The sequence below is a fragment of the Tympanuchus pallidicinctus genome, unplaced genomic scaffold, assembly GCF_026119805.1.
Source record: "Tympanuchus pallidicinctus isolate F22 unplaced genomic scaffold, pur_lepc_1.0 scaffold9, whole genome shotgun sequence".
Lineage (NCBI taxonomy): Eukaryota > Metazoa > Chordata > Aves > Galliformes > Phasianidae > Tympanuchus > Tympanuchus pallidicinctus.
Window position 1 is genome coordinate 23,077,114 of NW_026294813.1, and position 239,892 is coordinate 23,317,005.

General features: G+C 44.0%; 3 protein-coding genes and 2 long non-coding RNA genes across 18 annotated transcripts; 2 read left to right on the forward strand and 3 right to left on the reverse strand.

Moving 5' to 3' along the window:
• Positions 1-3,467: 3,467 nt before the first annotated feature.
• Positions 3,468-35,119, reverse strand: MALT1 (MALT1 paracaspase). Of its 5 annotated transcripts, none has more exons than XM_052670056.1 (17): positions 34,927-35,119; positions 33,586-33,752; positions 29,253-29,374; positions 28,303-28,453; positions 25,972-26,150; positions 25,303-25,399; positions 24,538-24,570; positions 22,927-22,953; positions 21,886-21,918; positions 20,080-20,283; positions 14,316-14,493; positions 12,793-12,867; positions 11,873-12,000; positions 9,794-9,943; positions 8,980-9,137; positions 8,078-8,203; positions 3,468-6,527 (listed from the first exon to the last, which is right to left on the reverse strand). In XM_052670056.1, exons 1-17 carry the CDS (start codon positions 35,085-35,087, stop codon positions 6,066-6,068), a joined length of 2,451 nt encoding a protein of 816 aa, XP_052526016.1. In that variant the 5' UTR covers positions 35,088-35,119; the 3' UTR covers positions 3,468-6,065. The 5 variants fall into 5 exon arrangements, with proteins under 5 accessions (XP_052526016.1, XP_052526015.1, XP_052526018.1 ...); XM_052670055.1 differs by having other exon boundaries at positions 21,886-21,921; XM_052670058.1 differs by lacking the exon at positions 24,538-24,570.
• Positions 35,120-36,793: 1,674 nt separating this feature from the next.
• Positions 36,794-77,344, forward strand: ALPK2 (alpha kinase 2). Of its 3 annotated transcripts, XM_052670021.1 has the most exons (12): positions 36,794-37,091; positions 41,767-41,840; positions 47,247-48,934; positions 52,731-55,602; positions 58,955-59,102; positions 61,659-61,786; positions 61,878-61,913; positions 63,680-63,954; positions 64,079-64,167; positions 68,585-68,802; positions 71,403-71,451; positions 76,723-77,344. In XM_052670021.1, the coding sequence occupies exons 3-12, from the start codon at positions 47,570-47,572 to the stop codon at positions 76,955-76,957; spliced, it is 5,415 nt and encodes a 1,804-aa protein (XP_052525981.1). In that variant the 5' UTR covers positions 36,794-37,091; positions 41,767-41,840; positions 47,247-47,569; the 3' UTR covers positions 76,958-77,344. The 3 variants fall into 3 exon arrangements, with proteins under 3 accessions (XP_052525981.1, XP_052525980.1, XP_052525982.1); XM_052670020.1 differs by lacking the exon at positions 41,767-41,840; XM_052670022.1 differs by lacking the exons at positions 41,767-41,840; positions 71,403-71,451 and having other exon boundaries at positions 36,800-37,091; positions 76,723-76,929.
• A 4,073-nt stretch (positions 77,345-81,417) lies between these two features.
• Positions 81,418-95,431, reverse strand: LOC128074342 (uncharacterized). 2 transcript variants are annotated; one of them, XR_008203161.1, is made up of 4 exons: positions 94,554-95,431; positions 85,249-92,721; positions 82,792-82,895; positions 81,418-82,016 (listed from the first exon to the last, which is right to left on the reverse strand). It is a non-coding gene; the product is annotated as an uncharacterized LOC128074342 (long non-coding RNA). The 2 variants fall into 2 exon arrangements; XR_008203162.1 differs by lacking the exon at positions 82,792-82,895.
• A 5,676-nt stretch (positions 95,432-101,107) lies between these two features.
• NEDD4L (NEDD4 like E3 ubiquitin protein ligase) lies at positions 101,108-234,916 on the reverse strand. 7 transcript variants are annotated; one of them, XM_052670045.1, is made up of 32 exons: positions 234,689-234,916; positions 205,628-205,701; positions 173,663-173,744; positions 168,489-168,527; positions 166,314-166,367; positions 142,381-142,431; positions 139,424-139,485; positions 139,219-139,321; positions 136,813-136,979; positions 134,271-134,403; positions 133,336-133,512; positions 131,213-131,287; positions 129,828-129,887; positions 125,649-125,780; positions 125,053-125,172; positions 123,824-124,021; positions 122,454-122,531; positions 120,226-120,280; positions 120,080-120,136; positions 115,571-115,629; positions 113,841-113,906; positions 112,283-112,512; positions 110,944-111,065; positions 110,094-110,164; positions 109,217-109,312; positions 107,423-107,496; positions 105,894-105,954; positions 105,511-105,570; positions 104,879-104,986; positions 104,247-104,343; positions 103,093-103,165; positions 101,108-102,539 (listed from the first exon to the last, which is right to left on the reverse strand). In XM_052670045.1, exons 1-32 carry the CDS (start codon positions 234,734-234,736, stop codon positions 102,437-102,439), a joined length of 2,985 nt encoding a protein of 994 aa, XP_052526005.1. In that variant the 5' UTR covers positions 234,737-234,916; the 3' UTR covers positions 101,108-102,436. The 7 variants fall into 7 exon arrangements, with proteins under 7 accessions (XP_052526005.1, XP_052526006.1, XP_052526007.1 ...); XM_052670046.1 differs by lacking the exon at positions 120,080-120,136 and having other exon boundaries at positions 234,689-234,914; XM_052670047.1 differs by lacking the exons at positions 120,080-120,136; positions 129,828-129,887 and having other exon boundaries at positions 234,689-234,915.
• Positions 163,336-164,882, forward strand: LOC128074350 (uncharacterized). The gene is made up of 2 exons (XR_008203173.1): positions 163,336-164,382; positions 164,630-164,882. It is a non-coding gene; the product is annotated as an uncharacterized LOC128074350 (long non-coding RNA).
• Positions 234,917-239,892: the final 4,976 nt, after the last annotated feature.

The following is a 239,892-nucleotide window of genomic DNA, read 5'->3' on the forward strand; positions in this document are numbered from 1 at the left end:
CGTGCAAATGATTTGCTTCCATGCATCTCGTCAGAGAAAAGTGTGTTTTAACACGTTGGGGGGTGAAGATGGTACAACAGAAATGTCTTCTGCTACAGTGTCCAGTGAGAGTCCTACCTCAGATTTACGTGCTGCCAAACTCAGCTCACCTTCACCCAGCAAATCACAGATGCGGTTGCAATGCAGTGTGCAAACAGCTGCAGTTCTCCCCCTGCCGGGACAGGTAAGCGTCTTGGCACACAGCACAGCCATTTTCTGATTAAAATGTTTCCATTCTGGCCAGAGATGACAACTTAGTGTTTCATAAAACATCATTTTCTTCTCACTGCTGGATGTGAAGGAATTTTCTGTCCATCTCTAAGGGGGGCATAAAGCAAAACCCACAAAAATTTGAGAACGAACAAGTCATCATCTCATGGGTACACTGCGCTTCCTCGAAAGACAGCAGTGAGTCTTTGAGAAAGCAAACAAGAAAACTCACCCTCGTTTGGTACTTTCCAACAAACTCAGAGCCCTTTTCAAACAGTGCTGCACATCCCCAGCTGATCCTGGGGGGCAGAATCTCCGATACTCCTGGCACTGAAGAGAAGGGGAAAGAAAGGAGTAGAGCAAAGGCAGGCATGAAGGCAGGAAATGAATGGAGAACAGCCCTGGGACAAGATTAAATACCGTGAGCACTGAAAAAGGACATTCAGAGAGGAGCAGCTGCGAGCAGCTCCGGCTCCTGGGAGGTGAGGCAAAGGGGGATCTCCAGCTGATGGACCGCAAGATGACGTGCTGATGTGCTCCCCATTGGGAGACAGCAGGATAGGGTGCCAGAAAGTGGAGCTGCCTGATGTGTGGAGCGACGAAATAAAGCCTCCCAACCCAGCCCCATCGCCAGAGAGCCCAGCAAACACATCTGGGCTGTTTGGTGGCGTGCTGTTCTGCACTGTGAAGAATTGCCGCGGTAATTTCAAGCGACCCTGAAAAACAAAAGTGGGGCGCTGACGAAACACCTGAAATTATTTATGTCTGAAAATACGGATGAGGCAGTCCCAGTCTTTTACTCCTGCCCCTGCTGCAACGCCTCTGAGTGATGGAGGCACATGCGGGGTGTTGCTGTGGCAATGCACGAACAGTGAGCTCATGCTCCCTGTGAATGCCAACAACAGTGATGGGAGACAGCAGCTCTTACCAGCTGCTAAAATAAGCCTGGTATGACTACATTGCAGCAGTGGTGCCTTAGAAATTTAGTAAGCGTTTAGTTTTCGTAACGTGAGCGTGTTCTGACTCTGCTCCTAGACAGCTGTGATTGCTGCACCCATACATAAACAAACAAAACCAAAGAAACAAGCGAACTCCCAGCCCCCTCCCACTGTTCACACGTTCCTATCGGTGAGCAGATCTCGCTGAAATGAGATTCTGTGACGAGGGAGGAGCGATGCCAAGATTTCCCTGGTGGCTGTGATACGACGCGTCTGGATGAGCCCCGAGACTTCAGAGCTGCCGAGGTATTAATTAGCTGAAAATGGATGATGCATGAGCAAAAGTAACACCTACACACCGCGAACCTTGCCCTGACAGGGGAGAGTCGCGCAGGGCAGATGTCTTTTGTGGCCAAAATGAGGCAGTTTGAGGACGCTCGATGTACAAAGCTGTTTCACTGAGGTGGTAACTAGGAGATCCGTATCAACAGCATCCCAATTTCACAGCGCTATTCAGGGGCGCTGTGAAGGAGAAACGCTCTGAGAACTCACGCAGCGTGGGGAAGAGAGAGAAGAAAACAGGCGGACAGAAGAGAAAAAGATGCTCACCCGGGAGCAGCGCTCTGCTGCTCTCCGTCGGTCGTTCGGCGCGGCTCAGCACGGTGCGCCAGCTCTGCCTCCTGCGGCCACAGCCCTGCGCAGCGCATGGGGCTCAAAACGCCGGAGACCAAACGAATGCCGAGGAGTTGATTTTGGAAAGCGCTGTTCGCCGGTCTCTCCTGCTCCCGTTTCTCTCCTTTGACGTAAGCGGGGTCACTTGCAGAAGTTTGGTGCTTCAGTAGCAATGGCTTCTTGCGTTACAATCAGCTTCTCTCGGTGCAGAGTGGGGAGGGAAAACAGAAAAAGAGCGCTGGCCTTTCCAAAGAGCGTGAACTTTCCCTCTGCCAGACAAACCTGAGAATGGCTCGCACCCATCTGGGCTGCCTTCAAACCCAACTTCCAAATACGTTCAGCTACCAAGAGATAAACGACTGCTGTAACACAAAAACATAACAACACACAGCTGTGGGTAAAGCAGCCGCTGAGTTAACTCAGCAGGCAGTTCGAGCCTGAAATTGATACGCTCACACCATTCAGCTTCCAGGAAGAAAGAAGCACAAAACCCAGGGCTTTAGTTCAGAGAGGGCACCACAACCAGAGGCAGCTTCAGCAGGTTTAGTCCTCCTTCACTGTTGAAGTTCAGCCACAGGAAATGCTCATCTGCTGCACTCGTCCTTCAGCATCAGGGATGTTTTGCCCTCAGTGCCACTGACCGGAAGACCTGGGGTGCGTCCTCATGGTGATGAAGGCAAGGACCCTTTGACCACCACTCCTTTCTTCAGCAGAGGGTGGTGAGGCACTGGCACAGGTTGCCCAAGGAGGCTGTGGATGCCCCATCCCTGCAGGCATTCAGGGCCAGGCTGGATGTGGCTCTGGGCAGCCTGGGCTGGGGGTTGGTGACCTGCACACAGCAGGGGGTTGGAGCTGGATGTGTGCTGTGCTCCTTTGCAACCCAGGCCATGCTGTGATTCTGTGATTCAGCAGGGCTCAAATGGTAGAGATCTCTGCCCCAGACCCGACAGCCATTTTGACTCCTTCCCAATCCCTACAGTTCATTACTTTCTCTTTACCACGTTCTAATAGTTTATTTCAAGCACCTTTGGCTCTGATCACATCCTGTGTGGGGGGGCAGACAGCAGCACCAGATCACACACCAGGCTGCAGACCAACCTGAGCTGGTGCAGCTTTCTGCAGGCAGGGACACAGAGTGCTGTGCTGCAGTGCTGGCTGTTCACCATGCTGGGACACTGCTGCTGCACACAGCACTGCTGCTCCTGGACGCCCTCCTGTGCCACGAGGAGCAGAGCTCTCCTGCAAACAAACGTGCAAATACAGGCAGCCAGCTTTCATAGTTGGATTTCCTCTGCATTTCTTGAGGACGTGCTCAGAACGTGGCTGGGAGGGAAGCCTCGTGGAGCGATGAAGTACCAGGAGTAACGCTGGGATGGCAGAAGCTGGACAGCATGGAAACTAACCAAGGATTTCCCTACTCCAAGCCCATGGTGAGAGAATCCCACCCAGGACAGAGTGCAGGTGAGTTCACCTCCGGTTGAAGCTTGCAATTCAGATCTACCCTTCTTCTTGTTAAGGGAACTAATTCAGCTGCATGCTGTTCTAATGCAGTGTTGTTTTTTTGAACCAGGAGGAGCAGGAGGAAACAGCAGCTACACCTGCACAGAAACCTTGTGAGCAACAGTTTATTTCAGGAGTAAGAAACAAAGTTCTCATACAAAGTAGAAAATGGTGACAAAGTACCAAGTAATATTACAGTACTGGGACATTCATCGAGCTGTAATCGTAACCTATAGGCCAGCTGCATACTGCATAGGATAATTAATGCACAGTGCATCTCAGTCACCAATAAATATTTCACTGTTCTCCGAAGGAGAAATCAGAAGCTCATGCACAGATCAGTTCAGTACAGCTGTCGTTTTGGAGATGACCACGTTAATTTCCAGCAGTGTGCAGTTAATATGCACACCCACCTGGCAGCACAGATGAGATGAGCAGACCTGGCCAGCAGTGCTGCTCACACTCTGCTGGGATTGCTGGGAGCACACAGAGCACCCAGCCAGCACACCCAGATCCCACGGAAGGCTCTGTGCTCAAAGGAAGGTTTAAATTGCTTTGCCCATTACATCAGTGAGAATATTCAACTTTTTTTTTAGGGTACCTACTCAATTTGTCTAAGAAAAAAAAAGATTATTTAATGATGGAACAGGTTGCCCAAGGAGGCTGTGGATGCCTCATCCCTGGAGGCATTCAAGGCCAGGCTGGATGTGGCTCTGGGCAGCCTGGGCTGCTGTTGGTGACCCCTGATACACACAGCAAAGTAAAAAAATAAAAAACAAAAAAATTTAAAGTCTTTTTTTTGAGCAAACCATTCAATCTGAATATGCAAAATAGTTCAGCAGCAGAACCATCTTCTCCTGAGTACAGATCAAAAAACCTCAGCACTGAAGAGGCTAGTTCCTTCTGCCCTCTTTGGTCGATGCAGGAACAGCACACCACACGGGAGCAGCTCACTTGCCTTTCAGTACAGGGCCAGCTGCCTTCTGCTTAGTGACACCGTGAGGCCACGAGACTTAGAAGCTTCTTTTTGACATCTGGTCTAGAGAGAACGGAACTCCATCGTTAAGCTCCAAAGAGAGCACACACACACAGGGAGGCTGCAGGGCCATACAGGACAGCTCGGGCCCTGCCACGAAGCCAGCATCCCACACTTGCACACTGTGGAGGAGCTTCATTTGCTGCGTTTGGACATGCTGGAATCACCATCTTGGGTTCTTGGCTTAGACTTCTATATCTTCTCAGCTTGAAAGAACATGAGTTCTTTTGGCCTGGAAAACTGAGCAGGCTGTTTGGGTTTTGCTTGCTTGTTTCGATCAGCACAAGGAAGCAATGGCTTCTCTCCAGGCTCACCACCCTGTAACCCTCACCTCTCAGCCATCTCACCCACTCATTTTTGTATCTCAGCACATTTTGCTGCTTGGTTACTTATGCAATACTTTGCTCGCTAGGAACAGGCACTTTTTCAGCTCACATTTAGTGTTCTTCCAGGACAGGAAAAGACCAGCCTTGCAGAAATGCAATCAGCAAAAACCTTGTGGCTCACGGAAGAGCATCGCAACAAGAACAATGCGCCCTGGTATCAACCTGTGACCTTTTCTCCCTCTGACTATTTGTAATCCAGTACCCTCCACCCCAAAAATAATAAATTGTTAGTTTATTTACTCAATTCCTCTTTCCATCCTTGTTTTGTTTTCCTTGCACAGCCTGACATCTGATTTCTGCGAGACATGGGCAGAATGCAGAGTGCGGTAACAGCTGATCATGAGCTAGATCCCTGAAATGTCAGGGACTGATCCTAATAAATACAAAAGGAAGGAAAGAAACTGAAGCTTGAAGGAGACAATCCCTAACACCAGAATATCAAAACACCACACTTGTTCACTTGTGTGAATGCTCTGCTTTTGACTTCTGTGTGTCACCTCATACAACCAGCAGGAGCTCGTTCTGACATGATAAAACACAAAACCTTATTCTAATGCAGTATGTAAAAAGCCTCTGGATACTGAAAAACTGAAGGGAAAGGTATTATTTATCATTTTGGGGTTAATGAATTTTTTTAATCACATCAAATCATAGAGAAAATGGAAAATCAGTTCCCTGCTTACGTCTATTGACATTTTTTTCCTCTGACAGCGAGGCATGTTTTTTGTTTGCTTGTTTGCAGAGAACAAGCATTTCCTCTCTAAAAACTGTTTATTTATTTAAAAAGCACTCACTTACAGTAAATTTTATAACCCTGGTAGGTACAGAAGCAGCAGCTGGGAAGATCCAAGGCTTTACTTTCAAGAGAAACTCTGTCACCAGAACCTGGCTTCTATGCACTCTCTAACAGATGGGAAGCTTCCTCCCAGAGACTCACGACTGCCTGTGTTCTTTACTTTCTTGTCTGCTGAATCATGCAGTAGGAATCTGAGGAGCTTGGATTTTTTTCTCCCCGCTTCTCAAATCCTGAATGGTAAGACCAAAACCAAAAATTATGCCTTTTACTTTCCTAAATCTATCAGTCCGGTTTTGCTTCCTCGGATCTGGAATTTTTTTCCCTGAGAGCAATATGAACCGACGCAAGACACAGCCTCACTCCCACTACCAACTCCACATCCCCCAGTCCCTGTATCCCCAAATCTCCAAAGTCCAGAATTTGAGCAAGCAGTGCGGAGGATCTCCTGTTCAGAACGGAAAAGAGGATCTTTGCTGAAGACATCACAGCTACTGCTGCTTGGATAAGCTGAGGCTATCGGACAGGAGGAATTCCAGCTCAACTGTATCATCAGTGGTCTCTATTGGCACGTTGCTCTTTTCTGCAGGGGATGAGTAATTCTGGACTTCATGTCTCGAAGCTAACACTCTTGAAGTCCCGTTGCAAGAACATGCCTCTAGTTGTCCAGCGCTGCCTGGGCAAGTACAGTTTGGATGGTAAGCCCCTGGGCAGGAATTTGGTTGGCAGCGACTAGGGAAGTAGTATTTAGTTACCACAGGACTTGATTCTGCTGGACTGTGAAAAAGATTATTAGCCACACAACAGGTCTGGAGACAGTTATTTCTGAACCTGTGGTGGAGGCCCAATTTAGCGATGAGGGGCTTCCCAACATTAACTTCCTTTCTTTCATCCATTGTGTCTTCTATTCCTGGATACTCATAGTGCAAGCAAACAGTGAAGATCAAGTGTTCCTATAAAAAGTACAAGAAGAGGAAAAAAGGTGATACTTCTTCCCCAAAGAGCAACACAGGAAACATTTCAAGAGCCTACTGAAGGAGAAGACTAACTCTTTTAGGAGCTGAAGACATACTAGGCAAGGCTGGTAACCACATCAGCTAACATATGAAAGGTGGAGGCTCTGAATGATGCTGTTAATATCCTCAAGAACTCAGTGGGATTGCAAAAAGGAGCCTCTACTCGTCATAAAACTCTTCCTGCAAACTCAGCTTCCACCCACAGAAGCTGTGAGACATACTCAGAGATCTCCTACCCCTGACACACTTCTCTTAGTCTTCTTAGTACTGCTATCGTTGTCCTCTTTGAGCCACATGAAAGACATTAGCTGCTTCTATCCTACAACAGGCTGCCAGAGAGGCTGTGATGCCCCGTCCATCCCTGGAGGTGTTCAAGGCCAGGTTGGATGGGGCCCTGGGCAGCCTGGGCTGCTATGAAATGTGGAGGTTGGTGGCCCTGCATGTGGCAGGGGGTTGGAGCTTCGTGATCCTTGAGCTCCCTTCCAACCCTGGCCATTCTGTGATTCTGTGACAGGATTACTGTGGCAGTTCTAAGGGCTAATCACCAGAGTTACAAGGAGCCTTACATTTCACGCTACTTCCAAGTTCAGTTTCCCTTTGCTGCTTCAAATTCCACTAAAAACTCAGGTGAACCAAATTAACCTGTCCCTGCACAGGACACGCAAACTGGATTTCTGAATCACATCGCAGTCTGGGCACCCACGACATCTTGCAGGATAGATATTCTCATTTCCCATTGCTGCAGGCAAACACAGCAACAAAACAACAGCCTCTCCTGCCCCCTCCAAACATTTTAGAGGACAGACCTAGATTAAGTTTTCTGTCCCCTTTACTGCCTAACAATACCTCAGAATTTTACTGTGGACCTCCTCAGTTGATTAATACTTGCTCATCTGCAAGTCTGTATTTCTAGAAGGATTTTCATTACACCACCTGCAAAAGCATTTAAGATGCCAAGCAATGTCCCAGACGAGGTATCCATGACACAAAGGTACAGAAATAAATATAAAAATGCTACCATAAGCTTTCAGAAATTACATGTCCAAGAATGCAGCTTGGAATCAAAGTATGCAACATCTTCATCTCCTTCTGAAGACACTGTGAGATGCTGCTGTGTTTCAGGTCACATTCTTACTGTTCTACAAGGCCTAGGAGCATCTCCATAATGTGCATGAGATGGTGTTCACAAAAATAACCACCTTGTCAGAGCTTAGTATATGCCTAGAAAATACAAAGTGGCTTGCACAGTGATATCAGGACTGCATATGCATTGATTCTCTTCTGTTTTTCAGCTACAATAGAGAAGTCCCTAAAACACTGCTAGTCACTATTTTCCCTCCTAAGAATCTAGGATTTAGATCTAATAATAAGTTCTGTACATCTCCAGAATATATTTCTTATCATGCAAACAATACACAACGAGCTCAGCAGAACTGCAAAGTTAACATGATTAATTTACACTACTGTAAGGAACAATTCATATTAACCTTTAGCTTTTGCAGAGAACTTAGCCTGGTGTAGAGGCAGTGTTTGGGAAGGTCCTTTGAAACTAAATAGCTTCCAGTTTCCTCAGGAGTTCCTTTGTTGGCTTCTTTAGGATCCACATCCAGGTCCTATTGCAAGAAAGAGAGCAGAGCTCAGACGAAGGTACAGAATTTGTGGATCATTAAGCAGCTAGGAGTAAAGTGGTTGGGTTTTTTTGTTTATTTTTAAATAAAGCATGTGCTTTTTGAAAGGAAAGAAAACGCCAATATTAGATTACTTGCAAAAGCTGCTGAAACTGCTGTTAGTCACAGAAGTTGTTTAGGTTACTCTCCCTACGCTGACAATTCCTTCTGAATTTGCTGCAGTACCATACCACTAACTCTGTGGGCTACAGAGACTTGTATTTATCATGCACATTAATTCAAATATTGTATTTTTAATCGAGAAAACCCTGTTTTCTGCTAGGTTTTCTTTCCAGGTTTTCCACTCCTGAGGAACTTCCAGTTTCACTCTTACCCTCTGCCTTACTGCAATGAGATGAGTAGTGCTGATGGAAGCAGAAAGATCACCAGGTGGAAGTAACTGAAAAACTAAATTCTAGGAAGTCCACTGTAAGGTAGATGTGTCCTACATCCAAAATAGAGCTACTCATAATCACTCCTTAAGTTAAACAGAACCACTTCACGCTAGACAACCTGATAGGAAAGAACTTCCCCCGGACATCCAACCTCATCTTCCCTCCTTCAACTTAAAGCCATTTCCCTTTGTCCTGCCATTATCGACCCTTTCCAAGAGTTGACTCCCCTCCTGTTTGTAGGCAGCAGTTACAAAAGGTGCACTTGATACGGACAGTTCTCAGCCTCTGTGCAGGGAGATCATCGAGTCCTGCTCAGAAAGCACTTACAAGTGGGAAGTCTGTAACGCAGGCTCTGCAAACAACTATTTCAGGTGGCTTCTTTACTATTCGTGTGTAGATTATCATGACATTGGAGAACTCTGCTGCAAACCCCAGCTGAATCTGGACGCCGCATTTGAATTCAAGATACATGCTTTCCGGAAGCTCTGCAAACAGGAAATACATAATTATCTGCTCAATAAAGATATACATTTTTCTGTTTGTTATTCTTCTGAAATATTAGGAAGCACTGTCAGACACATGTAGATCTTGCCTCCAGCATTCCCTGTACTTATCACTCATGTCTTCATACTGAAGCAGCTCTCAGAAGCAACCAGGCAGCAGCCGTTTGCTAGGTGCACTACCAGAAAGTAACAGACGTGCCATACAGAGCTGATTTTTCAACTCATGCTACACAAGTTTCTTTCTGATCTTTGTGCAACTAGCAAGACCACAATCAACACAGCTATGATACAGCTTATGGACCTAGGAATTTGTTTTTATGTATACTCAATCAAACTAGCAAAGTCAATGAAATATCCCATAAGGCACAGCTATAACTTTATAAGAAAGTTTGAATGTGACAGCAGAACACATTCAAACACAGCAGAAGTTTCCAAGATCTGAACACACTAGTGAAAATTAAGATATGAATGTGCATTTCTTCAATTTCTATTCTGAACTGCACTTCAGGGACTAGAGATAATCAAGGATGTACCTCCTCTTATTTTTGAAGGAGCTGTTTATTTCAAGTGACCTAAGCACCCCAGTATGCAATTTCTATAATTCAAGTAGTTTCACCTACAGGTAAATCATACTATACCATGAGCTTTGGCCCACTGTAGGTTCCTTGCCATGGACTCTGCAGAAGACATGGTTTGTTGAATGGGATCAGATAATGCCCTTTTCTCAGACAAACTGCTGCGGATCTCCAAAGCTTGCTTGCCTTTGGTGAGGTGACACTTGCCCATATCTAAAAACAAGATGTAATATTTCTATCAAAATCACTGCTGCTGAAGTTTAACTACACCACTGCAGTGTTGTGTGGCTGCTACAGATACAACAGCGTAAGAATTTCCATGTCACCTTGCTGTTTCAGAAGTATTTATTTCTCAGTTTTTTGTTCATGAGGTGTTGTGGGTTAAACCCAGAAAGGAGCTAAGCACCACACAGCCCTGGTGGGACAGGGCGAGGAAAGGAAGAGTAAAAGAAAGAAAACTTGAGAGTTAGGATTAAAAAAAAAAAAAGAAGAAGAATAAAGAAAGGAGAAGTAGAACAAGAGGAAGAAAAACAAAACAGGTGATGCAAACGCACTCACACATCACCACCCCTAGGCAGACCAATGCTCAGCCAGTTCCTGAGCAAAAGACAGCTGTCTTCCTAAACACCTTCTTGGCTTTGTATTGCCAAGCCTAACTGTAAGGTATGGAGTGTCTCTTTGGCTAGCTTGGGTTGTCTGCCTGGTTTTGTCCCCTCCCAACCTCTCACACACTCCAAATCTAATCACTGTCAGGCAGAGCTGGAAAAAGCAGGCCTTGATGCTGTGCACCGCTCAGCCTGTACATGCAGAACCTTTTAATGTCAACAAGCCTTTGGAACTTTTCCACATATACACCAACGTACCTCTAACCCCTGATATCTGGTAACACTCACACTGGCTGTCCTGTTGCCTGACGTAATTTTCACTCACGCTGCCAAATGCACACCAAGCTGACTGAAGCATGGTTGTCTGGCATTGCTTTTGGGCAATGCAGGCACTCTTGATGAGATGGAACTCTCGAGCAGCTGCAGCACAGCACGCTGTACACTACATGCTGTACCTGTATTTTGTTCAGTCTGCTCTCAGATCTGTTGGAGGCTGCCAGTTCCATTTCTTAGGAAACGTCCGCCTTCTGTCTTGCCTCTCCCTTCTCACCCTCCTATCTCCTTGCTGGGACAGACTTCCATGCTAAGCCCCAACAGAAGCTGCCTTCATGCTCTCCCCTGTGAGGGATAAGTCCTTCACTCTAGCTCAAGCACGAGGTAAGTAATAGGTCAGAAGTCAGGATACCTACAGCATGTGACACTACCCTAACAGCACAGGCTATGCAGTAAGAGAGATGGGATTTAAGAAAAACGGCTGTTGGCAGAATCGTGTGTCATATTCTAATGTGGGAGCACTGAGCAGAAATTTAAAAAAAGGAATCACGGGGAATATTAGCCCTCTTGAGAAAACCCAATGCCAGAGGGGATGAGGGTGAGAACACTTTTGGATATTTGTTCACTCCATGTATGCATCTGTAAGCATTTTATCCTAGTTGAAGAACTCGTTGGTCTGTGGCAATTAAAAATGTAAGTGGTTATTTGTTCTGCTCTTTAATGCAGAGACTGACGAGAAGAGAATGTGGGATAACAGTCAGAGGCACTATTGATGTTTTGATGGGAGGATTAGGCGTTTCTTTTTTCCCCCCAAAACATTAACACAATACCCCGGGACTCAAGACAGATATAGGAAAGGAAAAATATTGGCATCTGATTCAAAACAGTGAATTTCAGGACTGGTAGCTTAGTGAATCTGAGCCTGAATACAGCAGCTAGTGAGCAACCAGCAGGAAAAGCAGTATTGGAATAATTTTCATGGACATAAGATACACTGCTCCATGCAGAAGACCCAGAACAAAGAAGGTTCACTAGGAAGCAGAATATAAAATTAATTTGTCACCAGACTGAAGAAGCTCAAATCCCTGTATAATACCACGATCTTTGGTAGCACCTGTTGCTTGCTAAAAGCTGTCACTGTAACAATGAAACATGAAATAGCTTGAAGTAATGTAACACATCTGCCTAAGAAGAATCAGTTAAGCAAAGAAGCATTCAATCAGGCAGGCTGAGAAGATGGTTGCTGTAGTAAGCTGCAATTCACCTTCAGCAACTTCATCAAGCAGCACTGTGATCTTCTTGTCCTCCAGCAAACGCTCCTTCAAGAACTTCATGAAAATTCCATTGGCCAGTCCCAACTGCTGAATTTCAAAAGCTTCTGCTCCTTGGCACCTGAAATCACCAATAAGAAAAGAAAAACTACTGCAGCAGCCATATGACTAAGATCAACGCGAAGAAGAGGTGAAGTTATTTGGGAATGGATGAAAGAAACCCTCTCACTTGAAAACCAGCTTGTGTCTAATGGCAACCTGCTTCTCATTTTCATTTGCAAACAACTCATCCTGGCAAGACTTTACTCATAACCAAACCACAGACCAAAGATGATCCTGAACTGCTGGTGTGAGAAGCTTAGATTTCTTCACTAAAGCTCTTGACTATTTCCATTCAACAGCTTTTGTACATGACTTGAGAACTAATACAGAGAGGTTACACAGATTGCTGTATGAGTAAACTCTTCAAATAATTTCAATCCAAGTGTAACTGTTACTTATATCTAGAAGGAAAGCAAGAAAAGCATGGGACAATCTGCATGCCACTCTTCCAAAAACTGATTAATCTCTCTCACATTTTTGCATAAATTTAACTAAATGCAACTTAGTAGAGATTCTTACGTTTCTGCAAGTAGCCATTACAAAGAAGCCCAGCAGTTTCAGTTCTGCTGAATGCAGATTTCTTACAGCATTACCTTGTATCTGAATGAGAACAATAAATACGGGGATGCAATCCCACAATCAGAGTGCTGAATGGTTTGAAGAATGAAGTCAAAAAGTCTGAGGATACCAATATAAATTACTGGTCTCTTAACATGATAGTTGGTATTTTCCATAAAAGATTAGCTATACAGTCTCAATAGCCTCCTGACTTCAAAGTCTCTGTGGCCTAGTGGGAGAAAGATTTCCTTACGTGGCATATCCAAAAACAATGTTGGCAGTAACCTTCAGAGCATCTAGGATGAGGATTGTATCATCGTATTCATTTCTGCAACAAAATGCACAAAAACATAAGAAGAATGATTTGAGAATTAACATAATAATAACCACCACAACAGCTGTTCAAAATATTAAAGCACTACAGTTTAGAAACAGTACTTTTTTTCTCCTACGATTCTAGACTAGAATTAATGACAAAAATCAGGACCATTAGCACACTTCGTGAAGACAGTGTGAAGAGACAGTTCAACATCTCCTGTCAGGGTGATGGGCACGATGCGTTAAGCAATATCAAGTTTAGTTACAATCTTTGCAGAAATGCCTTCCAATAACAAGGCATTTTATGTAACAAGAGAAACTATAGGAATGCTCTTTTCCAAAACACGTCTTAGAGTTAATAGGAGGCTTATGTAGCAGTATTTTCACATTTCACAGCAGACTGTGAAGCTGAAATGGGCCACTGGGAAACGGGGGAATGGTTTTAAGTTGAAGGAGGGAAGATTGAGGTTGGATGTCAGGGGAAGTTCTGTGCTATGAGAGTGGTGAGGTGCTGGAACAGCTGCCCAGAGAGGCTGTGATGCCCCGTCCATCCCTGGAGGTGTTCAAGGCCAGGTTGGATGGGGCCCTGGGCAGCCTGGGCTGCTGTGAAATGTGGAGGTTGGTGGCCCTGCCTGTGGCAGGGGGTTGGAGCTTCGTGATCCTTGATCTCCCTTCCAACACTGGCCATTCTGTGGTTCTGTGATTCACAGGCATTTCATCAGTGGTGAAGTTTAGAGGCTCTACAAACATTAAAGCACTAGCAATTTCCAATTATGAAACATCCCACAGAGATCAGTTTTAAGAAGTAATGGCTGAAGAGCTAATTTCAAGTGTAGGTTTATTGGAGCATAATATTCTCTTGACGTGTTTGTTTAGACAAAAAAGAAACCCAGGAACTAGTTGATATTTAAATTCTAAATGAAGATAAAACATTCCAGCACAAGATCCATGCCTCTTAAGAGTTCTAAAATAACCACTTGAGTCCTTCTGTCAAATAGACACAGAATCATAGAATGGCTTGGGTTGGAAGGGGACTCCAAGTATCATCAAGTTCCAACCACATACTTTTGGTTGTGGATTCTCCTTCCTTTCTATGATGATAAAGGTTAACGATGCAGGGGGAAAGGGGCCTTTTTCTTCTTTAAAAGACCTAATTTCACTTTTATCTTAATAACCAATGACACTTCAAAATTTCTAAACTGAAGTGGAAAAAAAGGAAAAGAATAATTTCATTCACATCAGGAAGCACGTATCCGCATATGGAAGTGGAAACTCTAATCACCAGCTTCATAGATCTTGTCCAAGGCCAAAGGCAAAGTAATTCTATTGACTTTAGAAGAGCTCAGGGGCAGGCTGTGATTTTTCAGAACCACGAATGTTCAGATGCAATAAATACACAGAACAGATTAAAGATCCCTCCCCAGCCTGAAGTCCAGCATTCCCTCAAGATCACCGTACCTTTTCCGACACATATCCAGTAGGAACACATTGAGTCCTGTCTCTTTTTCCTGCATTAGTTTGAGGATGTTCTGCACGCACAGACAGTTTGCAGATCGGTAGGGATTTGGAGCATCAATAGGAACCATGAAACTGTTCCCATAGTTTTCATAGCCATGGCCAGCATAGTACAGCAAACCTGAGGGAGCAAAACAGAAGCGGCTGAAAACACCAGCTCAACATACACTGGAGCACTGCCATCAATTTTAAGGTGGTCAAAAACTTCATGCTCCATCCCCACATTAAGTGTCTGTGGGAGCTTGAGATCCTTCAAGCTACTCCAAGCAGTGTTTCTGGTACTGATATGCTTTATTAAGATAGGGAAGAAGTGAAGAAGAGGAGGAAAAAAAAAAAAAGGGCAAAGTCAGCTTCACAACGAGCAGACAACAATTAAAATATTTGCACTCATGAAACAGAATCCATTATAAATTTATATCAGTCACAAAAAGACAGCTAAATACTCTTCAAGTGCTTCCAGTAGAGTTATGACCTCTAACAGAAATAATGTTATCTACTATATATAACTCACAGATAGACACGAAGAACTGTGCCAACTGTAAACGGCTTCTCCACATGTGCAAATACAAAGCTTTGTGTAGGAAATCACTGCACACAGAAGATAACCATGGAGAGACTAGCTGGATTTTTTCTAATTCTGTAAAAGATGCTCTCCCTTTTAAAACTTTTTGGTTTTTAATCTTACTATTAACCCTGCAAACAGAGAAACGCTTCTCTTACACTGTAACAGTGCTTTGGGAGTGACAAAAAATACTTATTTAGCAGGGAAGAAAATATTCCATGATGACATTTGGTAGGATTCCAGAGCACATCAGTGTCACTGCACTACCAGCAGCCCGTTCTTAGTTGATGACATTATCTCTCTTTACAGTTTCATGATCCATGATTCATGTACGACTACTAAAAAAATTCTTTACACACTTACCTAAGCACAACAAATTATCCAGTTTATTAACTTATGAAGATGAATGCAAGTCTGCCACAGTTTACAATTTGCAGTCTTCAAAATGCATGAACAGCTCCATGTAAAGAAAATATATCACAGATGTGAAGAGAAGCTTTTCTTAATTAGGGAAAGGGGGCTACAAGCCAGGGCTCAGATTTTACACGTACGAACTAAAATGTCAAATACTAACAATGCAGCAACTTGTGGTAAAATTAGACAATCTCAGCATTAACAACTTCTGCCAACTGTTACCAGTCAATACCAGAACAATCTGAAGGAATTTTCCTATGGTCTGTTCCCAGTGCTCTTCTTGTTTAATAATTTGCTTTCTAAGGCTTTTCATTGGCTCAGATCTTCAACTAGCAAACAGTGCTGCAGCTGAACCCAAGTCAGCAGAAATGCCTGTAACTCATGTTAACTGGAGATGTGGTCTTCTTACGCCTCTATTTTTACTAAAAGCAGCTGTGAAATTAGTTGTATTGTAATAAAACTTCAATACCCAGTAGAAACAAGCTTTGCCCTAATGTACTAAAAATATTTGTCAGCTTGTGACAGAATGCTTCATGTAGAAAAGCTACATGCTTCCCTTTTCCATTACAGGTAGCAACAGCAAAAGCAAGCACTTGTGTCACACGGCCCTGCCCATTCTGTAAAGGAATACCACCAGATAACTCTATCCCTTCAAACTGAGCCCTAGGTTCTCTGCTCAAGTCATTAACAACTATGCCAAGACCTTGCTAACTGCTCCATTCAGTCAGCAGTGCTCAATTTCTTTTTATGGGAAACATGCATAGTCGAGATAAGCAGCCAGCAAGTGCATACAAGGTAAGCTCCAGGGCCAGGGGCTTCACTTCAAAAGCCTCGCTGTTATTCATCCGACAGGGTCTTGGAAAATGACAACAGCCTGACTCGATTAGAAGGTGAATGTCTGAAGGGCACAGAATTTTAAGCGTGTGATTAAAACCTAAACAAATGACCATGGCGTTATTGGATTCTTTACAACATCCTTAACCATTTCTTTCAGAAGAGTTAAAAATGAAGTGCCGAGGGCATAATTCTGCATCAGATCTGAAGCAAATGGAACGTCCTAAAATTTACTTCCAGTTAAATACGTAATCGGACAGACTGAAAGAGGTTTCACTTTCACAAGGCTGGGCTGATGAAACTACGCTAAGGCAGAAAAAAAATGAAGGTAACAGCTCTCAAGTACTTTAAGTTTTGCAAGTCCAAATCAAGCCCAAATTAACGAGTTGGATCTATGTGAAAACAGAACATCTGTTCACACTCCCACTGCCCTCTCATTGCACGGCTTTGCTTCCCAACAATGGACCAAAGAACTTGCTTTCATTTTAAGGATCAATCAGTTAGAAAGTGACTCTATGGGTATGGAACATTTTAAGACACTATGCAGGAAGCAATGAAGTCTAGATGCTCACTTGAAAGCATCATTCCTCACAGCTGTCACCTTCTTCAACGTGCCACAGAGATGATGCTAAATGAGGGCAAACCTGAAGTCCACCGTCCCCCACCAGGAGTGCAGAGGTAAATGACAGTGCACATAGGCAGCCACACACCAGAAAAAGGAAATGTCTGGAAAAGGAGAATCATCTCCAGCTCCATCCAACTCTACGGTTGCAGTCAGACTCAACCCATCTTGTGGGAGCATCACCCAAAGCTCAGCCATGCAGCATCTATACAGCCTCTGAGCAACTGCTCATCTCCAGCTGCCCTCAGCCTTTTGCAGCAGCCCCAGCTCCATCCCTGTAGGTCCTATGCTAGAATAGGAATACTAGAACACACCTCTGTAATGCACCACAGGTTAATGCCATTTACACTGCCAGTTTTCAGACAGCTATCCTCAACACCCTTTGCACAGAAGATACTGTTTAGTGCTACTCAGACACAAAGTCAGGTAAGCAGAAGTGCCATGACTTTCAGCCAGCTGCAGCATGAACTGAATGCACAGAGATGCACGCTACCTTTTTGCTGTAGGAGAAGCTCTGGGAAGGGCAGGAACAGAATTTGTAGCGCATTTCCTCAACGAACAGAAATATATCAGAAATAATTACTTTTATTTTCATCCATAAGTAGATGATTGTGTGGCACCTTTTTGCTAAGTACCTGCAACAGTTAATACGTTGAGCACAAGGTCAGAAATAAATCATTGCATGCGTAGAATAAACATATTTGGAAGCCTCGTTAGACACTTGGGCACAACAATTTTAAGTAGGCTTGGATTCTTCAGACGTCAGCATTTAAGTGGTACTGGCAGCTTCTTTTTTTTTTTTTTTTTAAAGAAAAAAGTCAAACTATTTTTATCCTGTGAAACACACAGGTCTATGTCTTTATCCCCTGTGGAACAGAACACTAATTGCATGTCACGTTTAACACCATATGAACCAAAACATGAGAGGAGACCATCACCATCACGTTGTTTACAAGTCCTGCTCTCAAGGAGCAATGTCTGAAATGCCACTTTCCTGGCAGTAAGCAGCAATTACACAGTGTCACATTAGGCATTAGGAGCATGTGTAACAAGGACTAAACAGGAGTTGCTGCTATGCCTCCGTTTGGAGCGATGCCCACTTAAAATGCAATAAATCATTATCTATTTGTGACTGGCTGCATCTTTTATATGCTTTAAGACACTAATTGACACTATGCAGAAAGAATAAAGCCACCATTTAAATTAACGTAGCTACTGCCAGGCATTACTGAAAGAATGCTCTGCTTTCCTTTTTGAAATATCATCCTGTTGGGAGAAAAACAAAAACACAGCTTGTAAGGGCTTTCATATTGTGCTGGTGAGAAACTCATTCATGTCTTTCAGTACTTTATCTTCTCAGTGCATGTCAGAAACTATAGAAAAAAACTGAAAAGGTGCAAAAATCTAAAAACTCACCCAGACACACAAGCACATCTATTTCCCAGGGAACAAACCAAGAAAACTGCTACCAGAAAGTCTGCTGAACCTTACTGCCATAATTAGGCTTCACGTCATGCGTGTTTTGGCTCTGAGATAAATGCCCAAATGTCAGATCAGCCAGTTCTCCACAGAGCATCAGGTAACACACCGTTTTAAAAAAGTCAGAGATACTCTGACCTTGTGTTCCAAAAAAGAATTGAGTAACGTTTTCTTGGCTGGACATTACTACAGAAAACTGCAATTTAAACAATGCAATTGGGTGAGCTTCCCGGCCTCTGTTCTAAAGAATTTCAACAGCCAGTCAGCTTTCATAAAAATAATGACAGAGGCAGTCAACAACAAACTCCTTAAAGCAAAAGATATATATGTATATATATATATATTAATTCTCCAAGCCAGGCCATTCTTGGCCTTTTCCAGCTGAGACAAAGGCGTTTTGCTCAGTGGATCAATTCCACCACATCCTCCCAGTGCCAGTCAGCAGGTTCTGCCTCTCCAAGTCAGGCTTATCCAGATATTCTTTTTCTTACCAAATAATCTAAGATTCAATGCATAGTGGCAACAATACCAGACCTGACTGGTTAGTCAGTCATAAAGTCCTTTATTATTCACAACTGCAGAAATTACAAACTTGAAGTCTGTAGCTCATCAGTTTCTCAGTTAATGACTTTCCTTATGGGAGGTATATTCTAGAAATGATAATATGAATTCTTCTCTGTTTTATTTCTTTAAAGTCCATAAACAAGAGAAATAAACTCTGTTTCTAAAGAAAAACTTTTTTTCAGTTTGCTTTTTGAAGAAGAAATTCAGATCAGCAGAGCTTTTTCATGCCTTGTGAAGGACTTCACAAAGAAATCCATGGTCGCCAGACCAGTATCACACCAACTGAAAGGAACTGCAATTCAAAACAAGGATTTGTACTTAACCTGAACACTTGGCAGAAAAAGAAGAGGGCTTAACATGCTCTCCCTCCCCACCCTCTCTACCCCAACACACCTGGGATCAGAATGCAGCTTACTGCTGAGGCAGAGAAAAGTACCTCTTCCTCTGTTCTTTAAAGATCTTCTGAGTGAGGACTAAAAGCATAGCAGCCCCTCCCACAGAGCTTCAGAAGGATGGAAATCCATAAGGAAAGAGCATTCTGCAGACATCCAGTAGAAAGACAGGAGATGAACAGAAGAGTTCCAAAAGTAAGCTCAGAACATATTGCATGCTCTACTTAGGTCTGCTCCCCACCTTACCAGAGCAAAAGCAGCCTGATATGCAAGAGGTTGGTTAACTTTAATGGAAAAAGCAACTTGCAGACACAGGAAAGGGGGAAGGAGGACAGAGGAGATGTGTAAGAAGGTGTTTTAGAGGTCTCCTGAGAGCACCACAGAGTATGTTAGCATTCTCTAATTCTGTATTCTATGAGCTCTTTACCACAACAGTCCAGTAAAACAGAAACAACAGACCACTCTTGCTTAAAAGATTACTAAAGCAGTACTAATAACTTGGTATAAATGTGCATTTTCTGCACAGCATATTGTCAAATATGCTCAGCAGATGCAGCAGCTGCTGGCAGACAAACACAACAGTACACTGCAGTTTTAGGTGTGGTTAAAGAAAGAAGATCAAAGATTCAATCTTTCCAATAATAGAGTAACAGTAATGTTTTTAACCAAAGTCAAAGGAAATGCTCGTGTTTAGCATGTAAGCAGAGTGTGAAAAGTTAAGTACAATGAAGTTTGTTTTGCTGTTACATACTTGGAACTGGCAGAAGTAGATAGCTAATGTTTATGTACTTTATATCACAAATGACTGAAGTATTCAGAAAGAATCTCACAGGCTCTCACCATATACTCCTCTGTCTAGTAGAAGTAAAAATTCGTCCACTGCATTTCGCATCTCAGACTCAGTAAGATCCAGCAAAGAAACAACTTTGAAATCCAACTGTCTTAGCAAATTGGTCAATTCATAGACATCCACCATTGGGGCCTTGAGCTGGGGGTGATTCCAGTAGCTCATATTTCCTATTAACAGAGCCACCTTGTCTGTTGCTGTAAAAACAAAGAAAAAAAGTAAAACCACAGCACATTTAATGCATTCCCTGGGTTCAACACCTTTAAATTTAATTTCTTCCAAAGCAAAAATAACGTCCAGTCTCACTTGAGGAACAATATTTGAAAGTCATCCTGTGTCAGCTATACAACCAAACTCATCCTCATCCAAAAACCAAAGAAACATTCCAGCATGTTCTGACAGTCAACATACCTGAGCTGTGATGCAGCTAACACTGGGCCATCTGTCAAGGCATGGGTCAAGTCACTAAGGCTGTCTTGCTTTCACAACTCATGACAGCACAGTTACTGAACTCCCTCATGCAAGAATAAAATGAACATGCATGTCTTTATGGCAAGTTGCTAAAGCCACGGCCACTTATAATTCCTGCCCCTCAAAATAAATCTTCTCGCTTTTCTTAAAAACAAAACCACAAAAGAAAACACCACACAAAAAAAAGAGCACTTTCACATCTCCATCTCCTATATTTACATCTCTCTACAGTATAGTGTGTTTAAGTAGAAGCTTTTACTTAAGCAGAAGCTTTAACTAAGCTTTATTTAGGTCAAGCATCAGAAGTCTTTCTTCTGTTTGTTAAGGTTTGTCTAAGGTCCTTCCTCTGATTTTAGTGAAGTCAGAAGTACTTACATCCTGAGAAACAGTGCAGCCAATGAAAGAAAAACATTGCACTGGCTCAGATGTAAGAATAATTTATTCAAAGCAAGGTATTTTTCCTGTTTTGTCTGTTGCTCCTATCCTTCAGTAGGAATTACTGCCTAACTGCTCCAGTGGCAAATGGAATCATGCACTCCCCAAACCTGCCTGTGTCAGCAACCCCACACTGACAGAAGGTCTCTGTCCACTGCCTCAACATTTAACATTTCACTATCTTTACCAAGATCCCTAGCTTGCCTTTAACATTTTTGCAGCCGAAAAGCTGCAAAGTCTTGAACAGCGTAAACCATCTTAACAGTGGAGAAACATGAACAGTGATCCTAGAACACTGCTGCTGAAAAAGTACTAGAAGCAGGTTTTCCAAATGATTTGGAAAAGGTGAACGAGGAGTGGGGAGCACTTACACTCCCTCTTATCACACTCAGTGATAAGATTGTGGCAGAGACCTGCAGCCTTTCCACCAGTTTGGCACCAACCAAACGTGCCTGGCCACAGTCAGGTCTATCATGCAAAGTTCAGAATGGGGATAAAAATCCAGCAGGTTTACTTCAAATCACACATCTGCCATCCATCCACCTCAATGAGCTGCATGCACTGTGCACAGCTAAAGGGACAGCACAGCCTTAGTAGGCAGACTACCATCACCCTAATGCTGTATCTCCAACTGCTGAAGCATTCAAAGTAATGGTATAACACACTTGTTAGGTCATAGACATAGGATTTGTAACAGTAACCTGAAACAGACCAGAAGTTGTAGACAATCCACCAAATCACTAAAAATACTGGTGCCCTCATCTTGGCTTACTACTGAAAGGGCAACCAAGCACTACAGAGGGCTACAAAAACACAGATGCCTCCCTCCTGACAGCTATTTCAAAAGTTATTTCACAAGCAATGGCAGAAGCTGCAGCTACAGAAGCACTTACCAAAAGGTCTGTCACTGAACTGTTCCTGTAGGTCTGCTTGAAAGAGATCAGAACAGATCATCAGTGAGTACAGTCACAGTGTCAGCATCAGCAAATGAGCTGCACCTTCACCAACACCAACACTCCACCACTGCTGCTCTGCTCCTTCACTGCTTTCTGTTATTTACCTGATATCTTTCCCCTACTCTCGTAGGTCATGGATTTTTAGAGGTAATAGATGCTTAGGGAATCATTCTGAATCTTGCACTCCACACATCAGCACTTTCAGTAACATCCAGAACAGTTCATCCTCTCCCAGCGAAATGCAGAAATGCAAGACAGGGAAAAGCTTAACAGGGATGACAATTTGATATGTGAAAATTCTCTTATTTCATGCTTCCCAAAGGGATGGGAATGCCCAATGCCTCACACAACGTAGCTCTCAATAACGTGTACCATAACAATGATACTGATATAACTTTCAGGGACTAACACTGGGCAAAAGCAAACTCTGATGTCTAATCCAGGAAGCTTTGTGATTTGAAATTTTAGGAGCACTGTTGCAGGGATAATCCCTCAGGGCGTGCTATTCCAGGCCTGTTTTTATAATAAATATCTAACAGGCTTCAAGTCACATTTGCTCACACCGATTTATACGAATCTGTGAAATAGATTCTCAGGGAGATATCTTGCATCCTATTTGCCCTGATCACCTGAAAAAGCATCAGTGCACTAAAATGTAACAGTCCATCAAAGCCACTGGCAAGAGAACAAAAGATTCCTTCTGTACTTGAAAAAGTAAACGCAGTAAGAATGCAAACGGTGTAAAAGAGAGGATTGGTGTGATTTTGCAGAGCCAATAGCAACTCTGTGGTTCACTGTACATCTTCAGGTTAGTTTACTGAAACCAGAAGGTAGTACTGCTCTTAACAGGGTATCTGCCACTACTAAATCTCATTATAAATGCAACCAAGTAATGTAAAGTAAACACTGTGACCCAGCCAGGCTTCAGCAATTGTGATTTGTAATGTGAAATTAAAGCTTTTCAAACATGTCACTTACCTGTTTTCTGAAGATCACTTAGCTCTTCTGTGGAGACACACACCAATAAAATTAAGTTTAAAAAAGTAGCCAAAAAATGTGTATTACATTAATAAATATATAATTGTCATGTCGTTATCAACAAGCCAAAAGCTAGAACAAAACTAAAAAATACTTTTGGCTTCATACTTTTGTAAATCTAACTTTCACATGCTTATTCCACACGCACAGAACTACATTAACCACATACTCAAGACACAGCACTACAATTCGGCCAAAACAAAGGGAGAAAAACACCATGCCTCAGTCCCATGGGCGTGCAAGCAGCTTGAATGAATAAGGAATAAGACATCAGAATCACTCAAGTGAGAAAAAGATGTTTGAGGCCTGCTAAAAAAGCAACATCCTGAGCAAGAAGTCTTTCTCTGTCACACCATACGTATTCAGGGGGACATAATTTTCAGATACAACTTTCAAACACTCTAGACTGCCATAGATTTCAGTTAACTTCTTTCAGAATACTGGAAACTATGGAAAAGCTAAGTCCTGTATGCGAGGCCCCTCAGAGCATGCCTGCTCCAGTCAGTGCAGCACGAAGCAGAGCTCTTCATCAACAAATGCAGGCACATACGCTCACATGGGAAACTCCAGGTGACTGAAGTGAAAATAGCAAGGGTTTTAATGCAGCTTAGTAGCAGAACAAACTTGCATCCAAGCAAACCTTAGTTTGTGCAAAAGCCCCAGCATTTTTAGTGATTATATCCTGCTTTAAGGGCTGACTGAACTGCAGGTAGCCAGGAGGCTTCTGCACAGGATCCATCATTTCCTGTAGAAACCTTCTCAAGCCAGAAAGGATGCTAAGGCTTAAGAAAATGACGAGTTATAAAAGCTGAACTGTGGAAGAGGCTGATACTGAAATTTGTGCCAGTTGTATGCTGCAGTGCACAGCACCCTCACATTGTCAAACTTTCAGAAAAGGGGCTAAAGAGAACACTGGCTCCTGTTGAACTTTGAAAAAGAAAGGTTGCACAGCAGTTTGATTCCAAGAAAATGAAGAGCAGGCAGCCATGTACAGTGCCTTGAAAATGTAATTGTTTTCTTCACTGTTGGCAGAGAAGGTGCTGCTGTAAGCAGCCTTATATTTTCCCACATGATTCCCCCACTGTGTAAATTGTATAAACTTCAAGATTCCCAATAAACAACTGATGGCATAGCAGCGATGCAAAGAGAAAAGAAACTGACTAATAATGTTACTAGAAATGCATCTCACAGACACAGAACTGACTGGATCGAGCTCTATCCAACTCTTTAAGGTCATTCAGTCTCCTAAACATTCCCAGATTTTCTTGCAGGGATGTTGCTTCCTCAGCCCAGCCAAAAAAGCCTCACAAAGATCAAATGCAGGACACAGAAGCAACGTAGTATTCAACACTGAATACTACAGAATAAAGGAGTGTGATTTCAAGGCAAAGAGGAGAGAAGCACATCCAGAAGGAAATGTTCCATCACCCAGCACTGTTTTAAAGCACAGTGAAGTTCATAACCCATGTATGCTTTTCAGCAACACACAGCAATCCATCATCCCCATCATTCATTTCTTAAAAGTGATTCACAACTAAAGAATTACTTTACCTTCTGTGCACTCCACTGCCATAGCTTTCCTTCCTTGTGTTTTAAGGGAGGGGAGGGGGGAGAATTGAAAGACAATTTCTCTCAGTTATGAGAGCTAGAGCACAAAGTGGAAGTCAAAATTCACCTCCAATCTGGCTCATTTTACAGCACTATAAATCTTTAAACACTGGTACTATGATATTTATAGTAATTGTTAATACAATCCTGGAGCACTACAGTATTTCTTAACAAGAAATTTTCATATGAATTATGCAGTAATATTCTCAGATATATCTGGAAACTATAGAAACAGATCTTTCCCTGATTGATTTACTGCAAATACATGCACACGTACTAATCAGTGTTCTATCCATTTACTTCACTTGCTATGAATAATATCACCTGCCCTGACAGCTGAAGAATTCCACATAACAGTTCATATCAGTAAAGGATCTTCGTGAAATCTTGAGGCTTTAGATGTTATTTGGTTGTCAAAAAACATGCAGATGAAGAAATCAGCTCTCCATCTGTTGACAAGCCATGTTCCTAGTAGCAAGGCCAAGAAGTGTTAGCATCTCTATATTAGCTACCGTGAAAACTCAAAGCACTTCACAATTCATATAAAACTGCCTTTGCTGCCAGCGAGCACAGCTATCTTAACAGATAAACTAAAAATACAGGCAGCTAAGTGCTTGGTTGAATACTAGAAGTCTGAGAAATTAATTCTAATGTTAGGGAAGAAATTGATAAATCAGCTGATCTACATAAAGCTGACAAATTCCATACCTACAATGACGTCTATCTTCTTGCTGTCTTGGTCTTCCTGATCATTGAATACGTGACACCAGTACGTTCCCCCGTGTTCCATGTCCACACAAGACACCTGTGTGAGCACAGCTGAAAGTCATCCTGCCAGCCCCCAGAAGAATCAGTTTCTTTTAAGCACCCATCCCTCAAAAAAAACCACTAAAATTTAAAAGCAAAGCCTAAACAAACCCAACAGTTGCTGATACCCTTATTCTACATTAAGTGGTCTAGAAATGCTTTCGAGAATTGAAGAAAGAATGCAAATCTGTCCAACAGGCTTGAGATGCTGTAAGTATCAAATGTAACGGATCTTCCACAGAGCTTTACAGTATGGGATAGAATGAGATGCTTTAACTTTTACTGGCACTTAATCTTTGTGTTGTGTCAACCACCCAGAATGTACTGTAGGCTTCCACTCCATGACTACCACTTCAAACACATTCTGGATTATAATTCTGCACCCTGGAGCTTGAGAACAGCATCAGCATTGGAATAACAGAGCAGGAGAGCTGTGCACTTGCACAGATGTTATAAAGGTTATGAAGAAGTTATTTTCTTCATGGAAACATTATACGGTAGGCTAAAGGTGGTAATATCTTGATCTCACACAAGGATGTAATATCTTGATCTCACACTGTGGTAACTCACCGTGTAGACATTTTTGCTTCCATTTGCCAAGGGAAATCCATTTCTGAACCACTGGTATTGAGGAATTGGGTTTCCAACAGCTCCACATTCTAATACCAAAGCGTCTCCCACAGTCAGGTTTTGTGGCTGAGGCTGAATACAAATGCACAGCTTCTTTTCAGGCAAACCAATTAAGCCCCCTTGAAAAATTAAAGAAAAAATGAGGGGAAAGAAAGAGAGATAAATAATGTATGGGTGCATGTCCCTGAAACCAGAACAGTCTGTGCTAAGAGCAATGAAATTAATTTACTTGTCTGTAAGGAGCATGCTAATAATGAGTCACAACTGCATTCCATTTTTTTCAGCTGAAAAGTAAAATAGGAATACACAAAAACACACCTCAGAAGCTCCTATGCATCATTTATTCCTGCCAGATGTACAATAAACGGGCACAGCTGCACAACGGAAAAACATTGCAGAAAGGATTCAGAGAAAAGAGCAAATATAAAGAACCATGGTTGCCAAGGGACAGACTGAGGATGTGTGCAGGTGTGCACACAGGAATGAGAATTTCATTACATGGTTTTGTTTGCTTCACTGTAGGAAAGACAATGTAGAAGTCTGGTAACTAGAAAAAAATCGGAGGGAAAGTTTAATGATAGGAAAGATATTTTGTTCAGACAGCAAAAGTGAAAAAAAAAACAGAACAACTTTTTTCATGAGTATCATATGTACTTAAAGACAAAAAAATTCTCCCTTCTCAGCTTGAGCATTGATAACACAAATGCAAAATTTCTCACTTCTAGAAAGGGGGGAAAAAAAGCCCCAAATAGCTCTTTATTAACAGAAATCTGTGACTTTTAGCAGCAACAGATTCAAATCAGGAGTTCCTGGTTTCAAAATTTGCAACTGCTATCCCATTCCTTAGGAGTTAGAAGTCAAATCTCCTTGCTGGCCAACTGAGGGGAGGATAGGACTGGGGGAAGAAAGTGATTCGTGTTAATTACCATTATGATAATCAGCTGTCAAGCAGAAACACTGTTTTTAAATGATAACACCTGTAACATTTTTATTCTAATTACATTGTCAAGCAAGTCCTGCAAAGGCAGTCAGTAAACAAGAAAAGGGCTGCCATGAAATTTAATGTAAACCATACAGCCACAGAAAACACGTTCATCTAGTCCATTAACTATTTTTTGTCTGATACAGGCAGATATGCATTTGTTGGAGATTCTGTGGTCTATCTACTTCATTCATTTCACTGTTTAATTATTCCTATCATTAGAAAGTATTTTCCAGTGTCTAACCAACTCTTCTTGCTAAACATTGACACTTTACTTCGTGCCTACGACTTTTCAGTATTAAGACAGCCCATTCCTCTTTGCAACTGCTCTGTATATAACAATGTTTTGAAGACATTTTCCACTTGCCATCAGCATACTCTCCACAGATTTCAAGAGACAGTGAAGCAGCCTTTCATTGCATCGTTTCTCTTTGTTTTCCTGACACCTTTAAATGCAGGATTCAAGTGGGAAGCACCACTGATTTGTGACACAACACAATACATTCAGTCTATGCGAGCAGAAATCAGCTGCACTCTTTAGTTGCTCTTCTCATTCACCTTTAGGCCAAGAACAGAGCCGGGCTATTTAATTAAATAATTTAGTTTAGGTTTTTGTTAGTTTGCTTCTAAAGGTAGACTTAGCACATAGCCTATCCTCATTTAAAACTATGGACCGTTCTATAGAAAAATACACAAAAAGCAAACCTACACAAACCAAAAACAGAAGAACACCGTTTCACAACCTCAGGTACTAGGTATAAATGCACAGTATCAGTAAACCAAACCCAAGAAGCAAATTTCCAAGATTCACATTACAGTCACAGAATTATAGAATGCCTGGTACTGGAAGGGATGTCAAAGATCATCCTGTTCCAGCCCACTTGCCACAGGCAGGGTTGCCAACCCCTAAATCAAGCACTACATCAGTCAACTAACAATAAATTCCAGTATTGGCTAGATATACTGAGTGGACAGCCATATAATCCTACTGGTTTTCTGCTATGTCTCCATTCTTTTCAATCTTTGTCCACTTCCATCCTTTCATTATGTACGCTGCAGATGGAAATTAACCCTTCAGAGAAGCAAACCTATCTTTAAGCCAGTGCCATAATCCATATGGATTTACATACGTGCATCTATAACTATGACCTTTCTTATGCAGCTAACACATTTACTAAAGCACAGAGATGCAATTCACACAAAAAGACCCAGTTTAACCCAATGTGTTAACAAGCTTTAAGGTGCAATCTGCACAGGAATTTCCACTGTACAAAGCCCCTGCCACTCACCATGAGCTGTACCCTGGAGATCACAAACTTCCAGTCGTGCCCACCGGCTGAATGTAAATGAAGATTCACTGTTCACTCGACAGATGTAAAAGCCAGCATCATTCACTTTCACTGGATTCAGAACCAGTTCTGGAGAATTACCATGGGGAACCTGAGTGACACATGAATCAAGAAATATCTTAATTTAGATTAAGTTAATCTACACAAGGATCAAACACTGGATTATTTATTCAGTGTCCATAACCCCAGCTTCAACTCCTTCACTTAAAAATTTTGGATGAGAAAGTTTCGGTCCATGTATTCAGCAGCTTAGAGAAAGATTTTCTTCCAGGAATGATTCATATGTCTCTACCTTAGCTGAGTTCTTAAGCTGGTTGAAAAACTCTTCCTGAAATTAGTCGTTGTAGGAAGACAACCAGACAAGAAACATGGGTAAAAGCGCTGCCACCTGAACTCCATAGATACAGGCTCACACACATTCCAGCACTTAAGTCTGTAACAGCAATAAGTTCAGGCCTTAAATTGCTCAGTCTTTTGAACCAGTTTTCATCTGTCTAAAACCAATGGTGACTGATTTTTTTTGCATCTTGGCACTTTCTGAGTAGCTTGTGTGAAACTTCATGGTAGGCTTAGAGAACTGAACTTACAGTTCCCAAGATCAGTACCCAAGGATAGAGTGCCTCGAACACACTGAGCCACCTTGCTGTTCTAGCATGTTGATACAGTCATCGTGGAGCAGTTATTCAACTTCTATTTTTACTAAAAGATGAAGCAAACTTTTCTTTATATAATTGAGAGCAATAGCCTTCAAAAAAAATTTTGGAGAGAAATGCCAATTCATCACTAGCAGTATCACAGTTTAGTCTGTGGAATTGTTACTTAGTGATTTCTACCAACTAAAAAATACATATATACACACACATACACATATATTCTCCATCAGCTATTACCTCTTTCTTCTGTTTGAACCACTGGTAATGTACAAATGGGTGTCCTGTTGCCCAACAACACAGCTTGACAACCTGGCCACAGAGCACTGCTTGAGAGTCTGGCTGTACAACAATCTTGATGCCTTTAAAAGAGAATTTACGTGGAGGAAAGTTATTAGGATACAACTCAGAATTTAAATTTAAGTCCTCTAAGCAAACAAAGTTTCTGTCATTAAATATGCTTGAAAACAATCCAGGTTCTCTATGTAAATATACATTTTCATTTAGCCAGAGAACTTTAAGACATTCAAAATTGTATTTCATTACACAAATCCATGCTTGAACCACAGAATTGCAGGGGTTGGGAAGGACCTCTGGAGATCAGTCCAACCCCGCACTCCAAAGTGTTTTAATTTCAAGAAACCTAATTATCTCTTACTCCCTACACACTAAAGCAAACAGCACTTTCAGTGGCATCACGTATTCTTTCTTGGAAAAGTATTCCCACAACATACGTTTTCAAGCTTTGCTCACTCCAGATAATTTACACTGTTAAGCTTTAGCTACAAGAGAAGGCACAGCCTGAGGGAAGTTCAATACAGTAAGAGCTGGTTGAGCTGCAGCTCACTGCGTTTTTCAACTATTGCTCATGCAGCTTATTAGACAACATCAGTTTCCTCTATGGGTTTTGCTCCTGTAGATCACAGGGCGGGGGTTTTCTTTTCACCAATGTGCAAGGTAAAATTTTCCACTTCAGATTTTAACTGCCAGGAAATAGTGCGAGTGAAATTCTGATAACAGTCTGATACGATCCAGTTGTTTTCTTAACCCAGACCAGTACAGAGATCTAATTACAGCACAACCCCCACGACAGATCTGCTGTTACAACCAAGGTCATAGGAAGAAGAAAGGAGAGGTGGGAGCAGAAAAAAGTCGTCTGCAGAGTTTAAGCTCACGGTGCTGGCAAAGAATGCATGAGCTTCTGGGCATGGTGCTCAGCAGTGCTGAGATGTCAATGCTTCAGTCTGATGATTTTTTTTCCTTATTATGGATGGTGCATGCATGCAAGAAAGACAGTGGGACTGTAGGTAATAACACGTGCTGGTGACGAGTCGCTGCAACACTGGTTATAGGGAAACACAGAAATAGCAAACGACACAAAACCACTTCAGTACCTTCTCATTACTCTCTGAAATTAAGAATCACATACAAAATAGGTACTTATACTAGATTTGATTTTCTTTAGAGGTTGGACTCTTTCCCTGTTTTGGGGGAAAGCTGGTTCTTCACTGTCATTTAATTAATGTGCTTTGCAGAAGCTGAAAGCATAGTCTGGTACAGCAACAACATTCCACTTTACTGGGCGAATAATCTTATGTGAAGTGAACAGAAACTGCATGCAAAAATAGCTCCAAAGAGATCAGAAACATCCCAGCTCAGGGCTGTAATTTGTTCCAAGCCTTCTTACTGTGCCACACCAGTTTTCTTTGCATTCCCCAGCTCTCCCATTTAACAGTTCAGCTGCACATCAGAATTTTGTCCAAAAGAAAGTGCTTGAGGAAGAAATCATATCAATTTGATCAACGGGTTAAAACTGCAGCAGAAACACAAAAGATCAACAGACTGAAACAGAGACTGTGGCATATGGAAATTGTGTGGTCTTTATCTAACAGGGAAGTGGGCTCTGTTAGTGTCTCCATATACAACCTGATTCTGAAACAGTTGCCAACCCTGGGAGCTACTCCAGCCTAAGCACAGGACTTGAAAATTCCTTGCCTATCTTTTAAAACAACTTCCACCTACAGCCTATCTCTGGAGATTGATAATTTAGACTTCTCATTTAATACTTCCTCTGCTGTTTTTCTGAGTCAAAGGGAACATGTCAAGTAGCCTTGAGCATCACAATCACCAACATTAAACAAGGCAAACAGGAAGTGTGAAATGTCAATTCAAGGGACAGAAGATTTGCCCTTTTATTCTTTATAATCTCTCCTGATTTTCATCATTGACATGTCTTTAAATATTTGAGAAAAGCAAATCATCTGGAAGATGGGCATCTTGTACTCCTTGGAGGTGTTACCACCAAGTTCTAAGAAAACTGACTCATAACTTCTGCACTGTTTCATTTATTTTCCTGCCATTCACATATTACATAGCTACTTCCTGCAAACACTAAAAAAATGTAATGGCTTAAAAAGAAAACCTTCTGACTCAATTTTCTGAGTGATACATTGTCACTCATAGGAATAGGATGCTATGGCCTTCTCATTACAAAAAAGAAGTTTAAAAGTTATTACAATTTTGCATGTTAAGAGGAAGAACATTGTCCAGAGTTAATGCAATGCAGCAGATGAGTCTGTAAACTCAGAGAGATTAAGAATTTCTGGGTCTTGATTCTGAGAGTCTACGACTCTTAGAGGTCCCTTCTGCAGCTGCGAAACAACCTCTCAGCTTGTAACAGTGTCTGTGCCAAAGAAACACTGAAGTGGAAGCACTGACCTATCAGTATTACAACACTATACTCAAAAGCTCATAAATGCCTGAGTCTCTAATTGCATAAATTAAGCTGCTAGAAAATGGTCTAAAAGCCAGTATGACAGCCATAAAGGTCTTTATTAAACATCCCCATCCTAAAGCAATGTTCAAGCTCTTTTTGGTTTACTAAAACAAGTGAGTAGTTCTGAACTTTAATTTCAAGTGCATCACACCCTAAATATTTAAGTAAACTCACTGCAACTGTTAAGGCCTACTACTTCTTTCTGAATAGTTCAAAAAGTCTTAGCATTAAACTCCCTTTAAATACCTTTTGCTTTGCTTTCTACTGGTTCCAACTTGTCTCTCCCTCTAAGCCATCCAACCCTCCTTAAAGCAGGCGTAGTTCATTCCATCATGCCTCAAGGAGATTAACTTACAACAAGACAGACTATCCCTGCCTTTCAGAGCAGTTTTGGCAAAAGTCATATTGGCTCGTTCTCCTCCACACAAGGTACCTTAGCTATCTATGCACTAACACCCAGAATATGACATGACAGACATCTGCAAACTCAACCGTGGAGAGATTACAGGTCAAGCAAGCAATGTTTTGGCTCAGTGCAGGCACAATTTAGTACAAACCTGAGTCAGTAATATTCTTTGCTTTCATTCTCCTCCACCAACCACCATATACAAGACAGCATACTACCGCTGAACATCTCCACAGACAAACTCTTGCCTCAGAAGCACAATCCAGTCTCACTGATACGACACCAACTCCCCTCCTCCCTGCCAAGCCATCACCCTCACTGTGAAGAAGTTCCTTTTCATATCAGCGTAGAACATCTCCTAGGGGAGATGCTCCAGGCCCTTTACCTTCTTCACGGCCCTCTGCTGGACTCTTTCCAGAAGATCCCTGCCTTTTTTGTACTAAAGAGCCCAGAACTGGATGCAGTACTCCAGGTGAGGCCTGACCAGGGCAGAGTATAGGGGGAGGATCACCTCCCTTGACCTGCTGGCCTTTTAATACACTCCAAGATCCCATTAGCCTTCTTGGGCACCAGGGCACACTACTGGCTCACGGTCAGCCTGTTGCCCACCAGGATCCCCAGATCCTTCCAAGCAGAACTCCTCTCCAACAGGTCATGTACAGATACTTGTAGTTATTCGTTCTCAGGTGCAAGACTCTACACTTGCGCATTCCTACTCCTCATTTTCAAGAGAAGCTTTTCTAACTTCCACGTGACTGAATTTCACCATATCTTCAAAGAGGACATAAAAAAGGGGCACAGTCTAGAACCAAAGCAAGAAGAATTTGGTCTGCATTCCTACTGTGTATGCCCTTGCATTGCCCACATCTCTGAACTTTCAATGAAGAAGCAAGCTGCATGCATTGGACAGCAGAAAATAATCTAGCCCTTTGCTACTTTGTTTTGCTGCCCAATTATGAAGCTGGAATGAATTCAAGGTGAACTACAACTGGTGTTAATTGAACACTTCCCTTTCAATTAGTGTAAGCTATGAAATGCAGTTCACAAAAACTGTAGCCTGAACAAATGGCTGGCAACGCTACTGGACTTTCTAACCCAGCTACTTCTGTTCTATAAACATCTCCCAAAGGCAGAGCTGAATACAGAACACAAGTTAGCAGAGAGAATGACAGCACCTGTCATACTCATGCAGCCAAGTCCAAGCCTACAACAATACTGCATTAAGCCTGCTTATCTGCTTGACCTACTTTTAATCTCAGAATCATACAAACAAATACCAGTTACTAGAATTCATCTGCTAACAGTGCTTTTACTGTAGAAATGAATGCTTCAGTATTTCTAGTGCAGAAAGCATGGTTGCAGTGGAAATACCAGAACAAACCAGAGCTGACCTGAATAGCTGAGACACTGGAGAGCCTCTGTGTGTTCCATGGACTGCAGGAACTCCACCAGCTCCACTACTGTGCAGCCTCTGTCACCCAGTAGCTTCAAGAGGCTCCAGCTTGGGCTTCCTTCTGGCTCCAGAACTTTGAGGGAACACTGTTCTAAATCCAGGGGGCTGTAAAATAAAGACATAAGACATGGCACAGAACTTCTCAATGCTCTTTCTGAAAAATGGAGTTGAGTTAAAAAGATTAAAAAAAAAAAAAAACCACGAAAATATAGATAGAAGGGAATGTCTTAGCTGATTTGAATGCATTTAAAGTATTTCCTTCATGTTTCAGAACTCCAAGCATTACAAAGCAGCATTTCCACAGACAGAAATTAGTATTAATGACCCGCATGCTATAGAAACAAGGGCGCCTGAACCTAACAATTCTACTTGAGAATTGTATTGAGAAACCTAGTGCTCATGCTCACATTTCAATGCCTGAATAGAAAAACAAGTGTAGCACCTTTCATTTTCACCTGCCTGGTTCAGAAACAACAAGGATTGAGCCAGGAAAGCCCAGGAAGGCTGAGAAGCCCAAAGCAACTGTTAGATCAGTGACTGCTGCAGCCTCCTAGCAGTTCTGTGCATTTCCCGGTTGCCCAAGGAGGCTGTGGATGCCCCATCCCTGCAGGCATTCAAGGCCAGCCTGGATGTGGCTCTGGGCAGCCTGGTCTGGTGCTGGTGACCCTGCACACAGCAGGGGGGTGGAACTGGATGAGCACTGTGCTCCTTTGCAACCCAGGCCATTCTGTGATCCTATGACTTATGCCCAGGTATAAACTTTCACACTTCTGGGCTTCAGTTTTAAGGCTTCACGCGCTTTCAATCACAACAGGTAACACAGACGGCGAGGGTGTGGGGAGAGCTGTGGATCCATCAGTGTTTCATTTATTAACTCACAGTGCCACACAGAGCCGCAGGCAAGACGCTTGGGCTCATCCCAAGCCCATCAGCGCCCTTCGGAGGATAACCCAGGGGAAGAATTACAGCCGCGGCCCCACAAAGGAACCGCACTCGGGCTGCGAACGCTCCCTAGGCAAGACCTGGAGAAGGCACAGAAAGCAAAGCGAGCAGGAAGCGATGTACAGACAGCGACCTAGGAAGGAAAAGCTGAAGAAGTCGACCGCGTTCAGCCTACCGCACACCGGAGCGGCGCACGGAAGGCCGCCCGGGGCAGCACTGCCCAGCCGGCCCCACGGCCGGCAGCCTCCTCGCGGCCCCGGGACGGCACCCTGCGCCGGAGCGCCCCGCAGCGAGGCCCGGCCTCACCTCGTCCCTCCGCTCCCCGCCTCCCCCTCACCTCAGCCGGACGCGGCCGCGGCTTCCCGCGCGCTGCGCCAGCTCCCGCCAGCCCTTGCCGGGCGCCGCGCGGTCCAGCAGCTCGCTCAGCCTCCGCAGCAGCGGCTCCGCCAGGCGGCTGAGGGGCAACGAGCCCGGCGGGCTGCGCGGCGGCTCCGACATCGCCCCGCCGCCGCCCGCCGCCAGCCACGGCCCGCCCGGGGCGGCGCTCCTGCCCGGAAGGACGCTGCCGGCGCAGCCGCACGGGAGCGGGGGGCAAGGCGGGCTGCGCGCCCGGCGGGCGGAGCGGGGCTGAGAGCGGTGCCGGGGCTGGGAAGCTTTCAGCAGAGAGAGCGGAGAGGCCCAGGATGTCTCATTTCTGCAGGAGTTTACAGAACCACAGAATCACAGAACAGCCCGGGTTGGAAGGGAGCTCAAGGATCACGAAGCTCCAACCCCCTGCCACACGCAGGGCCACCAACCTCCACATTTCACAGCAGCCCAGGCTGCCCAGGGCCCCATCCAACCTGGCCTTGAACACCTCCAGGGATGCACGGGGCATCACAGCCTCTCTGGGCAGCTGTTCCAGCACCTCACCACTCTCATAGCACAGAACTTCCCCTGACGTCCAGCCTCAATCTTCCCTCCCTCAACTTCAAACCATTTCCCCTTGTCCTGCTGTTATCTACCTTTTCCAAGAGTTGACAGCCGGGCTGGGTGTGCCCTGGGTTCGATATGTCGGTCAGCTGCACAGCTTGGAACTAGATGGTTTTTGAGGTCCCTTCCAACCCAAGCCATTCTTGGGGTTCCATCCAAATGTGACTGCCCCCATTCCTGCAGTATGCACACTCAGACGCAGAGCTGGAAGCAGCCCGTGAGCTCGCAGTGCCTGCTGCCCAGCCTAAGGCAGAGCACGCTGCAGAGCAGGCGATAGCGACTGTCTGCCATGGGCGTCTGGGACCCAGCACCTCCAAGGATCAATGCATGCAGTTAGACACGGAGGAGCTGCGCTGAGTAGTGTTGTCCTGCAGAGTTGACCGAGTGTTTCTCCCAACTTAGATGCAAAAAAACACATGTATGTATGCTATGTGGATACAGATAGAACGGTGAATTTGGCTCCCGCACCCACCCTAGGCTGTACGCTGTCCTTGTTGCCCATCTCCATACAGTGGCAAGCAGTTCAGTTACCTCAGACTGGAAGGCGGTCCCAAATCCTGGTTGCTTATTTCTTTGGGGATTATTTTGACTGTTGAACCATGAAATAATGAAATAAATCACAGATATCCCTGCTGCTCTCTAGAGGGGAGCAGCTGTACGTGCTCTGGATTTTGCTGAATAGTTTTCTGGCCATCACCCCCAGTCGGGAGAGCACTGGGAGTGAGAATTGTTCAGCAATGCGTTTGGCAATCAGCATTTCAGCTGTTCTTTTTTTCAAACAGTCAGGAAAGAACACAGCGCTGAACTGGTTGTTCAGACTTTTCAGCACTCCTTGAGCTCAGAGCCCTGTGAGCAATTAATATGCATTCCTCCTGTACGAGTGCTGGCTTCTTGACATGGGATCACCTTTTTCACTTCACAGTTCATTTAGGTATGCACTGGATAATCACTGCCTTTGAGAAATGTGAATTGTTAGGTGATTTTTTGTGTGTGTATTAATTTTGAAAGTTCTCTATTCACTTTGGCTCCCTCAGCCTATCTGTTGGGGTAATTGTTCAGATTTTCTCAGCATTTGGCAGAACATCTGCTTGCTCAACCTCAAGCAGGTCAGAAATTTCAGCCATGCCTAATAAAGAAGTTAAGTACCCTGAAGCATGTGCTTTAAAAGTGAGCCCAGAGCCTTATTATGAAAAACCTAAGGCCAATACTTCCTCTCTCCCAGGGCCATGAGGAAATGCTGGTCGCCCTCTGTGAAGCAGGATCTGCCCTCCTCGCTGCCAGCTCGCGCTCTGCCTCTGGCAGAGGTTTTCCCAGGAAGAGCCATCTGCTACGTGTAATGAAATAGTCTCTCCTAAAAGACAAACTGCACTGATCAGACTCACTATGCTAAGGTCACGCTAGCAAAGCAACACTGAAGCTTTCGTGTAGCTTCTCAGCTTGGAACCAAAATGCTTGAACTAAATGTCTTTCATCTTGTAGCTCAAACTGCAGACCTGGTCCTCTGCTAAGGCACAAGGAGAGCACAGAAGGGTAAGTGCATGTTTCTGGTTTGGGAGGTCAAATTGCTTGTAGTTTTATAGTGACGTGGTTGCTTATTTCCCCTGTGTGCAAATAGAAAAATTATTGTAGAAAATAGAAAGCTGGTCGTAAAAGATGAGCAAGCAAAGAGCAAATTACTTTATTCCTAATGCTCTGCACAAATACAGTGATTTAGAATGAGTTGAGGTGGTCAGTTTGTTTTGCAGCACTTGGTTTTGATAATATGTTTGATAACATGTTGCATGTAAAATTCAGCTAAATGTTTTGGAAATCACACTCTGCCGATATTTCCATTAAGTTTCAGCAAGGAAAACAAAATTGCAAAAGCCTTTCATGAGGCACTTCCTTCTCTAAGGAATGTGTAAGTGGTGCTGAGCGTCCAGAAATGGGCATTTTATTCTTTCTGAATACATACTGCATGGCCCACTGCTTGCTACTCATGAATTTCCTCCATTCCTCAAAAAAAAAAAAAAAGAAAAATAAAATAAAAATCTGGTCTCTTGATTGCGCGCACAAATTGCTCATGCTGACAGTGTCAGATGCTTGACAAATGTTAAAAATAGATTAAGACAGATCAGTGCTAAGAGCTGTGCTGTGATTGCTTTTTTTAATTACTCTATATTAAGCTCTTCGTTAGGCGTACACTGAGAGGTTGCTTGTTCTTACGTTTTGCCAAGGAACTATAGCTGTGGTGCTTTCTTTATACTGCTGTTGACAACGGGTAGTGTGCTACTGTAAGAAGTTTTCAAAACATCTCTGATGTCAGAAGTTAAAGAAGCGTGCTACATCTCAGTGTATTTGCCAAGGGCACATTTTGCAGGTGCCTGGTTTCTGAACAGCCGAAACTTCGCTGATGTTTTTCTCACTCAGAGCTTGTTAATACAATAGATAGGCAACAATTGGTTCAGATTGCGTGGTATTTTGCTAGCTTCATTTCTGACATTGTAGGCGTTTTGATAGGCATGCTGCTCTAAATATTTTATGTAATCACCGTGATTTGAAGTATTTTTAAAAGGATAATATGATTATAGTTGTTATTTGTATTTAGCGTTGAGCTAAATACAAATTTATTTAGCATTAGAGATTCCAGACAGAAGTGAGTCAGAATTTCAGTATTATGAGATACAGAAACACACAGAGAACGCAGCCATTTAAATCCTTTTGTGCATGGTTCTCACTATTACTCCATCAAATATTAGACTCAGCAGTGAGCAAACAGCTCTGCAAATGCTTGCCATCCTAATATGCCAAATTATAATTAAATCATAGAACTGTGGTTTTTGTCGCCTTGGAAGTTTTAACTTTTGAAATGCAACTTTGAAGAATGTGGTCACGACCACAGCGTTTTCAAAAAAGAACAACTTTTTTTTTTTTGGAAAGTGTTTTTATGGCTGTGTTGCAAAATCTCTTCTCTCATGTAGGGGAAAGGGAAAGTGGATCAGGAATTTCACATGGAATTTTGTTCCTGATGGACACCCTGAAAAATGACTCAGAAACATGCTGACAAAACTTAGAAGAGAACTTTCAGTGAAAGGTTTGATTTATACTATATGAAAGGTTTTTAAAAAGAACTTGAGAGTAGGCATGTAAATAGTGAAAAACATGCATGGCCAACTTTCTGGAAAAGGAAGTTTGGAAAAATTCAGCTTTCCAAAGGAAATTTCATAAATAAAAACTTACTGTGTGAATTTCCCCATAGAAAATGTAATACATCGTGAAAAAAAAATAAAATAATCTAAATTGGAATATAATGTCTGTTTCTATTGTAGATCTTTTCTTCAACTGGAAAATTGTGTCTTGTTTTCTTTTGTCTTGAGAGGAGAAAAATGCTAAATTTTGATAATTTACTACAGGGTGAAAAACGTCTGTGGAAGGTGGCCTGGATGGGGAGGAAAAAAGCAGCATTCCTAAATGCAAAAGATTTGTCAGTCTGGATGTGCATCCAGAGTGGATGGAATTTCGGATGTTAGAGGAATGTTATAGCTATATAAACTGCATGCAAACTCTCAGCAAGTAAGATAAGGTATTTAATAAAACTTTGCAGGGAGGATGTAGAATGAATTACCATAGAATCATAGAATCACCAAGGTTGGAAAAGACCTCCAAGGTCACCCAGTCCAACCATCCACCTACCACCAATATTTCCCACTAAACCATGTCCCTCTCTACAACGTCTGAACGTTCCTTGAGCACCCCAGAGATGGTGACCCCACCACCTCCCTGGGCAGCCTGTTCCAGTGCCTGACCACTCTTTCAAAGAAGAAATTTCTCCTAATGTCCAACTCCAATCTCTCCTGTCACAACTTGAAGCTGTTCCCTCTCGTCCTATTTCTGGTTGCATGGGAGAAGAGGCCAACCTCCACCTCACCACAGCTTCCTTTCAGGTAGTTGTAGAGAGTGATGAGAGATGTAGATGTAGAGAGAGTGAGAGTGATGTTCTGCCTCGAACATCCTCTTCTCCAGATTAAACTATCCCAGTTTCCTCAGCTGTTCCTCATAAGACCTGGGCTCCAGACCCTTCAGCTTTATTCCCCTTCTCTGGATACAGTGCAGGGCCTCAGTGTCTTGTCATGAGAGGCATTAACCTCGAAACACGTCTGCATTTGAGCAAAAGACTTGGATTTCAGAGACGTCTGGATGGCAGCATGGGTGCTGTTTGTATAGTGCCATAGCATGGAAGGTAATTTGACAGACTAAGCATGTGCTGTCTTTCTATCTCTGCCCACCAAGAGTCGCAGTGATAAAACAGCAATCAACCCAAGAGTCATGGTCATAAAAGTGACAGCTTCATAAACTGTGACGTTTCATTTTATGTTGTTTTTGCTACTGCAATTTATTTGCTATATTACAAGCTATTGCAGTAACTGTTTGTGTTATTCCTTCATTTTTCATGTATGCATTCTAGGAATCACTGTGACAGTGGTATGTGGCTTTTCATGCCTATTCTTTAAACAGTTCAGTCTGATTTATTAACAAAAATGCATATGAAGCCCAGTTTCCCTAAGTACCATAGGAATAAATCACACAAAAAAGCCATCCTGTGGCCAACCCCTCACCCCAAACTTTCCTGTTTGTGTCTAGATGAAAGTACCTTTGCTTTCCTTAGTATTGTACACAGACTGAGAGCACGGCCAGGCTGGGACAGAGCTCCTTTATGTCCCACATGCTTGTTCTGTGCCTGAGCCAAGCAGGCCTGATGCTGCGTCCTCCTTCTTTTCTTTTATATAGTATCCTATATAATCCCACTGTCAACAAGGTTATTGATTGGATCTATGTCGTATATGACCACTTCTACTCATCACAAAGCAAGGTTTTGTGGTTATTAGTGGAATTCTTCCCCATTTATCTTCTATGAAGACAGGTTATACCGGTCAGGTTTCTTTGTGGTCAGCTACCTGTCAAGAAAACACCTTTAAAAGAGGATTAATGATATATGTGTATAGAAAGGAGAAGGAGCTACTGATGCATAAAGTTTAATGGAATGATCTTGGGGATTGGTTTTCAAATGAGCAGATCCCAGACTTTAGAGTGGAGGTAATATTAGAAAGATGATGGCATTTGGGAATTTGTTCTTTCAGCCCAGGTATCTGCAGATGAGCAGTGGGGCAGATGAGTTACTGACTTTCCAAACATGATCTGTTTGATAGAGAAGTGTTAACAGAGTAGGCCAGCATGTATTGATGTCTTCCTCACATACAGATATGTAAACAGGAGAAAGATTATGCTTCCTGTGTATTCAAGACTTTCCCTATACTCATTTAGAATAACGTAGATGCATTTTCCAGTCAGTGATGACATTCAGCCTACCAAAAAAGGTACAAACAAAACAAAAAATCAATGAAAATCTCAGTCCTGGTAGAGGAGAATCTCCCTCTGCTCCCCCCCCCTTCTGTCAGCCCTGGTTGTGGAACATACCTCTTTCATCAGACCTGTCTCATTTAAGTTAGTGTTTGTAACATGAAGAGAAGTAAGAACACTGAAAGTCATATCCAACACGTTTTGACTGGAACTCTGCAATTATTTCAGACTAACTTTTCATGTATGGACCTCAGAACTCATCCGTGAAGCTGTGCAGCATTAACATTCACTCATCAGAAGCAGTGTTACCAGCAGGAGCAGAAAAGTGTTGATTCCTCTGTACTCAGCGCTGGTGAGGCCGCACCTTCATTACTGTGTTCAGTTTTGAGTCTCTCACCATGAGAAAGACATGGAGGTCCTGGACTGTGTCCAGAGAAGGGGAACGATGCTCTGAAGGTTCTGGAGCACAGGTGTTATGGAGAGCGGCTAAGGGAGTCTGGGTCATTTAGCCTGGAGAAGGGGAGGCTCAGGGGAGACCTCATCACTCTATACAACCAGTGAAAGGAGGTGATGATGAGGTGAGGGTCAGCCTCTATCTCCATGTAATTCTTGACAGGATTAGGGAGATTGGCCTGAAGTTGCACCAGGGGTTGGATATTAGGAAGAACAACTTCTTCAAAAGAGGGGTCAGGCACTGGAACAGGCTGTCCAGGGAGGTGGTGAAGTCGCCCACCCTGGAGGTGTTCAAGTGTTTAGTGAGACACGTGGTGATCTAGTGGGAAGTATTGGTGGTAGGAGGATAGTTGGACTGGGTGATCTTGGAGGTCTTTTCCACCCTTGGTGATTCTGTGTTTTATTCTTGCATAAGACTGCCAGTGCAGAAGATTGCCACTCCTGGGAAGTGTATTTGCATGTCAAATCTCCTCATCGTCTGCTTGCAAGGTCTCTGTTTTTACACAGAACATAAGAAGAAAGGGTAACAACACGGTGGGGAAAACAAAGAAGCAAGAACTTGGGAATTTCAGAGATCTATTGAGAAAAGCTGTGCAGAAGTGCTTCCTTGAAATCAGCACAGGAAGTCTAGAAGAGCACAAATCTGTTCTGAACTGCACTGCCTGAATTGCTGGACTAAAACTGATGTGTCTGAGAATTTCCACTTCACCTGTCATCAAGCTGTGCTCAGATGCCTCATCAGGACTCGGGACATTCATGGGCTGCAGCTTGAAAAGCATGCAGTTTACAAAAATAGACATGAATGCACCTCTAGTTTCCTTTTGATTTTAGCACTTCTACTTTTCATCATTTCAAGGTTTCTCCTCTTAGTGTCGGCCAGTGGTTTAATGTTTTATTTTTCTGGAAACTGAAAACTGAGATTTTCATACTCTGGCTGATGCACAGAGCCTTCAAAAATACATCACGGGATTCTTGATTAACAAAGCGAATTAAGGAGTGCAGACCAAAAAGTCAGTAGGAAATAATGATTCAACTACAAATTTCATATTAGTCATGACAGTGTGCAATAAAAAAACAATGTGCCTGTTGCAGGTGGACTTGCACATTTGTAAGCTTGTGCACAGAAATGCAATCAAATTTAATCCTTGACCAGTTAAGTGAAAAGGGTTCACCAGATGTCGCGAGGCCCAGCAAGCGTTGACAGTGGCAGCTAATTTACTAAAGATGCATAAAGTCTGGGGAGGTTACAAGCTCTCATTATTTATTTAGCTAGCCACTTTTCTTGAATTATCAGGTATCCCAGACCCAGTGTCATCCTGGAATATGAAAGCCAAAATACCAGCTGGGGGAAGAGTATTTCTTAACGTGAGGCAATTGAAGGTTGTCAGTTCGGTTCCTTCCATGTGTTGAGTTAAGATAACCCTGCGTGGGCTGGGGCAGGTTCTCTTTCCCAGCCCTTTGTGCTGGGTGGGCGTGAGGCCGGGCATCTGCAGGACGCACGCAGCTGTACTCACGTACAGGAGGTTTTGATGTCAAAGCATGTTTGCGTCGGTCACTGAACCGTTGTACTGTGTGAGATACAGACGTGGACCAGGTGCTCATTGTGCTTATCCTGTGCTGACGCAGAATGGTCCCTGGCATGAGGACTGGTGTCCTATGATAAGAGGGCAGGCAATCTGTGGGCACGGGCAAGTGCTGCAGGCATGGCATGCACAGGTGCCTCTGAGTGATAGGATGAAGTGAGTGTGGGCAGTTGCACAGAACAGATTACATGGAGAAAGGTAGGAGACAAGAGAAAAAACTTCAGAGATATCAGAGGGAGTTTTTTTGCATTAACTCCAGAAGCAACAAACAGGAAAACACAAATTTTCTCCTAAACTTATGCAACGCGTGATCTTTTTGTAGAAATACCCCCGTGGATTAAAACTGCTTTGAAAGGATGAAATCCCTTCTGCTCACAATGAAGCAAAGTAGGAAAAGACTGTGATACAGGAGAGGAAAATTAACTTCCACTATTTAACCAAGTTTTGTATATTTCTGCCACTTAAAAAAACTTTGCCAACATTTGAGCTAAGCTTACAGTTCCTTAGGAAATAATTAGGGGCGGTTTTGTGTGCAGGACCATCTGATATTGAAAATGAAGGGCAGTTAAGACATTGTTTCTTCTCGTTATTAAAGGGTAATTTTTCAAAAACACGTTTGTCTCAACTGGAATAAATAATCAAATATTTAAAATTAAAAAAGGTTTCAAGACAAGGTTCAAGTTGGAAAAGAAAGTTGATATCTACATGAAAATTAGATAAAAAAATCTTTTTTTTTTTTAAATATAAAATTGGAATTTCAAACCAAGTGTTCACTGTAAATAAGTTTTTAAAAAACAGTATGGATTTGTAATGAAGTATTGATTTTAAATGAAAAAGCGTTTGTGTGTGTGTGTGAAATATTTAGTTGAATTTGTTCTACTGCTTTCCTTATGGAAATGTTGACTGACTGTTTTAGTCATTTCTATACTTGTTACCAGCCATTCTTCTGCTTAACGTCTTACTTCATCTGCACAGCCTGTTACTGCCATGTTAATCTGACTGTTACAGATTTCTGCCAGTCCTGTTTGCCCAAAGTCGTGTCCAGCCGCAGTTTGCAGCTCTCCAGCTGCCATCTTCATGTTGATGCTTGCATTTCCTTGCTCTGGTTCCTAGGGCAGTGTGCTCAGTACCATCCCAACCGAGATGCAGAGAGAAACACACCCAGCAACTCGGCCCTAGCATCTCCGGGTTGCCAGGCAGATACAACTTCACCCATTCCTTGTATGCTTCGTTTCCGTGGGAGACTGCAGGTGGTTGTGAAGCACTGTGTAAGGCATGATCGACATGTAGTGGAGGCCAATCTGTTTGATGGATGGAGGAAGGGGAAAGGGAAAGCCAACTTGTGCGGGTATAACCTCTTCTTTTCTCTACAGCAGGTGGAAATGCAATGGCAACTCCTTAGAGAACCAAAACAAGAACCTTCTTTCCATTTGCTCTTCAAACCTTAACTACTCCTCCCAGCTCTCCTTCCCTGTCCTCCTGTTATCATGTACCTGACTCAGCAGATGGTGTCATTGGTGACCAGAACAAGACCTGAATCAGGCAACCAGAGCACCCTTATGCCTTCAGTACTCTCTTGTCTTTCCACCAAAGATTCAAAGCCTAGTTTATGAGGGGATTTGAGCTCGTTTTCAGGTCGTTAGCCAATTGCTGATGATAAACTGTCATGACCTCCAGTTCGTCTTTCCTTGGTGCCTTTTGTTTAGTCTTTTCTGCGACATGTTCTCTTGAAAAGCAGAGAGTATCATACTAGCAGTTCTTTTTACAGATTTTAAGCCAGTAATTGAAATTAGAATTATATCTAATACCTCCTATTTTCTCTCCAAATTAAAAAAGAAAAATAATATTTTCGTCTTTGGTGGAAAAGCATAATTTATTGCGATTTTCCCTATGGAGCATTATTTTCCTTTAGTTTCCATTGTTGGATCTGACAAAATGCACAGCAATCTAGTATAATTTTCATATCAATAAATCTGACAGCATTTTTTCCCCTTAATGTCAAAATGCAGCTGAACTAAGATAATGATAACTGTGTAGTACAATTGCTTTGGTAAAAAGTATTCATGAGCCAATACACGTTAAAAATTGTTGCCAAGGCTCTTTTCATCTGTGGAAATTGCTTTTAAAATAATTTATTCCCTCAAAAAAAAAAAAAAAAGAAAAAAGAAAAAAAAGAGGAAAGAGGCATCTGGTCTTCAGAAAAGCAAAGATGAAAGCAGATTTAAAAGAATGCAACAGGGAACATTAGGCAAATATGTATTTATGAGGTGATGCATGAGTGCTGGGGGTTAGTTCATGGCCCTGTAATCAAATAGATGATGGGAAGAATAATCTCTACTGCTCCATCTTTTCCTGTTAAATATCTGTATTTCTCAGAGTTGAAATGGAAAGCAAAATGTGATTATAGATTTGAAAGGTTGAAGATAATGGGATCCATCGCATTTTTCCTCCGAGCTCTGGTTGCACTTAGGGTCTAAACTGATGTTCAACACTTGCATGGAGCAAGCGTAGGGTATTGGCCCAGTCAGCAGGTGCCCACATCATTTAAAACCACCACAATAAGCATGAATTGTTTTCATCTTGCCACCTGAGGCAGGGAAGCCTCTGTTGCAATGGATCTTGAAACAGACCGCTTCTTGGGCTCCAGGGTGGTGTGCTGAGAGGTGTCAACCTCAGCTCCTGCCCTGTGCCTCCATGGAGATCACCAGAACCACCGTGTGGCTTCTCCTCCCCATCCCCCCTCCCTTCCTTCTCTCCTCCCCATCTTCGTCTCCCTTTCCTCTCCCCACTCCCTTCTCCTTTTCCCTGGGAGGACAGCATCCCATATCCTTCCCTTTAAATTCTTCTCATCCTGCTTTTCCCCTTCTAGGAATTCTCTGGAAAAGATGTCCACGGTAGGGTTTCCTTGAAGGAAATGAAAATATACCCAGCTGCACTATGCTGTTTACGAGAGGCAGATTCCAAGCAAGCCTTGTGACCACCTTGCTCTTTGGCCATTAGCTCCCCTCGTATTTTCTTACTGACTTTGATGGGTGTCTGCAAGGAGCTGTGGCACCTTGCAGCTGTGAGAGGGAGCAGGGAAACGTCGCAGTGGAAGAAGCTGGGAAGGAAAGGGAGAACGAGCAGAGGTGTCTTTATGTCATGTAGTCAGACGGGCAGAATGGCAGGGAAGGTTTTCCTGCTGTTCCTTCCTTCACACCAGCTCTGTTAATACAAGCAGGACATCATTTTTCAGAATATGTAGTTTGGCATCCTTTCTGAGATCAAATGGTTTACTCTGGTGGGGGAATTTGTGGCCTACGGAAAAGAGGTAGTGAAGAATCACCCAGAATGCCTCTAGCAGTGTACAAGTACATGAAGTACCTAAAATTCTGAGATTTTGGAATCTTTTGAAAAATAAAAGGTTGTTTGTTTGTTTGTTTTTGCAAGACAGATGTTTGCATACTACTTAGTTTTTTTAGTTATTTTGTTGATGGAAGACACTGGGTGTATTTCACTTTTTTTTTGCCCAAGTTCTGTTTTGCTGTACCGTTTTGCTACTGCACAACTGTTTGAAAGTAAGATTTATTCAGGAAATTGGAGTTGGCCAGCCTCAGTCCATTTCTCTCACCATAGAAATGGCAAACATCAAGCCACAGAATAGCCCTCGGCACAAGTAGCCCAATAAAATGTAACCAGATGATTTCTCCAGGTATCGCTACAAACGTATTTTAGAATTCAGAATCATTGAATCATCCAGATTGGAAAAGACCTTCAAGGTCCTTGAGCCTGTTCATCAACCTGACCTACTGAGTCCCTTTACTAAATCGTGACATTTAATGCAACTTTGAATCGCATTCCACATGATACTTCCTCCCCACCTATCTCCTTCACGTGTATATTTATATGTATACACACATACACACACACGTCTCTATGATGCCAATGTGACTATCAGCACAGCAGCTATATGGTACCTGTGGAAGCCACGCTTCTGTCAATATTTGCATTGGTCTGCATATTTCTGTTAGCATTTAGAAATGTCTACATGACATGCACTAAAGCATATTCTGTGCTGCCATGTATTTGTGCAGGCAGGCTGAAGGATTTTGCTCCCAGCACAAATCACTTTGGACAGCTGCAACGTCTCCCCTGTGAGTGGCTGTGCACAGCTAACTGGATTACAGCTACCGCTGGTAATGCTTGGTCTGGATTTTTAAATCACAGCGACTCCTTTTTTGGAAATACTTGAACCTGTGTGGCAGTTTACTGTCTGTTAGAAAATATATCATTTTAAAAATAATTTTAAACTTAAGATTTCTCTTATTTGCAGGTGCACAGAGCAAGATGCTGCACTTTATGGAACAGCGTTTGGGAACTGTTTGACAGCTAGGCTGACCTGTTCAACTCTTGCTGAATGATGCACAAAAATCGTGGCTTCCCCAGAATTCTTGCTGACCTGAATGACTCTGAGGGAAACTTGAGACTAAAATGAGCAGAATGAGGAACATTTTTCACAGCACAAGATTTATGCCTACGAGGAATACCCCACGTTAATTTCAACAAATTCTAGCTCTTCAAAAATCAGTGTTTTATTACACAAGAAGCTCGAAAGTATTGTTCAGATGTGAGGAATCCTGAAAATACTTGCATAACATGGAAGACAACACAGGTGTTGAAAACTTATTTAACACGGAGGAAAATACTTGCTGTGCAAGGGATGTATCACAAAATGGTGATGTCCTAAGTAATTTTAACAGCATGGTCTGTGTCGCTGCTGGAAAAGCAGAGAAAAATTGCAGCAGACAGGTGCATTCCCACCCTACAGATCTGTTCAGTGATTGTACAGACAACTGCTGCCTTCACATGGAAGACTTTGTTTCTGGCCATTCCCTGGCAGATGTCCGGGCATGTGAACAGACTGAACTCCACAGGTCTCTAGCCAGGAACACCCTGCTGAGTGAGCGGGACGGTCCCGTAGTAAATCTGGATTATTTTGTAACAGATGATTCTGAAAATTCTGATAGTATTCTGGAGATCTATCCCAGTATAAGTGATGACCTTTATGATTATGGTCCCGAGTTCTTAGAATGTTCAGATGTGCTGACGGTACGTGACAATGAAATCTGGGAAGAGAAATTAAGGTTTTTATTAGAAAGCGACGATGAAGACGATTTAAAGCTCAGTAAGGATTGTGATGGGTGTGCTTACTTCCTCAGTGAAATGCCGTGCCTGTTTCAAGTGTCAGATAACACTACGCCTATGGATACCACCATTGGCCTCTGTGGTCATCACTCAAAATTCAAAGGAGTAAATGTAAGGAGAGACCCCTCTACTTACAGCCAGTCCACTCTGCAGACGGAGATGACTCTCACTGTTGGACAACACCGAGAGAAAACTACTGGTTTGAAAGACAAAGAGAACTGTAAAGTGCCAGTTGCACCTGCAGCCCTTGAAAATGACTATCTTAAAATGGAAGAAAAAGATAATGGAAGTGTACAGCCAGCTGCAGGTTTCTCAACCGATAAACCACGGAGTGCGGATAATGCGCATGCAATGGCGGACTTCTCTGCTAGTGACACAGGTGCTGCTTTGACAAATCTGACTTCAGAAACAATGACAGGAGGCAATATAGACACAGACTTGGTGGGTGAGAGCTCACTGATACCAGAAGAAGGGAGAAGAAATTTGCTGGAAGAAAATGCAAGGCATGCTGTCTCTACCTTAACAGAAAGTCTAAGAAGAAACCTTTTAAAGTTGTTGAATCCTAAAGAGCTTTGCAGATACGTAAGTAATATAGGTCAGTCTTTTCAGACTGCAGCAGAAGTTGAATCCAGCGCTTTGTTCCCAAGTCAGGAAGGTGTCCTTTCAACACAAATCTGTGAGGAGACAGACAGCTTGCAAATGCAGGCTGGTTTGTGTCATACAGAAGAGGCAGATAAGGACTCTCATTGGGAACAGAAAAGGACATGGGATTTGTCTGAGCAAAATCAGGTGCCATATGAAAACGTCTCACCCAGGGTAAGTAAAAGTGTTTATCATTTGATAGTAAGCGCTGTTCTACTGATCTGAATGGTTTTCATCCCTGTTTGTCACAAAATAATGCAAATTTAAATTACTTTGAAAGATACTATTCATGCACTTCTGAATGACAGCTACGTCTGGGAAGGAAATCTGGTTTTGAAAAAGGCCCAAATAATCCATAAGCTGTTCTAATTATAGAGTGAGACTGATAATAGTAAGAGGCACTAATGGGACTCTGGACAGCTGGATAGGGAAATCTGATATTTTGGCTATCGCACAGGTCTTATCAAAGCAATGTTTCTTTCAGCCAGAAAGTTTCTCACATCTCTTTTGTGAGCAGAGAACAGCTTGATTTACTTTAGTTTATATTCAAAGAGCAAAACTGTCTCCATTTATGGTGCTGGAAGCTTTAAACATCGACAAAGGTTTACTCTGAATTTATACCAAGGAGGGGAATTTAATCCAGAGCATTAATGTTACGGAGATAAATCGAGCTCTGCTTTTCTTTTTAAAAGTAAAGCAATGAAAAGTTTAGACATTCCAGTGGAAATGTAAAAAGCAATAACACATCAGGCCACCAAATTGATGCTCTCCAAGGACATACATATTTTATGTAGTTGGAAATTGACGTGGGAAATCAGCATGCTGGCAGCACTGTATCACTGAAACGGTGCTCCACCAACTTCCCTAAGTGAGAATTGGGTCAAACTTTTTATTTCTGATAGTGAAGTCTGAAGATATATATTTATGAGTATTAAATCATAAATATTCTCACTTTACTGATTTTAAAGCACATAGCCGAGTGCACAAAAAAAAAAAAAAAAGTTATAAAAAAATAAACACAAGCTTTTTCCAATTCTGCAGCTCTGCCTCGTTTATATTCTTTAATAATGTCTCCCAGCTGAGAATCAGAGATTGACCATAATCTGGTCACTGGAGTGCCTTAAGCAATCTAAAGTCGCTAAATTCTTACGCCTGAAAAGCATCCATAAGTTTCTCTGTTTTTATGGTACATAAAATTCCCATCACATTTTAGCAGCGCATAATGTACTTACAGACAGAGAACAGTCCCCTGCTGAAATCGACTGACTAATAATTTCCTGGTGTTTTGTGCTGCTGTGCTTTGCATGAGGCATTTTTTCGCTTTTTTCAACTGCAGTACAATAACTTGGATACCAGAACTAGTAAAGAGCAGCTTACACTGGTGTAAGTTCCACGGCCAGGTTTCAGATTGGCTAGTTGAGATTCTTTCTACCTGCAGTCAATAGGGATTCTTCGGGCATCCATGACTAAAACTCTATATTAGATAAAAATTAAATAGGATAGAAATGCCTGCACAGAAAAGGGAATATTACCACACCCCCAAATCCGGGTTTTAAATCACAAAGAGCATGAGGATTAAATTTAGAGGTAAATTCCAAACTGTGTGATCTTGACAGGGAACCAAATAATCTATCCCATCTAGAACCTACTGTCCACGACACAAGAAATAGGTGGGCAGCTTCTCACAAGACCCATAGAGAAAGCCAGAAATTTGTCAACAATCTGCTACTGTAACCTAAGAAAGGCTAGAGAGAATCAACCTCCTATTGCAGCACAGAGGTTTACGTAGAAGCACACGGTTGCATTAGCTGGAGCTCTGTGTTTGAGACAGCTCTGCCAGGGACATTTTGTAGGAAAAATCATCGGTAACCACTTTTGAACAGTTTTCTGCTTTCCTTCTCTGGGATGGATCAGATCTGCTTAGAGCTACATAGCAGCCACAGAGCAACAGCACTAATTACTCTAGGATTTACACTTCCTTTCTTTCCCATTCTCCTCGATGCCAAGCAGCCTCTTACTGGAAATTGCAGTCTGTCCTGTCCAGCTGCTGTCCTGGGTGACCTCCTGCCATTAGATAGACAAAGTGGGAAGCTGCTGACTCTTCCTGCGCCCTTCCTGGTCTAGTGCCAGGTGAAATTCTGTATTTATTTAATGTTGCAAAACAACCTAATAATATAACAAAAAAAACACAACGGTATGGGCTGTATGGTATTACATGCAAGAGAGCCAGGAAGCTTCAGGTCTGCAAAGTTTTCATTCAAGACGCCATCCTTACCTAGTATTCAGCCAGCACCCTCAGCATGAGATCCTCCTGAATTTCATTCAGGGCCGGCATTATCTGGCCTACTGAATGTCAGTGATTTGCACAGAATCATAGAATCATGAAGGGTTGGAAAATCCTCCAAGATCACCTAGACCAACCATCCACCTACCTCCAATATTTCCCACCCAACCATGGCCCTGAGTGCTACGACTACCCTTTTCTTAAAGATCTCCAGGGATGCTGACTCCACCACCTCCCTAAACAACATGTTGCAGAGCCAGACCACTCTTCCAGAGAAGACATTCTTCCTAATAATCAATCTGAACCTCCTCCAGTGCAACAAGAATCCATTTTCTCTCATCCTATTTCTGTTACCTGGCAGAAGAGGCCAACACTCACCTCGCAACAGCCTCCTTTCAGGGAGCCTGCCCTGAGCCTCCTCTTCTCCAGGCAAAGCAATCCCAGTTTCTTCAGCTGCTCTTCATATGACTTGTGGTTAAAGTCCTGCTGGAACTGGGAGGTTCAGAGAGATTCCATGGCATAAGCAAAATTTTTACTGTCTATACTGTTAGCTCATGAAGAATGGTATGTTGTGGTAGCTTATTTATGGAGGATTTTTTTCCTGCTGTTCATCCTGCCAGATCCTCTGTTCATCCTGCCAGAGATTCTCTTTGCTGATTATTTTGTTCTCTATCAAGTCAGAACAGCTTGTTCTCATAAAATTTGAGTTACAACTCAGTTTGATTATCCTTAAATTTATATCACCTCTAGATATTTCTGAATTTCATTATAGCAAAGTAGGGAAGGAAGACTGGCACAAATCATCCATGTGATTGGGTAGTCTGGCAGCGAACAAGAGGATTTTGTCAGATTCCAAGGCAGCCAAAACTGCAAGAATTGCATAGGCCAGTGAAATTGTCCACTGTGGTACTGGCAAAGATTTGCTGCTGTGTGATATCCTAGGAGCTGCCACGTGTGATGGAGAACTGCAGTTCGGCGTGTTTTGTTGAGGGGGCTAAGCTTAGTGAGTGCAGAAATGCAGCTGTGCACTGTGTTCCAACACTGCCGTGAAAGAGAGGGTGTGTGCTGGGAGCAGCAAGAAGAAACGTGGGGATAAGTAAGGGAAGGAAGGAATTGGGTTATACATCAGAAGAAGAAAAGGAAATCGAAAGGGTGCCTGTACATCTGTGATAGGAATCAGTTCAAGGGGGATCAGATTGAAATCCAGCAAATGGTTTCTTGAAGGCCAGTGAACAGCTGTCAGATAGGAACAGGTTTAATGGCAAGCAGTGAATACTAAGGGTGAGGACTGATGCCCCAAACCACTGATGAGTAAGAGTTACTACACATGTTGGGGGCCTGTAAGGAAGATGGAGAGGGATTTTATCAGAGAATGGATAGGATGAGAAGTACAGATTTAAACTAAAAAGGGGAGATTTATGAAGGCAGTGAGGCCTTGGCACAGGCTGCTCTGAAAAGTCCCTAGAGGAGGTGCTCAAGGCCAGGCTGGATGGGGCCTTGGGCACCCTGATCTGATGAGGGACAAGCTATTCATAAACTATGGGTATTGACAAATATAAAAACTGGATCAACAACAGCAACAAAATAATCAGATGCATTTCAATTCAAGATTCTAGTTTGGGTCTGTGCCAAGCAACAATCCTAATTTTCAATTCCATCATGTTTCTTTTTCTTTCTTATTTGTAGAAGCAAGGTGACAGTCTTAAAACCTGTGCCCGAAATTGTGACAGACAACGTATAGAGCCTGAAACAGAAAAGGAAAGCATCTTCATGACTTGCGAGAGTGTAGGAGTCATCCATTCAGCTTCAGAAGCACTCTGTACCGAGAAGACATCACAAGCAAAAAATGCAAATTTACAGGCCTATTCTCAACACGATGCTCCTTGTGATAAGAGAGAGAGTTGTCACCAACAAGTCTCCTGGGAACAAGGAACGGGTATTAGTAGTAATGACAACAAGTCTAAGAATGACACTCCACCTTTTCCTTTATGGGACACAGACTCTGTTCCTGATAAACAAGAATGTTTATGTGCTGTTCTCTCTTCTGCAAAGCTATGTGATGAGCCAGGGGAGAGAGGGCAAAGGTTTGATTTTGACTCACGTGACGGCAATGACACAGATACTCTCTGCAGTATATCATGTGATGCATCTCTGTTTGAAGCTAATCCCCAGTCAGTTCTGGAATCTGGAGAACCTGGGTGCAAAGGAGAAGCCGATTTAGCTGCAGTGCATGACAAACTGTGGAAACTTTTTCACGAAGATGACTCAGACTGTCAAATCCCATTTGAAAACTGTGGAATCACAAGTTTAGAAATGAGGCCGACAGATACCAGAGTCACAGAAATGAACTTCTTGCAGGAGACCTGTTTTGATCATTCTTTGCCTCAAAATCTGATAGAACAGCAGGAACCTATTACACAACCACCTACTAGAGAAAGAACAGAGAAAGAAGACTGCAATGTTTCTAATATCCTACCAAAAACAGATGAAGCATATAATAGTGTATCCAGAGGAAATGTTTTTCTCACAGAAGCAGATGGTACATGTCTAAGTTCTAGCACTGGAAATAAAGCAGAAACACTACCTGTTTGTACTTCAAAAGATGTCTTAAATAGAGAGGTGTGTTTGGAAAAGAAGCCAAATCAAATAATAACTGACAATAATGGATCCATTCGAATGACAGTTTCTTGGGAAGGAAAGCTTGCTGTTAATAACGCTTTCCAGACACGTGATGTGGAATCCCTTCAAGTATTAAAAAGTACTCAGAGTAGCAATTTAGCAAGTGACAATGAAAATTCAGCTTCTGTGTTAGATAAGTCACACGGGACAAGTAGGCAATTACTTCACACTGAGCAGAACATACCCTTGGTACATAAGACTATAACTAAGAGCACAGATGAAGATGACTGTCATTTTAAAGACTGCTATCCAGCAAGAAATAAACTGACATATTTCCCTGAAGGGAAATTTGTTCTCCCCAGTAGTTCCTCTGGTGAAAATACCCATCAGTTTACACATGGAAAACACACTTCTGTTAACGCCATACATGAAAGTTGTGAAGGTGATTTGCATGAGAGAAGAAATCACTCAGACTTGAATGCACAAAATGGCACTAATTCTGGCAGTTATCATCTTTTTAGAAATGATGGCTGTCAAGATGTTCCAGTTGTTTCTAATGCAGAGAAGTACAGTCACCTAATGAAACTGCCCAATTTAATTAAGACTCCTGAAAACATAACATGTAAGAATCTACCTCACAATGCATGCCAAATGACGGAATTACAGGAAAAAGAAACTGTATTCACTCCCACTTCTGAGAATCCCTTATTAACACATTTTTGTGTAGAAGTGCCCCAGTATGAACCAAGTGAAACAGAAAAAGAACAGAGAGGCATTTGCATAGCTGATGAACAAAGGGCTGAAACTTCCTGCAGCTCAGGAGTTAGAGACGTTCCAGAGAGTCAGCCTGCAGCTTCCCCTCCCAACATGTCAGAACAACAGGTATTTTTCCTTGACAACACCTTTAAGTCTCATGAAGAGCTAAAACCAGATTCTTCAAATAATGGGAATGTAACATCAGCATCAGTGAGTACCCCACTGCCAAGAGCAGTTCAAAATGAGTACAGCAACATAGCAAACGATGATTGCAGAGATGTCAGCAATCAGATGGGCATCCAGCAAGAAACCGTGGGAGAAACATCACCATTCTTCATACCTGTAAATCAGTCAAAGGGCACGGTTCACAGTTTGTCAGCAATGGGATCGTCTGGCACAGGAAGTCAAGCACAAGCAGAATGCACACAAATTGCTGTCAAAGTAGATGAAAAAATGAGTAAGTTGGGACCTTTCTGCAAAGCATTGCAGGATGAGTTCCACAGGGTACCTGAAGCACACAAGGAGAGAGCAAACTTGAGTGAAAACAAGCAAGAGATTCAAAGAGCTATTGAGTACAGCCCAGACGATGCTGAAAGGAAGTTTCCTTTGCACACTTTAATTAGCTCCAAGGCTCAGAGACAGATTAGCAATAATATCACTAAGCAGTCCTCTCCTGATTTGACCTCTTCCAGCAAGCTGACTGAGTTTGACTATTCAATTAAGCCTACTCAGTGCCATAAAGATGGAGAAGTCATGACACCAGAGACTGCAGCAGATGGTTTAGCTGGTTTGCCACCAGTTGATTCAGGAGACAACCTGTATTTCCAAAGGCAACCACCCTACAGCACTACTCAGCCATACTCCCTCACGTTGACCACCTATGATCCATTCCCTGTTAATGCAAAAAGGCTAGAGAATCAAGAAAGATCGAAGACCTGCCAGACTTTACCAACTGTTGCTGAGCCTGAGCCCATCAAATGTAAACAACACATAGCAAGGAGTGGGAATGTAGCCACTGGGGCAAAGAAGAAATTACCTCCAGCAACACTATCAAAGAAGCCCCGACTGTCAGAGAGAGGAAATGCTAGTAAGGATCCTAGCTGTGTTAAAAGTGAGGCCAACATCGTCTACAAAGAAAACAAAAAAGAGCAAAGGAAGCTAATTTCAAAAAAGGATAGCAAAGGTAAGAGAAAACTGATTTTTGTTTCGGCCCTTTCCCGTCCTTCAGTCTTCAGTAGGAAGATAATAATGGTTAAACACTCCGCAAGCCTTCTTCAGTCAAAATCGCATCAATCAGAAGTGTCTTGCCATCACTGATGTTAATTTCTCATTGTGATGACTTAACTGTTTGTATCCCTATGCCACAGAACTGATATCTCCCTAGAATCCTTTTCCTACCTGGCAAATACATTTATCAACTTCATATCCTTTTTGAATTAGCTATTTCTTTGTCAACTCAAGTCAGTTATTATAGAGGTGGATAGCATGGTGGTAGCACATGACAGCATGGTATAGCAGCTGCTAGCCCAGTACTATCACGTTGTTATGTTCCTACAGGCAGTGTTCCCAGTTATGCTCCTACATGGTGGCTCCTAAATGCAATTACGCTATCTTGATTTCGAAATTTGCTCAAAAATGACACTGATGAAATTAACATTTTTAAACTGACCTTAAAAAAAAAAGCACAGAAGTGAAAGGAGGTTGTTTATCAGGGCTCCTAGGAGATTGCTAATGGATAAAACAAAATGCAGATGGGAGCAGCAGTGTAACAGCTAGACAGATGAGATGTTTGTGGTTTCTATGGATACTTTGCAAGGATCAAGCTCTTTCTTTCACCTTTTAATGTTGCTTTTTATGTTCATATACTGAAATAATTTTAAAGATAAGACTGAGCAGTGACTCAAGGTAAGCTAAAAAACTGTGACGCTTGTCAGAGATTCTAATTAAAGTGCAGTCTGCTCAGACTTTAAAAAGCAACTTTATTCACATGTGTCCTTTGCAAGAGTGTTTTTGCCTACAAGAAATGACTGTGAAAGGGAATGATGGGAGATAAGCTACACTGAGCAGGAAAAAAGGCTAGACATGGTGGGAATTTGTACAAGGAGGTCTGCTAATATGTCTGCTGGCCCAAAAAGGGTAACTGGAAGCACAGAGCTCTATCAGAAATTACCAGAGAACCTCGTGTATGGGAGAAGGAGAGACACATTCCTTCAAAGTATAACAAGAAAACAGCAACTACTGAGAAGAGCCTAGCTTTTCCAGGTGTCTAAGCCTGGACTTGAAGAATGTTTTAAACATTTTGCTTTTCATTGTTGAGCTGGATTTTCTTCTTCTGCTTCTGACCAGCTGCAGTCCAGATTGAAGTCAGTGTGTGTTTATACTTCAGAGTGTCTGCATGGTCCTTTTCCCAGCATTATGGAGAGGCTGGTATGCTTAGCGTGGCATTCACTGAGGACATTCTCTTTTGTATTATTTTCACCTCCAACAGAAATTGCTCTGTGGCCAGGGCAGGAAAACTGGAGCCTTTCGTTCTATTTCCAGCGCTGTCACATACTCTCTGCGCCATTTCAGCCCTGATTCATGAAGGTTCTTAGGCCTAAGGACTTAAGTGGTTACAAGGCAAACATAGCAGTGAATCCCAGGTGCCTGACCCCTTGGGTCGGATTCAGCATTCCTTGGGCATTAGAGGGGGAAAGTTAGGCTGCTGGCATGGGGATTCCTGAGAGAGAAGTGTCATGCCAGCTCATTCAGTGTGCAGCAGAATTAACACGGCAGGAAACACGACACCCAGCGTGTTGCATCCCTTACGCCTGGCAGGGATGTCTCACTCGAGTGCAGGGATGTGTCATGATTCCCAAACCTCTCCCTAAGCGTATGTCCATTCCCTCTCACAACAAAAATAAGCAAAACCCATTTCTTAACTTCTTTTCTCAAGGCAAAGAGTGACTCTCCCCATCTCTCTCAAGCTTCGTGACCAGCACCGTTGCCCAGGACACATCGTGCGGGCTCCAGCCTACACCCTGAGCCCTGGGTTCCTGATGCCACAGCCATGTGCCTGAGCAGGGAGCTGAGCCGTCAGGGCCTTCCCTGAGCTGGGCAGGATATTTTCCTTCTGGAACCTCAATAACTGATTGTCTCTGCACAGTGGTCCATCTTTGGTAAAAGTACCAAGTCCTGTGACTGGAAAGCAGGGACTGGAAAGCAAATGGCATCCTGGGCTCCATCAGCAGAGGAGTGGCCAGCAGGGACAGGGAGGTGATTGTCCCCCTCTGCTCTGCTCCTGTGAGGCCCCATCTGCAGTGCTGTGTCCAGGTCTGGAGCCCCCAGTACAAGAAGGACAGGGAGCTGTTGGAGAGGGTCCAGAGGAGCCACAGAGATGATCAGGGGACTGGAGCACCTCCCCTACGAGGACAGGCTGAGGGAGCTGGGCTTGTTCAGCATGGAGAAAAGAAGGCTGCGGGGTGACCTCATGGCAGCTTTCAGTACCTAAAGGGAGTCTGCAAACAGGAGGGGAGTCAACTCTTGGAAATGGGAGATAACAGCAGGACAAGGGGAAATGGTTTGAAGGTGAGGGAGTGAAGATTGAGGTTGGATGTCAGGGGGAAGTTCTTTGCTATGAGAGTGGTGAGGTGCTGGAACAGCTGCCCAGAGAGGCTGTGATGCCCCGTCCATCCCTGGAGGTGTTCAAGGCCAGGTTGGATGGGGCCCTGGGCAGCCTGGGCTGCTCTGAAATGTGGAGGTTGGTGGTCCTGCGTGTGGCAGGGGGTTGGAGATTCATGATTCTTGAGGACCCTTTCAACACTGGCCATTCTGTGGCTCTGTGACTCTGTGACTTGCTTTAGATGCAGGAAATGAATTATTTGGAGAAGGAAATAAAGGCCACAGCCATTGCCAAGTGCTTTTGCTATTGGTGGAGTCAATATCTAACCGCTGAGTGTGGGTTCCTCCTCCTCCCTGTGTTTAAAGGAAATGGGACCATCGCTGCACCTTACAAGAAAAACCAATGCTGGCAGTGTGGATTAGATGTGTCACAAGAGCACCCTGCAGACCGGGTGCCTCATGGGACTTGGAGTAGTTTCTCTCAAAATCTGTGAGTGGGTTAAAAAATGCACCAGTTACAAGAATTCAGCTAGGTGAATTCTAACGTTGTAACCCCATGGTGTGCTGGACCTTTGTGGTGTCTGTTCTTGTGCCAACAAAACTAGCTACCCATTCAGTCAGTGAGAATGTGTTCTGAGCAAGAAGTCATTTTATGTTGTTGCCCTTTCAAAATAGAGCTTCCCTTGGTTTTATTCTGTAAATTCAGAATGTCTTTGCATTGAAAACATTTCCACTGACTGTGGGGGCACTGAATTATTCTTTTAAAACCTCTGTATTTTAAACCCTTGGGTCTCTGTACTATAAAAAAATGTGGCTCTTTACCAGTATTGCTGGATTCATGTTGTTAGTGTGTGCAGAACATTCTGGAATTCCATTAAAATTCCAAAACGCTCTCATGATCTTCCAGTCCTAAACTACAACTCTTCTGTTTCAAGCTCCCAAGCTGCTGAAGAAAATCCAAGCGGAGCTATTCCCCGACTGCTCTGGAAATATCAAGCTGTGCTGTCAGTTTGGAGATATTCATGGAGACTCCACCATTACATGGACTAAAGACTGCAAGCTACTAGCTCAGCTGCAGAGAAAGTAAGTGAACGTTTTTGTCAGGCTGACAGCTTATGAATAGCTGCTGTGAAAATACTCTATTGGGCAGCGACTGACTCTTTAAATGTAGTAACAGCATCAGTATTATTGGTGAACAAAATATATTAACAGAGTCATTAAAAAGCGTATCTTCACACAGTGCATTCATTTGTTCTGGTTTGCATTCCATCACTCGTAATTCCTCTCAGCTCATTCATAACCAGTCTCATGGAACTTTCAAGTGCAGTAAAAGGTCATATGAAGTTTCAGTCTCCAGGCCAAGCGATATAAACACGCCTGGTTAATGTGGCAGGCTGTCCTCGTGTGTTGGAAATGAACTGCTGAACCAACTAGCATGCAGTGTAGAGCTTGAAGTGATCACTCTTTGAACTTCATATTCTGTATCAAATGGAGCTTGAAGCTGATTGGACTAAAAGACAGAGTTGTATTTCAGGAAAATGATCTCTCCCATCAACACAGCCAGTTAACTTGACACCAAGTGACTAGAGGCAGTGCAGCGAGAAGGGTGGAAAATAAAGGCCTCTTGAGGTCTTTATCGGGATCATTTCCAGCGTGTCCTAAAACCACATTTTTATGAAATAAGGTTTTTTTCCCACTGTGCAGTAAATTTTTTGTAAAACGTAGTTCTTGAAATTCGTTTGTGTTTCAAAAAATCAAAATCAACACTACTCAAGGCAAAAGAAGGAAAGATGTTTCCGTCAGAAGGCACGATTCTGCTTAATCTGGAATTTTTATAGGAAGGCATCTGCTAAGATACTAATTTAAGTGGAGAGCAAATATGAATTTTTGAGACTTCCCATGTCATCCTGATTCTTGTCATTTTACCCAAACTGTTTTTTATTATTGTGTTATCACGTTGGTTGTGGATATCACCATATAATATTATGTGCTAGGTAATTTCGCTGTGTTTAAATGAAGAAACGCTGCAATGATGAAGAATGAATTAGTTTTGCATTGTTAAACACGATATGTGGTAACAAATCAGAAGAGACTCGTAGTTACCATTTTTATTGCACAATGTTCAGTAAAGTTCTCCCTTTAAGCCTCCCTTTAATCAAAGCTGAAATCCAACCAGTAATTCTGACAGTTTTGTTTGAACCCAAGCACTGTTTGTTGCATTGGAAATATACATAAATCTTTATGATTACATAATGTGGATCATATATATCTTAACTTTTTCTATCAATAGGAAGCAATTGCAAGAAATTATGCAACAAATCTTTAAAATGTTATTACCTGTCAATATATTGGAAAATGTATTGAAAAATACATACTGATAGTGACATTAATAGATGCTAAGTCAGTTCATTTAGAAACTAGTGTTGGGTAGAATTAGTTCCCCAGTGTTCCAGAGTTCATGAAACTTAATGCTGGCAAGAATACCAACAAAACTGTGCACACCTTCACTAGTTCACTTCAAAGAAGACTTAAAACACAGTGGCCCAGTCTCCATAATCCATGTGTGGATTGTCTGCGATTGCTGAGAAGCACTTCCAAGGACATCCAGTGTGGTGCAGTTGAAGGTCTTTGTGGTTTAAAAGGAAAAGCATGGCACTTAGACATAGCACTGTTTCTCTGTGGTTTTACTGCTTCCAGAGTTAGCTTGCATCTGTAAGTACTGCATCTGCACTCCTGTGCCACTGCACCCTCTCCAATAACATTTGCTGGTGGTCCATCACTGAAGCTGCATACACAGATGTCAGACAGCAAACATCTAGCTTGAAAAATGAAAGCAAATGAGTGGGAAATACTGAGTGAGAAATTACAAAGATGGAATGGGGAGGGGCACAGAAGAAAAGAGAATACAAAGCAAAAACTGGACATTATTGGAAAAATGGGGGGAAATCTGTAAACACAGGGAAAACTGACGCCAGCTGAGAACAAGAAAATAAAAATTGTTAAGCACACTGGCTCCAAAGTGCAGCAGAGTAATAAGTACATTCTCAATTAAACCTCTTCTTAACTAACCTGGATTGATTTCAGTCAGCAAGTTTTAATACTCACTCCTGCACAAGATTTATTGATGTACATGCCAAAACTTAATCATATAGTCGGCTAAACTGAAACTTTGCTAACTTGTGCAAAGCCAGGATCAGGCTTGGTTTCCAGTCAGCACAAAGCCTATTGCTTCCAGTCACATCAGTCAGTGCTCCCTGCCACTGCTCAGTGTTTCCAAATATTCCAATGCACAGTTTTCCAAATATTGTATGTATCAACAGGAAGATTTATATTTTCTTGTAGCACCATTGTACTTTATGTATATGCCATGATATGAATGGGAATATTATATTAATATGTGATTTAATTCTTTGTATACAAATTTAGTTGAGCTAGTTTATCTCAGAGTGTAGTAGGAAAATCTGTTGTGAAGCACTTAATAGAATGAATGCTTCTAAGAGGCTGAAATAAATAAAATATTTTATCTACTTGCACCTGTTTTGAATAAGTCTTTACGACATAGACAGAAATTTCAGGGACTGATACATGGAAATATCCTTTAGAAATATTCACATGAAAAATGAACATATTCTGTTCCAGTGCCCAGGATGACTCTCCCGTCTCTTTGGCAATAGCTAAAGCCAGTAACAAAGACCAAGGAATGTATTATTGCTGCTTGAGTAACACATACGGAAGGGTGACTGCTGAGTTCAATCTGACTTCTGAAGGTAAATACTAGTTTATAATTCATTTAGTACTAACGACAATGACAGTTTCCATTCATATTTCTTGAAAGTCTCTTTCTTTGTTTCTTTGCAGTCTTGGAACATCTCTCAAATTTTCAGAATTTTGAAGGTAAGCATGCGCATCTAGTAAATTGTGTGATTAAATCTTTGTTCCTTCTTCCTTCCAAGTAGAAAAAAGGATGAAAAAACATAGCCAAAATAATTAGCAGCTTAGTCATCCAAAATGTGCAGGCTCTTGATTTTGAGGTACAAACTATTCTCAAATCTTTCTACATTCAGTTGAACTGGGTTTATTGTTGCTTATTGTTATCTAAGAATTTATGAAGTTACTAAGAAGCTGCACTGTCTTTGTGAATTTGGCCCAAGACATAGAGTGAGCTCTAAGGAACTTTTCAGATGTGGAACCCTTTGGATAAGGAAATGAATAGCCATGCTAAGATAGTTGTAGTGAACTGTAGTTGGTTAGCAAATAGCTGGAGTGCAGTAGTGTAACCAGTTTCAGCTGAGTCTCCTAATTTGCTCTGTATCATTTTCTGGTTTTTATCTCTCACCCAATTATAGGACTGTATCACAACTCAGGTTGGAAGGAACCCTAGGGGCTCATCTTCTGTTCAAAGCAGAGTTAGGTATGGGGTGAGACCAGGCTTCTTATGGCTTCATCCAGTGAGGTCTTATTATTTTGGGTAATTATGTGAATACAGCTGTTTAGAACTTGGGCTTGAATTCTGTTGAGGAAAGTGCATTTATGAAGGTACAGGGCACTGTGTAAATTGATAAGCCTATGCATGATACAGTCCAGGTGAAAGTTCATTGGAGATCTGAGGAATACTCGGAGTTCAGATCTGTGGTTGGACTTGTAGGTTCTTCAGATGATGCGTAGCTTTGGGTTCAGCTGTAGTATACGATCCCTTTAAATTTTCAGGCTGAAATGCAATGACCAAACACGTCCAGGATTCTACAGATCTGCAGACAGTCTGCCAGAGACATTTTAAGAGTTTTGCCACAGTAAACTATGGGAAGCTCATGTTTTGCTAGATATCTTTCCTTTTTTTTTTGTACTCGACTTTGCTCTAACATCAAGAATAAATTCCACTTGAATTCATGGGAGTTTTGTTGATGAAATACCTTCATATAGGATAGAATGGTTTGTGCAGGGCGTCAGAGTACACACCATGGCAATCTATTCAGTTGAACTTGTCTTTGTAACTCGTCACTAATGTGATGCACTAGCATTTCACATTTAGTAAACAGTGAAACAGCATTGCATCATGGGGCACAGTACTGAGTACACAGAGACATAGATGCACACAGTGTACAGAAAGCTGTTTTGGCAGAAAAACTGTATTTGAACACATGGTCTTTGCAAGGCACCTGCTGTGTAACTTTACTCCAAGACACAGGCAGGCATTATGATTTGGAATGCTTTTCCCATATGTTATCTTGTGTTTAATCACACTCGGCATATGTCTTGCTGTGCTGCAACTAAAAATAGGCAGTGCATTGTGAATTGGTTTATCATCCCTGAACATGCTGTACTAGTAAAGAAGTTTGTTCAGCCAATTGTCTGTGGGGTTTTGTTGTTTGTTTGTTTGTTTTTAATTTTTTTTTTCTTGAAGAATAAGATGAAACATCTAGTTCCTGGTTAAAATAAACACAGGGCTTCTCATGGAGCAGGACTGTTTCTTAAAGGAGGGGGGACCCAGGCCCTTAGTAATGCAAATGGGGCCACTGTTTCCATAGAGCCTCTTCTTTAAATATCTATTTAAATATCTATTTAAACATCTAAATATGGTGAAACGCATTCATCCTCCCATGTCCACCCCCTTCCCCTTGACTGCAGAAAGGTGTGCAGAACAAAGTGGCATTGTGTTTCAGGTGTGGAAGAAATTGAATTCATGCAACTCATGTTCAGAGAAGATTTCATCTGTGACAGCTATTTTGGTGGGAACCTGCATGGAATATTAGCTACAGAAGAGCTTCACTTTGGTGAAGGCATGCATCGGAAAGCCTTCCGAAGTAAAGTGATGCAAGGCCTCGTGCCAGTTTTCAGTCCTGGACACCCTTGTGTTCTCAAAGTGCACAATGCTATCACATATGGGACCAAGAGTAAGGATGATCTAGTTCAAAAGAACTACAAACTAGCACTGCAGGTAAGGCTTCTTTGCAAGTGAAAGTGCAAAGTGCAGCCCTTTGCAAGTGAAAATTGTGGAGAAAAGCTGTCTGGGAAATACTTAAACAGCTGACCTGTCAAATGTTTTGCATAACATTCCTTAGGAATGCTACGTCCAAAATACTGCAAGAGAGTATGCGAAGATATATGCAGCTGAAGCTGAACCTTTGGAAGGCTTTGGAGAAGCACCGGAGTGAGTACCATACGTAAACATACAGATAGATTTTATGATTTACCCAAGCAGCAGTTGTGTGTCATACAGCTATCTGCTTACTCCCAGTGGGAATTTGGAGAGTGAATTGGGGAAAAAAGTAGAACTTGAAGATTACTAAGATGGAATAATTATATGTGTGTATATATACATACTTATGTACAAAATAAGTGGTGTACAAAACAATTGCTCACCACCCAATGCCCACAGAGTCTCCAAGCAGCAGCTACCCCCCTGTTTTATGTTGTGGGTTTTTTTTTTTACATATATCATATGGTTTGGAATCCCTTTGTCCGGTTGAGATTAAGTGTCCTGATTCTGTCTCCCAGTCCCTCACTGTCAAGACAGTATGAGAAGCTGAAAGGTCCTTGTCTCTGTGCATCCCTGCTCAGACACAACTAAAATATCAGTGTTATCAACAGCGTTTTCCTCCTAAAGCCAAAACACAGCACCATACCAGGCACTACGAGAGAAAGTCAGCTCTGTTCTAGCTGAAACCAGGACAACTGGCCTGTGTGTGCAACACCTTCCCACTGTCTGCTGAGTGCGATTTCTAAAGAAGAAAGGGAATAGTTTCTTTCATATCAGAAATTTTTAATTTCCCCAATATGTGTACATCAGCCTAACAACTCAGTACGTACTCATCTCTGCTGCTGAGGCTGGGAGATGACACGTAGAACATTTGGCAATAGATGTTATATGAAGGATTTGCTGTTCCAATCTCAAGCTACTATGTAGGGTTGAGTTTGCAATGGTTGAAATTCCATCTGCCTTGCTTATATATGCTTGACAGCAGGCTAAACCTCCATCTCCTTTTAGACAGTTGAAGATTTTCTCCTGTGCACTGATTACTGAAAAAAAAAAAATAAAAAATAGAGCTGTGTTCTCAGCAGCATCCACAAAAAACTCAAGTTGATTGGTTTAGGGTCCTATCCACAGACAAGGCATAAAACATTTTATGACTCATCTTGCAGACTCAAACTACAAAAAGCTAAGCCTCGCTAATCAAGTGTAGCATGTGGTTTAGTACTGCACCATATCTCCCCCTCTTCACTAATTAGCAGAATTTCTATTCACATCATCCACAGTGGCAGCCATTTCATGCTGCACCAGAAGGGAACAGGAAGGCTGGACCAAGTCCATCTGAGTACTTCGTGTGCAGTGCACATGCTCAACACGGCTGCATTATTTTATTTGTAGCTCTTAGATCAAACTGTCAGTGCAGTGAAGTGGCAGTGTGCTAGGGCAGGAAAAAAAGGACAGACCAGAGAAAAAAACGAAGCTGTTATGTAAGGATTATAAAGGAAGCTAAATTGTCAAAACCACGTTTCACAGGGTGTCCTTTTTTTTTTTTTTTTTTTTTTTTTTTTGTAATTATGCAGTAAGCATGGACTAATACATTGACACTGCAACTGCTTCTACACAGACACAAAGGCTTCTCCAAACAAATCATTTCAGCTCTACCTGAAAAGCGACCCCTAGAAAGGCTCCTCAGAGCAACCTTTTCAGCATTAGAAAAAGCAGTGGAGATAGCAGTGAAATCTTTCAGGGAAAACATTTGTGCTAATCAGCCTCCTTTTTGGAAATACATTATTCTTTACAGAATTTCTGTTCTAGAGATTTCTGTAGATGTGGGATATAATTTTAAAATGAAAGAAAAAGCATGTACTGCACAAAACCTAGAAGTCTGGCACAAATAGTAGGCACATGAAAGGTTCAGATCTGATTGTTTTATTCTAAATAGTTGGTTAGAAGACATCAGCTGGAGAGAAAAGAGGTAAAGTGCACGTAATTTTTTTGCTTTTCTGTTCCCTTCAAAATACTAAGTCTTGATCTTCTTTTTCTAGCCAACCCTTGTCAAAGCAAAATTGTATTTAAAGGAGTATTTTATAACGAAAATAGAGCAAAAGAAAAGTCATTTTCATTCTCCAGAGTTGTCTTTACAGTTAAAGCTTTAATCTATCCGTGCACATCTAACTATAATAGAAAAATGAGAGAAGAACAGAGAAAGCTCTGCCCTATAATAATCAGTGGACTGGCATCTCGACACCTATGAAGGGGCAGGACAGAAAGAGAAAGAAGAGATTCTGTGGTGTGACGGTTACTTTACAGTGGAGTTCTACAAGCACTTCTATTATCCCTGCACCTATTTCTTTTCCTTTCAGAGTTCAGTGATATGAAACTACTTCTGTAATTGACTGTGGTTTAGGACTAGGAGACTTACACAGAAGTACTCTGTTTATATATGGTTCTATGACCCATGATTGATTCTTTTAGTTATCCTTTTGGTATATACAGGACACCTCCATGCATTCATAGCCCTGACATTTTCACCACCTCTTAGAGGTATGTTTGGAAGTAAATATACCACTCCTTTGGAAATGTTTCTCTCTGAGATAAGGCTTTTTGTAAGAAAGCAAGTAACTGGAAACCTGCTTTTGTAAAACTAATGACAGTCATTTCCCCCATTTGTTCTGAGACTGTGTCAGGAGTTCTTGTGAACTAGCTGGAAAACATGGTGATGTTCCGTGACAAACTTCAGCTGAATGGCTTTCCAAAATTATCTTACCCCAAAGCAGTATTTAATTCCACTCTAATACACACAGATGTGATTTTTTGCTTACTTCTAAGATTTCAGTGTTGGAGATTTGTACTGCAACATCAGGAAACTGCCTAATACGGAGTTATCCCAGCACAAACAAAAGCAGACAATCTGTGAAGGCGTTTACTGCTTTCCAGATAGCAAGAACTCTGCTAACCAAGTATCATAAGCTCATGGAAGCACAGAATGTCCTGGGTTGGAAGGCCCAGGTCCACTCCTAGCATGGACTAATTGCCCACTACCAAATGACTATGACCAGGGCCCCATTCAGTCCCTGCAGGGATGGAGAACCCACACTTCTCTGGGCATCAGTGCCAGAGCTCACTGCTCTTTGAGTGAAGAATTTTTCCTCCTAACATCTGACATAAATGTCTCCTCTTTTCGTTTAAAATTGTTCCTCCTTGTTCTATCACTATCTGCCTGTTTGAAAGTCGCTCTCCTTCCTCTTTATTAAAAGCTTCTTCTAAGTTCTGGAAGGTTGCAGTGAGGTCTCCCCAGAGCCTCCTCTTCTCCAAGCTAAACAAACTCAATTCCCTCAACCTTTTCAACGCCTCAACCTCTCCCTCCATAGGAGAGGTGTTCCAGTCCTCTGAACATTTTCATGGTCCTTCTCTGGATCCACTCCAACAGCTCTGCATGGGGACACCAGGCCTGGACACAGTACTCCAAATACAGTCTCAGAAGGGCAGAATAGAGGGGGACAATCCCCCACCTGGGATTTGAGTAGTGTGGATCTCCTGGAAAGAGTCTGGCAGAGGGCCATGAAGATGCTAAAAGGCCTGGAGCATCTCCCCTGCGAGGAAAGGCTGGGTGACCTGAGTGAGAAAAGGGAAAGAGCCTTGAGAAGATTGGGAGGGAATCTTATTAATGTTTGTAAATATACCTGTAGGAGTCAAACGACATGGCCAACCTCTTTTCAGTGTACTGTGGGGACAGGACAGGGAAAACTGCCTTCAGATGGAGCGTGGCAAGTTCCACAGCAATATGCAAAGAACTTCTTCATGGTGAGGGTGACAGAGCACTGGCAAAGGCTGCCCAGGGAGGTTGTGGATTCTCTTTCTCTGGAAATGTTCAAGGCGATGATGATCTCTGGATGATGATCACAATTCGGTGATTCTGTGATCCATTCCTCCCCTCTGCCTTCCCTCTGTTGATGCAACCCAGAATACTGTTGGCCTTCCAGGCAGCAAGTTCACAAGGCTGCCTCATGGCCAGCTTTTTGCTCATCAGAACCCCAAAGTCCTTCTCCACAGGGCTGATCTTGGAGCACACAGTAAGAGTTGTTCTCTTACTCTGTACGCATACCTGGGATTGCTCTGACCCAAGCGCAGCAACTTGTACTTGGCCTTGTTGAACCTTTTTTGGTTCATATGGACCCAACTCTCAAGCCTGCCCAGGTCCCTTTAGATGGCATCCCTTCCTTTTGCTGTATCAGCTGCACCAATCAGCTTGGTGTCATCAGCAAACTTGGTCCCACTATCTGTCTCATCGATAAAAATGTTAAAAAACACCGGCCTTAAGAGGGGCCCTGGGGGATGCCACTCATCACTCCCTCTGCCTGGAAACAGAGGCACTGACCACAGCCCTCTGGCTGTGACCATTCAACCAATTCCTTATCCGCCGAATATTCCACCCTTCAAATCCATATCTGTCCAGTTTAAATCTGAATATTATCCAGATCTCTCCTGTCTTGGTAGCTGTTCCTTCGCTCTCCGTGATCACTGGCTAATTTGTTTGTCTTACTCTTTCACTGACTGAGCTTGGTGTATTTTATTATTTCGTATCCCTTAATTTCAGGATCATTCCTATTTTTCTTGTTCATCGTCCTGCTAACAATATCCCCTATGCAACAGTGGAGGAGGAGCTGATTGGGGAGTTTGTGAAATACTCCGTCAAGGATGGCAAGGAGATCAATTTCCTGAGGAGGGACTCAGAAGCTGGCCAGAAGTGTTGCACCTTCCAGCACTGGGTGTATGAGAAAACCAATGGGAACTTGCTTGTCACTGACCTGCAAGGTGAGTTATCTGAGCAGGGCAATAAAATGATTATATTCATAGTCAAACTGCATAGATGCTGAATTTCCAGGGACCAACTTCTGAGTGATATTCCTGGCATTTTATGGCTCCTTCTGTAAACATGTAATGGGCAAAGCCTTCTCCAGATGGGGACAGTACCCTGGCCTATAACTGGAGATGTAATCAGGGCGTCTCTACATGTAGGTGTGGAGACTGAGTTGTTTTTGCTTGGGAGACTCAGGACTGCACTACAGGGGTACCTTACATGGGTTGTATGCAGAAGCAGTATTCCCATGTTCATTTGGTTCATCTTGTGCTCAATTGACAGATCTGTTTTTTGCTACTTAGAGTGTATGTGTGGTTTGAGTCTGGCAACTCTGCACCATGCTTCCTGGAGTTGTGTATGCATGCTATTGCTCTGTTTCCCATGCAGGGATCTCTTATACTCTTAAATCACCTACAGACAGGGATTATGAAAAAATCTTAAGTACTCCCACAGCCCTTATTATCCTAATTTGTGCCTTACTGGAGAATTTGTCTGCCACTTTGCTAATTTCCTGTCCCTTATCATGTTACTACTTGAATCATTTAGTAGCAAGAGGCTAGAAGCAATGCTCAAGTCTGGATCTGTTATGCAAACAGAAAAGTTTCATACTTCAAGTTTTCAGTGAATGTATTTATGCAATAGCTGCCACAGTAAAAAGATAGTGCTGTGTGTGAGCTCAGAGGCATTGCAGCAGTGCAACCACATAACATAAACTACAAGATTAATTTCATGGTGCTGTCCCTCAAATTGAAAAACAAGCTGTTGTACAAAATGTTTTACTATTCTTAAAACTTCAGTTTCAATTACTGTAGCGCCTAAATAGAAAAATTAGTAAAGGGGACATTGAAAGTATTTGTACTGAGATCTCTTTCAGTATCATATAGACACTGAGATTTACTCTTTGCAAGAGCCTTTGGTGAAGAGGAGGCATACTGCAAATATAGATTTTTTCAGACAGTTCAGATCACATGCATTCTTTTCATACAGCATCTCTTGCAGGTCAGAATAAAAGGCACGAGAGAGAGAGCTAGGACATTTTCCTTTTTAGCTTCTTCTGAGTGCACTGCACTTACTTGTGTGTGTGTTACCCTAGAGAACAAATCACGTGCATGATTCTCCACTGTGTTAGCTGCAGCAAAAATGTATTGTGCACTACTGTGACATTTGTCAAATCAGCAGAGAAGGGGAATTTTAACCTAGATTATATTCCTGCAAACAGCAGCTAGGAAAAGGAAAAAAATTCCTATACCCTTGTTAGAGTTGTTCTTCCACATGTCCTTTCAGTAAATCAGAATACTCAATATGAGTCATTTGGTTTATGAAGCCATCTCCCAGTTGTTAATGAAAGGCCTTTAGAATTAAAGATTTTGGGCTGTAATAACATCCTATTAGTGCACTTTTCTTATATTTAAATACTTACTGTCTGCTCCTCGCTCAGGTCCTGACTAGGCTTCAAAAAACAGACTCCTTAAAAAAAAAATAAAAGGATGGAGAAGAAATAACACTTGTGCCCAAACACTTGGCAGCCTTATCCTGAGACTGTATGCAACACAACGTGTGCATATGTATTTGAAACAGAGAGAGGCAGGCCCTTGCTAAAGGGCAACAAAGAAAGGTGGAATCTTAAACCTTTTCTCACAGTGTTTAATGTGAGAAGGCAGAAAAATCAGGAATATCTAAACAAGATGACTGCTCAAATAATTTAAAGGGAAAACAAAGTCTTAGTCTGGGGGAAGCAAAATAGCAGAAATGATACCTGAATCTCTTGCAGGATTATTGCAACAAAGACAATACGCCTGTAGTTGCTGAAAAGAAACAACCTGGTTCTCTTGCCATCTTGTCATTCTAGTATTTGGCTGCATTTTTCCAGGCGTAGCAGTAGAGATTTCCAGGAGTATTCTACAACAAAAAAACACATCATTTTCCTGTACAGTAAAGATGGACACTACACAAGTGGATTCTGTATATAAACAAGTAAACAGACATATTAATTAAGGGAAGTAAGGGAAAAAAATGAGGTTTGAAGAACAATGAAGGATAAAAGGATTTTGGCTCCCTCACTCAACAAGTGAAAACAAGACAGCCTGATCAGGTGGATCAGCAAAGCAGATGAGATAGTCTTACTGATAAACATTGTGGCACAAGCTTGCAAAGCACCAAAACCACAAATCCAAAAATAAACAGCCACCTCAGGGCACGTGCACAAGGAAAGATTTGGGGTATTTCTTAAAGTACAGCCATGGAAGTGTATCCCCTCTGCCAGTGACTGTCCAGCTCAGGAAACGTATCATGCTCTCTTCGTTTTGCTGTCTGCAAATTACTGTAATGAGATTGACATTTAGAAATACCTGGTGCTACAGAGCATAGGCTATTTTTAATCATTGTACTTCAAAATGTTTACAAAAAAAAAAAAAAAGGTGGCTAATATTTAAAATGAAATGCATAGACTCAGTAAAGAATATTGAAGGGCTCTATGTATGGCTTTCTTGAATCTGAAAATACTCCTCGAAGTTCTCATGTAACACAAGCTGTCTGTTTCCTTGATGTCTTGTAGGTGTAGGAATGAAACTAACTGACGTTGGCATAGCAACATTGGCCAAAGGGTGAGTGAAAAACTCCTTCTCAACAGCATGGTTTTGCTTTATGCATCAAACTCTTCACACTGTGAATATTTTGGAAGAAAGTGCAGTGGAATTTATCCTTGCTTTAATTTTGGAATAAAGCATTCCTCCTCTGATGCTTTTAACTCCTTTTTGTTCAGGCTTATGGGAATCCTTCCATCAGGGAAACACAGTTGTTTTACTCTAAAGGCACAGATCTACACTGCAGATTGAGCTTGGGCTTTGCTGTATGCCTCCCTTAATAAAACAGTCCTATTCACAGTGCTTTCAGGTGACTTACAAAGAGACTACTTAGCACATTAGCTGGAGGAAAGTAGGGCTGAAACAAGCAGGGCCAACACTGGCTCCAGTCTGTGCTATGATGGAAGGCCCTGTGTTTGTGCTGTCCAAGGCTTCTGACCGCAGAGGAGGTCATTCTGAATCCAGTGTGCTCTCAGAGCCGGAGCTCCAGTTGGGCTTGCAATCATTAGCACCTCCCCCAGCCAATGCAAACGCAAGCTCTTAAGCATACCTCATCCTACTACCAGATCCTGCTACCTGTGGCTCAGGTGATTCTCCTTCCCTTTCACTCTTTCACTGGAAAAAAAAGAGGAAATCTAACACTGGGCTGGAGGTTGTAGGGAAGGAGATGCCCTGAGCAGCAGGGTCAAAGTTTGTATTGCCCTTTTTTTGCAAGGAATTTAAAGGAATGGTGCTGGGACTGCATGAAGGAACTCAGCTAAAATCCCTCTTGCAGCTAACAAAAGTGCCAGTGCTTTAGAATACATGTTTACAAAAGAAGCTTTTATGAAAGATTCTTTTCTCAGTTTGGAACTCTTCAAGTTATTTTTTCCACTTTTAGCCAAACAGAACAGAATGTCTTGAGTTGCAAGGGACTCAAAATGATCACTGACTCCATACTATCACTGACATTACCTTGTCTTGAGCCTGTACTCTTGTCAGCTGCATGGTGGAAGGAAGGTGTCTGTTTAGCTTTGTATATACTGCTTATCTGATGAAAGGAGGAAGTGTGTTAAGAGATTTGATGGTATCTCTTGGCCTTCTCTCTCAAAGGTAGCAGTGCTGAGCTATAACAAAAGATCTTTTCATAACCCTTAAGGAGGCCCATTTGAGAGTATTTTTGCAGTGGCTTCAGACCTTCAGGGAAAATTTAAGCACAGGTGTAAAGATACAAGCTTTCAGTGTTCTGATATTTTTCGGCCTCTGATTATATCACCAACAGTGCCACTGATAGAAATAGGCAGCAATGGCAGCTGTTTAGATCAGCTGTATGCTGGAAAGGCAAGGTGAGTGAGGGGGCAGAGGCAACCAAACACCCTGGTCCTGCTGTTGTCCTCTTCATCTGCACAAATGCTTGAAATGTCAGGCCAGGGGCTGCTTGTCCCAGTACAGAGCACAGCAACATTGATCACCGTGGGGAAAGAATTGTCAAACTTCCCCAGGTTTGCCTGCCTCCCAAAGTTTGCCTGTTCCCCAGATCTCCCTCTTGGAAGAAACTGAGATAAAGAGTATAGAAAAACACCCCGCTGGCTATTTTTCTTATTCAGAGGCCTTTCACTTGAGATGTGCTGTGTTGGTTTTTTTTCCATGATGCAGTGACATCCAGAGATTTGATGTATCACCTAGTGATTTTCTTTGTGTTATCATTTAAAACTCATTACGAAATATGCACTGATTCAAGCCTTTATTCATAGTGGCTGCAAAATTTTTCATTAGAAAAACATACGTCTTCCAGTATCAATTTCTGTAAGAATTCTTTCTAATGACAATATATTATTCTTCCCCATGCAATGCCAACTGGCTCTGTTGTGTGTATTGCCACCATTCTGTTTCCTGGCACCGTACACAGCTTTCTGGGTAACTGCCAGTGACAAGTGCTTTTAAATTCATATTTTCCCTTGAGAAATTGATAGAAGGAATGGTGCAGTAAAAAACCCCTCACAACATCATTTAAATCATTTAAATTATTTAAAAATTGACCACAGCATATGCTGGGAAAATCCTTTCAAAGCTTACATTGTTTCGCTCTTTTAGCTGTAGATCCAAGATGAAATCATTTGAAACAGCAGATGAAAAAATGAAGTTGCATCATCCTGTTGTGAAACAAAGATGATGATGATAAAAATTTTATTTGGGCAGCAGTGTTTTCTGGAATCAGAAAATTTGTGGAAAGGCCTTCATTGATGTCATCTGGCTCAATATGAGCAATTTCTCCTATAAAAATGCATACTGAACTAAGAGGAAGGTGAAGTGAGAAAATATGTATACAGGGCAAGCTGCCGTAAGGATCACGTTGGACATGCATAAGGGAATATGTATTCCCTTAACAAACAATATCTTAAAAATGTTGATTGTCAATTTGTTTGACATTTAGCTAAAGATACTGCTAGACAATAAATAATGTCAGATCCTGTATTTTTCTTTAAGACTTCTTTCCCAGAAAGGACAGCTTTGCAATAATAACCTGCCATTTGATGTTTTAATTAAGCAAGCTTGGATGTGGAAAACAAACAAGTACAGAGAATGCATAATTAGAAGCTACTGCTGCCTTTGGTAGTGTGCATCCATGCCCGTGGAGATCACATATGGTGTATGTTGGGGAGAACATGCTTAACTGTTGGATGACATCATTGTCTGATGCATGGGAGTTGGAGCTGGATGATCTGAGGTCCTTTCTAACTCGAATCATTCTATGATTTGGTTATTATAGAATTCTCTGAACTAGAGTTTAATGTATTATCCGGTTATACTTTTAACTGTATTCTTAGAGAAGACACAAAGCTGATTTTAGTGGTTATTGCCTCTGCAAATTCCTGTAGTTCCCTCAACCATTCTTAGCAGAGGTAAGGAACTCACTGGTGATGGGCCCTCTGTCTCCAGTTCTCTAAGCCTGTACCAATGACATCCATGCAAAACAGAAACACTCTCAGGAAACGCTTCTGTGATCCTTAGTGAATGTAAAAACATCCATATTGTTTCTGCTTGGAAAGGATACTAAATACAAGGCTAATTTCGCTCCAATGCTGAGCTTGTGATCTGGGGAAGAAAGGAAACTGGAAAAAAAAAATCCTGCCCGCATGCTTGCATGAGAATCAAGATGACAAGTAATCTAACATCGTGCTACAAACTGGTACTGATGACTTTGCAGAAGCCAACGTGCAAACTATCATGAATAATTCATGGTCATTATTTTTCCCCCAGTTTTTCTTGTAAACCAAGCGTAATAAACAGCATATACTAAAATTTCATACCCATGCTCAGCATTACTCATTAACTTATTATTGTTACAGTCCAGGTTCTTCTTTCAAATCTGACTTCTAAATGAGCATTTACGTATCATGTCTTTTTCTTTTCCCTCTTTCATGTAAGGCTGTGGAGAAACTGATGTTTTCAACATTTAACATCCTCCGAAGTAATTCTTTTATCCTTTCTGTAGTTGTTTTAACCGTAACTGGGAAGCAAAACAACTGGAAGCACAGTTTATCTGATGCAGTGAATTAGCTGCAGTACACCTTCTGTCGATAGGGGGCAAAGCCTAACTGAAAGCAGAAAAGCATGGAAAATATTTTTAATGCAGCCACTGGGGGGCACCAGAGTCAGGAAATCTTGTCCTTTAAGTAAAATATTTTGCATGTTCTTTGGCAAACGTACACAAAAACAGGACAACACAGTGAGTAGCTGTTAAATGCAAGCCGTGAGCTGGTTTAGCAGCTGTGCACAAGTGCCAAGTACTTATCCAAGGATGGTAAATACAAAAATGAAGGAATCAGGAGCACAGTAGCCTGTGCTATGTTGGTTAACACCAGTGCTGTTTTCCAGGTGTGGACCTGAAAATCTGGCTTCAAGATATTGATTGGTTTGGCTTGATCCAACATGGCAATGCCAGGCACTGGGGAGTTTAAGCTTGAGATAAATTCAGCACTCACCTTTCAGTCTTGTGAAGGATTTAGTTTTGACTAGATTTGGAAGATGGAATGCTGTCCTCACTTCATTCATCAGGCATCTAGTCAGTGAATTATAAGAACAAGTTGTACAAAAATGCTTATCAAATTTTTTTAAGGCTTGGAATAGTCAATAGGTTGCTGTTCTTGAACAGAAAACATGAGAGCAGTACTATAGAATTTAGAAGCCACTCGCTAGCGCAGACCTTCTCCCTGTTACATGCACCACAGGCTGTAACTGAACAAACAGTTTGAATTAAGCTTACAAATCCTGCCAAATTATAACAGGGCTGCAGTCGTTGTGCCTGTGCAGAACCAATGATGCAGTCTGGAAGCACACAAGGAGGGATATCTGGAAGCAATGACTGACAAACAGCAAACAGCTGGGAAATCTCAGATGCAAACCTTTGGTTTCACCTGTCTATTTTTTCTGTGGTCTGCTGTAAGAGCAGGAGCTGCTTGGAGGCTGCAGAGCCAAGCTGGGCTTGATGATGACTCTCAGCTTCCAAAGAGGACAAGAAATGTTATCTAGTGTCTGACAAAAAGTTACTCCTTTAAGAAGTAGGTGCAGCTTCTAAAAAGCTACTGCATACTTTGAAAATCTGATGCAGCTTAAACAGCAAGTGTCAGAAATGAAAGACAGCAAGCAGTGGCAGGGTAAGGAGAACAGGGATGTATGGGCTCTCTCCTCTGGGTTTCCTAGCCTGCAAAAGAAGGGTAGGGTAGCAATGGGAGATGGTGGCTTGAGAACTGTGGAGACTGGACAAGGCTGCTGACTCAAGTAATGCTCTAACATCCTTCTTCCCTGAGAGTCTTGGCTCACTGAGGTCTTGTAGTCAAGCCTGGCTGAGGGAAGAGCATGGCAGAGAAGTTATATTTGAGTTTGGATGAAAACAGCCTCTGGTTCAGTTAGCACCTCTTTGTTCAATCTGGTCTCATCACGACAGTCAAAAACACTGATTATAGAGAATGGTGTAGAATGGATTTCATTTGTATATTTCTGAGAAAAAATTAGCCAGAAGGTAATTATTTTGCCGACTAAATAAAATGATGAAGAATAGCCAGAACACAACCTGCTGACCTGAATCTTCTCAGCCTTTTTCCCTCTTCTGCCACTGCTCATGATCAAGTTTTCTTCACATCTTAATGGCACTGTTTGAATCTGTTAGTGCCTCTCAAAGTGGTATGAGTGCAAGAGACTCGCTTAGTATGTTCAAGTTGCCTATTTGTCAACAGTCATACTCTGTCTCCCCTGTGCTGGAAATGGGTCTTGAAATCCAATTTGGCTTTGTTTTTTTCTTTGTTGCTACAGATACAAAGGCTTTAAAGGCAACTGCTCGATTTCCTTCATTGAGCAGTTCAGAGCCCTCCACCAGTGCAATAAGTACTGTGAGATGCTGGGTCTGAAATCTCTCCGATTCACTCACCAAAAACAGAGGAAACCAACGCCCATGAAGAGCAAAACTCTACCAAACTCACCAACTATTAAAAAAACAGCGTGCAAGAAAGTGAGAGAACCTAGGGACTTCACAACTTCAGAGCACTGAGTAGCACTGTCCCATCGTATGGAAACTCCTTATGGGGATATGTAATAGTGGTAGGCACCACTATTACCAGAGAATAAACATTTGGGGATATTGTCATGAAGTCATCCTAGTGCTGATGCCAGCAACAAAGAAAGGAGATGATTCTGTGATGTAGAAACCAGAGATTTAACACGAAAGCAAGATTTTGAAGATAAACTCAGCCACCTGCCTGGATTATTTTACAACTGTTCTATGCACTGGTATCTGTATATTTTGAGTCTTGGCCATTGAATGAGTCTCTGGAGAACATCTTCCCTTCTGTTTGTGTGTGCATGTGAACCTGTGGTTCAGCTGCAATGTAAACAACAAAATGTTTAAGATGCCACTCAGTAAAAATTTTGCACAGTATTGTTCAGACTGCTTTCTAAAAGATTTTTTCTCTCCCAAATCTTTGCATGTTGTACCACAACTGTACTACTCTTTTCATAATAATGTTTTTTCCCACTTACATGTCTTCCAATACAAGATAAAACTATTCATGATTGGACATCTGTGCATTCTCCACAAGATTTCTAGGATCTTTAATGTTCTCACCATGTGATGTCACCAGCTTAAAATCCAGTAACGTGTGTGATTCTCCATAGCATTCCATGCTTCCCAAGAAAGCTTCCTTGACTCTACAGTATCCCTGTGGCACAGTACTGGATGTGTACCAGTCCTACTGTAAGATAGAGGCTCAGAGTCTGCATGTTGCCGAACAGCTAGGATGTGAAATAAGCCATTGGAGATGGAGGGTATTTCAATGTCCTGCAACATAAAGAATAAGTCTGATGGCTTTTCTGAGTCGTGTGGAGTTGTTTTTAAAGGAGCATGGGAGGTATCTTGGGACAGTGCATGACTGATAAAGAGTTCTGATTTGTCCTCATACCATTTGTCCAGCGTACCAGCAAAAGGCAGTGTGCCTCCAGATTCAGCAGATTTGCTGCCAAAGGAGGGAACTATGCTTGTCAGAAACTGCAGCATGTTTCCTGGATGTTGCCAGTTGGAAACCCAACCTACAGTGCCTAGCACCTGGAATAGAAACACCGAAAACATGGCAGGCTTCTTATGCCTACTAAATAACGGGTGGTGCAAGGAACCCAACACCTGAATGCAAATCTGGAGTGCAAGGAAGGTCAGTGCTGAGGGAAATAAATTCTGGGCTACGTTCTGCTTTGTACTGATGAGCAGTGGGTGTCAAGTAGGAAACAAACTGTTTGGGATTAATTGACACTAGTAAAAGAAACTTCTCTGACTGCAGTGGAGATGTAAACATCTAGAGTTGTTGTCCTCTTGAGTTATTGCCCCTCAGTGCAGTTACACCTTCAATTACATTGAAATATATTAACATTAATAGCTGCAGAAAGTAGATAACAATTACCCTTGGTTAAAGCCAACTGAAATTTATAACCTTGCCCTCCTGTAATTCTCACAGGTTTCACAGCTCTGAGGCATTTCTAAGGGAAGTAGAGAATTGAGTCTTTGCCTTTTTTTTTTTTTTTTCTGCTTTACAGAATCCCAGAATTCTGGGGGTTGGAAGGGACCTGTAGCTATCATCATCCCTCTCTGGGCAGCCCGTTCCAGTGATCCCCTCTGAGCCATCTCTTCCCCAGGCTGAACAGTCTCAGGTCCCTCAGCCTTTCATCACAAGGGAGATGCTCCCAGTCACCCTGCACTGGACTCCTCCTGGGAGATCCCTGTCTTGAATCAGGGAACCCAGACAAAGTATTCTGGATATGGACTCACTAGAGCAGAGTAGAGGGGGAGGATTGCCTCTCTTGACCTTCTGGCCACATTCTTTTTAATGCACATCAGGGTACCACTGGCCTTCTTGGCCACCAGGGCACACTGCTGGCTCACCCTGCTGTTTCCTTGTTGGGCCATCCTTTTACACACTTGCTTAGCTGTCTGTTCTGACCTGCAGTCTGTCTTGTTTGTCTGGAAAGGAGGAGGTCTTTGTCAGGAGTATCTTCTTCATGCCGGTTCCTCTCAAAAACTCTTTACTGACATTTCTGGGTCTGACAACAACAATAAACAAACTCCAGTGTGCGTGTCAGAAATAGGTGGGAAATGGTGCTTGATAGACTAGCTTTCTGCCTGTCTCTGTATTTCCATGTCAGATCTGTGGGGGAAAAAATAGGCTGTTAATAATTGCTGTCCCTTGTAGACTGATAATTAGGCACTCTTCCCACTTACTCCTGCTGTTACAGAACATACAAATATATCCATGTATGCTGTGTCACAGAGCATTTGAGAAAATTGTTTGAGAAAGAATGAAAACTGAGAATCTAATCTTAATTTTATACAAAGACCTGGACCATGAAATCAGACAAACGTGGATGAAACAAAGCTTCTATGAAACGTCTCTTTTTAAAAAATAATTGACTGCATGAATATCACGTTGGCATTGAGGTTTTAGAGATAACTCCCTGGAGGTGTTCAAGGCCAGGTTGGATGGGGCCCTGGGCAGCCTGGGCTGCTGTGAAATGTGGAGATTGGTGGCCCTGTGTGTGGCAGGGGGTTGGAGCTTCGTGATCCTTGAGGTCCCTTCCAGTCCTGGCCATTCTGTGATTCTGTGATATGTGTTGCTATGGATAAACTGATAATTTAACCTGATCTTTCCCAGTTTTAAGCAGATTAAAAATAGCCAGGCTCCAAAGGAAACATTTTCAATAACACCAAATGGATTTCAGAGTGTAAATCCATGTCTGCAAAATACTAGATGTCAGTTATCTTTTTGCTACAGGTGGGTGATACACGGCGTACTTTATCACCAGTGCAAATTGGCTGCCTCAGTTCCTTTTGAAATTGAACCTTTAGACCTCTGAAAATTCCTCCCCAATGGTCAGAAGTGTCCAAAGGCAGCAAGTTTCAACTGCAGGATTTGTGTCCAGTAATTTCCTGGATGACTGTATCACTGCAGCCCTTTGATACGTAATCTCAGCCTTAATGCACACATCAGCTTCACAAATTGCTTGGCCCCAGGTCTCCAGGGGAGGCAGTTTTTGAAGGCAGCTGTTTCATTTCGCATGTTGTGCCTTGAATACTTACCCACTTGATGCAGAGACTGAATGGAAGACAGCATTAGAAAAGACTGTGTTTCCCACTCCATCCCTCATAAACCATGTAGTAATAGAAAATTGCGTACAATTTGTAGCAGGGAGCTTTTCAGAATAACTCCCGCAGCTCAATCTCACATAATCCAACAGTGAACTGTAGGAATACATCTACATTATGTCCTTTTTTTTTTCTTTTTTTTCCCTTAGAGAAAGTTCAGTGTACCCAACACTTGTGTGGGTGTTGTGAAAGTCATGTCGTCCTATAATAAAAAGCTCAATAAATAGGCTGTTATTTGGAGTTTCAAGAGCACAGCAGCTGCAACAGGGAGAGAGGGTTAATCTATACTGCTATAGAGTACTAGGGGAAGGTTTGAAACGGATTTCACGCACCAGTGTTTGAACACTTTATAATGGATTTTCTTAGTAATATCACAAGTGGAACCTTGGGAGCCTGTACTGCCGTTCCACCAGTGAAGTACCAGCAGTGGTGACTGATATTTTGCATTAAGCTGTGGTGCTACAGCCAATTGCAGAGCTAGTCCAAAATGACAGAGTTAATCTACTGCTCTGTCTGGGTGCTGTTCTAAGGCAAGTAACAGATGAGGTTCACTGAGTGGGAGGAGAGAAAGAACATAAGATGTTCTTCGAATAAGAAAAATTGCAATACCAGTGATCGGGAGAAGGGCAAGCAGGGCTGGCACAAGCTCCCTAGACTCTGCAGGCATAATGAGAGTGGGAAGGGATTTTATTCATTTCTCTCTCAATCAGAAGTTGAGAAGACAAGGTGCTGCTGTGAAAACATTACCCAGAGGGTCGTGCAGACAAGGTCACTTTCACTTTGCTTCATCAGAGCCAGAGAAAAGAGAAGGAGTTTCTGCTCTCTTGACCCCCCCTCCCAAGCTCACATGCACAAATATTGCTTCAGCTAGCAGGAAATTGCTTGCAAAGGCCTTTTTTAAAAATAAACCAGCTCTGCTCATTTCACTATGATTCTGCCATAAAATTCTGTGTGAAATTACTGTGACCTAGTGAGTCTTCAGCAGTGCGATGCTGGCTCTGGGAGCCCTTCTGTTGCAGCTGTATTCTAATTGCGTTGATGGATGACTGAGGCTGTTTTGTAGCAGTGACAGAACAGTGTGCCTTGTTGGTGTTAATGCTCAGTGCTCTAACAAATGCCCTGTTCTTCTGTGTTTGTGCTGCATGTTTCGAGGATGGCCCTCTGCATTCTGTTCTTCGCCTGCTCCTTTCAGAGAAGAGATAGGACCCAACCTTACACTGCATGGTAGCCCAGCCCTTATCTTTCCTTTGCAAAGATCACATGTAGCACTGTAAAATAAAAGGGAACAGAGCCGAAAGCATTTGAAATCTGAATAAATTCCCAGATAGATGTAAAAGCTTTTTATCAGAATTTTGAAAGGTGCTTTGTTTGAAAATCACAATCATCTCAGCCAATTATTGTTTGAAACACGTGTGTTTTACTTTGGTGCAAAAATAAGAACCAGGCTTTGAGTTCACCAGGTAATTGGCTTCAGTACTCTACAGCAATGGTCAATCCAACAGGAAAATCTCAGTCCAACCTTGTTTTCCAGAGGCAACCACAGCTGCACTGACTCCAGTGAAATCAACATTCCTAACACTGATGGTGTGATTCCTGTAGGTGACTCTTGTGTGTTCTGCAATAGGGATCTGGAAAGGCACGTGGCAGGGTGTGCTTTTCCCACGTACAACTGTGGGTCCACTTATAAAAGGAGTCTTCCTGAAATGAAGAAAGCTTATTTATTCCTCAGTACAGCAGATAAAGGTATTGCTATAATTCACTAATTTCTCTGACTCGAAGTCTCATCTACCAGTAGCTATTTAGTGTGATAATGGCGTTTGATAGATTGGACACAAACACCATTGTCACACTCCACAGCTCTGGCAGCAGATGGTTAGCCCATGGTAGTAGAAGTAAAGGCACACAGCATGGAGGCTTCGGAGATCTGCAAAACACAGAAAAAGACCACGTGTGTGTGGTACTTAATATGTAGCACCTCTGTGTTCTCACGGAGCATGAGAAATAGGACTCAGCGTTTTTGTGTCAAGTAGCTGCAGTGATCTAAAAGATAAGTATCTAAAAGATAAGTAGCTTTAAGTGTGCTTTTATAGGCAAAGGAAATGGACAGGCGCCTCGAGGAAGTCATTGGTCTGGTCTTAAAGGATTTTGGAGGGAGGGAGGAATCATCCTCCGCAGGGACTGGTGCCTTTCTTACTGATGGACTCAACTCAGTAAGTGCTTTTCTTGTATAGAGTTTTGTTAGATCATAAAGTCAGTGTTTGTTTCCCATATGCATGTCTTTGCCAGCACCTTACAGCCACCTCGCTTAGAAGGCAGCAAGGTGGTCTTTGCTTTTCCTCGTCATTCATATCCAACAGTGAAGTAAGCAATGTTAGTGAGGTACACAACTACTGTTTCCTCTTCCAGAACAATTTCTTTGCTTGTTTGACAGGACAGAGTGCTTTTCCATATTTAACCTGCAAATCAGGTAACGTTTCTGTATATCATGCCTATTCATGAGGACTGGTCTAAGAGTACAAAACGCTTCCTGAGGATCACCTTATGCACAGTGATTTGCTAAACCAGTTCAGCTGTGTGTCACCAGCACATCTGAATATTGCAAAGATTCTGAATATGCAAACATTCCGAAGAGGAAATAGAGAAAGAAGAGCACGGGGAAGGAAGCAGATTAGAAAATAGAGCCTCGATAGCCCTTGTACCTTGCTCTTCTCTGCATCCACTTTCTCCTCAGTCTATAAAACATGTCACCTAGTGTGATGTCTCTGCAGGAACATTTTGGGTACTAACTGGAAGAAACAGTGACCTATGCAGATAGAAAGTAGCTTTGTGAGCATGCAAGCTGGGTAGTGAATGTTCATCAGTATCTGTGGTAACTCACTCCCCTGGTACTGTGTGATTCTCACACAGCAACATCCTTAGCACCTCTGCTTTATCCCCAGAACCATGTTGGCACTCCCATCACGCCTTCCAGCCGAGAAACGAAAGGGAGAGGTACACACCTCTATCACTGACTCCTCTTTAAAATCTGAATATTTGACAGAACTGAGTCATGTTGTCTGAATGCAGTACAGCTGTGAAGGAAAATCACATTTCTGTCCTTGCTCAGAGCAAGCGGTCACTGACCTAAATATCAGCTTCTGGAAGAAGGAGGAAAGGAATTCCCTAGTGTGAAACAGGGCATGCTGAAGCTGGTGAGAAGTGCAGGTCCTTCTCTCAAAAGAAGAGGTTGTGTATGGGCAGATACCACCACTGAAACACTGGGGCTGGCTGGGGGGAGGACAAGGCTCTGAAGGAAAAGGTTCAGCACAAGAACCTGCTCTCCAGATGGAGTACAGATTGAGGGCTGCCACAGGAACAGCAGCCCTGGATTGAGAAAGTAATACGGAGTGCAGCAGCAAATGGTGAAGTTAATGGCCTGGGGGCTTCCAAACGCTGATTTCCATATGCAGATGTTCAGACAGGGAAGCTTAGCTTGCTCCATTCTACAGCAATCAGCAGAGGAGAGATGCACAAACTGTCCTGCTGCCCACATGGATTGAACACACCTGAACCACCAGCACACCCTTCACAGTGTAACAAGTATTTTTTCTGCAATCCTAACCTTTGGATGCAACTTTTTGTTGTTTGTTTTGTTTTTCTTTCTTTTTTTCTTTTTTTCTTTTCTTTTTTTCTGGAAACTTTCTCATGAACACAATCTATTTCAACCTGTGTGGATCTGCCCATGCAGACTGACAGTCTGCGGAGCTCTGGACCAGCTTCACCACTGATTTACAAATGCATATAATTGAACCGATGAATAAGTGTGACTTGGCAGCACGAGCTGAGTTCTGAGCAGCCTGTGGCTGGCAAATAGCAAAGCTATGAGTGGCTGTGAGCTGCTTACCATGTCAGATTGCTTTGGGTTTTGAGCACGATTATTACAACTGCTCTGCTATGCCCACCCTTGCAAGGAAGTATGCCTGTAGATGCTTGAGCAGGCCTGAGACTTATCCAAGTGCTTTTCACCTTGTACTGACTTTAAGTCTCCACGTGCAGAGGGGGAAATGCACACACAGAGTGGCGGGGTGGTTGCAGACCCAGCCACATGTTGTGCCACCAGGAAATCACAGCTACAGAGGAGCCACATCCAAAGGAAAGGAAAGGGCCTGAGCACATCCCACGTGTCAGAACGGCACTGAGTGCTTTGAATTAATGATGGGAAATGCAGAGTTACACCCAGAACACTTGATATCCAGTCAGGGTGCTGCTTGCATTTGCATACTTGAGGTCTGTGAGGATATTTTTGATGAATGTGTCTCCGCTTTAGCTACTGATAGTTGGAATCAATGCCAAGGGGATATACAGATACTGTACATTTCTCCCTAACTCATCATGGTAGCAGTGGTCTTCCCCCACCTTTACCAATACACATTTTACTCAGAATTAAATCTGTATCAGAGAAGAAAGGTAAAAAAAATTCTACTCCATTTAAGCCCTCCAACCAAAAGTGAGTCAGATCTGGCATATCCAGAGCCACACGAAGCAAGGCTCTGGCAGAGGCACCTCAGGGCTTTGCTGCAAAATACAGATGGCAGCCAGATAAAGAATGCAACTGCAGCAAGCAGCTTCATAGTTCAACAGCTACATAGAAAAGGGAATATTTCCAAGAATAAAAGGTAGCGAAAGAAAGAAACACGGCAGCTTTCAGTATTGCAATGGAGCAAAGCAACAAAGGAGCAGCAGTACGGGGAGAAAGAGAACACACATTGTCACAGAAAAAAATTCTCCTTTTTGCTTCTCTTCTGTTATCAGAATGTTTGAGCGATGAAGAAAATTGCAAGCGTGAGAACTTTTCAAGAAGCATAGCAGCATGGGTCACAGCATCTGTCCTTTTCATACCTTCAGGCTTGGAAGCATCCCTGCAAGCTGTGAAGCCTGGCTACGTTTACTACCAGCTGTGTTTAATTCCTAAGCCAACCTAATCCCTTTAATAGAAAGTGTAGGCTGAGATCACTGTGTCCACGGCATTAAATCTGGCTAAATCAAACAGGCCGTTTGCAGATCATGTGTTATTCCAAAGTGCTGCCTATTCGAAAGACACACGCACTACTCTCTTTCTGTTAGTCCATTTCATCACTCCTTTCCCTCACGTGAATCGAGCATGGCAAGGCACTTACCATCGCAGACAGGGGTCCTGTGTTGTGCCATTGGGATCTGTCAGAACTCAGGTGCTGCTGTGTGACGTGTTGCTGAGTATCACTGTGCCCGAGTGGCTGGAGAACCTGGCTTTCTTTTACGAGATCACAGCAGTGGCCAGCTGTTCAAGGCCTCTGTTTCCAGGGGGCACCTTTGCCTTGCCCTTTATGGGATCCTGAGGTTTTAAAGTAAACAATTTGTTCTCTTTCTGATAAGTCATATTAAAATATTGATCTGGGGGGTGGGGGATGGCTGTCACTGCACAGAGCCAGGATCACCTTTATTCAAAAGGAGTAAGGAATGGGGGAAAAAACACTGAAAGCTCCCTTTTCTCTCCTTTTTTAATGTGGGCTTCATTTTCCAGCGTCCCTATGACCTGGGAAAAAAGCCTGACTTCAGCTAAGAACAGTGATGGCTAAATCAGGAATTACACACAGGCTTCAGGACCTCATCCAGATAATCAGCAGCCTGACCACTGCATAAACCTCCACATTTAAGGTGTTTTTAATTGCACATTTTTGGTGTAGGCTATTATGGGATCTGAACCTGAACGTAAGCTAGGGTCCCATTTTCAGTACAGTAACCTTCCTGAGAGTTAACCAGCTGGTGCTTCACTGCTAGTGTTGACTGACATGCTTCTATTCCACTAGAATATAAATATTTTGTAGCAGACTTGGGGAACATTGATATTGGAAAGAAAATATTGGAATTATCAATACAACGCCTCACATAAGCAAAGAATCGGGTGGCTTTACTTATTTTGGATGGATGTGTCCATTTGGCAGGTGAAAAACACTGGAACATCAGATGTGGAAGGCAATCTTTACCTTGCATTCTTCTTGCATTAAAGCTTTAGTCGCTGGCAGACCTCAAACAGAGCACACATACATTTTCTGTCCTTAAGGACCTCACCACTGCCAGAATAAGACAAAACCATTCAGTGCGTATGAACTCCAGGAATCAGAGCTCTCTTTCCATGAATACTTACCACTGCCTTTATAGTTCAAGAATAGTTTTTTTCCCTTATGAAGAACTGTAGAATCTATCATAATTAGGGCATTGTGGCGACGTGTTTCTCTAACCTTAGTTGTAAAAGCAATGTTGTTACCTATTGCATATGATATAACAGCATTGCTGTACCATTTCCAGTTTTGTTGAAGATTTTAATTAACAGCAAGCACAAGTGAATAATGTGACACGTGACAGGTAGTAGGAAAGTGAAGAGTGAATGAGACCAGAGAAGAAAGCATGTGCTTCATCCTCAATGTCAGGGTGTTGGAGAAGGGTACTGAATTAAGAGTTTGGTAAGAACACAGTCATAGACTGCTTGTTTTTAGTGAAAAATGTCTCACCTGGGATAAATACAAAGAAGGTGGAATTAATGGTGGCAGCAGCAGCAGTAGTAGTGGTGGTAGTTCATGGTCTGTTCAAATAGTAAAACAGGGTATGGGGAAAATACTTATTTAGAAATTACTGCAAACAGCACGTGTCGTTCTGAAAATGCAGAGATGCATCTACATGAGGTCTGTCAATATGCTTGTTGAAAGCAAGAGAGCAAGAACACCTTCACGAAAAGCAAAACAGAATGCCACGTGTTCTCCAAACACAGCAGAGAAACCCCAGCATGTCCTGGGATTTAGTCACAGGGAAACAACACTTGCTCAGTGTTTCTGTGCTTCTGAATAGAAGCTCTTCTTGAAATGGTAACCTGCCATTGTAAGAGAAGAACAGCCTACTGCATGCAGAGCCACTGCTAAGAATCTGAAGCAGCACTGCAGCATTCATTAGTGTTGCAGTCTGGTTTTAGTCCAATTCTTTGTAATTAAAAGCCAAATTATTTGGAAATTCCTGAAAAAAAAAAAAAAAACAAAAAGAAAAAAAAAAACAAACCAAACCAAACCAGAAAACCTGCTTTGTTCAAATGTCAGCAAAGGGGACACAAGGACAAACAGTGCAACGCACACTGCGCGTTCATCCGAGGGCCAAATTCTTGCCTTGAAAATACGTAGGGATGACCCGAATCAAAACTATCGTTGAATTTCAATCTGGCTTCGAAGGTGGCATTGCTCAGAGCAGAGAAGTGGGCCCTGTGACCCCCCCCAGCGTCCTTTCCAACCTAAAGGTCTGTGATGACTCTGTTTTATGTTGCAGCTGCTGTTGATTTGTGTGCCACTGTGCGAACACTGAGATTTGGCCCATCCAAGGGCTCTTTCCTGTCACCTGTCTCATATAAGATACAGAGGATGCAAAGTGCAAAATCAGACTCTGAGGAATGTAACCATTTCCACACAGAAAGAGGGAAAGAACCCCCAAATTGAAGGAATGATAATGCAGAGGTGTGTGGGTTGCTCTGAAAGTAATGCCTCCTATTTATTTACAGAGAAACAACAACTGACACAAAGAGCACAGTAACACTATTTGATGGAGCAAATTCTCAACTACAAAGCAGTATTTTTCACCATAGTCACCACCATTAGGCAATTCACATGGATGAGATGACCAAGATGCTCTTTATTTCATGGTGTGACAGCCGTATGTGGCTTCCAGAATATGGCTTGCCTTTCATGTTGCTGTTGCCACTGTTGTGAACCAACGTAAGAACACAGGAGGCATTACTTTTGGAGCAGCCCTTCCATAAACAGGGCTTTCCATTCTGGCAAGTTTTTTCATGCTGGAAAGTTTTAACAAACAGTAAGAAACTGTTTAAAAGTATGTTTTGAAGCTTTATCTCAAACTGGAGACATTCAAATCAGAATTCCTTTACGTATCCTGAAAGGAGCTCCCCTGATTCTGTTTTTGTTCTTTTCATGCTACGCTCAAAGTCAGGATAGTATAAAATTTCCATGAGGAAAAAAAAAATAGCAACAAAAAGGGCCATGCTGTGCAAGAGGAAGTGAGAGCTTTCTCTTCCCTGCTGGAATGTCCAAACACTTCACGCTATGCAGCTTACTTGACAAAAGCCTCAGGACAATGCTGCAGTTCTGAGCGATGGACAACTGGGCCTTTGGAGGGGAAGGGCCTTAATGTGAGAGATTCTGACCTGAAAAACACGATGCTGTGAAATGTAGAGGTGTAAGAGGGTACTACAGAGGGACCAGCCCAAGGAGAATCCCATTTTGCAGTCTTGTGGAACAGATATGCAGAAATTCTCTTTCCTTGGTCTCCAGCCTCAGAACGTAACTATTGCAATGAGGGTTATTCACACGTGAGAATTTGAGCTGTGTCTGTACAGATCTTCACCCCAGTTCTATCTTTAACGAGCATAGAATCAATACTCACAGTTTTATGCTGACATAGAGTTGGCCAATCCACCTGTAGAGAACCTCACCAGTTTCCAGGTGTGGGCATAGCTTGGTTTAAAACACTCAGACTAATCACAGTCCAACTTTTAGATCAGACGCTTTGATGTGTGAAGATGTTGAAAACTGACCTGTATTGAGTTATGTCTGAATCTTCCCTTTGGTGTAAGCTATTCACTTCACCATAGCTATGCTGATCTTCGTCTCTGTTGGATATGACCATATATAAACATTGCTACAGGAATTCTTGGCTTGAAAGTGGGCAACAACGGTGTTTGTTTATCTTTCTAACAGAAATTCTTACAGTATTCAAGGGGCAACAAACTTCATGAACGTTTAAGGACGTTTGCTTTACCAGCATCACCACTGTGGTACAAAAGACAAGAAGTGAAGTGCATGTAGAGCTAGGGCAACTTATATCGCAGCAGTGAAAATGACATGACCTTTCTTAGTCAATGGTAGGGGTTAAAGATTACCTGTTCTGGTCATTCTGACTACTAGAAAGATTAACTTAAAGCAGTATAAAGTAGAGCAAAGGTATTTAACCTGGAAGCCATGATCTCTCCTGATTACTTCTCGGGCTCAGTAAACGAAATTGATTTGAATTTCCCAATCATCAAATTCATTTCATCAGTTCTGGATCATCCTGGCATTCCCCGTTAAATCTGACAGGTCAGGCATGAATACAGAAGGCTAAGGATTCTCTTCAGGTTAAAGGCGTAAAGCATGAATGTACTGTCCTTAAAATCTGTCTGCTTCCTGAGCAAAATGGCTGTGGATAGAATTAAAATAATCTCTGTGCGTGCAGATCCTCTCTCCCTTCCTGGATGGCACAGGAGGTCCATAGGCTTCCCTCTCTACGTCTTTTCTGAACTGGGGTATCAGTTCATTGTCCTGCTATATGATTTCTTTTGCTCTGCCAGTCCTTAACTGTATGGAATTTAGTCATCGTGCCATGAGGTTTTCCACTCCTTGTACCACCCCTTTCAGATACACTGGATGCAGAAAGTTTAACCTTAGATCTGTAAGTCATAGAGACATGGAATCATAGAATGGCCTGGGTTGAAAAAGACCACAGTGCCCATCCAGTTAGAACCCCCTGCTATGTTCAAGGTTGACAACCAGCAGAGCAGGCTGTCGAGAATCACATCCAGCCTGGCTCTGATTGCCTGCAGGGATGGGGCATCCACAGCCTCCTTGGGCAAAGTATGAGATAATTATTTCAGAACTACAGCTCTAAGTCACTTAGGAGTCCAAATCCCAGGAGTAGTTAATCTTCAGGACTTGACAGCATAAGCCAAACTTTTGCTCAGCCAATGCCACCTACATAAAAAGAAGGCAAAGAAACAAAAAGGAAATAGACAACGAATTCAAAGAGATGAAAACACGGCTCATGCCAGCTCCTCTGCTCATAACTGCTATTTGCTCAAACTTTTCCACAAGTGGTGAAGTTCATTCTGGGTGTGAATGCTTACAATGTGCTGTGCTTCAGGTGAAACTTTTCTGCTAGTACATTTTGAAAGAATTTGGCGTGGGCTTTGATGTAATCTTTCTTCTTTTTGTCTTTCTATAAAGGACAATTTCGGGCTTAGAAGGTTCGGGCTAAAAAATCAGGAAAACAACGATTTGGTATTTCTGTGTTGAAAAGATGACCAGTTCTTGTGCCGTCAGTTTGGCCACGTTGATGATGATGGGAAAAAGAATTCCTTTTGTGTAGGGCTATGTACAAGGAGTGCACTGAGCCAAGGGGTGGCCAGGAAAAGGATACTGAATACAGCTTAGGAGTTGCTTTTTTCTCTCTTATTTTTTCATACAATCACAGAATGGCCAGGGTTGGAAGGGAGCTCAAGGATCACGAAGCTCCAACCCCCTGCCACACGCAGGGCCACCAACCTCCACATTTCACAGCAGCGCAGGCTGCCCAGGGCCCCATCCAACCTGGCCTTGAACACCTCCAGGGATGGACGGGGCATCACAGCCTCTCTGGGCAGCTGTTCCAGCACCTCACCACTCTCATAGCACAGAACTTCCCCTGACGTCCAGCCTCAATCTTCCATCCCTCAACTTCAAACCATTTCCCTCTGTCCTGCTCTTATTTACCCTTGTTCTTCTCTATCTGTCATAATTAGTAATATCAATGCTTTGAAGACAAAAAGTCTTTTGATTTTTGACAAAATCAAGAAGTCTTGATCATTTGACATGAAAACTGCAGACAGCTCACTAGCTAAATGCAAACATTCCATAAACATCATATTTAGTCTTACTGCACAGTAGTGATCCTTCAGGTTACAAATTCATTTACTGTCCCATGCAGCAAGAAGTTGAGTCTCACATGGCTGTTCTAGGCCTAGCTGTCATAACTCTACTGAACAGCTGCCGCAAAGTCCTGTTTTCAGGACCACAGGTAAATAATCCATGTTTCTTTTTGCTTGTTTGTCTCTTCGGGTAGTTGCATTCCTGTTGGAGTATGTCTGCAGGGGAGGATACAGGAGTTCTGGGTGCAGCTGATTCTGATTGCTCAGATGAGTGAAGGTGATGAGAGTCAGGCATCACGACTCTCTTTGTGTGCTAAGAGATTTCTACTGAGGAAATAGGACTAACGCTCATCCTGTGAAAAGAGTTGAAGAGCTCTTGGAAGAAAAGAAGTAGGTTGTATTTGTAAGTGGTGACTGCTGTGGGAAGGATGTTCTTTCGGAAAGCAAAAGCTGGTTTTCAGTTTGAAACCTATTATGAATCCACTGGCTGCTGAAAATAGATTTGTGTGTTATACACTTGTTGGGACAAAGTGAAAATGAGTAAGTCTTCAATATTAGCCAGCGTGAGAGTGGCTCAGAGACCTTTCTATAAGCTTCAGTCCTTGGATCCAAGGTGGATAGGTCTTCAGAACACTCAGTGTTAATTGGAGGTTACACAGTGTGCTGAGTATGAAATAGTGACAGCATTAGACTACCCAAAACTGCTCTTCTGGACTGACTCAGGTCGAGGAAGCTTGCAGTTGGTGAGACAGGAAAGACTTGTTGTAGGCTTCTAATCTTCAATTGTAACGTGAACGCTCAGTAATGCCAGTACTCAGCAATTACAATTGCAGGAGTTATTGTTCCCTTGCCATGTATCAGATTTGATGCTGCTTATAGAATGGACATACGTGGTTAGAAAGATGGGTAGAAAATGAGCTGGATTTGAGGTAAATTGCCATAAAACTTGCTTCCCTTCATCTTAATGCCTGGAAATATACATAAAATTGCTGAGGGTGGAAAAATAAGTAAGTGCGATGTGAACTGAATCAGAGTTGGTCTTACATTGCCTGGGCAGTGAGGTAGGCTGGGTGCTGCACTTTGGACATTTCTTGTGGTTAATACTGCAGGAAGGCTTTCCTAGCAAGGCTATTCAGGGCAGAATAGTGCAACTTTCTTGAGTTCAGCTCCTGGCAATCTGTGTGTTTGCAGTCCACTAACAAAGCAGCCTGCAGTGGAGCTCCCAAAGCAATTGGTTGAGGTGCAATTCCAAAGCCAGTGTTGACGAGCGAGGCTTAGGCATTTATATCCCAGCAATGCACAAGGTCCAGGAGGCCTGGGCTTTGCTAAGGACCCATCTGGCCTTTTTGCCATCATTTGCAGCATGTGTACTTAGCTGTTCTTGAAACAGGAACACTGACCTGGAGCCTCATTAGTTGAGTGAGTTGAGTAGTTGAGTAGTTGAGTAGTTGAGTAGTTGAGTAGTTGAGTAGTTGAGCAGTTGAGACGACAAGGGGTCGTCTCTGCTGTTAGTGAGTCCTCCTTGCCTGGAAACCTCTCACTGATGTGTTACAGGACAGCTGTAGAGTTTCAGACCTCCATGCAGGCATCAAGGCTTTCTCTGTGTGAAAGCAGTCTTGCTTGTGGTGAAGCTGAAGAGGCTGGATTCACATGGGTTTTGTGGAGGAGCTCCTATAGCCTGTATGGAGTTTTGAGGACCGCTACTTAAGGGTGCATATCTCTGAACCAGGAGACTGAGTTTGTCACTCTCTGACATGGATTGAGGACAAACAACAGATGTGTCCTGCTGTGGAGTGTGCTGTGTCCTCTGTCGTGCAAGGGACGGCTCTGTCACAAATGCCTACAACAAATTGTTCTGAAGAACCACGTCTGGAGAGCAGAAAAGTTGGCATTTCAGATGCTGAAATAATGAGGGAGGTGATGTCCCTGAAGTGTTGCAGGACGTAAGGTGTGGATCGGTTATGTTACACCTAGAGCCTGACTGCATGTCAGATTTTTTATGGAGTAATGTGGTCAAAGGTGCACATGAATGAAACACCGGAATACTTGCTGCCAACCCATCCAGCCCCCTGGAAGGGGTTGGCTGCCCAGGGAGGTGGTGGGTCGCCGTCCTTGGAGGCGTTCAAGGAACGTTCAGATGTTGTACTTAGGGATGTGATTTGGTGGTCAGTGTTGGTGATAGGTGGGTGGTTGGATTGGAGGATCTTGGAGGTCCTTTCCAACCTCGGTGATTTTGTGATTCTATCATCTGTCCTGGGTTGAAATGGGTTTAATAAAGGAAGATCTCAGGAAATAGTGGCTCTTTCTTGCCCCATGCACCATATTTAACTACAGTTCAGTACATGGGCCTTTTATACTGCAGTGGATGGCAGCTGTTAATGTTAATGCTTCTTGGTATCTTGCATATTAATCCTCCGTAGAGCCCTGCTACACCAGAGTCCAAAAAACAGCACCTTTTTTAAAAATTCCTTTTCAGTCTTTAATGGCTGTGCTTTTGCTGATGTTTGACAACATCCTACCCTGTCCCTCACTGGAAACATCTGCCATGAAAACGGAAACATGCAGTACTGTGGCCCTTCCCTGCATGTTTTCACAGACACCATTGATGTGCTGTGTGCAAACATAGGCTTGCTTTTGGAAGAGACAAGCTCCACGTGAAAACAAAAGGGTTTCTCACCTCTCCTTGGTGTGGGAGTGTGGTAGGCACTGGTTGATGTAGGACACCTGGTTGATGTAAAGCTATTAGGAATTAAGTGCAGACAGTGGGAATGGGCTGCCTTTGCTGTTGCATAACAATTCGAATGGCCACAACTTTGATTGCTGTGACTGCACTGGTTTGCCAGGTCATACAACATTGTGATCAGAATGCACTTAAAAGACAAATTGATTTATAACGCCTTCCTTTCCCTTCCCCCCCCCTCCCCATTGCTACATTTCTTAATAACTCATTTCTTTGGTCTCAGTGATCTAAAGGGAAATGGGTTTGACAAGCAAAACTAGTTTGTAAAATCACAGAGGTAGGGGAATGGGGAAGCAAATTAGTTTGCAATAAACACCCACTTGAAATATTTATATATCAAAAAGAAAAAATGTATTTTTTGAAACTCAACTGAGTTGTGACAGTAATCTTTTCTTAAAGCAGAATTGTTCTGCTATTGTTTGTACAGAGGCTGTATCTCGTATCCACAGCACAGCCCCCACAATGCAGTATGATTCTGCTCCTTGGCTGAGCCACTGATTCCATCTTGCTTTTGTTTTGCAGAACAAAATGCCTGCATCTAAGCTACAGTTTTCCTTAAGCTGCAAACTGTTTCAGGTACAATGAGTCTTAGAGGACTCATCTTGAGCAGAAGCATCTTGAATTTTTTGGCTTTTATTTTAAAAGCTAAAGCTTTCCACTGGTGCAAAATGAAAGTACGTGTTCCACTCTTGTAATTTCCCTGTTGTATTGGAAATCAATTCAACACATGCAGTAGTTGTTTCAGTAATAACAATGGATAAAACTTTTGAAAACAGAAGATAGACAGGTTTGAGTTTATATAAAGACCAAGTGGTTAGTCTTATGTTGAAATGGAGACTGGAACTCTGCAATTTGCAGTAATTTCAACACTCACTTTCATGGCTTATTCAGGGATTCAGAGATTGAGAAGCATAATCTGCAAGCAGAAAGAATACATTTTTGATTTTATACTTGCAGAATACATTCTGTATGAAATGAAACTTGCAACTCACCTGCTGCTCCTAGAATACTCTTCAAAACTTGCTTTTCTTCTGAGGAAGTTTATTATGACTGGAAATGAAAAACCATGCCACATGTACCAAGCCTGGTTTTGTCCCCAGTGCAGAGCAGGTTGTTTCCTCCTGACTTTAGCTGATGTTTTTTTTTCAGCTTACTTTCAGGCAGTGTCCTCTGCAGCTGCCCTTAACCTGCATGGCAGTGTACAAAGGTGGCACTTGTGGCTGCTCTGCGAGATGAACAGACTCAGTGTGCTGCTTCGGGGTCAGAATGGACCCTTCCTCCAGAGTTTGTTAAAGATTACTCAGTCTGAAATGCATCGAGAGCAAGGCTTCTCTTTGATTCGATCATTACTGCAGGTGCTACATCTGCAGGACTTGTCAGCTCTGCTCTGTTGCTAATTCGTGTGAGAGGGTTTCATTTGCCATAGTGGTGTTTGATGATGCCTGTTCTCTAGCAAAACTCAGTGCACCTCCAACATCTGTGAGCAGGCTCGGTCTATGGGGGTTTGTTCTGCTTTGGCTGTTGAGTTTTATGGACACTGCACTGTTCTTTGTGCCTATGGAGTGAAACTATCACTGCAGTGCCCGGGCTCTCAGCAAGGCGCTGAGCTGAGGTATGCAACTGATGCAACACGGTCACTGCTGCAAGGGGAACACATGTGGCAGTGCTGTGCGACATGCCTTCTGGTGGGGAAAATAAGCACCCATTTCCAGCGTTGCTGATTCAGGCTGCAACATTCTTATGGGTGTCTCCTTTGAGCCATTTCACGTAAGCAGGCTGGGGAATGTTAAATATTAATCGTTCTTATCGGCCCTCTGTAAGCAGCAAGTCAGAGCCCTGTTTTAACTCCAGGTAAATGAACAAACGGGCCGGGCTGATTGCTGAAACTAAGTGATGTATGTAGCAAGATTCAGCTCGTTTCACAATTCTTAAACGCTAGTGGAACATGAAGTTCCCTTGTAATTTAGGATTGGTGAGTAACTCAGCCAGAGACAAGTAAATTGGATGCACACAAGCTGCCCTAGCTGCGTGTTGGCATATGTTAGGTACATCACACACACAGTACATTAAGTAAGGAAAAGATGGGATGGGATTATGTCAGTGTGATCTGGAGAATGCAGCCTCTGATGAGAACAGCACTGATAAATTCAAGCAGAGTGTGTTGTCTCTGATAGCCACGTGTAATTTCCTTCTGAACAAACAGTGAGAAAATACCATCGCTCTGTGAGCTGCACTGTGAGATCGTATCATCTAATGATGCTTCAGCTTGGAAGGGATGTCAGGATCATCACAGAACGGTTTGAGTGGGAAGGGACCCCTAAAGGCCATCAGGTCCCACTCCCTGCAGTGCACGGGGACACCCACAGCTCCAGCAGTGCTCAGAGCCCATCCAGCCTGACCTTGGGATCACCAGGGATGAGGCACCACTGCCCGTCCGTGCAGCCGGTGCCAGGGCCTCACCACTCTTACTGCAAAAAACTTTATCCTCAACTCCAATCTAAATCTCTCCTCTTATAGTTTGAAAACACTTCTGCTTGTCCTATTACAACAGAACTTGCTAGAGAGTCTGTCCCCTTCTTTCATGCCCGGAAGGCCAACCATATCCTGGGCTGCACAGAGGAGTGGCCAGCAGGGACAGGGAGATGACTGTCCCCCTCTACTCGGCTCTTGTGAGGCCCCATCTGCAGCACTGCATCCAGGTCTGGGGCCCCCATCAGGAGGATGTGCAGATGTTGGAGTGGGTCCAGAGGAGACCACAGAGATGATCAAAGGGCTGGAGCATCTCCCCTGTAAAGAAGGGCTGAGGGAGCTGGGCTTGTTCAGCCTGGTGAAGAGAAGGGAGACCTCATTGCTGCCCTCCAGTACTTGGGGAGATGTTATAAGCAGGAGGGGAACTGTGTTTTTACGTAGTCTAATAGTGATAGAACAAGAGAGAACAGATTGCTCGGAGAAGCTGTGCGTGTCCCATCTCTGGAAATGCTCAGGGACACGGAGAGGGCAACCTGAGCTGGTGGGGGGCAGCCAGCTCACAGCAGGTTTCTCCTCCTCCAGGAGAGAAAAGAAAATGGAGGCAGTTGTCAGTTTTGCAGGCAGAGGTCTACAGAAGTCTTCCAGCATACTTTACAGTATCGTTGCACAATGATTTGGGATTTTGCCATACCCCTGGCTCGAGGTTTTGGGTGCTTTTGGCCCTACCTCAGGCTGCCAACAGCAGGCAGTAGCCAAGGACAAGCAGACAACCTGGTGGAGACCAGCTGGGCTGACCGTGTGGTCACTGCACCCCTGTCCCCTGTATGGACAGATAGCTCAAACAGAGCTATTTAAACAGATGCCTGCAGCACAGATAAAAGGTGGTATGGAGATGTGTGTGTATATGCACTGACCCTCAGAGGCCCCAGAAAATGGCATTTTCTTGTTGGCCACTGTCCAAGTAGAAAGCCTGATTAGTTATTTCTGCAGGTTAATTTTAAGCATATGCAGCAGTCAATCAAGCCCCAGATTTATGCTAAATATCACTCCTGCTGCTGTTAGATGTTACGTCCTGAAATATTCTGATTTTCTATTTTCCAAGGTCATTCTCCTTCATGCTTGTCAGAGGAAAGGCCTCTGACACTCTGAAGACCGTATTTGTTTCCCTTGCAACTGTGGCTTGATGTGGACTGCTGCAATCCTCCTAGCAATGCCTTTGCACCTCAGCCTACAGTTTTCCAGTTCATATTCTTCTGGTGCAGCAGAACTGCCCTCATAGAGGTGAAATCATGATTTTGACTGATGCTTGTTTTAACCCAGGGGCACAGCTGGGTCTGAGTTGAGGAAATGTTATCACAGCTTCTGTTTACTTTATCACTAAGTAGTGTATGCTTACTATTATTGAATGTCTGCATGCTTGACTAGGAAGCTGCTCAAAATTGGGCAATTTTCTTAAAAATGATTTTTCACAGAAATAATGCTCTGGAATATAGGAAGTGACTGGGATGGCAGAAGATAGAGAATGTTGTTTGCAGCGCTCAGTTCTCAGCTCTGGGAGGAAGGAGATGGCTGGATTTGCACAGAATATTAACCTCCAGCTACTTCAAAGTGTTTTCTCTTTTTTTCTGTATGTAAAGAAACCTTTAAACCTAAAGATTCCACATTGGCATACTGAAAGAGTTAGATCTACAGCAGAGCAGCATCTGTCCACTGCATGGGACTAATATTTGTCTGGTATCGATCCAGTGTCCATCTCTGTTATTCTTTAACTTTAGGCCAAGGTTCAAAGTTTTGCTTTTAGTTTAAAAACTGAATGCAGGAGGAGGTCACATCCTCTGTCTAATCAAGAAGTGACAGAGATCTGGGATAAAAACACAGCAACCTGGAGGGCAGCTCAGTACCTTGTTCTGAAAACCTCTATGCCATAGGCACATGTAGACATCTACCCACGCTGCAGTATGTAGCCTGACAAAATGGGGCAAGTAATTAGTCCTAATTAGTAGAACAAGCAGATGCCCCAGGTTTTTGGCACCTGTTTTTGCACACAGCAGAAATGAAGTGGTGGTTACAACTTGTGCACTTGTCTTTGCCAGTTTGATCTTTCAAGGCGAGAGAGTACTGCACTGCTGGGAACCATGGTACAAGTATTACCTTCTTATCTTTGCTATTTGCAAGCGTTATTGTGCCAGTAGATGATACATTTTTCATGGACCAGAGTGCATCCAGGTCAAGCTCACTCAAGTCCAAAGGAGAATTTCAATTTTACCAGGCTCAAGCTGGGCAAAGATTAAATTTGAAGTTTCATGGTTAACCTGATTGCACTCCCTGTTAATATATATCATTGCCTATTTGATATTCAGAGAGCCTTATTTTGGGGACCTAGCTCAGTGACAGGCTCCCTTGACTTCTGCAAAGCCAGTGGTAGTGGGGTGTTTCTCTGAAGGCTGACTGGGGCAGTGGGGTGCAGAGAGGCCATCAAGAGGAGCTGTGTCCTCTTTGTGTCAGTGGGAAACCCAACCATGTTTCACTTGTAGGCACTGAGCAGCCATCATGCATCATCTGGAACTTTTTGCAGAGACCTCAGCTTGCTGTCTGATCACAATACAGCAAAGCAAGGTGCAACACCGAATGTCCAGACTTGCAAACCTTTCACATCTAGTTCCTGTTCAGGTCTTGTAATTCCAAGAGCTGGAAAACTGCATACCCTGATGGCCTGAACTTGGGTAATGGAAAATGCAGCTACAAGAAAGGTGGCTATCATTTTCTGCTGTGCTTTCATGGTGCACCTTTCTGGAGATGGCAGACTGTCTCCTCCAGCATTCTTGTAATGAAACTCAGGAGGTGTGCAGTGGATGGGTGGGCAGTGAGGTGGACTGAGAGCTGGTGGCTGGCAGAGCTCACAGGGCTGTGATCGGCACAGCCTGGTTGGAGGCTGTCAAAGTAGAGCTCACCAGGGGTCAGTGCTGGGTCTGGTCTCGTTCAACATCTTCATCAGTGACCTGGATGAAGGGATAGAGTCCAACCTCAGCGAGTTTGCTGATGATACGAAGCTGGGAGGAGTGGCTGGCACACCAGAGGGCCGTGCTGCCATTTATCAGGACCTGGACAGACTGGAGAATTGTGCAGGGAGGGACAAGATGAGGTTTAACAAGAGCAAGTGCTGAGCCCTACACCTGGGGAGGAGCAACCCCATGCATCAGTCCAGGTTAGGGGCTGACCTGCTGGAGAGGAGCTCTGTCCCTGCCGTGCTGGTGGTGGGCTGCAGCATGGACATGCCTGCTCTACACTGTGACTGCAAGTTGCCACGAGTTTGCTGTAAGGTTTTGCATGAGCCAAGAAGTAATGGCTCAGGAAATAACACATTGCCGTTTATTAACACGATAGAAAGTTTTAAATGAGTCATTTCGTGGTGAATGATCTGAAGTGTGTTCTGTGTGCACAACGCTGGGGTAGTAAAAGCTCTGTGCAGCAGAGGGACTGGGCTGAGCAGTTCCCTTCAGCTTGTTTTACATGTAGCCATGCTCATTTGCAATCTGAATCCCAAAAGGATGAGGAGAGGTTCACTTTGCAGTGAGGGGAGCTGTTGTGCTCCAAAGCTGCACCTGCAAAGCCAAAAAGCAGTGGTGTGTAGTAATAGTGCAGCTCATGAGGACACTGAGAAGTAATGGGCTGGCTTCCTGTTATGGTCACCTGGGCAATTAGGAATAATTTTGTTGATGAAGTGTTGAACAAAGCTTTTCTTGAACAAAAGTGACTTCTTTTCTGATGTGAGAGCTGCTGTAGGGGCTGTGACTGCAGTTCTTTGGGCACAAGAGGCACAAATGGCGTTTTTAAACTATTTTCATTAATTGCTAGAATGCCAACATAGCACGGATTTCAGCGTGTGCTGCACAAGGCCAAGGCACAAGGGCCCACTCACTGAGACAGCGCATTAAAAATAATTAAGGTAAGTCATCTCCAATGATCATATGGAAGATTAAAGTGATCCCACAAATTTCATTTTTGGCCTGAAAGGACTTTAAAGGAAGCATCAGTAAGGGAAGAAGCTGGGAGGGATCTGTCATGGTTCGATGATTATTGGTGACTGGTGTCCCATAACATCATGTAGTGCACCGGGAGTTTAACTGTTTAACTGCTGATGTAAACTGCTGACAGGATCAAAGCACGATGGTGATTCTGAAATATCCTGATTTCTGCTCCCATCTCAGCTGCACTGCTGCTGGGTCACAGCCTTTGCGTGAGGCTGGATTTCAGTTCTGCCAAAAAAATCTCAGGAGTGCTTTCAGGTATGTGGCACTGGGCATTCATGTCTATAATGCTTGTAATGTCTATCTGTGCAGATGCTTGCATTTCATAGCATCATAGAATGGCCTGGGTTGCAAAGGAGCACAGTGCTCATCCAGTTCCAACCCCCTGCTGTGTGCAGGGTCACCAATCCCCAGACCAGGCTGCCCAGAGCCACATCCAGCCTGGCCTTGAATGCCTGCAGGGATGGGGCATTCACAGCCTCCTTGGGCACACTGGTTGCCAAGGAGGTTGTGGATTTACCCTATCCTCTCCATCTCCCCAATAAATCATCATGCTGTTTGTGTTTGTTTACCTACTGAAATGCACTTATTTCTCTTGTTCAAGGGTTTATGAGTGCAAAGGGTTTATAAAATGCAAAAGGTTAGAAAGAGACATCAAGAGAATTGGTTAAGTCTGGTGTTCAAATGCTAAAACACCTTCATGCATCTGTTAGCTCCTCAAACCTTTTGCTGACATGCACACAGCACTTGCTGAACGTGATTAGCATTAAGCCTTCTTTTCAGTGGCCTTTTGCCCTAAGATACTGCTCTGCTGAGGTCCATGGGGTGGCTGCTCTGTGCCAGCAGCAGGCAGTGCCTCTGGTGGGTGCTGCAAAGCGCTGGGCAGAGAGGTGACCTCCTGCTTCCACGCTGTACCACCTTGCTCCACAGAGCATCAGGTGGGCTCCTGGGGAAAAGTGCTGCACAGAAGGCAAAGCTGACCCCAGCTGCTATGCAGCCGTACCCTCACACCTCCTGCCGCAGTGCTGTAGCCATTTAAGTTCAGCGGGTCAAATACAAATCTTTCACTTTTAATCCATCACACAAGAGATGCAACTCAAGACATTATAGTTTAGGCATGCAACATGTCATAGGTAACAAAACTGATTAGATAGATAGCAGTGTATATTAAATAAATCTTTGTGATTAAGTAAAAAATAAATCACGAAAACAATTGCTGAGGAACATGTCTGCAGACTCAGCTCTACAGCTGTTTGTTTTTTTCCTCTTATACATCAGCAGCAGCCAAACTCACAATTGATAGATATTGCACCAGAAAGACATGTGCAGTGAGAAGGAACATAATCACAGTAATGTTTATGATAAAAAAAAACACAGATATGACTTCAATGTGTTACATAAAGTGCCTTTAGAGTTGGTGCAGTTAGAAACAAAAAGATACCGTGTTTAGATATCATTAGCAAATGCATACAAATAGGAGACAAAACAGATCTGTTTTCCATCACGCCAAATCACACAGTGCCAGGTTTCCTTCAAAATGCCTCCACTGCACACAGTAAAGAGGAAAGGATAACAAAAGAACCACTACACAAAGATAATGACAGGGTTAAGCATATTTTCCTAAATGATTAATGCCAACCCTACCCCAAAATGTTCTTCAGTACATGTAAATATCACCAAGGAATAATGAGGCAATTTCTTTATTGAACATGAGATTTGGCATGCTATGTTATGACTGTCCCTCGACTCATAACTATTATTTATACAAAAATGCAACATAGAATCCATACCTCTTCCAGATACAGAAAAATATTTATGTGCTCTTGATATAGCCAATATAGAGAAGAATTCCAAGATAACTATCTCCTATTTTCCTAAGAGCTTGGGAACACAAGGCTCAAAATGAGCTTGAAAAAAATGACACTGGCATCAAGTCTGGTAAGAAATTAAGAAAAAATGCTCATTTATCCCCCACGTACATGAAATTTAATTGTAATGAAATATAATCTGAAAATGTCTAAATCAATTAAAAAGTAAACATGAGCTGTAACACTATCCCTGTAAAATGATTAATTTCATTCATTGTCATTAGAAATTATGTAAAATTTTTATTAAGGGCTCAGCCTACAGAGGCACAACATAAATACAGTAAGTCCTGCTGAAATGTAATCAGAGTACATATAACCCCATAGTAACTGGCTGTGGAAATGCCAAAAAAGCCTCCCACAGACCAGAGTTCAAGATTCTGCATTTAGGCCACGCACTGTCGAAGAGTTTGCTCCAGGAACCAGCGCTGTGCAACGGTTCTGCCACAGTCAGAGTCCAACGTGGAGCAGTGGAAGCGCAGCAGAACGCGCCGAAAGGTGGGAAGCAGCGCCCTAATCCACTCCTTCAAATCCTTGTGCATTTTCAACTGCCATCAGGAGCTTCTCTCGCAGGTCGTCGAAGGATTCATAAAGAGGTAAGTCTAAGCGATTAAAGCTGAAATTCAGAAGGGAAAGGAAAATGGAGTCACTGGAATGCTTCAAGTGCCTTTTTTGAGAGCAGTGGAAAAGGTTGAATAACTTGGGCGTGAGGCAGGAGCATATATCCAACTGGAGAAACAGGGGCTGTGCACACCTAACCACTGCCAGCCGCTTCCCATGGGTACCATGAGGCCAACCTGGGAGCTTTCAGAAACTATTCACTGCCTTCTGAAAATAGGAAGGTTTCTGCTCTTAACCACCCCTGAAGAGGAAAAAAACTGCTACGTAAAACGTGGAAAATAAATGCATGGATCTGCATGAGGATGAACGAGCTGTGGATACACAGGCAGCCAGCATGCACGTCCATCAGCCAGCACCAACCACATCACCTTTCTCACGTTTCCATGTGTGTGTGTCTGCCTGCCCAGTCCGTGCGTTGATTTTCTATCTGTTAAATAACATCTTCTATTCTTTTTAGGACACAAACATGCTGTGACACGCACACCAGACCCACCTGCACTCAAACAGTCTCATGCACAGATGGCTGAACACACACGCTCTGGACTCACCATGTGTGAGCTCTGGGCAGTTTATCAGGAGTTCCCCATTGCTCTATTGTAAACAGCTGAGGACCATTTGAACCTAGTTGGAAAAAAAAAAGAAACTTGAGTTACTGGACCCTACCAAAACTACTTCAATTGCTGTATGAAAAATCGCATTGCCCCGTTTACTTCTAATTTTAACTTCCCCTTCCAACTGGTACAAAATACTTTGTGCAAACACCGTTAGGTCAAAATTACATTAAAGCAAATAGTGATGTGGATATATACTATTTCCAAATGCAGTTAACTTAGTAAGTTCCCCAAGCTACTCTTTGTTTAGAGCACATACCATGTGAAAGAGGTAAGCTAGACTGGTAACACTGAAAAAAAAAAACCACCACACTTGCATAGACCTCCAATCTCCTCTTCTCCATGTGCTATGAGCTTTACTACAGTTGACATTTTCTTTGAGGGATTTGATACTTCCTGGGCAAGGAGAACATCAGCAGAACACCCATGGTGAACATGGGGACAAAGGGAAATGGTTTGAAGTTGAAGGAGGGAAGACTGAGATTGGATATCAGGGGGAAGTTCTTTGCTATGACAGTAGTGAGGTGCTGGAACAGCTGCCGAGAGATGCTGTGATGCCCCGTCCATCCCTGGAGGTGTTCAAGGCCAGGTTGGATGGGGCCCTGGGCAGCCTGGGCTGCTGTGAAATGTGGAGGTTGGTGGCCCTGCGTGTGGCGGGGGGGCTGGAGATTCATCATCCTGTTCCTTCCAACCCTGGCCATTTTATTATTCCATGATGAAGCACTGGCACAGGCTGCCCAGAGATGTGGTGGATTTACTGTCCTTGGAGATATTGAAGGTCAGGCTGGACCTGAAATTCTGAGCTCGGACTCTGAGCAACCTGATCTAGCTCTATATGTCCCCTTCACTGCAGGGCGGTTGGAACTAGATGACCTTTAAAGATTCTTTCCAACTCATACGATTCTGTGATTCTATGAACAAAACTATGCTTCCCTTCCAGTGCCCACATTTTCTCCAGCGCTGCTGGCATTCAGTGCAAGGAGTTTTATATGGGAGTAAAGGTTGGCCATGCCAGCATTTCAGCAGTGTTTGTGCTCTCCTGAGGAGCCACCTGCAGCATGTGATCTGCAGGCAGAGGGCAGGAAGCTTACCGTAAAGTTCAGCAAATCCATTCATAGGCACTCGTGACGTCCCAGTAACAAACTGCAGTAACCGAATGCGTTTTTCTGCATCCATCAGTAGAACAGCCTGTGGAGAAGCAGACAGGGTGACTTGTCGTGGCTGAAGGTGTCATGGTTGAAATAAGCAGAACAGAATTTGTTTGTATTACATGGTAAGAAACACATATCTAGCTTCGAAGGACAGCATGCTATGTTCTCTCTGGTTAAACAAGAATTCTTTTCTGCTTATAGCAAGGAAAGTGACAATGCCCAGGCAACAGCCAGGAACCACAACTGCCATTCGTCTGTGCAAGGTGACTCACAGTACTTCTGTAGTACAGGAAAACTGTTCTGGTTTTCCTGCAAATACACACTTTTCATAGAGGTACTGTATTTCAGAAGGATTACAAAGCACTTCAATAAAACCAGAGAGACTTTGTCAACCATGGGCCATTCCAATACAGACTCCATTAAGGATGACAACTGCCATTTCCAGCATCTACCAACGTGTTTTCCAGTAGTTTTTGAGAAGAAAAAGGATTTCATAACTGACTCCACAACACACTAAGGGATCTCTGACTTCCAGGTATAGTCAGAGAAACCGAAGGCGCTGAGAGCCTTACCTTCCAGAACCACTGGATGACAGGATGATTTGGGCAGTAGCCATTTTTGTAGATTGTGTGTTGTCTCCAGTCGTTAACGTCAACATCCCCAAGGCCACACATCAGTAACTAAATACAGAAATAATTGATGCGTTGTTAATTGAAGACGGTACCAGGACTACCCTGAGTGCTCCATCAGAAAAACCACCTCTCCTCTCCTGACCTCTCAAAGTTAACACTATACAAATGCAAATACAGACATAAAGTGGTACTGAGCTTCTCTTCAGGAGAATTCTCAAAGATTCCACCACTTTACTGGAGAAACACTGTGCAGTATGCAGTATGTAGGCTTCATGTGACAGTGTCTTTTACAGCATATTTGCTGAAACGTGACCAGTACATGTCATTAATGCAGCAAGCTACTTGCATTCTTTACATATGCATGTACTAAACCACCTCATTGAGTAACTGATACTTTCCCTGCTTTTACTTGATTGATAGATTTATTAATTTTGGGGGAAAAAAATCCTCATTCCCCACGAAGGCAAAGAACCTTTGTCTCCAAACTCCACGATGACCAGTGAACTGAGATTGTCACCCATCTTTGCAATGAGCATTACCCATCTGTCGCCTCTGGACATAAACCAACTCACCTCTAGTTCATTTTCATCAAAAATTTTAATCAGGTCGATCGGAAGAAGTTCTGTGAATCCCTAAGGGAAAAAGTAAAATTAGCAAACTATGTATAATTAAGGTTTTATCTGATAGAACTTTCGCATCTGGAGAAAGCTGTGAGCTAAGTAAGTGATGGAGGGCAAAGAAGGGTTTGGAAAACAAAATATGCAGTTCCTGAAGTATTATGAGTTTCTATTTAAAAACTGCTGTTTCAAGCTCAAATAATGACAACTTGAATGAGAATGATCTTAGGAGACCAGCAGAGCCTGTGTGGTCGTGCACAACTTCCCACTCCTCTAACCAGATACTGATGTATGCGTACATAGTTTGGGTAAAAAGGAAGACAAAAAAGAGAACTTACCTCCAAGAAAGCATTCATTTGTTTTTGAACTCTGTTTACAAATCTCCACTGGATGACCAGGCTATGGGAGTTAAATACATAAACACATTCATTAGAAGACTAATTAACAACCCTAACAATAGCAGCTTCTCATTTACAACTTTAGGTATCTCTCAATCATACTTTTACATTAGAGAAGCTGGGCTGCTTTTTATTAAAATTATGCAGGCTACAAATTCTATAGTCTAGACCCTGGATAATGTACTTACTGTAAGAATTAGGTACCTAAATGATGAGGTTTTTTTTACATTCCAGAGCCATGAATATATTTGTGATATCTGTGATTCTGTGACTACAACTGCAGTTTCTTTCCTTTTCTTTTTTTTCTCTTCTTTTTTCCCTTGTGCACCAACTAGAACTCCTCAGTGATAACACAACTCTTGGAAAAAGCACTAGAACAAATTAAACTGCATCAAACACTAAGAAATGAGTGTATGTAACCACAAGCATGGACTCTGAAGTTATAAAAACACCACATTAGCATTTATCTAGAATTACTGAGGTGGAGGTGCAATTTAGCTCTTTGTTTTGGCGCACACCTTTTCAAAGAGCTCTTCTTTATTGCTTTACTACATGGAGGTGACAGAGATGGAGAGTGTTTATGGCATCTAATACTTTGCATCCGTAAACCAACAAAAACTGCCTGAATGCCTGAAAAATTAAACTGCTGACGGCGTGAATATATGCTGCACAGCCAAACTAAGAGCAGAAAACAAATAATAAAACGGGGAACTTGTTACTGTTTTGCTGTTACAGTCACTTTGCTGCAATACCACACTGCACAGGAGGTGAACAAAGTGCAGAGTATTCCTCTTAAAGGAGCACTTAAACACGTGCAGAGATCCTGAACCCTTCCTTGAATAAAAACTAAAGGGGAAGCAAATGTGACCTCAGCAACACGATGTCCTATTCTCACTCTTTTGTCTCATTAGTTTATTGTTCAGATCTGCACTTATTCTTCATTTGCATTCTGTGATAGCACTTCATCAGGAAGAACTGCGGCCCAGGGTGGAAATTTACTGCTTAGGAGACCCACAAAGCAGAGGCAGTTACCTAGGTGGGCAGCCAGTGCAGAAAATGAGGCACGAATCAGGCCAGATTCATATGCTGCTGTAATGTAATTCTTGTATCCAGGAAATGCCATCTTTGCATCAGTTTTGGAGGGTGCTCAGAACGAGTAATTTAGACTGGTGTCTGCAGCCACTGGGGGCAACTCCACGCCTCCTTGAGTACTCCTTATGCCAACACATCAAGAAAATACTGCTTCCTACTACATGACACAGGCTGCCTTAATTAGAGTAATTCATTGAACAAAGAGGTTAATATTCCAACTTCCTGGTAGTGTGAACAAACCGTGTTAACAAAGTGATTTTCTTTTAAAAGGACTTCTGACAATTCTTTGTGCTACAATAACTGCAGTGAGGTAAATTCCAAAGCATTACCACTGTCTGTAGTTAAACTCAGGGTAAATTCCACAAACATATACGTACTCGATGTATTCCCTTTTGTTCTCATTTGTTACCATGATTTCTGACCCATTTGGCTTCAGGTCGACTTGATACGTCTGTATTTTAAAGAAAGAACAAAATACAACAGGGCATTATTATTTCAGGACATGCTTCTCATGAAATCCACCACCCCCGAGAGGCATTTTGCAAGCAGGACTAGAAAATTATTACACTGCAATAGCTAATGAGACATCAAAATATTTCACGTTTAAAGATGACGTAATTAGGAAGAAATTCTACAGTCACTCTTCAGAGTAAATTATTTTCCAACTTCTATTGCAAAACGTCAGGTAAAATTTGGCAAAGAAAACACATCCTCCCATCTTCAAAAGGACAGAAAAACGCCTTCTAATTCTTCAAAGTGCTGGGAAAAGATTATTGGCACAGCTGGGGCAGGGAGAGCTGGAGGGCCTTGCCCGCCCCAGGCTGAGTCTGTGATTAAGATCTGTGAACTTACTAGAAAGAGAGACATCATTCTCTCCTCTTCTGAAGGACGCTTTCCATCCTCTATATCTTGAAAATACTTTCTTACTCATTTGTGAGCACCAGCAAAATCCTATTCTTATCTATCACATATCAGATTTATCTTGTTTTTCCTTTAATTCAAGAAAGATTCTGGTGATAACTGAAGTATAAGCAAACACAGAAGCTTAGAGCAATGCAAATCTTTCCCTCTTACATACTGAACATCTGTGTGGAAGCAGTACAATCTCCTAACCAAGTTCCACAAGTTTCAGCAGCACTGTGCTGCCTGAGACAAAACAAGCAGCGAGTGGAGTCTCCATCCCTGGTGGTGTTCAGGAAACATTCAAATGTTGTACTGAGGGACATGTTTTAGTGGGAAGTATTGGTGGTATGGGGAAGGTTGGACTGGATGATTGTGGTGGCCTTTTACAGCCGTGGTGATTCTGTGGTCTTATGACTTCCATGAGTCCCCAGAGTTTTGGCACCAGTAAGTAGGAAGTAAGTGGAAAATGCAGAAGCAGAAAATTATTCATTATCTGCCATGTTTTACAGCTTCTGAATTGTTGAGAAACATCCTGCAAGCATTTACATGCATGAGGCATTCCAGTCTCTACCCATCTAGCTTACTCTGCAGTACAGCAGATCCTACCCTGATATTACTGAGCTTCAGGCTTTTCTGTGATAAAATCTGTCATGCAGTTCTGCCTCTCACGAGCAGTATGATGGAAACAAGATTGTATCAGCTGCTATTGGGATTTATCTGTAGCTCACTGAGTTAGGTAAGCTGAAACAGGATACAGCCAAGAGGACTTAAAATTCCATCATCATTACTGGTTCTCAAGTGTGACCAGAACATTTTTTGTTGTAACAGAAACAATTGTGAATCTTTGCAAAACAAACAGACTTCCTTTTGTTGTATCATCTGCCTGCACTATTAAAAGAGTCTTAAAAGGGTACTCTGCTGCTTATAATTCTACCTCTTCTCGTGTTCTTTGAGAACATCTTCAACTGTAGAACCCCACGCAGTCCCAGGCTGAGTCCACTTCTAATGAGGATTCTATCTTTTATTAGCCTCAAGTACTGCCTTTCAGCAAGGCACTGTGTTGCTCACGGGCAAGAATACAACCTCCTTCTTTGGCATCTCAAGACTTAAATAGTTCAGTAAGAAAGTCAAAGTCTGCCTGTATTGATGATTAACATGCAGCAGTCCCAGTTAAGTCCACAACCATGAGATACTGCCCAGTAGTTAATTACTTTTTGGCAATGACCAGTAAGATGGAATTACAGACTTCTGGGTTAGTGTTTACATACCTGTCCAAAGTTTTCCTCATCTATGCAGAACATGAGATCCAGCTCCGTAGGGTCATTCTCCAGGATCCACTTCAAGGAGTTGTAGTATTCACTGTCCTACAGGAGATTAAAATTAAACAAGGTTGGAAAATAAAGACATTAAAGAGATAAAGGCACTTAAATCTAGAACTCCAGGGGGCTGCAGAGAGCTTGGAGTCTGTTTACTGGTACAGCTACTGTAAAGGATGATATGACTGATCTTTGTGTTTTTCAGCTGGTACAATTTCAGATTTGTGTAAGTTCCCTTAGTTGCTTTGTAACTAAGGGTTATTATGCAATAAACTGATTGTGCATATATATTTGGTACATGTGTACATGGCAACATGTAGTAACTGGTTAAAGAATACCTCTGTGATGAAGCTGTTGTTTTCAACACAATAGATACACCACTTGATTACATCAATATTTATGTATTATAAAATAACTGATCACACTGTTATTAGTAAAAGTTAACACTTCCTGAAAGGGCTGCATCTTTGTTATGTATTGGCTTCACAATTAAAGACTGATGAAAGAAAGGGAGGGAGAGAAAGAATCATAGCATCACAGCATGGCCTGGGTTGCAAAGGAGCACAGCGCTCATCCAGTTCCAACCCCCTGCTGTGTGCAGGTCACCAACCAGCAGCCCATGCTGCCCAGAGCCACATCCAGCCTGGCCCTGAATGCCTGCAGGGATGGGGCATCCACAGCCTCCTTGGGGAAAGGTCTCTGTTCTGGGCATGGGTACAGAACAGAGAAAGGTGAAGGAGAAATTAATTAATTTATTAATTATATTGATTTCCCGAAAGGAAAAATCCTCAAGTAAATTCTAGAGCTGGTAAGGGTGAAATGTCCTTACCACTGATTCCATGTCTTTCAGCGTTATTGGCTTCCCCAGCATCATCTTGTAAAAAGGTCTGATGAAGAAGCCTAAAACGGAGGGGAAAAGCATTACTTCCACTACTCTGCATTTCCACCTTACTCAAGGACAGCCTGCTCTAAGACAGAGCACCACACACTTGCAAAGAAATACCCGCAAGAAACCTGAGCTGTAACTGCTCAGGTTAACAGCAGGCTCATTTTTAATTCAGACACAGAAAGTCCTTCTTTTAATCACAAGAATTACACCAGTGCAATTAATATCAGTTCAGTGGTAGAGGCACAGAAGATGGAGCGCTGAGCTGAAGGTATTCCACCTGTCCCTCCCCTCTCAAAAACAATGCAGTGTTGTAGGCATTACCACTAACTAAAATGTAGACAGTCTGTATCACTGCTTGCTTGGCTATTCTGGGATTCTGAAACCCAGCAAAAAATTTAATTAATTGTTATACCAATGGGAAACAGATTTACAAAACGTGCATGCTGCAGTTGGTACCCATGTAACTGTTCCAGCTTCAGCTGTTTTGCATGGAAAGGCCTGATACAAATGCAGTGGTCATCCTTTACCATAGAGATTATTTAGAAAGGGAGATTAACAAGAGTGAAGAAGGAAGCAGAGCTTTATGAGAAATGTTTTGGTTGAGCAAGATGCTACAATTTTGACAAAATCTCCATTCAGAGCAGGAATACAATTTCCAAAGCTTCCAGTTCAATACTTTCATTCTAACTTTATTTCCAGATGCACTACACTCTGACACACATTAATTATCAAAGTGACTTATTTAACAAAAGTCCAGCTGCAGTAGCATAGCCACAGTGCAGTAACTCACCATCCAGCAGCTTCCCATGATACACTGCCAGGCCAGCCACTCGTCCAATAAATGTGAAATAAGAAAGGTGATCTTCATTACAAAGACCTGAATTAGGGTTAATCTGAAGCGTGTAGTTGTCCCTTTTTTGAAGAAAGCAAGAAAAAAATCTAAATCATCACATCTTTGAGTAAACAGATATTTAGGCATGTTAATAAACAACGTGAGCTCAGGGCCACTTCTTGTCTACGCTGCATTAATGCTCACAACGATGATCTGACAAAGGTTCCTCATAATCCTCCTGGTTGTGGGGTTAAGTACAATTAATTTTAAATTCACCTTTTCCATCTGTGTGCGTGGTGGAAAGTTCAGGGAAATACTGCCTCCAGATTCACTGGTTATAAGCAGGCCTTGCCCAGTATGTTTTTACTGAACTTTACAGCACAGAATCAATCCACTGTGAATGTTCACAATTTAAAACACTCCTTTCCATGAAAGCAAACTTCACATGAGAACAGAGTTACTTTTAAAGGACCTGTAGCAACTTAAGACACAGAAGTGGAAGTGCTATTGCAAAACACACCACCCAGTAAAGTATTAACCCAGGGGCATTCTGAGCTAGCCTGTATTTCTCTAAGCTGAGCTTCCCTCCAAAATCAGAACGTGTTTTTTCCGAGACACAAATGTGAGAAAACTCCCACTGCACAGCCTTTGTTCATCTACTTTACCACTCATTCAACACTCATAAGAGGAAGGAATGAGTATGACACTGACTTGAAAACGTAAGAACTGTTGCAAAGAAGAAATCCATCCCTCCTGTGGTTAAGCACACGGTGTGGGATTACAAAGGCAGACACAAAAGGAATGTGCTTTAAGCAGGAGACTTGGCTCTCTCATTAACATAAATGAACCACTGAGGGTTTTAAAATTGGACATGAATGCATTTGAATTCATGCAGGACCGGTGTTGTGTAGCTACTGAAATGTAAACGAGAAGCTGTTTTGTGAGCTAATTACAAAGAAGCAGTACAATTCTGGAAGGCAGGTGTTTTACGATGCTCTGGGAGGGCACAAATAGTCTTTTGTCTGCATCACTCCACTTGCTACTGCTCGCCCCACAAACGACAGTTTGTGCTGCTGCCAGTAAGGCAACACGAAGCACTGTCCTAATAGTGAGAATGCCTTATGTGACATGAAAGGTCCTCAAGAAGGACAAAAGAAATGAGAGCGCAGATCTGATTGACAAGAGTGCACAACTGTGTCACCAAGGATGACCTAACTACTCCCAAATGTAACCTCCCTGCTCATGCAAAATCTAATGCATACTGCTTGCAAATGGAAAGATTTTAATGAACACTTACGTTGCTGAATATTCAAAAAGACCATAATATGGGTTGAACATCTCCTTGGACAAGAGAAAAAACCACTCTCTGGCCACACCTCCATAGTCAAGTCCTTTTTCTGACTCAAATTCAATCCAGAGCCTGGCCTTCAGTACATCAGGTCTTTTCACAGACATAATTCTTCTGTAGGACTCCTCAAAAATATTATTCCTGTGTAGCTTCATCTCAAATCTGTTTGGTATATCAGCCTGTGTGAAAGGAGAGTACATTTTACTTATCAGTCTGAATACATGATCTTCAGGGAATTACGGACTAGAGGTTAAAAACTAAAGGATGGATTTGACATCTGAGTGTGCAAAGTTTCTCCTTATGCTTGTTTTCCAATACAGGTTGACAGATTACAGTGAAGTGGGTATGTTCCAGTCCCAGGGATCAGAGATTTCTATGATACTTGGTAAAACACTGAGAACAACATGAAATGCAACAACAAAAAAGAGAGAACAATATTAGTTTAATTGTGTCGAATTTAAAGAGCATGACAGCTGCAAAGCCAGGCTGGATTTGAGCAATCTGGTTTGGTGGGAGGTGTCCTTGCCTAGCGGGGTTGAAATGAGGTGATCGTAAAGGGTCCTTTCCAACCCAAACTATTCTGTGATTCCATGATAACAAACATGATGCTTCATGTTGCCCTTTCACTTGGATACCTGTAAAGGCCAGAACTGTTCCACTGCGCATAAAGCAGAACTGAACAAAATAGAACGGGACTGCCAAAATGCTTGAGAATTTCTGTCTGAAAAACGAGAGCACTAGTAGTCAATAAGATTTAGCCCAGAAATTCAGAAAGGCAGGACAGAACTGAATAAAGCATATGAAAACAGAGGCACAAGATTGGGTGAACTCGTGACAGTTACAGGCAGGCACAGTTCTCCTGGTAAGACTGACCCGACAGCAGTGTGTCTAGAGGTTTGCCTTTTCCTGCAGGTGCTTACTGTGTCCATCTGGTCATTGGTCAGAATGCACACGGAAGGAACTACCAGCAAAGAGAGAAAGGCACTGGCGAGCCCCATTGCGTCAGGACTCGTGCTGCAAAGGCTGTCTGCAGTGAATCACCAGCTGACCCCAGGTGTGGGCCAATACCTACTGCTCACTGAAATTAAAGAAGGTATTTTTGCAGAACAGGAACACCAGAAGCTTGTGCCTGACTCAGTAACGCTGTGGGCTCCATTCAACCAGCGTTCTCCAGCTCTGTCCTTCAAATCCACCATTAAAGATGAAGGAGAAATGTCAATCAGTAGTGAGTAGATGACATTTCCTTCCTCTGTCATCACTTCGGGTTTCTGTTCATACCAGAAAATGAGCGTCTTAGAGATACATAAATGTTTTTGTTCAGAAATCCAGCAAATTCAAACTTTTCTTCACTGTCTTCATTTTTACTCCTTTGAGGAGTAGGGCAACCAAGAATCACTGGCAAATGTGCTACAGCAAGAAACACTCATCTGTATCTACCCTGAGGACAACTCACTTGTTCTCCCCAGACGTAACAGACCTCAGCACAAAGCAGCACGCTTATACTCACGGGTTTCTTCAACTTCTTCCTGAAATAGTCATACTTCTGTTTGAACTCCCTGGAATACGGAACCGCCTATGGAGAGAATTGTAAATACACATTATTCTACGTATTGTTTGTTATGCTACTTTATACTTAAACAAATAAGATATAAATTTGAAGACATGCTATCTAGATATGTAACTCACTGAGTCATTAAAAAAAACACATGCATGAAGTACAGAACACCAAACCTTCTCAGTGTGTAAGCTGAGTGAAGATGTACCAAAATTTTTACCCACATTTTCTGTTTATCTACTTAGCCTCTTTTCTTTCTTATTTTTGGAACAGAAAAGAGCAAAAACTATTTTTAACACAGAGAAAAATGACTGGAATGAATATTGTCATCTGTGTGTTTCATTAGGAAACAATAATACGTCATGTGGTATTTTTATGACTTCTAAGAATGAGTGCTGCTATCAAAAGCTATGGATTTACACAGTTGGAAGTGCTAAGGATTAAAAGGTGTTGCACAAAGACAAAATACAAAGAATTTTGAGAATGCTCCTTAGAACAAGTTGTGAGGCTCCAGGTAGAGCTGTGAAATGAATCATAAGGTGCAGGATGCAGCATGTACCCACACAGCACTGCATGTCCACAGCCCTCAGTGAGTTAACCCCACTCTCATAGAGGAAGTGATAAAACTACTACTGCTCGGCTAGTACAAAACTCCCAAGATCTTCTGATCAAAGAATGAGAGCAGATGCCCCTCACGCACAGCTCTGTACCAAAATACACGATTCGAACACAGCGCAGCGCCTAGCACAGAAAGTTTCTGATTGCAGGATGAGAACAGAATAAAATGAGAACCAATGACCTTCCGGGCATCTCAGCATGAAACCCCACTCAGAGTATTCAGCCCTGCAGTTTCAGAGCGGATGGAGCTTTGCACAGAAACAGCACAGCAATACAGACATTAAAAACAGTCACATAAAGCGGTTTCTATCCTGCTAAAGAAAGAGCCCTCTTCTCCTTTTGCTGAAACAGACGTATTCTGAGATTTACTGTGACAAACCAATCAAGAATGTTTCCTAGACAGTCAAAATCATATGGTGTTGGCTTCTAGGAAGAAAACATGCTGTAATGCATGAAAAATGCCATACCTCGGTAGCCATCAGTAGGAAAGACTACAAGAACCACCAGCTTTGAACCTACTGCCTGAGCTGGGAATGAAGTGCATTGCACACCAGTGACAAACAATGCAGTGATTCCTCATGAACCCCACTCTGCTTTGGACCACTGGCAGCAGGCTGGAAAAGTCTCCAGTGCACCGCAGTGTATGTAAAACAAAATAGGGTTACTGAGTGTCACCAGTTCTGGGGCACCTCACCAGGAGGGCACAGGACAGCAGTTCCCCTGCCCTTGGAGACTCACAAAATGCTCATCTGAGTCTCCCTCAGGACAAAGCAAGCCAAGGTTGGTCCTGCCTCCTGCTCCACTCACCAAGCTGCCCAGAGAAGTGTGGGTGCCCCATCTCTGGAGGCCACGGATGGGCCCTGGGCACCCTGAGCTGGTGGGAGCACCCAGCCCATGGCAGGGGTTGGAACTGGATGGGCTTTAAAGACCCTTCCAATCCAACCAGGCATCGATTCTGTCATGTGGAATACAAGCATGACCTGTTGCTTATTTACAACTGCTGCCTACACCAAAGGTACATGAGTCACAGCACTTCACGCCAAAAGAACCACAGCAGTACTTACAGGACCAGTAATTGCTGGGTTCTGCAGTCTGGGGTCTTCCCACTGGGTAATTTTATTATCTGTAAATAACAAAATAAATTATATTATTACTACTTTGCTACCGCACTGTGAATGTACGTGTTTGTTGTTTTTTTTTTTTTTTCCCTACACATGTTTTTCCTACCACCACTTCCACAGCTCAGTATTTCAGGGTTAGAAAATAATGCATTCACCCATCTCCATCAAAATCCCATCACACTGTTTGGTCAAAAAGACTCGTTCAAAAATGCAGAAGTACAGCATAATTCAGTGTAATTACACTGCTTTTATTTCAACACCAGTAGCAGTAAACATGTTCTACTTGAACATGATCTTGGATTCAACTCGTATTAAAAATACAGATTTCATGGCTGAGGGGAAAGAAACCCAAACACTTTGTCCAATGGTAGATGAAGTTTACTTATTCAAAATTCTGCATAAAGAGGGCCAAAGTTTAGGAATTTTAAAGCAGTCTGAATTAAATTTGGAAGTGAAGGGATAGCATCTCTTCGGAAAAAAAGAAGTCCTAGACATTGATTTTAATGAGAAATTTATAACATCATTAAGCACACAGTATGGCATAAGGAATCATTCAGTTTAGACAAAGTCTATTTTGGCAGAAAGGTAACAGAATTCAGTTCTTTTCAGCTACAGCTTTCAAGAGCACCAGCAGCATTGCATGGTCATACAGTGAGGTTATACAGGACCACGGTGAAACTCTCTCTGCCTCCAGACAGCTGCTCCTCACAAGATTCTGAACACAACAGAATCACGACAGAATGATGATGTTGCAACAAGACAATGCTCCAAAAACCAAACTAAATGCCACCTCCAACGGCAAGGCTTGAGTCGTATTTCCTGCACTGCAAGGGTAATAATAATACATCTCTTAGGTACACACTTTGATTTATAAACTGCATATTAAAGGAATAGTCAGGATTTCAGGTTTTGTAACTCTTGGTTTGAGAATAAGAACACTAAGCTTGAAGAAAATTGCTTTTAAGGATACTACAGGTAAAAGCAAAGAGCCAAGTCCACTTGTTTTATAGTTAGCACAGGCACTTTCCATGTTTCTATAGTCAGAAAAGACCCCTAAGTTTTGAGCACCCCAAGTTATTTTTAAAATGGACTGGATTTTGTAAGCTGCCTCTCATTAAAAGTTACTGAAGAAAATTCAAAACCATCACAGGGCACACTCCAGCAAATTTGGCCTAGCAGTTAATTTCACATTAAATTACTGTCTTATTTTCCTTCACACTTTATGGCCATTATGGAGGAAGGCTGTCAGAACGACAGCTCTGGGAGCCACACATTCTGCACAGCTTGCTGCCTGCCAACAGGCTGGCTCCTGGGCTGGCCTTTTCATATGGCTGCTTCTTGGTCAGTCGCATCACTTCTGCAACATTTACTGCTTTTATACCAACTCGTTTTTTACACCTACTTGAAAGTGACAAGCACAATGACGGTGGTAAATTTCTATGACATCAAAAGCAGAGCTGGGAATTACTTTAGAGATTTTGTCCATTCTCTCTTACTGCTCTAGGATATGTTTAAGAGCACGACGTGTCACTGATCAGTCATTGCCTAAGCTGTTTTTCAGAATATTACAGCAATAGGGACTTCACATTACTTTCCTATGACTTCAGTGCCCATACAGTGAGAAGAGCCCAACTCGACCCACCGGAGCTGGAACTGTAGCACAAGACTCCCTGTATTACTGTACTGTCCACAGCAGATGTTGATATCAAATTAACTCCTTTTGCAGCACGTTTTAAAAGATCTCTCCTGGTTCTTCACACAAACACAATACTCTCTCTCTTTCCTCACGGATCAGGCCTTTGGGCTTTGAAGGATTTCCTCTGTTCCTTTGGTTCCACTATTCCCCTGAGGCTTGGGACCCTGAGCTTCATTGTCATAGATGTTACCACTGCTAATCAGCTTAGGAAGATTACCTCTGCTCTTATTTAAGATGCTCCTGCTGATGCACCGCAGGATAAATTAACTCACACTCAGCTGATGTTTTTCATGTCTCTTTCAAAAGAAATTCTGCTAACTCTTCCTATTCTGAGTTGTACCTTGCAATTATAATAAAACACATTCACACTGCACCTACACCTCATCACCACCATTCTGGTTCCTAATCCTGTTCCAGTGAGCTCGTCTTGCTTCTCCTATGTTGCTGTTTTCTACTAATACATTGTGCACATTCTCTCTAATTCATTTCTCAGCATGCTGAAGAACAGGGAACCCATTTAACACATCCATTCCTCCTTCAGTGAACCACTGGTAACTATGCTGAATTTGGTTGCAAAGCCTTTGTGTTGTTCTTCATGATACCTTCTAAGATGTAGAACATGTTTTCCTACATGGCTCCTGAGAAATCAGAACAGCTTACAACTAAAATCTGAAAAGAATCATATTTTCAGACCACTAAGTTAAAGTAGCACCTAAATTATTTTTTTTGTGCTTTACTTTTCTTAGTTTGTGGCATGCTTGTGCATGCATAACAGCTTGTGCTGCTCCACAGTGGTCCTTTCTGTGCTGGCTGCAGTGAATTTTATTACAGTCTTTCTCAGGGATGAGAAAAACATGAAATAAAACTGGGCAACAGTATGAAATAATCATGCCTATTACCAATTCAAAAACATACCTGGGCAGCCAGGACATCAATAGCAGCATAAATGTTGAAAGTTATCTGATTCAGCTGTATTCTAGTAATGAAATGGAGTACATTTGTTGCATCTTAACTAAGCCAGTTTATCATAGTGCTGTACTCTCAAGACTTGCCTGCTTCCAGAGCAAGCCCAGCTGGTTGCAGCCACGGCTGACTTCAGCATATGTTCTCAAGTTACTCGTGAAACAATTAAGAGCCACAAGGCTCTGCCACAAAGCTGGCATTACGGCCAAACGCCACTGCACTTCCTTACAGACTGTGGATGCCCCGTCCATCCCTGGAGGTGTTCAAGGCCAGGTTGGATGGGGCCCTGGGCAGCCTGGGCTGCTATGAAATGTGGAGGTTGGTGGCCCTGCGTGTGGCAGGGGGTTGGAGCTTCGTGATCCTTGAGGTCCCTTCCAACCCTGGCCATTCTGTGGTTCTATGATACTGTGGGAAGAAATGCTACAATGGTTGTTAAGAGTCAAATAAACTGATAAACTGCTGTTTGCAGTCATTTGCAAAGCACTGAGCACAACTTCATCACAAAGTCTGCTGTAATGCCCCTGGCATCACCTCTAATTCTGAAGTCCCCTGGTAGTACAATGGAGCCAACAATGAGATTCAAGGGCAATCTGATAGAAGCTAATAGTGTTGTCCAAAAAAACCCCACCAAAACAGGCCTAACACCCAAACAAACAACACTCATAAATTCTGCAAAAATGCTAAAGAAGCTCGGATTGGGAACAAAGAGAGGCTTCAGGTGCAAATACACCTGTTTTTATAAAAGCATCAAACTGTTTGAGGGAACATATAACATCAGCACTCCATTTTTAGAGACTGAATAACTTAAAGTGAGGGAGGGCCAGCAAATATACAGGTATCTTAAACACTGAAGTTTTATTCTTTGACCTTTCTGTGGCATAACTTGCCAGATTTATTTCCAGACATCTACTGGTAGGAGCAATTAAAAATTAAGGAAGACATACAGAACACAGCAACGCTGATGTCTGAAAGGGCTAATCTCTTTCTTTGTGAGTGTGCTACTTCTGGTTTTTATTTAAAATTATGTAACTCATTTAGAGGCAAAGATGGTTTAATAATGATTCAGTAACACAAAACTGTAGGTATGCTAGGATTTAATGCTACTGAAGGAGAAATCCTATGCTAGGACTTAATGCTACTGAAGTTCTGTCAAATACACAGAATTGTTGGAGGTTTTGGTTGAGTTTCGTGGAGCAAACACTCTTCCAACTGTTTTGAGTTACTACCTCTGTGAAGATTATCCTGTCAGTAGAAATGCCCCATTAGAAGGCCCAGTTCAAATCTTCAAAAAAAAAAAAAGCTTTTTTGTGCTGCTTTGTTTTTAATCGACAAGAAATAACACAGTTTTTCTGAGGGGCTGCAGTAAGACAAATCTACACTGAAGCATCACCTACAACGGAATTTCATTAACAGAAGAACTGAATAGATATCAGTTGGATACAGTCAGAATAGATATCAGGCTGGGTGCCATATAACATGCTATAAATATGAAATAAGCTCAGAATCAATGCTGCCACAAGACCTCAGATGAGAAGAGAGAGAGTATTATCAGTGTTAATTTACTTGCTGCCTATATGTGGAGCTGTGGCCATCTTACTTTCTATTCCTAATGTACATTTTAATTTATTAAAGTGCAAATAAGCCATGGGATCATCAACAACAACAACAAAGAGTCCAAAATATCAACAAGAACAAAAGAAACCACAAAGAAAAAATGTTAATGCTTCACAAGTCAGAGAGGGACAAAGCTTGATGAGCCAATTATAAGCAAGCTTTTGGTGAATGTACAGTACCGTAGGAGGGCACTAAGTCTCTGGTATCAATGTCTCCACATATCAACACCTGGCTTCCTAAATGAAGAGTAAAATTACAAAGCTTTCACTTCGATATTTATTACCTCCCTTTGTCTAATTGCTGCAGTACCTGAGTGCTTACTTACTATGATCTATATAAAACGTTCTTCCATCCAAATGTATCCTTTCTTCCCAACCAGGCTGGAAATGGGAAACAAAAAAACAGAGAAAATAAGTGAAATACTACCATTCTCACGCAGCATGAAGCAATACATTATCCATGCCAGCTTAAATTGTCTGACAGATGCCTGTCAAGTAGAAACAGGTGTGCTATGCCAAGGCCAATAATCTGGCATGATTCAAAGCATTCTCTGTTTATGCAAATGATTATATCCAATACAGTAAGTATTTTTTAGGCTCTGAAGTGGAAGTTTCTTGCATTGGGGTTCACATCCATTTCCTACAGTGAGAAAACAATCACAAAGAATAGGCTGCCCACCATTTTTCAGTTCTGAGAGCTTCTCCTTTCACTTCTGAAACACCTGTGGGTTATTTACTGTAAATATTGAGAGTGAGACAAGGATGGCTCACCTAGTGTTCAATTCTTGCCTTTCTCTCCATTCCCTTTTCTCAATTTTAGTAATGAAAGGAGAATACATGGCACGCTGCTGGTTGATGCAATGCTGTCTGATCTAGTATTCACTGCACCTACAAGCTGTATGCCAGCTTCAGCCCTCTATGCAACACAGAATAGAAATTATTTCACTTCCACCTTTTCAAAAGTACTTTTCTTCAACTCTGCAACCATCACACTGGGAAGAGACTTAATCAGTGAGTGCAGTAATTGGATAAAGATAATGGCTTTAAACTAAAGAGCACAGAATTAAACCAGATGTGAGGGGAAAACTCTTCAGAGTGCTTGAGGCCACGGATGGACCCTGGGTACCTGAGCTGGGGGGAAGCCAGCCCACAGCAAAGGTTGGGCAGCTGTGAGGTCCCTTCCAATGCAACCGTTCCATGGTTCCAGCCTCTGTCAAAAATGGCTTGTTTAAGCCTGTTACTAACTAAACAGTACCAATATGTCAGGCTGCCTTCATTTCGCAGCACCTTTTTACCTCTTGGAATTAACAGGCTAAGTTACTCCTGTTCAGTGCCTCCCATCAAGCAAACTTGTCCTTGGAGAAAAACTACAAATATCAGTTACTTCTATAGCTGCTCTCCTAAATGCTCCATTACTGCTGTATTTTAAATCAGAAAATTCATTGTAATAAATAGGTTCAAGTGAATATAGCCAGAATTTTGAGATATGAGCCCTGACAAGTTGCCTAGCTTGACTTAAAAACAAGGCATAACTTTTAGCTAACCAAGACCTGAAGAGGGAGACGTCTGGATGTTTCAGAGGAGGATGCCTGTGCCTCTCACTGCTTTTGTCACCTGTTGCCCATAAGTGCTCCCTCTAGTCTGCTGGCAGAGCAGTTCTCAGTTAACTACAACCCAGCTCAGTGCAAATCAGTACGACCAAAGACTCACTATTCAATCTGTTCAAAACCTAGATAACTTAACGTGCCACATCTGGTACAACAGGACAGCCACCCATCCTAAAGGCAAAACTGTCTGCAGACATCATGTCTGCAGTACCTGCTGAGTCTGCTGGTGACAACTGATGGCTTACTGTCACTGCAGCTTCCAGTGCTGCAAATACAATTCCAGTGGCAATTTTTCAAAAGCATGTTTAGTGTATGTAAGGCAATTAACATAACACTATTAAGGTCTGCAGCTTAGAAAAAGTGTCAGCTTTCACAGGTTATCCTCTGACAAAAAGATACAGCTCCTGAAAAACAAAGCAAAGCTCTGTATTCGACGTGCAAATCACTATTATGCACTGGTTACCAATATGACAAAGCCTTTGAGGCTAATACAATCATTTCCTCTGCAGAATATGGAAGTTTCATTCAAAAATCAGAATTGATTTAGATTTCTGAACACCAGTATATACTGGTAACAGAAACAAAGTTCACTTTGAGCAATGTGCTTCTTTTTTTTTTTTTTTTTTCCTACAGCAGTTAATTATCAGCTAGTTAACCATTAATTGTCTAAAATCACATGTTCAGAGATAAAAACAAGGTGAGTTTCTTCAAAGCTCAAAGCTTCAGATAAACAAAGAAATGTTTAATAACTGCAGAAATACTACGAGCTGGCTGCACAGCCTGACTCATTCCCTGATAAGAGTTGTTTTGGTGTAAAAAACATTGCTTTAGGATCTCCATAAAAGTGATGAGAGCAAACAGTATGCATATGCATACAATACAAGACTGCAAGAGCAGATCAGTTCTTACAAGATAGCAGGTATACACCCAAAGACATTGTCACTTACAGGAAGGGGGCCCAAATCATTGGGGTTCAAAGAAGCTTTTGTTCTCAAATGCACTGGAAATTTCAGCCGTGGATCTTCCTGTAACAGATACATGCAACCATAAATGCAGCATCTGCATAAAAAGTCATACACAGCAGCTGGAACAGCCACCTTCCTACATCAAAATTATCGTTTAAGTTTTGCGTTCCTGAGAATAAAATGCAAAACCCAAACATATAAATACAACATGTCATGTTTAGCCTTGCCACATACTTTATTAAAATTAATAAATTGTGGTGATTTTTTTGGATGTTAAGAGGTAGGGTGGGTAAGACTTTATTAAGGGTGTTCTTTCCAGAGGCCTGTTCTTAGCAAAGCATGCGTTCCTAAGTGCCATTTAGAGTCATCCATACAGTTTTGGCTCTGAAAGCCTCAAAAGAAATAAGCCATTCTCTCATGAAAAGGTTGGAAAATGATGTAAATGAGCCTCTTACATTTTTATTAACCCCAGATATCACGTGAATGAACAAAAGATGTAAAAAGAGGCAAGTAAAATAGGTCAATTAGGTCAAATAGAAGATCAATTTGGAGTCACAGTGATTGAGATCTCCACACATAACCTACCCACACGCATCTGGGAACATGGTTAAGAGCCACCATTTGAAATATTTCCTTTAAAACAGTTGCTGCTGGGAATTTGAATAACATCTATAAAATTTAAGTTCCACTTGTATTTAAACGGTGACATGAAATGCTGAGTCAGCTTTGACATTTTTTCCTACTTTAATTTTTCCCCCACTTGCTGACTGAAAATGTAGAATTATTGGAAAACAGATCCTCATGACACAAAACAAATAATAAGATGGACTCTGCTCCAAAGATGAACATACATTATTTAAACAGGAAACTAATTCAAGAATTACAGGCAGCCTCAAACTGAACACCACGCCAAATCTCCATCACACTGTATGCCAGCAAAACCCAAATTTGAGGAATTTAAAAGGCAATACCTGTATGCAATGGTTTGCCAAGTATAAAAAGCTCAAGCACAAAGTGCTACTTTATGGTAGATACGTGATACATAAATCCACCAAAAACGACTTCCAGTGGTTATGTACAAATAAGTTTCCTTTCTCTGAGTGTAGCAGTGGCACCACTACAGCCACTGCATCAGATCTGCTGTTTCAGATGGTGGCTATGGTACACCACTGCATGGAGGAGTCAGTCTCACTGTGTTCAGCTTTCATAAACTCCAGATGACAAATCCCTTGATCGGAACTTGCATCTCAAACACGAGACCAATTTCAAAGCGAAATAGAGGGTCTACAGCCTGGAAAACAGAGCAGCAAAGACAAAGCCATTTGAGGTTCATGATGTAGAATTCCCCTTACCCAGGTGGTAGTTTTAGTATTGTGATCGATGAAGAAGGGCCTGCCGTTGGGTGCTATCCGCATCTCCCAGCCAGGAGGGAGGAAGCTCTGCGCAACTTTGTGCTGTGGTTTGGGAGAGTTGTAGGGAGAGGGCTGTGGAGACTGCGGGTTGGAAAGGGTGTCCTTCACAGCTCTGCGCACCGGGGAGTCCTTCATGCCCTGTGGTGTGGAAGGTACAAGGATTTGCCAAATGCCACTTCATAAAGGAAACTGGACACAATGTGATATCACAGCAAGAAGGTTCTCATTCCAGCTGCAATTTACGCTACTATTAAGCACTACCACTGATTTCCTAGAATGCAGGAAAGTTATCAGTAATTAGCTATTCCTCGTCACTCATTAAGATTTTCACTTTGAAGGGCAGAGACTTTTATCATATCCCTATGCGATGATAATGTCCGCTTTGATTACATATTTTACTAAAGCTGATCTGTGCACGTCAACATTTCGTTCTAAAAAGGAAAAGATACAAGCAATGCTTTGCACTCTGCGGTGCAATAGATGCTAGTTCAAATAGGAGAGTATGCTGAGTGTGAAGTGACATTATCACAGAATCACAGAATGGCCTGGGTTGAAAAGGACCACAAGGATCATCTTGTTTCAACCCCCTGCCACAGGCAGGGTTGCCAATTATCAGACCAGGCTGCCCAGAGCCACATCCAGCCTTGCACTTCTTAACGGATGTCTCAACTACAATTTCAGAAAGAACATTTAAATGTGGCTTTAAAACAAGTAAGTGTAGGTTTAGACTTCTTATATCAGCTTGAAATTACAGGTTTTCAACAATTTGTCCAGCAGAAAAAGTGGGAAAGGACAAAAAAGGTGCTGCACTTTCCATTTGAAGATGAAGGTTTTCGTAACTTTCTCTCCTCAATGCAGCCATGTTTAATTGATTTGTGAGATCTAATCATCCAAGAAAAACACAAATAATCTTTGATTGCACGTGCCAGACAGACTATTCATTCACATCATTCAATGATCAAAGTTAAGCGATGCTACTGTATGATGTGAAGATTCAGGTGGAAAAATGTTAGAAGAAAACAGCAATACATCATGTCGAAAATAACACTAAGAATGTTATAACAACAGCAGTGCTGTGCTGCATAACTGAAAGGGAGCGAAAAAGTTATAGAGGTAACCAAGAGAGAAGTCAGGTACAAGTGGTCTGTGCTGCTAACAGTGCTTCTCACCTCGAGGGGAGCAGACAAGGTGACCGTGGGTGAACTGAGGCTGCGGGGCCGTCTGATCTGCGGCTCACTCAGATGGTTGTTGCTGTTTGCTGCTGACCCAACCATGCCATCTTCTGCAAGCTGTTTTAGATGCACAACCAAGTTAGCCAGTCATCAAGACTGCAGTTCATCCAAAGTCAAAGCAATTGAAAACGACGCCAGCATTCAGGATCGTTATTATGACTACTACAGTCAAGCACATTATTTAATTTTAATTCCATAGCAAAGACACAAAACATCTGGAATTATTAATTAAGCAGAAGAACTTTCAAACTCAAACCCACGGAGACTTTTGTCTTTATTTGTGTTTGGTACCTCTCTGCAAATGCCCTCCCTTGTAGCATCAACTTAATCTGTAACTAACTGAAGTGAAGAGAAGCAAAAAAACAAAAATCCCAACTGCATTTTTTTATGATTATCCCGAACTGTTGCGACCACGCTTATTTTTTTTTTTTAAGTTTGGAGTTCTAAAGAGCTGCTTCCACTGGAATTATACTCAGTGTGATGCCATCTAAATGCACGCAGTCTAAACGGAGCAACGTAACAGATCTCCATACCTGCATGATGGGCCGTGTCCAGGTTGTGGTGCGATTGTTGTGATTCACATAGTAAGTACGGCCCTTTGCATCCTTTCTTTCCTCCCAGCCTGAAGGTAAGCCTGGCGTGGTGTGGACATAGGCCACTGAAGGCTGCTCAACAAGAAATTACCATATTGTTATTTTTTAATTAGCTTAAGAAACTTAACACCTGTTCTTTGAAAAGAACTTGTTGATGCACATAATTCTAAGAACTATCAAACATACAGAAAATGTGGTCTGAGAAATCATCTAATACAAGCTCTTCTTCAAACCCCTCTGAGTCAAATGATAGTTTATCATAATAATCTTTCTATTCACTCTTGCACAGATTCAGGTCTCTTGTTCCAAAACTAGCTAAGCTTACATGCCCTCAAACTTTTAAATTGGTGTGTTACATATAATGACAAAAAGAAGCCTTGCATTGTAATGATTTTCCCTTAAGGTTGATTTTTCCCTTTACATTGGTGTGGATAAATAAGAAAAGGAAGTGATCACAGTTTCCAGTCAAGATCTCTCTAGTTCTAACCTCATCTCATCTCGTTCTGACCTCATCCCGTGGTCATCTCTACCACGGGATCCTGACTCAATTGCAGCAAACTGCTGAGGGCTTAAAAACTGAATTGCATTTAGGGTTAGGTGTCCTAAAGTAGAGGATACACACTAAAATTGAGCTCAAACTTTAGAATGAAAAGATACCGTTTTTCTAATTAAAAAGTTGCACAACAGAGACACTGCTGAAAAGAAAACATACAGACAGTGAGGACAATGGCACCAATTATCATTAGACAAATCATGTCACTATTCAACACAGTAGTTATACTACAAGAGACAGTGTCTTCTGAGGTTTCTATGGGCAGCAAAATATTCAGTGATTTATAAAGTAGACATTTGTTTCTGAGACATACAGTTAAAAAATACAGCGTACATGAGTAGCAATGCCTTTGGAGGGCAAACAGCCTAGGAAAAAAATTCTAACACTGAACCTGTCTGCACCTGAAGGCACATTTCAGGAGGGAGGATGCCCAGGGAGTCAGATAACAATTCCAAATCATTATTCACATGTTTAAGCTCTGTCACTCTCCAGTTTGGGACTCTTTTTCTCTGTAGACATCACTTGCTTCTACTGCTTCTGCATTCAGCAGGACAGCACTCTTGCTCTCGAATGCATGCTCTCTAATGAAGCAGATTCTGCTAATGTCTCATCAAGGACAAGGCAGGTGCAAGGTGCTATTCAGCATCTGCACCTTGCTATTTAGATCAAAATGCATTTATGCACTTGGTTCATATGCACAGCAATACAGGCAAATTACTATAGCAAAGATATATTACTGAATTTATCTTTTCTCCTGCTGTAGAGGACCTGCTTTAGCACAGGGGCTGGACTCGATGACCTCTAAATGTCTCTTCCGACCCCTAAAACTCTGATTCTGTGAAGATTCAGTCCCACAGAGCATTAACACACAGACATCTCTGAGCTCTTACATTCTCACTGTGTGAATGTGAATCAAATTTTGTGAGCACTTTTGGAAGGCAACTGAAAGGCAAAGCAGCTGTGGAGGAAAACCAAGCAGGTTAGAAGAAATAACTGTAGTGGAAGAAGTCTTAAAAATACTGAGATCTCTTGCAGAAAAAGAGGATGCTGGAATATGACAGTGAATGTTATTAAGAGACAGAAGATGTTTAAAGAAGACTATTCACATCTTTTGTGTGATCTTTAAATAAAATCAAGGGAAGAATCAGCCTTGGAGATGACCAATTACCTCCACATTTTGACTTGCAAGACCATAGGCATTACAGCACAACTAAGGCAGCTTGGATAACTGCCTGTTTCCCTAGGCTCTCAGCTTTATTCACCATGCCTAACCACAAAGCAAAAAAAGAAATTACTCTTTCAGTGTCCTTATAAACAGTGGTTTGTGTGGTATGATAATTCTATTTAAAAATATTAATACAGTGGAAAACTACTACTTAGGGATAAAACATGTGAATGACACTGCACAGCAGGATTTGGTAACTTCTCAAGTCTCAAAGGTTCTCAGTAAATTATTTTTCTATGCTTTACACTCTTTGCCCCAGCAAAGTGATTTACAGCAATCCTTGTTCTTGCTTCATATTCTTAAGACCTCTTCCCAGGGCTCTTGCTTAAATCAGTATGTTTGCTTTTTAGCAGAGCAGTGTAATTGACACAATGATCTGGAGAACCGTCTGACAATCAAGAAAAGAAATTAGAAAGGAAAATGAATGGGTTAGAAAGTTGATGAGGCACATTAAGAGACAGAAAAAGGAAAACTGATAAGGAAGCTGAGTAATACCCTCTGAAACAAACTCCAGTTTATTAATGTCCAGAGTAGCCAAATGGTCAGTTCAGGCAGCTGATGGTTGTGATAAGGAGAGCACCTTCACCGAGACTGTTCTGACCACTGCTAAGCTGTTAACTGGTGGTCATAAGGACACAATAAGTGTTTGAGTACAGTCCACAGGCTAAATTTTAATTAAAAATTAGACAATTAAGGTAGCTGATATTCTGGGTTGTAATAATACAGCTTCTATTTGTGGCAAGATGGCATGATGCAAACAATCAGCTTCAACTGACTTGGTGCTGGGAGTATACAGAAACACCAGAAAGATGCTCAGCTTTATCATCTGATCTTCCCTTTATCAGACTATCAAAACAACTCCAACTGCCAGCAGCCCTTCTCCTTCCTAGTGGCTGGGTTAATGCAACCATGTGTGCCATCTGCGAAACAGAAAGCTTGCCCTTCAGTCTTCCTGCCATACTTTAGATACCAACATGAAGATATTTTACCACACAGAATAGAAACATGGGTGCTTTATCAAAAGGCTTCTTTGTGATGGGTATGAGAGGAAGTCTGAAAGCAAAACTGAACTGCCCTAGAAACTTCAGCATCGACAAATTCTACATATTTGTCTACATATTTGATGTCCCTAAAGGACAAAAAGTGGCAACCTTGGAAGAATGTGCATCTGGATTTAAATGCAAGAAAGAATTCATATTTAAGTCCTGAGCAGTCTGTGGATTTGGTATAGATGCATATTGAATGAAGACAGCGAGGGGAAGGCTCCCATTAATTAAGCTGCAATAAACTTACATTGGAACTACAAAAAAAAAAGAGATATTGATTATAAGACAGGGAAGTACGAACTCAGCTTTAGCAGAATTAGCAGAAAGTATTACAGTTTTAAGAAGTATGATCAACACAAGATCATCTATTAATCAAAAAAAAACTGAAGGAGGATTTTCAAGGACACAAAAAAATCAGAATTTGCAGGAACTGAATACCAGCATGCTCCTCTGATTCTGAAAAAACAGTAAACACAAACACCGTCACAGAATGCTGCATCAGAACACAAACTGAGGCCTGACACCACTGCATACAAACAGGAAACGTACCAACTTTGATTTACATCCCTGAAGTAAATTATCTAAGAGTGCAAATACTCATGAAAGCCAATTATTACTGTCAGTGGATAATGCATTCTATGCAACAATTTGTTTCAGACTAACGGAATGAGACTTTTTTGGCAAAGATCAATGTAAGTGAAATCTGCTTTTCTTTAATTATGCAGAAAAATCCTTTCAGAAAAGCATTTCAAGAACTTTATCAGATGAGCAAAGCAAAAATTCAGCCTTGCAGAGAGGAATAACTGCTGGAAAATGAAAATTGGCTGCAATTAAGACCATTACAATCCATAATGATGTATCATTGCACAGTTCTCAAATTAAGATCAATCTTATGAATCTAAATGAACCAGTCTAACAGAGAGTAAGGGAAGACAGAAGCACAATGAAAGATACAAGTATACTGAGTTGATATCTTTAAACACTGGTTATTTCAAGTTTTAAAGAATTAGGCACTGTATCTTGTTTTTTATAAGCTTATGGTATGTTTTTAGTAAAGCTTTGTTAAACTAGCATATACAAGTAATAAAATAGCCTTAATCTGAAGTTAGAGTGAATAGAGCATTATTTGAGCAAATCCGAAGGGTAACAAATAAATAACGAAATAAATGCAACTATTGCTTCAGTGGCTGAATGTCAATTATCACATTGCTGCTCTGTGAAAAAATGTTAATTACTGTACAAGACCTAAATTCGCCCACATTTCATTTAGAGATAGTGTTGGATAAAGATATTACCGTTGGTTCCTCACCACCTGTGACAGTTGAAGAACGAGCTCTCCTAGATTGGCCACTCTGCTGTTAAATGATAATTAATGTTACAGGTAAGTACACTTGGTGTTGAAGGGCACAGTTTACTCTTACATCTTGAGGAATAAGGAATCATCTACAATCTAAAATTTATTAAAAGAGCAATTAGGTTTAAATAATTTCAAAGATGATGTAGAAAAAAATTAAGCCATCAATCACTGATAAACAAGAAAGAACTTGACAGAAAAATCACCAAGGGAACTAATTTCAAGAGTTCTGGTATGAGCAGTATTGCTAAGGATGACAAGATCATTCACTCTGAGTGTAACATAATTAATTTCCCTTAGAAACAGAATGGATCCACTTTGATCATCAGAAAAAATTAGATCAAAAGTATGAAATTGGCATTTCAGATTTTCACTAAGGATTAATACAGTCAAAATCAACACAATTTAGAAAGAAGGTATGGATTGAGTTGCTGGAAGATAAACTATCATTGGTTCAATAAAGATTAAAATCAAGAAATGTCCTTGTAATAATAGAGCAATGATTTCAATTCTTCTGCTAAATAAATGAATGCTCTGCAATAGCAAACTGAAAGGCGGATCACGACAAGACCCCAAGTGACTGCATGAGGTAAAGAAACTCATACTCCATGAGGTTATATTAAATTAAGCAGCAGACCATCTCTGGATCAGACTTCGTTAAGTGACAGTTTCCTCTAGTATGGAGAGAAGACAGTTAAGGCATAATTGTACTGAAAACCACACAATTGTTTATCCAGGGAAGAAAGTAAAGAGGTGCATCATCCTTCATAAGCACTCTTTTGAACAACAGACATTGCATGCAACTCCGAGCAACAAATGTGGATACACCAAACATACAGAACACACAGAACAAAGAGAAAAATACTGCAGTTATAGTAAATGCCTAACCAATAACAACAGAAAGAAACAAAGGAGAGACATCAGCTTTAGCAATGAACTCATCAGAAGCTCCCTACTTAATATTTTCATGGTAAACTTGTGTAATCTTTTGTGTGTGTGGATTGATATCCTATCTGAAAACACTCATGGGAAGGTTTTCTCTCTCCACCTCATACATCAACTGAACACAAGTGTTTAGTAAACTGCATTTCTGTGTTAGGTAACTGAAGTCAGACACTATGACTATACTCTATCTCAAAACGTTTTTTCTCTCTTTTGGAATTCCTCACTGTACTTTGACACTATTTTAGTTTCCAGAATGATTTAGGATAGCCACACGTCCATAACTGCACTAGATCTGCCTAGAACTGATCTAGGAAAAAACACCATTCAGAGTCAGATGACGTTAAAAGAAGAAGAAATAAATAAAAATTAGCTTTCGTTTACCAAAGATAATTGAGACTGTTCAGCAACTGTATCTGTTACACTGCAAGATCTCAGTCTTGAGGAAGGATCTCTTTGCTGAAAAAAAAAAAAAGAAAATGTCTGTAAGTTTAACTACTTTCAAGTATCTTTGGAAGACACCTTAGAAAACCTAGAGGGAGAACAAGCAGCATAAGGAAGAATGCAACTCCTGGCTGAATACTGTCAATATAGTCCTTGGAAAATCAGTACATCAGAGCAACTGGAATCTCACACCTGGCTTACTGCACTAGGTAACCCTTGTGTCTGTTCCTTGATGTGGGCACAATGGGATGCCAGTAACACATAAGATGACCATGTGGTTCTGGTGCTGATGACACCCTGAGCCTGTGGTGGGAAAGCAGGACACTCTGCAGAACCTTCACTGGGAGCCTTGCTGAGGTCAAAGCACCTCTCGGTACAGCCAGCAGCCTGCGGATCTTAGCCAGGTTCATGCAAAGCCAGTCTAGATTTGGGTTTAGGAAAAGTCCTGGATCCAACAGCCTGCACAGTCACTGAGCTGATCACACAGCTTTTGGGAATTTTGGTCAAGAGGAGATGTCAAGCAGGCACATCCTGTGTTTAGCTGGCAGTGCCAAACCCTTCCTACCACCTTGCTCAATCCAAATGATGCTCTTGATGTCTTTTTGCTGTTAATACAAATCTCAGAACTGGGCAGATTTGCAAGCCCAGAGTTAAGTGCTGGATCAGGCCAGTGAGCTCTCGCAGAGGCCAGAGCCATGGGAACAGTCACAGACACAAGCTGCTGTGGCAGATCCTCTGGGGCCATGGACTGAACACTGCTGACCCACTTAATCTCCACGTGCAGACAGAATAATTTCAGAGCTACTTCATTTTATTCCTTTGAGTGACACAACACCCAGTTCAGTGGGTAGTGTAACAGACACTAAATGCTCTGACGATTTCTTCCTTAGTAAGTGTGGTCTTATTAAAATTTGCACTGCAGTGGTAAGTAAGATGTTATTTAATGGCTCATAAAAGAGCTACTTTGTACATTACTACTGAATTATTTTAATTCAGATTATTTTGTAGCTATACCACTTATTATTTTGTATGTACAGTAAATATAGGCCCTGTTCTTGACGCTGCTCCTACTCGATTAACGTCCCATCCTCGAGGTGAAGGTCACTGGAACCTGCAGTTATCTACAGAAGCAGACTTTGTGCAGATGGCTGGCAATCAGAGCTATAATTTGCTGAACTAATCTCTATATAACATTCAAGTCATTGTATACATTGCATAGGTTCTTTGTGAAAAAATTGCACCTAATCAAGATTCTATTTGATCAGAAAAAGAGTTAAGTGTGATCACTCCTCACTTTAACTGCAAAGGTACCTTAGTAGCACACACCAAGGAAATGATTAAATCTCAACACAATGCTCTCTTTTATATTTACAATTGTTTTCTCAATCAGAAAGACATAAGACATTTCAGTTGAAAGCATCGTATCCTTACTTTTTGTGGTATCCTAAGTGTCCAACTAATAGGTAACACACACAAACAGAACTCATATTCTCTTCTCACCTCAAGCAACCTGCTGTGGTTCTAGAGACTAGTTATTAATAAATCCACAGAGCATTTCACCACAACTACTTTCTTTCAGTTCTAATCCTTTGTTAGTCTTGTGACAATTAACCAGTAAACTATGATGGGGATTTGTAAAATTCCAACACATTCTTCAGCATGAATACGCACAGGTAAACGCCAAGCTGTGATAAGTTATCACACAATAAAATGGGTGATGATTGGAGAAGCATTCAGTCTTTCCTCTTTCTTTTGGATGTTCCTAGCTTGATGCTCTCTAGTATTACATGATGCATTTTGTTTCACTAAAGGTATAAGAGAGTAGGCTCTCAAATTAAACTCATGTAGGAAAATAAAAAAACATTAAACCTAAATAAAGGTCTGCTTCTACAGTGAAACTAAGCTGATTTTTTTTTTTTTAAAGATGCTTTTAACAGAGTATTCAGTTTTTCCTAAGACCAGCAATACCTACTCATCCACATAAACAATTCAGGATTATGTAAAGCTGACAAAAATCAGTAAAGTAGTAAAGATGTATACAGAGAAAGCAGTGTGTCACGTACAATCAAAGAACTCAGCTGTTCCCCATTAGAGTCTGGAGTGATCTGAAGCCTTCTGTTCAGTTCCTCAGATAGCTCCTGAGGACTGCTACGGGATACAGGAGATGCAGGAGGTGGTGGCAACGATAAGCTTAAAGAATCCCCAGTTGCACTCGCCTCCTCTGAAATGGCTTCCCAAGGCTGACAAAAGAAAAGAAGCTGCATTAACTATTTAAAGTCAAACCAAGCCTCTCCTTCCCCGTGTGTTCCAGGCAGCCACCTTACTGTGGCAAACGCAAGTGTGATCATCAGCATTAACACTTAATGAAATAAACTAACCCTTGTGCACACAAATGGTTGTGTTTCTCAGTGAAAACATTCATAAAAACATTCAACACAGAACATTCCTTAAGGCTGAAGGGATCTGAGTTTTACACAAAAAGTTTGCTTAAAAACATCTACCAAAATTCATTACGTTGTTCTATCTGTAGATTAAAAATACTGATTAACAAGATCTCTTGAGTTTTAAATAGAGCCAAGTATTTTTTTGGGGAAAAATAGTTTGTTTTCCTTCTAAATTAAGACGTAGAAGAAAACTCAAACAAATGGCATTTGGTACATTTCACTTCTTACAAACTTGTCTCATTGTTATTCAAAGCAGATTATTGAAAGTGTTTCATCTTCTTGGAGATAAGGAGCAGTGCTTGCTATTACAAATGTGTGTCATTTACACGGTACTTAACACAGTGCATGCTCTACTGGCCACCTACAAAAGCGTATGTGCAGGAAAGTGTAACTGTCTTAGGATTTTTACTGTGTCTCCAGTCTTCTGCTCAGTCGATTTCCTTAAAAACCATGCAAAACCGTTCCTGTTCACGGTGCATAGTAATTAGCTTACAAAATGGGAAACGTTTTGGCCTGAGATTGGTGAAATTCTTAAAAGCAAGACCTTTATATACCTCAGGAATGTCTCCAGTCTCCATAGGTTCCGGTTCCAAATCCTCACTAATGTGTCTTCGAGAGCGAAACCGCCTATGGGCTGCTTCATGGTTTATTTGTCTGATGTTGTTATCTGAATCAGATCCCACATCACTGGACAGTGGAGAAAAGAAGCAAAGGAGAAAAGAACAAGAAAACAATGAATCTTAAACTCATTAATGCTTTTGATTATAGCTAAAAATTCATTACTCTTGTACATGTCAGGCTTCATAAACAGGAGGAAATTTAATTCTTTAATCCAAGTGAAATAAAACCAAAAGCATTTCACGAATGCCATGTAAGACTGGAAATTAACATTCTTTGTACAACGGAGTTGTTAAACCAGAAAAATGAGTCCCCACTGTAAGATGTTAACCCCTTACAACTTATCCTTTCCCAGCATGACTAGAATCATTCCTGACACACAGATTTTACTTCTGCCCCCCTCTTCATGCCAACTATTGCTTTTCTTTTTGCAATAGCCAGAGCAATAACAAGCTGTTACTGGCTACAACCACTAGTTCAGCTCATATCTGCAATGGTTGTAATGGAAAAAAAAAAAAAAAAATTCCCTTGATGGTGTCCCTTCCTGACTTGTGCAGCTTCCCTCTGTGCATATCTCTACATCTCCATTACAGTACTCAAGGGCTACAAGAGCTTGTTAAAAGGCAGTATTCCATTTAAACCTCTCCTTCGGGATAAGGGACTGTAGCTTTTGAAGAGATTTATGTTCAGGAAGCATTTATTTCAGAAAACATTTTATCATGGCAAGACAAATTACTCAACTGACACAGACTATACAATAATCAATATTTTCTCTTATTGCCTAGATTAGTATCTGAGTTACTAGTCTCAAACTGAGAGGCCAACACTGTTGATTCTACTATCAACCCCACAAGAACCTTCCACTCCTAGTGTTTCATAAATTTACAAAATCAGAATCACTTAGTTTGGAAAAGATGTCCAAGATCATCAAATCCAGCCGTTAAAAACCATCACAGCCAACACTACTGCTCAACGAGTAGTGCCTAAGTGCCTAAGTGCCTAACTTACCTAAGTGCCACATCTGCACATCTTCTGAATACCTCCAGGTATGGTGCTTCAACTATATCCCTGGCCAGCCTCGTTCAATGCCTCAGAACCCCTTCTGAGAACAAATACCCTAATATCCAACCTGACTCAGCACAACGTGCGGCCACCACCTCCTGTCACATCACTGTCACCTGAGAGCAGAGGCTCCCAGCACAACTTTCAGGAGTTGTAGGCAGTGATGTGGTCTCCCCTGAGCTTCCCTTCCCCACACTGACCATCCCATTCCCTCAGCTACTCCCCACAGCACTGTGCTCCAGAACCCTCCCAGCTCCATTCCCCTCTCCAGAGATGCTCCAAAGCCTCCACGTCTTTTTTGTATGAGAGCCCAACAATGAACACAGCACTGAGGTGCAGTTTTCACCAGTGCTGAGAACAGGGGAGCAATCATTTCCCTGCTCTTATGGCTACACTACTTCTGACACAACACAAGATGCTGTTGGCCTTAATGGCCTCCTGGGCACAAGGCTTGAAGCATCACTGTAATTTTCCTTTGTTTCTATCTTAAAACAAGAGACAATAAAAACCCCAATGTTACTTAATTTGCATGAGTATGGTGTCCACCTCATTCTTTATCAAGCCTAGTAGTGAGTATGCATTCCCAAATCACTTGTGATACTGACTTTTTGGTCATCTTAGCTACTCACCAACCTGAAGCCTTCAAATTATACACCCATCTGATGCCATTTTCCAATGATTATTATTTTTTTATATGTGTCAGTAAAGCATTTCTGAAGCCATGTAATCTTCACTTCATTTACCATAGTCAGAATTAAAGGAGGTGCTAAATTAAATAATTTATAAAAACTGAAGTTTTATAGGCAGTTACTGATACCGTTGTGAGATGGATGGCATTCACTTGAGAAAAGTAAAAGCTGCTTAACAGATAGCATTTAAAAAAAACAGTTCAAAATCTGCTGGACAAAAGCTAATTAAATTCTAATTAATTAATCTAAGATAATCTACTTAATCTAGGATAAACACGTCAGACAAAAATAATAAAGTTAAATATAGAAACACACACATAATACAACTATGATAACGAACATGCAAGAAAGAGCAAACAGCACGTAAAACAGTAATAAGCAACAGTGGGAGAGTAGTAGCTACAGAAAAATAGTGAAAGATGTTCACCTAACTCATTATCTCAGCACAACTCTTAACATTTTCAGTTAAACACTGCTACAGCATTATAAACCTATTCATAGGCAATGTACAATGAAGGCTTGAACAGGAACTCCGCATTAGCACAAGCACAGAAAAGCAGAAGAGGATCTCCTTAAAATCAGTCACTCTAACTTAAAAGACCTGAAATGTCTGTGCTTGCATTTTTAAAAAATACTTTGTCAATAGTCTCTACAGAAGAAAATAATTTATTCTCCTTAACTTTTGCACATACCCACAAACAGGACAAAGCACTACAACGCCACTTACATCAAACTTGGTCGGTGCCATTGCGTGGTTCTGTTGTTGTGGTTGACATAGTAAGTCCGCCCCAGGTTGTCAACCTTTTCCTCCCACCCAGGAGGCAGTGGAGGAGGTGGCAACTCCTCCTGGCGCTGAGACGCAGAGTCGTTGGAATCAACCACATCCCATCCGTGCTTAGGAATGAGAGCAGAAAAGATGTCAGAGCTCAAGTCGAAGAGAGAAGTTACATCAGTATTGCCCACAAGGGTAAAGATTCCTACTTTATTTTCCTATTTTTTAAAATCTAAGGCAATGAGAAATGGAAGAAACTTCATGATTACAGCGTGTGCTACATTTCAGTGACAAAAACACTAAACTTCTACCATTCTATTGAATCTGTAAGTTTGGGATTCCCAAAATTATTTGGGTGGGTATTCCTCCTGGTAGCCAGGTGCAGATCTCCAGTCGTGAAGCCAAAGAGAGCCAACTGCCAACTTTTGAACTCAAGCTGTGCCCTTTTCCTCGTAAAGGATAATCACTGGTTTTCTTTTTGCTTTCCCGCTCTCCCAAAGCACACAGGAACTTCTCCTGCTCACCACCTCTGTCCTGTCTTTCCGACAGACTCATCTGTGATTTGCCAAAGGGTCTGACAGTCGCTGACAGCAGCAAAAAAGTCCCAAGAAGGTATGTAAAAAGTCCCAAGGACAACAGGCAGATGTCCTTATCAATCAAACATGCCTTTTCTGGGAAAGATTAAAAAACAAGCAAACGGAACAACCTAAAACTAATTTTACTTCCAGACGTGTAACACAGCTTTAAGTATCCACTGCAATCACACTTTATTTTATTCCTCTTTCAGAAGACTTTAATACATAAATCTACCTGAATTCAAACTCAAATCTAATTGCCCTAGGGTATCCTTTCCAGGTAAATACTGCAATTCAATTACAGATAAGAAAATTCCTTCCCTGCTGCTGTTCAGAAATTAGAGTTAGAAGTGCTCTGTTAAATGAAACACAGAAGCTTTTCATTACCACTGATTTACTAGAAATGCTGTTTCTGTGGGACACTGCCAGGGCCTTGTGGCATTATCTTATATACTCGAGTCAGGAGGACCTTACTCACACAGGTGACAAAAAGTTATTTTCAACAGCAAAATAGACAATAAATAATGTTCAGAAATAGAGACCTGTGGGTAAAGAGAGCACCACTGCATGCATGCTGCTGAATTTTTTTTTTATATGAGAGACTCTATTCTTGAAACATACTTTTCAGACTAGTTTTGTTAAAAAACTGCTAGTAAGTTCAAGTCAGTTATTTAGGCACCAATTATGAGATGTATTATTTACATGAAAGAATCCATTCACTAACGAATTTAATAACTAAGCACAACGGAGCCTTTTACAGTCTTTTTACTTCAATTATCACAGAAAAATCAGATTACATTAAAGATATGGTCATTCTATGAAATTCACAGTTAGAGATTACTGTTTGTTTTATAAAATAATATGTCTGAGTGTGACACATATATATACGTATATAAACTTCTCAGATTTTTATGCAAATTGTATTATAAATACACATACACACACAAAATACAAGCATATTTACACACACATACATACACCTTTTTTGTACATGATGAGGGAGAAATAAAGCTGAGTTTTGAATCTGTAAAGTGCTGAAGGCGATGAACTGAGGTGCTGCATTACTGCGTGCCCTGAGACACCTCAGCTGCCTCTGCACCAGCTCTTGGGCAGACCTCCTGAGAAGCTGCAGAACACAGATGTATGGCTTGGGACAACAGCCCTCCTTCTCCAATTACAGATGACTGCCCATTATTAGTAATTAAAGCAAACTTGGGCTAACATCCACTCTGTCAGCTCTAATTACAGTAATTCTTAAAATGGATGATGGTGGTAGGAGTGCTGGGAAGTCTTTAAACCTGCTGTACCCGCATGAGCACTATTCTCTGTAAAGCTGGTGCTGCCAAGAAAATAAAGAAAAATGTTCCAACAGCTAACTTGGACACGCTACAGAGGAAGACATGCTTAGATATTGAAAACAGACCATCACGCTTATGTCAAATATGAATTGTGTGGATAGACTTTTCAAATTCTTCTGCTCTCTTGGCGTGACTTATGCAGCCTTGGGAATGCTCATGAAAATGGAAAAAAAAACCACACCACAACCGAATCAGAGAGACTTCAGTATTCATTGTGCCACTTGAAACAGTAGAGAAAATATCATCTTATGGTTTTGAAAGCATGGGAGGGGAAGAATATGTTGAAGCTAAACTAATACCATCATTTTATCTCTCAAAACCACAACTTCTTCTAAGATTCTATCTAAAACTCTAATAACTTACACACCTCCAGATGCATAAGAATGACAAAAAGAAGATATCAGATAGTGACCTCTTGATTGTCTTACCTCAGACTCATCCCTTTGATCGCTATTTTCTTCCTCTTGGCCACCATTCTTAGGCATGTAAGCCATCTTCAGTCTCAAGAAACCCTTTACACGAGACTTGTGACTAGAAGACACGAAGTTACATTTAATTGAATAGCTCTTCAACAGCTGCAAGTAATAAACCTTGAAGTAAGAAATGTTTTAAAATACAAATACAAATCCTCACCTTCTTGGTCTGAGAAGGAAATCCTTAAATGTATATGGCCTTTCCATGGTTGGGTCTTCAGTCTACAAGTATGTAAGAAAATGACAACTTAAAGGGCTTGCCCACAAGCACAGTAGTACATAAGGAACATTCACATTGCAGACATTGCTAGAGAACATTCTACAGTGTGGGTTACCCTGGGTGGGTGGGTGGTTAATAAATAGCTGCACAAGAGGTCCACTAGATGTCACTGCAAATACCAGCAATGGGCTGAACTCTGCCTCATCGCTGCATGGAAACCCACACAGCAAGAGCTGGAAGATCCCTGCCAACTTTCTGCTGCCACCCAACAGCACTGCCAGAGGAGGATGCATCCACCTGAAAGGCTGGTTGTTATGCATATTAGGAAACTATTAAAAAAAATACAGCTCAGCTAGCTTTTGTTTCTTATTTCAACGCTGTTTAGACTTTGAAAAACAGTGAGAGGTTGAAATTCTTTATGGGGCAGATCACTAATATTTGCAGGTTGACAGGCTGCGTCATCTGATTTACATTCAGCTGGAAGTTTCATCTTTAAATCTTAGAAGAAATTCAGATCTGCTGCACTCGCCATGTCTGTGAAATGAGGGCCATTATTGGTGCAGAACTAGAAATTTAGAAATGAGAAGGCAAATACGAGAGGCAGAAATCCACACACAGATTAAATCTTCTGATTTAAGGGGTGCACTAGTTATAGTATGGCTGGGGCTACGAAATTGGAAGTATGGCCTGTGTTATACTGAAGATGTAAGCACATGCTACAATGAAGACCACATTTACAGAAAATTTTCTTAATATGAGCACAACTAGAAGAATGTTGCTCCCATCTGCCAGCAATTACAGAAAATGATAGCATATCTACAAAGCCCTTACAAGCCCTATCTTTACTGACAGGAATACTACTTGTGTGCAATTCCTTTACTAGACTTTTGTAGACACAGGATAATCTATCTCCCAGGTATTACCTCAAAGTCAATAAACAGTAAATTAAAAATGAATTCCAACTCATAATCACAGATTTTACATCCAATGCCATACAGATTAGCTTGTCACAGAACATCCTGCAAGGCATTTCCTGCATTAAGTTTCCACTTAATCTGTCTGAGACAGACTTCCCATTTTCTCAGAGAGATAACAGCTTTTAATCAAACCAACAGCACTGTAAAGCATGCCTGATTATATAGTATTGCCTTTTAGTAGTCTCATCTCTATTCAATGTACATTAAGTAAAAGGTGTGTACTTTAACCAAGTTTTGCTGAGAAAGGTTGGATAAGGTCAGAGAGAACCAGGATTCTGCCAAACAATTCTACAGCTAAAAGAAAACATTTGCTAGTGAATATATCACAATCTCTCCTATCGCTGTATAGGAAGGATGAACGAGGAAAACACTGATTAAAATAAAAAGTCACAGAGGATGTTTCCCTGAGCATCAAATTAGTGCTGACCTTAGAAAGCACAATGTAAGTCACTGTTACAGAGTTTGAGTACATCTGCATGGGCAGGAAAGCACCCTGTGCAGACACTGCTGTGCGCCTCTCAGTGCAATGGTTCTGAGATACAAATTGCAAGTATTTGCAAGGGAAATTCAGAAGAAAACACCTTCTGGAGCTAAAGAAGTTATCTGCAAACATGCAGAGAAGGGATTTTGTAGAGGAAGAACATTCACTTTCTAGTGAGCCTCCATGGAAAGAAGTGGGGGGTACTAAGTATAAACTTTTCTCATCTTAGCACAGTTGAATTTATTCTGCAGTGAAGCAGCTAGGAAATTTTAGTTTATCAGTTTCTATGTAAAGACAGTAGAAGTCTAAAAACGATTTGAAAGAGTAAGTGTAGCATTCCACTGTTTTGAATATGAGCTAGAGAGATGCAAACTCAAGTGCCAGCTAAGACCACAGAGAGGACAGTGAAGCTTCCTGTGTATAGGAAGAGTCAACCTCTTATGCAGTGTGGAAGGAAGAAAGCTGCTAATTTCTCAAGACAGTTCACAGAAAGTGTGTGACAGTCCTGCAGCTCTCTCAACTCTCGTTCATGATTTGTAATAACTAAAACTAATGGTCACTAAAAACAGAACTGTAAAATACTACTTGACTCTGCAAAATAGGCACACAGTAAAACTTAAAGCATCATTTTATACTTCGCAGCACATTTCCTCATAAATACCCACCATCACAATCACAAACACCCTGATGTTTAGTTATTTGCCTTTCATTACAGCATCCCTGTCTCCAATCCAGCACTGTCTCTGGCCTTTTCAGCACGTGCCAACCCGAGTGAAACAACAGAAACAGATGTGATCAGGGCCCACCTACTGACAGCAGAAGCACAGAGCTCTCCCTCAAACTTTTTCAGTTTCACTGGCACTGAAAGCTTTCATGCACTGCAGTCTGTAATAATTCTGCCGCCGTCTTCATTGGACTAAGATTACATTAAGGACAGTGTTGAGCAGTTTCTGAATGTTGAACATGTTATATGAAAAGGACATCTATGAAAACCTGATGATAGAGTGATAATCTTATCCCATAACCTTAGCCATGCATTATGTAGACAAATAAATGGGACCAAAAAACATTTTTATTTTCTTCAACACTTTCAACAGAAGTTCAGGAAGAAATGGAGCTTGGCTGTGTCATTCATCATCTGACTCAGGCCAGACAAGGATTTTAAGGAAGAATCAGGATGAGAAATGGACCAGAAGAGAAATCTGGATTCTGGAAATGTCAGTGGGCGCCAGAGAATCACCACCTCCCTAGCCTCTGCAAAGGGGACAACTGCAGACACCTCTGCAGAGCGGGGCTCTATTTTTGTGAGATTTTTCTTTCAGCCTCTGTGGCTCTACTGGAAGTATGTGCTTTAAGTTGAATTTATTTCAGTAAATTGTCATGAGCTTTTAACAGCTGGGGATGACAAAAAAAAGCACATGGACCAAAGCATTTCTTACCGGAAGGTGGCTAAGAGGCACATCCACCTGGCCCAGGAAGTCGTCTCTAGTCTGTCAAAGAAAAGAAAAAGGAGAAAATAAGCAATTTTACCCATGAGGTCCTCTTTACACCAGAGAAGTAAAAAATGATGAACACCAATCCAGTCACAATGAAGCAGGAATAAATACAGTTCTGTACAATTCAGCTATTCCAACAGAACGCTCTGACACTTCAAAATGGCTTTTTAGTCCACAGCGTGGGTGTTGAGTGCTGGTGAAATTCCAGTGCCTCCTCTAATGACCTATGCATAATTCAAAATACAAAATGATGATCCACTCTGTGCATGAATTCTTGGCTCAACACACATTTGAAAAGCAGGATGACATAGCAGTTCAGCATGTGTTCCTGCCCAAGCTTAGTTACTTTTTTACCTTTAGTTTAAGGAGAACATCACATTCACAACTAATGGGGAAGGGAGGAAAAACTAATGTCCCACCAGTGAAGGTACAACTGCATGAACTGCAAACAGTTTCCCCTCAGCTAAGAGCTTATAATTTTACCACAGAGAAAGCAAGAAGTAGAACTTGTTGGCAGCCTCATCTCTCCAGCGCCCAGTGACACCTGATGACGTCTAAACACGTGGTACCCAAGGGCCAAACCACCCATCCACACCTCCCACCTCACACAGCACAAAAACTGACACAGCGCTTCTCAGAGCACTTCTGGCAATCACGGAATCACAGAATGGCCAGGGTTGGAAGGGACCTCAAGGATCACGAATCTCCAACCCCCTGCCACATGCAGGGCCACCAACCTCCACATTTCACAGCAGCCCAGGCTGCCCAGGGCCCCATCCAACCTGGCCTTGAACACCTCCAGGGATGGATGGGGCATCACAGCCTCTCTGGGCAGCTGTTCCAGCACCTCACCACTCTCATAGCAAAGAACTTCCCCCTGACATCCAACCTCAATCTTCCCTCCCTCAACCTCAAACCATTTCCCCTTGTCCTGCCGTTATCTCCCCTTTCCAAGAGTTGGCTCCCCTCCTGTTTGCAGGCTCCCTTTAGGTACTGAAAGCTGCCATGAGGTCACCCCGCAGCCTTCTTTTCTCCAGGTTGAACAAGCCCAGCTCCCTCAGCCTTGTCCTCGTAGGGGAGGTGCTCCAGTCCCCTGATCATCTCTGTGGCTCCTCTGGACCCTCTCCAACAGCTCCCTGTCCTTCTTGTACTGGGGGCTCCAGACCTGGACACAGCACTGCAGATGGGGCCTCACGGGAGCAGAGCAGAGGGGGACAATCACCTCCCTGTCCCTGCTGGCCACCCCTCTGCTGATGGAGCCCAGGAATGTGCTTGCAAGGACAGAAGAAAAGGAACAGAGCATGTTAGCAGAGGTGGACAAAGAGGATAACTTCCAGAGGGAGAACACATACTGTCATCACTCAGTAAATCCTAAATAGAAACAGCAGCCAACAGTTTACTCACTGAACAGTGAGTCCTGATCAATTCATACAGTGGCAGTGGGTGCAACCGTTCTAGCAGAAAACATTTGCATCCTGACCACACAGACATTTCTGTTCAAGCTGTGTGCCTTCTGAATGCTGCTCAGGCATTACCTTTCTCACTTAGGGACACCTCAGAACTGACACAACACTGAGCAGCTCCTACAGTTAGCAGTTGCCAGCACTATATACTAACGCATAAATAAAAAATAATTCCCTTTGAAACCAGTTTATCTCAAAACCAGAAGTAAACCATGCCTGCACTACCCTATGCTTATCCCCGTTTTCATACCTCACCTAAAAACGATGACTTCCAGCTCCTCAGTCTAAATTTGACTGCTGAATATGACATTTCCAAAGGAATGAAATTTTGGCAACAGACAAGACATACAGTAATTAAATAACATACGTGCATTTGCTTTGCCAATCACTGTGCTGGATTTATATCTGGTATTCATTAATCTTCTAAGATATTGATTTTCAAAATAAAGCATCTTGCATTAATCAAAAATCAACTGTCTGTCAGGGAATACAAATTCTGGCAGATCCTGTTAATGACACCAGATATCAGCCCCACTGAATTCCAAAGAACCTGCGTTTATTTATACCCCCACTATGCACAGGATTCCAGGAAGTGCATGCTGCTGCTCTGAAGCCAAGTTTACATATTCCTCATAGCAGAGCATTAAGTTTAATATTAAAATCCATATTTTATATGATAACATAATAAGAATGCTGTTTCTGTTACAAAGATAGCATAACCTTCTGACCCCTGGAGACGGACACATGGCTGTGCAATATACTCATACAGCAATGCAAAAAGAGCACCTGTACAAAGGAGCCTGTCTTTTCCAAATTTAAATGAAAACAGCAAACAGGCTTTTAATTACAGAATTGTGATTATTAACTCACTCACTAACTGCTGTAAAAACCTGGCAGCATGCTTTGCTTTTAGAGAATCAACACGCTTCTCACTTAACATTGGCAAACACCACCCATCTTTCACCTCCCTTCAGTGGGATTTCCCCAGTGTCAACTCTTGGAAACAAACACCTATCCCTATATCTGTTCATGCAGCTTTTTTTCAAGAAAAGCAAATCTCACATGCACAGAAAACTTCCAGGCTGGTTACTGTCCCTCTGCTTTGGACAAAGGCTCCTGCAGCTGCAGCAGCACTGTGTCCAGCACTCTGAACAGGCAGGGCCAAAGCTTCAGCTCCTCCTGCTGTCCTGTAAGACAAGGGCTGGGGGTGGGGGATACTGAGGAGGGACAGAACCATGACAGCTGACCTAAACTGGCCAAAAGGATATATTCCATACCAGGTGACATCATGAGAAAAAATTACAGACGTGAGGGGAGTCGGCTGGGGGTGGGCTGCAGCTGAGGGGTGGGCTGGGCATCAGCCAGTAGATGGTGAGCAATCGCGTTGTGCATCACTTATTTTGTAATAGAGGAACATTAGGGCTGCTCCAGAAGTAATGCCTCCTATGTTATGGCGCTGGTCCACCGTGTCAGAGGCAGATGTTGGTGGGAGGGCAGTAGAGGTTGAACCTTCCCACCAATATTCCCCTCTATCCCCTTACAACAAAGGGGCAGACTGACAAAATGGTGAGGCCTCCTGAAAGCTTTATTTTTATTTGGCACTCCACATTGCAAGTCAGCAAGTATTCGCCACTGTCCTTTCTCAATTGGAATTAATAGAGGACCACAGACAAAAGATGCCTGAAAGTAACAGAAAAGCTCATGATTACTGAGATAGTAAATCAGTATTATTTTTTAAAAGCCATATTTACTTTATTTGGTTTCAAAGAGAATGCAAAATCTCATTACTCCAGATTCTGCCCTATTTTCCTGCTAGTTCTCTCATAATGAAAAGCAATCATTTCTGTTCTGTGTCGGAGGCAGAAAGACACCATCTATTTAGGAAACCCGAATCTGTCCAACCGTCCCCCTTAGTTATGCAACTATCTTGCAGAAAAGTAATACCAATGCAGAAGTCCTTAAATTTCTCTTTGGTGTGCTCAAAGACAGCTGGCATATTGGGCATTCTCTACACTACATTTTCTTGAATGCACACAAGCTGCTCCGATTACATCAGTCATCAAATCCCAAGTGCAGACACAAATCTCACACGTCCAGCCAATCACAATGGGAAAAAGGATGTGTCACCTTGTTCGTACTGATGATTGCTTAATGATCACCAAATGCAAACACTATGGCTGAGAGATGTGTCCAAACACTACCTGAGCTCCAGCAGCTCAGGGCTGTGCCCACTGCCCTGGGAGTTTACTAAGTGGAATTGTCTGTAGTCACCTGAGGAGGTATAGAAAGGAGTCCGTGCTTTTTACATACAGAGGTAACTTACGTTATTTCTGGCTTTTGAGACACCACCTGAAGTTGAATTTATCTGATTAAAAATTATTAGAAATAATTACTTCTGAAACGGCTAGAACTCTTCTCTGATTTTAAAAGGTCGCATTTTTACTTGCATCCCAAATGCTGACAAAACAGACGCTCAGAAATGTGGCGCTCTTAAAGGCCTAGCCAAACAGAGAGCAGCAGTTGCAGCAGCTCCAACTGACTGCTTTCAGATTTGGAAAGGCATCGCACTGTAAGATGTTTTTCTCATTAGCAAAGCTGCCCTCACAGGGAGGTGCTCCAGCAGCAGAGCAGACACCCCGCTTCCAGCCCCTGCGCATGCCCATACATTATTCATGTCTTCTGCAGATCTCACCGATCAAAAATTAAAGACGTTTCAGTAATTCTTCCTACAAAGCAAAATGTTTTAGAAAAAGCATTTCACGTTGCAGAATTGCTTTACTGTTGAGTGCATTATTTACTTATCATGAATGTCTCTACTGAATATGAATATCCATGAAAGTCTGAGCCAGAGCCAGAGCTCAGTACCAAATAGTGACATGGAGATGGTCCAGCATCTGTGTCCACCTGCGAGCACACAACCATAGAACACAGCACACATCCTGGCAGCATGGGTTTCTTACTGTAAATCAAAGCAAACGTATGGCAAAACAGCAGACCTTCAGTTCATTTCCTCAACACTTACCCAGTTGTTCATTTGTGCAGTAATAAAAGGACATTTACTGTTCCTTTAATCGCCTTCACAGAAACTTCATGCAGGAACAGCCACTGCAGCTACTTTCATTTAAGTTTCCATCTTTTCTTTCTCACTGCAAATCCAGCTCTGTTGTCATGACAAATTAATCTGAACGATGCCTTTAAACTATGGATTTGGTTTTTCAGGAGGAGTTATTGGGGAGCAGCGCACTGGAACACCAGGTAAAGCAGGCACATTAATGAGTGCCAGTAGATTTGTATGCAATATTCTGCACTCGCCAATGACACCCCACAGAATACTGCTGAACATCCAAATGAGCCCGTTCTCATTCAGCCGTATCTATCACATTAAGACTTCATTACTGAAGCCCTCTGGTACTGTTTCCATCCATTATGGGTAGTTAACGACAAGTCACTGCACAGTGGCTCCCAGGATATCGTGTACACTTGCACAGGCCTCCTCGTGGCTGCATCTTATCTCTGACAAGATAAGAGCACTAACACCCAGGCAGAGGCCCTTCCCTGTGCTGCACAAAGCAGCACTGCGAGCAGCTGTTTCAGAAAGCAGGCAGCACCACTGCAGTTGCAGATGAGTGAGAAAAGTCCATTTCCCAGTATGCACAGACAACCGTGACAACCAGATCCTTATGGAAATGGATTAAGTACATAAGCATAAATGATTTAAATTCTAAAATATTTGCATTCTGCTGCTACTGCTTATTTAAACCCACTCAGAATCACTGGGCACTTATGCCAAAACTTGATGCATTCCTGAAACGTGAGCAACATCCCTAAAAAGCTGTGGACAATGGCAGGGTAAAGGCAGCGAGTTAAAGATTTATTCCCTTAATTACAACAACACAGCTTCTCTGCTGGGTCCTGGCTGTATCCAAACGTGGGCACATGGGAGCTCTGTGTCCCGGTGTGATTCTCAGAGACAAATGGCACCCTGGAGCCTGCAGCATTCCACAGGTGTAAGAGCGCTGCGATCATGAAGAGGGTCGTGTGGAAGGTGGAAGGACAGGTGGACAGCCTACCAGAAATTGAATACCCTGAGACAGTTCTGTTCCATAAAATGGGAGGGGACAGACGAAAAAAAAACAACAGAGAACACTGAAATGTGCTGCAGCAGTGGGTTCTGCTTGCCATGCTGGGCTGCTTCAGCTCTCACAGATTGCTTTCTATGTTAAATCCCACTTAACTTTCTGTTTCTGAAAGCTGATTGTTTGGGATATTTCAAAATATAGTTATGAAATTGATATAGAACTGTGACTTTTTTCAGTGGCTGCCAGGAAGTTTTGTTAGCAATCGTATCATACCATAACAGGATGGAGCAGTACCAAGCATAAAGAACATGGGAATCTTCCATTTGGAGGATGACTTAAAATGGCGAGATCAGGGCTACTGGATGGTGTCACTCCCCTACATCTATGAGCATCTGCTGGAAAACAGCTGCTCCTCATTAAAAGGATTTATGGCTTTTGTTAAGTAACAGACATACATACATAAATATGTCAGGAACAAACACACAGACACCTCCAAGATAGGCACAACCAAACCACGGGGAAGGTGTCCCAGCTGCCTACTGCTGTGCTATTCACGAGCACTCCAGCAACTCTACAAACATTACTGAGTGACCCAATGCTTTCTGCCCTCTATGCTGTACGTCTGTGATCCTCTTGAAATTAACTGTGCACTGGCAATGGAGCAAGAAGTGGAGGCAAAAGCATTTTTTACACTGGGCTTGTATAAGACCGCACAGGATTCACTGGGGAATCATTGCCACGTGTCTATGAAAGATGTTATTAAAATTCTTCACTCTCACATACTAAGAGGGATTGAATCTAGAAAACCAAATTCAAAGTAGAAAGACTTTAGATGGAAAGCTAACCTTGGTAAATCAGAGAGCAACATCCAGCTGGGCAGACAGCAGAAGGGCTGTGACCAGAAGATTATGGTGTTCCCCAAAGCACCAGGAGCTGCACTTCATTGCTGGGACTTTCTCAGAGGCCCAAGTTCTGCATGTGCTCAGACTCTTTTTGCAGTACCTCCTGCCTGCACAGAGCAACACATGTCCCATGGACAGAGATGCTTCCAAGCAATGCCAAAGGGAACTGATGGAACAAGGATGCATGAACTGGCTATGTCCTAGCAAGCATACTTTCTCCTTTCAGACTCACTTGCTGTGCAGGAGAGCACAGGTAACACTCAGAAACATGCAGCTCACAGAACTACAGTGAATCAATTGCTGAAAGAGAGCACACCTGCTAATGATGGGAGTGGGTGAGGTGTGCTTGGGACACTCTGCAGTGGGGTGTGACATTCAGCAGATTAAAAAGAGAAAAATGAGCTGACACGCTGCTCGTTAATACTGCCTTGTACTGCAGACACCATGAACTGTGCAAAAGACCCACACCTGCTGCCATGGCTTCTTCTCCTACCAGCACTGCTTGGATTTCCCCTGCACTCACCTACTTAGCCTTCCAGCCATGTTCAACCACCAGCAGGAGCTCCTCCGCCATGAAGCCCAATTGCCAAGGAGACAAAGAAAACGTGGAAGCATCAGGAAGCAGAGCGGCGAGATAGCAGCAGCACAGCAACTGCAAGCAGGCTGGCATTTAGTCAGGCGAAGCTGTCCAAAGCCACTCAGTAAGTTACTTTAACAGCCTGATCTGAGCAGCACTTGTGTTCAAGAAGGCATGCACTTGGCAGTATCTGAAGTAATACTTGTTCTTTAATGATTTTCCTAATGTTTAGAAAAAAATGCAACAGACAAATAACCTTGTAAGAATGCTAAATGCCACCTATACTTGGCACAGAAGCATTTTGTATCTGCTATTTGCACTGAGCAGAAGCTGCCATTCTCTGGCCAGAGAGAAGTTGAAGGAATGCCTCTGCTGAGGCATAGAAATGCTGATTAATGGACAGTTAATGTGGGTTGGCTTCATGAGTTCTTCAAAGAAGTGAGCAATTCACAAAGACACATGCTCAAACACCTCCTCTCCTGCCAAAACAAAGAACCTCATGAAAATAAGACCAGCTAAAACTCAGAGGTTGGAAATAACACCTTTCTTAGTATCGGAAAGGAGAGCCAATGTTCCATTTGCCTTGCTGGTTTCTCATGTTTTCAGTTCTGAAACACATGCCCATGCCCACATGGGTCCTGTGAGACCTTGGGCAGGAGCCACTTCCCCACCGGGGCTGTTGTGCAGAACGCAGTGCCCTGGTTTGGAACCATGGTTTACGACTCCTCAGAAGTGACCTTTAAGGGAGCTGACATAAACCAAATCTGTGTTATTTCCCTGGCTCACGTATTATGTCAGGAGATCAGAAACACACTATTTTTAACTACTTCATTTGTTAAACAATTTTCTTCTCTCCCTCCTGGTGGAACACAGGAAGTCATGAAAATTCAACTTCGAATACTGACAATCCCAATTAATTAATTCCTTACAAAAAAAAAAAAAAAAAAAAAAAAAAAAAGAGAATTACAAGTTTATGCTGCTCAGTTCAAAACAGCTTTTCTAAAGTCTTTGTGGGAGCAAATTATCCACTTAGATGGCAGCCAAACAGTGTGCATGTGGCGATACAATTTCTCAGGGTGAAGAAAAAAGACCAGGGGTGAAAATGTTGAAGGTATTCTTGTAATCAAATACTGACTTCTTGGTGTGTTCCCTGCATGAAGAGTGGATGCATATACGGCTACTGTGGGTTATAACAAAAAATAAAGAATGGCATGAGGGCCGGTGGCTGCAGAAACACTTGCTACGTATGCCTGGCCTGTAATGCTGCTTCCCACAGAACTCAGGAACCATACAAAAGCAGTAAGGGCTCCCTGCAGCTCCAGGCTCTCAGAAATACAACAGAAGGGGGAGAACATCACATCAGCTCCATGGCGAATGGCACCAGCACTGCACATCCAGGGCTCCGCATTCCTCTCTCCCTCCTCCTCCTTCTGCATCTGCTTTGGCACCCAGCACAGCAAACCCAACCGGTGGCACTGCCCGATCTGCACAGCCCCTGAACCTCAGTGCTGCGGGGCAGCAGGGCATGGCTGTGAGGCTGCTGGTATTCTGTCCAGCACCTCTCAGGTTCCCAAGCACTGTTCACTGGCTCTTTAGCAAGAAGTATGGGGGCTGCGTGTGATAGTCTGCTGACCAAAACAGGTGTAAATAAGTAAGTGAGTGAAGCAGCAAGCATTTCAAGCTGTTTGCAGAGAGCAGGTCACATGGCAGCTCTCAGAGACAACAGGCAGTGCAAACCCTGCTCACAGACCTATACAGGAAGCCCCTGTTCTCCTACACTGAAATGCATACCCCAGTTAAACTGTCCCCTCCATTTCCATGTGCCTCCTGCTTGCGAGAGGAAGCGTCTGAGGTACAACCATACAGCTTTCCCTGTCATAATACCAGATCAGGAGCACACTGAATGAACACTGAAATAATGCCTATTTTTCAATATCTGGATAAATTAAGGGGGATGTTTACATTCAAAAGATACTTGCTCCTACTGTATCATCAACACTCACTGATTTAATAGGAAACTGAATTATCTCACTTTTTTTTTGCAGGCATACAACCTGCCAATCTGGGGCGTAGCATCCACAAGTCTGCGCAGAGAGAAGCAGCAAACTCTGCATATAAACCCTTCTCCACCCCGTTTGTTTTTATCTCTCTTTACAGGAAAGTAAATAAGAGAATCCTGGCCTAATGCATTGCTAGTTCTCTGAAACAGAAGCACAGCAAGGCTTCCTGGTGGGCAGCAATAGCAAGGCACTACGCACATGGAGCTCTTCCTTTCAGTTCTCCCATTACCAACACAGTGAGCAAGATTTGCTTTCACTTTGAGATTCTCATTAATGTGGCCAAGGAATATTAAAAAAGAGTGACATCAGACAAAACAGCATCAGCTTCCCACATCCAAGTGGCTGCCATAAAGGTTCTCAGTACTCAGTTACCTGCGAAGAACAAAAAATTGTATTTCCCTCACATAGCTAATATCCAGCATTCTAATACAGAGAACTGAAAACGGGCAACAGGCCTAAAGCAACTCTACAAATGCACTGATTTCTGAAAACCCCTTTTGTTTTGGCTGCAGGCATCAAATAGTAGCTGCTATTTTGCATTTTATAATGCATGTACTACCTACAGCTTTCAGAAATTGCTAGTATACAGCCTCACTTCAAAGGAATAGCTCTTGGATGCGATTTATTTCATTGTTGATTTTTTTTATGCCTAGAATTTGACTCACAAAAGCATATCCTGGATGCAGATTACATCCACAATGAAAACCAAAGTTTTAAACTCCACTTTCATTAAAATTCCAAACATTGCTAATATTTACTTGCTCTTTTTCAGTGCTGTACACTGAGAGATGAAAGCTGTAACAGAGTTGGTGCCAACTTCCATCTGCTAAAATCCAGAATCTAAACATTCATCTTACAATGCCTGTCTTTGAGGTTCTTAGGGAACTGTAGTATCATTCATCGTGGGATCAGGAAAAAATAACATATTTTGAATAAAAATCAATGCATCCAGCAGTCAACTTCATCACATCTCCATCAGCAGCATTTAACAAATCCTTAGGGGCTCAGTAACACAGAGAAGTGCGCTCATGAAGCTTTGTTTCCACACCCGGCAGGTTGCTCTGTGCTTTGGGGTGCACTGTGCCAGCCCCCACTGCCCACCTCCCCTTCTGCCCCTCCATATCCTTTCTAAAAGGGCTCTTTGCTGCTCTGCCTGGCATTGCACCAGGGCTGGAATTACTGCTCTGCAATCAGTTAGGGATTTCATCCCCACTTTAGTAGGTACACATTTACATACGTATACATTTACATGTATGTTTATCTTGCAACTTGTGTTAGCAAGAAAACAAAATACAGTCCCCACGTGTGTACTTGCACTCATCTGCTGTAGAACACCTGAAAACCAGCTGCACTGGTGACAAACTGACAATTTGAGGGAGGCAGCCTTCCAGATCTCTGCAAAATAGGCCCTGTCTGCCAGTGGGCAATTTTCCCACAAAGACAGTTTAGATGAAGACCTGAACAGGCTTCTTTAACACAGCACCGTTGGTACCTGAGAACTGGATCTTGGTTCTAACATCCTACATGGATTTCAGATCCCTGCATAGCATCATCTGTTGCAGAAGATGAAGCCCTGACAATACAAAAACTGTCTACTGTCAACTAAGGTTTACAATAAATTAAGACCAACATGGCAGCACCACGCTGCTGGGGATTCAAACATCCTTTGGTTTATCGAGTGTGCTTGTGAAGGGACACAAGCCCTGCACTGGGGAACAGTGGCACTGCATGCTTCCACTGCCTATCATAGATTGTACTCTGGCAAAAAGATCCTAAATTCCCATTTATACACACTGCAGTTCGCTTGGAGAAATCCATTCATTTCATCTATCATACTTAATTTTTGCAAATTACAAACACTTCCTAACTTTGGACAAAAAACAGCTTGTTTTTTGACACTACACAACAGCTTGTGTAAGACACTAATACAGACCTGGAAGGCCAGAAATTCACCACACGCAGCTTATTTGCTGCTCCTGAGAGAAAAAAAGGAATAACTTTATTAAAATCTCCTCTGCTACAAAATCCAAGTGTACCAACAAGTGGTGTTTGACCAGGTGCATTACATGGATGCAATGCTAATGCAACTAGCATCTGAGGACATCTCTGTGTTGAACTTCACCTCCTCCTTAAGAAGACCGAAGGTTAAAAGGTCACAGAGTATCTTGTGAAATTTCTGAACTGGAAAAGAAATGCTGGTGATCTGCATTAAGGAGGCAACCAAGAGCTCCTACCAGTGCTTTGGAGCATGAGCATATTCATGTGGTTTTTTTTTGTTGTTTTTTATTAACTTAAAAATGCAGAGAAAACTGCAAAAACTCAGATCTTGCAATTCACGCATTCAGAAAGATGTTCTGCCCAGCGTTCAAAACACACAGTACAGCCTACTGAATTCTGAAAAGCTGCTTGAGAATAAACACACTGCTACATAAGTGCAAGCTGCATCCCCAAACACACTACAGTCACTCCCAGCAAGTATGGGTCACTTGTGTTTATAATAATTTAGCGTGCTGGCAAGCTGTCTCTGATGGGGCTTCTAAAAATAATGAAGTGTTGGTAACACGGGTGCTCCGCAGCCCCACTTCCTGATCCTCAGAAGAGCCACGTGGAGGAGGTTCTGCGCCAGCAACAGAGTTCTGCTCCATTTACACCGAATCTGAAACGAGTGAATGTCTTCTGGTAACACTACACCACGCTTGAAGCAGATTTGAGCTAAATGGTTGGGATATTTGTAACCGAAAGACTTTTCATTGCAGATGTACTAAAATATAAGGATATTACTGGTAGAATGCACAAAACATGAGCTGTGGGGTGTGTGTCGACATCCAGGATACGTGCAGAATGTAGTGGGTGTAATTCCTGACTTTGATGATGCTTTGAATTTTATTTAGAAGCATGGAAATATTTAAAATAACTGATTTAATATAACGTCTTCAGATAACATTGCTATAAACTTATCACAGAATCCCAGCATGGCCTGGGTTGCAAAGGAGCACAGCGCTCATCCAGTTCCAACCCCCTGCTGTGTGCAGGTCACCAACCAGCAGCCCAGGCTGCCCAGAGCCACATCCAGCCTGGCCCTGAATGCCTGCAGGGATGGGGCATCCACAGCCTCCTTGGGCAACCTGTGCCAGTGCCTCATCACCCTCTGTGAAAATCATATGTGGATATGTGTGCTTTGCTTACAGACGGAGCAGAAATAAATTAGTAACAGCTCAAAGCAGAAAATCCTTTGGATCAAAGCAATCATGAACTGTTGTAAACTGACTCCTTGTGGAGGACAACTGTTGGCCAAATGCATCCAGGCTGGATGTGGCTCTGGGCAGGCTGGTCTGTTGGTTGGTGACCCTGTACATAGCAGGGGGTTGGAACTGGATGAGCACTGTGGTCCTTTTCAACCCAGGCCATTCTATCATAGAATCACTTAGGTTGAAAAGACCTTAAAGATCATTGAGTCCAACCACGACCTAACCATAGTACCCTCACAGCCCTCCGTTAAGTCATGTCCCTGAGCACCACATCCAAATGGTTTTTAAACACATTCAGGGATGGTGACTCAACCACCTCCTTGGGGAGGGAGGATATATGAATAGGCAAGCCTATCCCAGTGCTTAACAATCCTTTCCGTAATGAAGTGTTTCCTGATATCCAACCTAAACTTACCCTGGCGCATGATTCAGATATCTCAAATAGAGATATTTGACAAATATCTCTAATGCTGAAGCAGCTTTCTATAATAAAATCATTTGAAAGACATGCCCCAGTGTGTTGTTTCCAGTGATCTGCTGAACACTAAAACTGATGCTGACAACACAACCCACTGTTGCCTTGCCTCTGTTTGTCACGGATGCTACTGCTCTTTGGGAATGCAAATTCCTTCTCAGCAATAGGGTTAAGAATACCAGTGAAGACACTGCTGATCTCCTTCCTAGAGCACTGTCCACACTGGTCCTGCTGTGCTGCAGGCTGAGAGGCAGCACAGTGCACACCTGAGGACAGCAACGCTGCTTTGGGAATGATGATACCAAGGTCTTCAGCCTCAGAATTTGCTTTTCCCACACTTCCTGGGCAGCGCAGCACCCAGCTGGATGCACACAGCAGCAGAGGATTTGAAGAGAGGGAAGGTGAATTTTTTTCCTTTGTGTTTATTCATTCTTTTTGGCAGCAGAAAGCTGCACAGTCACACTGCTGGCTTTATTAACATCATTTTTTCTGCACAGAACAGTAAATAATGCCATCCTCTTAAATGAAAAAAGCAAACCAAAGCAAGAAGATGAAAGCACCAAATTTTAGATGGATGCATGCAGCAATACATTTTGCAACAAGTTTTAATCCAGAAACAAAGGCAATGGGATAAATTTGGATTTAGGACAGTGTGTGAATAACAACAGTCACAAAACGTGTGACTTCAACTCAAGTTCTCTTCTCAAGCAGCTGAACAGTGCAAAAAGCAGTTAACACCATATCTGTTTTATTACGGGTGGTTTTCTGTGCCCAGTGCCCTGGCTGGCACCTCCAGCATTACAGCTGTGTCAGCATTTCCATTGTAAATTGTGGGCCTTATAACCTCAGCTTTACAGAGATCACTGCATACTGGAACTCAGCATACAAATTTCCATGTAGGAGCAAGTACTTTATTACTGCTATGAAACCAAAGGTGGTGTTATTTCCAGCTCTTTTCTTCAAGATATTTTTTTTTCCTGTTTACTTTACAGAGAAATACTGAATGATACAGCCTGCAGCAAGAAAACCAACAAAGAATGAAATCCAGAACAATTTTCCATGAATCTCTGGGGATGGGTAAAGACACTGTGGTTAATTCCTGACTGTACTGTGTATCTATGTGACTGAAGTAGATACACAATATAGACATCCTAAATGTGCTTGCAAATTTCCCACAGCTAGATAGGATATCACAGAATCTGTGGCCCCAGGGGAACCGCAGCCTCACCCCTACCTGCAGCTGCCAAAAACATTCTCACCTGCACAGCACTGAGGCACTGCAGCCATCTGCACTCCTTGTGCAGAAAGCCCAGCGCAGAGCTTCACAGCTCTATTCACTGAGCTGATGTAATCATCTAGCTAGGGCAGGTAGCATCACTACTGCTCTAGAAATGCCCGTTAGGGTCCAGACAGCAGTCCCTGAAGGAAGTCTCCAGATCTGGACAAAGGATGTAAAAGGATGGAATTGCTGTGTGCAGCACCAGAAGGCAGAGCAGCCTCTGAGGAGCAGAGCACGTCTCACACTATCCATCCGCCACTGTGTGTGTCCAGTGAGTTGTGCTGGTCCAGGATCCACGAAAGGACTCAGACAGCTTTCGGCTTTCTGTGCCAGAAAAAGCTCTAATTCCTCACTATGCAACCCCTACAATATAATTTAGCAGGTAAGCAGTTAACAGTGTGACTTTCCTTGGTGCCTGCCATATCGAACCACGTGGCTCTCAGTAGCTGCTGCGAGGAGGCAGGCAGCCCAGGGACACAGAGCAGGACAGGGCAGCCATGTGCCAGGGGGTTTCAGGTGGGGCACAGGGAGCAGAGTGCTGCTGGGAGCTCCCCACATCTCATGTCGTGCTGACACTGGGTAGAAGCAGAGGAGCAGAGGTAGCTGGTGTAGTTAGGAACAGGATGAGTCTCAGGTCCCAAGAAGTATCAGCCTGGGGCTAGTTAAGGATGAGGAACCTTACGCTGTGCACTGAGCACTGTGTGAAGGACAGCACTAAAAGGAAAACTGGGATTTCCCTCCTCCAGGGACTGGGCTAGCACTAGATCCTGAAACAGAACCTCCTGAATGGTTCCTTGAATGAGGGAGGGGGAGTGGGAGGTAGAAATCTCCCTTTCATTTTATTTTATTTTTAAATATTCCCACCAGTTTTTCTTGTGAAGATCAGCAACATATAACCCACTTACTGTCCCAGCACCATCTCAGGAAAGAGATTTTCAAGGCATTACCATAGTTTACACCAAAACATGGAAGGATCTGTTTCACTGAAACACACAGATCAGTTTGCATACGAAAGAAAAACAAATACAGCCCAGAAGCAATTTTCATCCTAACCCAAATGTCCCATGGTTTGCAAATTCCATGGTAAAACACACAGTATTTATTCCTGCTCTGCCTCTCACTGTCATAAAACAGCATGGACAGCCCAGGTATAGCTCTGCCAGCTCTTGTGTGGAACTGTCACAACCCAAAGGGATCCAGAAATCTGAAACAAATGGAAAGCAAAACCACGGAGGAAGCAGTGCCTACAGATGGGGTCAAAAGCAAATCCATCAACCCTGAAGGACTGTAAATGATACATTTATTTCACCGACTTTCATGCCTTGCAGTGATTTGGAAGTTTCTTCCTTAAATATCACTGATAACCCACGTGGCAGTGATACAGAGGAGCAAAATTACTAAAGCAGTCACTGACAACTGTCCTGAAAGATACATAATTCTGGAGACTGACTACAGAATTAGTACTCAAGCTAAAAAAGCACAATGCTTGTTTTCATTAACTAGTCTGTATTTTATATTTGAACTTTCTCTTCCAGTGTGTAGAACTAAATAAAGACTGTATTTCAACTGTCTGATTCTGGGTCAAGCAAAAACATCCCAAGACTTCCACATCATAGACTGCAAGCATGTGGAGCACTGTGTGGCGACAGCTTCTGACCAAAAATAGGGAATAATACAAGCTCACAAAAAGTTAATTGACATTCTTCCCGTTCACCCCTTTACTTGACAATACATGATACTGGACATCACAATCACATCACTTTTCTGACAAACTGCTGTCAACACATGCCACTGATGGCTCAGCTATTTGTGCTTTCATGGGAGATCCATACACGTTTACGTAAGTTCTAACAGATGTGATATTAATTTGAAGTCAAACTGCGGCAGAAATATTGTTGTATGGCTTCACTGAAAGAAAGTCACTGCAAGCACTGTGCTCTTCAGACATCCACTTCTATTCCTACACAGAGAAGTCTGTCTTTACCACAGACTCAATTCAGCATTATAAGCTACCCTCGTAACACAGCTGAACACCAGCAAATAGTCCCCGCTTCGATCAGTGGGTTCATGGACATGCATTCCCTCAGGTTACACCAGTGATGAATAACCCACAGCGTGACTGGTCAGAGGTCAAACTCACAGTGCTTCTGCTGGGACAGAACCGAGGATGGCGCTGACACGTCAGAGCAGCAGCAGCATCTGACTGCGTGGGTCGCTACCTTCCTTCGCAAAATTTTGTCATCTTGGAATTATTTTCCAATTCACGGAAGCACTGTGGTAAGAAGTTCATAGCAGGCACTTACAGCTATACAGTGTAAGTATACAGTGTAAGTATACAGTGTACAGTGATAAGCTGGTATCACAAGTAAGGAGAGTGGTGAGGGGAACAGCAGAACTAAGAGAAGCTCACAGCTTTCCTCTCCAGAGGAAACAACTGTCAGAAGACATTGTGTGCCATCATCATATAGCAAGGCATTAAAGCACTTTATTATGTAAGAGTTTAAATTTTCCTCATCAGCAACAGCACTGTGGTCACCTAACTGTCAGCTGCTAACTGCTGATTTCACGGGAGGGCTCCTGCAGCTCTGCCCCAGTGCAGTGTTCTGCACACAGGAGCAACCTGTGCTCTGTTGATGAGAACTGCTCCTGATAGGCACGGACCTCACCATGGCCACAGCTGAAGGCAGTGGCTTCACATGAGAGTGGCTTCATTAAAACGCTGCAATTCCCCGCTGACATCCCAGACATCACCAAGTTGTGAAAGGTGCACGATGTGTAAGTAAAGGGCAGAACAGTGCAAGAAGCAACGCTGCTGCCTTCAGGAGAGCACTCTGCGCTCACAACAAAGCTCATCCCAACATTATTTTTAAGGAAGGAAGGAAGATACGTGCCGACTTGTGAAATGTGGGCTGGCAGAGCCAGGACTTGTCTGTGCTGTCTGCCAGCTGAACGCAGCTCAGCACTACCACAACATCAAGCACTTTCCATTTTTTCAGTAACAACAAAGATGCCTTTGTCCAGTCCCTAACAGCCATCCAATACTTTGGATTTCTGAAGGGTTCCCCACAGACAGAGATATGCACTCAGATCCCAAGCTACAGACAGTTTGTTTGCTCTGTGCCACAGGATATATGCACACAGCGTGTAAAATATCACAGCAGTCAAAGGAGTCTGCAAGCATGCTGCCACAAGAAAGACAACTGGGCATAAGTGTGTCTCTTAATATTCTCTGACAACTCATTATGAAATGCATCCTGCTTGCCCTACAACACTGCAGACAGCAGACACAGAATGGCCATAACCACTCAGGAGCAGCAGAACTGCCGACGCGCGCTGAGTGTTTCACTGCAGATAAATACGGCAGCAGCAGCTGCTGCCTGCAGCCCCAGGCCCAGGATCCACCACGTACACACAAAGCCATGTAAGTGCAGGGTGCCATGTGGTACCCTCACAGCTCTAAAGCACGGCAGTGTAACACAGCACACGCTGCAGGCACAGCCCTCCTCAGCACCTTGAGGTGCAGATCAGCACTGGCACACACCTGTGGTTTATATGCCGATAAACCACACCGGACTTTCAGCAGAGCACCCTCACTGCCTCCACTTCCAATGGACCTGCCAACCAGCCACCCTGGGCTTGTTAGAAATAAGAGAAACATCGCAAGATTTACACTGCAATTTTATTTTATTATATTTTTTATTAATTTGACTTTTTTGCATTGAGGAACACACTTTCTCTCAGAGTGAGTGCCCCTGCAATTGCCATGCTTCAGGGATGGCCAAATTGATTTCATGCGGTAACTAAAACCAAGAGCATGAAGGAACAAATTGCTTAATTCTCTTCTGGAAACAGTGAAGCACATCTTTGGTACGTGACTCATTACCAGAAAAGGGACTCTGGGGTCTGTCACCTTTCAAAACAGCAGGACCCCTGCAGGGGCACAGGGTAAAGCTATGGGCACACCTCCACCAGCTGCCCCAACTGCCAGTGCTTCCACCAGACCTGCCCTACTGCACCGACTGATAGAGCCAGCTGTGGTGGTCCTCCAGGAACTGCTAGTACCCAGAGATCAGTAGGAAAACCAGACATATATTTTTAGTGTGAGCTAGAACACAATGTACTGCACCAATGAAATTCAAACGAAGAAGAAAAATCAAGAAAGATTCTGCACACCAGAGTTTGCTGCTGAAATGTTCTGGGTTAGCAGGAAAGAGACTGTGTGCTACTTGTGGAGCTGCTAGCTGAGAGAAAGCGAAGTGAAACTGTACTTCTTTGTTTAAAGATCTTTTTCAGTGTTTATCTTTGTTAACACTTCGCTGTAATTTGTGATTTTCTATGCATAATAATAACTGAAGGGCTCAAAAGAAGGTTACACCAGAATAGCTCGGAGATGCCAGCTTCTTGACAAGAAAGCTGCAGAGTCATCATACGGCCTTGCTGCTGCGAGCAGCTGTCTCTCCGTACTGCATTTAACTGAACAAAAGCACAGCAGAATGAGAACACAGGCAGCAAAGACCCAGATCTTCCCCAGTGAATCTGTTTTCACAGCTGGAGACAGAGAGCTTGCTATTCTATATACAGCATCACTGAGCTCAGGAACTCAAGTGGGCAGTGTTAAATTGCACAGTAAAGCAATTTAAGCAAATGACTAATCTAAACCCTTCGCTTTCATTCCTGCTTTGGTCTTTTAAAAATGGCTTAAAAACATGAAACTTCAGACTTCATTTGTTACAAAAAGAAGGACCAGAAGATGAATCTTGGCACCTTAAAGTAAAACCAAAGCAAACAGAACTGACAGCACAATTTCCTGAGTTGTGACAAGCTGATTCTATAGCAGTTTGATCAGGACTTGCAGCACACAAAAAAAACACGACATGCTCTTGACTTGGAGAAGGCCAAAAGCAAGCAAAAAAGCCCCTAACCCTCTTTTTTTCCCAACTTCTTGATACCTTACCTGCTAGGCCACTATCTTCATTAGACTTATCATGGGATTTCTACAGCCTTAGCTCCTACTGCACTACGATGCACATTTTTAAAGTCACAGAGGTACACACATGAGCACTGTCCTTAAACGTTATCAAAGTATTTGTTTTCAGGCTACAAAGTGCACAAAGAATGCCTTATGCAGCAAGGTTCCAGCCAACGAAATTAACACGATCCCTTAATTTCCCATTTGATTGTTCTGATTATAAAGAATCCGATGTGCAATATGTGACGTTAGGATCTCAAAATATTACAAGGCACATAATCACAGCCGAGAGCAGAGCTAAGGCAGATCTGAAACAGAGATCACTGGCGGCCGGTTCCAGAGAAACAGCGAACATTCTAGCACTAAGAAGGGAGCCCTCCAGTTGCCTCAGGTTTAAAAGCCTTTGCACAGCGATTCGGTACGTTGTTATGAGCAGAGCACACTCAGCATCGTACTCACCGTGGTGCTGGCTGCCGCAGGACCAGGGGTGCCACGACACTCTGCACCAACAACTGGACTTTGCTCCTCGGGATTACGGGTGACAAGGATTCGGAAGTGCTGCTGCCTCGTGTTTTGATCTGGTCTGATTTTAAACAGGCATCCCTTCCCCTGAGGAATCTTCTCTACTGAATTGCTTCTGGATATTTCTGACCCGCTCCTGCCGCTTCCATGCAGTTCTGAAGTCCGCCCATCACCTGCGGGGCGGATTTCCTCCGGCCGTGGTTGGACGGGGTAGGAAGCGCTCCTCTCCAGCTGAATGCGTGGGTACCTGACCAGTCTGTCCCCTTTTGTCCCAGTAAAGCCGAAGTTATACTCACCACCTGTACCACTCGCCTGCGGCTGCTGTAACTGGAGAACAAAGAACTTTTTCCCCGAATTTGCTGACATATCTGGCACGTGCTGCAGAGACCAGCGCCGGGGCTCAGGGGTGGGAGCATTATTTTGAGCCTCGGAACCAAAGGGCAGCAGAGTAACCTGAGGCACATCGGCGCTCGAAGCACGATGCTGAATCCTCACGCCGCTGATGTTCAGACCTGAAGCTGTTTCCTTTGCCTCGTTCTCATGGGCGGCGGACAGAGCATCGTCGCTCTGGTTATTAGGAGGAATAGTACGGAATATCCTACGGTTACAGCGAAGGGTTCCATTCATCTGCTGCCCCAACTCCTCCGTCTGCCTGGTTGGAGAATCCTCAGGAGTCGCCTCTGGGCTGCTCTGAGAGGAGGAATGGTTTTCAATGGAGGACGCATAATGCTCCCTAACATCTGAGGCTTTGCACAGGGGAGTCTCCTCGGGGGTCTCCGGGGTCGCGCACTCATCTGCAGCCTTGCGCTGGAGAGAGATCTGCATCGAGGAGCTTCTTGTGGGACGTGCGCTGATGCTGTTCAGCAGCTGGGGAATAAACATGGAGGTGCTCCTTTTCAAGGAGCCCACTTCTTGGAAATCGCTGCCTCCGCCGTAATCTGCTCCGTGTCGGGAGAAAGCGTGAGGGCTGCTTCTTCTCGGCAAAGTGTGGAATGCCATGAAAAAGTCATCTTCTCTCTCCCGGTCGAGGATCTCAGATTCGGGGGCTGTGTTGCTTCGTCCAGAGCCAAAATGAAACCGCAGCCGATGGGCCATGGTTTTACAGAGAGAAGAAAAGGAGAGGGAGAACGGCAACAATTCAGGCGCTGCCAGAAGTTAAAAACCAAAGACATAAACTCCAAGAAAAAGTGTCCCATCTGCCAAACTGTTAGCACTGCAGCACTGATAGCGACAGATAGCAGAAATAGCCCAAGTGGCAAGCAGCATTCCAGGCATGATTGGGTAAGAGCAATCAGCGCTCCTACACAGTGTGACATGGGGTAGGATGGTGGCAGTCACGTGGCCCGGTTCCCCCTCTCCAATCTAAGCCAGTGGGGGTTCTGTTGTTTTTTTTTAATGCCAGCGAGAGCCTGAAACAGCACCTTCCCAGCTGCTCCTTTTCCATCAGAGCGCAGCTGACCGAGGCAGCGAGCACACTCGGCGCCGCTATAAATCTAAATCACATCGTACCGCACGGCGCATTCGCACAAGGAGCAGGAAAGTTAATGACAACACAAACGCCGCGGTTTGGTTTTAGGGCTGTAAGTCAACGCCACGTGCAAATAAGGAACAATATTTCAAGCTTAACTTTTTGGTGTGTGTTACAGCACGAGGCTATCATGGCAGAACGTGAGTAAATATAGCACCGTTACACTTTCAATTTTAACTGCGCTTGTGGCACGGTTAAGTAACAAACTCCTTGCCTTTAAAAAGCCACAACTTTCACACTGGCCCTATGAGTGCAACGCAGCCAAAGCGAGCCCGCGCAGTCCCTTTTAATCAGTAAAAATTACAGCAAACAAAGCAACCCTATGCACAGCAAAGATCTCTCACTCAATAAAAACAGCAGAAACGCACAAAATGACAGGAGGCAAAGTTCCTTTTTCAGTTTTACTGGGCAGTGAAAACCAGGGACGGGTGTCGCATTGCCGTTTGGTACCGATTTGTCTTAAACAGCACACAGAAACTCTGCCCATTACTGGCCGGCCTCCAGTGGGAAAGTTAGCAGTACTACCACGGGCGTGATCGCAGGCACGGAATACAGTTACACTGTGAGAGCCAAGAGACCTCAGAAGCAGAACAGACGGACAGGATACATCCAACTGCAGAACAAACACCCTAAATATGCTCCACTGCAATGCAGGAAATTGGTGACTGGGGGATCCTGACAGCCAAAGGGCACCCACCATCGCAATGGCTCGCACGTGCCGGGGATGCACAGTTAGCTAAAAGCACATCTACAAGAAGAGACAGCGTAGGATCAGCTCAATGCACAGACATCTGTTCCTTAGGAGAACTCAGAGAAGTGCTGTCAACAAACTATCGGTGGCAGGTCAGTGCTCTGTCTAGACGTTTAAACCTCTGTTTGCATGCAGCTTGCTTTCAAAAGACAGAAACTGACCAATCAAAGAGAAATGGAAGCTTCGAACATGGCAACTGCCAGCAGGCAGCACAATCCTCTATTGTTTTAAATGGACCAGGAGCCAACAAGAAGAAAAATACGAATAGCTGCTACACAGCCACAGTGTTGTGGAGCTGCCTTGTGCAAGCACAGGTGTTGATTTTATCTTATTTTTCAGGTAAACCGTTATCCAGTCTCTTTCTGCTCTGAAGAAGACGACTCATCATACATCCTCTGCTCCAATGAGGGAGAGAAAGGATATACTGCAGAGAGGAAGTGCTCAGATAATTTTGGAATGTGAAGAAAATAAAGTTTTGGGGGGGGTAAAAGACATGAAAGTGTTGACAACAAGTATTTCACATGAAATCTGAAATTATTTGCTCGGTGCCTTGCTCTGTAAATACAACACGATGGAAATTTGCCACTATAAACTTGTGTACTTGTTCTCCTTGGCCAACTGTTCCACAACGCTTTCTGAAATGAAACAGCAGCTCCTTATCCCCAGGTTACAGCCTGCAGAAGCAGGATCACACAAAGAACAACCAGAAAACGGCTCAACAACACAGTAACACTGAAACGGTCAGTATGTGGCCAGTGCCACAGAAAGGAAACCCAGAAATCCTATAAAGTATTTCAGAAAAGGGTACACTGAACATTTTGGTTCTCAGCTGTCAGTGCACAGCTGAGCTGTAGTATTTTTTCTAGGCTGTCACCTCTTTACTGACACACGTGGACATCCCCATGCATGCCACTGCCCTCTGCAGGCAGAATGAAACCTCTTCCATGAGCTTCTGCTCCATCCTCCACATCAGCACAAACTCACCCCAAGCACCCTTGCAGCTGCATGCACACCACACAGGCTTAGTTTGGAAGGGATCTCTTGAAGATCAACTAGATTGTCACACCCCCCCAGCCATGGGCTGGTTGCCTGACATCCAACCAGGCTGCCCAGGACCCGGCCCTATCACATGGCCTTGAATGCCTCCAGGGATGGGGCATCCACTACATTTTTGGAGATCAATAATTCCATTCTTTCTATTTCTGTTTGGAATAAAAAAGATCCTCACAACACCAGTCCAACAAGGCAAGCAGGTTCAGTAGACAGTGTACTGCTCTGAACCAAGAAATCTAAGGCCTCATCTCATGAGCAGAAAAATGATGCTCCAATTTTCAGCAGACAAAAATTAAAAAGTCGCCCACACAACGTGCCATCTCATTTAAAATCAGTTATGCAGAATGTTGTCTATTTGGCATATCTATGTGAAAAATGTACTCACTTCATCACAACAAGAGCAACATGCAGTAAGTTTTGGGAAGACATCATCTCAGTAATAGTGGTTGTATCAGACAAGCAAGCTTCAAGGCTAAAAGCCCTAGCAATATGTTGGGTGTTACCAGGGGCAGAACTGAACACAAAATGCAGAGCGTTACTTTGCTATTAACTAAAATCTTCAAGGACCCACGTCTTGTGTAACTGACTATCTCAAAAAGGATTGAGTATTAAAATGTACAGGAAAGAGATGCTCAAGTGAACAGGGGATGAAGCAGCTGCTTTATGTGCAAATAACAAGGCTACAACTGCTTTTCAGCTCACACCAGAGAAGCTTCAGGAAGAGTATGATATGATTTCCACCAACAGAACATTTAGCTTAAGGAGGACCATTCTGGTCTAAACCAGTAGCGAATTTCTGTGGTTAATGTTCCATTAACCCATAAAACAGACACTCTGTATGCTTCAGTCTGTGTAAACCTCTTTTATGCTTCAACCATGTAAACAACAGAAAACATACACCTTTATGGTGCGTTATGTTTCCATCAGCTGTGTTCCACAGCTCTGGGAAACAACCAAGACAGGTACTCACCAATCTGTTCTCGTCAAACACTTCAAAGAGGAGGCGATGATTGGTTGGGTTTACCTAGGAGACAATCCAAATAATACTATTTTAGCTTCATTCACTCAGTTAGAACAGTATATGGACACAAGTTGATAAAATGATTAAATGAAGGCAAGCAGAACAGAACTAATATATTTATATAAATCCTTTGCTTCAACTGACTGTGAGAACATGAACACAGAAGCCCAGACTGGACAGAACACCAGAGCTCAGACTTCTGGGTTCCATACCTGGAAAACTCAACTAAAATGTAGGGAGCAAAAGCTTTAATTCATTTCTTTCAGAATTTAACCATCATCTCTATTTCAGCCTCTCCATCTGTCACTGTTTCTGGCCCATTTGTCACCAGTGGGTGACATCCCATGATCATGTCCCTGGGGAGAACCCAATGGAAGGCAGAGAACCTACCCTGCTCATGTCTGGCATACATGTCTGATACTTCTTTACACAACTGTATCTCCTGGAAATAATTTACTTGGAAGCAAATTTAAGCAAAGAGACAGCTTTTCCAGAAAAACCTTATATGCCAGGTTACTATGTCTGCTTGTTTAATTAAGCTGGCCAGGGAGGGGTTGGGTCACCGTCCCTGGAGGTGTACAAGGAACGTGTGGATGGACATGGTTTAGTGGGGAAATACTGGTTGTAGGTGAATGATGGGACTGGATGATCTTGGAGTCTTTTCCAACCTTCATAATTCTATGACTCTGTCATTATAAGGAAATTTAGACGAAATATTCCACAATGGACTGTGGGAGTGGAAGAGGAACTCTCAGTTCTGAAAAGATCAGAGAACTCTGTCACACAAGGGAAGGTGCATCACTTTAATGTTTGCACTTATTTTTAGCATTTTCCAGATGTTTTAATAGAACTTCCATGAAGTCTATCTGTAATTTAAACAACACAAATTGTGGCCGTTTTGGGTATTCTCTTTCTCAGGAAAAACTACACAGTGAGCAACACTACCTTGAAAACTATCAGTAAAAAATGATAAACATGAATAAATTTTCTTGTTCTTCACTTAAAAGCATTTGACTTTGTCCCTTACAGTCTGTCTCACAACACAGCATGCTGCAGACCAGGGTCTACCAGGACAGACTTAGGGAGGCAGTCATTCATTCCCGAAGCTCTGGACACCAATCGGGGTGAGCATGAGCTGTCCTTACGTACAACAGCAGTCTAAAACTTCCTGACACCCTTTCCTGTGCCATGGCCACCTCTGTGCTTTATCCCAGCGACACTGGGAAGGGCATGGGACCAGAGAAGTGAACTTAGTGCCTGCAGACTGCATAGCTCAAAGAAACAGGCACAGGTCAAATTATACAAATGGTAAAAAATATTTATCTAAAGACTCTTTTAGAGATTTAGGTGTGTATTAACCAGTTGGCAAACCTTGAAATGCTACCTGGAACACATGTAAAAATGATAAGAAATCCCATCTGAACCTCAAAAAAGCACTTACTAATAACTACACTGATGGGAACTATTTACATATTCCTGTTAGCAAGAGAGATGAACGCTAAGGCTGTAAACAGTGCTTGATGGGTCACTCATTTTTAACAATCTACAATGACTACGTCTGTTCTCAAGCAGCTGTTTAAGATTAAATTTTAAAACCAGTGAAACTTTACCTAACCTACTTCTGTGAAAGCTGCAGCTGCAGTAAAATAAATCCATTCTTCCTCAGAAAATATTTTCAGCAACTAAGTTATCACTGTTCTCATTTCTGTTATGTTGGTTTTGAGGATCACCATTTCAAACCCTCTTTTAGCACTGTCAAATATTAGAAGTGATCACTTCTTATGAAAAGTCACCTACAAACTGAAATGGTATCACTCAGTTTTAAGTGAAGGTTACCTTCATTTTAGGAATAATTTGAAAAAGACAGAAGTTAAATGAGAGAAAAAAAAAAAAGGTGTGTCATTGTGATTTTATTTACTTATTTACCATAGTAGCTTAAATGTCATACGGGTCTTGGAAATGGTTCTGATTATCTGCTACTACATTAACATTTTAAGACCACAGGAGGCATCAGGATGAACATTATTTTTCACAAAAACATAGAAACAGTGAATTAAAAAAACATACAAAATACCACGTGATTAATTGTACGTTAGAGTGACTGCAATTAAAAGTGATACTTACTCTAAAATAAAATTCTTCATTCCATTTCGGATTTAGTGTCTATAAAAGAAAATAACACATTAGGATGCTACAGTATCTGCAGGTTTGCAATTTCGCAGCCATCACAACATGCATGCAAGTGACAGTTTTTTTAGAAAACACCAGGGGAAAAAAAAGCGTTTCCTAACAAAATAGCTCCAACACTGCTGTCAAATGACTTAGAACCGCTCTACTAAATAAACCAAATGTGGGAAGGGATTTGAGTCAGAAGAACTGAAAATAGATGGTAAGTATAAATGAATCATATTCACAGAATGGGACCCCCCTGCCGTGGGCTGGCTGCTCCTCAGCTCAGGGCTGCCCAGGGCCTATCCACGACCTTGGGCACCTCCAGGGATGGGGCACCCACAGCTCTGGGCAGTGTTGGGGTCTCTTAAAAAGGAGAATGAACAAAAGGGAAGGTTACTGCCTCCAAACAGACACCATACTCTTCCTAATTGCCCCCAGGCTTGAAGAGGATTATAATTTTGCTCTAATGATCCAAATAAAACCCACAGAATAAATGGTGTTCCATTTGCAACCTGAAGGGAGCTCCAGCATAAAACCATAAGCTGATAAAAAATTCAAAGTAGGAACACTGATAACTGCCATACTTCAAATCTGGCTAAGTTGGAAATCGAGCATGGTCTGTCCCCAGGTTTTGTTTCCCTGCTGAAATGTTCCCTTGGTCCCTTCCACAGCAGAGCTTAAGCAGAAGAGCTGCTGGGGTGTACATGGCTCTACCCACCAGAGGTTTGTTGGAGCAGAGAAGGCAATCGGGCCGTTCATCCAGAACTCCTTAGCACGGATGCAGTGCAATTACCCAGCACACAGGGGCTCAATGTGCACCACTGCCCTGCCGCGTGTCCCACACGCACCCATGGTCGCAGTGCTGACAGCCCACAACCTGCCTTTCCCCTTGAGTTTGGGCTGAATCTCAACCCAGCAGATACACAATTAAGAATCTGTGAGTTCAAATACTGAGATTTGAAAACTGCCTCCTAGAAAATCTACAGAAATAAAGAAATCATTTAATGAAAAAAAGTCCAGCTATTAGAGGACGGGGTAAGGGAGAGAGAGAAGTTTCCTGCTTCTGCGCCATAAAGAGCAAAAATGCATTCACTAAAGCAATGAAGCAATAAATAAAACAAATACAATGTTTTAAATTTGCATTCGTTCACTGCAGTTGTTCTTGGCAAGGGAAACTTCTCATCTAATCTGGCAACTAGAATTAAGAGCATTACTGCTAATCAATAACGCATTAATTCTGAGTACTGCTTAACCACAATTACCAATTTCAGGAAATAATGATGTATTAGGCAGCACAATTTTTAGTAAACAAGCAGGTGACTATTAGAAATTGCTTTCACCTTCACTAATCCAACAATTGATAGGTTGAGCCAGAAAATACAAGAGCTGGAATCACAGCCGAGGAGAAAAACATTTGTACAGAAAGCCTCCAGAAATAAATGGGTGAATAACTGCTTCATAAAGGATATTAGCAGGGAAACAACAACAAAAAGACTCACCAGCAAAGAGCTACGTCCTAAAAAGGGCAAGTATTGCAGAGATAAAGAACTGCCAGGAGTCAAGCTGAGTTAGATCTTCCATGGGATATTAGAACAAACACCAGGAGGGTTTTTCAACCATATAAATATAGAGCAAAGAGATGCTACAAAGCAATAAAGTTTTAAGAGGAGATGGAGGAAATTAAGCTTCACTTTATGGTAAGGGCAGAAGAGCTAACAGGGATCTGCTCGAAAGTATCTGGTGAGACGAAGCTGATACAAAGCCTTCAAAGCTCAATGCAATCAAATTGAGGAGACCACACCGTCACCTTCAGAAGTGAAGTGTGAAGTCACAGCACCAGGGACAAAAATGTTAAGCCATACCTTACAGGACTGTGAGGCCACAAACGGCAAACAGATGTCCTGCTACAACAACAGGCAAAGAGCCTTTCCAGCTTTCAATCGGAGCAAAGCTCCAAAAGAAGCAAGGCTTTGCTCAGGTGTTGCAGTTGGAGGAACTGACCGTGTGGAGGGAGGTTAAAAGTAAACAAAACACCTCAGAAATGCAACACAGCCACATCGTGCCACATGAATCTGAACCTTTTCTCTGATAACTTTACTTTAGCAGAGTGAGGAAGCAGTGTAAGTTGAATCCTGCTTGGCACAAGAGCAGGTCCAGCATCACACAGGTGGAGGATGAAAGTGCACCCTTCTGCTTTCCTGCCAGCCCTCCTGCAGGGCTGGACAGTGCCACAGAACTCAGTCCCTACACCAAGGGAGGCAAAAATGAGTAGAAAATTAAGGATGAGATGAAGAGTGAGATACTACCATGATAACAGACCAGTTATGGACTCGGAGGTCACTGGCAGCGTCCTTCAGAATCACTCCTGGGAATGATTTTGCTCAATGTTTTAACTCAAAATGAAGGCATGCCACAATGTTTGCTGTTGATGAAATAAACAACAGAAGCTGTGAGCTGCAAAGGAAGAGAACTGCTCACAGAGCAGACAACTCGAGGTGAAATTCAGCAGCTCAAAACAAACAACTGACGAGAAGTTTCCGCAAGATGAGTTCACGTTTCTATTAGGGAAATGACTGAGAAAGTGAAGGCTGTAAGTGATGGTTACAAAGAACGGTGAACAAAGGCAGATGCAATCCCAGGAGCACCCTCAGCTCACCCCCACCTCTGCAGCAGCTGAGCAAGTGCCCTTCTCTCCTCCCCAGGGCAGCACTGACACCCATGAGCTCACCACTGCCCTCGGCACAATCAGCGCAGTGCTCTCACATCCTCACCACGTCTTGTGTTAATGGTGGTCTTCTCAGCTGCTTTCCTATTCTCCTGCCTATCACAGATCCCCAAAGCTGGTAGTTATCACCTCAGCAATGAGGTTACAATCTTATTTCCAATCTCTCATTCCAATCACTCATAACTCTCTGCACTAAGGTTTTGCAGCCATCACTTTTCAGACACGTGGGAGCCAAATACACCATCTCTTCAGGACTCATGCTTTTACACCAGCAACCCATCCAAACACCCATCCAAATAAAGGCAGCGTTATTCTAGTAAGAAAAAAAAGATATAAAAATAGATATAAGGCAATCTGCTTTGGCTATAACACCCAGAGAATAAGCACATTGCTACTGGAAGGAATCAGGAATTTATTAAAACCCTGGATGGGATCTCCATCTTTTCCTAAGAAGAAGGAAGAAAAAATTAAGTATCATCCCTGCCACAGCTCCCACTCCAGCACGTCCCTTCACAGCCTAGCTACAAAGGCTCTCTCTCCAAAGCCAAATGATCCCTGCACCTTTCTGACCATCTTGCATCTCCAGTGCCACTCTAACGGTCCTATGCTTCTGAGTCATGCAATAGTTGAGGTTGGAAAGGACCTCTGGAGGTCACCCAGACCACCATCCTCACACTGAAATTCATTTCATTGAAGGGAAAGATGAAAGAAGACAATCTCCCTCCCATCTACAGGCATCTGCCTGTTACCAATAGCTACCATACTATTTTAAGAGAACAAAAACATGCAGCAAGGACCGGACTTGCCTAATGAGTTGTCTGCAGGGCAAAGCTGCTCCAGTACTTCTGACTTCCACCCAATTCTCTGCAGTGCAGACGGGTGGTTCAGTGGCAGCCGGTCAGGTCTGCGTCCGTATCACTACTGCTCCAAAATCTCTGCTGAGAGCAAAGTCTGAAGACGAGAAGAAACCTTCACCCGCACCTATTTATTCTTTTCATCTAACCTTTGCGGTACACAGATACAGGTGTACTGATGTCAGAGTTTCTGGTGAACACAGTTGTTTTGTAGTAAACAGTCAATCTTGCATTCCAGCAAGAACATGATGATTATTATTATATCACAGGTAAAACAGTCAGGTATTATATAGCCTGAAAGTGACCTAAGTATTTTCCATCAATATGACTCCACAAACAGAATCAATTCTGTGCAAACACGCTCCAGGAAATGGCACAACAACAGGCACAAGCTACCAAAATGAGATAAGAATATCGCAAGAAAACTTCCCACATTTGTATACAGAAGTGGCAATAAATCTTTCGCCCCTAATGAGGAAAAAAAAAGCACAGTCCACATTGTTGCTGTATTAAGTAAATAGGTACAGCTGCTTTTCAGAAAAAAATTATGTTCTCACAATTCTGTATGTTTAAACTTTAAACAAAACAAAGCTAGATAGGCTATGAGTAGTGAGTAAAGCATTATAAGGAAGTCTTTAAAAGGAGCATGTTTAAAAGTTATTATGAAACAATCTTAAACTGGAAGCCTGAAAACTTTCACCTTCTGACACGATGCATGTCCTGAGCTCTGTGAAAAGCTCCAACTGAGCCCTTTGTGGGATGCAGGGTGTCTCAGCAGCGACTGTAAATGGCACTTCCTTGATGGAGGTGTAAGATCCAGACATTTTGCTATTTGGGTGACAAAATCTTCCTCTCTATTCTGCTTTGCAGTAATAACTTAAATTGAATCACTGCCCATCCCAAGCATCTTCATAAAAATGCAAGTCACTGTTTTCCTCTTACTTTTCATAAAGGTTGTGAATTCATTCCTCTCTGCTATTATTACCAATAAACTTTATTTACAAAAAACACTTTTTAAAATTTTAGGGCATTTCTGTCTCTGCTTCATTTCAAAGGAAATGAAGAAAAAAAATGCATTTTCAGTACATTTCCACACTTTTCTGACCATCACCTCTCATTTGGTTATTTTAAATCCCCGTGCAAATATTTGGAAGACTGAAATTTTGGAAGAGGACATTTAAAGAATGGTCTTTTTGCCAGAAGTCAAATAAATGATGACCAGAGCATCTTGGTTTTTTATTTCAAATGCTTTTCATGAAAACAGGACTTCGATAAAAGAAATGGGAATGATGTACATGAGAGTCGGTAAGCCAAGCTTTGGAGAATATGCAACATATTTGGTGTTGGTTTTTGTTTGTTTTTCAAACAGACACATTACACATACTGAACATATGCTTGCACTTATTTTCCCATTTTGGTGTGAAGGAAAAGTGCATTAAGTTTAGATACATGTACATAACAACTTAAGTAAGAGTTGTACTATATTATAGAAGCTTGTTCTGATATTCTTAACGTTTCCAAAGCAAAGAAATAAAGTATACACATACCTTTTTAATAGTTTTTGTCTGCACCAGGGCAAGTTCTCTGTTCTCATCTGCTACATACAAGGAAAGTTTCACGTAGGGGTCACTGCAAAAGAAGATAGCATTCAGTGGGAAAATACTTTTACAGCCAAATATACTTTCAGTCTAAACATCTCAATACAAATTTTTCCCTTAACTGAATAACTGAGCATCTTTAGTGGAAGTGTTTTTTACTGAAACGTCTCTAGGAAGTGTTTCCACACACTCTGCAGACACCTTTCACAGCTGTGCCACAGAAGGAGCTTGCCATCAACCACCCTCCATGGCCTATCACCATCACTGCACTGCATCACTGCCCCTCCAGCCCATGCTCCATAATCAGCAGGGAGACAGCAGCCACCAGTAAGGAGTGATGTGAACAGGAACCCCTCCTGCTGGTACAGACACTGGGAGCTCTCTGCCTACAGTTCTGAGAGTTTGTAACATTAATTTTGGGACAGTATTAATAAAAAATAATCAGCGACTGAGTGTTCATTATACTGGCTGCTTAACTTACTTGCAAAATAAAATTATACGGTAGGATGAAAACAATGCAAGCAATAGACGAGGTGTCACGATGGATTGATTATCGTGTCTGTTCATGCACATAAGTGCATCTACGTACCCTGCAATTAAATTAATCATCAAGCACCAAGGTCTGAGAGAAAACAAAGCATCACAGTGATTACCAAGAAATGCTAATGCTACTCTGAATTCTTAACCTACTGTGCTGCCTATATTTACTGGCAAAATTGCATACTGCACAGAGCAATACGAAGCAGGCATTCATCTTAGCAAATCATGTGCTTTCCAGCTTTTAGAGATCAGGGCTAACAGCATCCAGCCAAACACCCAACTCCTACTGCTGGAAACCCAGCAGCAACTATTGGGTTTGTATGTTCCAGACTGTGCTGTCACTGAACTGTAGATGGGGAGTGATGCAAGAAAAGCATCATGGCCATTAACAGCTCATAAACGCATTCTCATCTTGATCTCCAGTAACAAAACTGGAGAAGTAAACATATTCACCCCATAAGCTCCAGGTTACTCTCGTCCTTCAGTGCTGAAGAGTAAGAAAATCATCAGAAGAGCACTGTGAACACCCTCTGGAGGAACATCTGGTGAAAACCATGACATCTTTTCTTTGGGAAAAAGTCATCTACAGATTGTGAATAAAAGAAAGGTCTACCAAAATAAAAACAGACATGGACTGTGTGTGGGAAAAAGAACAGAACTCTTCTTCCTATGTTATCTTCATTATTATCATAAAGCTCAAAACAAAACCATCTTTAATGATGAAATTCTTCATTACTGCTCCTAGGAACAAAAGAGGACTTCAGAAGAGTACTGGATGGATTGGAGAGGCAATGCTCATAAGGAATGCAGCTCTAGTGGAACAAAGAGCCAGCACTCTATGCAGTCATAGCAATGGGAATTTCAGTCCTCTAAGTGGAAAACCTCACCTTCTGTGAAAGATTTTTCAGTGATTAAAGTGCAAATGTCCTTCTGGAGAGAGGAAGCTGTTTTTCTGATGACACACAGAGTATCCTGTAGAAGTCATCAGTCAATGTCACATAGGCACTGCATATATATTGTACTGTATTGGGTATAGGCAGAGGTCTGGGTGCCTCTGCACAAACAAATCCATTTCCCCACTTCTGAGAAAAAATACACATTTTTGCTGTGGTGAAGTCACTGGAATTATACCTAAAATTACTATGTAAAAAACACAGTCAGTAGCAACTTGTCCAGCCCTAAGGTTTCCCAACTATGTGTTTTAATGCAGACTGTAAAACCTTCAGTGCAACTACTGCTTCCACACGCAGATGCACATTTTCTCATTACTGTGAAATGACTGCCATTAAATTGAAACATATTCACTGAGCAGGAAAAAAAAAGAACCAGTGCAGAAAGTAATACGCTGAAACTGGTCTTCAGGAAGATACATTTCCCATTTCCCAAATTCATGGCAGCTGCAGCCAACCCCTCTCCCACCTGCAGACCCTTCCCAGCACAGAACAGCTGCCCACAGGAATGGAATCAGGCTGAGGAGCCCAGGCATATCTCTAAACTGACTTTATCTGCCCAAAAGGAGGAGAGCCAACTATGTAAAACTCTAAGTGCCTTTGTCACAGGACTAGTCTCAGGTGCACGGACCCCTAAGGAAGGGTATCTAGGCTGTTCACACAGCAATTTCAAAACAAGGCTGAGGACAGTTCCACATACATCCATCGCCAATCTGCTCTCTGACCAGGAATTTCATTTTGCAGTGGGACAGCACTGAAGATGAAGCAGAGCACTTGAGAGTAAGCCACTGTGGCACACACACCAACAGACCTCATGTTGTCTGTATGGTTTATTATTATAACATTTGAACGACTACTAGAAACTGTTTCAGGCTCTATGGAAGCATTTGACCCTACAGATTAGTGGCTGTCAGTGTGCAGTACCTAAAGCAAGAAGAGGCAATAGTTTTATCTAAATTCATACTGTTAAATTATTTATCTAAGTAGACCAGCGGTATTTTTGGTGATTGTTTAAAACCACAGTCCACTGATCACCACTGATACACAGACCTGACAGCAGAATGCTGCGTGGCTCCCAGGTGGATCTGTAAAACCATTTCTGCAATGGAGGAAGTGCTGAGTGAGGCTGGCAGCAGACTGATGGGACAATGTGCATTTCAGGAGAGAGAGCTGCGAGCACCATTATGGCTGGGCAGCTCTAGTCCCCTCTGCCTGGCTCTTTGTGTTGCATGGCATTTGTCAGATGAGTGTTTGGAAAATATTGCTGGTAATGCTGGGGAGGCAGGAGGGGTAGTATTGTAGATACACCAGAGCACTGTAAAAGAATACGCTTACAATTGAGACCTTGTTTACCATAAACTGAAAAACAAGACATAGATCAAGCAGATTCAACCAAAACAGAATCAACCCCAAGCCTAACATGGTGTACCCAGCTTTTTCCCAACTAAACTCACTTTGCTTTACAATTTGAGATTATCCATCAGGTCTGGATGGCAGATGTGCTGAACAGTGCACTTTCAGAAGACAAGAACATGTACGAGTCATGGCTGAAGACAATGTGTGTCAGTTACTGCACAAAGCAGTGCACTATCTGGTCTCTCGCTTTGAGCTGAGCAGTTTTCCCTGTGACGTTCTACCAGGTGCATTTTATGCACCAGTGGGCAGCATGGACAGAAAGAAACTCACAGTGTTGTCAGGTAGCTCCCATGACCTGAATTAAGCCAGCTCAAGCAGCTGAATGCACAACCAAAACACAGCAGTTATTTCCCAAACATCCATACTTCGCCACAGGGGCCTGGTAATGCTTTTTGGCAAAAGAACTCTCAACAAAACACTGAGATACACCTGTGTACGTTATGGTCCTACGGTTGTAGCCAAGCACATGTGTTACCACTTGCTGATCCCAGAGTCCGTTATTAAAAAAAAAACACACAAGTGGGCTGTTCCTGTTCCCCTCAACCAACATCTGAAGATCTCTGCATTTGGTATTGCAGCAGAAGCTGAAATTAACAGAGTTCTTGCCCCAATTGTAAGCTTGCACGTCACGCCACATACAAGACTCATTAGCTTAGATGGTCTTCCATGCAGAAAATGCTAAAATGTGAAAATTGGATATTTAAAAGTACATGGGTGCTCAATGAACCGGCTAAATTTTCTTTTAATTAATACATCAGACAAAAAATATCGAAGTAGTCTGCATCATCGTACTGCAGATTTGTCCCTTAATCCAGTATATATAGCCCTTTTTTTTCCTTCTTCTTCCAGTTTGGGGGCCACTCCCTGGCTCCCAAACACTGGTAATTACATTTAGCTCCTCTGCACTGCATGCTTCAGCAAGCCAACCCCACAGCATTGTGAACATTCTTCTGCAAACTTCTCAGGGAATGCAAGAGAGTTTGCAACAGTCATAAATACAGTTAAGCAATTCGTTGCAGTTACATCATCTCTTGTTGACTCGAATATATCTAATATCTAACTTCTTGCATTTGGAAGCCTATAAATAAATAAATCGAACAGTTAAAACTTGTTACTCATATCTGGCTCAGATTGCAGTTTGGCCTCATTTCTCTGAAAAGACGGCAGAAGCAGAGCTCTGTTAACAGAGCAAGGACATGAACGAAGCCCTGTCCAACTCAACATTAATCTTACCAAAAGGGTAAGTCCCAGATCCAGTCCCAGATGACTGGAGGAAGAGTCACATCACTGCCATTTACAAGAAAGAGAGCAAGGAGGAACCAGGGAACCACAGGCCAGTGAGTCTCATCTCTGTGCCTGGGAAGATCATGAACAGATCCTCCTGGATGACATGCTTGATCACACGAGGAATAGGTGTGTGATCCAAGACAGCCAGCACAGCTTCACCAGGGGAAGGTCATGCTTGACCAACCTGGTGGCCTTCTATGATGGAGGGACGGCAATGGTGGACAAGGGAAAGGTGACCGACGTCATTTACCTGGATTGAGCAAGGCCTCGGACATGGTCCCCCACCACATCTTTATCTCCAAATTGGACGGGTGTGAATTTGATGGATAAGAAACTGGTTGAAAGGCCACAGACAGAGGGTGGTCATCAATGGCTCTGTGTCCAGGTGGAGGCCGGTAACGAGCGGTGTCCCCCAGGGCTCTGTCTTGGGACCGGTGCTCTTTGACATCTTTATTAGTGAGAGCGATGACGGAATCGTGTGCACCCTCAGCAAGTTTGATGATGACACCAAGCTGAGTGGTGCGGTTGACACGGTGGAAGGAAGGGATGCCATTCAAGGGACCTCAACAGGCTGGAAAGGTGGGCACACGTGAACCTGATGAGGTTCAACACAGCACAGTGCAAGGTTTTGCACTTGGGCCGGAGGAATCCCAGGAATCCATACAGACTGGAAGGAGCGGTCCTTGAGAGCAGCCCTGCAGAGAAGGACCTGGGGGTCCTGATAGATGAAAAGCTGAACATGAGCCAGCAGTGTGCATTGCAGCTTGGAAAGCAAATGGCATCCTGGGCTCCATCAGCAGAGGGGTGGCCAGCAGGGACAGGGAGGTGATTGTCCCCCTCTGCTCTGCTCCTGTGAGGCCCCATCTGCAGTGCTGTGTCCAGGTCTGGAGCCCCCAGTACAAGAAAGACAGGGAGTTGATGGAGAGGGTCCAGAGGAGCCACAGAGATGATCAGGGGACTGGGGCACCTCCCCTACGAGGACAGGCTGAGGGAGCTGGGCTTGTTCAGCCTGGAGAAAAGAAGGCTGCGGGGTGACCTCATGGCAGCTTTCAGTACCTAAAGGGAGCCTGCAAACAGGAGGGGAGTCAACTCTTGGAAATGGGAGATAACAGCTGGACAAGGGGAAATGGTTTGAAGTTAAGGGAGGGAAGATTGAGGTTGGATGTCAGGGGGAACTTCACAGAATCACAGAATTGTAGGGGTTGGAAGGGACCTCCAGAGATCATCGAGTCCAACCCCCCTGCCAAAGCATTTTCCCTACAGCAGGTCGCACAGGTAGGCATCCAGGCAGGTCTTGAACATCTCCAGAGAAGGAGACTCCACCACCTCCCTGTGCAGCCTGTTCCAGTGCTCCGTCGCCTCACTGTAAAGAAGTTCTTGTGCACATTGGTGCAGAACTTCCTATGCTGCAGTTTCCAGCCGTTTCCCCGTGTCCTGTCTCCACACACCACTGAAAAGAGTCTGTCTTCTCCATTCTGCCCCCCACACCCCAGATATTTATAGACCTGAATCAGGTCCCCTCTCAGTCGTCTTTTCTCAAGGCTGAACAGACCCAGTTCACTCAGCCTTTCTCCATAGCAGAGATGCTCCAGGCCCCTCACCATCTTTTGGCCCTCCGCTGGACTCTTTCCAAGAGATCCCTGTCTGTTTTGTACTGGGGAGCCCAGAACTGGACGCAGTGCTCCAGATGAGGCCTCACCAGGGCAGAGCAGAGGGGGAGGATCACCTCCCTCGACCTGCTGGCCACGCTCTTTTTAATGCACCCCAGGATGCCATTGGCCTTTTTGGCCACAAGGGCACACTGCTGGCTCATGGCCAACCTGTCGTCCACCAGGACACCCAGGTCCCTCTCCGCAGGACTCCCCTCCAGCAGCTCATCCCCCAACCTGTACTGGTGCATGCAATTCTTCCTCCCCAGATGCAAAACTCTACATTTGCTTTTGTGAAACCTCATCTGGTTTTTTTCTGCCCAGCTCTCCAGCCTGTCCAGGTCTCACTGAATGGCAGCACAGCCTTCAGGTGTGTCAGCCAAAGTTCTTTGCTATGAGAGTGGTGAGGTGCTGGAACAGCTGCCCAGAGAGGCTGTGATGCCTCGTCCATCCCTGGAGGTGTTCAAGGCCAGGTTGGATGGGGCCCTGGGCAGCCTGGGCTGCTGTGAAATGTGGAGGTTGGTGGCCCTGCGTGTGGCAGGGGGTTGGAGCTTCGTGATCCTTGAGGTCCCTCCCAACCCTGGCCATTTTGTGATTCTGTAGGTTACAGAAAACTAGAGAAGAACCACCAGAAACCTGTGTCTGGGTAACATCCAAGTAAAATCCACCAAAAGTGATTTATATTCTAATTTGTGCTTAGATGTCTAGATGTGTTTCATCTGAATTCCACTTCTTAAAATTAAATTCCACTGGAAAACGAACAATCTTTTAAACATTTGGCCAACAAACTGCTTTTGCATCCTCGTATCCAAGAAGAGTACTTCACAACAATTTGTTTTGTCAAGTTTCTGATAATTCTGCATCTGTTACGAAACTAAGTCATTACTAGCAAGCATGCACTCTATTCAGTCAAAATGGGAAAAAAGGAAACCATTCTACCACCTCAGTGTGTTCCTCTCTCTTCTTGGAGAGCTGATGTAGTAACACCAAGCAAAGAGGTGAAGAAATCAAAGAATGGGAAAGCAAGGAAAGAAGTAGATCCACAGTCACTTACATAACCGCAGTAATGAAACAAAATATAAATAGAATCCCTAAGAACAGACAAAATGTCAAAGTTGCTACAGAAGCAAAAACTGAAGGAACTTTACAGTAGCAAAATGCACTGCGTACAGTCCGACCTAAAAGCAAATAATGTATGTGATATTCTAGGTGAGTGTCACCTTTGCAAAGCACAACTGCTACTGACAGACGAGATTCATTAGACAACAACATGAAGATCTGCAAAACTGTTCAAGGAAAATCTGCACGAGGACAAATATGGCACCTGATCTGTTCACAGGTACTGTGACAAGCAAATTGGAATGAAATATACGTGGAGATGAGGAAATAGCAGACTTCTGTGTAACAGCAGTATTTGTAGAGGCACTAAGGAGACACAGTCCTGGTTATGTGGATCACAGAAAATACAAAAATGAGACACCTGCAGAGACTGCTGACAAAAAACAACCATGTGGGGTACAGGGAACCTCTATGCACAGCAAGCATACTAAAAACTGTGCAAAGTTGTATGGGCCAGCTACTGTCACCCTGAAATGGAGGGATACAAAGGGACCTTCAAAGGTCCCTTCCAACTCTAAGGAAGAATCCCTCCTGAAAAGGGAAGGGGGGAAGCAGGGGATTTAAAAAAAAAAAGAAGTATTTCCTTGATTTTCATATGGGAGAAAGTTAATTCTTATTATAGCACTACAAAACACCCTGTATGGCACTCCTGGTAACCACAATTATAAAAAAGTGATTTATGAGAGTTTCCATTGTGCTCTAAAAATAAGTTGCTAAGAAAGTATGTCATTCCACAATCCGGTGTAAGCATCAGTCTCTGGCTTGAATCACTACTGGTTTGCATCAGGTTTTAAAACTGAATTCTACATAAATTTAAGAGCATGGCACTAGATGAGTAGAAATAAGCCCTCCAGGTTGTGCCGATGACATCACACATCTGGCAGGTATGTTTGAGTTAATAACAGTTCCATAATTTGCTTCAGAAAATTCCCGTGGAAGTCGTTTTCAGACAAAGTACAGAGTTTGTGCTGAGAGAAGGTAGGAGGCCCAATGAATAAATGCAGCAATGTAATAGCATAAAAATTAGTCTGCGTGGATTTTTATTTAAAGCAGTATCAGTGCTAAAAGGCAAACTTAATGAAGTCAGCTACATGATAAATTGAACAAAATCACAGACTTTGGGAAAGCTGTTGAAAGCTATTAACGTAGTTAGCATCTAAATGAAAATGCACAATGGTGCTCCGGTAGCATTACTGTAAAGACTGGAAGTGGATTCAGGAAATGGAACAGAAGCCTGGGGACAATGCAGATGGCAGCTCCTATAGACAGCCTCTCCTGATTTGACATGGCCAGCTTTCAAATGGAAGGGTTACAGCACCAGGAACAACAACAAAGATGAGGAATCAACACTGAAAGCCACAGAATGCAAGCAAGGTCACCACAACCAGGAGGCTCCCCATTAATGAGACAGCCCATTATAACCGTTGGGCATAATGAACCTGCATTTAGTGGAACAAAGAGTGATGCTGCAATACGCCGTTCATAAATGATGCGTCTTAACAAAAGAGAAGCCATTTTTATAAAGGAGATAAAGGGGGAGGGGAGGAAGTACATGCAAGTTTATTTTACCTGCTATAGGACTCCTTCCCAGATGGTGCTAAAGAAATTACGTCAAGTGCCAACATCAGATTCATTTGTCATAAAATACAACAGCAGCAAAAGGCAGAGGAACCACCAGCAGCAGGGAAGGTGACTGGCACAGATATCCTTGCAGGCAGTATCAATGCTCTGAATTTCTTCTACAATGCCATCACCCACTAATAACACCAATACCAGCGGATATACTCAGTGTGTGCTATCAGGCATTCAAGGATCCAAGAAAGATTTTGTACAAAAAAAAGAAATGAGCCCAGTCACAATGTTCACAGTGACCAGAGATGAATGGGAGTTGATTCCTTAGTCACTCATCTATAAATATTCCCTTTTACAGAAGTCCCAAAATGGTTAAAAGCAATCTATCTTAATGTGATTTGCCTAAACCTAAGGAAAATGTCAATACCTGCCCAGATCAGCAGCGTTTTGCAGCTGGTCACAATTCTTAGAGAATAAACCGGAATCCTGAGATAATTAGCTGTGTACACGATGTTATGTTAATCACAATCACAAGGCAGAGCAAAGTGGGTTTGGCAGGAGACATCTGAAACATCTTAAATGCTTTTCCTGGCCTTCCAAAGTCGCACACACATTTGGAATTACCCATTTGTCATCTTTTCACCAGCTCCCATTGTCTGGCATTCTCTTAAATCTCAGACAAGTGTAGATTTATAATTATCATTTCTCATTACAATTTCAGCTTGAAAAGGCACAACCAAAAAGAGGACACCTGACAGCACTGACCAACACCCCCTAGAAATGGCATTATTTCAGAGTATGCAGTACTGGTGCCTATGACCAGTTTGTTATTCCTTTACCTAGTCTGCAATCAAATCTACTGTTTGTTCTTGAAACAGCTTTGAAAGCAGGTCTCAAAGAATCCTTTGCCAGCGATCCAATTAATTATTTCTTCATTTTAAGGCCCAGAAGGAGGTGGAGAGCACAGGCATACATGAAAGAACAATGCAACTACAGAGCCCCGCACTGCTCTATTTTTGCTGAAAAACATGAAAACGCCTCCCCAAGTATAACATTTAGTTTCACTTGTTATGCAAGCGCATGCCAAGCTTCTCACATGGAGGCAAACTCCACCCTCCAAAACAGCTGCCTTCTTCCAAAGGAATCAGGTCCTGAACAAGCTGATGATTTAGCTTCTGTAAACCTTCCACTTGTGCTACCCTTTTCCCAGCTCTGTTGCACATACTTGTAAGGAACTAATTATCATCCCATGTAATCATGTATAGAAAATTACTAACATCTTCAAGCTTAAAAGCTGAAAAGGCTTTTTTTCTTGGAAGCAGGTCCAAATTCCAACTTTTCTCAGGTCATAATGGGCCATCTATCTATCTTACTAATTATCATCCCATGTAATCATGTATAGAAAAATACTAACATCTTCAAGCTTAAAAGCAGAAAAGGTTGGAAGCAGGTCCAAATTCCAACCTTTCTAAGGTCATAATAGGCCATCTATCTGGCTGTTAGTCAGAACTCACCCCATTTCTTCTCCCAGTCGCTGAGCCCCACCAAACCTACTTTCTCTCCTTCAGTGCCCAGTGATAGGAAGACATAAAATCCTTCCTGAGACACTTTGGGACTTGCCAGCAGAATCCTTCACATCCCTTTGCAGGAAGAATGAAGCACACACCACCCACCCTCCTGCAACAGGCTGAAGCTCTAAAGCACCTCTGCCGTTGGCAGGGCAGCCACTGCCACAGCTGGCTCCCACGAGTTACACTTGGCCATACAATAATGCAGCACAGAAGGCCTACAACTGAACTAAACCTCGGCCACATCTGAAGAGAGGAGCATAAGCAGTATGCATTTGGAGCAGCTGATGTCCTAGGCAGTTGCAGCACCACTGGAGAGCATTGCACACTATTCACTATACTCACCCCCTCCCTACAGGGGACAAGGGGACCAAACCAGTCTGCCACCTTCCATGCACGAGGGATAGAAGACAGGGCAAACAAAACACACAGGTATGATGGGAGGGACACCAGCACAATTAGACTTGCAAGAACTCACCTGTCAGGTTCTGTTGTTGTTTTTCTTTTTGCATGCACATCTGTTTCCCCAGTCCCAAAAGTGGCTGGTATTTATTCTCACTAGGACTTTGTGAACAGTAGAAAATGCAAGCACTGGCACAAAAACATCATTCCAATTACTCAAGAGAAAGCAAACTTAGGACTCCATGTTATACTGAGATTTGTGCCTTGAAAGCAGCTAAAAAAGCCATAAGATGTTCTTGCTGAGCAGACAGCACCAGCTTGGGATGTGGCTGAAGGCTGCCATGTGTTTCTCCAGAACTGCTCTTTTAACCTGGTAGGACTGAAGGGTATTGAGAGAGCTTCCTTGGGGACAGGCTCAATATTTCAAAAGCTGTGCCATACAAAACTTTAGTGCTAACAACCATGAACGTCATCTGCTACAAACACCTCAAGATACACATGCTACATGTGCAGAACTGGATCCACAAAACTACCAGGATAATCCCAACCCACAGCAGCTCGGCATTCTGCACGAAGCCACTGACTCCAAGAGGACACCCAGATCAACTTTTTGTAGGCTGCAGTCCCCACATTCTATTACAAATACACCTTCATAGGCAATAAACCTTCAAAAATAATTTACAAATTTAGATCAGTAAAATGCAGTCTTCAAAGCTATTCTCCTCACAGAAATCCAGAAGCCAGGTGAGCAGCCTTCATCCCCAACACCAACTGCTGATTGCATCTGGCAAGAGGAAGGAAGTTCCTGGAAAAATGCTTTGCAGGAACATGTAAAAACACTTAGAGACAACACTGTGCACACAAGTAGGACAGCAAGAAACAATCTTAAAAGATCTCTACCTTTTGCATGGTGATTTTGAGATTTAGACAGACGATAGACCAAAGTTCAAAATCCACACTATTAAACAAGGTTAGGAGAGGAATTAAATACTTTTAGCAAAGTTATGTGAAGAGTAGTGAAAACTGAATCTTGTAGAAAATAGTATCTTTAAGAGTTTCTATCACTTTCATCCCCGTAACCATTTTCCCCGATGGATTTTTCTATTCCTGCCACCTTAAGGAGAGAGAAGTACAAGGACATATAGAAAATAACTACAGAAGATGCTTCCACACATATTAGCTGTTCTTTTTTTGATGCTTTCGGGGGGAGGGGGGGGTTCATCTTTCTGCACATACTTTCTAAATACAACTAAAATGTTTCAGGAGGTTTTCTAAAAGAGAAATAAGGCAGATTTTGTTCTCACAGTCATGCAGAAGGCTCTTGTACTGTGACTAAAGCAAAGCCAGAACTGATACCCGTGCTACATTAAAGATAGTTCTGTTTTCGGGAGGAAGAGAAATCCTTACCTTACACTTCACCAAAACGCAAAACTTGCAATCCTCTGCACGTAAGTAAAAATTTCACCTCTCTGTACTGAGACCCATTTTACGGGCCTCCCATTCTCCTCCCATTTTTTTTTAATTTATTTTCTTTTCCAAAGGAAGGCTCACACCTCAGCTGGCACCACAAGCCGTTTAGCAGGGCTGCACTCAAAGAGCTGCCAGAGATAATGGTGACTCACATCATAGACAGCTGCAAAGAAGTGCCCGTGGGTGAAAAAGGGAGTTAAAAATCATATAGCAAACTCCACCTCCACATACAGTGCCTCCACCTTCCTTGGATCTTACTTTAAAATGCAGTGTTCTAGTAATGAGTAACAAGATTTTTCTTTTTTTTGCCAGAGCATGTAAGTTCAGCTTTGTAAATGTCGTAAGAAATATATATTATATATATACACACACTTTTTGATGTTATATCAAAGATGGAAGTGCAAACATACAGTTTTTACCCCATTTTCCTTGAGTCTATTTTTTGTGAACATAAGCCAAAGGTAAACAAATTCTCTAACGGAGAACCTGCATACATCAGTCTCAATCTGGATTCCTCCTGTATTGTTACATACGCAAACAACTCACTAAGTTTAAAAAACCATTAGAAAAGAGATAAAACCACAAGAGACCCCTCTGAGTGGCACCTGACTTTTGGAAGAAGGAGTTCCCAAGAATTCCAGGCAGCATCTAAAGCAATGGATGCTGCATGCTGTCTGTGCTGTGGAACAGGCTTAACCAGCTTTGCACAAGCGGACCAGGCTGCAGAAGATTGCTGTTTTGGTCAAATCTTCTGCTGAGAAGAGCAAAGATTGGTGTTAGCATGACTGGGCCCTCTTAGAACAATGAAAGCCTTAAAATGTCCCTGAAACCATAAACATCATGCCACATGTGACAGTGATGCTCAGCCAGAGAAGGAACTGCAGGTGTGAACTGTCATCCCACGTAAACCCAAATGCAAACTGTCATCTCAGAAGGGAAAGCCTGGCCCTGCAGCAAGGCTGCTGACCTGAGAAACACATCATTTTCTCGCTTGAATTCACTGGTGGAGATCACTGTGAAGACCAATCCATCAACAGCCTCAGATGAAAAATCCAAAACTCACAGGTTTTAAATAACAAAAGGAAACTCAGGATAGTCTGTTAGTATGGGCTTTCCACTGAGAAACTGGGAGCTGGTTGTCATTTATCTATAAATATTCAGTAAGCCTTCTTCTGCAAGAAGTCACTGGGAAAGTAAATAATAGCCTCACAGCAGAGGAAGGCAGGTGCTCAGGATGGGCTCTTTTCAGCAATCCCATTCCTTTCCCAAAAGAAGCCTTCACCTGAACAAACAGGTCTCATCTAATGCTTTTTTTTTTTCAGTTCCATTCAAATCCACCACGTAGGTTGAAGAGCACTAAGAAACAGGAGAGAAGAACACACTGCTGGAAAGCAGTTGTGCAGTTGCCATAGCACAGCCTGAACCGCTGCAGCGCACAGCTGCTGCCTGGTGGGCCTTGCTGAGTTTATTTCCTGCAGATGGAACATGGCTTATTTCCTGCAGTTGGAAACAGTGAAGCACTGACCTCTGAGGTGACAGAAGCTGGTGAGTTCCACCGAATTTCAAAAAGAGGCCTGCTGCTCTCTTTTATTAACACACACATTTACAAATCTGTAGTTCTTATAGATTACAGTGTCACATGAAGCAGCTAAATAAAGGACCAGCTTATTCTCTCCACCTAGTATAACTGATCATTAGAAATTTAAATGAGGATTCCAAATGATACTTAAGTCTACTGGGACACCTTCCAACACTGAGGTCTTAAAATGTGTCCCTGAAACCACGAACATCACACAACAGGGAACACAGCAAGAGAGGCAAGGACTGCACTTTGTTATGCTCCATGCAAACAAAAACAAACCACAGAGAAGGCAGCAGATGAAACACAACACCTGTGAAGCGATGACACCAGAGATCCCATAGCTGCAGGTCCAGCCTTCAGCTATTTCAGAAAAGCATACATGGTCACAGAACGCTGTGTGTTTCTCTAACCAGAAATGGATGTTTTAGCAGTATCAAATTGAGTCATAACCAGTCACATAACCAGTTTTTATGGAGCCAAGTCAAGCGCAAGATGCAGGCAAGTTAAAGGAACCAAGAGATCTTCCAGCAGCTTCACCCGCACCTGTGGCTCTCTGCACTGCCTCAGACACAGCTGCACAGCTAACTGTGCCTGCTCCTTGTTACCCACATCACCTTCCAGCACCCCCAGCAGTGAGCAGCACACGCTGGTGCATGCAGAATTGACCCAGCAATGAGAAATGCGCTCACAGTTCCCCCAGTCCTCAGCCAGATCCAGTGCTCTTCCCTTCAACTCATCCCCAGCTGACATTGGTCACACTTTCTGGTTAACAAATGAAAAGAACAGGGTTGCGGAAGCTACTCCTTTCCCTCCATGGCATTGTTTTCTGTGTAGGAAAGTGTCCATGAACAGCACTGAGGTTGTTCGTCAGACTGGACTCACTGTTCTGCAGCATAAAACACAACACAGTGTTACTCTACTGGGTCATGGTATAAGCCATATTGACAGAATGCAAAAACACACAAAACATAACAGATAATCAATGGAGATGAATTACACACAAATCAGAGATGTCAAATTCATTATACTGAATACCAGAACGAATGACAGCATAATGCAGCAAAGAATCAAAAATGAGCTCATTACACTGTGCAACACAACACATTTTAAACCTTGTCTTTACATACACAGACACAGAGAATGTGTGTGGAGATATAAACTAAGAATTCCTAAAATGAATGGCACTCCCACTGCAGTTAAATTCTGAACACAACCTTCACAGTTCTTGGGTTGTGCTGTACAATGGCAGTGGCCACATTACTGCACAGCGCTTGAACAGAACACAACCCTCACCTGAGGAAAGGCAGCTTTTTCTCCTGACACAAACACAGCTACCAATTAAAGGCAGCACTCATTTGCTACCTACAAAATAGATTCCGAGACTGCAGTTTAATTAATTTTCCTTTCAGACTGCAGTTCTATTAAATTGCTTTCCACAGACACAGTGGACACCAATCCTAAGTTGCCGAAAGTTCCCAGAAACCAGCATTTGTGGGTGCCAGGGGAAATTACTTAATTAAAAAGGAATTACTAGTAAACAATAGAGTACAATACTGACTGCTATGCCAGGGCAGTGAAGTGCGGCCCAGGCAGCAGCACTCTGATGGTTGCCCCTTCCCCCAGCCAGCATCTCCGCCTGGCCATGTCAGAAGCAGTGCCCCAACCACTGCTGCTGTAACCACACTCACACCATCAGTTTCTTCGAACTACAGCACCATCTATTTCAACGAGAAGCAACACCTGTACAAAGCTGTCTGGCCCTTCTCCCCCACCCACCACAAGGATGCCAGAGGATGTCCACAGGGACACAGCTGTGACGGCTGCACCTTTGCTGGCTACATGTGGACAGGGTTACCTCACCCCAGCCATGTGTTTTACCCATGTTCAGCCTCGATTTGCAGATGGAATGATTAATTTCCTCACAGCCTGCTCTCAGGCTCCAATTTCCATGGTATTGCAGTATTTCACAGGCACTAATCCCACCCTCCCCGACGCCCATGGAAACCGAGCGCTGGTATTTTTCCACACACTGACAATTAACCCAGACGCTGAGGAGAAGAGAAGGAGAACAAAACAAACAAAAAAAAAAAACACAAAAAAACCCACTAGTAAATGTCTGTGCCTCTTTCTCCAGCCTGGATGCTCACAGGCCTCTTCCTCACACTTTTCACTGCTCTGCCCCTTCTCCATCGCACCCCCCTGACCTGGAAGCTGCCTCAACCCCTGGAGCTGGTGGCACCGACATGGCCCCCCTCCACACAGCCCCTGCACCAAGGCAAGCTCAAAATCCAGTGTTTGAACACCACATGGCATCCCACAGCATTGTGTGATTATATTAATGCTGATTTGCAGATTGATGTAAGCACTTTCTGCACTCCGAGCCGAGCAGACATGAACTTCAGTTTGCGTCCTCTCTGGCACTTGGCAGACAGCACTGTGAACCAACTCCATGCACAACACTCGACACAGAGCTGTTTTCTGCTCTGTCTGCCACCCACAGCTCCTCTGCTGGTTAGAAAACTGGCTCAGCACATGCCCAGGAAGATTGTAGTGCAGTCTCCAGCCACGAGCACACCTGGATCCGCATCTGTGCAGCCAGCACTATGTACAGAAGGTTTTTCCCATGTTCAGACAGAAATTCCCTTGTTTCAGTTCGTGCCCTCGTCTAATCTCATCTCCGGGCATCACCAAGAACAGTTGGGCCCCACCATCTTCCTGACACCCCCCTCCAGATACTCACACGCAGTGATAAGATCCCCTTCTCTGCTCTGGGCAGTTCAGACCCAGCTGCCCCAGTCCTTCCTCACATGAGATGCTTCAGGCTCTCAGCATTCCAGCAGCACTTTGCAGGACTCCCTCCTTGTCCCTCTTGCACTGGAGGGCCCAGAACTGGGCCCAGGACTCCAGATGTTGCCTCCCCAGTGGGAGAACCACCTTCCTTGATGTGTTGGCAACACTCCTCCTAACACACACAGGGGACCCACTGGCCTTCTAGGCCACCTGGGTGCGCTGCTGGCTCATGCCAACCTGCTGGCCAACAGGACACCCAGATCCTTCTCCACAGAGCACCTTTCCACCCACAGCTTGTCCCAGGTAGCTGTCACCACATCCCAGCATAGTCTGTTGCTGCAGTCACTCCCGCTCCTGCCACAAATGGTCCCAGAGGCCCTGGGCAGAGCGAGCCACTTTCAGCAAGCCATGCATGGGCTAGAACAGCTCGGAGGGCAAATACACAAGGACAGTCAACAGCAGCAACAATCCTCACTGCGGAGAGCAACCTCTTCAGTTGGGATCGCACCAGTGACAGTCAAAATTCCCATTCTCCATAGCTGCATTAAGAAGGCAGCTATAGGATGAATAAGCAAACCTTGAAATGCACACATGCGCTTCTAGTAACAGAAACACATTCCTCAGAATTACGCTTAATGGCAGCGTTTTGCATGCAGGAGATGGAGAAAAAGCTAAATCGAACCAAGAAAACTATTCCCTATTTTAGAGTTAAGAAATGTGCCATGAATCATCACAGAAGATTAAGTTCTTAGCTACAGAGATGGTTATTTGTCATAAGACTGCGTGTATTAAGATAGATTTGAGAAGAGCTTATGTGTACAGGGCTTCGTGGTCGCCTGTCAAAGCTGTGCAGCTACATCTGTAAAAGAGAAGGCAGCTGCTTTCAAATTAAGGAAAGAGACTGCAGAAGCGAATTATCAGAAAGAAACGATTCATGAGCATCAATCAGAATTCACCAAGAGGATGAGCTCAGCTTTGTCCATGCACGCTATTATTCATTGCTGCATGAGGTTCTGATTAGGTTCACCATCAGACTTTCCAACTTCAAGAAGGGCCTAGGGAAGACTAGGGAAGTGCAGTGCTAAGATAAGTAATTTCCCCCACCCAACTACTTCACAGCCTTCAGCTCTCTGCTCGATAAACAGACGTCTCCTTGGGCATACAACTAGGTGATACAATTAAGAAGCGTGATCTCCTAAAATGATTCATTTTCCAATTCTGGTCACAGAACTCAATAACATTTCTCAAACACAGGACTCTTATGTAATCCCAAACTAACTGGTCTAGAGACAAATGGATCCCAAACATAATGCTGGATCGCCACTTACAAGCAAAATCTGTATGCTGACAAATAAACCAACCTAGTTTTAGATTGAGAACAGACACCACGAAAAATTATCCCACACAATTCGAGACAGGTCTAAGGAAAGAAGTTTGAGATCAATCTATAGATAGTGTGTATTTGAATTTTGAAGCCTAATTTAAGATAACCAAGATACGTAGTGATACTAAAAATTAGTGAACTTTGGGGTAGGGAGAGGTTTAGGTTTTCACACCCCTCTATGTACTTAAGGATGATTTTACATGTTTTATATATCTACCTCAAAGGAGGAGGTTATTCAGTTCAAACAAAGATCATTACCCACAGAATTCCTTGAAGAGGTCCACAATTAGGAACATTTAAACAACAGTAGCAGGCTCCCTCCAGACCAAAAAAAACTGGATGCACAAGAGAAACACACACAGCTGGTAGAAAAACAATACAATTATTTTCCATTATCCAATTAGAATCAGCTCTTGAAAACCAACCCTGGCCTCGGGTTTCAATTCCAAAACAGAAGTTTGGGGAAATCCAGTTTTGACCGAAATCAAAACCTTGTCAAACAAAAGAACATTCTTAAAACCCTTCCATATGCTATGAGCAATGCACCAGCCTATGCTCACTTCTTTGGTAACGTATTTAAGTTCAGAGAGATGCCACATGCCTACTAGAATTCATTACTATCAGTGGCTTAAAGAAATAAATGTAATTGCATTTATTATTCATCGATCTGTTTCCGCATCAGTTCATTCATTCAGCCTTGACTGAAATAGAAACTCATATATACATATTCACAAAGACACAGCTTCAGAGCAGCACTTTTCACGTATCAGCTTCAGGGTACAGTACACAGGAGCCCAAAACCACAGTCCTATTCACGCCACTTGGAAAAGAAACAGACCAGGAAAGCCCAACTTTGCTCTCCCCCAGGGGTCCTCTGCTCTTGCTAGACAGCTTAAAATGCAATGCTAAGATTCCTGATAGAAATTACTGAATTCAATTCTAATTCATCTATTTATGGTAGAACAGTTTGGTGATATAATTACTTCTCAGAAGAAGAGCAGCACCTTGCTTTTGTGTGTCCCAGAAAGCACTAATCTGATAGACCAGCCACTTCTTAAAGCCATAACAAACACCTAAGCTAGTTTTGTCATAGGTGCAGCAAGAAAAAGCAAGGACACAGCATGCACTTTTGCTGTGCTTCTGCCTCCCCCTCTCCTTAGGTTACACCATGAGGGCAATGCGCTTGCACATGCTCACACACTCTTTGTGGTTCTAGTAAGTCTACTAAAAAAGGGAACTGAAAGCTCCGTCTGCTGCCCTGTCCTCAACACACCCGATGATGATTTCACAGTGAAGCCCTAAGAAAGACAGATGGGCTGCTTCTTGGCAGTGTGTCCAAAATAAAGCTCCTGGCTGAAGCACATCACTTCCCCCTGCCCTGGTACAGGAATGCTATCTATAGAGTATGTAATAACGCATAGATGCCCAGGGGGAAAAAAGAAAAGAAAAAAAAAAAGAAAAAGCTTTAAAGCAAGAGAAATGTCAGCTGGGCAGCCACACAAGCAAGCACCACTCACACTCAGTGGCATTACAGGTGCTTGGTCTAAAGGCAGCCTGTGCCCATCACCCATCCCAAGCAGCAAGCCCCATAATTCAGGAGCCGTGCACAGGGAGCATGCAAAGGACTGCCTGCACCCTGGCACCCTGCCACAACCAGCAGCCTGAGGGCAGGAACAGAGCAGAGAGTGGGTACAGTTCCCTAGTTAAACTTCCACCAAAAATCAATTAATAGGGCTAATCCACAATTCATTGTGTCCAACACGTGGAGGGAGGAACCCTGGTGGAGGCTTCTCCTGTCTAAGGTAGCGCCAGCCGGCATGAAGTAATGATTTGTGTGCCATTAGATTCAGGATCATTAAGACATTATTTAAAAACTCTTTCAAAGGCGGAGCTCACAAGCTTGCACAGGCCAAGATGCAGTTGTATCCTGTTGTTTATCCTTACAAAGATTAACAGGGATAAAGGAAACTTCCTCTACAAAGTCATCCTGGCTGAAACATGCCTTCTGCAAATATTACACCCTCACTAGGGTTTCCCATAATGGAAACACACAGGGAAGACAACTTGTTTCTTTAACTCACAGTCAATGACAAAGACACAGAGAACTTGCTGTATTTTAACTCACACTGGGTCAGCACAGCCCCGCAGGCTACACAACAACCAATTCTGGAAAACACCAAGAAACTGGCTCCCATTAACCAGCAGGAGGGCACCCTTGTATCCACAGACATGGTCCTCCTGTCCACCCTGCTGCAGCCAGGTGATGCCCCGTACCTTTGAGCTAGTGAGCTCATTCATTTTCAGTCCAATCACCTCCGTGAACCCCCCTGCAGGACACAGTGCTGCCAGCTTCCTGTACACTCGATGGCACTCAGCAGTGACTACTGTCTTAAAAAAGTGGTTCATAAACAGGAATGTGCAGTAATTCAACTTTGTGTGTGCATCGGTAGCCAATAGCTCTCTCAGACTGAGTAGCAATTCCTTCGCTTGAAATTCGGTGCTACTTCTGCTAATCAGAAGTACTGATCAGTGTTACCATCAGAAGGCTCTGGGGCGAAACACCTTCCACCCACATCTGTGTGGAAACAGCCTGAGGTGCAGAACTCGTAGTGGAAAATAAGTTCCCTATCCCCACCAATTACTTGTAAGTAGCACAGAAATCCTTGTAGGGGAGCTCAGGCATGTTGGCAAATGGTAACCATTGGACAAGGAGCAAAGACATGAAGTTACAGCATTGTATCTGCTCTCTTAGTACTCTTTCTGTGCACCAAGAGCCCACAGTAAGCTTAATAAAAGTGTGGTGAAAACACCTCACACAAAGGTGTTCAGTGAATCTAGGGAGGAAAGTTACCAGCTTCACACATAACTGCTAAAGAGCAACCACCTACTGGCAACACATCTATGGGAAGGATCACAGAATCACAAAATGGCCCGGGTTGGAAGGGACCTCAAGGATCACGAAGCTCCAACCCCCTGCCACACGCAGGGCCACCAACCTCCACATTTCACAGCAGCCCAGGCTGCCCAGGGCCCCATCCAACCTGGCCTTGAACACCTCCAGGGATGGACGGGGCATCACAGCCTCTCTGGGCAGCTGTTCCAGCACCTCACCACTCTCATAGCAAAGAACTTCTCCTGACATCCAAACTCCATCTTCCCTCCCTCAACTTCAAACCATTTCCCCTTGTCCTGCTGTTACCTACCTTTGTAAAGAGTTGACATCACATTTCTTTCCATACATCTTCCTCAGTATTTTCTGTGAAGCACACACTGCAGCAAATGCATCTGTACCTGCTCCAAGATGTAACCATCTTAGAGGCACTTGCAGAACTGAGTGGAAAATAACCACTTTAAAAGGTTCTTAAAGATGTTTATTTATGTACATTTTTACAAGCCTTCGAAAATTTGGAATTACTAATGTTTTTATTGAGCAGCACCAATGTTATTACTGAGTTCCTGCATCTATAGTTCACTTCCCTCCACCACACATTTCTGCTGTAGTTAGTGCTAAAATAGCCATATTTGTTTGCAAAGCAACTTAATTTGCCACCCTGCAAATGAAGAGTGTTCTAACATGGTTCACACCAGAACTGTTGCTTTTCCACTCTACACAAACAACAGAAATGCTGCAGAATAAAACCTCTTTGCTTCCCTCAAGTGCTTTGCTTTCCTCAAGCGTTGCTCCTTTAGCACTTCAGCACATCCTCAGGATACAAAGCTGGGTATCACAAAAAACTGTGTGACTGAACAACGTTACTTCTGCTGGCAAAACCAAGTGCCAATCCCCTTGAAAATGACCAAAATATCACCTTTTAAGTGCATCAAGAGCATTGCTCATTGGCTGCTGTGGTTTCGAAGTTGTTATTGCTGGCACTGAACACATACACTGACCTGGCTGCTCCAGTTCACTGGCAGCACTGAAGCTTTAGGAAAAACGCTTCTGGCAGCTTCCTCATTTTTGACATAGTCGCATTGGTCAGCCATCGGTCACTCAGATCTATTCCACTTAATTATTTCATGTAATGAGTACTAGAGGATGAAAAGGCAGAAGCTCTGCCTCAAATATGTTAGAACAAAAAGGCCTTTCCCTAGAATACTTTGTCCATATGCTCTTTTCTCTTTTAAGATCAGTTTCAGGTGAATGTGAGGCTGTAACAGATACCAGGCAGCTGGAAAAAAACCAAACCCAACAGACCGGCTGAATACAAGCACTCACTTTGTCGATAAATGAGGAGCATTTTAAATGTGAATATGTGTTTGCAATTTCTCCAACCACAAACTAACGTGCCGAGCAATTATACGACGGAAATTATTTGCACCACATTATCCTGTACCCTCAAGCAACATCAGAGTACAGTACAACAGCTACTGAAGAATGCACCCAGTGCATCCTGACAGACACCACAGATAGGAGTAGATAGAACACTTATGACAGAATACACTGCTGACTGAAAACCCACCTTCCTCCCAGTACAGGTGAGAGGTAAAACCTGAGAGCATTCTCTGGTGCCCTCTGCTGCCAACTACCATAACGACACCAAAAACACACCAGAACCACATCAGGGTGCTCTTCCATGCCTCACTCCATCCCCACATGAGACCCAGCCACTGCAGAGCACTGCAGGAGCCTCACTGTGTGACACAGACCCACTGCCCCAACCCCAGAATCACACCCCTGCACCCCACGGGGCTTGTACTCAGTCTCCAAACGCTCCCACATCTCAGATGAGGCTGAACTGCAGTTTCTAAAAGTCAAGATTTTACACAAGGAAGTATCTATTCTCCACCTTATTTCTTTTTGGCAAGTGCAAGGCTAGAGTCTCTTTTGGAGCATCCCCAAAGCCACTGGGGCTGAGCACAGGGCTGGGGGGCTCTTCTGGTGCAGGGGGGCACACAGAAACCCCCAGGGCCCTACGCAGCCATTCAGGCTGCAGTTCTGCCAGCATTGCCCTGCAGTTGTTATTTAACTGTGCTCAGTCTGACGCACAGAGATGAGCAGAGCGCTGACGCAGCATGAACCTGCTTTGCTGTCCAAATGCATTTCCACAGGGTGAGCCTGCACGCACCGCTGCTCCCCTCCGCACGTCGGATCCCTCTTGGTTTTGTCTCACTAACAGGTACAACTGGAGCACTGATGAGTAATGCTGGCGTACACTTCCTGCCTTGTTCGCCGATTCAACACAAATGTCAGCATGCAGATCGTCCAGCAGGGTTACCTGATGGGGAATGGATCGACATTTGGAGCTACAAAGCATGGGAAGAACCATTCTGCAACCACACAGTCAGGCGCACTTGGGACTGGGTGAGACTTACTGACAGGCTCCTCAAACGATCAGTACCGATGGACCAGACGCTTCAAAACGAGCTCATACTTCACACAGGCTGATATTTTTTTAAGCTCTCTAGTTCTGTTAAAAAGAAATCTAAAAAATGCGAAAGAGCTGCATGTTTTGACACCAATTTTCAAAAGCGTCATGTTTTTTTCAAATTCTAAACTTGAGCTAAATAGTGTCACAGAATAACAAAATGGCCAAGGTTGAAAGGGACCTCAAGGATCACGAAGCTCCAACCCCCTGCCACACGCAGGGCCACCAACCTCCACATTTCATAGCAGCCCAGGCTGCCCAGAGCCCCATCCAACCTGGCCTTGAACACCTCCAGGGATGGACGGGGCATCACAGCCTCTCTGGGCAGCTGTTCCAGCACCTCACCACTCTCATAGCAAAGAACTTCCCCCTGACGTCCAACCTCAATCTTCCCTCAAAGAAAGAACCTATGAAAAGTTTTGCAATAAACACTTCACGACACTTCAAGCATAGGACAGAGGGCACCTTTCCCCCAGGATTTTAAATATTACAAGTTTTTAAGATTTCTAATTGTAGACACAAACTCCTTACTCTGTAAGAGAAACAAAATCCTTTGTCAAATTCTATTCAAGCTTTTTGTTGTGGCAAAATAAAATCATGAAATTTAAATCACTACACACATAGCAAACAAGCGCTGAACTCAAATCCTTCGGGTTAATCCACCTCCTAGGGCAGAATATAAAGAAGACTCAGCCCAATTCTTTATATTTTAGCCTGCCTTTTTTTTACAATATTTCAATGCATTTAATAATTTTCCTCTTTCCTAACAGTTTATTAGAGCTTTGCTTAGCATCTGGAGCGTTCTTCCTGCTTTCAAGAGACAGCAGACAGCAGCCTCAGACTAGCAGCTCCACAGACATCATCTCTGAATGTCCACCTACACACCCTCAATGAATAAGAATTCTGAACAGTTTTGCTTAGGGGAAAAAAAAAAATGACCAGATCTGATTTCAGTTAACTAGTGAGCGTGCTGCCTTCCTCCAGGACAGCCTCACCACGCAGTGCTTCACCATCAGCCTCCCTAACCAACTTCTGAGTTTTTTGTCCTTTGGAATGCAAAGGAGCAAGTTGGTCCAGATTTGGTGTGGCTCTGTGCTGGTTTCGTTCCGTTCCCTCCGCTCTGTAAATAACACCTTCGTTTCCACTGCACTACAAACACTTGCAGTTTGTCATTGGTATCGAGCTGTCATTTAGAAGGCATTGCCCACAAACTCTTCCCTGCTCCCTGCCCCATACGGTTCTTTAGCAGAGTGATTCAACATTCAGCAGTGCTGAATCACTCATCACTAAGGGAAGTAGAGACGGTGGTAACAGGAACTCAGCAGAGTTTCACCCCAGTGCTTGACAGAGCGCTCACGTGAGATCGCAACATTCAGAGTCTTATTTGATGCTTGTTCTTGTTCAATTACCATAGCACATGAAGGTGTGAAACCCAATCTGAATTGCCCGGTGACCCACTGAAACTTGGAAAGTGAGAAAAATAAATAGCTGCACTGCACACAGAGCAGTGGTACAGAATGAGCGTACCGCTCGCTGAGCAAGGCGAAAGACTTCCACTTATCAGTGGCACTGCCACTGATAATAACTAAACTCCAGGGGAAGATTTGTATTGCCTTGAAAAACACATTTCTCAGTCCATTAAACCAGCAGGAAAGTAGTTATCTGCACTTTTTTTCCCCCCAACTAGAGAAAGGAAAGAGAAATGCGGTGTGCATATAGGGCTGTGCATAGTGAGCACTGTTGTTCTCTGGTGCCCTTCCCAAACCCTGTATGATGACTGCTGTTGAGCAGGACCCATCCTCCATCTGGCTGAATGCTATCCCCAGAGGCATTCCAGAACCATGGAGATGTGGCACTGAGGAACATGGCCTGTCGGCATGGTGCGGTTGGGTAGATGGTTGGACTTGGTGATCATAGTGGTCTTCTCCAACCTCTGTGATGCTATAAATTGACGTGATAGGTTGATGATCTTGGAGGTCTTTTTCCACCACCTGGCCAAGTGGCTTTGCTGAATTCAGTCCTTTGAAAGATTTGCCACACAGAGATCTCCAGCTCTGTTCCACCTCCTGGAACTCCTTCAGCAGCACACATGCTGTTTTCACTCAGGAACATATGCCCTTCAGCACTTCTGAAACATTCCTCCATAACTGCCTCTACAACTCTGGACTTCTCATTGGCAAGATTTCTGAATCACAGAATCATAGAATGGCCTGAGTTTAAAAGGAGCACAGTGCTCATCCAGTTCCAACCCCCTGCTGTGTGCAGGTCACCAACCCTCAGACCAGGCTGCCCAGAGCCACATCCAGCCTGGCCTTGAATGCCTGCAGGGATGGGGCATCCACAGCCTCCTTGGGCAACCTGTGCCAGTGCCTCACCACCCTCTGTGTAAAAAAACTTCCTCCTAATATCTATCCTAAGCCTGCCCTGTCTCAGTTTAAAACCATTCCCCCTTGTCCTATCACTATCCACTCTATTCACTCTTGTAAACAGTCATTCTCCCTCCTGTTTGTATGTTCCTTTCAAATTCTGGAAGGCCATAAAGAGGTCTCCCCGGACTGATTGTTGATGTCGAAAAGCATTTTTGTTAAGCCTTCTACACAATGTAACAGCCTGGGTTCTATCTATTCTTACATGCAGCCCATCATTTCAAAGAAAACACAAGATATCGGCAGGTTCCTATTCGGCCGCTTGCCGCAGCATCCACCAGGGGGCGCACCACGGAGCGCCGGGCAGCGCTGCAGGGCAGGGCGCCGAGGACCGGGCTGGCACCAGCCAGGTTAATTAACGAAAACATGGGTTAATTCCTGAGAGCAACTCATTGCAGCTGATTTGTCGGTCTCCTCCGGTAGAGGAGGAACAACAGACAAAACAGGCTCCATTTGACATTCAACCCAACGGTGCATATGTGTTGGGTCTTCCAAGGGTGTAGCTTTTCCACGAGCAAACGCAGCATACAGCATGCATCCAACTGAGCTAGAATTAGTGACACTGGGCATGACAGAATAGCTGGAAGGTAAAATCTGCTCTCTTTGCCACGTTCAAGGCACAATCACAGGTGTGGGCTCTGCTTCCACTGCCAATCTGCATAACAGAAGACGCATGAACCGAAGAATTCAGCCTGGTTTCAAGCAGCATTCCTCCCAGCAGGAGCACACTGTGGTTTAAAGAGCCACCAGAAGCCTGGAGCCTGACCGACCCAGCACTGACACAGCTAAGTGACATCACTGCCTTCAGACACAGCAGGCAGGAAAGGAGGGCAGGCCTGCAGCCGGCCTGTGCCACTTATCACTGCACTAAACTCCAGGGGGAGATTTGTACTGCCTTGAAAAATGCATTTCTCAGTCCATTAAACCAGCGGAAAAGTGGTTATCTGCACTTTTTTCCCCCCCAACTAGAGAAAGGAAAGAGGAATGCGGTGGGCATGTAGGGCAGTGCAGGTACAAAGCACAGAGGGATCCACAACGAGCTGCCGCAGTGCTGCTGGAAGCACGGCTTCCTGCTAGTCAACAGCACTCTGCTTTTTATCAGTGAAGCACTTCACCTTTCTCCACTTCCCGACAGCCACATTTCTCACTTACATCATGACTTAGAAGGCACCAGCAAGTAATTAATTCAAATAGACCCTTTTACACAACGCTGCTGCTTCCCAAAGCTGTTACTGTGATCTGCCAGTGCCCTACTGCACACAACCAATAATCATCAGAAGACATTTTCTTCTCATTTACTCACATGGCGTTCACTTTATTACTTGTGAAAGCATTTATGTGTGCATGCAGAAACTGCTTTTACAAAGCGTGCCAGGACTGTGCTGAATAACCCAGCAGCCAGTCCAGCGCTGCATTTTTAATTTATTTTGGGGCGGACGAATTCCAGTCTTAAAAAGTTACTGAAGATACACAGTACGTAGTGATGCAGTATTTTATCTCTTTCTCCATTGTGGTTTAAAGGTGTACTGCAAAAGGGTAAAAAAAACTTACGAGTAAAAGGCAGAGCACTGCTGATTGCAGGTTATGGCAGATCTGTTCCACCAGTCAATACTAAACTATTCACTCATCACAGTGGCACCAGGAGCTGCCTTGTGGGCATTCTCAGAATCCATAAACCTGTTATAACCAGAAAAGGACAACCTTGCTGCCCATTCCTTTCCCACTATTTTGGGACAAAACAAATCAAAACCACATTGGAAGTACCTTCAGGAAAAAAAAAAATGTATTCATCCACTGCAGCAGGCTACTGAGCAAGTGAATCCGAGTCGTGAGACAAGAGCTTCCAGCCAGAGTTCAGCAGTATGGGAGCACATACAGGATTCAGGAGAGGAAATGCCCTTTTATTGTGCACAAATTGTTCATGCTCTAACTGCATTTATGTGCAGCGACTCACAGAGAGCAGCTCTGGTCATGATGGCACTCATGGCATCCTTGTAGAGTGCAAGTAAAAAGAAAACAATAATTTGTTTGGTATGTTCTGCAATTAAGATTAATTACGTTATAATTTGTATTACTTGATTGCACACAAGAGTACAAATCCTAGCTGAATTAAGACTTAAGAATGTTTGAGAAGTTTAGAGAGGGAATTAAGAGGAAATAAATGTACAGTAATGTTTACATTGTAATACGGAATATGCCAGGTGGTAAATATTCGTGCCAGTGCACCAAAGAACAATGCAATGCAGTACTGCTCTGAGTTAAGCATGCAAGACACGCTCAATCCTCAAAAAGCCAGTGTACAGTTGCTTCAGTCCCTGATACACTGTGATGTGATACATCTGGCAGTGTTGCAGGGCAGAACACAAGGCAAGCTGCACACCAAACCACCTCCATCCACCAACCACCACTGCTCTCGGAGCAACCCCAGCTGCACAAGGAGCTCACCACACCAAGCCCTCACCTTGGGGAACTTATAGCTGTGTCCAGCAGTACGCCCTGAATGAACTGTGAGCATCAGTTTCTATTCCATCAATTTCCATCAACTGATGGAAATTTCATCATTTCTGAACACTCGTAAACCACTATTTACTATGAAAATGGTTTCATAAGCCAAGAAGAGCCTCAAAGAAGAAAAACCAGAAGTACCTGGTCCTTTATTGTTGCTGCCTTCAGAAGAAGGCAATTGTTTTCCTCAGTGCTCTACACTGTAAATCTTCCCTTGGATTTAATCAGGCAAGAAATGGCCTTTGCACCCTGTGAGGCTGCAGCTGCTGTTCTCTAATGGCACAGCTGATTAACAACTGTAAGGAAAGGCAGCTTGCTTTAGTTTCAGCTGGGACAGAGCTGTTTTTCTTCATAGCGTCTGGTTTGTTGCTGTGTTTTAGAAGAAAAACACTGTTGATAACACACCAATGTTCTAGCTGTGGCTGAGCAGTGCTGTGTGGAGCCAAGGCTGTTTCAATCTTCTCAGTTTCTCCTATTGTCCTGCCAGTGAGGAGCCTGGGGGGCACACGGGGACTGAAGCAAAACAGCTTATCTAGATTGGCCAGAGATATTCCATACCACACATGATGACATGGAAGGGAAGTTGGAAGGGTAGGGGGGGCTCATCAGAACACAACGGCAGGGGCTGGGACTCATCTTTGTAGCTGGGTGGTACCTTGCCATCCTGCCCCAGAGCTCAGAGCTGTGCAACAGAGCCGTTGAGGGCTCACTGGCTGCTGGGCTGTACTGTGCTGTCCCAAAAGGTCTTCAAGTGATATTTGGATTAGTTTATCACTTGGTGCAGTCATGTGGCCCTCTGTCCCAAAAGGAACGCTGCAAAGAACAGGAATTTGTTCTTAAAGATTGCTATCATATGTGAAAAGTGACCAAAAGACCCAAAGCCATGCTTACCCATAACCCAGAATGTACCCACAGACAGAACAACACACACAAGTCCTCATGTTGTTATCGGGGTACACCACAACCACAGCACACACACAGGTTGAAGGTCTCAGCCTGCTGCACCGCTGTGCCTTTCAGCACTGATAACTTCCCTTTGAGACAACAGTGACTGCACAGCCCATAAAGTAGCCTTGTCTCAGTCTGCAGCTGGATGCACTGCTGGGCATTTTTGGGTTTTGCCTTTCCCAGTGCAAGGCCCATTCACCCTCACCACATCCTTCAGTTATTTCGTCCTGTCTGAGCCCACTAAGAGCAGTCCCAGAGATCCAGCAGCCAGCACATCAAGCTTGCCACATCAGGTTATACTCTCTTCCACCTCAGAGACCCATAGCTGCATGCTGAAAGCCATGCCACCACCACCAAGCTCCTTCAAGCTGATATTTGTTGCTCCTAAGAATTATTTATGGGAAACAACAGCATATAGGCATTAACATCTGCACAAAAGAAGCACGTGGAGAGAGACTTATGGCTATGGTTATTTCTTAGGGATCTTGAATGCACTCCTACACAGGGAAGAACCATTCCTCCCAGTCCTGCACTGGGGTTGGTCCTGCACCACAGCGCTGGAACGACATTGAAGCTCACACTAAAGATGCAATCAGCATGAAACTTTAATATCTCTGCAAGGTAAGCAAGGCTATTAAAGCAAACAGAAAAAACAGATGGAAACTTCAGCCAAATAAGAAAGTGTACTGAAAGCCCGCCAGCGCAGCAATACAAACATTTCACTGTGTTTATAGCCACGATGCTGTTAGTTTCACTTCTACTGCTTGAAGTGAGAAACATTCCCAGCTTCTGTTTTTAACTCTCAGTTTTGTGGAAGTCCTGCTGGCTTGAGACCAAGGCCCCCACCAACAGAACTCTGCATGAATTTTACACATTTGTAAGGTTTTGCATTTTGAAAGATTTGTTTTTTTTCCGTGTTTATCAGTACCTGTATCAATACTGTGCACATTTTAGTCCTCTTGAACACAACACCCTAAATATGATAGAATCACAGAATGGCCCAGATTGGAAGGGACCTCAAGGACCATGAATCCCCAGCCCCTCCACCACACACAGGGCCACCAACCTCCACATTTCACAGCAGCCCAGGCTGCCCAGGGCCCCATCCAACCTGGCCTTGAACACCTCCAGGGATGGACGGGGCATCACAGCCTCTCTGGGCAGCTGTTCCAGCACCTCACCACTCTCATAGCAAAGAACATCCCTCTGATATCCAACCTAAATGCTCCCTCCTTCAGCTTAAAACCACTTTCTGCTGTTATCTACCCTGTGAAGAGTTGACTCCCCTCCTGTTTCACAAAAGTTCACAAAAATTCTTGTTGATTGGTTATTCCAGCCACTGGCTCTGCTTTCTTCCAAAGAAGCAATGAAATTTAAAGCTCTGTAAACAATTCAGAAAAGTTCCAGCCAATTAAATATATCAAGTTAATAAAAAATCTGTATTAGTATGTCTAGGTCAACCCAGCGCCCTACTAACAGCACTCCTCCTGCAGTGTGACCCAGCACACTGCTCACAGAAGGGCTTTGGGTCTGCTCTGCAAACACATATTAAGGACAGCTACATGTGTGCTGGCACTTTGCTTGAGCTCACAACATAAAACAGCACATTCAGGAGAAAAAAATTAAAATACAAAAATACAAAGTTTTGTCTTAGCGTGCTCTGCACACAGCTAGCAAGGCAACTGCTGTAAATTTCACCAAAAAAATTAACAGTGATTTAACTTTTACTTGCTTGTGATACAGTCAGAAATTAGAGTAATTTCAGTAAGGGCTAAATTGGATACCACTGGTTTCAAAGTGATTAAAAATGTCTGTCAATAGATTGTAGTGTCTGCAGTAATGAGCTCCCTCACAGTTGAGCGTGAGACAGCAGGAATGCCAAAAACCTCAATTAACCTCCAGAAAAAAAAACAACAATGTTTTCTGGCTACTTCTGGCTTCAGAAATAGCCTCTCTCAGTCACTCTGTGATTCAACTTTTGAAATCTTTATTTGCACAACAAGCCCAGACTGGGAGAAAACCTATTCCTAAAGCCTATGACTAATAATTTCAAAACAGAAGAGCTGAAAACACAAAGTGACCATATCTGCTTCTTTAAAGGGTAGACTGAAAACTCAGTTTTCTTGTTTGACAGCTGTTATTTTGGCCTAAAGTCTCCACGTCAGTCTGTTTGCTCCATATTTTAGCATACAGACAAACAAGAAGCTATCATAGGAAGACTGCCTTATGCACAGCAAAAACTTAACTCCTGGCCCTTGTGCCAGGTCCAGAGATCAGGATGATTTAAGAGAACTGGAAATAAAGCCCAGACTCACCACTACCTAACAGAAAAGCCCTAGGTCTGCAGAGATGTCTATGCATTCTCTTCCACATCAGCACGTAGGGCAGCACAGGCTGGCCAGGAGGAAACACTCTCATTGCCTCACTCCTGTCAAGGTACCACCCTTAAGAACTGCAGCAGCAGCACCTGGACATGTCCAAGGGTCCAATAAAACTCAAAGTGCCTGTGCAGTCACCTGGCACCAGAGTCCTGCAAACCAGTGGGGAAAGCAGAGCTTTCTCCCATTCAGACAGAGGGAGCTGCTGGCCTTCAGCCTTTTGTGCATTATGGGAGCTGGCAGCTGGCAGTAACATCAATACTGCAAACACTGCTGCAGTGCGAATGCTCACACAACCAAGGAACTGAGATGGCAGCTTCCAGGGGCAGAAAGGGCTGTGAGTGGTCACCTACTGCTAACTGCAACCCACTGTGACTAACAGCTGTCCTGCCAGCACACAGTGCATAACTTGCACTGTGAGCAAGTTGCAAGAGCAACTTGCAAGTTGTGAGCAAGTAACAGGAGCTCTCATTGTATTTACCAACAGTTAGACAGTAAGTTTCCCTGCTCTGCTAAGTTTATTCTGTTCAAAATCATGAAATACTCCATGCAGAACACTCACCTGGCTCCGAAGATGTCTTTTTTCGCTAGATCAATGCCAGACACCACTTTCACCCTGAGGATACGAGACTCCTCCTGGTAATAAAAGAGAAAGAAGGTTTAATACTTATCCTGTTAATGACTGTGAAGATCAACCGTTCACAGCAGGTTACCCTGTGAATGAACTCACAGCCTTCAGATAGCAGAAGTCTTTGTTAGGTGGAGAAAACCTTCCCAGCAAGAGATACACACTGATCTGCCCAAGAATAGCAAACACGAAGAGCTTCCACTTGCACCAGGAATTAAGAAAACAATACCAGATACCAGTAATAACTTAATAGTAATAACAGTATAACAATATTAAAACCCAACGAAAGCACTGCTTATCGAAGCATCTTCAAATCCTAAGTGATCCCCGTTCCAAATTTGAAGTGATCAATTCTCCACATTCATTCATTCTGCTCAGACTCTCGGTCTGTCTCTTCAGACACAAGGGAAAATATCTGTAAGCTTTCTGTCCAACAGTGCGAATAATCCTCGCAGGAAGAGACGTCTAGGGCTTAAAAAAAACATACAAGAATAAGTCCTCAGAACGCAATGGTTTAAACCTGTCCCACCTGCTCGGTAACAGTGTCCAAAAACCGGTTTCAGCTGCAGGCGGTGGATTCAGCAGACGCACTTTGCCCACTGCACTGCCACCAGGACGTATTTCTAGGACAGACGATGTCCCAGTGGGCATGGCTTTGGTTTGTGCCCTCGTGATGCTCCTGAGGAGCACAGGCATCAACACTATTTGCCTTCTCTCAGTTCGACCTGTTTATTTTTGTTACCTGGAGGCCACTGAAATGCAACCTGGGAGGGGTTCTATAGAAACAGGTTCTGCAGTCACCCCTATCAGTTTTGCTTTTTTCTCCTGATAAGCGCTCCAGAACTGAGAGACGTGGGATTCAATTACAGTAATTTGAGACTCCATTCCTTGAAGGCCATTTGGGAAACAATAACGCTCCCCCACAGGTACCTCCTGGTCATGCTATACCTGCCCTGTTTGCCTTGGAGAGCCAACAGCAGCTGTGGGCCTGCGGGCCCTGATGCGATATTCCAAAGCACCCAGCATTCCACCAGCCAGGAAAACAAGGCAGTGTGTCAGTGGAGTCACAGCAGTGCATATTGAATTGATTGTATTTTTTAATGTTTTAACTCTTTTTTCCTTCAGTCTGTTAATGTCAGTAATCATATTTGGATTACAGGATACATCCGACCTTTACTTTTAATAGACGAAAGGCAATGGACTTGCAAACTGGGATCGAGGGCATTCCTTTGGTAAGAGGAGGAGGGTTGGAAAAGCCATCAGAACCACAGAGCTCTGACCTCGTGGAGAAACAAAGGATAAAAAGCTGTGATAGTAAATGAAGAGGGATCAACAGAAGGGTTTCTAACAGCAGCTACACCACAAATGCTCCTCACATGTCATGTGCTGCTTTACTGTAGCACACCTCATTTCTGCACTGACACCAGCTCAGTGCATCACCTGTATGGAAAGAGAATGCCTGCATCAGGAGGAAGGCCGAACGCTGCAGGATCTCTGCTGCAGGTCCACAAGACACAGCAGAAGCTTCTTCAGGCAATCCAAACACATTCTCAAAACTGTACTTTAAGTCACACTTCATCCTTTGAAAGAAACCCCGCTCCCTCTCTGCGTATGCGCTCTCAATCTGCAACCCTGCATTTTACTAAGCAGGAAAAATGTTTTGGCAAGTAAGCATTCAAATTTCCAGAAGCATGAAATAAACACAGCACTTTAATTACATTAAAAACATCTCGATTAGTAACAAAGCCTCATCTACCTACACTCAAAGTCCTTCCCTCACTCAGCAAGGCACCTTCATCACCCCCACTGTGTGCAATGAGCGAGGCACGTGAAAGGCAGAGAACATTTTCTTCTTGTGCCCCTTTTTCTTCCCTTATCCCCAGTGTGCTGTGCCTTGATAGAGGAAGGAGTTAAACATTCACAGCAGTAGTGCCTGCCCATAACAATTAGATACAGAATTGCTTGATTAGACACAGTGGGAGACCTGGAACAGATTACACCTGACACAGGTTTCTGCTCACCCTCCTTTGAAAGGCTGTACAAGAAAATAGATTTTCTCTTTTGGTTTGGTTTCCTGAACACCCAAGGGACTGCAGGACATCATCACTGAACACCAGAAATCTCTGAGACAGAAGATACAAACCCCAAAGACACTGCTTCCTTCTCAGCATGGAGTCGGGGCTAATCTTCAGCTAAGGAGCACCCAGGCTCACTGCTGCTGAGTGAGCACGGTTTACAGACACAGTGATTTCAGCAGGAGGCATCAAGACACACAGCTCTCCCTGCAGTTCACTCCATTCCCACCCAGGCATTTCTGCAGTGAGGTCAGTGTGTGGAACCAGCACAGCCCACAAGCCGTGCCTCTGATCACCTACATCACCCGACAGTATTCAGCAAACTCAGAAAATGCTGACCTGCCTTTTAACTTTAATCCAAACATCTAGATATCCAGGGAAGTTGTCGCATAGGAGCACAGAAAATGTCTCAGCTGAGTTATATGTCATCTGAATTCAGTCTGCAGATTAAATAATACTTAAACAGCTCAAAGTGCTCATGTATAGGCACACAGGTACCCAGCCTGATGTGCCCTGCAAGGGCTGGTCTGTGTCTGGTGTGCAGGCTGGAAAAGACTCCAAGACCCCCAACCCAACTCCAACCCATCCCACCATGCCCACGGACTATATCCCTACACAGAACTATAGAATCATCAAGGTTTGAGGAGACCCCTACGATCCCAAAGTCCAACCCTAGAACACCCCCACCATGCCCAGCAACCACATCCCCAAGTGCCACATCTCCATGGTTCTGCAATACCTACAGGGTCAGGGACTCCTCCACCTCCCTGGGCAGCTGTGCCACTGCATCACTGCTCTTTGGGAGAAGAAGTTGTTCCTAATATCCAACCTGAACCTTCCCTGATGCAACTTGAGGTCATCACCTTCCAACCTGAAGCACCCAGCACAGAAAGGGACAAGGGAACACATCTGGAAGGATAAGGAGAAGAAATACCTTTGGGGAGCTCTTATTGGATCACACGTGTGAAAGCATGGGTGCAGTGAGGGTGGAGGATATGTGGTGGAACACACAGTTCAGGACCTGGTTTCAAATTGAGTAAATGAACAAGACCATTCAGAGTGGGTAAACAGAGCTGACCTGAAAAGAGGGATCTATGTCCAAAAGCTTGTCTGCTTTTTCCAATTACAACCGCAATCAGTGTAACAAAATATATCCCAATGAAATGGTGTAATAAAACATATTGATCCTGCGCATAAACCTCGGTCTGCTGAGAACAATCAGCCTTCAGAAGAACTTCTGTACGAAGAGCATCGGCAGCCTTCAGCGTAAGCAGACAGATGGAGAAGGCATGAAAAGCGCAGGAACTCGGGGATGATGTGGGGAAGGTCAGCAGTTTGTTACACAACATTACATATTACTCTGAAAGCATCTATACCAGAAAGCGTTGAGTTCGAAAAACTAAAGAAAATGACATGATTTTCTACATAAAATCATCAAAACTTGCCCCCGAACACTCAAAACTCTGGAAGCTTGACCAAAGGCAAACCATTTTTTCTGCTGAACCTATAAAAGCTTGTTTAATTGGCCAGTGCCTATCCTAAAGTGAAAGAGATGCTATGCCACAAGAGAATACTGTAATCGCAGGAGTCCTCTTCAGGTAAGCAGCTTTGGGTCTCACATGCAGTGGTATGCCATGGAGCAGAAAGACCTCCTGTCTGAACATCACCGATATCAATCCAGTAGTAGAGTACTAGTACTATTTGTTTGGCAGCAAAACACGTTAACTGAAAAAACTGTGTGAGCCATTCATCATCCCATAGCGGTGTCCCTTAGCTCCCATTTTTGGTGGCTCCAGCATCCCTGGATCAGCAGGGAGGGGACACGGAACCAGGCTTTTTTTTTGTTCCACAAAAGCACTGTGGAAGAAGCAGCCAGTCCACACCACTCACGGAGCCTCCCCAGTTACCCAAAGAAGTCTGGTGCTCCGGGGGCCCTTCACTCCCCTCTGACAGCACAGCCCTGAGAGCAGCCGTGGCCACACTTACACGGTCGCACACAGGAACGCCTGAACCCTGCACTGCCTGGCTCCCTAAGCCATGAGTGGGAGCTTTAACCTCTCGTTTTGCCCTCAGTAACATACAGAGTGCCCTTGGATATTTCAGTGCTACGATGCTGGCAGTGATTACCAGCACCGTCCAACCTGCCATGCCCATCTTTACACCGCATGCAGCACTGCTGCTGGGTGGCTGTACAAAGGGCCCTCCCTGCTTTGGTGGAGCACACCCCAAGCAATCTGCAGCTGGGGGGGAAGCACTGGGCTCACCGCACAGCACATCTTTCCCCGCCACACTCTGGGACCACTGCTGGCAGCACTGCAGGATGTGCTCCTGCTCTCCATGCCTCACTGTCAGAGCCATATCCACACTCCCTGCTCACAGCCCTCACCTCAGCCTCGCAGCTGCTGCAGTGGGGATGGATGCCATAAGGCACTTGGTCAGGCATTATGTTGAGTTCCCCTGCTAGACCCATTCATTTCTGCTTTGCCCAATGATTAACACGCAGTTTACTCGATCCTGCCTCCCTGAAGATGTCAGAGGTTACATACTTTCCTCGTATACTGTGGGAAAGGTTTACAGGGGCAACATTCTGCCACCTGCAGCTCAGGCTGCTGTTCTGGAGATGGCAGCTGGGTGGGGGGAACCAATATTGAGCTCAGTGCAAGGGAGACCAGAGCCAAGTGTGCAGCAAAGCAGCACCAACAGCAAGCAGGCCCCAAGCACCTGGGGAACAGGGTGAGGGAATATAGCATGCAGGTGTGTTACAGACCTGTGAGACTTCGTATAAGCATACGTATGCTTATGTACGTGTATTTATACATATGATTCACATTTTTAAAATCTGCATTTAAATGAACACATTTCTTCTCTTCAAGCACTCTGAAAAGCAAAGCCATTTGTAAGACCTACGAAAGCATGCACATAAATAACCAAGCAGCCTTCCAATCCTCAGGATGCTGGCACCAGGGGCACCACACCATGCCCCATATCCTCCAGGTGCAGCTCTGTCCCATACAGCAAGGAGGGGTGACCTGGTGCACACACAGCACGGCACGATGGCCACGTCACCCAGGGCCACCCGAAAGACAGATTCTTGAACACAGACAGACAGTAATCCAGCCTGACAGAAGATGAAAAACTAGAAGTCAGCTTCCCATGGGACAGAAAATCCCATGACACGTTTGTAACGTGCATTAAAAGAGAGGTGCTGACATTATTGGTACAGGTACAAAAAATGAACAGGCAAGTTTAGAATGCACTGCAGGTCTGGATCAATGCAAACCAGGACTGGAGCAATGCCCTACGAAGTGGAAAGGAACAATGGCACACTGGATGGATGGAGCATTTGGTACGCTCTTCCAAACCACCAGTGAAACGCTGACCAACCCACCTACGAAACAGTGACCAAACCCCAACCAGCGCCCTCAGCAGCAACACATCCAGCTCTCCAGCTGCTCACTCTGCTGACCCAGCCCTGGGCAACCCCACTGCCCACACCTGAGGCCCTGGAGCGGGGCAGGTGCCTATCCAGCCTTGCACATCCACTCGCACTTACCGGAGGTGCTGGTGGTGCTGGTGACCGCAGGCCCAGCCTGCAGCTCAGTGCTGCACCACGGCCCCGCAGCACCGATCAGGACACGGAAGCTGCACTGGTGGAGGCCATAAATTTCCATCACCGAGGCAACGAGGTGAAAGGACAGCAATCTAGTGTTTCACCTGGGGAACATGTAACGTGAAATGCTGGTTGTTTTCTTCCCCTCTATAGAAGAGGCAATTTTGATTTCAAGCAGAGATAGGAGGCAGCGAGGTAAATTTCCACTGAGGAGAAGGAATTCAGCCAGCACCAGAGAGCTCACTGACACTGCAGGGCTGAACTCCCAGCCTGCTGTCATCCCGAGTGAGAAAACCCACCTGGAGCAAGGTGTGCTGGGCACAGAGGAACTGCAGCAGCACCCAAGCAGAGTGTTCCTTAATTCTGTGCTACAGCACAGAGTCAGTGGCACTCTGCAGTTTCAAAGCAAAACAGAATATGGCTCACCTGCTTAAACAACACAAGTATTTTCCATAAAGAGCAAGACTGATGACGTTAGAGCACCCCTAAGTCTGTCAGCACAAGGCAGGCAGACCAGCCCACAGAAGAGCCACGTTGATTTCTGCTCTCCTTTGTGGGCGGATGGCAGCAGCCCACAGCAGAGCTGGGCAAGAAGAGCATGGGATGCAGCTGTGTCTATGACGGAGGCATGCAGAACAGCAAGGATCCAAAGCTGTGGAGCTGGACCACACGGCCTTGGAAGGTCTTCCAATTCTGTGTCTCTTACCACAGTCCAGGTCCTGCAGGGACACCTTGAAGCGATTTGCTGGGGACAGTGCCAACAGCACATCATGCACCTCACTGTGATTCCTGTGTGGTCTCATCGATGCAGGGGTCTGTGTGGGCAGCTCGGCCAGCAGCTCCTGCTCAGATCCCACTGCCGCAGTGAGCACAGGTGCAGGGCATGGCTGCACCTCCACTCTGCTCAGCTCAGGGCAGCAGGTCTGGGTTGTTGTTTGCTGGTTCCAGCACAAGCCAAAGCTTTGTTCAGCAGCTCAGCATGGAGCAGCTCCTCCTGCTCTGAGCTCAGGATGAAGCCAAATGCTGCCTACTTTCCCTGCAGAATTCTTCACATGCATGGCACGGAGCAACTTATTTCAAAGTGGATTGACACATTTTGTCTAATACTGATCTCAGAACTGCAGAGATGAGCACTGGAAGCACGAGGAGGAAAGAAGAACAGCTGGGAGCCAAGGGGCATTTAGGGTCAGGGAACGGCTGCACAGCATCACAGGGTAACTACAACCCTCTCAAGCTACACTTAAAGGGCTCTGGTTGCCCTGTGCCACTACAATGACACCGGGCCAGGTTTTGCTCAACACGGCATGGATGTGTCCCAGAAGCAGCAGGGATGAAGCAAACAGCAGTGAGTACTGCAGGAACAACGGAGCGTGGGAACCCGCAGCTTACACAACACAACCTATCTGATGTTTTGCAATAACACTGCCTACTCTTAGGCCTCAGCACTTGGAGGCAAGGTGTTCACGTTTTTCCTGGCCAGACCTCCCAGCCCAGTGCCACAGAGGGGGGCTCAGACCCCCATCTCCTAGCCCAACCCTGCAGAGAAGGGCTCGGAACAGAGTACTGAGCTCACCAAAACCTGTTTACAGGGTATTTTTAGCACATCAGAAAGAAAAGAAAAAAAAGGAAGGCGAGCTCCAGGTGAACAGTGTTCTATTTTTACAAAAAGCAGGAGATATTTTTACTCCTCACAGCCAGTATGCTTGAGCAATTTCAGCCAGCGTGCTGAACCAGGTCACCTGAGGTCTGCAGCAATGCCCAAATGGATGCAGAACTGCTGTCAGGAACACCGGAGCTGTGCTGCAATGGCTGAGCTGTGCTGCAGCACCTGCCCTGCTCTCTTACCCTACACTCAGACCTATTTACGCCACTCACCAAGGAACGATACCAGCAGCAGCACTGCTTTCTGCACACAGTAACTCACCAGGCTCCAGCAGAGCCATACAGGCTGTACTGATGTCTCTTAGACCGAGTAGTGCCAGCAAAGTAAATAAATCTCCATCCACTGTCACCCTGTGCTTTTTAATTGCCACATAGGCAACCAGATCCCCTGTCCCCAGCTGGGCACAGACCTGCAGTTCCACCATCCACTCCTCCACACCAAGCACTGGCTCTGATTGTTCCAACTACACCAAGAGGGACCTTCCAAAAACTTGTAATAGCAAAGCCCGGCACAGAAAGCACCATTTTTTGTAGTATTTTCTCTTGGAAGATATAGAAATTCAGCTGATTTTAAAAACTTGAAGCTTTTATTTAACAAATACCTAACTTACTGGCATGCAAAAACAAGCACAAACTACCATAAAACAAAACAGCAGTGCTATTACAAGTGGGATGATCACATTATGCTGCCTGACACTCATAAAAGCTGTACCAATCACAGAGAGTGAAAGGAGGCCAGCGGTGTTACCTTCAGATATTCATTATCCTTTGGTCGATGTCTGGACAGATCTATTACCTTCGAGCACACAGGAGAGAGCAGTACTTCAGTACTTATCATTCAGAGAAAAATACAAAAGCCCAAACTGTCAGCACATGTCCAATAATTTCACCCAGTAATAAAGAATGGCTCCAATTCCCAATTAAGCACTTGCAGCAAGAAGTCATACGTTGAAGCATGAGAGCTTTCACAGCATCTTCTACAGCAGGAGTAGGTTTTTACTTCTCACTAACTCAATCTCACGTTGGATTTTTTTTTTCAGCTTCTTTCGTTGGTGCTTTTTGGTATGGCAAAACCCTGGATTAGCTCAAAATTGAACCTATTTTCAAGTTAAGAATTGTGAAAGGCACTTAAAACAACTGTGATTAGGAATCAAGCCAGAGGGCAGAGCAGGTCTGAAGTAACTGTGCTAAGTACCATGCAGGCAGCAAAACATTAAATCAGATTTTATTTGTAGGCAATAACATGCATATGACTTCAAGGAGACCTATGCTAGCACGAGGGACAAAGAGCAACCTGCATGTGCTCACAGCAGAAGGGTGCTGAGGAGGGCCAGCTCCTGACACCAGGCTGTTACAACAGCACCGTGCCCTGCAGCACCTCCCAGCTGGAATTCCTCTGGGTTCTGCTGTGAAGCTCAAATATTCACAGTACGATGGTATCAGTACGATTGCTACACATCAGGACTCACAGTCACTGACAGGTAACCAACATGCAGCAGCACCGAGATGGCTTCAGAGCTGCTCCTCTGCACTCATTTTCTCCTATCTTGGAGAAGAGAAAGCTCTATGGAGACCTTATTGTGGCCTTCCAGTACTTGAAAGGAACATACAAACAGGATGGAGAATGACTGTTTACAAAAGTGGACAGTGACAGGACAATGGGGAATGGTTTTAAACTGAGAAGGGGAGGCTTCAGTTGGATATTAGGAGGAAGTTTTTCAGCCAGAGGGTGGTGAGGCACTGGCACAGGTTGCCCAAGGAGGCTGTGGATGCCCCATCCCTGCAGGCATTCAAGGCCAGGCTGGATGTGGCTCTGGGCAGCCTGGTCTGGGGGTTGGTGACCTGCACACAGCAGGAGGGTCAAAACTAGATGAGCACTGTGCTCCTTTTCAACCCAGGCCATTCTGTGATTCTATGATTTTTCAATTCTGTCTCACAAAGTCTGTACAGATCCAACGTCACACAGGCAAACATGAGGGCAGGCTGTGAGAGCAGCACACTCCCATGCAACATGGAGTTAAGGACCTTCAAGAAGCCTACCAGCACCTGCAGGAAGCATTCCCTGCTGCATTCTTAAGGATGTTAGAGGAACACCTCCAAAAGCACAGCAGCTCTGGCAGAACACTCACACTAACTGCAATTACTGGAATGCAACACTGCACTGCTTTGTCTCGCTCATCACTGCACTGCTCTTCCCCATGTGCAACTGTAATGCAAAATGGAAACCATAGGATTCACCTGACAGCTCTTCCAACCTCAGAGTCTTTATGGTGAGGCAGATGGGTGAAGGCCCAGCAGATTTGCACTGGGCAGAACTGCAGCAATCAAGGAGAAAGGAATTACACGTAAAAAACCACATAACTAATGGTGAGTTGCATATGTCTGCTTTAACATTTATTCCTCAGACCACGTGCAAGATCTCTTAGAAAAAAGAAATTCCTTATAGGCAATAGCAGTGAGATGGGCCCACACGAAGCACCAGGCAGGAGCCACATCTGTACCCACCTTACAGCATGCTTGTTTCACATCGTGAAAGCTTAAATTTAACTTTTGGTGGCACCTGCTTCTGTACTATGCAAATATTCTGAAAGTCATTTATTTAAAGCAAGTTTTATAAAAATTTGAATATCTGGACCATAGGTATAGGGACCATAAATGGGCAGCTTTATCACTGCTACATTGTTTAATGAAGGGATGAGCATTCAATAAAAATGTAATTCCACTGATAAACTGTAATTGGAGGCTCATTTCTAAGGCAGATAACATTGGTGATGTGTTTAACTGTATGTGCCCACAAAGTGAAGCTGCAGCACGATGGCTGTGTCACGTGAAGTGCTGCACCAGGCAGTGCCTGCACAGGCTGTGCCGAGAAAGAAAGACAATAAAGGCCACTCCAAGCAGCAATAAAATACCCGTGAGGCTGTCAAAACCTCAGCTGCCCCTGAAAGGAGAGCTTTTTACCACAGCGCTTCCATCTCAGAAAATACTTTATCAAGCACATTTCCAAGAGAGCTGTGAGAAGGCATTAGTCACTGTGGGGATCCGTGGCTCTGAGGACCCAATGCTGCTTTATCAGCCTAGACATCTTATCGTGGCTCCAGCAATGCAGACATTAAAACCAAGGAGGGGAAAAGCTCTTGCAAGCAAACAGAAAAAAAAAAAGATGTAAAGACAGAGAGATCCAAGCTTAAAAAATAAAAATAAAAAATTTGACTTTCTCCTCTTCTGCTCAAACCAGAAATCAAATGCGACTGCAATGTTAACAATTCTGCCCTGCTATTATAAAGTACTATCACTGGGCTGTGACATTTGCTGCAATTCATGCACACGCATCCCACAGCGGCGATGCTAAGCACAGAGAGAACAATGCCATAGGCAATTAGTGCTCAACTAACAATGTGGTAAATTCAGCTGTAGGTAATGCGATGTAACCTGATTCATCACAGTTTGTGCAAGGACAAGCGGGGATGTTATAAAGCAATGCACAGTACTCCCAAATCCTCAGAGCTACCCAAAAGCCATTTTGGAAAGATGAGTGAACTTTGCTGGCACTAAACTTCATTCTACAATTTCAGAGCTCAGTGCATTCATTTACTACAAAAAGACTTTGTTTGAAGCTTTGTTCACAGAAAGCCTGATCAACTGTGACAGTAAAAGGGATGAAATAAGGTTGAGGTTCTAGAACTTCTCTGGGAGCTGGGTTCATGCTTCTTAAGAAGCCTCACCCATTCCTTTGGTGCCCTATGACTGCAGCCCCCGAGCACATAAAAAAAAAATCTTCGATTTTACTCATTCCCACCTTCCTTTCTATTGAATCAACAGCACTGCAACACGATTCCACAATGCATCTCATTTTATTTTTAAGATTTTCCAAAAGCTCTGAAGGCCTGAAAGTCGTGCTCCTCTGGAAGCTGCATACACCTTCTGCTCCTTGAATAAGTCAGCCTTGTGGCAAAAGTAATGATCATGTGCATTTGGGACCTTCAAAGAACAGAGAAGACAACTTCTCCTGAATATGAAGGTCAGCAAATAAGCAATCTTGCGTGCCTCTCGACAAGCACAGCCTGAATCCACGCTGTTTAAACGTTAAACAGTTCTCTTGCCCTTCACTTGAGAGCTACATTACCCAGCTCTCACTCAGTCTCTGCATCAATACCTGAACACTAGAAATAACAAGAGTTTGCTGGGGTTTTCAAAAGCATACTGATGGGGAAAAAAAAAAGAAGTTCTGCACTTCATGTTGCCCCAAATGCAGTGGATTTTATGTAATGAACCAGGCTTTAAGGTCCTGCTCACCCAATCTCAGCACAACGCACGCAAGTGTTTTTTCATTCATTATGGGCTGCATCCACTGGAATGGTTCCAAATACTGTTCCTTAAGAAAGCATTTCATCTAAAAGATCTTAAAAAGGCAAGAATTTGGGGGGGGGGGGGGGGGGGGGGGAAAGGGGAATAAGGGGAAGAACACTGAAAAACCCACATTGCAAAGTATTGCATTGGGGTGGACCCCAATGGTTCACACCTCTTTGCTGTCCGTTTTTGTCTTTTTAAACAAACACCAAAACTTCTCTTCAAAAGCTAAACAACACCAGGGAAACACTGTCTGATGCAACCTCCTTCATTTGCATCTCATTTGCAGAGCAGGAGCAGCCTACTTAAAGCATCCCTAGGTTGTGCAAAAAGTAATGCCTCCTATTTGTTTTCACAGAAACTACAATAGCTACGAGCGCCGCAACACTGTTTGATAAACCAAAGTCTTAGCTGCAGCACACTGCTCTTCTGCACAGTCACCACCAATAGCTGCACATTTTCACCAGTGATGAACATTGTGTGCTCACACAGATCTGCATCCACAGAATAACATGAGGCATCACTTTTGGAGCAGCCTGACGGTGGGACAGGGCTGTGTGCACTGAGGGGGGAGAGCTTGACCTGGGTCACCCAGGCTGGACCCAGCTGCTCCTGTCACCTCACCATCAGCTGCTGCTTTTCAGAGAGCTGTCACAGCTCAAATGAAGCAGGCTTCGCTTTCAGCAGAAAGCAGGAATGCTGATTCTCAGAGAAAGATTCCATTTTCCAGCACAGTTTGTTTCCCTGCATGAATCACCCTATTACCCAACAAGAAACGAAATTAGATCCTTCAGCTCTCAGATGAAGTTAATAATTAACGTCACTGTGAGAGTTTCCAGTCTTCCCCGGTGAAGGAACTCCTTCCACCACATCCACGTTGCTGCTGCCAGCCAGACCAGCAGCCCGGCCCTTGGCCTCTCCACTGCTGAGCCACTGTTGTGAACCCCGTTTCAGGCACCAGGCTGTATCCTGCAGCAGTACTGCCGTGTGTTCTTAAGGCACGTGTGGCTGCACGTGCTGCTCCCTGAGGGCTTTGAGGTGTGGGGATGAATTACTGCAGTGGCGGTCTCTGTGCCGATTAAAAGAAGAGAAACCAGCCCTTAGCTAAGCTGATGTGCACCTCCATCAGCTCAGAGGGATGCACTCCCACCGTAACAGCATAGTGCTCTGGTATCCTGGTTTTGCTTTGCTGCTTCCAAGGTGGTCTCAGCACCGTGGCTCAGAGGTGCTGAGTACCAAAATCACTGCCCGTGAGATGCAGCCCTCTCCCAGCAACTGGCTGCGGGGGGCAGGGAGCAAAGCTGGCCCCTCACAGCTCTGCTTCATCATCTCCCCTGTCGTCCAGTGCTCCTCCCAAGGCTTTAGCCACCAGCTTTCTTCTCAGGCCATTATAAAAATGCACTTCTTGGCACCAGAGCCTACAGGCATAGAAACACAGGGTGTCTCCAAAGAGCACTCACCACAGCAGGCCGGGACCACAGGAAGGGTCTGACGCCAGCTCTGAACTGCGTGCTGCTTCAGCTCCCCTGCTGCTAGACCTGTATCCTGCAAACAGGTGGAGCTGCACGCTTGGTCATAACTAAAAAATCACCTCTCTGAACACCGTAACATGGATCCACAACCTGTAAGAATGCAAAGATATGCAGTTTGCAGTCAGACTGTGTGTAACTCTACTCAGAATTTCTCATTCCCCCCAAAAACGTATTCTGAAGATGTACAAAATCCACACTGTATGGGCTTTAAAAAGATGAAGCGCTGGGTGCTGCCCTCTGGGCACAACAGCCTCACACATCGCTATAGGCTTGGGGTAGAACAGCTGGAAAGCCAACAGGAGGACCTGGGGGTGTTGGTTGGTGCTCAGCTGAATGTGAGCCAGCAATGTGGCCAGGTGGCCGAGAAGGCCATTAGAATCCTGGTTGTGTCAGCAGCAGTGCAGCTCACAGGAGCAGGAGGTGACCATTCCCTGCACTTGGCTCAAGTTGGCACTGCACTTCAGTGCTGTGTGCCGTGTAGGGCCCTTGCTGCAAGAAAGACATTGAGGCCTTTTAAAGACCACCTGGTGCCACTCCCTGCAGTGCTTAGAGAAACCCACAGCTCCACCAGGTGCCCAGAGCCCCTTCAGCCTGACCTTGGATATTGGGAAGGATGAAGCACCACCACCTCTCTAGGCATCCTGTGCCAGGAAGAACCCCAGGAACAGCTGGAGATGTGGATAAAATTCAGATAATGCACGGGACCTGCTTTGCTAAAACTGCATTAACACAAACATAATCAGTGCACATGGCCAGCAGGGACAGGGAGGTGACTGTCCCCATCTGCTCTGCTCCTGTGAGGCCCCATCTGCAGTGCTGTGTCCAGGTCTGGAGCCCCCAGCACAAGAAAGACAGGGAGCTGATGGAGAGGGTCCAGAGGAGCCACAGAGATGAGCAGGGGACTGGAGCACCTCCCCTACGAGGACAGGCTGAGGGAGCTGGGCTTGTTCAGCCTGGAGAAAAGAAGGCTGCGGGGTGACCTCATGGCAGCCTTTCAGTACCTAAAGGGAGCCTGCAAACAGGAGGGGAGCCAACTCTTGGAAAGGGTAGATAACAGCAGGACAAGGGGAAATGGTTTGAAGTTGAGGGAGGGAAGATTGAGGCTGGACGTCAGGGGAAGTTCTTTGCTATGAGAGTGGTGAGGTGCTGGAACAGCTGCCCAGAGAGGCTGTGATGCCCCGTCCATCCCTGGAGGTGTTCAAGGCCAGGTTGGATGGGGCCCTGGGCAGCCTGGGCTGCTATGAAATGTGGAGGTTGGTGGCCCTGCCTGTGGCAGGGGGTTGGAAATTCATGATCCTTGAGGTCCCTTCCAACCCTGGCCATTCTGTGATTCTGTGTGTGATTCAGTGCAAGAGAATAAGTTGAAGTGATTTAGTAGAGAGGTTATTTCCCACGTGAATTCAAACCGCATTTCAGGACAAAGAAAAGTAGTTATCACCTTATTACATAAAGGATGTAAGATCAGTGCTCAAAAATGATGGTAATTCTATGGACAGCAAAGGAATTGGCCTTTATAACACACACATTATTTCTGCCTGGCAGCAGCATACTTGTGAAACAGTGAACTGGCTTACTTGGGGAACAGTGTTTGCTTGTTTGTTTTTAATATTCATCTATCCAACTGCAGAGCTGCGTCAGCATTCATTAGTCTATATGCTGCGTAGAATGGAAGAGCTGCATCCAGATCCGTGTCTCACCTCCTGCATGCAAACCGGTGAGCCGTGTCCTCGCTCCCACGGCACCCAGAACCACTGGTGGCCATATCTGCACCACAGAAAGGCTGTTAATAGCCTTTAATGGGATACACTCGGCTTACTGACATAAATAACAGGATTGTTACAGGACAGAGCTCAGAGATTAGCTCAGCCACTTGTTCCTAAAACGGTACTTGATGCTGACTAGACTGAGAAACACTCATTAAAATATTCAACACTCATTATCCAAAACAAAGGACGGACTTTGTGTTCTGCCAGGCATTCTGGATGCAGAACGTAGCTCAATGCATGGAACAAAGGGCACATTCAGAATCCATGTATTGCAGGAGATGTGTAATAAGGTCAGTCATTCATCATATCAGAGCAGGACCTTGTCCCGGAGAAGCACAGATGCATGTTCTTGAAAGAGTCAGAAAAAGACAGGAGCAGAAGGCATGGCAATTCAAGATTTCTTCACCAAGTTACAAAGCAAGAGAACAGCTTTCACCCTATTTTTTATGGTCTCCCTGGTACTGAAGGGCCCAGAAGAACTGGGCACAGCACTCCAAATGTTGTCACCAGGGCTGAGCACAAGGGAAGGATCCATTCTCTTGATCCGCTAGCAATAACATTTCAAAGGACTTTTAAGAGTGAGAACAAGAGAAATGGAGCACTTTACCTTGCATGGGCCGCTCATGAACGACTCCATTAGATGAACTTGTTAACACAATATAGAAGGATAAATGAAAACACTTGTAAAATGAAAGGAACTTCAGCACAGTATACTTTCCCCAGGAGATCACACTGACTTTCAATCCCGTAAGGTAACCTACACAGATATCAACAAATTACAAGCAAAAAGAAAGCTTCTATATTAATAACAAACAAAAACACTGACTCAGATGCAGTGGATTCTGAGTGACTAGGCTGAAATATGTTGGGTTAAGCAAACTGCACTTACCATCAAACGGTTCCTGCCTTCACCACCATGCATTCCCAACACCTCCCAGCATCCGATCTCCCTCTCCTGCAGCCACAAAGGCCGATCATCAGGCATGTCTGACAGAAAACGTGCCCAACAGAAGAGATTAACTGTATGCCAGCTCAATCCATGGAGCTGATTGGGTTTGCTGCCTCGTAGTCACTACACCTATGGATGGGAAGGGGTCAGGTCAGACTGATCAGCTGCAACCTGAAAAGACATGACAGCTGGTCAAGCTGATGAACTTAAGCAGGGAATGGCATAGCTACAGGCTGGAGAAAACAGCACCAGAGAGGAAAGGCACGAGTCCCTCCCAGGAAGCAAAAAAACAAAACGGGATGAGAAAGTGACTAACACACTAAATAGGCCCAACAGGCAGGCTGCCAAAGATGCAAGGTAGTAAATAAGAGTGAGATATTAGCATTAATCACTAAGCTTGTAACCTTTTGCAACAACCTTGTCTTCTTCCATTTTAATTATCTCTAAGAAAAAAGCATGGCAGCTTTGTAGCCCAGTAATTTTCCAGTTAGCTCACACTCCACTCAAGCAGCAGCATGGCCAAAACAACCAACACTAAAATTGCCAATCAGATGAAATAAAGCAAGGACTCTCACGAGCAGTTTTTCCTGAAAACACTGCTCAAATGAAAAGGGTCTGACTTTTGCATGTTGTTACTCTTCTCAGCAGCAGTTATTTCTGATTCTGATGCCCCTGAACTCCCTTCATGGCTGTTAACTTCCCTAGGAACTGTAGGGGTTTGGAGAGATGTTGAAGTGCCACCACCTCCAAGTAGAGGTGCAACATGCATCGGCCTTTTGTCTTCTGACACAGCTGCCATTTGAGCTCAGAAAACTAAAGGGAAGGAGACAAGCTTTTCCATTCCTTGCTGCTGCTGGAAGGTCCTTCACCCACGCCTTCTCCATACAGCAGGCCACAAAGAATCACAGAGTGCAATCATCAAATACGCAAAGCTGAACAGGATCGCCAAGTCCAGCTCCTGTGCCCACAGAGCACCACCAAACCCAGTGTCCAGCAGCAGTGTCCCGGCTTCTCCTGGAGCTCCAGCAGCTCGGGGCTATGTCCACTGTACTGGGGATGTGACTCCATGCCCACCACCCTCTGGGGCAGTGCCATTTCCTAACCTCCATCTGACCACCCCTGCTGCAGCTCCATGCCATTCCACGCATATTCCTTCACAGTGTTGGTCAACCCAACTGTTCTACTGGCATGCAAAACCTACTAGAGTATTTGCTGCTCTTTTCCAAGTGTTTCAGCATCCATCAGCTGTAAAGTACCATCGCCCAAAAGCGAAGTCAGAAAATTGAAAAAACAAGAAAATAAAATACACACCTTGCCCTGTTTTGATGCAGCTTTCAGCTATTTAAAGCATTTATGTAATACAAGGCCCACACAAAAAATCTCTCAAGGCAAAATACTTCTCTCAAGTGACCACCTGCTGCAGCTCATCCCCTGTATCCACTTAACGATATACAAGTCCTTCCATTTAACTCTAAGCCTCAATTTTTCTAACGGAGCAATCTCTGCAGTCGATAAAGCATTCACTAGGCTCCATAGGACCGGAGGCTGAGGCGACACTAATGGCCAGTCCAGCAGTGGTGAGGAGCTTACACCTCTTCCAAAAAAGAACAACGACTGCTGTCTTTGTCTAAAATATAAAGAGAACAGAATGCAACCAGAGATTGGGCACCAAACCCAAAGGTTAATAACTCCTTTTCAGGCATCAAATTTTAACAGTAAAGGCCAGATAAGCATCAAGCATTTCTTCATAACCTGGCATGTAATAACTACAGGTTCCTTGTTTATCTTAAATATGTAATTGTCGTTAATTATTTTGTTTTACAGAAACTTTTGTTTCCCTCAATTAAAAGAATCAGAATCTTTCTTTTAAATTGTTATTTCTTTGTTAAGAATCTTGGCAAATTCTTACTGCCTTTGTTTCTCAGTGCAACCAAGCAATAAAGTTCTTGATACCCACGATCCAGCAGAAGTCTGACAAACACTTGCCTCCTACAGGGCCACAGGAATCACAAAGCAGCTCACTGCAAGCCTCCAGCCCAGCTCTACAGACTGTGAGAGGGCTCTGGCCCCTCCAGCCCTCACCTACCCAGGCATGTGAAAATTCCTCTTCAGGTGAAACCTTCCTGGTTTGCCGGTCGTTTCTCCTTTCTTCTCCCAGAGGGGACAGCACTGCCCACATGGATGGCTGCTGTGGGGCAGAAGGTGCCCCTCTGCCTTCTCCTCCTGCCTATGGGGCAACCTATCCCCATACCACATGCTCCTTCCTGCAGCCACCCTGACATCCACTGACTGCCTGGACAGCAAGGATGAGAAGGAGGCACAGAGCTTCAGACACATGTGCCAGCCACAAGCTTGATGAGAGGGAGCACAAGGGCCTCGTTAAGCTGAGAGTTCATTAGTTACCAGGTGTAAAGCACTGCTGTTGTTTGCTTCCACTGTTCCACATCACTCCGCAGCACCTCCTGCTCCCCACAGCTCCCCACAGGGTCAGCCATTTCTGCAGCTTGCATGCCAGGAGGAAAGGAGGGGCAGCTGTCAGAAGGCAGGGACAAGATCAGGACATCCAGCAGGAAAAAATACAGACAGCACTTCTACTTGGAAAAAAAATAAAAGGGGGAGGGGAAGACTGTTGTTAGGCAAGCACATGACTTATGCGAATGTCAAAGGAGGAAAATTCAGGAAATGCAGACAAGATCTGTAGATGGCTTTTCTCACATAAGGGCCCTGGATTTCCAGAGACATCACGGAAGAAACACAAGAGCAGCTCTCAGTGACCGCACGCTGCCCTCGCCGGTGACACGCTGCAGCCTCCAAGTACTGGGGAGCACTGAAGTTCCCCCAGTGAGGCTCTCAGGCATACTGCACCCAGGGACAGGGCCCAGCACTCAGCACACCTTCCCATGGCCATCCCAGTCCTCCTCTCAGTCCCCAGCAGCACGGGGAGCTCAGCAGGCAGAGGGCACCTGGAAAGCAAAACGAGCCCAGGACGTGCGCAGGGAATTGACTGCCTGACCCAGGTGGGAGCCTCAGGTCAGAGCCTGGCACAACAGAGTCAGCAGGGTAACAGCCCCAAGCCCATTGCTAGGATCACCTCCAGCCACAGCAGTGCCTTGGCTCCCCGATACCATTGGGACAGCACTGGGATTCCATCACGATGCTGAGCGCTGCACGCCGAAACCAGCCGGTACTAAAATGCAAGTTTCCACAGCAACGCCAACAAGGACACACGGTGCCTTTGTCACACATTCCTGTGCTGTCACATCCTATCAGCAGATGCATTTCAGCTCACACTGCTGCACAGGGCTGAGGACCCTCATTTCATTTCCCAAATGCTGCAGTTGCGACGTTTGAAGCACATATCCTAAGCCACCAAAAATCAGAGGTGACTGATGTCTAGTGACACCCATCAAAGATTACATCCCTCAGACTCCCCTTTGTGGGTATTCTTCTGCACCGCATAATGGCTGGGCCTCTTGTGCAAGCCGTGGAAATCCCAAACAAAGCCTGTGTCACTCATAGGGCACGGACAAGCCAGAGCAAGCAGCACTTGGTTCATGAGCTGCTCACCATAGCTGGGAGGTGGAAATGCACTCACACCACTTACATGTGCTGAGTTACATCCAACTGTCTCCAAGTGCAGGAAATGCAGCCCGACAGTGTGGCTACAGCACTCAGAACAGAGCTGGCTAGGCTCAAAATAACATCACAGCACATGGCAGGAACACAGCAGAACAACAGTGCATTTACGCTGTCAGTAGGACAAGAGAAGAAGGCAGATTTCTGCTAGATCCACTCACACAGGTGTATAAGCATTTTCTTTTTAATTACTGTCATTTAAATCAATCAGAATTCAATGATGTGAAATCACGACTGAGGTCTTTAAAAAGATGCACCAGTTCCAACCCAGGTTCTGGACACATTCTAAGAGGAAGAGGTACATTTCTGCCATATGTGGTCAAAAGATAACTGAAGTGTTCCACAAAATTTAAAAAAATATTAAGCCATTTTAACTTTCTTAATTCTATGGATTATGTGGATGTCTATTTGAAGTCAGTTCTGAAGAACCCATGGCTCTGACAGCTTCCACGAGAGCTCTCCCAGAATCTTGCCTTAAGAGAAGACACCCAATGGGTGACAAATGGCCTCCCTGCTAATTAACACCTGCTTAGTTAAGGCTTATTCACAGCTCTTTGTCTTTTAAGTCCCAAAGGAAACCAGCAAGACAAACCCAGTCCTTCACAGCAGCACTTCACACTCGCCTGCATTTCCCAGGCTGCCCCTGAATACAAGGCTCCTCAGCCCCAGGCTAGGTCCTGGCACTACCCACCCCATGCTGATTGCAGATCAGGCCTTTATCCCAGCCTTACTGGTGCTCAGCTGGGCCCCTTCCTCCTGCCCAGCTCCAGAGGAGCAATGTGCCCCAGCAGCGCCACAGGCCCATATGAGCCATATGGACAAGGAACCAAACAGGTCCATCCAAAACCCCTGCAGATCTTCTGAGCAGATGGTCACCGGATCAAGGAGATGCCACATTACATTTGTATTTTCAGCTATTACTAATGGAGAAGAACACACAAATCCATAATCAATCGGTTAGCCAACACAAAGCTATCTCAGGGGAGCCTTCCAGAACACATATTCTAGGAAGGAGAAAAACAACGCTCTGAGAAGCTGCTGCACTGCCTCAGCAGCTCGGGAGACTTCAGTGATTATGCACATGATTACGACTGGAGGTCTCTGCTGCTCAAAGCACAGTCAGTGCTGACCTCAGAGCCGCTGCTCTGCGTCCATCCGAGCCGTGGCAGGCTCCAGCCATGCCCCAGCACTGAGCTGTACTGCGCACTGAGGAACGGATGCACAAAGATGTACGTGGCAGGTAGAACACTGAGCATTTTTTTGGCAAGTTGAAAAAAAAAGCTGCACAAAGTGCACATGCAATTGTTACTCATCAAGCCTTCAGTGAAGCTACAGTGACACAGCAGAGGAACACTTCTAGTCAAACCACAGGTCCCCGGTCAGCACCAGAAAAGAGAGAAGCACCGAGGCATTCTCAACCTGCTAATGCCCTGATAACGACTGGGCTTGGCTCATACCAAGTCTCTTACCAACCATGACTGTTAGAAGACGATTAGCTTGAGAACTGCCAGCAAAAGGCCACAAGGAGACCTAGCCAGGGAACTGACAACGTGTTGATGGAGGAGACGGTAAAGTTCACAGGCGGAGAGGTGTTACTGGTGGAGAACTGAGGAAATGAGACACATCAGACTACCTCATAAGCCTGCTCTCAGTGATCGCTGGTGAATCACCACTAGGGATATCACCAGGACACAGATGTGTCACCATTCAGACCAACCCGCCCTGCAGGGGGAAATGGAACGGCACAGCTCCCCGGCACCTGCACCAGAAACAACGCGCCTCCTCAGGCCAGAGCCCTGCCAGCCAGCCTTAGTCACCCACTGCCTCCACAGAAGCCTGCAGCATGGTGTCTGCTATTTTCCCCACACTTGAAGAACGTAACTTTGCTCTAAGGACACTGGAAATGAGGAATTAAACATTAAATGGTGCGCCTTGACCAGGCGGAACCGGAACAAAACCAATAGATGGCAACAATGAGAAGTAATGCTTTCTACCTCCACAATCCCTACTGCTGATACTTCGGTTTAAAATATATTTGCAGTCATTAAAAACAGTGCAGGTTCCTACTCAGAAATGCAGTGTATTGTAAGCAAGGCAGTAAGCTGCCGCTTGCTGCTTCAAAAGCAGCAATTCTGCTACTTTGATTGAAAGCTGAGCCACCATCAGCAGGAAGCAGAGATGCAGGTTTGTCTGCACGCTGTGCCTCCTGCCAACCACTGCCATCAACACGAACACCACAACGGGAGCCTGTCCATTTACCACCACTCCTCCACCACTCCTCTGACTCCACATCTCCAACAGCTACAACTCTCCAGCATAGCCAGGAGATGGGCAGCTGTCTGCAAACAGCAATGCATATTGATTCACAAAGGGCCTGAGATGAAAAGAAGAAAGCAGGCACTCCCAGCAGTGGAAATCCACTAGGCTGGTATCTCTGATAAACTGCATGCATCTGGCAGCTACTGAACTGATCCTGATGCAAGGAGAGCAATCAATTTCAGGGTCTTGTTTGAATGTCATGCAGCAACAGATTTCAAGTCCCCAGCAGGCAGCAGTTCAAGCCTGTGCCCTGGACGAGTACAGCACAAAATCAGCTCCTCACAAAGCCATCACTTTTCCAACCCTTTTCCTCCTGGTCACAGCCACCCTGTTCCTTCCCTGCAGGCACACCTCATGCTCCTCTAACAACAGAAAGAACTCTCCCTCCTTTATCTAGGCGAATTTGATGATCAAGGGGAGAGAGATGCAGAACAGAACCTCTTACAGGAGAAGCCAGTTCAGCTTCATTTCAACCCATTTTCTGTCTCCACCACGGATGGTCACCTCGCCTCCACTGAGGCTTTTCCCCAGCAGGAAACTGTCATTTCCATTATCTTTAGACTGCACTATTTTTCAGTAGTATAAGGCCTGGGAAGCACTGAAAAGAATGCTGAACTCAGCAGTGACATTTGGTGATGTACTAGACACAGTGTCAGACCAAATCTGAGATGACAATCTTCTTGACCCCACCAGGCCCCACATCCAAACCCTTGGCAGAAGTAGAACACATTGCTAGAAGTACTACAGCTGGGCAACAACAGCAGATCCCCACGTGGCACTGCTGGACACAATTCAGCATGCTTCACGGGGAACCACATGGCAGCACCTGGAACCCACCTGACTGCCTCCTTCCAAAGTCCCACTGCAATGCTGCCTGAGTCCAAGAGCTCATCCGGAACAGCACACAACCACTGCAGCTTTACTGCCAGCCAGGAGTTGGCTACTATGCAGCTGATTTCAACTCTAAACATCTGTAAGATACAACAAAGTGCACATACAGGCGTAAGAACTGGAATAATGAAGAAGGTACCCCTTAGTTCATAAAAAGTATACAGAAGTATATACCAACCAAAGATAGACCTGGGCCGGCAAAGGGCTTCCTATACTAAGAGGAAACACAAAGAATAAAATAGAGACAACACTAAAATGCTGCTACCTCCTAGCTTCCGTGCACTGAGAGCTCAAGAACCTGTCAGAGACAGGAACTCTGTACCTCTGGACTCAAAACCAAGGCAGTGAGGCAGTCTGTTTGCAGCGGGGAATTGGGCTTCACTCAGCTGTGCTGGTTTGACTGCTGCGGTTTGATTTGCAACCACAGAATGGAGGGCTGATGACTGCAAGACTTCAGCTGCCACTGTGTGACAGTCAAACCATCCCATAGGCTGGGCGTGAGGAGGTGTGAAGACAAATCTACAGTTCAGCCAATACTGGTTTTTTTTTTTTTTTTCCTCAAGAAGAAATATTAATCTTTTAAGTTTATTCAAATGGGCAGAAAAAATAGTATTGAGTGAAGTTCCTCTGATTGAGCAAAAGAAAAGAATGGATTTTTCACACAGACACAGCAAAATTAGGGAATAAATGTAGTGCTGAGAACGTGCAGAAGTGTTCCTACTCCGATTTCCTAACGAGGAAAGAGTGAAATATCTTTATTTCAAAAGCTGATGCGTTGAAGTCAGTGATTTCCATCCACAGCATCAGGCAGGACGCGGGGCCGATGCTCTCTCATCCTTCCCCGGCAGGGCTGAGAAAATAGATAGGGGAGACCTGCAAACAAAGCTCAGCAACAAAGCCTTTGGCTCTCCTCCCCACAGCACTAATTCCTTGCTGCCTGTTTATCTCCCGCATCATTTCATTACTGGGAAATAAAATGCTGCCTCTTCCTCTGAAAAACTTCACCGCAGCAGCAGAATGGAGCTCAGCGCTTCGATGGCTGCACAGTGCACGTGGGCACCGCGTCCCAGGGCAACATGCCCAGGCCCTCACATTGGTCCCGTGAGGAAGGGGACAGCAGAGCAATCAGGAACCACGGCAGGCCTCCTCCTGCTGGAGCTGCCCCCGTCCCCCTCCCCACAATAACCTACACAAGGGCATTCAAAAAAAAAAAAAGAGTAAGACTGGGAACAATTTTCAAACAATTTTCAACTAAAAACAAACACAAAGGCACAAATTACGTTAGCATGCTTCCAGCCTCAAGCCAGGATTATTCAAAACTGAAAACCATCACAGGGGATGACAGAACGCTTCTGCATCGCTCTGTAGGATTCTGTTACTCTGCAGCAGACAAACTATATTAGAAATAGAAAATCTATCCCAATTGGCACAGCACCAAGAAAATAATACCAGTCCATGAAGTCAGACAGGAAAATAAGGCACCGTAGCGTAACATAGCGCTGCTCATTCATGGAGTCATTCCTGCCTGCATTCTCAGAACTGCAGAGATTTCTTTTGATTAAGCAAGGTCCCTAATTCCTGGAAATCAGGATTCTGACAATTACCTACATCCTGCCAGAATTGGGGTTGAAAGCACAGAGGGAGGAAAAAGGCACCACGCTTGTTTCCCAATCTAAACATCATTCAGTAAGTCAGATTTTACAATAGATTTTTGTTTTTTAGACTATTTTAAGTGCAGTTGCATTCCAGGCTTGTAAAATTTAACCACATCTCTTATCCTACAGTGCATTAGCAGGAGATTGCTGCTGTTCTGAGCAGAACATCCTTTCATGAGGTTTTCTTCCTTCTTCTTGGGAGGGGAGAGGAGAAGACAGGGCAGCAGGAGATGGAGCACTGCTGTTATTCATACGAACCTCATGCCGTCATGCCATCACGACAGCAGGACAAGCACTGGGAGCACTGCAGTTCTGAACCCAGCAGAAGGTGAACCACTCACTGATTTTCACGATGAAATGGCAGCAGCTCACATGCCGAGCTGTGCTGTGCACCAGCAGTAAAACCACATTCCTGAAAGCATTCGACCTGCCGGCCGCATTCTTACCAAGCTTATCTGAAAATAACTGAGTGTTTACAGGGTTGCACTTCAATTCTTTCAAAGAGGGACAGCGTGGCCGAGGAGCATTTCTTCCAGCGCTATGGAATAACCACCTTCGATGAAAGTGAGCATTTTAAGAGGAAGCAGCCACAAAAGCAGAAGATGAAGGCCTTTATGAACAGGGCTGGCATTTGCTGTGCTCACTGACACCGGGTGAGCCTGCAGAACCGAACAGATCAAACCACTGCTGCACTGATACTGCGTCTGACTTTCATTGAGCCGAGCAGCCAGCAGTGATCCAACCCCACTGCTACCCAAAGGACAGAGACTGCAGCTCGGAGAAAAGCTCCAGTTAGTGTGGCACAGAGTTTAATTAACCTAAAGGTCTTAGCCCCATATAATCCTCCAGGATAATGAAAAGGGCCCGGTTCAGGCTGACAAAGCTGCAACCAGAGTTCACCCTGCTAGTTAGCTACCAAGGGGTGCATCCACTCATCACAGCAGCAGCGCACAGCTGCCCCACACAGCCCCATGGCAGATGCTCATTTCAGCTTCACCCATCCTACAAATGGATGAGAACAGTGGCACCAAGCCCCAGCATGGCCTCTGGGATCACACAGCACCTGTGGAGATGGCCTGTCATAGAAGTGTAGACCCACAGAATGGCCCAGGTGGAAAAGGACCATAACAACCACCTAGTTTCAATCCCCCCCTGCTATGTGCAGGGTCAACAGCCATCAGACCGGGCTGCCCAGAGCCACATCCAGCCTGGGTGAGCCTGCCTGGTACACAAAGCTGCATCTGGCCTCCAGAGGATAATTACAGCACCCCATCGGACCTCTCATCACCGGAAGACACAGTTCCAACCCAGAGCCACAACGCCGTGCTCTTTCATCCCATGCCACCCTAGGATACCACTTCCCTCGTCAGCTCATATGGTACAGCCACCATCACCGGCTCTGTGTCCAAAACAAAGACGACAACAGGCCGTGCCCACCATCCCGGTGCAGCGGGAGCTCCTGCCGCCCAGCACCGCGGCACAACCTCGCAGCGCCGGGCCGGCTGACATTCAGCACCGCACAGTGCCCTCCAACGGCCGGCCCGCAGCACCAGCCTCGAGGCCACGGAGAGCCCGCACCCCCCCGGGGCTGGGAGAAGCGCAGCCGATGCGTCTCGCTGCCGAGCCGCCGCTGGTGCGCAGGCAGGGCCGTCCGCTGGAGGAATGCTTCCTTATCTGTACTTCCTAATAGTCATTTCAAGCTCTACGTGCTGGCGATCAAATGCTCTTGGAGTCTATAAGAACAATTCAGGAGGTTTTTGCTTTTCCTTCTAAAAAGTAAACGCAAGGAGTGAGAAAGGCAAAAATACTGAGGGTTGCTGATACCAGCCAACGCCACTGCTGTGCCCTCCTCACTCTGATGAAAAAGAACCGATGAGCTCAGAGCAGAAGCAACACAACGCTGCTATTCAACAACAGAGCAGCTCCTCTGGATGGGGACCATCGGGGCACAGCACTGATGGCACTGCAGTGCTCTGATCCCATTCAGCCATGGTAGATAGATTCCTCCCCACACGATTCCTCCCCACACACAACGCCTTGCCACGCTCATTTCAAGTAATGTATGCTTAGGAAATGTATGGCTCGACCACCAGGCAAACCTGCAGGAATGCAGTGCTGAGCTCCACCAAAACTCTGCCTTGTCAGGGAATCAAGCAGAGAAAACACAGCCTTTTTTTCCTCTCTAATCAATCCAGTTAATGGGTAACCCGTGCCATAACATGCTCCTTCCAAAGCCTTCATGGCCCATCCCACACATGGGTGTCAACAACAACAAGGGTGGCAAACACCCCTGGGGACACCATCCCACAGCAGCAAAGTCACTGAGAACACGTGAGTGTATCTCTCTCACACACACACCCCACTGCCACAGCATCACCACGGCAGGTCTGTTCAAGTCACAGAAGCTGAATGGAACTTGCAAGCAGAAGAGCACTGGAACTCTGGAGAGCAGTCAGTAGGAATGTCTTCGCTTCTACCACAAGATAGAAAAGGACACAGGGAGGAGACAAGATGCTGTTTTCTTTCACACGTTCAAAAGTTACAATGAAAAAATACTTTCCTCAAGGTTCTTTTCTGAGAATGCATTAGTTATTCAACTGCATTTTCAACTAAATTTCTTCTCCAAAGAGCGGTGATGCAGTGGCACCCAGCTGCCCAGAGCAGGGTGGAGTCCCCATCCCTGGAGCTGTGCAGGAGCTGTGGGGACATGGTCGATGGGCACAGTGAGATGAGCAGGGTTTGAAGGCCTTCTCCAGCCTTAACGATCCCACAAGCTGAATGGTCCTGATGCATTCAGCAGCTCAGGACCTCCCTACGCAGTGCTAGAAGCTGGGGCAATTTCTGATGCCTCTGCACACCAACTCGACCAATGCTTCAGTACATGCTTGCCTTCAAACCTGCTAAGTCCTGCTGACATGTACATTATTTATGTGGAAATTAAGCCTTTGCTTAATTATTTGTAAGAGATATTAACATTTTATGGGAAGCATATCAAGCCAGTCTATCCCACATTTAAGCATCTGCTTTTCCAAACAGAATACTGGGACAGACAGCCTGGTATTTATAAACAAAGTAGTTCTAGCATTTGTAAATGAACTACATAAAGTACAAAGTATAAAAGGGAACAGCAGATTGTATTTCAGACTGAGGTATGGATAAATAAAAATAAATGACTCTGCACATGGCTTGGCCCCCCAAGACAAGCAAAGACATCTTGCTTTTCAGAACAGATGAGGCCAACCCATCTGGGCTGATGGGCAGCCCTTGGCCTCTGCAGCCAGCACTCAGTGAAGCCCAGAACACACGTGTGGCTCGGCTGCTCTGCACGTACCTGCAGGAGCTTGCAGCCAACCTCAGGAGGTTCTCCTCTTCTGGGGCTCTGTGTTCCAGTGATGGCTCTGCTGGGCTGCACAGCACCGCCTCCGCTCTCTGTGCGTTCCCTCATCCTTTTTCCTCTCTCACCTATTACCATCTGTGGTCTCTTCTCATGTTTTTAGAGTACCACTGCCCTACTCTGCCCACCGACAGCAGCACAGAGAACCAACTCTTAGTGCACGGGCACAGAGAGATGGGGCGACCCGCAGCCATCGCTGCAGTGGGACATCACAGCAGTCCCGAGGAGGGAGGCGGGGAGCAGAGGTGTCGGTGACAGAGGCACAGTAGCAGCCAAGCAGCACATTCTCAGACACCCATTTGGTGGTTTTGCTCCCAGGTTTCCACGTTCCCAACTCGCCGACAGCGTCCCGCACCCACCCCCAGCGATGCGCTCCGGGATCCCGCGTCGGAGACCCCGCGTTCTCCTCTCTCCGCCTTCACCCCACACACAGCATCACACACGGAGCCCAAGCCCTCTCCAAACGCCCACCCCAGCCGGGGAGCTTCACTTCCACCGGCACCCACCGCGCCGCCAACCCCACGGCCATCCGCGCTGGGCGCAGCTCCAACAGGACGGCGCGCAGCCGGGCAGAGCCCGCAGCCGGCAGGTTTGTGCGGAGCCCCAGCCCCGCGCTCAGCCCAGACGGGCCGCCGTGCCGCTCCCGTCGCCGCTCGGTTCCGCCGCGGATCGCCCGTTCTCTCCCGGCTCGGGGACACTGAAGCGAAACTGCGCACTGTCCTCGATGTTCAGCGCTCGCGCCGGACACACGGCACGCTTTGTTCGTGCGCCTTCAGCCCGGCAGCGGCGGAGTCGGGCCGTGGAGCTGCCCCCGACCCCCGAGCGGCCGCGGACCCCCTCGGCTTCGCAGCGCAGCGCCGCTCGGGGTGCGGATTGGACACCGCGGGAGCGCGCAGGGGTGCGACCCGCCAGGTGCTGCACGGCATCGGATACGGGTACGAGTACGGATACGGGTACGAGTACGGATACGGGTACGACCCCGCGGGGCGAGCAGCGGCCCCGGCACCGCTCTGAGGCACTGCGGCAGCGCTACAGCCGCTCCCGGCGCCCTCCGCATCGACCCTCGACCTTCGACCGCGGCTCGCGCCGGGTGGGGGTGAGATCCCCACACCCTCCCCCACGGATGGGGCGATGGACCAGACCCGACCCGACCCACCTCCTCCTCCGCCAGCCCGTACACCGGCTCCACCGCTGCGGTCGCCATGGAGCCGCCGGGCGGGCGTCCCGCGGGACCCGCTCCGCGAGGGGGTTCGGCGGGGGTTCGCCGCCCCGGCCCAGGAGCGCCGTCGTCGTTGTCCTCCTCGTCCTCCTCCTCCTCCTGCTGCTGCAGCTGCTGCTGCTGCGGCGGCTGAGGGCGGCGGTGCGGCCGAGCGCCGGGAAAAGGGGCCGGGGGCGGCGCCGGGACCGCCCGCGCCGCCGCGAGGCCGGGGCCGGGCTGGGGCTCACCGCAGCCGCGCCGACGCCGCCCGCCCCGCGCCGGGGAGCCCCGGCCGCGGCCCACGGGGGCGGGGAAAGGACCGCGCAGCCCCAATGGCGAAGGCGATCGTCGGGGGCGGAAAAGCCCCGCGTCGGCCCGGACCGGGCCGCCCTGCCCCCGGCGGCGGAGGAGGCGCGAGCGCCGCACAAAGCGCGCGCCGCCGCCCCCGCCCCTCCAACGCGCCGCCGCGGACACCGGCGGAGGGACACGGCGCCCCCCTGCGGCGGCGGCGGGGAGCGGGGCGGGGGGCGGTGTCCGCCCCGGGGGGGTCCCAGCGCCTCTCCCGGAGCTCTCGGCCGCGGCCCCTCGGGGCGCTGCGCGGCTGTGCGGCGTCCCCGGCGGCGGGCCTGGCCCGTGGGGAGCGACGCCGAGGGGCGGTCGTTCTGGAGGATGAACGGACGGGCAGGAATGCCGCCGGGAAGTCGGCGCTTCCCTTCTGCCGATCCGTCGCTGCTGTGGCAGCGGTTGGGCCGTGTGCCCGTCCGAGCTCCACATTTGCTTTGTGTCGTTTTTGTGACCCGCCACGGGATCGGAGAATGCTGCTCACACATCTCCCAGTCCGTGACTTTTCGCTCGCCTTTTTTTCTCTGCTTCGAAGAGTGTTTTTGGAGGAATCGGAACGTTCTGGGCACTTGGAGCTGCCTTACGTCCGAGCAGAAGTAAGGCACGCTTCAGCTCCAAATTACTTCCTTATTGGATTCCTGTTCCTTCCTCGATTGTCCCCCGGCCCCATCCAGCCCGGCCCCGCCCGCTGCTGCTCCCACCCTTATCACCCGCCTGCTATCTCCTGGCAAGGTGCGGCGCTAACGAGCCGCGGTTAGGTGAAAGCTGCTCCCGTACCATTTATACCATTTATGCTTTCGTAGGGCAGCAGTTCCCGCCGCGCTGACATGGACATAACGCCAAAGCCAATGACGAGGGATGGCTCTTCGCTGCCGCACCCCAAAGATGGCCGTCCGCGTGTCACACACCTGGACGTGGCCATCCCTGTGTCACGCACCTGAAACGGAGCTCACAGCGCTCCGTCACTCACACGCACGCCCAGCGGCCACTCCGTTCCATCAAACACACGCACACAAACCCCCGCAGCGCTTCTCCCTCAGGGACACCTGTGTGTGTGTTGTGTGTGCGCCCTGGATCTCTGATGGCACTGCAGATTCTGAGCGCTCAGCCCCACGCCGACCCGAATGCACTGCAGGGCTGTGATGCCACACCTGGATGGGGATCACCTGTCGTGTGCTCAGCGCTGTGTCTGGAGCAGCAGACGGCCCTGTGGGGATGTAACTCATCTGTCCAAAGTCTCCAGGTGCAGCTCAGATGATTTATAGTGGCCTCGTTATGCAACGAAGGCAGTTCATTATTTAAAATTCTCAGAGTAAAGATAGGTTAGGTGTACATTATGGGTGGCAGTTCCCATCTGAAGATGCCACTTCGTGTGTCAGGGATGTGAGCAGCCCTGTGCCCATTCATCACAAATCCCCGAACGACTCCCGCACAAGTGTCTGTAGGAAAAAAGGAGAACACTTCCTCTGCTTCCCTGCATGAACCCACAGTCCGTGGGCAATGGAAGCTGCAAGGCCGGCCGAGCAGCTCTGATGTGGGGGTGATGGAGCAAGAAAATGCGGTAGAACTCTTCTACCAAGGGTTGGCTTCCCCATGTGTCGTGAAAATCATGTCAGGGTGAAAAAGGGAAAATGGAAAAAGGGAAAGAGGAAAAAGAAGGTAAAAAGAAAACAGAGAAAAGAGGGGGGGAGGGGGGAAAGAAAAATTGAGAGGAAAAAAAAGGAAAAAGGAGAAAGAAGAAGAAAGAAGGGAAAAGAAAAAAGGAGAAAAAGGGAGAAAAGAAAAAAAAAAAAGGAAAAAGGGAAAAAAAGGGGGGTGGGAAAAGAAAGGGGAAAAAAAAAAAATAGAAAAAGAAGGAAAAAATGAGCTCAAAGCATGCTGCTGCTGGGCCAAGTGGGCCAAGGGCTGCAGATGACGCTCTGCCCCACCACCCAAGCCTCACTGTTAGCTGATTCATCCGTGTGCTGCCATCATCCCAATGGGATGGGCTCCATCGAGTGCAAAGCAGTGGGCAAAATCAGTTTGCATCTGTCTTCAGAGCACACGTGTTGTTCAGCACGTCGAGCTGCAGGGATGGGGAGCAGGCAGCTCTTTAGGCATGTAAAGAGATCCCGACTGCTCCCAGCACACACCTGTAGAGCCACCAGGTAGGCACAGAGGGAGATGGTGTCCTAATTGCTTTACACTAATTTGAGCTTTTTGTTTACCTTTTCTTTTGCTTGGAAGAAAGGGGCCACTGCAAATAGAGGTAATGCAGCTACGTGCACCTCAGCAGCCGTGCAATAAGCCCAGGTATAGCAAAGGGAAAGCAGCACCCAGGTCTCCAACCTTTTGCTCAGTACTGACGTATGGCATAGCAAAATTAGAGCCAGCGAAGCTTCTGCTTTGTGCTTGGTGCATGCCACGGTCCCCACAGAAGGTACCGAATCTCAAGCAGGTATTTTAATTCTCTTCCTTGGAGCATGCACAGAAGATTGTGGAGGAGTGGGTCAGACGTGAAGTGCTCTCTGAGCACAGAAGGCACCCACACCCCGTCCCGCTCCCCACGCTCTGGGTACGTTCTGTTACTGCATTGCATCATCAGCATTCATTCAAATCAGAAATGTGTTTCTTCTTTCATTCTTAGCTCACGTTGAAACGTAACACTGCAGTTAAACTTCTGTGCCGCTGTTGGCCTTCTCCCCCGTTGTGTGTTTCTGTGCTGCACTCAGTGAATTGCTGGTACCTGGTGTTGGCATTTATCACAGTCCGTGAGCTGACAGCTCCCCCAGTGCAGGGAGGCTCACAGCCGCGTTGTGCTGAAAGTGAATTATTTCCAATTACAGTTAAATGTCCCAATTGTGACAATTGCAATAAATGTTTTTCCTGCTGGTCTCCAGCATTCCATTTCCTATAGACAGACACAGGGATGGAACATTTTCGACCAGTCATTCCAGGATCCTTTTATCCCCAAGGAGAGGACCGTGTGCTTTTGAAATGCACTTCATCTCACCCTGAGTCTGACATTTGAGAAAAGGCAAAAGAATTTCACCAGAAAAGTGCTTTTTGTCTCTACTGCCTGCAGGGCAATGTGCTCCAACAGAGGCCTCACAGCATAGGCTTCTGACGCAGGTGAGCAGTGGACCACCATTTGCAAGCAGCTGAGATTCTCCTGACCTCATTTTCGTAATTTCCATTCCACTTGCAGAAATCTGAGGACGCAGCACTGAATGTTTAACTCGGCTCCCCAACCTGCACAGCAGCACGGGGCAGCACAGAGGCCCGCTGTGCAGAATGCAGGCAGAGCACACACGACTGCCAGGTGCGTGGGACCGTCTTCAGATCAGTGGCACCTGGGGAATGGCACCCCACAGAACAGCACTTTCCCCTCCAAACCGTTGCCAGGTTCAGCCAAACACTGAGTGCCTGGCTGAAGAGAGATGAGTTTAAGCATCTGCTTAAGTCAAAGCATTTGCCGTGTTTCTGCCGCACCATGCAGCTATGAAAACACCTCTGTTTTCACACTGACTGCTGAGCATTTCACACAGCACCACATCTCCAGGGAGCCGTGCAGCGTGGGTCTGTGTGATGAAGTCCTGCTTGGGGTCCCCACTGCAGGCTGGTATGGGCCGTTGGGGACTTGGAGGCATCATTCTCCTAGAAAAACCATACATCTCGTCTGATGCAAAAACATGAGCTAGCCTTTACTGTGCAATTAACAAGAAACTTGAGTAACAACGAGTGAAAGCCTCGTGAGCAGGCTGAGGCTACAACGACTTCACTATTTCTGCTGTCTGTACCCACACTACACTTCCAAAGCACAGCTATTGCCATTCGATGGAAATGTTATTTGCTTTGCTGCTGGACTTAGCTGTACTGCTGTTGCTCAAATATTAGGAAACGCTCCTTAGAAGGTCACTGTAACGCCAATGTGTGGATTTGGCACTGCAAATCCCCATACCTTTCACCACGCACTGGCAGCACACAAAGAAAACCCAAATAAATTGTGATCTTCACAGATACAGATGAGTTTTGCAGGATTGGCTTGAATGGATTAACGGAGCCACAGCCTAAGCAGAAAATGCTCCTTCGGAGATCAAAAAAAAAAAAGAAAAAGCCACTTCTTTGGCTTACCGAACAGCGTTATGAGGATAAACTGCTGCCAGCAGCCTTCCCAATGATGTTCTCTTGATGGCAGCAGTACCTTTGCTGGCCCCGGTGGTCTCTGAGCTGTGGCCGTGCCCCTGACTCATGGTGCTGCCAGAGCACCAGGGCTGCTGCGTGCAGAGCCGTGCTCAACACCACGGGAAGGAAGGAGCACAGCGAACACGATGGGACACGAGCTGCACGTGGGGTTCGTCCTATCTGTCTGCTGAGAAGTTATTGCTGCCTTTTAATGAGTCCAAAGGGGACTTCTTAAACACGCAATTCACAAGGCTCTGCTGGTCCCACTGTGCTTAACGGCTCGTGAAAGCAGTAACGGAAAGTTATAGATTTTATCCCACTGTCTCGTCAGCTCTCAGTTTAAAATAGAAACTCATTATCTCATTTCCACAGATGATAAAATAAATCCACGTCACACCAAGCAGAAAGCAAGCACGAAGGACGCGAGGTGCGTGAACAGCTGGGAGCTCTGCTCAGGGATAGGACTAACTTCAGAGGCAGCATCGAACCTGAGCTCCGAGTTCATGACCTACAGCTCCTTTTGCACAATTCCACACCAAATCTTCCATCAGCTCTAACATCAGCCAGTTCCCTCTAACCACTGATTCAGAACTATTGCAGTACTGTTTGGCAGGTACGCACCATGCAACTGATGGAGTCACAGAAGAGTGGCATTG

Excerpts from the sequence above, each read along its gene's own strand:
- MALT1 (XM_052670055.1), bottom strand. The coding sequence starts at position 35,087 with ATGTCGGAGCCGCCGCGCAGCCCGCCGGGCTCGTTGCCCCTCAGCCGC. Across the intron at positions 25,400-25,971 it reads GAAGCAAAAATGTCTACACG|GTGTCTTGTGTGGACATGGA; the intron begins GTGAGTTACCAC and ends GTGCTCACACAG. Across the intron at positions 24,571-25,302 it reads GAAGATAGACGTCATTGTAG|GAAGGAAAGCTATGGCAGTG; the intron begins GTATGGAATTTG and ends TTAAAACACAAG.
- ALPK2 (XM_052670021.1), top strand. The coding sequence starts at position 47,570 with ATGGAAGACAACACAGGTGTTGAAAACTTATTTAACACGGAGGAAAAT. Across the intron at positions 59,103-61,658 it reads CTAGCTCAGCTGCAGAGAAA|TGCCCAGGATGACTCTCCCG; the intron begins GTAAGTGAACGT and ends ATTCTGTTCCAG. Across the intron at positions 68,803-71,402 it reads GCTTGTCACTGACCTGCAAG|GTGTAGGAATGAAACTAACT; the intron begins GTGAGTTATCTG and ends GATGTCTTGTAG.
- NEDD4L (XM_052670041.1), bottom strand. The coding sequence starts at position 163,106 with ATGGCCCATCGGCTGCGGTTTCATTTTGGCTCTGGACGAAGCAACACA. Across the intron at positions 110,165-110,943 it reads TCATGGGAAGCTGCTGGATG|GCTTCTTCATCAGACCTTTT; the intron begins GTGAGTTACTGC and ends CCTCCGTTTTAG. Across the intron at positions 104,987-105,510 it reads TTGATGAAAATGAACTAGAG|TTACTGATGTGTGGCCTTGG; the intron begins GTGAGTTGGTTT and ends TTCTGTATTTAG.